Consider the following 273,379-nt stretch of genomic DNA (forward strand, 5'->3'; position numbering starts at 1 on the left):
TCGAGAAGGTATGTCTCAGGTTCCATATTACATAAAAATCTAGTACTTGATGAAATTAAATAATCACACAAAGAAGCAAGAGAGGCAAATCAAAGGCTTCCATGTTGAAGGTGATAACCTTTACTTCAATAACCGTCTTTGTGTCCCAAATCAAGGTGGGATCAAACTTCAGAACTACAGGAAGCTCATGATATACCTATAGAGGACACCCAAGATATATTAAGACTCACTCTACTGTAAGGAAGAGTTTCTTTTGGCCAGGACTAAAGCGTGATTTGTTGAACTATATTACAACATGTTTAACATGTCAACGTATTAAAACTAAATGAGTTCGATACCTGGTAAGCTTCAACCTATTGATGCACCACAAATGAAATGGGAATGTATATCCATGGATCATATTACAGGACGTCCTATATCTTTGGATATGGCTCTATTTTTGTGGTTGTTCATATGCTTACAAAAATGACTTATTTGTCTCCAGTCAAGACAACTTTTACGGCCAAGGATATATCTCAAGTCTTCATGAAAGGTATTTTCATGTATCATGGTTTACCTCAACGGATAATTTCTGATCGCGATGCGAAGTTCACCTAAAATTTTTGAAAAGCCTTATTCTCAGCTACAGGAACCCACTTGGCCTTTAGTATTGCTTATCACCCTCAAACTGATGATCAGACAGAAAAAACCAATCAAATCATTGAAGACATGTTAAGAGCTTATTGTATGCATGAGCAGGGTAAATGGACTAGATATTTGTGTTTGATTGAATTTGCGTATAATTCCTCAGTTCAACTCTCAAAATTGGGATGTCTCCTTCTCAAGCATTGTATGCACAAGAGTGTCGTACTCCACTCAAATGGACAAACCCTCTCATACAAGTTCAAGCGTCCAAAGAAATGTTGGATGAAATGCAACTACAAACAGACCTTATACGGCAGGATACTAAGACTGCTCAAGATAGACATAAGAGTTATGCTAACCCTAAACGATCTATCAAACTTTTTGAAGAGGGAGATATGGTATTTTTGAAAGTGAAACCCAAACGTAGTTCCTTATCAATGGGAAAGTGTAAGAAGCTCAGTGCCAGATATTGTGGATCTTTTCTAATCATAGAGAGGATTAACGATCAAGCAAACAAACTCTTGTTGCCACCACATATAAAAGTACTTGATGTTTTGCACGTCAGTTTACTCAAGAAGTATGTACCTAATCCACAACACATTTTTGATAATTTTCTACTATCTACCTCTACCGATGGAACTTTTGAAGTATATCTAGAGTGATACTTCAAAGTAGAACTAAGCCTCTATGTAATCGGTTATTGAACACCTTGTTAAATGGTCAACATATCCTGAGGAAGATGCCACTTGGAAAATGAGACTGAATTATCCAGATTTCATGTCCAGGTGAGGACACATCGAATTTTTCAAGTGTGAAAGGATGTAAGATCCCCAAATTTTGGGTCTCTTTTGAAAATAAGAAAAAATAGATTTGAATGTCCGTTTTGTCATATTTTGATTAAGGTGCTTGATTGACAGTATTGTAAGGTTCTAAAGTAAAAAGAAAAGTTGTTTCCATGTTCCAGTAGGTCAGACAGACAGTTTTGAGAAAATCCGTTATTTTTAGATTTTTCATGCTTTTTATGCTTTTAGGTGCTTTTTTGCAAAAAGCAGGGTTGGATCCCTAACCTACACGTTCCGGGGAAGCTATGGTTCAATTTTATAAAAATCTGATTTTCGAGTTTTTTTCACGCTATTTTTAGCTTTTCATGATTTTTAGTGCTTTTTACTGAAAAACGAGTCCGCTTTTCTTATTCCAGTAAACAAGAGGAACCTCTGGTTCAATTTTAGAAATTTTGTTTTTTTTTTTAATGCTATTTTTAGCTTTTCGTGCTTTTCGGTGTTTTTAAAAAGCAATGTGCTTTTTAGGATGACCTAAACATAAAAATATTAATTTTAGTCTCCGTCGGATTTAAAAATGACCACTCAAAGAAAAAACGGGATTAAACGAGATTTTTACGAGAATTATTTTAATAAAAAGCAATATGATAAATATGCCAGGGTAGTAGGAGGAAGTCATAATTATGTTGGGACATCACGGTGCGGCATAGTCTAGTCAAGGTTTCACTAGTTGACCGGATATTGTTCAATTGGTCAGTTTTATTGTAAAAATTGAATGGTAAGTGGGAGAGTTGACCACCAAAAGCCAAGCCTTGTTTTTAGAAAAGTCCCAAAAGTTGTGTAGCTATTCCTATCTGAGAAGGTAGCGTTAGTTTTTGCCTTGGGGCTCACTCGAGCCTTGCCCAGTGCCTATGAAATCATATGCAGTGCTCAGTTTTTAGTGTCATCTGTTGCGTCTACCATCGCAAGGCAATACTTACCTATTATATAGAGTGGTGCAAGATCTTCATCACCATCTCGATAAGCTCTTCTCTCTCCTTTACAGGAAGAAGAAGAAGAAGGATACTCTCTCTCTACTTGCTTACTATATCCTCTCTTGTTTCATGATGTACGCGCTCTTTGAAAGGTCTCGTGGTGAACACCTCTACGTAGCTCTCATCACCGCTCTCTTTCGGCAAAGCAAGAAGACTTTCAACAACCCCTAATCAATTCTAAAGCACGGTAAGAAGCTCTAAAATCCATAGCCATCATCATCTCTCTCTCTGTTGTTTTTCTGAGTAGACACCTTCTCGGTAATTGTTTTTTCATATACGAGTGCATATATAGATTTGTCGAGTACGTATAAAGTTTCCCCATGATTATTTAATCATGTTTAACACGTTGATTTCTGCACACAATGTGTTTATGATCATGTGCGTGCATAAAAAACGCTTTTTGTTTCATGTCATAGAAGCGGTAGAAACATTGTTTTGGTCATAAACTCACAAACCGCTATGAATCAGCCCGAACCCTTTAAGCCAAAGATAAAACACATCATTTAGAACATTTTCTCTCTTGGGTGTCATGTGAAAATCACGTACGACCTAAGAAATATGGTCAAGAAACAGCTTGTTGCCCACTGCACTTGGTCAAAATTTGGACCCAGGCTCCTTGGAGAACCACTATATATATTCACCGGATAGGCAAACACACTTAGCCAATTGAAAATCTTGATTATACTTCATATTGATTAGTGTTAATCAAGTCACATGAGCAAGGAGAAGGTCAAGGACCTATATACCTAGGGTAAAAATATGCAATGTTCGGGCGCCCAAGGCCTTTAGGGCTCCACCACTTACTGAATTTGTAACCTAGGCGCACTAACTAACATATTCTTTACAGCTTGGAACTCCCATTGAGCCTGTAACACATTAAAATATTACAATGGCTTGAAATAAATTGGGAATTTATAATACATGACCATTTTGAGAAAACGTGAAAAACATGTAACTCCAATCTTTACTACTTCTTTGTATTCATCCTCGATGTGCATTCATATGTCTTTGGTCTTCGGTCTTTAGTAGCTTCTATTAACTGACATTGACTCAGTTAACATTTTCCCCTTCCGATTTTAGTGCCCGTCCTCGGGCACTGTTGAAAAGTGTTCGTGGAGGCTATGGAAGGTTTTTGATTGGTTGTTGATGGGCTAATCATCTTCATTTGTTATTGAATTTGTTGATGAGGTTCAATTTTTTGCAGCATCTTCATTGGTCAAAATATGTCTATTGTGAGAGATGATGTCGCATTTGTCCGTTGTAATAGCATAATGATGAGGCTGTTGTTTCTTTATGAAAAACATGTACAAGAGAACTAGAATGATGAGGTTCTAAATTAGGGTCTAATACCTGGATGACCAAAGGGAAAAATCCCAGTGGGAAAAAAGTACCTTTGGGATACGTGCATTATTGGGTTTACTTATTAGCATTGGAAATATTAATAAAGTACTCAAGGGATTATTTGCTGATAGATATGGAATTAAAAAGACAACAAATATGAAAGGGTAGCATGATGGAACATTGGTTTGCCTGTTGTAGTCCACTCAAGGTGCATAGGTGGAAGAAAAAATGAGTGTCTAATGCATATGTCCAATGGTGGGACATCCTACTTATGCATACACAAAAATGCATGGGAAACAATATCTTGTGCAAGAAGGATTTTGAGGGGTTCTTCAGAAAGATGGTGTAGCTATAAAAGCATATGACATGGCTTTGCAAGCTGGCACCCCTTTAAAAATGGTTTTCATTGACGAGGATATGTGCTCTCATCTTACTGTACACTGTGCGTGAGTGTTGGACTTCACGACACTCCACTAATTGTAAGTTAATACACTTTGACTCTTATGCTCATTTCATCCAACATGAGCGACATGACTTAGATATGCTCAACTCTTCCAGCTTGAGAGTAAGCCTAAGAACTACGACCCTTAGCACAGAGTTTAATATGACTTGAAGCTTTGGGACTAATGCTTTGCTCATTTTATGGCTCAACAGCCCGACTTTGACTATGCCAAAGAGTGTTTTTTGCACCCTGGCAACTTGACTTTTTACATTCTTGTGCTCACTACAACATTTCTTCAAGTAAAAGTAAGCTTGAATCCTCAAAAAGAGGATTAGTGAAGGACCAAGTTGGCATTGAAGGTTTCTTTTGCCATACATGTTTTATCTTCTTTGAATCTGCATTCATGTTGGTTGGGTTGACTGTGAAGACGCCATTATCTGTTTGATTCTCCAATTGGGCCTGTTGTAAGAAGTCTTTGATGTTGTTGTAGGCCTCTGTTCACTCTCGGCATTTGGCTTTTGACTAGGAGCATTGGAAGACTTAGGAATCCAAATCTTTTGAGGACCTTTGTATCTCTTGATTGTTGACTTTGCTTCACTCTAGGTCTTGTTGAGCTCTTGAGATCTTCATGCAGGCCTGGTGTAGTTGCAGTTGGCTTGTGATTGACTGGTATCCAGATCTTTGTATAACCTGTGTAGAATCCTTGTCTAAGAGGAAGATTCTTTGAGATCCGTCTTTGTTCTGTATCCTCTTGAGAGTTGTGGTAGACTATAGCATCTTTCAATGTTGTTCTATTGTATATCTGCTTCTTAGGTATCCTAGGATATTGTCGAGTTTGATACCTTGTGGGTCTTCTTTCTTGGAAGGAACTTGACATTACTTCATATGCTCTAACCTGCGGTTTTGGTACCCATATATGTCTGTTACCTCTATAGTACTCTTGTTCTTTTAAGCTCCATTGTGATGCTATCCATCCCATGTGTTTGTCTTTCTGTTGATTTCTCGTCTTTAATCCAAACCGCATCATTGACTTTGACTAAACTGCGCTGAAAAAACACTTGCTTGACTTCCCTTTGCTTTCTTGAGTATTTTGGATGAAATACCTTTGATTTGTTTGGTGGCTCCTTAGAGGTTTTATTTGGGATAGCAATTGACTTGAAGTTTTGAAATACTGACTTGCTTGAAGAAGTTGATCCATGAGGGTTCTTTGATGTAGAGGCATATTCTGTCACACCTTCTTTGCTAATTGGTAGAAGTTCCACTTTAGCTTTACCTTTTTCTACAAGATTTTTCTTTTGATTCTTGTGACTTTTGCAACTCTGAATCTAGAATTAGTGGTACTTGTAAATGTTGTTGGCTACCTCTTGGAGAAGAGAGTATTAGCATTGTATCTTCTTTGTAGGCCTTGTGTTGACCTAACCACTAATGTCCAAGGATGACATCTGCAAGCATTTCCTTTGAAGGCTCCATCTGAAATTTTACTTGTTCTTCATGTTGTTGGATGCTAAGGGTAGCAACCATTTCTTTTTGACTTGTAGCCTTACACATGATTTCTCTATTACGTGGTTTGCCCTGAGTAATCTTTAGAATGCTCTGGATGTTGTCTGCAACCGTATTGCAATTTGCGTTTTTATCTAGTAGAGCATTGCATCTGACACTTTCTCCTTTTGTACTGCTGAGAACTATAGATATTCTCATTGTTGTCTCTATTGAATATTTATGTCCTGCTTTTGCCATTGTTAAGGCGGTTACGCCGCTAGCGGAAGCTAAATAGCGAGAACTCAACCAACAACAGAATTTTTCAGACAAGGACGGAGCTTGACCCGCAGGCGCATGGAAACAACTAGGTGGGTGTCAAATCACCTACTCGACCTTCTAATGACAATCACTACTAAGGAAATCAAATCTAAGTTCTAAAATACGCAAGTGACTGAAATCCGTACTACGAACGAATGCTATACGAAACAGGATCTAGAATCATTGAATCGATCTCAAACTCAAGGGGAAGTCTATACACTAGGTAAGAACAACACCCTAAAGACTTGAACTGCAAAATCAACCTATAACCACTCCGTGCGGTAAACGCGTATGAAGACAGGCCGAAAAATACAAGTGATCGAAACTTGACCCCGATGGTACTAATGTGTAGCTCTACTCGTTGTGGTTCTATAGATATGCTGCACGCTCCATTCCGACACACGAGTTGGAAGAAAACTCACATCGAAGCTCGTAGGAACTTACCACACATAGAAGCCGATAGCTCGCACTCTTGGTATCTGTGCGAAGCTCTCGCCGTTGCTAACACAATGGCGGTGTCGCTTCTCCAATGGCGACTCCGTAGCTCGCGTAGCAAGTAGATAAGACTCTCACTCTCTCTCTCTCTCTCTCTCTCTCTCTCTCTCTCTCTCTCTCTCTCTCTCTCTCTCTCTCTCTCTCTCTCTCTCTCTCTCTCTCTCTCTCTCAGACACAGTCACGGCGCTCAAAAAACTCACTTTGATTAATAAGCTGCCCCTAGGTTACAAAAACTTTGGCTTATATACCTCAATCTTGGAGGTGAGAACATCTCTAACTAATTACATCAGCAAGTGAAATTACTTCGGGATTACAAGTTGGAAACTCAATTGAGTCCCGTTACTTAATGAATGGCTCAAATCAAAATAAATGTCGGAAAGACATTTATTACAATCAATGGTTACAAAATGATGAGTGTGAGCAGAAATGTGGGTGTGATCCTCTGCTGGCTCAACACTCCCCCCCTCCGCGTTCATGTCGTCCCTGACATGAATTTTATGCTTGGTCAATAAAGTCCTGTCGTCTTGAGCATCTGCAAATGTGATTCGTATCGTAGGTTGCCGATGGTCAAGGTTGGGCCGAATATTTTTCTTTCGTGGGTGAAAAAGCCGGTGTAGAAAGCTTCTTCGAATGTTTGCATGTGGAAGCTAGGCAAAAACATAATCCTTTGGTATAGGAGGTGTAACACTTTTGGAGAAGGCTGCAATGAAAGATCGTACATCAAATCAGTCACCGTGTCGGCCGTCGATAGTAGACTCAAGGTCATGGCTTTATCTGGCACGAACACTTCAATGCAAGCTAAGAGAGTCCTGCAGATTTTCTTGAGCATCTGACATGAAAGGTCAGGAGAGCGAGTAAAGAGCTTGATGGTGCCCGTTAGGGTTTTTGTCAGAATTTCCGCTCCTCCTATGTATTTTGGCTTCTCGTTGTGCATGGCAATTACTTGCTCGTGGATGTGTTGAGCGTAATTCACCTCTTTTGGCATATTTCTCTTTAATGCCCATCTGATGGTGGTCGCAATGGCATGGGGTGGTGTCGTATACTTTTGCGGTCTTTTACTGCAAACATGAAGAAATTTGTTGTACAATCGGCAAAGGGTTGCCGCTCTTGGGTCCGCCATATCTCCATAGGTCGCATTCTGTTTCTTGGGCCCATAGACCTCTATGGCCTCTCTTCTTTCCCTGACCGAGCTCCCTTTGTTGTGCAGTTTCAATGCGTCTGCAATTAGCTGTGGAGTGATCTGTACTTCTACCTTCTCTCCATCCATGGCTGTCAATGTGGCTTTTCCATCCTTCTGAATGGATGTTGCCAACTTGTACACTTTTCTTGTATCCACACCTGATGGTCTCGAGGTGAAGAAACTGTGCAAGTCTTCCCTTTCCAGGTACCTGCGGATGTCTCCTGACCTGCTATAATCTACCAATTCCTGTGGGATCATCGGTACATCCACCGCTTGCCCTTGAGGATCTCTGAAAGTCCCCTGGTAGATCTTTATTCCCTCTTTCTCCAATACTGCTTCCTCCACCCAAGTTTTGGTTGACTTGAGGGTTTCTGCTGGAATGTCAAAGGGTTCCGCTTCTGCAATAGCATCTTTGATTGTCGGTCTTTTTCTCTTCGTTGCCGATGACTTGGTGGAATCCATGGATCCTGTAACTCCAATTTCAGAAGTTAGCGTCTTTTTAGTACTGAAAGCCGAAGTGAAGCTTTTAACTATCCAAATGACTTGAAAATTGAAACATGAGCTATTCAGGGCCTAAGGATGCAAGGTAGGTGAAAAAATATGCAAAATGGACTCAAAATCATGCTGGAGACATCATACGCGTATGATGTCTTTTGTGTCAAAATGACTTCATATTGGTTGTGCTTGTAGCTAATAGTGTATACATGATTATCATATGCTTGGATTTGAGTTTGGATCCCATTTGGTCAAGTTTTGGCCAATTTAGTCCAGTTCCGGCTCTTGGCAAAATTTTGAAAGGGAATTGGATTTTATGATCCAAATTGGATAAAACTTGGTGGTTCACTTTCAAATGGCATGTAGATCACTTCTGTTTGGTGGTTGAAGCCCTGAGGTGCCAAAATCACATAGTGAGACATTATACGCGTATGATGTCTTTTAGTGTATTTTTGGACCAAATTTCTCTATAAGCTTGGATTTGGCTTTAGATAGGCTTATTCAGTGGATTTATGAAGTTTGGATAGATTTTGGGCTAAAAATGGCTCTAGAGACATCATACGCGTATGATGTCTTTTTCATCAATTTTGCATGGGATTGGTTCTGTGGACTCCCCATGTACTAGTGAAGGACTGTTCCTACTCAAATCTTGGTTTGGACTTGAGTATGTTGGATTTGGGCCAAAAATAGGCTTTAGGTGAAGGATTTTCCCTCAATTGGGCTAATGGGGTGATCCTCTTGACCAAATGGTTCCAAATTTCATATGTAGTATGTATTAGATATATATAATGGATGTATGATGACAAATGAGCAGTTTTGGCTCTGTAAGTGCAAATAGACATCATGCGCGTATGATGTCTTTTGTGTCAAAATGGTGCTTTTTGGTTCCAGATAGCTTGTAGATGTGTTTAACAACAATCCTACAAAGTTTCAATGCGTTTGGAGTTATTTTGACAAAATTAGGACCAAAAATCAATTTTATGGCCTACTTTGCGTCTTTTTGGTTTTCCTTGGGTTTTCTGACTCCAATTCTCATGATACTTGGTTCATAGGATGTGATTAACATGTGGAATGAGGCTATGCACTCAAATGTTGAAATGGATGTGAAATTCATGCTGTGAGACATCATACGCGTATGATGTCTTTTCTTGAAATGTTGGTCCTTTTGTGCAAAGAATGCTTTGTGCTAGTGCCCTAAGCCCTGCTAACTAGTTTTCAACTTAAAAAGTCATCAGTTTAGCTAAAAAGCCCCCTTATAGGCATTTCAGTCTCCGAAGTCGTCTTTTTGCCTTGGAGTTGAATTTCTTCAACTTTTCTTCTCGAGAGTTGCATTTCCAGCTCATTGGATATGTTGTGAAGCCATCTATTTGGTTGAACTTGACTTTGGCTCCCCGTTCTCCATCTTTCTCCCTTTGGTTGCCCGAAAGCGTCTTTTTCACCATCGGTAAGTGAATCAGCTTTCTTTTGGGTTTTGCTTGCAAACATAAGTCATCAATAGTTACTTGAAGCTGCTTGTGAAGTTTCATTTCATTCGGTCGTCAATTTCAGCCGTTATGCCAAAATGACGCTTTGTGTGTCTGTCGTCGAATTGGTTGTTTTGACCCACTTTTGGTGGTCCAAACCTGGAGATACTCCATGGTTGCATTGCCCTCGATGTTGTTAAGCTTCCTCAGAAGTTTTGTGTCTTTTCGACAACTTTTTCATGTTTGCCTCTTGTAGGCTCTGTTGACCTAGGGTTTTTCCAGTCGTTCTTTCTCGAGCCTTGAGTGTTAGAAACCCATCTTCTATACTAGGGTAACCCACCTATAAGTTCTTGAAAGGTTTGGTTAGGCGGTTGTGCCACTACCTAGCATTCTACCGCATTCCCCGTCTGCTCTTGTTTCTTGGTTTTGCTCAGTTTTCGCGACAAAAGTTAATGATAAGCATCAAAATCTTATGGCAACGAGTCTACCTCTCATGTCTGGTGTCCTCTGAGCTCTCGTAGCAGTCGTAGAAGGCTGTAGAAGGTTGGATGCTCCTGTGTGCTCTTTGCTCTCTCCAAGTGGGTAATAGTGCAAATGAGCCTGTAAGTGAAGTCAAAAATACTTAACTTTGGACTTCCTGGATCACTTGTTACCAAATTTGACATGTGCTCCTATCTCGTCGTGAAATGCACTTTAGGATTTGAAATTTCTCAATTTGGACTCCGTTTGACCTTTTTTTGAGAAATCTGTCCACTTTGCCAAAATTCTGTCATTTCGGGCTTTCCGCAACTTTTCCCGAATTGTACTCAATTTTTACCATGGGTTGCCCTTGTCATTAGGATCATCACCATCTATTCTTTTCTTTTTTTTTATCTCGTTTCACCTGCTTTTTTATTTTTCTTTTACTTTTATCAAGAAAATCATAAAAAATAAAGGAAAATAGCAAATTGAAGCCAAAAAATTCCAAACATACACAATAAATAGCTGGTAACCCTGTGTATATGAATATACACTTATTTGTGATTTCTGGACTTGGATTACCACTTTTTTCCGCTTTTTAGCTCCAAAAACACTCTTATTTAGTGATATTTACACGTCTAGAGACCCAAATTCATCATTTGATCTCTTCTTGTTGCAAAACAAGGTATATAAGGACATAAATATTATCAATATCCGCAATCAAACATAAAAATTGCGAAATCATGTAAGACACTGCCCTTGTAATATAATTTTTGTTTTTCTTTGTTTTTGTCGCTTGTAGCTGCTTTGTAGCTCCTGTATACCTGTATACGTCCCCCCCTCCTAGTCTGAGTCCTCCTGGACGACTATGAAGTGTCTGTGGGAGAAGCATTGTAGTTGTTTTGGTCATAAGTTCCCAATGCAATTGTAGAGCGATGATACAACAGTCTTTCCAATAAAGCTGCTCTTTGTTTGATTGAAGGATTGGTGGTCGGGTTTTGGGTTGGTTTTGGCACTTCGGTAGTAGAATCAGTAGATGGATTCTTCTTTACCTTGTTGTTCTTTTTCACAATCCAAATCTGCTTCCGCTTCGCTTGTGCTTGCCACAAACTCTTTGCGACCCAAACCTGCTTTGTTCTTTGTGTTGATTTCCTCGCCTTGAAATACCTAGGAGTTTCCGTGGATTGTACTGAAGGGAGTTCCTGTTTACAAATCCTTGGGATCCAAATTTGCTTGTTATAGCTTTGTGCCATCATGAACTTCTTTGGAATCCAGATCTGTTTCACTGTCCTTGATTGTCTGGAATCACTCTGTTGTCTGGTATTGAAGACTCTGTTTTCCACCTTTGTGTTCTCTGGCACAACCTTTTTGGTCTCCATACCAACTTTGACTCCGTTTTTTCCCAAGGTTGAGCTGTTATATTATTGCTTGTCTTCCTTATCAATGTTGAGAGTTTCTCGTCGAAGAGCAATCCAGTTGTATAGAAACTTTTGGTTGCCATTGCTTCTTCTTTTTCTCTGGTTGTTGTTTACCTTTGTTCTTGGATTCTTCCTTTGGAGTTGGCTCTGCTCCTTTGGTGAACTTAACTAATTGACTTTCACCTTCGTATTTGATAAGCACTGATTTAGAACTCCAATCAATCATTGCATTGTATTGCTTCTGCCATGGTTGTCCTAGCAATAATGGATGTTGTGTAGCTTGGTCTTCAACCACGTAAAACATACGAGGATACACATACTGGTTAATCTGTATATGTAAAACTGTGCATCCGACAGTTTTGATTGAATTCTCAGAGTAACTCTTTAACTCTTGCTTGGCAGTTTGTAATTTAGTGTCATTTGTCAATTGTCTATACAAACTGAGTGAAACTAGGTTAGTTTGAGCTCCTGAATCCAATAGTGCTCTGGCTTTGATTTGGTTGGTTCCTACTTTGCATTCAATGATGGGTTCTTCTTTGTCATTATCCATTTCTATTATACTGACTGCGTTTATTCGTATTGCTCCTTCATTACGTTGTTTCTGACGTAGTAGTCTTCTTTTCTCCATTCTTTCCTTCGCCTCGGCTTGCGCTTCCTCCACAATCTTTTTCTTTTTCTGGACACGCAACTTTTCTTGATGTATTTTGAGAAGCATGTCTTGGGTTAGCGGCAAAAGATACTTTTTCACTCTGCATCCACTAATCCAATTGGGCATTTCTTCTCCGTCTAATGTAGCAAGCTTGACGGCTCCACTTGGTGATAGATCTTTAATCACCAGAGGTCCCATCCCTCGCTTTTTAAGCTTCTTAGCATGCTATTTCAGAGTGTAAACTAGGACATAGTCCCCAACCTTAAACTCTTTAGTCCGCACATGCTTATCAAAAAATTCCTTTTGTCGCCTTTTTTGAGCGTAGATAGAAGCTACTTCTTTTAGGCGAAGCTCATCTAGCTTTTCCAGGTCATCTATTCTATCAGAAAGCTCGTGCCCTGTCCACTCTAGATCCTTAGCCACCCTTAAGGTTGAAATCAAGAATTCTATTGGTAAGATAGCATTTAGCCCAAAAACCATGTTATATGGGGTCGTTCCTATTGATGTTTTATATGCTACCCTATATGCCCATAATGTTGAATGCAACTTCTGGTCCCAGTCAGTTCTCGACTCAGATACAATCTTCGTAAGGACCGTGCATATGGTTTTGTTTGTTGCTTCAGCATGTCCGTTTGCTTGTGGATGATACGGGGATGATTTCCTATGGATTACCATGAATTCATCTAGAAGGATCTCTATCACTTCATTTATAAAATGTGTGCCTCGATCACTCACAATTTCTATTGGCAATCCATATCGTACAAAGACGTATTCATATAGAAATTGTGTCCTGGTCCTGGCATTTGCTTTTTGAGTTGCCTTTGCTTCGACCCACTTTGTTAGATAGTCTGTAGCCACAACGATGTATTGTGCATGAGTCTTATATGCAGGAGGTGAAATGGGTCCGACATAATCAATCCCCCATTTTGCAAAAGCTCTTGCCCCCATCATTGGTCTAAGCGGCATATCATCTCTTTTAAGTGGTACTTTGGTCCGCTGACAGTCATCACACCGTTTAATGTATTCCTCAGCGTCCATATGTAATGTTGGCCACCATATTCCTGCGGCTAAGACAAGTTTTGTTGTCTTATCACCTGAGAAATGGCCTCCACCTACTCCTCCATGAGCTTGCTCCAGGATTATCACATACTCAGACTCTGATGCGCAAATCCTAAGCTGGTTGTCTTTACCTCTCTTATAGAGTTGATTTCCTATTAAAGCGTAATCTCTAACTTCTGTCTCTACAGATTTCTGACGAGCTTTTGACGTTCCTTCTGGGAAAGTTCTATTTGTGAGATATTCAACAATATACTGACTCCATTTCGGAGCGATCATTATCTGATATAATGTCGAATACTCTGCTGGCGGTTTTGATGAACATACAATACATACAGTGACATATTCATGTACGCTTTCTTTCATTCCTGGCCAATAGACTCCCAATTGTAACAAATTCCTATATGTGTTCCTTCTTGAACAATGAAATGCACATTCCTGAACATGTGCTTCACACAGATATATATTATATTCCTCAGGATTGATGCATAGTCGTAAAACATGATCATTTCCCAATTGATACAACCTTCCTGCAACCAATTGAAGATTCTTGGATTGCTGAATAGCAATATGTTTCTGGTTGTATTCTCTTCTATCAAACTCTCCTCCATAGGTTAATAGGCTAACGACATTTTGAGACCACTTCGGTATCATTTCTATGTTGAACAAGTACGCGTCTGGCATGTCGTCATCTACTCCTATAGGGTCTTCTCCATTCGTCAATCGCGAAAGATGATCAGCTCTAAGATGTGTTTTTCCTTTCTTTACTACTACCGTGAAGTCGAATTCCAGTAAGATAATGAACCATCTCACTATTCTCTCGGTATTGCATGGTTTATTCACTAGGTAGAGCAAGGCTTGGTGATCCGTAAAAAACACAAACTTGTTGGCTAGAAGATAATGCCGAAATTTCTTCACAGCATATATCATTCCTAATCCTTCTCGCTCTGTTGTGGTGTAATTCTTCTCTGCATTGTTGAGCTGTCGACTGGCGTAACAGATAGGAAAATCCATGTTTCCTTCTTCTGGCTGAGCCAGAATGCATCCTATTGCATATGCCGAAGCATCTATATGCACATGGAATATCTTCTCCCAATCTGGTGATTTCAAGACTGGAGCAGTAATGAGTGCCTCTTTCAATTTCTTGAATGATTCCTCACACTCCTCTGTCCATTCAAAGTTCACTATTAGCCTGTAAAGTGGTTGGCCTATTATAGCGTACAAGTAAATGAATCGTCTATAATATCCGCAATGTCCCATAAAGCTCTGTACTTGTTTCGCATTGGTTGGTCTAGGCATATCCACTATAACTTTTATCTTCTCTAAATCCGTGGATATTCCGTTTTGTGAGACAATATGTCCCAGAATTCTGCCCTGTCGGACCATAAACACACATTTCTCAGGATTGAGACAAATGCGATATGTCCTACATTTCTCAAATACTTTTCTTAGGTGTTCTAGATGCTCATCTCTCAGAAGAGAATGTACACATAAGTCATCCATGTATATTTCTAGAAACAACCTTAAGTATTCTTTGAAAGCATGCGTCATCAACCTCTGGAAGGTTGTGGGAGCATTGGTTAGACCAAAAGGCATAACCCGATAAGCATAAATTCCCCACTCCCTTGCAAAAGTTGTTTTATGTTGATCTGCCGGTGCTATGGCTAGCTGGTTATATCCTGAAAAACCATCAAGAAAGGAGTATGATGTTTTCCCTGATACACGCTCTAGAACATGATCAGTTATCGGCAGGGGATAATTGTCCCTGATTGTTGCAGCATTCACTTTCTTTAAGTTGACACACACTAGGAGTTTTCCGTTCTTCTTGGGTACCACCACAATTGGAGATACCCAATCAGTGTGTTCAATCTCGTATATGAATTCAGCTTCCATTAGCTTATCTATCTCTTCTTTGATTCGCTTAGCAAACGTATCATTATATGTGTATGGTCTCTGTCTGCTAGGCTTTGCATCTTGTTTTAGTGGGATTGTGTGTTGGCATATCGATGGGTCAACTCCCTTTAAGTCCTTATAAGACCATGCAAACACATCCATGTACTCTCTGAGAAGACTCAAAAGTCTCTCTTCCTCGCCTGGAGACAAATATGTGGCTATGTACACCGGTCTAGGTGTCTCACCTGGAGCTGCTAAATCAACTTTTTTTGCATCTTCCGGTCCGTCATAAGATTCGTTCTCCCTTCTCTCTCGAATAGGTTGGGTTAATACCACCTTCCTATCCTCTATTGTGAATTTCTTGTAGTGAGAGGGAACATCCATGTTTTCCTTGATTTTGGCGTTTTCGTCCTCTCCACTCTCAATTTCTGTCGTCCAAACTTCTTTCAGAGTTTTCTTGAGCTCTCTGTACTTGTTTCTACATTCTAACTTGGACTCCGTGTGTTCTCTATTGCGCTTGTTCTTTTCTGATTTTTCTGTTTCAGTTTTCGTTTCATTCCTTTGAACTTGATTTCTTGAGCTTCTTTTGTCTTTTCGTAAGCTCTTTTGATCATTGCCTCTCATTCTTCCAGAAATCTTGTCCTTAACACAATCTTCCACCTTTACTAGCATTAGGAATTGATTTTTTCCTCTTATTCTAGGCATCGGATTGGTTCTAACCCCCTTTGTTTTTCTCTTTGCTCTATAGCGTTTCTGGCGTTGTTTAGTTTGGTTCGGAAAATCATAAAATCTGACATCCGTTATAGTTTCTTTGTTTCCGCTTGAATTGTCCGTTGACTCGTTGTCTGCTTCATTTCCCCACTCTGAATGATCGGGAATGTCGTGAAACACCTCTTCTTCATCTTCCTTTTCCAGTGTATCGTTCATTTCAGTTTCTTTTTCAAGTACAGTTCTCAACATGAAGTACGGAACCACGTCGTACCCGTCCTTGTCGCAAAATTTTGTTGTGGGACCATCCGGAATTGCACAAACATCTAGCGTTGCTAGAATGTGTGTCCATTCTAATGGTTCAAGCGTGTCCTCTGAAAAGGGTTCTCCTATATAAGTTTCGTCTTCGATAGCCCTTTCTAAAACATATTCTTCTCGCCTCAGACTTCCACATTTCGAGGCTCCACACATCCATAACTCCTTGGGCTTACCTAACCAAGCTAGAAATTCGGATCTCGCCAAAGTAGCTGAATCAAACTCCTCTACCAGTGTTCGGTTCACATCTTTGTAGCTATGGTCTTTCAGGTTCACACGTGTAGTGGTTTCCATATTTCTCAGGTATATGTGATCGTAGCCCCAATCCTGGACCATTTTCAACTGTCTCATGAATGGTCTTCCCAGTATGATATCATAGTTATTCTCCTTGCCAAAATCGACAATAGCAAAAGTATGTTCGTATTCAATGCCGCAAGAAGTCACTACGACTTTCTCTAATAACCCCATAGGTTTCTCCATGTGTCCATCTACTAATTGGACTTTCAACCTAGTCTTCCTTATTGCTGGTTTCCCCCATTTTTTCCAGATTTCTTTTGTAGCAATGGCTACCCCAGCTCCGCTGTCTAGTATTGCCATCGTGTTCATGCCTTGGAATTCAACTGGTAAGGTTGTATTCCCCTCTTCACCTTCGCAATACTCTCCGACCTTGTTTAAGGGTACAGGCTTAGCGTTCTTTTGTGGTTTGCTTAGCTCTTGTATACCCTCTTGCAGTCTCGATGTTGGGTCTTTTATCCCAAATTTCTCCAAGAATTTTCCTACAGTGGTCCACATATGTGGTCTTAGCCTCAAAAGCTCAGCTAGAGTGATAGTGCATGTCACTGGTGTTGACAAGATCTCTATCAATCCTTGCGAGTCCATGACTTTTTCTGATGAAATTCTTCGTGAGGGAAGTGCTCTAATCTCGGATTTTTCTTCATACTCTCCTAAGTATGAAGGTAAGGTATTCAGTGAATGAGGTTTGCTCTCCATTGTTCTAAGAGAGCCCCCATCTCCCCAGTAAGATTGCAGATCCAAGTCCACTTGAGATCCTGCCTCAAATTCCACTATGGGAGGATTCCTGATGTCCTTTTCCCAATTTGTCTGATTAGCTTGGCAACTTAGCTCGTTTGCAAAGTTTGCCTCTCTCACTTGTTTCCAAAATTCATTGTAATCCTCATCTCTTCCGTAAGACCTCTGTATGACTGGATGAAAACTCTCTATCTCCTGATCGGTTGTGTTCAATACTATGCGGTCATCCTTGTGTGTATTTTCAGGCTTTTGTGCACTGGGAGTCTTTTCAGCTACCTGTGAAATGATAGTCTCTTGCTGAATTGGGTTTTCCGTTCCACAATTCATTGTTTCTCTTGGTGGTTCTAATAAGGCTTGTGCAGTCTCGATCATTCTCTGGCACATTTCAAGTCTCTACTTTTCCAATTCCGCGTTTGGGTATGTCATCCACCTCTGTTCTTGTGTTTGGTTGTTCTTTAACCTAGCTTCGTAAGCTCTCATCAGTGCGTCCAAAGGTTCGTGTACTTTGTCGACTAGCACTGATCCCCCTGAGCTTAAGCTCGTTGTCTCTTTAATACTCTTTTGTTTCGTTCTTTCCGGACTCATCTCTCGTTTCCCGTTTTGACTCTCAAGTTTTTCTAATCTATCTTTAGTTTGCTTTAGTTCCTCAGCTAGAATAGCGTCTTCACGTTCTTTTCTCAACTTCATGCGTGCTTTTCTAGCTTTCCATGTGTTTCTCTGACTCCGCGGTCCTTGACTAACCACTTCAGTCGCTAACTTTTCATTCTCAGGTTCTCTAGTGGTTTTCTTAGCTTGAGCTCTAGTAACAACTTGCGTTGGTATCAGAGTTTCATTTTCAGACCCACTGCTGGTAGGAATAGTTTCTAGCATATTCAATGTCGTCTTTTGCACTTTGTTTGGATTCTTTGAGCAATCCTCAATGAAGTGAGTAACCCCACACTCAGTGCAATAAGCGTTAATTCTAATGATTTCCGTATGTGGACAAACATTCATCAGATGGTCACCTCCACACTTGTAATAGGGTCCTAGTGCTGGTCTTGGTCCCACTTGATTCGTCCTTTGTGGATAGGATGGTCTTTGTCCTGTTAACCCTCCATGAGCTATGAACATCAATGTTCTTGCGTCCAAATTGTATCTCTCTTCATCAGAAGCACTTGTAACTGTTGGTGTTCCAACATTCCCAATCATGCTCCATGGTTCTGGTTGTTTGGGTTCTTCTGGTGGGTAATACACAGTTGGAGACATGTGTGCACCAGATTCTTCATAATAGGCTTGAACAGGCACTAAGGCTTGTTCTTCCTGATTCTCTAAGGTTAGTGCATATCTAATGCCCACTGGTCTTTCTCCTGGTAAAGGTGGTTGTTGTCCCAATACCGGTTGCGGTCTTTCTATCCCCATAGGTCCTGGTACATTACCCGTTGGGTATCGAGGTACTGGATGTACCTGAGGTGGTGCTAATTGAGCAGGAGGTGCATACTGATGCTCCCTTACATACCCTTTGTTGTAATAGCACTCCTCTGTTGGATGGTTTGTCCATTTTTGTTCAATAGCACACCATTTCAGTGGTTTTGGCAATGGTTTTTGGTTGGTGCCATCCTTTTTAGAGCATCTTCTATCATTTGCTCTACATTTGGCATGGTTGTTGTTTGAACATTCCTTTTAGTGGTAGTCTCGCTAGCTATGGAGGAAGAGCTACTGGATGCAAAATCTGTATCCGTTGACACCTCTCCATAAACCGTATAGTTATCCACTAAGTACAATGCTTCTCTCGTTACTTGCTCGAAACTTGTACAAGCTTTCAAGTGCAAGTCCTTCTTGAGAGTGTCCTTTCTCAATCCTTCAATAAAGAGAACAAATAGTCTGTCATCTTGTGGTCCTTCACGTACTGGACATCTCTCAATGTATTATTTGAAGCGAAGTGAAGCTTCCTTCACTTTTTCGTGTTCTCTCTGTTTAAAAGCATATATTTGTGAGACCGTATTGTGCTTAATCCCTCGTTTTGAGAATTCCTCAACAAACTCTCTTAGCCAATGGTCAATGTCATGGAATCCCCCTCTGTTCAGTGGTTGAAACCATGTCAATGCCGTACCTTCTAGAGTAAGACCAAATCCCTCGTATTGTGTATGGAAATCTGTTATCTGCTCAGCTCTTAAGACTTGCTTAAAGAGTGACACATGTGCATACGGATCTCCTGAACCACCATACTTCTTTGGCATACACTTGGCTACTTGAGATGGTCTCATACGTCTATGGTCTGCTACCAATCTCATTGCTCCTGTGTCCCGGCTAAAGCTTTCTCTAGCATCATGGACTTCATGGGTTACCCTTGTCGGTTCCCCTGCCCTGAGTCTACTACTAGGAGGTAAATGTGATGGTTCCGCTTTGAACCTTGGACCTGGAGTGGTATACGTGGGGATTGGAACTGCACTACCTCGATTCGTATCCATTGACTCTCTGGAATGTAATGATCCCATTGGTCCGGGCTTCGAGTACTGAGGTTGACTGAAAGAGTCAGCAGCCTGAGTTCTTTGTCCTCCTGTTGTCATTGGGTTTTGCACTCCATTTGTTGGTGCTGGTCTTTGTGAGCTAGAAGTAACATAATACTGATGTAGTGGTCCCTCAAAGTATGTATATCCTTCTAATTCTTTCTTGCCCATTGTTGAGTATTGCCTCCCATACTTGTCGTAAGCGGAAATTTTCACTTCCGATCCCTCTGTGTAGGTAAAGACATAAAGTCTTTTTTGGTCTGTCAACTCTCCGGTGTAGGGTTCTTCACATCTATAATAGAGATCTTGCTCCCCATTATTATATTTGTATAGCCCCACATAGATGTTATCATTGTTGATCCTTGTAGTTTCATTCTCTCTTCTTAACCTCGCATCAGGGAAGTTCATTATTGGTTCTTTCTCCTCAAGTTCTTCATCTACTTTGGCTTTGGTGCCCATCAATCCCCACTTGTCCACAATGTTAGGGTTTAGGACTACCAAGTACATGGTACCCTCGTCATCTAGATATCTATCTCCGCTATAGCTCACAGGCACTAAGTCCTTGAACTCACTAGGTCTATCTCCTATCTTTACACAATAGCGGTCCATTCCATCTTTGTAGATCTTGGCACCTTGCTCATTGTCGTACTGGTATTTTATGAACAATAGCTTCATTGTGGCGAAAGGGTTTGATGATCCTGCTGCCATATTTTCTCTGTTGTTCAGGTTCAAGTGTTCCAAGTGTTCGGTGAAAATCTCGTAAGATCTCTCCGAAGAAGTATCAGAAACACTTCCTTCAAAGATCGGCTCTAATGGTTGCACCCAACTTTGGTTTACACTTCCCTCGGTTAATATGACACTTGCTTGTTCCCCTTGTTTTGGTTGGTTATTCTGGAGATTCCTGCCTGATCTCAAATTCATCAATTCCCCTAAAGGACTTTAACTTTTCTGTCTCGGCAATTTGTTTTCCCAAGTTTTTGTGGTCAGAAGTGATCCAAACTGATTGATACTTGGTCAATTGTTTAATCTTGTCAGTTGGACAACTTCTGTTTCATCAAGTGAGAATTTTGTTGCAGTTATGCTGAAAAAGACATTATACGCGTATGATGTCTTTTTTCACAGATTTGGACTATTTTGGTTATGCTCACTCTCAGTAGCCCCCTTATGCTCTGTCCACTCACAAAATTCAGTTTGAACTCAGCGCAAGTTATGGCTAATTTAGGCTTTTCTTGGCAATTTTCCGCTTTTGACTTGTTTTGGGTCAATTGTGATCCAAATGGGATGAAACTTGAAATATAACCTCTAGACAGCTATTACAATGGATCTGTGTTGGCAAAGTATCAAAATATGTCCAAAATTAGGTCAAAGACATCATACGCGTATGATGTCTTTTTCATCAATTTGGGTCAAGACTTGATATTTATGCTTTCTACAGTGTTTGTAACAATCTTGTCAGGTCAGATATCAAAAATAAGCAGTGGATGTGCTAAAAGACATTATACGCGTATGATGTCTTTTGTCCCAGATTTTGACTATTCTTGGTTTTAAGCCTTCTCCAATGTTTATAATTGAGTTTCAAGTGTTTTTGTCAGGTTTGAATGTAAAAACAAGATCTGAATCCAAAATTTCCTATTCTTTGCGTTTCTTGGACTCCAACTTGTCTTTTTGGGTTTCTTTGAGTGTTAATGCTATTGTTTTAAGTTGAAATTAGGGTATAACCCCCCTTTTGAACACTCTGGTAAAGTCAAAATTTCTGTTTTGGTCTCTGTTTGGTCATTTAGACATCATACGCGTATGATGTCTAAAGTTGCAGATTTCCAGTTTTTTGGCACAGAATCCTTCCTAAAGCTTTCTCAAGTGCTCAGCAACTCCCAGATACACATAAAATTTCTCTGACTTTTGTTTATTGCAAATTTCACTACTAACTCGACGGTTTAGTGATCTAACATGCAATCAACCATATCAAGCAAATACTCCAATGATTACTAGCCCTAGATCAGGATCAAATGAAGTCCTACCTAAGCTATTCCTAATCATAAAATGGGTTTGGTAATTGTGATTTTAAAGAGATCCACTGCCACTCACGGACTAGCAAATTCTTCTTCTATCAACAACTACTCAACACCAACAAAACAACAAACAAATCTAAGCTAAACTAAAAATACTATCAACACGGAAGACCCAGGAATACCCCACTTCCTAATATCTCTCGAGATCTTCGGAGTCCACCACTCCTAGATCTTTTCTAACTAAAGTATACAAAGTAGTTTATAAGACTCACCTCGTAGGATTAGTCTAAGGTCACCTACTTAGGGCTCTCGTCCCCGGCAGCGGCGCCAAATGTTAAGGCGGTTACGCCGCTAGCGGAAGCTAAATAGCGAGAACTCAACCAACAACAGAATTTGTCAGACGAGGACGGAACTTGACCCGCAGGCGCATGGAAACAACTAGGTGGGTGTCAAATCACCTACTCGACCTTCTAATGACAATCACTACTAAGGAAATCAAATCTAAGTTCTAAAATACGCAAGTGACTGAAATCCATACTACGAATGAATGCTATACGAAACAGGATCTAGAATCATTGAATCGATCTCAAACTCAAGGGGAAGTCAACACCCTAAAGACTTGAACTGCAAAATCAACCTATAACCACTCCGTGCGGTAAAAGCGTATGAAGACAGGCCGAAAAATACAGGTGATCGAAACTTGACCCCGATAGTACTAATGTGTAGCTCTACTCGTTGTGGTTCTATAGATATGCTGCACGCTCCATTCCGACACACGGCAGAAAACTCACACCGAAGCTCGTAGAAACTTACCACACATAGAAGCCGATAGCGCGCACTCTTGGTATCTGTGCGAAGCTCTCGCCGTTTCTAACACAATGGCGGTGTCGCTTCTCCAATGGCGGCTCCGTAGCTCGCGTAGCAAGTAGATAAGACTCTCACTCTCTCTCTCTCTCTCTCTCTCTCTCTCTCTCTCTCTCTCTCTCTCTCTCTCTCTCTCTCTCTCTCTCTCTCTCTCTCTCTCTCTCTCAGACACAGTCACGACGCTCAAAAAACTCACTTTGATTAATAATTTGCCCCTAGGTTACAAAAACTTTGGCTTATATACCTCAGCCTTGGAGGTGAGAACATCTCTAACTAATTACATCAGCAAGTGAAATTACTTCGGGATTACAAGCTGGAAACTCAATTGAGTCTCGTTACTTAATGAATGGCTCAAATCAAAATAAATGTCGGAAAGACATTTATTACAATCAATGGTTACAAAATGATGAGTGTGAGTAGAAATGTAGGTGTGATCCTCTGCTGGCTCAACAGCCATGGTCTCATCTTGATTTAGTTGTGTCTCTATGGAGGGTGACTTGAGACTCTGTCTTCCAATCTGACTTGCATCGACTGATTCAACTAGCAATGAGTGATTGATCTTTGCACTTCCTATACCTTCTTGGTTGTCTGCAACCCCGTTCTTCTTTACTTCTGGATTTGGTGGCATTCTCTACTCAATAGCTTTCATGGTTGCTCTTTGTTCTATTTGATTTGCACTTCTTCATGCCTGATTGATTTAATCTCTTCTGCAATTTTGCTCGATGAAGATGAATCATCTTCAATAAGATCTTCCATTTGAATTGTGCTTGAGGACTTTGTGTTGTCGTCCGCAAGTGACCAGTCTTGGTCTTCATTCTTTGTTGTCTGTGATGATTCCGTCATGTTTGAAATCTGTATCTCTAACATCTTCTAGGCCATTGGCATTCCCATTATGATGTTGTCTGGCATATCCTTTCGTGTGATCACATGGAATTGAGATGCGATGATCTATGAACTTACTTATGGTGGTGGAGATGATTCCCCAGCATTCTGCTTGTTTGTCTCCATATATTCTCACAAATTCAGGAGCATCTTCCAATTGTGGTTGGCCACATCTTTTCCAAGTGCAAAAAGACATAAGGTTCTTATCTAACTAAAAATCTATCTTTACTTCACCGACAACTTTTCTTTGTTTTCACTGGTGATGTTGCACTTGGTTTTTGTTGTGGTAGTGTCCTTTGGTTGAGCTTTATCTGCATTTTCTTTGCTTTGACCACCTACTTCAATTGATGTTGACTCCATTGACTGTAATATTGCACTTTTTATTTGCAATTGATGAGCATTATCCACCTGCATCTGGGTAACATTTGACCTTAAAAGATCCATTGTACTTCTTGGCACAATCTCTCTCTTCTGTGGAGATCTTGGTGGTGACCTTTGTGTAGTTTTTGGACTTTAGCTTTTGATTTTTCTGTCACCCGTTCTGACAGCTTGAGGATTTGCATCATCTTAGATAGTCCTTAACTTCAATCGGGCCATCTGTAGGGTACAAGGTCATGATCTTGTTGATATTTGTTACCCTGTGCATCTTGATATGCATATGTGAGCTTAATCACATGTAACTGTTTGAACACTATTGGATTTGTCGGCTTTTGACTCTGACTTCTGGAGATCAGCTAAAATTTGTCCTTAACACTAGAATGGTAACAGGACACTTTTATGTCCTTGGACACTTTTTGTCCTGTTAAGTGACCATTTTGCTTGAATTATTTGAAGAGTATGAAAATGAATTTCTAGGTGCTATATATCCACAAAGTTGCCTTATGAGCTGAAAAAAACTTAGCATTTTTTTTGGAGTATCGATCTCACCATTAACCTTACTCTTGCACAACATTTTTGAACCTAAACTGTGTGAAAAAACGGGTCTTGTTTTTTGCTTTTTTTTAAATTTTGGCAACTATACCACTCTAAACTTCATGTTTGTGAGGTTTAGATGGCTAGAGGTAAGGCCTTAATAGTTCTCAACATGTTTTGATGCTTGCAGGGAGAGCTAAGTGTTAAAATTGAATGTTATGACCAATTTACAAGAATTACATAATCCTGTTTTTTGGCCAAAATTAGCACTTTTATTATTTTTTTGGTGGCTTTCTTGATATCCAAATTCAATTTTGATTGTGTAAGTGTAATGTATAACATAAAGCTAATCTTCCTTGAGTTTTGGGGGACCTAATATTCTATATAGCATAGTATATGATGATGGTTGAGTTTCTTGATTGCTGAAGAATACGATACATTTTAGAGTAGCAAGTATAACTTTCTCAATATTGCTAGTTTCTTAGGTCAATTGTGTGTATTTTGTAGGTAGTAACCATATATAATCATAGACTACAAACTTGGCTAGATATTGAGTAGTTTCTATTGGTTTCTAGAGGTCATAATGCTAAACCCAATTTTTTCATGTTTGTTGTATTTAGCACTTTATCATTGCCCCCAAGGTTCCAATTGTAAGAGATCCATTATCCTTTTGAAATGCTCCATGGCTCCTTTTGAATCCAAAGGCCCAAAGGGAACTAAGAAAACGTGTATATAGTATCTGTATTGAGCGTGACTATAGAAACTTTGATGATAGGTCCGCAGAATGGCAAAAATACAACTTTTTTGTACCTTTTTTTTTTGCCCAAAAAAAACTTAGTGAGGTAAAAGCAACCATATGTTTTGGTCACCAACCCATTGAAGTTAGCAGGGCATTTTATCTCATGTCCTACAAAAATCCCCACTCTTATTTATATGTAATCAACCGTAAGAAATTGTTGTTTTGGGCAAAATGCACTGGTCCATCAACTTTGGAGGCTTGTAGTGACCAAGGGATGAGAAAAATTACAAGTTTCTCATTTTTTCCATATGTAGGAGTTATTGAACTATAAGCTCATGAAAGGATTTTTCAAAATGAGTGGATCTACTATGGTTTTGTAATTTTTTTCCCAAAATCCTGAAAGGACACTTTTATGTCCTGTTAGGTTACCATTCTAGTGTTAATGATCTTCATAGAGGCATTTTTCTATAGATTTTGATGGAATCTGGGTCAATTGGAAACTTCCAATAACCGTATGATCTTTCAATGGTTTCTGCTTTGAAGGGGTTTGTTGGTTAGAGGCTCTAGGGCTTCTAACTAATGTAGTATTTCCTGGTACATAAGCTGATCTTGATGCATTTACAACTCCCCCCTTCCTAGGGTGATCACTATAGCTTGCTTCATTATAAGAGTTCAAAATTGTTTGGCTGTAGTTTAGTCTCACCTTTTGGGATTGTGAAGTTACACTTTGGGTAGCATTATTGACATTTGGCATATGTAAACCTTCTGCATAGTTTCCTATGTATCTCTGTGAAACATGACAAATTATTCCCCAAGTCAAGTTGTAGATAGCATTATCTCTGCCCTGATATTGTCTATCCCATGTGTTGGGGTATAGGCGTCTGTGCCTTGCCCGGCCGCCCAGAGTCTGGGCGCCCACTGACTTGTATACCTTATACATAGCATAAGTGTATAGGGGGTTGCTCACTCTTCTGAGTCTCCCCACCCATATCTGTGTTGTGTGTCTCCTTCTCTCTTCTCTCTCTCACTCTCTGCCTGTGGTGCTCCCCGATCCCCTTCAATTGGTATCAGAGCTATGGTGACCGCGGAGAGCACGACGGCTTTGAGAGCTTCGAGGCGATAGCTCGCTCGCTCTCGACGGTGGAGTTCGATCGCGGAGTTTCACGGAGAGAGATTTTAGCTTGAGGAGCATTGTCTTTGGAGCTTAGGAGCTTGGTGTGGTCAAGCTTGGTCGAGGAGGCGGTTGCGGCTTCCTTGGTGAGAGGAGCTTTTGAGCTCAGTGGAGCTCGTTAGAGAAGTGCTCGGCGAAAGAGAGCTTGACATTCGAGTGCCTGGATGCTGTTGTGGCAGAGCTCTTGTGTTGGAGCTTGCATTGAGAGGACATTGCATCACGCAGAGTGGAGCAGGAGCAGGTTCAAAACTGTGTGCAGCTCGTTTTTGCCATTTTCGGGCTCTAAAACGCAGTTTTTTGCGTAGCTCCGTCATACAGAGTCAGATCTACATGATCCAGGAGTCTAGGTCAGGGTTTTGGCACGCTCCGGACGCGATGGTGATGTCTATTTGCTGAAATTATGCTTTGAATTACAGCAGGTACAGCAGCAAGTTTATTTGTGCACTCTCGGGTCCCAAAAACACTGTTTTTGGCATAGCTTTCATACCCGGACTCGGATACATATGATCCAGGAGTCTACCTTGGGGTTTTGGCACGCTCCGGACGCGCTCGTCATATCAGAATTTTAAATTTCTGAACGCTGAATTTTCTGCTGCAGCAGTTGTTTATTGTGTGTCGAGGATTCCACACATGGTTTGCTCTCAGATGTGAGAGTGATATTTGTTGCAAGTTTCCTCACAGGTGGGAGGATACGATGTATGCCTTATGTGGTTTGATGCTCAGGGAGACTAATGTGATTGCATTTTGAGCTCGGCAATGTATGCCTCGAGCATGTTTTTTTGGCAGTCACAGGTAGAGCAGATATTTGTGTACTAGATTTGCAGGTGTTTGCAATGATGTATGCAAAGTGTGGAGATTGGTGCATGCATTTGGAGTGCGGTTTGATGCGCTTTGGTTGCTCATGGTTTTGAGCGTGCAGTCAGTTTGGTTACAGGTTTTGTGGCCGTTTTACTGACGAAACTCTGGCGAAATTTTCCCAGGAGTTTTATGCGCATCATTTATGCGATCTAGGTAGAGATTGCGGGTTGCACTCAGCATTTGCGTACGGTGTTCTCTGCAGGTGGGAGATTTGTGCGTGTGTATGCATCGATACCGCACAGTGTGGGCTTTGTGATTAGCTCACAGATTGCAGTGTGATACTAGAGCAGGCGAGGCTTGTATTGACATTGCGGGAGCTCTATTTTGGAGTGTGTCTCACAGGTTTTACATTGTGTTTCTGGCCATATTGGTAGACAGTTTCCAAGTGTTGTTGGTGAGGTGGTTTTGCTTTCTAGTTTGCTACATTGTGCTCATGGCAGAGACAGGTGATCGATCAGATTGTGACCTCTCACAGATGCGCGTGTTTGATGGGTCAGACTTTGCGGCATGGAGAGAGTGTATGCTTGATGCATTGACACAGCGAGGGTTGCATCGACCATTGAGTGGTGATGTAGGTAGACCTTCAAACATGTCTGACGATCAGTGGCAGGAGCTAGAGGAGATGGCACTATCTACGCTCTCTTTGCACCTTGCGGAATCTGTATATGCTCTTGTTATGTATGAGACTACTTCGAGAGCACTTTGGCGCAGATTACATGATATGTATGATAGATCTGAGTCATCACGGACTCGTGTGAGACATGTACATTCACGAGCACGCCGACAGATGACATGTTGGTATTGTGGTCATTCTGGACACGTTAGACGGCGCTGTTTTCGTCGTATGCGACATCGTAGGAGACATGGCAGTCTCAGAGATGTATGTAGTGATGCCATGGACTCAGTTGCTTTGACAGTTGAGGCACATGTAGTGTCGGAGTATACTAGTGACGGGGATGTCACTTTTACCTCGAGCTATGCACGAGATGCTATACATGTGGATAGTGCACTCCCTTCGCAGTGGTTGCTAGACGCAGATGCTATGTTTCATGTCACGCCGCATCGTGCATGGTTTTGTAGCTATTCTAGCGGGATGCTTGGCAATGTACGTTTGACCGATGGATCGGTGCATGCGATAGCAGGTGCAGGAGATGTGAGACTGTCATTACCGAGTGGTGCATCTTACTTGTTACGACATGTGCGCTATATACCAGATTTGACAGTGAGTTTGATCTCGATTGGTCAGCTTAGAGATTGTGGATGTCAGATTTCGCTACGAGAGCGAGATTTTGTGATGCATTTGGGTTCGCTAGTGATTGCGAGAGGTGCCAGGAGTGGTACAAGTTACCCATTGCATGTGGATCACGGGAGAGACGGTGTTGTCTCTGTGATCACGCAGCCAGGTAGACAGCGAGAGAGCAGGCGAGTCTCTTTTGCTTGTGGGTTGCAGGATGCTTTGCATGGAGTGCAGAGTAGTGAGCTCGTTGTGCACACAGTTGGGGCACGACTTGAGCAGTCACACAGAGAGGTGACAGAGTCAGACATGCATGCTTTGCTAGTGACTGAGCAAAGCAGAGAGTCAGTTGTGCGAGATACTTCTATGCAGGATAGACAGGTAGAGCGGTCTTGCTCTAGTGAGTCACGACAGGAGGACGTTGTGCAAGAGTCTATGCATACGGAGTTAGAGCATGAGAGCTCTAGTGAGTCACAGCAGATTGAGTGGTCATGTTTGCAGTGGATGATTGCAGAGGAGGCTGAGATGTCATCGATTATGCAGTCATTCCTTTCTATGCTCGACAGTGAGCATGGGGATATAGTTGTGCAGGATATGTCTTCCAGCAGACACCTAGAGCAGCTGGTTTGCTCTAAGGTTGCACGACAGTTTGATGCGTCTTTTGAGGACAGTCAGGAGATGCATGTGGCTGACGCGCCTTGTCAGTCAGAGATGCCTATTGCCAGGGATATATATGTTGATGCATGCTCCATAGAGCTAGCAGGGCCCGCTAGCATTGCATCGGCATTCGGTGGTCTCATGTATGAGATGCTGATCTTGAGACCGGATATCGCAGCTGCAGTGGGAGCATTTGCAGTTGGGATTGTCAGTCATTTGTTGACTGATGATGGCATAGTGCACGAGGGAGATATGCAGGTATTGTGTACATACTTGCAGTACGTGTGCGGTACGTCTGGTGGTGTATGGACTTACACGGGAGCAGGACAGCCGGATGCACACGATCACAGCCAGCCAGTGGGCATCGGTTGAGAGCGGTTTTCTCTCGCCTTTTTTAGTCTTTAGACTAGGTTCCCTTGCTTAAAGGCACAGTCGCCTTTAAGTGGGAGGTTGTTGGGGTATAGGCGTCTGTGCCTTGCCCGGCCGCCCAGAGTCTGGGCGCCCACTGACTTGTATACCTTATACATAGCATAAGTGTATAGGGGGCTGCTCACTCTTCTGAGTCTCCCCACCCATATCTGTGTTGTGTGTCTCCTTCTCTCTTCTCTCTCTCACTCTCTGCCTGTGGTGCTCCCCGATCCCCTTCACCATGGGTCTCCTATGATATGAGCTTTTGTGGTTTCAGGACCCAAGGCATCATAGATGCTAGACTCCCGCTATATCTATGGCTGTTTTGGTCAAATTATATGCTCGTTTGGTTACAATGTCGAAGTCTGATTTTCGATGGAGGAGAGTTTGGCTCTGAACAGATTTTTGGGTTCACTCGGGTAATATCCTTCAGCTCTAGAGAGGATGGGCTATAATAGATTCTTTCCTCTGAAATGAACCATCCTTTCTGATCTATCACTAGACGCACTTCTATGAGTTGGTATGTGGGCCGTTCAAACATTGGTTGATCCTTTTTGTATAGTTTCTCTTTTTGTTCTACATAGTGTGCATATTAATTATGTGTACCATACAAAGCTAACATAATTGTGTTTGATGTGTCCCTTAGACTCGTGAATGATTGCATACTTGTGGCAGTGGATGTAGAATCATTTGCAAACCTAACAGTCTTTTCAACATTTTGTGATATTTGGACACCTTGACCAAATTCATGCAGGAATTTGTTGTTCAAAGAGTCAATTTCAAGCTTTTCAGGTGCCTCTGCATCTTTATGCTCGTTTTGAATTTGTAGTGCTTTTACTGGTGCTTCTAAAAGTAATGCAGAATCATCTGATTGCATTAAAAGTGGCGAGTTAGATGTACTTACATCGAGATTTGCATTTTCAATTTGCTATGTGCCTTGCTTAGCCAAATTAATATGTCCTTGTTGTTTGGATTTCTCAAACAATCTTCAAAAAAATGTCCACCTTTTTTTCCACAATCTGAGCAATACGCCATGACTGGTGGTATTTCATTTGGTTATGTCATGTCAAGCTCTAGCTGAGAAGCTTCTGTTTCTATGTTTGCGAAGTTGACGATATCTTCTTTTAAAACAATAAGCATCAAGTTGTAGACTGCTCCATCTTGACCTTTGTATTGTCTTTGACTCAATTCTCCAACTAGATTGTCTTTGATTGGTTGATTTGTTGGATCTTCCATTTCTGGTTCTCGACAGTAGATCTAACCACTGTAATCCATGTAAAATGACCATTTGCATATGCACCAACTGTATGTTTTGCTGGCTTGTACTGTCTCCCAGCAGATTGTGGTATTGATTAGCAGAATTTTTGTTGCTCGTACTAGCCTAATCTGCAAGCACATGTGAGTTGTGCCACTGTTCCTCCAACTGGAAGCTTATTTGCAATGCAATCACTTGCACCTGCCCGTTTTCTAGCGTGCCAAATTTTGAAATTTGTCTACCGCTCCACTGCTTCGAGTTGATCTCTTTTTGCTCGCTTTTTTCGGTTGATCTCGTTCGCTTTGTGGTGTGTAATTTTTTCGACATTTTTTTTGCTTTTTTGTGTCTTTCAAGGACTTTCTTTTTACTTTTCTTATTTTTTGTTAAAAAAATAATTTTCTAATGTTTTTGGTATTTTTTATTTTTTATTTTTTTTACAAAAGTTTTGGTAATTTTCTAATTTTTCTGTGAATTTTTGAAATTTTCTAGGATTTTGAAAATTTTGAGGGTTATATAAAATTTTTAGGATTTATTGTGATTCAATTTTCTATTTTTTATTTTTTAATGAATTTTTTGAGCTTTTATGAATTTTCTACAATTTTGTGATTTATCTATGAAGTTTTTCAATTTGTTATGAATTTTTTATGAGGTTTTTATTTTTTATAAGTTTTTTCGTGAGTTTTTCTTTTTTTTGTAATTTTTAAAACCTTTTTTCTTTTTATTGTGTGAGTTTGGATTTTTTATTGTTTTTGTGATTTTTTGATTTGTATGTGAGTTTTCAAAACCCTTTTTTATTTTTTTTTATTTTAAGATGGGTTTTTGGAAATTTTTTCCTTTTTTTCTGAAATTAAATAAAACTAACACTAATTTAAACTAACACTTACCTGCTTACTTGTGTGGCGCGCGTTGACTTGGAGACGATGACAGGGAACACGACCAAAGGCGGGGGTCGCGGGGCTTCAGGGGGACGGATTGGCGCGCAACCCAATGAGAAGAGAGAGAGTCGACTCCCAGTCAGAGAAGGGAGAGGGAGTGTTAACGGCGCCTCGGGAGGCTGTGTGTCTGTGTGTGCGCGCGTTGGTGGCCTTAATGGCACGGGACAGTGAGAGAGAGACTAGAGAGAGAGTAGGCGGGGCCTTCACAGCGCATCTTGTCAGCCGGCAAAGGGGCAGAGCCTACCCAAGAGAGGGAGCTGAAGGCACGTAGACACAGACGGGATAGTGCGGACGTGGTAGTCGCACGGAATGCGAGGCGGGCCTGGCGGGTAGCGATCAACGAGAGAGAGAAAGGCGGGTCATTGGGTACACGACAGAGAGGAGGGGGAGGGTGTGTACGCGACAGAGGGTGTGTGTGTGTGTGTGTGTGTGAGTGAGAGAGAGAGAGAGAATAGGATAAGGAGGGGGAGAAAGGTGGGTCATTAGATCACGCACAAGAGAGAGAGAGAGAGAGAGAGAGAGAGAGAGAGGGTGTGTGTGTGTGTGTGTGTGTGAGAGAGAGAGAGAGAGAGAGAGAATAGGACAAGGAGGGGGAGAAAGGTGGGTCATTGGGTCACGCAAGAGAGAGTGTGAGGGAAGAGAGATAGTGATAATAATTGCGATTCGAGAAAGAGGCAGTTAAAGAGAGAGTGAGGGAGATGAGAGAGAGGGACAATCATCGTTTGGGGAGGAGAGAGAGTGAGGGGGATGAGAGAGGGACAATTATCGTTTGGGGAGGAGAGAGAGTGTGAGGGGGAGGAGAGGGAACGGTAATAATCGTTAGGGGAAGAGAGAAAAGGGAGTTAGAGAGAGAGTGAGAGGGAACGTTAATAATCATTAGTGGGGGAGAGATAAAGAGAGAGTTAGAGAAGAGTGAGAGTGGGAGTGTGTGTGTGTGTGATGGGTGGTGTTCACACGCCACGAAGCGAGAAAGAGAGGCGGCAGCAGAAGAAGATTATTTTAACATCGTAGGAAACTATCCTAAGAGACCGTAAAGATCTATCCGGCGAGGAAAGTTCATGCGCTGAAAGGCATGCTCAAGAACCGAAAGAAAACCGAATTTAGTTCGAAAATTAGGCGAAATGCGAAAAATCACTCGAAAATACAAAAAAACTCCCGAAAAATCCCAAAAAATCTAGAAATCTTAGAAAATCATTGGCAATCACAATCGAACATTTTTTACACGCATAAGCACACCAAAAATAGCAGTTTTTATCGAAAATGTGATTTACGACAAAATGATCAATCCGGTCCTCGAAAATAACAAATCGCTCAAAAATTGGCGAACGAAATCCCAAATGCCCTCGAAATCAATCCATAAGCACACATTCAAAACCGCTCGTCAAGATCACACGATATCAATTTTTTACGGAATTAAGCGAATATTCATACAAAAATTATCAAAAAATATCCAAAAAATTATTAAAATTATCCAAAAAGTATCCCTTTTTTTTTAGAATTCTCCACACATAGGGGAATAGTGCAGCCAAATAAAATCATAAAAAGCACATCAATTCAATTGCCAAATAATTTGATCAATAGAATTAAACTAGGCAATTAAACCGGCAAAATTAGGGCAAAATTTGACTCAATTGGAGTGTGTAAATCATTGTTTTGAGCTCAAAAATGCAGCAATTGTCCATTATGCACATCAAACATGCAATCAAGCATTGAATTAATTATGCACATTAAGCACTTTTTAGGCACACACACACAAATAATTGGTAGTTTTTACCAATCTTTAGGTGCGCACACAAAAGCGTTAATCTTGTCGAAATTGCAATATGATTTCACAAATCTCTAGTTGGACATGACCATAACACAAATCAATCATCACAATTGAAAAATCATTAAGCACACATTGATTTTTAGGTGCACAAACATGGGCAAAATAGTGCACACACATCTGAAATTAGGCATACACACACTCAATTAGAATGCACATACACTTGATTTTAGTGCACACACACTTGCAATTGACCATTCAAGCATGCAATTAGATTAATTAGGCACACAATTAGCAACGCACATTCACCAATTAACAATTGAACTTGTCAATTTCATACGCCACCAAATCTGGGAAATTTCGACATTACGACAGCGTGAAAACGAACGATTCAAAAAAATTTATAGCATCATAGCATCAACATTACATTGCAATTAACATAGCATAAACACTGCAACGATCCGAGCTAGATGAGATCCAAATAGTGTGGACAATGCTCCTACATCTCTGATTTTGGATTTGAACGGTCTTCTGATTCATAAAGTAGATTTGGATGAAAAAAAAAAATTCCCCAACATGGAATCTACTATATGACCAGGTTTTGGTCAAGAGGCCGAGATGGCTATACTTCCTTGTGTGGCCTGATGCAAGGCAATTTTTATTGTGGGTATCCAGTCACTTCAAGGTCTTCATTTGGAGCTTTGTTATGGAGAATAACTTAGTGACACATTTTCGGGAATTCTTCCCTAGTTTACGCGTAGTGATGGCAAGATTCATTGGGCAGTCTTCTTGTGATGTGATCCAGAGGCACAAGATCAATGGTAGAAACCTGTTTTCTTTAAGCATCTGGGCGACTTTTGGAAAAGGTCTACGAGTCAATTTGGGCCTGAGAATACTCTACTAGCTGATGACAGTGCATACAAGTGTCTATTTAATTATGCTGGCAACATTTGTATTGTGCCAAATTTTGGCTCCCATGTTGATACAGGTGAAAGGCCTTTTCTTACGTGCAAGCCCGGCCCATGGTTGTGGGAATACCTACAATCAAAGGACAGGGCAAACTTTGTTGCTAGGGGAGGAGATGTGCTTAGCAACTGGGCCAGTGAAGAGGACTCTATTGTTCTAGATTTTACAGATAAACATGGGAGTGAAAACCTAGAGTGATGTAGTTGTGCCAGATTGGGCCGTGTTGAATTGAAGACCCCTGACAAGATTCTAAAGGAGGTAGATGACATGGTGGGGGACTCCAATGAGCAAAAGGAGGCCACAAAGGTGGTTTGGGACCAGCCCAGGTACAAACGGCTTGGACGTTAGCACTTGGGCACAGGGATTGCGACGTTTTGTAGTTATTAGCTGATTGCAAAATTTTGTAATTATCTTGTACATTGTGACTTACATAAATATCTCTTTTGGCTTTATTTTAATTCTCTATTTTAGGGATTAATCTCAAAGCCATCTCTGGTGTTAGAACTGTATGTATGTTGCAGGTAGTGTTTGTTAGGATTCTTTCTATTCTACCTTTGTTTCTCTCAGTCAAAGAAGTCCACAGTTTTGCTTCAGCTGTTTCCTAAATGTGTGTCTTTGTAAAGTAACCCAGTTTTGCAAATCTCAGTGTGTGTACTAGTAACACGTTCAAAAGCCATATGCATGGTTGCAAAATCCTTGATGCGGGACGTTTGTCACAAGCATAGGGTATGGGATTTGTAGAGGCATGCACTTTGCATCTGTTGAAAACAACACAGAGCTTCCTTGCCGTAGCCATTTGTTTCATATTTGGCAATCAACACACTCCAAGGGATGACATTCGGACCAACAAAGACTGACAAAATGGGTGATAAGACTTGTTTGCTCATAGAAATCCAATTGATTTAGAATACATCTCCCATGGCATGCTATTGTATACAGATTCAAAGTCCTCCGGCAAGATCTGATACAATCCCATAGCACCCTATACTTTTGTCATTGGGATTTTAATACATCTGACAAGATGGGAGTACATGAAGATTGGTTGTCTGCCCATAAGCTTGTAACAATAATCATCAACATGCTTATAATAGAGGCCCTTCAAAATGTAATACCCAGCTTGCAACACACCACCCCAACTGTCAACTGCATGTGTTTTGAGCATCTCTAATGTGTTGGTGCACTTAATCAGGTAAAATTCGACACCTTCTTTGTTTCCCTCCTCGGCATTGACAGCAAAGTTGTCACCCACTTGGATTGTGTCACTCAATGCTTCAAAGTGCCCTTCATAAGCAAGCTCCTCAAATTCTTTGTCTCCATTTGCACCGACACTTTGAGTAATTTTGTGGAAACTCCAACTAGACACGTGTGTTTTGCTGCTGCATTTCCTCCACTGGTTGTGCATGCATGCATTACAATAGCAAGATTGGTGCCTTAATGCGATGGAGGAACCATGTTGTTTGGAGTAGCCCCAAACTGAATGCATGGAGCATGACTTGGGATCTTTCACAATCCCAGCTATTCTCTCGCGACACTTCTCCAAGCTTTACCTCCCAAAACACATGCTCTACCTGGTTATGCTTGGAAGGGTAGTGAGCAATGGTTTCATCAGACAAATGCTGGCGAAGAAATTGCACAACATCAGTTGCACATCTGAGTACATATCCATTGCACTTCAATTTCTCTTGTGTAAGTTCCCTCTTCACAACTGCCCCTGCCCCATCATGTTCTCCTTTGCCGTGGCCACTTCCAAAGAAGTTCCACACCATCACTTTCCCTATCAAACCAGCATATCTACCAACAAAATAGAAAGGCCTCTTTGCCTTGAATTGGGATGCCACCCCATCCGACCAAACCCAGTGCTGGCTAACATCTAGGCCTCTGTCTTTTATCCATTGCCAATGTAGCATAAAGCAGTGTTGGACAAATAAAGTGTCATGCATTTTATCATCAGAAATGGAAAAATGCAAAGTCTTTCTTAATTCACCTTCGACACGGTAGTAGGTAATCTGTACAAAAATGGTGACCTAAATGGAATACCAATGCATCAATTGGATCTCGTTCTTGAATGAGAATTCTCAGCACCACAGATACAACAACATCTTTTGGTAAATGCATGATTCACGCTTTGAACTGCTCAACCTGTCATCAATACACAAAGTCATGTTTGATGAACTTTTGAAGATGTGTCTTGGAACACCTATAATAACTCAGTAGTGCTCATCTCCTGGCGTATAAGCTCCTTCATTTTATTCTTCTTTACACCTTCACTATTGCCTACTCCCACATCGTTGAATACTTTCACTTTGATGGTTCTTCCATCCTTGAGCAGCTCCTGAACACCATACAAATTTCTTTGCCCCGCAAGATGTACATTGACCCATGTGGCATTTTAGAACATGGTAGGTAGACCCAACTTGACTGGGACACAAAATAGAATCTATAAGCTTTGAAATGCTCTTCACACTGTACTTTGTAGCAGAACATGTTCCTACAACTGATGAATCCATGCACAAACTGCATGCACATTTGCACAATGCACCATGCACTTTGAATTCTTGACTATGCATGTGACTGACAGCCTCCTTCATATATGAAATTTTTGCATGGTAAATACAACAGCATGTCAGCCTGTCCTTTAGCTTTCTCACAAAGTAAAGCTTCTCTAATTCAAAGGCATGAAGCTGGATTTGTACATCAGGATATGCTTCCTTAAAATGTTGGAAGAGCTCAGCCTGCGTTCCACAACAATGAAAGCTTGTATCACCAAGAAATTATGATACATTAGCAAGCTATTGGTAGATCTCACATGTGGGTTAGATAGTATGTCAAAGCATGCAATACCTATCAATAGTTATTCATAGCTATACCAATAGCTTTGAGAACCACCCAATAGCTATGTAATAGCTATCAAATTGCAATCATAGCTATGTGTTAGCTACCAGTAGCTGTCAAATAGCGATCAGTAGTTATGAAATTATTAATCATAGACATGTAATAGCTATCAATATCTATAGAATAGCACTCACTTTCTGTGAAACAGTAATCATAGCTAAGTGTTAGCTATAAAGTAGCTATCAGATAACCATCACTAACTATGAAATATTTATCAAAAAGCTATCAGTACCTGTCAATACCAAGTTGTAATAGCAATTACTAGCTATGAAGTAGCAAACATAGGTATGTGATAGCTATTAATACTTGTCAAATAGCAATCATAGCTACCCTCAAATAGAAATGATAACTATATGGAAGCTATTCACAGCTGTCAAATATCAATCATAGACATCAATAGTTGTAGATAGCAATCACTAGAAATAAAATAGCAATCATTAGTTATTAACTATTAATAAAATAGATACAAATAGAAACTATTTACATCTATTAAGTGGCCAATACTAGTAAACTACTTACAGCATAAACAACTAGGCAATGGTCAGTAATTGATAGCTACTAATTAGTGCCTATCTTCTATCAATAGCTATCAAATAGCCTACCAATAGTCATGTCATAATTATAGATAGATACAGTTAGAAACTATTTATAGCTATTAACTACCCGATAGCAATAAACTATTCACATATATAAACAGCTAAGCAATGCTCAATAATTGATAGCTACTAACTGGAAATGCTATATAGAAAATATACATAGGTACTACATGGCATGCGCTTTCATTCATACATGTGATACTTCCAATAGATGGATGCGATGTGTGATAAACTGCTTTTGACCTATTCTCTTTCAACATATGTCCTTCTTGTTGGGGGACACACGAGTCTCAAGAGTCTAGAAGTTATCTACCAACTCCTGGACCTCTTCAGGTATGCAACTTCTTGGAAGACTTTGATGGCATGTGGAAAATGACAATGCATTGTTCTCAGTTTGCTAGAGTAGCTGGTATTTGGCTCCATAAAAGTTCCTTCTATGAATGAAAAGGAGCTTGGAGGTAGCATTAAAATTAAGCTCTCGTGCATCCTCTCATTCTTTTGAGCTCACAAGAATCAGCATGGTAGACCTCTTGAGGAATGATTTCATCTTCATTTTGTGGCCTCTTCAAGTCTTGAAGCATGTTCTGGATATTTTCTATGAGTGTGTCTGCAAAACATGGTGTTGGTGCCTTATCACTGTGAAGATCTTTTATTGAAGGATGCTGAATCATCCATTTGAAAATGTCTTTCTTAGAGTTTATGTCCATTGCACTTGTTTGATGAAGAATATATCGTGCAATATCTTTGGCTACCTTTTCTCTTCTTACCTCATCGTTGATTTTTGGACAGTACTATGGTTCTCCTTCATCCACTATTTCTTTGGCTGCTTCATCCAGTTCTCCTTCAGCAATGTTACCTTCATCTACTTTTCTTTTTATTCTAGATCTTTTTTCTCTCTTGCGGTGAGACTCATATTCCTTGATTAATATGTGCTGCTTCAAGCGATGAAATGCACGATCCTTTGGCAAAAAAACAAGAACACCCAAAAAGAGAGGAAAAATACATATTGCCAAAGCACCTACTCCATACTATCCCCTTCAACTAATGCAAGCTTCCACAATTTCTTCTATTCAGCCGTAAAGCAATAGAAAGAAAAATGGTTATGCATATTCCAACTACGAAAAAGAAGGAGGCCACAAAAGTAGCTCTAATCTCAGCAAGAAGCTAGAATTTGATTGATTTAGATGCTATGAATCACTTAACTATTGATTTAGATGCTGTGAATCACTTAACTAGATTGAAATCTATAGTTTAATTAGAAGTGGCTACAAGAAAATAAGCAGAAGCTTACCAAGAGGAACCCTGTTCCTAATTTGTTGGTTGATGCTCCAAGAAGTATTTCTCCGTGCTCAGCAAAAAGAATTTGCACGCTGATAGCTTCACCTAAACTTGTGTGTGTGTGTGTGTGTGTGTGTGTGTGTGTGTGTGTGTGTGTGTGTGTGTGTGTGTGTGTGTGTGTGTGTGTGTGTGTGTGTGTGTAGCTGTTTAACTTAAATTAAAAACACACCAATGAACACGATGTTCAAAACGACGACTGGCTAAAGATGTCTAGGCAAAGATAAGTACAGAAACAACTCAGTCTTTGATTCATAACTGTACAACATAATAAGAATGAAGTATCATTCCAAATGAATTTGTACAAAGGTATCAAAAACTATCCCAATTGAATCATTCAGTGTTTCCGAAGTCGGGCTGCAGCAAGCTAAACCTCTTTAAACCAAGATAGAATTCTCGCCTGCATCCATATAGTCAAGACAACAGATATGTTAGACTTGGCTACGTATGGCATGCTTCAAAGAACCTATCAGTTTGTTATCCATGTCAAACTTAAAAAGTATCTATACTAGCTATTGTCCTATTCAAAGTAATGCTACCAAAATTGCTTCATTTGTTTAAAATAACCTTTTACTGTGAGAGGAAGTTGACAACTCCATATCATATTATGTAATTTCCTTGATTTAAGCAATGTAAGAAAAAAATCAGGTTTAGGTCAGCCAATAGAAACCTTAGTTACACGAGTAATCTTTGGAATAGGCCTGCTTACCTATCAGCACCCATTTAAGTATTATAAAGAGCTTGGTATCAAAACAACAGCTAGATTGAACTGCCCAAAAAGTGTCAGCCAGAGTCAAAAAATAATAATGGAGCTCATTCTCAATGGTAAAAACGCTTTCAAGTCATCCCTTAATTAGTGACATAATGAACCAACAAAAAGGTATAACGACAAAAGTTTTTAGATAGATTTTTACTCAAGCTTTAGTGAGCAGGCTCAACATATCTTTATCCAGATTTAAGCCATAGTTGGCCAGAAATATTCCAACCACATGTAGTGAAAAAAGGACCAGTATTAAGCTGACAATCTAAGTTTTAAGCAGAAGGTACAAGGTCTGGCTACAACCAGTTATACCAGACCAGATTACTATTCACTAGCTATAATGAAAAACCAGATCTAAGCTTGACATCCAAGCAATAGGTGAAGGTCATATTTGTAAGTCAAAACAATCTCCCCCAAATCATAATACCATAAAAAACTTCGGTATCTAAAGCACCAGATCATTATCCATAAGTGGAGACCAGATGTAGTGAAAAAATGACCAGTTCCCCCTGCTAAATATAGAGATTTTTGTAATTTTAGATTTATCAAACCTCGACCAGATCAATAGGTATTAATCCAATAATCCACTATACCCATATTGGTCAGAATCATAGTTTATGCCAAAACTCAAGTGAGGTTTTTATGGCAGTATCATCACCAAGATGTAGTGTATATATGAAAAAGACCAAAACTAAGCCAGGCATCCAGGCAACAAGCAGAGTAAGTCAAAGCAAACAGTAAAAACCAAAATTCTATGGTAGTATCATCACTACAATGTAGTGGGATATGTTTAGTAAAAAACCAGACCTAAGCCAGATAACCAAGCAAGGTTATTTGTTTTGTAAGTCAACACCAGAGCCAGATCCGGCTAATTCCAACCACGCCCAAGATCAAGAGAGTAAGATCTAGTCAGAGAAAGACCAGGACTATGCCAGAAATCCAAGACCAAAAAAAACTAGCTGGTAACTAGTAAGCAGGCAGCAGGTTTATAAGACCAGTAAGGGATTAAACCTGTAAAGGGTCAAAGGACTATGCCATGGAAGACAAGTCTCATCAAGTAATTAATCCATTTATTTCAATTTTTTGCAAATTGGATGTATCATACCCAAATAAACAACTGCGATTATCCAAATTCATAATTAGGTAGTATAACCAGCAATGCCACCAACCTCACCATAAGTATCAATTTTAATGCAAAAAAGCATGAATTTTTCAAAATTTACCATGATAAGTTTCAGAGAATTTCCTCATAACCCACCAGAATATGAACCATCACATAATAAATCAGAGTATCAACCAGTGATCAGCACAGATAGATCAATTTCCCATATTACCATAGCATACCATATTTTGGTAACAACCTAATTAATAACCATAGAATTGATGCCACTTTTATGTCAAGCAACCAAAAAACTAGAGTGAGTGTATTTAATCAGTACCAGGCAGGAAGCAAAAGAAACCCTCTATTGATATGGGCAAGAATATCCCAAATGTACAGTTCTGCCAATGTTCCAGAGGTAAAAAAACCTTAGGAAGCATAACCAGTCACACCATTAGGCTTTCAATTTTAAACTCATCATCGGTATCAAAACCCAGAACAGTATCCATATGTATATCAGATTTGATGCCATTTTTTTCCAGTTAAAAAGACTAAGTATGTATGCAGTCAATACTAGACAAGAAGCAAAGAAGCCCTTCATAATGTGTGAAAATTTGAACCTAGGTTCCCATACCATATTCATTTGCTAGAAAATTCCAAATGAACCTCTCTCTCAATAATCTTAATGTTATAAAATCTGTTTATAATCACCCAATAGAGCAGGGGTTAATTTTAATCTTTGAGAGAAAAAATATATAAAAAACCTGTGAGCAGACGCAACACCAAGATTATCTCCAAAGTACCTGGGGAGACCAAGTATAAGTGAAGGGAAGAACCCCTCACCTTTATATAGTGGAAGAGGTAGGGAAGATCTCCAAAAAAATATATACTCGGTTGTGGAGGTGCTGCAGCAGCCTAGCGTCAATCAATCTCAATGAGTGCAAGAGGTATTACAGCTAAGACTGATTCTATGAGAGTGAGCCAAAGAATCCGTGCCAAGCAACCCCTCATTACGCGAGATCATCAGAACGAGGTCGTGACTCAATATGAGTGCCGTGACAGAGTGTAAAAAAACCTAGTAGAAACAATCAAATCTGAAGCCGCCCAGGTAAGAGGCCAAAGATTGGGCACTAACTAAACTTGGTAAGATATTAGTGGGTTGTACCCACAAGCTAGCCCAAGTTCCAATGTAATGGTTAATATCAACCCCCAAGTAAATCAGGTGAGGTTAAATCTATACCCACCAAGCTAAATGACTTTGTGGTATTTATTCAGCCATGCTAATGGCATAGTAGGTTAGCAATAAGCACCATTTCGAGTTTTTTTTACAGGTGGAAATCTTTAGGCTATGAGTAGGTTATCATGGTCAGCTGTTGTGACAAAGTGTGTGTGTGTGTGTGTGTGTGTGTGTGTGTGTGTGTGTGTGTGTGTGTGTGTGTGTGTGTGTGTGTGTGTGTGTGTGTGTGTGTGTGTGTGTGTGTGAGTGAGAGAGAGAGAGAGAGAGAGAGAGAGAGAGAGAGAGAGAGAGTGTGTGTGAGTGAGTGTATGTGAGAGAGAGAGAGAGAGAGAGACACAGAGAGACAGCTACAGAGAGAAAATAAAAAGCTTGTGTGTGTGTGTGTGTGAGACAGAGAGAGAGAGAGAGAACGAGTTGCACTAAGAGAACAAGAAGCGGGTTGTTACATACCCAGCATCATAATTTAATTTTTTTACTTTTTGAACATTTTCACTCCCATAAAAGATCTTTCTCACTCCCCTAAAAGTTTTGGTGTCCACACACTCATGCTTCCACCCGGTTATGTTCTAAAGTGGTTATGCAAGATTGGTCACCCGTGTGATGTGATTGGATTATGGTTTATGGTTTGGGATTAGATCATGAAGTGATCTAGATGGTTTATGTTAGACGTGTAAGGGTAGATACCCTACCTAACTTCTTGGAAAAGATTGTTTGTGTGTATGGAAGGTACTATTGTGCTTGGACTCACATTATGTTTCTCATGGCAGTGTTGCTACAAGGCTAAGATCACCTACATCGCTTCGCCTTAGATAAAAGGGTCATTGAGTTGGGGCTTTGTTGGATTGAGGGTGTTGCCTAGGTCTTCTTCTTTTTGTTATGCTCATCTACACAATTAGCTCGTCGGGGGGTTGAACAACCTACACGGCTAATGCGTCGGGGATTTCCTTCGCTTTGCCTAAACACCCAATATTGGGTATCAAAGAGGCGTGGTGCCTAAACTGATATGGTTGGTGTTGATACCTTACCACATACTGGTATTTGTCATCCTTTCAGAGCTCGAGTTCATGGAGGGAGGCAAAGCAGCCTCAGCTTATGTTTGGCTCAGGTAGGTTGGAGGTGTTCTGGCTCCTCCCGACAAAGTGAAATTCTCTATGTCCATAGTAGAGCGGAAGTGGATGGGTGGACGTTCTATGGGGCATTTAAAGATTCTTAGTTGTCATTCTCTCGTGTGTTTGTGCACTCTATCTCACCCTCCACTATATTCTCTCTCTCTCTCTCTCTCTCTCTCTCTCTCTCTCTCTCTCTCTCTCTCTCTCTCTCTCTCTCTCTCTCTCTCTCTCTCTCTCTCTCTCTTCCCGCATTGTGGTGTACACATATATTCACCCTCCACAAAGTTATTTTGTTCTTGAGTAGGCTATTATTCATAACACCCATTCAGGGGTAGCACTAGTCGCTAGGTGCCTCTAGATGCAGCTCATGGCCTAGACTCCATGTTTGGTCGTGCGTTGAGAAATCCTCCCCTATGAAAACGCTTTTGCAACTCTGATGTATATTGAAAATCGTGTAAATGTGTAAATTGTATATTTTTCGCATAGACCCCTGGGGAGGGGTATCTCTCATTGAGACATCATCCATTGTCGTGCCGCTTCGCTCCTATGACAAGAAAATGAGTAAAGGAAAGCCAATCAGGTTTATTTGAAGCTTACAGGATTAATCAGCAGTTATAAGGGCTTGCTAGCAAGCCAGTTTTTAAGCTGAAAGTGTGCCAGATGCGGCTCTAAGGATCAGAAGATATCTTGGTAATGCTAAACAGTGAGTATTCTTGAAGTGAGCATAGCTGGGATTTTATTAATCCAAGTTGAAGTACTCAAAAAGCTCTACATGCCTGTCTTTACGGGTCATCAATCGGAGCTATGGATAAGAAGTTATGACAGCTTTAAGTTGAGTCAATAGCAGATCTGTACCGGATTGGGCAACTGCAGCTGAGGGGGAAAAAATGAAATGAATGCGTCGTGCTGAAGTGCTCACTTTGTGGAGCGCGTCGATCTTTTCAGATCAGTGATCGGAGTTTCGATTACCAAGATATTGGCCGGTAAATATTCACTGGGGGCCGGGTTCAAACCGCCCTGGTCGGCTCAATCGAAGTGCTATCTGGGAATTTTTGACATTGACCAAGTTTCGGGACGTCATGCAGCAATGGTTTGGTTGATATATTGAGCCTAACAAGAATTATTTACTGGAGTTTGCTTATAGCAGGAAATTTCCAACACAGCTATGGCTTAAGCAGATACGAAGTCGAGGGTTTTTGCATCTTGAGCAATAAAATTCATGATGATATTGTCATTAAAAAACCAGTTGTCAGGCTTGGCAATGCGGTGCCTGGAAATGCTTGGCCAATATGTATGCTTAATGAGGTGTCAACCCAAAGCAAAGACGCCCAATGAAGGAAGATATACTCCTTGGCAATGCCTTGGTCGGTATGTATGCTTAATGTGGGGCCTTAATGAAGCTTAGAGACCGAGGGAAGCTTTAGCCGAGGACAAACGTCTAATGTGGTGCCCTTACAATGGCCAACACAAAAGCAAGGCTGCCCACCAACTTAATTAGCCCGCCCATGGGTTGGCCACCCAAACATTAAGGGTTTTAATTGAGTGTGAAGCCAAATAGAAAAAAGGAGAGGCATGGCGTGCAGCCAGGGGCGACAGCGCAGCAAGGAGAAAAGCAGGTCGCGCTGGCCAGGGAAAGCGTCGGCTAAGGACGACGTAGAGACGAGAACTGAAGAGCAGGCCTGGGCGAAGATTTTCGGCCCGGGTTCATTGAATTCGGTGCTCCTCCCCAGCTCAGCTGCCACGTCACCAAGCGGCCGTGCCCATTAGCGATGTCGCTAATGGGTTAGCCGGGGGTAGGAGGGTTTTTCGGCATGTAACAAAAGAAAAGCGTGGGTGATTCTTTTTGGGGAGAACACTCTTGGCAAAAGGAGGAAAAACAAGAGATCTTGAGACTCAGTTTTTTTTTAAAAAAAGGATCACCATGAGCCTACGAAAGGGAAAATCTTAATCACCATAGCCAAGCTAAGCTTCAAAAGCTCTACAAGCCGGATTCTCGCTTCATCATCTTGTTGTGGAGGTTCTCTCTCCGGAAGGAGGAAGCCAAGGCGGATAGGCTTTCCCTCTTTGAGGAAGACGCCAAGGCCTAAGTAAGTTTCTTAAACCTCTCCTAACCTACTCTAAGCCTAGCTTTGATTCAGAAGCTCCTCATAAGCGGGCCATAATCCTCTAATCCTAAGTTCTTAAGACGAATTAAGCCCTATAAGCTCGATGCCCTTAATCTAATCCTCCTCATAAGCTCTAAGCTCTTAAGCTTTCATTAACCCAAAACCCAAACATCCTGAGACTCATTAAAAAGCCTTAAGCCATTCTTAAGCTCGATATATCAAGCTTGGTTTCTCATCTCTCGAGCTAGTTCTCGGCAAGGCAAGCAAGCAAGGAAGATGGAGGTCGAAGCTTGAGCAAAATCTTGTCATAGATTAAAGCAAGTAAGGAATTGAAGTGTGCAGGATCACGGAACTGAGCCGATGCCTAATCTCAATTCATTAGCCAAGCCTAATCTCTGAGCCTAATCTTAAGCCATTAGCCGAGCCTAAACCCATTCAAATCTGGAAGACAAATCAGATGGCCAGTGGAAGAGGAAATTCCTAAGCCATAACAGGAAGAAGCAGAAGGCAGTATTAATCAGGTCTTTATCACTTTTCTTGATTAGCACCTAGTTTAAGCCAGGATTCATCTTGTAAGGAGCATTGAGCCTCCATTAACGATTGATTAATGATGACTACTGTGGACTAACTGGAATTAAGAGTACCGTTTGTTTTGAGCTATGTCTTGTTAATTGTGCCTGCTGCATCTCTTTTCCCCACACCTCTCACAGCCAGGGGCCCGGTGCCTTCCCGGCTCACCATTCGCACATTTATCCCCCGACATTCTTGGTGAACCCGACGCGAAACGAGCCGGGGTGGGAGGTCAGGATGGAGATTCCAACAAAGCTAATGCAGTTTATTGAAGATTACAACCTGAATAGATTTGATAAAAGTCTAGCAACAGCAGATCTGCCAAAAATGTTGGGCTTAGTTCAGAGGTGTTTGCACGAAGTAAAAGTTAGGAAGATGAAAGAGCAGATTGTAATGGAATTTGCCTATTCAATTTGAGAATAGCGGAATTTAATGAGAGTACTTTCAAGAAATGATTTTGTGAGCATAGCGGGTAGACATAATTGAAGATAGCAACATAATCATAGTAATTAGTTAACTTGGCATAGACAATACTTTTGCAAGAGAGAGAGTTTAGAGAACATGACAACAATTGAGGACCGGATTTATGTGGAGCCGGTCCCCCCTCCAATAGGCATTTGTATTATGATTTCTCCCATAAAGAGAGACTTGTTACAATACAGTCTTTGTGTTCCTTGTGACCTAGGTGATGCCATGAAGATGGAAGGCTTCATGCACCACAAACATAACATAAACTTGAAGAAAGCTTTAACTATCCCAAGCCTCAGTCCCAAGACCTCAAACACCTTCGAAGGTGGAGAGAGCTAGCAGGGAATGAGGGTAGGGAAGAGGAAGAAGAAACATTTCGTAAGAGAAAGAATTAGTTCCTCACTTATCATACTCTTGTTGCTAGCATACATAATAGCATAGTAATGAAGAAGAAGGAGATGGCAAGCTTAAGCATTGAAGCATGGCTCTTGGTTGGATTTGCACTCCATAGCCAAGAGTGTTGGTGTAGGCTCTCAACCTCTACTTGCTTGGAGAGGGAGCTCTTGCACTTTGCATAGCACACAATGAGAGTGATTGTGAGTGTGTGTGGGTGAGTATACCCCCTAGGCACCCCCCTAGCTTGCTTGGGTCGACCCCCCCTTGTAGCTCATGCCTGAAGCTCATTGGACCCCTCCAGGCCTAGCCAATCACAAGCAGGAGCCATTACAAGCAACATGGGTAGCCTTGGGACAAGTGTCCCCCTTTCCCCTTTGAGAGAGAGGACTTGATAAATGCTAAAACAATTAGATAATTCATGTAATTTATCATTGGACCCCTTTGAAGCTTAGCCAATAGGCTTCAAGCAACACATGAAGGTAACATGGGTAGGGGCCTGACATGTGTCCTTGCTGCCTCTTCAAGTTGGGGCTTCCCTTGTGTGTGTGAGTGGGTGTTCTCTCTCTAGCTCCTAGGAAAAGGGCTCGCCCCCCCTCTTGTAGGAATGATTTTGACTTTAGGTGATCAAGCACCTTACTCATCAAGCATGACAAAGCACTTGAACTAGGGGGTGTTCCCACAAGCATCTCATGCAAGCTTCTCAAGGCACCTCAAGTACCTTAATCATGCAGCAAGTCAAGCACCTCAAGCATGGAGCCAGTCAAGCACCTCAAGCATCTTAATCAAGCACCTCAAGCATGAAAAACACCTCAAGCATGACAAGCACCTCAAGCAGGACAAGCACCTCGAGCTTGGTCCGGGTTCCCACCTCAAGCTCAGCCCTAGCTTACTTAAGGTCAAAAGGACTTTTACACACATTTATTGGAGGTCTTCAATGAAGCTAACCCTAAGGTCTTATGCTCCATTGGTTAGCCTTGCTCTTTGAAAGACCATCTCCCTTTTGGGCCCCTTTACATTGGCCCCGTGTTGAGATAGATCTAAAAGCACATACCTATATCTTAACACTTGTTCCCGTTTATTCTCCCACATTAAGTGATCAATTTAATATGAGAAAATCATTTGGGTTAGTTAGATATTAGATTTTATGACAAGATTGACGCTGCAGTGGAGATGGCACTTGATGCCGTGCATGAGCAGTATGGATTTTTTCAAGGACATGATCCAGATGGACTCCTTGCATGTTATAAAGCGGAGATGAAGAGCCGAGGAGTTCCAGAAGATCGGATGATTTCGACCTTTGAAGAAGTTGTAACCTTCGAGTTTAAATACAAGGTACGAGAACTGTCAGAAACATACCCCACATAGTGGGACTATTTTGCAGATGGTTTTGTTCATGAAAGCTCGAGAATTATCGAGTTAACAATGAAGGAGATTAATGAACGAGGCCAGCTTATTTTCTATAAAGAAGAAGGGGATCATATGCAGTTCCTTAATTATGATCAATTTTGGGACCATATTTCTGCAAGAAGTAAAGCCAAGGCAAATACAGCTTTGGAAGTAGCAGATTCAACGACAAAGGACCATATTTTGAGCAACCAAGCAAAGGTACATAATGAATTTACTGCTGAAACACAAATGTATGAATTTTTTTCGAAGATTTCTCGCATGGAAGTTACTTCGAATAATGGTTCTAGTGAAGAGCTAGACTGTACAGCGAATTTTTTTCAAGCTACTGACCTTGGCATGGAATGCTCTCAACGAGTGTATCAAGAAGATGAGCCAATACATGCTTCTAATGGTTCTACCGGCACTATAGCTGAACAGAGCAGCAGTGTTATTATAGATGATTGCAGAAACAAATCTATTATACATGCAATAGTTGATGAAGTGGGCGAGACTGGGAACCTAACACAGGATGTACCTGATAATGCCAATGAGCTTATGGTTGTTTCCGGCAATATGTTTGCCGATTATCTTATCACAGAAGCAGATTCCATAATTGAAGATTTTTTGACCCAATCTGAAGGAGAAGGTTATAGCAGTATAGCTCAGCTTTGTGATGCATGTACCCCTTCAGAAGGGGTGCAGGATTAACCTTTTCAAAGTTATAATGACTTGCTAAATAGCATGGATGCATATGAGGAAGCAGAGGGCGATATTGAAGATTGCCTACATCATGTTGATTGTGAGCAAGATATTGACACGGATTGTATATCTACGCTTATATACGGGCTGCAAGAGGAGCCAACTCTTATAGCTTTGAAGGATGCTGAGACCTCCAAAGGTGATTTTTCCAAGGATGTTATGGATGAAGATTTTCAGGACAAAGCTATTATTCATTATCAAACTCAAGAGCCAGGTAAAAATCTCTCTAATGATACAGGTCCAGAGAGTCCTAAGATTTTCTGTAATGGTTGTGAAGCTAGAGGGGCTGATGATGCTAAATCATCCCTGATAATGCATAAAGTGCTCAGGATTTTTCATTTCTTTCGGGAATGTGCCAAATATGGCTGGATTTGGATATTATTCCTCATTCTTATGTCAGTGATGTCTTGGCTACCAGTAAAAGGGAGTCAGAGTTCTTTAAGTTTTGCTGATAACGACCTTAAGATACCAAAAGTTTATGAGATGTGGCTTCTGCAGTATGCTTCAGGTGAAGCTGTAGTATATTGCGGAGGTCATCAATGCTATGTGATTTTAATGGTATTTGATCCAAGTGATTTGAAAGATCTTCAGAAGCAGGTACACTATGAATGGGTATTTTTGGGTCTACATCGTGGTTTCATTCTGTTGGATCCAGGCATAGCATATTTGGAGCAGAAGTGCTTGAAGTTATTTGATTCAGAATGTGTGTGCTTATGTGGATATTATGTTGCTCCACTATTGGGGCAATTCCTTATTATTCCATTTGATCCTGGGAGCTATTGAAGAGGAACTGCCAGATTCAAAGATTTCATTCATTTTCCAATAGCAGGTTACTTGGTAGTAGGTTTGTTTTTCGATTTATGCTAAGACATTCGTTTTTTTGGTTATATGATCATTAAGCTTACATGGCTAGCTTCCAGTTGACATCTTGGACGATTGGTATAATATCTTCACATCTCTTGAGATGGTTCTGCTACCAGAACTTGAAGTAAAGGACTTGACGGCCATTCTGTGTGCAGACAGAGTAAGGCATACTTGAGCATGACAGGGTTCCTTAAAGAGAGCTAATGGTCAAGCCGTGTGCATAAGTAACTGGAGAACTTGAGTTTGGCGGGGTTCACTAAACAGACTTTCATAATTGCATGCTTTGGACATACGACCACTACGGTTCAAAGATTTGTGATAGGACAGCTACCAGATAATTGAGTTAGACTCTTGATGTTATGATTTACACCTTATTTTTGTTTTACATAGCTTTATCAACTACGTGAGCTTAATGACAAGTAGCTTAAGGTATTTATAGAAGATGCAGTTTGAAGACCGGTTGGCACAGACCGGAGGCTGTGCAGGTTCAGAGGGGGTGAATGTCGTGCCGCTCCGCTCCTATGACAAGAAAATGAGTAAAGGAAAGCCAATCAGGTTTATTTGAAGCTTACAGGATTAATCAGCAGTTATAAGGGCTTGCTAACAAGCCAGTTTTTAAGCTGAAAGTGTGCCAGATGCGACTCTAAGGATCAGAAGATGTCTTGGTAATGCTAAACAATGAGTATTCTTGAAGTGAGCATAGCTGGGATTTTATTAATCCAAGTTGAAGTACTCAAAAAGCTCTACATGCATGTCTTTACGGCTCGTCAATCGGAGCTACGGATAAGAAGTTATGACAGCTTTAAGTTGAGTCAATAGCAGATCTGTACCGGATTGGGCAACTGCAGCTGAGGGGGCAAAAATTAAATGAATGCGTCGGGCTGAAGTGCTCACTTTGTGGAGCGCGTCGGTCTTTTCAGATCAGTGATCGGAGTTTCGATTACCAAGATATTGGCCGGTAAATATTCACCGGGGGCCGGGTTCAAACCGCCCTGGTCGGCTCAATCGAAGTGCTATCTGGGAATTTTTGACATTGACCAAGTTTCGGGACGTCATGTAGCAATGGTTTGGTTGATATATTGAGCCTAACAAGAATTATTTACTGGAGTTTGCTTATAGCAGGAAATTTCCAACACAGCTATGGCTTAAGCAGATACGAAGTCGAGCGTTTTTGCATCTTGAGCAATAAAATTCATGATGATATTGTCATTAAAAAACCAGTTGTCAGGCTTGGCAATGCGGTGCCTAGAAATGCTTGGCCAATATGTATGCTTAATGAGGTGTCAACCCAAAGCAAAGACGCCCAATGAAGGAAGATATACTCCTTGGCAATGCCTTGGTCGGTATGTATGCTTAATGTGGGGCCTTAATGAAGCTTAGAGACCGAGGGAAGCTTTAGCCGAGGACAAACGTCTAATGTGGTGCCCTTACAATGGCCAACACAAAAGCAAGGCTGCCCACCAACTTAATTAGCCCGCCCATGGGTTGGCCACCCAAACATTAAGGGTTTTAATTGAGTGTGAAGCCAAATAGAAAAAAGGAGAGGCATGGCGTGCAGCCAGGGGCGACAGCGCAGCAAGGAGAAAAGCAGGTCGCGCTGGCCAGGGAAAGCGTCGGCTAAGGACGACGTAGAGACGAGAACTGAAGAGCAGGCCTGGGCGAAGATTTTCGGCCCGGGTTCATTGAATTCGGTGCTCCTCCCCAGCTCAGCTGCCACGTCACCAAGCGGCCGTGCCCATTAGCGATGTCGCTAATGGATTAGCCGGGGGTAGGAGGGTTTTTCGGCATGTAACAAAAGAAAAGCGTGGGTGATTCTTTTTGGGGAGAACACTCTTGGCAGAAGGAGGAAAAACAAGAGATCTTGAGACTCAGTTTTTTTTTTAAAAAAGGATCACCATGAGCCTACGAAAGGGAAAATCTTAATCACCATAGCCAAGCTAAGCTTCAAAAGCTCTACAAGCCAGATTCTCGCTTCATCATCTTGTAGTCGAGGTTCTCTCTCCGGAAGGAGGAAGCCAAGGCGGATAGGCTTTCCCTCTTTGAGGAAGACGCCAAGGCCTAAGTAAGTTTCTTAAACCTCTCTTAACCTACTCTAAGCCTAGCTTTGATTTGGAAGCTCCTCATAAGCAGGCCATAATGCTCTAATCCTAAGTTCTTAAGCCGAATTAAGCCCTATAAGCTCGATGCCCTTAATCTAATCCTCCTCATAAGCTCTAAGCTCTTAAGCTTTCATTAACCCAAAACCCAAACATCCTGAGACTCATTAAAAAGCCTTAAGCCATTCTTAAGCTCGATATATCAAGCTTGGTTTCTCATCTCTCGAGCTAGTTCTCGGCAAGGCAAGCAAGCAAGGAAGATGGAGGTCGAAGCTTGAGCAAAATCTTGTCACAGATTAAAGCAAGTAAGGAATTGAAGTGTGCAGGATCACGGAACTGAGCCGATGCCTAATCTCAATTCATTAGCCAAGCCTAATCTCTGAGCCTAATCTTAAGCCATTAGCCGAGCCTAAAGCCATTCAATTCTGGAAGACAAATCAGATGGCCAGTGGAAGAGGAAATTCCTAAGCCATAACGGAAAGAAGCAGAAGGCAGTATTAATCAGGTCTTTATCACTTTTCTTGATTAGCACCTGGTTTAAGCCAGGATTCATCTTATAAGGAGCATTAAGCCTCCATTAACGATTGATTAAGGATGACTACTGTGGACTAACTGGAATTAAGATTACCGTTTGTTTTGAGCTATGTCTTGTTAATTGTGCCTGTTGCATCTCTTTTCCCCGCACCTCTCACAGCTAGGGGCCCGGTGCCTTCTGTTATAGGATTGATATTTTATTAACTATTGCAGCTGACAGGTGGCAAAAGCATCAACAGATAATGGATTATGCAGAAGGATTTACATTTTATGTATATTTGATTATTCAAGTGCTCTTTATGAGCTTTGGCCAATTATGTCCGGCCGGCCAGTTTGTAATCACTTTGACCATTTAAGAAATCTATAAATGAAATACGTGCAAGAGGAAAATGGTCACTCTTACACGGGGGGAGATTGCACCCAGTGTCTGTGTTGCTCTTCTCATCTCTCCTCTCTTCTCTCTCATCGTGTCGGTGTAGCACTCCGCTCTAGGAGGTGCGCCTACACGTGCTTTCTCAATCTCTTTCGCTCTTTGTCTCTCTCTGTTCGTGTATCTTGCGATCATGCGACCACGTGATTGTGCCAGGTATGCCGATTAGTCTATTTTATACTGTTTATTGTGTTATTTCGGGTATTTTGCAGGGCAGCCACGCTCCCATTTGTAGTAGTGGTATCAGAGCAAGGCTACGCTCCTTGTAACGATCGGTCAAAAGATTATTAAAAAAAAAAAAAACTAGCATTAGAGCGAGGACCTGAGCGATTATGCACCAAAGGTAAGCGCACTTACATAACTCTTTCTTTTTATTGGTTTATTTATTTTTTGCGGATTCTTTTTTTCAACAGAAAAAAAATGGTTTCTTGTAAATCTTTGGGTATCCTAATGTTAAAGCTTCAAGTATTATTACTAACATAACATGAGTTACATTGTAGTATACGACGCAGTGCTCTTTGTGTTGAAGAAAACTTAGTAGATCCCTCTGGTCGATTTCAACAAGAAAGACCATTCTCACTGAACAATAAAAGAAGAAGCCTTAATGTAGTTAAACAACTCATGTAGTTTAACAACTCATGAAGGAGGAAAAGTAGAATTAGAGTAGATCTTTTGAAATAGAAGTAATTCCAATCAAATAATATTAGAGTTCTATGACTTAGTAGAAGAAGATGGAGATAGAAAAAGAAACTTGCATTTTTTCCATCGTCATTGTGTCTGATCTCTTGATCATGAGGGGAACGAACCCCAAGTGGACAGAGCCAGGCCAGTAGGACGTGACATGGCCATGAGAAAACACTCCGTCTACAGCAACAATGCAGTGGCTCCCGTCAGCAAACGGCCATGTCATCACTTTTGCCGTCTGCTACAGGAAAGCGCGGTTTGGCTAGCCAAATCCTCATGCAGATGTTACCAACTTTTGTACTCACAGTCGTTGTCTCCTTCGCTGATGTATACACACTCACACACCCAAAGTGGGCATGCAGATGACCAATCAAACTCTCTCTCTCTCTCTCTCACGAGAACCAGAACTGGAGTTTGGCACCTTAAACCACTCGACCATTCTGACTCCTCCAACTCCATGCAGCCGTTCCGTTTCTCTCTCTTTCAACTGTCTGGCCGCCAACAACATCCACTCGCTCTCGTTGTCCACTGGCAGCTGCACACACAAATAAACCCCTCCCTCCGGCTCACACAAGCCATGCAAAGTGGGAGACACCCCACCCCCTCGTTTACTCTTTGTGCCAACACCCCTCGATCTCCCTCTCTTTCTCTGGTCCACTGCCAGCCACACGCTCTCTCTCTCTCTCTCGTTCGGCTCAACCACCCAAACCCATGCAGCAATGTCGCTAGACTCCTACACCACGATCTCTAGACTGCAGATCAATCATACTCTCTCTCACTCTCCACCAGTCACCGCTATCCTCAGCCACAAGATAAAACGGCTCACCCACTTTTTGCAGCTGTGGTCACTTAACGAGCCGTAATCATCCTGCCTCTCTCTCCCTTTCCTCTCCTAGTAACTACACGCACACCCTTTTTTGTTGCATGGTGTGCCTATCACCCACACCCACACACACTTGCTTGTGGCATGCAAGTTGCTCCGCTCTTACACCCTGCATTAGATCTCTCTCTCTCTCTCTCTCTCTCTCTCTCTCTCTCTCTCTCTCTCTCTCTCTCTCTCTCTCTCTCTCTCTCTCTCTCTCTCTCTCTCTCTCTCTCTCTCTCACACACACACACACACACACACAAACACACACGCGCGCGCACAAGGCCTGTCTCACGGGAGAAACCGTGCATTCAAGTAGCTTGGCTATTGTCCAATTGAAATCCTGTTTCATCTCTCTTTCAGTAACATATTTCACCCCTCCGGCCAACACCTCATAGCAAAGGCATTCAACTAATTTGCAGACACAGACACCAGGAGATAGAGCTTCCTCATTAGATTTGAATTCATCAACAAACTACCCAAACATGCATTACGATGAGCGGAGGAAAGTGGAAAAGAACTCAGTGTTCAGTTGTTCTAGCTCTGCTGTGACCTTATCCCATGCATCCCATAGATCCCGCTCATACCTTGCCTCCCATACATGTCGAAGATCCTCTGCAGATTTTTGCGCTACTTCTCTCCTTGGATAGCGTTTCTATAAATACTTCAAGTGTTATTCCAATGCAATAAGTTTCTGGTGTGCCTTTTCACTTCCCCCTCCTCTGAAAGCCTCCACTTCCTTGCCAACGTGCTCGCCACCGCCATGAGGTTTATGAGGTTTAGAGAATAGCCTACTAAGTGGAACTTGTGCTAGGCACTACAAGGCAACAACATTGGCAACAGCATCACCATTGGCTTCACGTTTTCTCCCACCCCTACTCGCAGCAGCGTGGAACTTTTCAACCACGCTCTTTTAGTTACATGAAGAAGGCCATAAGCTTTCAATCTCACGGTCACTATATGGGGAAAAAAAAAGTGATATTGGCAATATTGGCCATTACAACTAAAGCCTGACCTAGAGCCTATGATGTTCAATATCGCTAGTACTAGAATAGCAGCCCAAAGTGATCATATATTTGTCGACGGGAATGCCCACCTATTTTCTGTAGCACCTATTTGGCCAGTTTGTGGTCAGTTTATGCAATTAGGATTGGTTGGATATGAGTTCAGACAGTAGTCATTTCCAGATTGTATACTCTTGCGCTACTGTCGAACGACAGTTTGTGAACTCATTCGTGTCGTTATTATATCCGTCTACCATTGATAATAAACAACGTCTACACACTATTGGTGAGCATCACCGTTGCATCTATTAGCTGCTATCTACATGTCGGGTCGCGTGAGGGGGGCGTTGGTATATGGTTGTTGGCATGCTGCTACCATAGCTACTACCGACACTAAACTTGTTGAAATTGTTGTCGAGCACATGCTATGACAGTGCACCCCTCGATCTCACACTATGCAGATGCCTCACATTACTGTTGTGAAAATAAGAAGCTTATTATTCTTCACATAAAATTTCCATTTTCATCTCGACATCGCTAGCTCACGGCAAATGGTCATCTCTTTTGATTGATTCCTTTACCATAAAGTTGAGCCTTTGATACCCACAATTTTTCTCTCTGATAAATAGCTTGGGTAATTTTGCACACTACCACGTCGTGAAATTTCTCTTCCCGTCATGATGATATCTGATGCACTGTACCCATCTATTTTTCTTTTAATTATTCACAAGTCATGTCTGCTCTCAACAGACATGTTTGTCTGTATCTATAATCCCTTTTAAATTGCAATGTATAAGAAAGTCAAGTCCTTGATGTTCAATCAAATCCAATGTTTATATTGAATTTCTTATGCAACGATATCATTTTAGAGACTAAATGACAATCCAGGTAGTGATTTCTTTCAATTATAGCATTGCAATGTTAATTTGATTTGTGAAAATACCATTACTTGTTGTCAAGTGTTGTGCTAGCAAACGATACCTACCGTACATCAACCTCACTCATGTTTCATATTTTGTTTACCTATATTATCTTATGAATTGTGGAATTTACATCACTTGCACTTACACTAAATGGCATCCCTTCTGTGACGATTTTTTTTCACTGATCTATAAAACTATTTACATCAACTAAGGTGATTTGGAATGATGGCAATAATTTGTAAGTACCTTTGCACTCGAATATACTCCAGTATTGTATCAAATAGGTGGCAAATATTTTAGTATGCGTTGTCTAGTCGATTGGTCACATGCACACAGACTCGCCGATTTAGGCAGTGTAGATACTCATCTTGGTGGAGATCCGCCGATTTAGGCATCACATTGATAAATTGCAGATTCATGATTTTTAAACAATATCAAATGCAGATTTGCCGATTTAGGCAGCATTAGTGCAGATTCGTCGATTTAGGCAGCACGTCTTATTGGTGTAGATTCGCCGATTTAGGCAACACCGATCACAAAATCATGCTACAATGACTGGCCACCACTGCAACTGGTATGATTTTGTTACCCGGGTATAGAAAATGAAAGATTTTTTGGATTTGGATTTGGAACTGGATTTGGAATTGGTATATGTTGATTTTCTGTCGCAACAGTATTTATGGAAGTGAGCTTTGAGATTGATGAGAATTGATTTATATAATGATGAGTGTGACCAATGATATCCTGATTCATCAGGGTATGACATATACTGCTTATTCTAGTGGTATGGGACACTAGAATAGGCAGTATGTGGATGACGGCAAGCATAAGAAATGTTGTCTAATTTTATGGACTTTTTTTTACTATTTGATACAGATTTCTAATCATTGTTTTTGACAAGTATTGTTTGCAGATCTTTATCTTCGCAACTGAGGACAGTTGCTTTCCAACGGAGAGGTATGTTATAGGATTGATATTTTATTATCTATTGCAACTGACAGGTGGCAAAAGCATCAACAGATAATGGATTATGCAGAAGGATATTGCATTTTATGTATATTTGATTATTCAAGTGCTCTTTATGAGCTTTGGCCAATTATGTCCGGCCGGCCAGTTTGTAATCACTTTGACCATTTAAGAAATCTATAAATGAAATACGTGCAAGAGGAAAATGGTCACTCTTGCACGGGGGGAGATTGCACCTAGTGTCTGTGTTGCTCTTCTCATCTCTCCTCTCTTCTCTCTCGCCATGTCGGCGTAGCACTCCGCTCTAGGAGGTGTGCCTGCACGTGCTTTCTCAATCTCTTTCACTCTCTGTCTCTCTATGTTCGTGTATCTTGCGATCATGCGACCACGTGATTGTGCCAGGTATGCTGATTAGTCTATTTTATACTGTTTATTGTGTTATTTCGGGTATTTTGCAGGGCAACCACGCTCCCGTTTGTAGTACCTTCCCGGCTCACCATTCGCACATTTATCCCCCCGACTACTTCATTTATAAAATGAGTACCATTTTCACTTACAATTCCAAAGAGGCAAGCAAATCATGTAATAATGTTCTCAAAGATAAACTTAGCGGTTGACCTTGCATGTTGACTTAGCTTCTATCCACTTTGTCACATAGTTAGTTGTCTTGCAACAATAATATATTGGGATTGAGTGTTATGGACTGTCGGACTATTTGGGCCTACAAAGTCTAAACCCCATTTTTCAAATGGTTGGGTCACTTTAATAGGATGTAAGGGAATCATATCCTTTTGTTGTGTGGTCTTGTAACGTTGGCATTCATCACATCCTTTTGCAAAAAATGATGCATCCTTGAATAAGGTGGGCCACCAATATCCTAATTGCAACACCTTCCTAGCAATTGGTTCTCCTGGAAAATGTCCTTCGGCTATGTCCATGTGTACTTCTTGTAGTATGTACAAATACTCATCCTCACGAGCACAAAGTCTAAGAATATTGTCCTTCTCTAACTTGTAGAGAGTTCCTACAATTAGAGAATAAGGTTCACATTCCTTTAATAGCTTTTGTGCTATATCCTTTTGAAGCTCCTTTGGTGGAAAACCATTAACTAAAAAAGTTTACAATCTTGTCACTCTTTTCACGCATGGACTCGACTAGGAATAGGGAAGTATCGGGAAATTCATCATCAATTTTAGTAGGGGCTTCACCATTGGGTATGCGAGACAAATGAACATCCATGACATGCCTTTTACCAGGTCTCACCACAAAAATAAAATCAACCTCAAGAAGAATTAATAACCATCGTGTAATTCTTTCCGTGGAACATGGTTTGTTTACTAGATACAACAACGCTTGTGTTGGAATTAGGGTTGCAGAGAAACACACACAGCTTGGAGAAGACGAAGGAAGCTCAAGGCACACAATAGAGAGTGTGTTACTTAGTGTGCAATGAAAAGATAGATAGCCCTAGAGTGATGGGCGTATATACAATGCACGGGGGAAAAAACCTCCTAAAGAGGGAAAAAATGCCCCGGCGGTCCTAGTGTGTTCACACACATCACTACCACATGTATATGGTAACAAATCCCCCGTGGAGTGATGCGGTGAACGAGAGTTGGCACATGAGTAAAGGGAAGTGCCATGCCTTGAGGACAGGATCAGTCCACAAAGGGGAGTAAGCCCAAAGCTTTGCGGAAAGCTTCAAGCTTCTCACGAGACAATGCCTTTGTGAAAAGATCTGCAAGGTTGTCCTGTGTTGGCACATAAGCCAAGCTGATCTCTCCTGCTGAGAGCCTCTCCCTGACATAATGGTAATGCACCTCAATGTGCTTTGTGCGAGCATGAAAAACTAGGTTCCTCGCAACTGCTAATGCGCTCTGACTGTCAGTGTAGATAGTGTTGGCAGTGTCCTGTCCAACACCCAAGTCAGCCATAAGGCGTCTGAGCCATACACACTCAACCGTAGCTGTGAAGACTGCCCTGTACTCAGCCTCACAACTCGAAGTGGCCACAGTAGGTTGCTTCTTGCTCAACCATGATATACATGAACTGCCAAGCATGAAACAAAAACCACTTGTGGACACTCGCGTGTCAAAACAACCAGCCCAATCTGAGTCCGAAAAAGCATGTAAGTCTGGCGGCAATGATCCCCCCTTGGGATAAAACAAGCCAAGATGTAAAGTGCCACTAAGGTAGCGGAAAATCCTCTTGACAGCCTGCCAATGCTTAGACCCTGGGCTATGCATAAATCTGTTGACCTGCGAGACTGCAAACTGAATATCTGGCCTCGTGTTGCATACATAAATGAGGCAGCCAACAGCAGTTTGGTAAAGAGTGACATCAGAAGGATCGCCAGCATCATGTAGACTCAATTTCAAACCTGTTTCCATGGGAGTGGCAATAGGTTTGCAATCCTCAAGTCCAAACTTACATCGCAATGTCTCTATGTAACTTTTCTGACACAAGGCAATACCACCATCACACTGCTTAAACTGTATACCCAAGTAATGATGCAATAGCCCCAAATCTTTCATCTTGAAAGTAGCATTTAAATCAGCCTTAAATTCAGCAATATGTCTCTCATTTGGTCCAGTGATCAGCAAATCATCAACATAAAGAACCACAATGAGAAATACATCATCCTCACACTTTACATACAATGTGCTTTCTGTTGGACTGTTACGAAAGCCTCGTTTAACCAAATGAGTGTCAGCTTTCTCATACCAAGCACGAGGAGATTGCTTCAACCCATACAAAGCCTTCTTACATTTGCACACTTTGTCCTCTTGTCCTTTTATGACAAAACCGCGAGGCTGCGTTACATAAACTTCCTCAAATATGTCACCATTCAAGAAAGCAGTAACAATGTCTGATTGATGTACATCCCAACCAAAATGAGCTGCCAATGCACATAGAAAACGCACAGTAGTCATACAACAAGTGGGAGAAAAAGTCTCTTCATAATCTATGCCTTTTTGTTGTGCATAACCCTTTGCAACAAGTCGAGCCTTATGGCGATCAATCTCACCATCCGGCTTGCGTTTCAACTTGTAAACCCACTTCGTACCAATGGCCTTTTTGCCATGAGGCAAATCACATAAAGTCCATGTGTCATTCTCTATAAGTGCATCATATTCTGATTTCATGGCAGCAATCCAATTTTCTGAATTCTGTGCTTCATCAAAAGACAGAGGCTCCTCAACATCATGTAAACTAGACACAGCCAAAGCATAACAATCTGATGCATAAGATGCATGGCGAGAGCCTGAACGATTACGACTAGATAAAGGTGCATCCAATTTACTGTCACGCAAAGTGTGCACCAGCCCTTTTGGCATACCTCTAGCCTGCTCATTTTCAGCCCTTTCCTCATCAAGTACATCATGTACATCTGCATCAGTAATAGGCTGTTCTAAAACATTTTCAGAAACCCCCATAGGCTGTACATTTGCCTCATTGGAACTTACATTCGTATTTCCACCACTGAAAAGAGGCAACAAAGTGTCATAAATGTCCTGTGAGCTTACATTACTGTCTCTAGTACATGACAGCAAGGGCTGAACAGAATCTTCCACAAACACTACATCCCGTGAAACCAGAATACGTTTTGTTTGCGAATGATACAACCTGTGACCTTTGCTTTCAGCACTATAACCAACAAAAATACATTTGACAGCCTTATCATCCAATTTTCTGCGCTGCACTTGTGGCACCAAAGCATATGCCAGACAGCCAAAAACACGCATGTGCTCAATAGAAGGTTTTCTATCATGCCATGCTTCATATGGAGTAATAGACTGCAAAGCTTTCATAGGACACCTGTTAAGTACATAAGTGGCACACATGATGGCCTCAAGCCAAAAAGAATGCGGCAAAGCTTGACTTTTGACCATACATCGTGCCATTTCCGTTAGTGACCTGTTTTTCCTCTCAGCAACACCATTTTGCTGAGGTGTATAAGGCACTGTACATTGGTGTTTTATCCCACGACTAGCCAGAAATGCATTAAATTCATGAGACATATACTCCCCCCCTCGATCGGAACGGAGGGTGCCCATAGTACATTTTGAGACATTTTCAGCCATAGCCAAAAATTGTTTAAAGCACATAAAAACTTCGGACTTCGCTTTAAGCGGAAATACCCATGCATGCCTGGAGTAATCATCAATGAAAGTCACGAAGTACAGGTAATTGCCCAAGGACGGAGTTTGCATGGGCCCACAAACATCACTATGCACAAGCTCCAACCTGCATGTGGCCCTAACTGAACCATCCTTTGGAAACTTAGAACGCTGCATTTTACCCAGAATACAGCCTTCACAAACATGTTTGATAGGTGCTTCAAGAGGCGGCAAAGAAGAAACCATATCAGATTTCTGCAAACGCAGCAAACTGGCAAAATTCAGATGACCAAAACGTGCATGCCAAAGTTTTGCATCTGAAATAGCCCTTGAATCTGCAACAGCATTTGCAAAATTTTGTCCACACTTGTCATACAAAGTGAGCTTATACAGCCCACGGCACAAAAGCCCAGATGCAACAATTTCATCACCAAAACTGAGATCATGAACTGTACATCTGTCATCCACAAATTTGACTACAAGTCCAAGTCTAGCAAGTGCGGATACAGACAAGAGATTCTTCTTGATCCCAGGTACATAAAGTGCATCAACAAGTGTGAAGGAATTGCCATTAGCAGCAGTGAGCACAATCTTTCCAACTCCCTGAACTGGATAAGAGGCGTTGTTGGCACAAGTGACTGAATTCCCATGAGGGACAGACTCGAGAGAGGTAAACAATTCACGATGTGAGGTAATGTGCTTTGTAGCACCACTGTCGAAATACCACACATGTGAATCTGTAGCAACTGACAAGCATGCATCATGGACAGCAGGATTGTAAGTGCACTCTGCGCTAAAAGCCCATTCTGCATCAACATCAGCATCACAATCTCCTTTCACAGAAGACTCAACAATGGCTGCATTTGTAGTGGAACCAGCATTTGTAGTGGAACCACCCTCTTTCTTCTTAGCCTCTTTGGCCTTCAACTTAGGACACGACTTGATCAAGTGATCATTGGCTTTACAATAATGGCAACGCATCTTCTTTTTGCCCTTATCACCAGAGTTGCCAGACGAAGTGCTGCCACCAGAAGCATTAGGAACAGAATTTTTGCCACTCGCAGCAGGACCATAAGAAGTGGCTGCATTACTGTTACCACCCTTTCTTTGAGAAGCAATAAAATCCTGTTCAACTGCACGCTGCCTAGTCCTGTTTTTTCTAGAAAGTGACTCTTGCAACAGCAATGTGCATAATGCATCAAACTTGACAATTTCAGGATTTCCTTGGGTCATCAGTCTCCAAGTACTAGCAAAAGTCTGGTAGGAATCTGGTAAGGCATCAAGAACATTCTGCACAAGGGAACTGTCCGAAATGACTTCACCTGCAGAAATGAGTTGCTCATTGATATCCTTGACACTAGCAAGGAAAGTGTCCATATCATCTTCCTCATGCATAATCTTCGACTCTAGCTCTTTACGCAGCAAAGCAATTTTAGCCTCATTGCGGCTTGCATAAAGACCTGCTAGAATATCCCAAGCCTGTTTTGTAGATTTTGCTGAACGGATGTGAGGAATAATGGTGCGCTTCACAGACAACGCAATCAATGCATGAGCCTGCGCATCCTTAACATCCCAACGAGCTTGTTCTGCCGTAGGCAAAACAACTCTAACAGCTGCAATCCTTGCAGCAAGACCTGCAACATCCTCAACATCGCCTACATCTTCAGAACCAGGACGTACATCAATGCCCTGCACAATGTTCCAGACACCTTTTGACACAAGAACATGTTGCATCATATAAGCCCACATAGGGTAGTTGTCCCCATCCAACCTGTCCTCAGCAGCAAACATCTTGAACACATCTGTGTTGTTGTTGTCAGCCATGGTAAATGTTGCACCTGATGTGAAAACTGCCCGAAAATTGGAGAAATGGAGCGGGAACAACTTGTGCTATATAGCACAAACCGTAGAAGACTATAAGGCACCTGTTATGCAGAAAGCGGCACTGATAGAAAATCTGCACAAAATGACGAAATAGCCTGTGTAGTACTGCCCGTAGTGGAAACGGAGGCCGAACTGAGCCCAAACCAAAATATTTGTCGACCTGCGAACGCTCGCCAAAGCTCACTGAAATCGGAGAAAGTGAGCAGGCGTGTGCTGGAGCAGCTGGCGACTAAGCCCGGGAGGACGTGACCTGCTCTGATACCAATTGTTGGAATTAGGATTGCAGAGAAACACACACAGCTTGGAGAAGACGAAGGAAGCTCAAGGTACACAATAGAGAGTGTGTTACTTAGTGTGCAATGAAAAGATAGATAGCCCTAGAGTGATGGGAGTATATACAATGCACGGGGGAAAAAACCTCCTAAAGAGGGAAAAAATGCCCCGGCGGTCCTAGTGTGTTCACACACATCACTACCACATGTATATGGTAATAGCTTGATGATCCACATTAAAAAAAAACTTGTTGTGACAAGAAGGTAATAGCAAAATTTCTTTACTACATAAATCATAGCTAAACTTTACCCCTTTGTAGTGGTGTAGTTTCTCTCAGCATCATTCAGTTGGCAACTTGCAAAGCCAATGGGATAGTCCAATTTATGTTCTCCTGGATGAGCCGAAACACACCCAATAGCAAAGTTTGATGCATCGATATGCACATGAAAATTACATTCCAATCGGAAACTTGTAGGATTGGGGCACTTGTCAAGGCCCTTTTAATAACTCATAAGCATGGTCACAGTCCGCGGTCCAATGAAACTCAATAAGAAGCTTTTACAATGGGTGGGCTATCTCAGCAAAGTTTAAAATAAATCATCAATAATAACCAACATGGCCCATGAACCCTTGAACTCCTTTATAGTTTGTAGGTGGTGGCAAATTGGAAATGGTCTTAATTTTGCTCTCATCTGTGGAGATCCCATTCTTGGACACTACATGTCCTAAAATGATTCCATGCCTAACCCAAAATTGGCATTTAAAAGGGTTTACTGAGATGCGATACCATTGCACCGTTCAAGCACTTTTTGTAAACATGATAGATGTTCTTTCCACGAAGAATAAACACAAAGGTCATCTAAAAAAGCTTCACAAAACTCCCTTAAATATTCTCTAAAAGCAATTTTTATTAATCTTTGGAATGTAGCAAGGGCATTGGTTACGCTAAAAGCTAAAACACAAAATGCAAACACTCTTCATTTAGTTATAAAAGCAGTTTTAGCTTGGTCCTCTAGTGCGATTGTGATTTGATTGTAACCAGAGTACCCATCTAAAAAGCTATAAGCTTCCTTTCTTGCAACTCTCTCAAGCGCATGTTACGAATATGGCAAGGGGTAATGGTCTGTCCTAGCGGAAACATTAACCTTCTTGAGGTCCATGCACACTCTGAGTTTCCAATTCTTTTTTAGCACAGTAACTATTGGAGACACCCATTCTGAGTGCTCAATAGGGTATATGAATCCACATTTGATAAGCTTTTTGAGTTCTTTTTGAATAACCTTCGCATACTTAGGATTCATTGGGTAGGATCTTTGTTGGACTGGTTTAGCAGTGCTAATCATTGGAATTATATGTTGCATGATGGAAGGTGGAACGTCCTTCATGTCATGATATGTCCAAGCAAACATGTCCTTGAATTCCTTGAGGACATCCTTTTAAGTACATACTCCTGAGTCTCTGTCAGGTCTTGGAGAATGAAAAGAGCTTTGGACTCCTCATCAAGGTCCGTTAACTCTATTTCTTTAACTAACACCGGACCATCATAGACTCCATTACTTCCATTAGTAGGTGTTCTTTGGGCCTTTGTATACACAACCTTATGCTCCTTCATGGTGTAGGATTTGAAATGATCACGTGAAGGGTGTAAGTCCGTGGAATCTTGTTGTGTTGTGGCCTATGATTTTGCTTCCACTTCCCTTAGTTGTCGAGCTAACTCTCAGTTTTGGTGTCTCCTTACAGTACGGTGTCGTGTTGTGACATGTACATAGTGGGAACGCATGCTACAAGAGTTATCTTGTTACTTTTTAGATACATAGTTATATTTTCTATAATGTACATATGCATATTTAAGTATAATAATATGCTTTCTATCTCATCCTATTATTTATCTCAAGGGTAGTCTATTCTTACTTTACCATCAGAAAATACTATGGAAAAAAGCGTCAATAGCTCCGCCTCTTTAACTTGGGGCAAAAAGTATTGATTATTTCTTTCTACCATCTCATTATTATCTTACACCCTAGCTAGATCCTATATCTAGGGTAAACTCCAATATATATATATATTCTATGTATTTTTCATATTTTTCTTATATTTCTTTTTAAATAGCTACTAGGAGGGAATCAAATCCTAGTGGGACACTAGGTGGCATGATTTCAAAGATACACTTATTTTAATGCATTATTGCAAGCATGATTACAAAACTTTGTCAAGGAACAATGTCATGCTTTCATATGGCATGAGGTGTCCTCTGGAATCAAATGAAAGTCTAGGCTAAGGGGACCACAGGAAGACTTTTGCTGCCAGAAATGGACCCTATTTTGATAAACTTTTTACACAAGGTTCCAATCTGAATTGGAAAATGATTTTAAAATGAAAATCGTAGCTAATGAGCTGAATTTTTTGCCCATATTTTTACTTTTTTTATTTGGAGCCATGGTTGAGGAGATATGATCAAAATACTGGACCCCATTCTGCCCACATCATGCAGGGACAGCTCATTTCCAACTTTTCCAATTTCTGTTCACACTGGCTCTTCTGTTCTTGTGTAAACCCTTGGGGGTTCTCTTCACCTATAAAAGAGGACCTCTTCTTCCTTGAAAAGAACTCAAGCATTCAATCCATTGATGAGAGGAATTCATAAGGGAGTGTGTAGTAATGCTTAATTATACTTAGCCATTAACATACGCCTAAGCTTAAACTTTCTCTTAGAACAAGACTAGCCATTCTTGCAACAAGCTAACCTTGGAAGATCAACTCTAATCAAAGAAGGTCTTGCACTTGGTGTATCAATTAAAGTGGAATTATCCACTCTTCTTCTCTCTCCATCAATAATGGTGCCGAAGGGTTTGTCAAGTAAGATGTGTTCTACATTGATGTTTTCTTGATTTCTTGTTGTTTTCTTTTTCATCTCTAATCCAACATATATATATATATATATATATCTCTATCTAATCTCATCTCCTTAACCAAACCTATCTCTCTCATTCTTAGTAATTCATCCTCTCTACAAATTCTAGGTTCTCTTTGCTACAGGTACATCTCTCCCCGCAGTATCCTTATTGCCTACGGGCAAGAATAGGGCTTGGGAGGGAAACTTCTCATCTCTTCACTTCTCTCATATCTACATTTCTCACATACTATCCTAGATGAATAATCCACATGATGATAACTTCTATCGCTTTCACTCTGTACGATATATTAGAATTAACGTATGGATTAGCCGTAAAATACACTTTCAACAACGTATAGTGTTTCTCTTTGGCCCAGAAAGGCTCAATGAAATACTTCTATCACCGGATCCCATCATACTACCTCTCATAGACTATAATTTTTCTTTTGATGTAAGCGTAGTTATCTTGCTATGAACCAAGAGGATTTGTACACACAATTAATCCCAATCACTAGACAAAATATATATAAGCACAAAACTACAACTCCAAAGAACAATTCATAGCCTATTTGGTCAGCCAAGATTGAATGCCATTAACTCATCTATTAACCCTTTCATACTACCCATGATACGATATGACCATAGCCTTGATGTTTTCAACTTTGTGTTGTTTTGACATTCTCTTTTGTGTTCTTTCTTTGTATGTGTGAGTGCAAGAGAGAAAGAGTGGGTCTTCTTTGATTGCACTTCTTTCCTAACCCTAGTCTTCATGGCATCTATGGTTTAACTCCTTCATATAGTTTTTTGGAGTTCTCTCACAAACTCTCACAGCTATAAGCCCGGTGCTTTCCCGGCAAGACCGCAAATTTCTCGACAACGGCTTAACTTTGGCTTCTCTGCATCCTCTAACTGTGCAATTTCAATGGGTTCTGGGATGCACCACACGATGCTTTGAAGGTATTTACCCCAATTATCTACCAACTTCCGATGATCATCACATGCCCCCATATAGCTCAATCATTCTGTAGTAGATTTCTTTTCATTTCTCCTAGCATGTACATTCGCTCATATCGCCGCCTCTTATATCGCTTACACCTCTTGTCTAATTCTCTATTATGGCCGGTCTCTAGTGCAAAGTTGCTAGATGAATCGCTATTCATGTCTTCTCATCTGCATGATAGATTGTCATCTAGGGTACCCTTGGGCATTGAATGGTTTGTTCCCATATTTGCACCAATATTCAACTCAGATTCTTCATCCTTAGAGTCAATTTCAACTGATGATTTGACTCCAAATCGTGTGGGCTATAGGCTTCTGAGATGCTACTGGTTCCAATGTCAGTCAAGCCTTTATCTTGTAGTTCATCGGGAGCTATACGCATTGCTTATATCATATTTAAAGGTACGAGTTGGCACTTCCTCCCCCTCAGGTGTTACCCAAGTTGTCCCTCTATTTCCCCAAGTTGTCCCTCTATTTCTCGACCTAGTCCACGTTGTCAGACTCAACCATTCCATGTAGAACATCCATATAAGGGTGATCTTTCCCAACATTAGTGTCCTTTTTACATGCATAACAAAATTGTAATGGGACCGAGTGAAGTTTGATGCCAGATTGATGGTTAATTATAAATGTGTTTCCTAGAGGATGTGCTCGATCATTCACAAGATCAACTCGAATGACAGAGTCTTGGAACTATAAGTAGACATGGTTTTTTAGACCACGCATACACCATTTTTGTTTCCCTTATGAAAGGAAGTCCTAAAATCATCTCAAATGACATAGTGTGCTTGGAAAATTCCATAACAATAAAGGTGTCTTACCTTGTGTCCAAGGACCTTGATCTTGAGAATTTTTCTAGCATCCCAATAGGTTTAACGATGGTCCCATTGGCCATCTTTACCACCACTATGTTTGTAGTCCCAAGGTGAGGTCTCCCCATATATTCCCAACAATTTCTAATTACAATGCTAACCCGAGAGTGCCACCATCAAGGATCCCCTTCACTGTTAATCCTTTGGTAGTGATTGGTAGGGTTGCATTTGATTCATCCCCTTCAAAGTAATGTCCCAACTTTTTCGGACAAGTATTTCAACAACAGAGTTCTCAACCAAGTAGGGTTGTGGATCTAAGGGTTCCTCCCTACTGGCACTTCATTAGACCTTTCTATTGGTGCAAATGTGGTAGCCCGACTTTCAATTCTCCATTGAGGAAAGCTCAAAGAGCTAGAAATAGCTCGGGGTCTCCATATAGTTTAGACATGACGGTGGCTCTAACTTCTCAAGCCATGAAATCCATCAATTTGGAAATATTTAACGGAACTTTTTTGGCTTCAGCTCCTTGACATGGGGAAGATTGAACCTCCATTTCTTCAATAGGGTCGGGTAATCCCTCTATAAACATCCTCTCCAACAAGAAGGGAGTACACCCACTTCCTAATGACTTAAAGTCACTTTCTTCTTGGATGACACTAGGTATGGCTAGAGGTCTATGGTCCTTGTGAGGTTGATTTTTTGTAGGAAACATTGTAGTAATAGCTCGGGGTCTCCATATAGTTTAGACATGATAGTGGTTCTAACTTCTCAAGCCATGTAATCCATCAATTTGGAAATATTTACCGGAACTTTTTTGGCTTTAGCTCCTTGACATGGGGAAGATTGAACCTCCATTTCTTCAATAGGGTCGGGTAATCCCTCTATAAACATCCTCTCCAACAAGAAGGGAGTACACCCACTTCCTAATGACTTAAAGTCACTTTCTTCTTGGATGACACTAGGTATGGCTAGAGGTCTATGGTCCTTGTGAGGTTGATTTCTTGTAGGAATCATTGTGTCTGTAATTTGGATCTTCCTATGTGTTGGTTCTAGCTCCCTTTGTGTCTTGTCTACCAAAATCCTTCATTGCTTGACTCGCTCGATCTCCTCTATAGGATTTGGGTAAGTTCCGATCTTCTTCCTATGTTCCTTGGGTTGTGTCCCTTCTAGCTCATGATGTGTTACCATATACATGTGGTAGTGATGTGTGTGAACACACTAGGACCGCCGGGGCATTTTTTCCCTCTTTAGGAGGTTTTTTCCCCCATGCATTGTATATACGCCCATCACTCTAGGGCTATCTATCTTTCCATTGCACACTAAGTAACACACTCTCTATTGTGTAACTTCAGCTTCCTTTGTCTTCTCCAAGCTGTGCGTGTTTCTCTGCAACCCTAATCCAACAATTGGTATCAAAGCAGGTTGCGTCCTCCCGGGCTTAGTCACCAGCAGCTCCAGTACACGCCCGCTCACTTTCTTCGATTTCAGTGAGCTTTGACGAGCGTTCGCAGGTCGACAAATACTTTGGGCTCATTTCGATTTGGGCTCATTTCGACCTCCGTTTCCACTACAGGCAGTACTGTACAGACTATTTCGTCATTTTGTGCAAAATTTCTATCAGTGTCGTTTTTTGCATAACAGGTGCCTTACAGTCTTCTACGGTTTGTGCTATATAGCACGTGTTGTTCCCGCTCCGTTTCTCCTATTTTCGGGCAGTTTTCACATCAGGTGCAGCATTTACCATGGCTGACACAAACAACACAGATGTGTTCAAGATGTTTGCTGCTAAGGACACGTTGGATGGGGACAATTACCCTATGTGGGCATATATGATGCAACATGTTCTTGTCTCAAAGGGCATCTGGAACATTGTGCAGGGCATTGATGTACGTCTTCGTTCTGAGTATGTAGGGGATGTTGAGGATGTTGCAGGTCTTGCTGCAAGGATTGCAGTTGTTAGAGTTGTTTTGCCTACGGCAGAACAAGCTCGTTGGGATGTTAAGGATGCGCAGGCTCATGCATTGATTGCGTTGTCTGTGAAGCGCACCATTGTTCCTCACATCCGTTCAGCGAAATCTGCAAAACAGGCTTGGGATATTCTAACTGGTCTTTATGCAAGTCGCAATGAGGCTAAAATTGCTTTGCTGCGTAAAGAGCTGGAATCGAAGATTATGCCTGAGAAAGATGATATGGACACTTTCCTTGCTAGTGTCAAGCATATCAATGAGCAACTTATTTCTGCAGGTGAAGTCATTTCAGACAATTCCCTTGTGCAGACTGTTCTTGATGCCTTACCAGATTCTTACCAGACTTTTGCTAGTACTTGGAGACTTATGACCCAAGGAAATCCTGAAGTTGTCAAGTTTGATGCATTATGCACATTGCTGTTGCAAGAGTCACTTTACAGAAAAAACAGGACTAGGCAGCGTGCAGTTGAACAGGCTTTTATTGCTTCTCAAAGAAAGGGTGGTAATAGTAATGCAGCTACTTCTTATGGTTCTGTTGTGAGTGGCAAAAATTCTGTTCCTAATGCTTCTGCTAGCAACACTTCGTCTAGCAATTCTGGTGATAAGGGCAAAAAGAAGATGCGTTGCCATTATTGTAAAGCCAATGATCACTTGATCAAGTCATGTCCTAAGTTGAAGGCCAAAGAGGCTAAGAAGAAAGAGGGTGGTTCCACTACAAATGCAGCCATTGTTGAGTCTTCTGTGCAAGGAGACTGTAATGCTGATGTTGATGCAGAATGGGCTTTTAGTGCAAAGTGCACTTACAATCCTGTTGTCCATGATGCATGCTTGTCAATTGCTGCAGATTCACATGTGTGGTATTTCGACAGTGGTGCTACAAAGCACATTACCTCACATCGTGAATTGTTTACCTCTCTCGAGTCTGTCCCTCATGGGAATTCAGTCACTTGTGCCAACAATGCCTCTTATCCAGTTCAGGGAGTTGGAAAGATTGTGCTCACTGCTGCTAATGGCAGTTCCTTCACACTTGTTGATGCACTTTATGTACCTGGGATCAAGAAGAATCTCTTGTCTGTATCCGCACTTGCTAGACTTGGACTTGTAGTCAAATTTGTGGATGACAGATGTACAGTTCATGATCTCAGTTTTGGTGATGAAATTGTTGCATCTGGGCTTTTGTGCCGTGGGCTGTATAAGCTCACTTTGTATGACAAGTGTGGACAAAATTTTGCAAATGCTGTTGCAGATTCAAGGGCTATTTCAGATGCAAAACTTTGGCATGCACGTTTTGGTCATCTGAATTTTGCCAGTTTGCTGCGTTTGCAGAAATCTGATATGGTTTCTTCTTTGCCGCCTCTTGAAGCACCTGTCAAACATGTTTGTGAAGGCTGTATTCTGGGTAAAATGCAGCGTTCTAAGTTTCCAAAGGATGGTTCAGTTAGGGCCACATGCAGGTTGGAGCTTATGCATAGTGATGTTTGTGGGCCCATGCAAACTCCGTCCTTGGGCAACCGTCCTTGGGCAATTACCTGTACTTCGTGACTTTCATTGATGATTACTCCAGGCATGCATGGGTATTTCCGCTTAAAGCGAAGTCCGAAGTTTTTATGTGCTTCAAACAATTTTTGGCTATGGCTGAAAATGTCTCAAAATGTACTATGGGCACCCTCCGTTCCGATCGAGGGGGGGAGTATATGTCTCATGAATTTAATGCATTTCTGGCTAGTCGTGGGATAAAACACCAATGTACAGTGCCTTATACACCTCAGCAAAATGGTGTTGCTGAGAGGAAAAACAGGTCACTGACTTAAATGGCACGATGTATGGTCAAAATTCAAGCTTTGCCGCATTCTTTTTGGCTTGAGGCCATCATGTGTGCCACTTATGTACTTAATAGGTGTCCTACGAAATCTTTGCAGTCTATTACTCTATATGAAGCATGCCATAATAGAAAGCCTTCTATTGAGCAGCGCAGAAAATTGGAGGATAAGGCTTTCAAATGTATTTTTGTTGGTTATAGTGCTGAAAGCAAAGGTTATAGGTTGTATCATCCGCAAACAAGACGTATTCTGGTTTCTCGGGATGTAGTGTTTGTGGAAGATTCTGTTCAGCCCTTGCTGCCATGTACTAGAGACAGTAATGTAAGCTCACAGGACATTTATGACACTTTGTTGCCTCTTTTCAGTGGTGGAAATACGAATGTAAGTTCCAATGAGGCAAATGTACAGCCTATGGGGGTTTCATAAAATGTTTTAGATCAGCCTATTACTGATCCAGATGTACATGATGTACTTGATGAGGAAAGGGCTGAAAATGAGCAGGCTAGAGGTATGCCAAAATGGCTGGTGCACACTTTGCGTGACAGTAAATTGGATGCACCTTTGTCTAGTCGTACTCGTTCAGGCTCTTGCCATGCATCTTATGCATCAGATTGTTATGCTTTGGCTGTGTCTAGCTTACATGATGTTGAGGAGCCTCTGTCTTTTGATGAAGCACAGAATTCAGAAAATTGGATGGCTGCCATGCAATCAGAATATGATGCACTTATAGAAAATGACACATGGACTTTATGTGATTTGCCTCCTGGCAAAAAGGCCATTGGTACGAAGTGGGTTTACAAGTTGAAACGCAAGCCGGATGGTGAGATCGATTGCCATAAGGCTCGACTTGTTGCAAAAGGTTATGCACAGCAAAAAGGCATAGATTATAAAGAGACTTTTGCTTCCACTTGTCGTATGACTACTGTACATTTTCTATGTGCATTGGTAGCTCATTTTGGTTGGGATGTACATCAATCAGACATTTTTACTGCTTTCTTGAATGGTGACATATTTGAGGAAGTTTATGTAACGCAGCCTCGTGGTTTTGTCATAAAAGGACAAGAGGACAAAGTGTGCAGATGTAAGAAGGCTTTGTATGGGTTAAAGCAATCTCCTCGTGCTTGGTATGAGAAAGCTAACACTCATTTGGTTAAACGAGGCTTTCATAACAGTCCAACAAAAAGCACATTGTATGTAAAGCGTGAGGGTGATGTACTTCTCATTGTGTGGTTCTTTATGTTGATGATTTGCTGATCACTGGACCAAATGAGAGACATATTGCTGAATTTAAGGCTGATTTGAATGCTACTTTCAAGATGAAAGATTTGGGGCTGTTGCATTATTACTTGGGTATACAGTTTTAGCAGTGTGATGGTGGTATTGCCTTGTGTCAGAAAAGTTACATAGAGACATTGCTATGTAAATTTGGACTTGAGGATTGCAAACCTATTGCCACTCCCATGGAAACAGGTTTGAAGTTGAGTCTACATGATGCTGGTGATCCTGCTGATGTCACTCTTTACCAAACTGCTGTTGGCTGCCTCATTTATGTATGCAACACGAGGCCGGATATTTAGTTTGCAGTCTCACATGTCAGCAGATTTATGCATAGCCCAGGGTCTAAGCATTGGCAGGCTGTCAAAAGGATTTTCCGCTACCTTAGTGGCACTTTACATCTTGGCTTGTTTTATCCCAAGGGGGGATCATTGCCGCCAGACTTACATGCTTTTTCGGACTCAGATTGGGCTGGTTGTTTTGACACGCGAGTGTCCACAAGTGGTTTTTGTTTCATGCTTGGCAGTTCATGTATATCATGGTTGAGCAAGAAGCAACCTACTATGGCCACTTCAAGTTGTGAGGCTGAGTACAGGGAAGTCTTCACAGCTACGGTTGAGTGTGTATGGCTCAGACGCCTTATGGCTGATTTGGGTGTTGGACAGGACACTGCCAACACTATCTACACTGACAGTCAAAGCGCATTGGCAGTTGCGAGGAACCCAGTTTTTCATGCTCGCACAAAGCACATTGAGGTGCATTACCACTATGTCAGGGAGAGGCTCTCAGCAGGAGAGATCAGCTTGGCTTATGTGCCAACACGGGACAACCTTGCAGATCTTTTCACAAAGGCATTGTCTCGTGAGAAGCTTGAAGCTTTCCACAAAGCTTTGGGCTTACTCCCTTTGTGGACTGATCCTGTCCTCAGGGCATGGCACTTCCCTTTACTCATGTGCCAGCTCTCGTTCACCGCATCACTCCAGGGGGGATTTTTTACCATATACATGTGGTAGTGATGTGTGTGAACACACTAGGACCGCCGGGGCATTTTTTCCCTCTTTAGGAGGTTTTTTCCCCCGTGCATTGTATATACGCCCATCACTCTAGGGCTATCTATCGTTCCATTGCACACTAAGTAACACACTCTCTATTGTGTGCCTTGAGCTTCCTTCGTCTTCTCCAAGCTGTGTGTGTTTCTCTGCAACCCTAATTCCAACATGATGATCCTCCTTTTTTTTTCTTTTCTAATGGCCGTTTTACTCTCCATGCTCTCATTTGAATCAGAATCATTTTTAGCATTGTTCATTTACATGAGGTCATCACCAGTCCCTATGTTAGTCTTTGAACTGGGGTTTGACTTTGCTACCTTTTTTATCTATTCCTTCATGTTTTCTTCTTCTTCTTGGATTGGAAAATTGATGCCACGTCTTTTTGTTCAAGAATATAATTTTGGTTTTGGAGCATCGATCATGTGAGTACATTTACTGATACCACCGGTGTACTTTGTGATGGCACCTCAATAATCTCAATTAAGTTCAATGGTGTGATCCTTGGTGCATTCGGATTATTAGAGCATTGGAAAATCAAATGATCTATGCCACATCAATTACACATGAGTATCAGCATTGTAGATGTGCTCCCTTGATTGGTATGCACTAGTGCGGCATTCTTTGGTAGTCTAATAGGACACTTAGCTACACGATGTGGACCCCCAAACTCATAGCATTGAAGAGGTGGCCTCTTGGCAGTGAGATTGTTATTTTGGCCTCTTACTGCAAGAGCAGCTACTTGATAAAACAGGTTTGACTTGTCCCCAGTAGTCCTCCATGTAGTATTGTGGACACTCTTCAAGTGCATCCATCCCATAGGAAATATTAGGGTCTATATCTTCCTCACAGCCATCCAAATAAGCACTAGATGGCTCGCAACCCATATGATTCATAGGGGTGACGCTTGGATGTGGCTACGGTCCTAGCACGGGTGGTGATAGCAGTGTAGCCTGAACAACATTTTTGGCTCTAGGAATCATGTGTTATGATAATTGCTCAATAGGTGGGATAGGCATCAATGCGGGAATGCAAGGTGAATCTATCTAGGCCAAAGATGGCCTATTCACCATCACATGTTTGAACATTACAAAATCCTTAGCTTGGTGACTGTACCTACCGCATGCATTGCAATTTGAATTTTACCGTAAATGTAGGGGATTCACTAGTGCTATGTGGACCAAAGCAAATTGAGCACCATTGTTGTTCCCTTCTTGGATAAATATGATTGTTTTGTGGAGCACGATTATCTCTAAATCTTTCTTGATGCTCCAAAGAGTAGGGTAAATTGTTTTCTCTTCCATCCTTAAGGTCCTATACCAATCCCCAGCCCTCCCACTTAAAGTCAAGCTTAAAGCATTGCACTTATGTAGTTCATTGCATTCTTTTAGGGAATCACATACTTGTTCAAATACTTTGATGTGATTTTGAGCATCTTCGTCCCCATTGAATTTTTGTGTAAGCTTTGCAATTTGTATCGCTTTACTCCTAGGTTATCCCTCAGGTGCATGATGCATATGCTTCACAATAGATCGACCTATCATTTGAGCAAATGCTGCCAAATCACCTATGTGAGAAGGTATAGCCAATGGAGGTACTCTTGGAATCATTTGTGGGATGGAGGTGGTTACTGGCCTTGGCATATATGTAAGTGACATAGGATTTGGAATATGACTTGGCATAGGTCCACTCGTATAAGGGCTCAAGGATGGCACTCGTGGAGCATATGCTATTGATACAATTGAAGGTGTAGGAGCAATGTGTGCATAAGTAGCTACATGCACATATAGTCAAGGCCCAGTGGTAGGTACTACACCAATAAGTAGCGGCACTAGCCCTAGAGGTCATGGGTGCATTCTTTGTCAGGTCCACCACTAGAGTAGGTGCCGTGGTTTCTCTAAGAGGAGGTTGAGCCAAACTAGGAAAACCAATGTTGTTTTTCGTGGGCTCGGACTGCATCGGGACTCCACGCGAAAGAGCATATAAGGGGCCCATGGGACTCATCATACGAGACTCCATTTGTGATAGAGTAGGCTGTTTAGCCTTGCTCATATCCAAAAATCTTATGGGGCCAGTTGAGGGTACATTTACACCTCAATTTTGCCTCTCCAAGTGGATGATGCCATGCATGACATTATAGATCATTCTTTGTTGCTCGTCAATATTAATGGTGCTAGATGTGGATTGTACAATCTTTATCAAGCCTACATGGTAGGAGTGGCCAAAGTATAGATCCGTAAACATCTCAATGTGGAGGTCATATCTCCAATTTCATTAAGAAATAACTCTTCTAGACTTGACATGTTAGAGGTCCCTTGTGAGGTGAAGAAATGTTGCTCCCCACGGTTTTGCCTTTTGTGGTCAGTTCTTTAGAGGGAATTTCCAAGGGAGGTAGCTCGGTAGGGCATGCATTGAAGGAGGTAGGCATAATATCCACATGGACACTTTGAGGGGGTGTGGGGCCCACGTGAGATGTGAACAGAGAATCTACTTCCCCACCCCCTTCATACGCTTCATTGGCTTTGAGTTCGGAGCAAGTATCTCTACTAAATGTCTCCATAAAATGGCTAAACATGCTAGCACTAGGTTGTGGAGCTCCAAGGGGCATGGTCCTCCTTCCTAAAGGTTTTGTATAGGATAACCTTCCATCACGTTTGAGTCAGAGGAGGAGTCACTAGCTGCTAGGTGGGGGTCATGAGTAGCACTGCCTTGGGTTCCTAATGAGGGCCTAGAGCTTAATGTGGAGGGATAATGGATGCCCGTGTAAATAAAGGCACTCTCTATATGTGTGTGCTCTAGCACACAACCAGAGCATAAGTGCATGTGACCTTGAAACCTTAAACGTGTTTGTGAGTGCCCGTGAAGGCTACTCACCTAGATTTTTGGGTGTTTTGTAATCCGATTTTACTCTCAAATTTTTTATTTTTTGTCTCTTTTTTTTCCCAGGCTATGGAATATAGTGTGTGATAGCTCAAAATGAGCATCTCAATTCAAGGACGTGGTGTGTTTTACAGCCCAAGATTCCAAGGGTGCAAGTGTGAAGGGGAAGGTGGAGAACTTGTCCCGCATGCGTTCACTCCCACTTGTGGGGGTAGACTATATATATATATAGTCTTGGGTCTAACAAACTTGTATCAAAATCACACACACGCACCTTTCTCTACCTTTCCTACATGCATTGAGTGACTTCACAAGGTTTCAAAGAGTGCTTCTTGAGCTTGATGTAGGGCAACTCCCCAGTAGCGGCACCAAAAATATGCCTGTCTATTGTACGTGTCAGATCTAGGGACTTGCCAAGCATTGTGTGCAAGCCACAGATGGCTACAAGCACAAAACCAAGCTAACCTAGAAGGATTCCTCGCCGCAAAGAAGAGGGAGCCATCGTTGCCATGCTAAATTGCCGATGCCACTACAATGCTCAATTGCACTCTCTCTCTCTCTCTCTCTCTCTCTCTCTCTCTCTCTCTCTCTCTCTCTCTCTCTCTCTCTCTCAAGCATACACACACACACACACACACACTCTTGTGAGCACACAATGGAGAAGGAGATGGAGATAGGGCAAGAGCACTCTCTATTCACTTGGTGATGACTCCACTGAGCCGACGTTTTCTTGTAATGACTTTAACACAAAGGTCAGAACCAAGTGATGGGGAGTGTTGGGCAGTCACCAAGCCCCCTATTTACTCGATGCTGACTCAATTCCATGACCCGTAATCACATCATCACACAGGTCTCCGTCATCGATTAACATACTGGAAGCGTAGTATTTCCATCTTCACCCTCACAATACTCTCCAACCTTGTTCAATGCTACAGGTCGTGTATTCAATTGAGGTTTTTCCATTTCTTGGATCCCTTCTTGTACATTTGATGTTGGATCTTTTACCCCAAACTTCTCCAAGCATTTTCCAATATTCACACACATGTTTGGTCTTATTTGGAGAAGCTTTGATAATGTAATAGTGCAAGTCACAGGTGTAGACAATATATCTATGAATCCTTTAGAGTCCAAATCGACTTTTTTGATGAGAGTCTCTGTGATGGCATCACCTTCACATCAGACTTCACTTCATACTCTCCCATGTAAGAGGGTAAGGTTCTCAAAGATTGAGGTTAACTCTCTAAAGATCTTACAAATCCTCTATCCCCTCAATATGAGTGAATGTCCAAATCTTCTTGAGACCCTGCCTCAAACTCCTCAATAATTGGAAGAAAGACATCTCTCCCCTTACTGGTTTGATTGACTCTCTGACTCAACCCATGTGCCTCATTTGCTTCTCGTATTTATTTACAAAGCTCATTTAAGCCATCATCCTCTCTGTAGGCCTCTGGTATCATAGGATGGAAACCCCCCTGATGCCTGATCTGTGGTATTTGTCACTATCCTTGGATTTTCTATTTTAGCTGTAGAATTCTTGATTGTTCCTTCAATTTCATGCCTTGGTGGATTATCGGTGTTGGAGCTGGAACTGATATCCAACTCTTTGGCTTGCTCGTCAGTGGCTCTAGCAAAGCTTGCACAGTTTTGATCATTTTTTTACACATCTCCAACCTTTGCCTTTCTAACTTTGCGTAAGGCTATGTCATCCATTTTTGTTTCTGGTTTTGATTAGTTTGAAGTTGCACTTTGTAGGCTTTCATAAGTGCGTCTAGAGGTTCATTCACCTTTTAAACTAGCAAGATCCTCCCAAACTTGCACTCATTGGTCTCTTTTCCTCATTAGGTTCTCTGGTCTCTGGGATTTACAACTCAAGATTAATTTGATTCTCTAATCTCTCTAACCTGTCCCTAGTTTGTTTTAACTCCTCCACTAGAGGAGCTATCTATTTGCGTGCCAATGTTTATTGACTTTTTTGTTCATAACTAGGTACATCTAGCCTTTGAAGTGTTTTGTTGACTTTTTCGTTCATAACTAGGCACATCTGTGTTTGGTTCCTCAATTATCAATTCTTCCCTTGCTTTTTGAGCTTGTGCTCTTGTGACAACCTGTATAGGTACCACCGTTTCATTTTCAGAACCACTACTTAATAGGACCGCCCCCAGTATGTTTAACGTTGTTTTCATCATTTTATTTGGGTTTTTCAAACATCACTAATCAAATGAATAATGTCGCAATCTGAACAGTACACATTCACTCTCATGATCTCTGTATGAGGAGTCTTTCATTAGGTGGTCACCACCACACTTGTAGCACGGTCCTAAAGGTTGGGGAGGTAGGCCTTTGTCTTGCTAGCCCACCGTTGGCTATGAAGAGCAATGTGCGTTCATCAAACTGTATCTACCTTCTCCTGCAGCATGAGCTGATGTTGGTGGTCCAACATTCCCAATCATGCTCCAAAGTTTTGGTGTCTTTGGCTCTTCGGGTGGATAGTATGTCAAACTAGCCCTGTACTTGGCTCTTCATAATACACAGGCACATGCACTAAGGCTTGTTCCTCCAATTCCTCTATAGTGGGTGCATAACTAATGCCCATTGATCTCGTTCCTGGTAGAGGTCAAACTGATTGTGTCCATTCAACCCCTCCTAGTCCTGGCAAATTTTCTATTGCATACTTAGGCATTGGTGGTACACTTGAGGAGGTGCTAATTGGGCTGGTGGGGCATATTGTCACTTCTCACATATCCTTTATTATAGTAAAACTCTTCTGTAACATGATTCATCCATTTTTTGTAATGGGAGAGCACTTAGGTTTCTTAGCCTTAGCCTGTGGCTTAGCAAACGGGATTATCCTTTTGAGCACTTCCTTAACAAGTTTCTTTTGATTTACTGTTACCTCGCTCTTTTGTGTTGACTTTGTAGACTTAGCTCCAATTTGTTGTGATGATGACTCATCATCTAAGTCTTTGTAGTCCCCTTCCTTGTAGACAACACGATTGTCTATTATAGGTATAAAGCCTCCTTGATCAACTTGTTTAGAGTTTAGCTCTTCTTCATATGCAAATCCTTTTGAAGATCCGCATTTCTCAGTCCTTGAATAAATATCAACCTGAGTCGGACTTAGTTGGTAATTCTTCCACAGGGCATGATTTTATGTAGCGTTTCAGCCTTAAGACTGCTTTCCTAATGTATTCTCCCTCTTTCTGCTTGAACTTATGGATTTGAGAGATTCTATTATGATCTATCTCTCTTTGAGAGAATTCCTCAATAAGCTCATCAAATACCTCCTCCATTCACTCGAAATCTCTATGTTCAACAGAGTCAAACCAGGTGGCAGTATACTCCTCTAGATTTAACCCAAATCTTGCGAATTGTGTGGGAAAGTATAGTACTTCCTCAACATTAATGACACACACAAATGCTGCGACGTGATCCCTTGGATCCCTATTTCCTGAATATTTCTTATTAGTTCATTTTTGGACTTGAGAAGGTATCTTTGATGATCTACCATTCTAAACATAGGATTCTCTATTCCTCCTCTATGAATTCTTTCTGGCCTAGGATATAGTGCATGTTCCTCCCCTAGAGGCACTCCTAATCCATAATTCCTAATTGGTCTAGCAAGTGATCGTACCTTTGCTCGGCCTCTTTCTTCTCGTTCTTGTTCTCTATGTGTTGCTTTAGTCTTGGTTGGATTTAGCATTCTTGTTCTACTCTCATACCGGTATTTTTTATGAAGTGGTAGTTTTGGTGGTCCTTCCAGCCCTGACACGATCTAATATCCACCTCCTTTCATGTTTACTGTTGTTGCAAACTATTCGAGCCACGTTTGAAATGATAGTGGTGATGCTTGTGAGTTTCAAGGGTTAGGCATTGGTTGTTTATTTGATTGTGTGGTGGTGTCGTAATCATTTGAGAAGGGATTTGTAGGCTTGCTTGGGGTTTCTATGGGCTTTTACTTCCCTACCAAAGCTTGTGCCACCAGCTCTGGCGTGTTCACTCTCCCTACATTGTGTGGGTGAATTGGATCATATTCTTGTTCGTACTTATCAACAAAAATAATATGTTTCCCGTTATCGACTCATATGAAAACAAGTACAGGACTTTCTCCATGTTTAACTAGTTTACATGGGGCTCCGTGTACCAGTAGTAAGAGTTGACTCTTCCTTCCTCGTGCTTGTGAATCCCAATGTTCTCATGAATTGTCGTCATTCTCTCCCCTCTCTTGTCATAAATGTAGCAAACTTTGGAAAGAGTGAGTTTAGGAAGTATTTCTCGAGTCTCCATAACTATCTTTCCTTTTTCTACGTTGTAACCATATCGTTGTACCTTTTTGGGTCTTTGACAATGAGATAGTGGTTTCCCTCCTCATCATGAAGCCTATCACCATCGTCAATTACCATGATTACCGCTAATCCTCTTGCTGGCCATTCTTCAATACAAATGCATTGACGTCCTTGAACATCATCATACATTAGGGCCCCATGTCATTAGTTCCCTTAAGAAAAATTGTAGTGTATTTTGGCATGTTTAAGAGTTTTTGAGAGGTGCTACCCCCCATGGTCCCTTGTGCTGTTGAAAATCTCCAATTTTTTGGTTAGACATCCATTGATATGATCCTTCAAAAGAGGTGTCAGTATCACTGCCCTCTTCTATGACTGGTGCTAAGGGATCAATCCTTGCTTGGTTTACACTCTCTTTTGTCGACACTAAGCTAACTTGATCTCCGGACATTCTCCGTCCTCTTTGAATACACTTTTATGATCATCTCAAATTCATCAAATTCCTTACACAGACAACTATCACCCTAACCTCTTACCTTAAAAGTCTACTTGCGGTTGTTCCTTTGTCTTGGTTTGCTTCCAAGCCGCTTTTCAAATTGGTAGAATACTTTGCAATTTCAATTAATTACCAACTTGCAAGGTCCTTGGTCATGTCTATCTGTACAAACCTTGACTCTATAATTCTTTGTCAAATCAATAATCCTCACTTATTGCTATATATAAATACAAGACTCTTATCTAAGTTCCAAGCCCTGATTTGATAAGACAAATGGAATGCTAGGATCATAGGGATAACTTTTGGAGCAAAAAAATATCAATATGAGCCCTAAAACTAGCCTATAAACATCATACACTGAGAGGTAGAAGCACAAAATAGACCCGGTGGCCTCTACATCAAGATTATGCACAATAGCCTCATCAAGGGAGGTACACAATAGGGGCACCACCTAGCAAGATATGCGGCTAAGATGCATATATATACACAATCAAACATGCCATGGAAAAAAATTTCAAGATCCACACCCAAGTGTGGGATGGGGTGGTCGAAAAACAAGATGAGAGGAATGGTGAGTGAGTGAGAATGGGCTTGCTACTCATGCATGTAGTAAGGAAGATAATGAGGTAAAGAAAACATGCAAGTATGCTCACTTCTCATACCACAGGTGGCAAATTTGCACACCTTAAGATGCAAGTAGGAAGATGATAGGAATATGAGAGGGAGAGAGTGTGTGTGTGTGCGTATGATGGCGAATCCGCACACCTCAACATAAGCAAAATGGAAAGAAACAAGCATAAACCATACTCGCAATGAACTATATCCCAAACAACACATGGTATGGTACCAAGATGGAGTGTGTTGATTGCTTGCAAAAGATGAATACAATAGGTAGCATAGGGCAAGAACATGAGAAGGGAACAAGACCGTATGATGCATAATGGAGGGATAAGAGTTGATAGTGAGGAATATCATGAGTGTAGCCATTATTCTTCTTCTTGAAATCGTGACTTCAATATTTCATTACAAGTGTGTGGAGATATGTTGCTCATTTTGTGCATGGTGATGGTGATGGTGATGGTGCTGTGATTATGTGATTAGGGTTCATGCTACTAGCATGTAGCACAAGGGTGTGTATGTGTAGGTGTGTGAGTATGTGGGTATGGGCTAGTGTGCATATGGGGTAGTGTATGTGCGTGTGTAGTGTGTGTGTGTGTGTGTAAGTGTGTGTGTAGTGTGTGTTTACAAAAGAGGTCTCCTTTTGTAGGCCAAGAGAGTGATTAGGAAAGAGATTATGAGCAAGAGGAGTTATTACAAAGTAACCCCAGCTAGAGGCATTCCCCCAATGAGAGAGCTCTGTGTGCCTTGCTTATTGACCAATTTCCTCCTAATCGCCTTCATCATGGAGAGCTTTGTCTCCATGCCACCTTCCATAGCTTGAGTACAAGAGCTTCCTTATAATATTTGAGAGAATCTTGATAAAATAAGAGAAAATCTAGCAATAATAAAGAGAAACCTATAAGAATTGTGTGTGTGGAGTTGGATAATCATGACTTCTCTCCATGTAAACAGATAGTCTCCACCATTTTGGCCATATCTCCCAGACCATAGCTCCAAAATTTATTAAAAAAATAGAGCCAAAAAGATCAACTCAGCACCTACAACTTTGCTGTTGAAAACTTTTTCCAATTTGTAATGGAAAAGATAGAGAAAAAATCCCACAAAAACTATGTGTCTGTCTTTTCCTTCCAAAAGTCTTCCAGGTGGTCCCCTCTTGACTCCATATGCAAGCCTTGTGTCCACAAGTGAATTATGCTTGAATTTGATAATATTTTGTTGACTCCAACTCCATAATGCAAAAGATTCTTCTCCCTTTCACTATTGATTTTTATTCTTCACCTATAATGACCGTCAGGTAGTGACAGTTGGATAGTATCAACCAGTGAATTTTAATTTTTCATAGGGTTTGTTCCTACTATTACCGTATACATGTGGTAGTGATGTGTGTGAACACACTAGGACCGTCAGGGCTTTTTTCCCCTCTTTAGGAGGTTTTTTCCCATGTGCATTGTATATATGCCCATCACTCTAGGGCTATCTATCTTTCCATTGCACACTAAGTAATACACTCTCTGTTGTGTGCCTTGAGCTTTCTTCGTCTTATCCAAGCTGTGTGTGTTTTCTTGCAACCCTAATTCCAACAATTGGTATCAGAGCAAGTTTCGTCCTCCCGGGCTTAGTTGCCAAAATCTCCAGTACACGCCTGCTCACTTTCTTTGATTTCTGTGAGCTTTGGTGAGCTTCTGCAAGTCGACAAAAATTTTAAGATTAATTGTAGAGCTTAGTTTCCTCAGATTTCTGCTTCGGGCTCATTTCGGCCTCCATTTCCACTACAGACAATGCTGCACAGGCTATTTCGTAATTTTGTGCAAAATTTTTGTCAATTCCGTTTTTTGCATAGCATGTCCGTTACAGTCTTCTATGGTTTGTGCTATCTAGCATGTGTTGTTCCCACTTTGTTTCTCCTCTTTTCAAACAGTTTTCACATCGGTGCAGCATTTACCATGGCTAAAAACAACACAGTTGTGTTCAAGATGTTTGTTGTTGAGGACAGATTGAATGTGGACAATTACGCTATGTGGGCTTACATGATGCAACATGTTCTTGTGTCAAAGGGTGTCTGGAATATTGTGCAGGGCATTGATGTACGTCCTGGTTCTAAGGATGTAAGCAATGTTGAGGATGTTGCAAGTCCTGTTGCTGCAAGGATTGTTGCTTTTAGAGTTGTTTTGCCTACGGTAGAACAAGCTCGTTGGGATGTAAAGGATGCGCAGGCTCATGTGTTGGTTGCCTTGTCTGTGAAGAGCACCATATTACTCTTCACATTAGTTCATCAAAATCTACAAAATAGGCTTGGAATATTCTGGCCGGTCTTTATGCAAGCCGCAATGAGGCAAAAATTGCATTATTGTGTAAAGAGTTGGAGTCAAAGATTACGCGTGAGGAAGATGATATGGACACTTTCCTTGTTGGTGTCAAGGATATCAATGAGCAACTTTTTCTGCAGGTGAAGTCATTTCAGACAGTTCCCTTGTGCAGACTATTCTTGATGTCTTGCCAGACTCTTACCAGACTTTTGCTAGTACTTGGAGACTCATGACCCAAGGAAATCCTGAAGTTGTCAAGTTTGATGCATTGTGCACATTGCTGTTGCAAGAGTCCCTTTACAGAAAAAACAAGACTAGACAATGTGTAGTTGAACAGGCTTTTATTGCTGCTCAAAGAAAGGGTGGTAACAACAATGCAACCAATTCTTATGGTTCTTCTGTGAGTGGAAAATCACATGTTTTTAATGCTTTTGCTGGCAGCAATTTGTCTAGAAATTTTGGTTATAAGGTCAAAAAGAAGATGCCTTGCCATTATTGTAAAGCTAATGATCACTGGATCAAGCAGTGTCCTAAGTTGAAGGCCAAAGAGGCTAAGAAGAAAAAGGGTGGTTCCACTGCAAATGTTGGTTCCACTACAAATGCAGCTATTGTTGAGTCTTCTGTGAAAGGAGATTGTGATGCTGATGCTGATGCAAAATGGGCTTTTAGTACAAAGTGTACCTATAATCTTGTTGTCCATGATGCATGCATGTTAGTTCCTGTAGATTCACATGTGTGGTATTTTGACAGTGGTGCTACAAAGCACATTACCTCACATCATGATTTGTTAACCTCTCTTGAATCTGTCCCTCATGGGAATTCAATGACTTGTGCCAATAATGCCTCTTATCCAATCCAGGGAGTTGGAAAGATTGTGCTTATTACTGCTGCAAATGGCAGTTCTTTCACACTTGTTGATGCACTTTATGTACATGGGATCAAGAAGATTATTTTGTCTGTATCTGCACTTGCTAGACTTGGTCTTGTAGTCGAATTTGTGGATGACAGATGTACAGTACATGATCTCATTTTTGGTGATGAAATTGTTGCATCTGGCATTTTATGCCGTGGGTTGTATAAGCTCACTTTGTATGACAAGTGTGGGTAGAGTTTTCCAAATGCAGTTTTGGATTCAAGGCTATTTCAGATGAAAAACTTTGGCATGCATGTTTTAGTCATCTAAATTTTGTCAATTTGCTGTGTTTGCAGAAATCTGATATGGTTGCTTCTTTTCCGCCTCTTGAAGCACCTCTAAACATGTTTATGAAGGCTGTAATTTGGGTAAAATGTAGTGTGCTAAGTTTCCAAAGAATGGGTCAGTTCGTGCTACATGAAAATTGCAACTTGTGCATAGTGATGTTTGTGGGCCTATGGAAACTCCCTCCTTGGGAAATTACATGTACTTCGTGACTTTCATTGATGACTACTCCAGGCATGCATGGGTATATCCGTTGAAAGCTAAGTCCAAAGTGTTCATGTACTTCAAGAAATTTCTTGCTATGGCTGAAAATGTCTTGAAATGTACTATGGGCACCCTTCGTTCCGATCGAGGGGGGGAGTATATGTCTCATGACTTTCATGCATTTTTGTCTAGTTGTGGGATAAAACACCAATGTACAGTGCCGTATACACGTCAATAAAATGGTGTTGCTGAGAGGAAAAACAGGTCTCTTACGGAAATGGCAAGATGTATGGTCAAGAGTCAAGCTTCTTACTTGCATGCAAATTGTCCATTTCTGCTACTTTAAACAACTCTGGAGGGCTAGGAACAAACGTGTGCCACTTATGTACTCAACAGGTGTCCTCAAAAAGCATTGTAGTCTATGACTCCAGATGAAGCATATCATCTATTGAGCACATGCGTGTTTTTGGCTATTTGGCTTATGGTTTAGTGCCACAAGCACAATGCAAAAAAATGGATGATAAGGCTGTCAAATGTATTTTTGTTGGTTATAGTGCTGAAAGCAAAGGTTATAGGTTGTACCATCCATAAACAAAGCGTTTTGGTCTCAAGTGATGTTGTGTTTGTGGAAGATTATGTTCATCCTTTGTTGTCATGTACTAGAGACAGTAATGTAAGCTCACACGAAATTTATGGCACTTTGTTTCCTCTTTTCAGTGGTGGAAGTATGAATGAAAATTCCAATGAGGCAAATGTACAGCCTATGGGGGTTTCTAAAAAATGTTACAGATCATCCTATTACTGATGCAGATGTACGTGATGTACTTGATGAGGAAAGGGCTGAAAATGAACAGGCTAGAGGCATGCCGAAATGGTTGGTGCACACTTTGTGTGACAGTAAATTGGATGCACCTTTGTCTAGTCATACTCGTTCAGGTTCTCACCATGCCTCTTATGTATCAGATTGTTATTCTTTGGCTGTGTCTATCTTACATGATGTTGAGGAACCTCTATCTTTTGATGAAGCATAGAATTCAAAAAATTGGATGGTTGCCATGCAATCAGAATATGATGCACTTATAAAAAATGACACGGGCACTTTATGTGATTTGCCTCTTGGAAAAAAGGCCATTGGTACAAAGTGGGTTTACAAGTTGAAACGCAAGCCGGATGTTGAGGTTATTGCCATAAGGCTCGACTTGTTGTAAAAGGCTATGCGCAAAAAAAAAAAGGCATAGATTATGAAGAAACTTTTTCTTCCACTTGTTGTATGACTAATATTATTTTTCTATGTGCATTGGCAGCTCATTTTGGTTGGGATGTACATCAATCTGATATTTTTACTGCTTTCTTGAATGGTGACATTTTTTAGGAAGTCTATGTAGCGCAGCCGGCGAGTTGAAGCAATCTCCTCGTGCTTGGTATGAGAAAGCTGACACTCATTTGGTCAAACGAGGCTTCCATAACAGTCCAACAGAAAGCATATTGTATGTCGAGCGTGAGGGCGATGTACTTCTCATTGTTGTTCCTTATGTGGATGATTTGTTGATCATTGGTCCCAATGAGGCACATATTGCTGAATTTAAGGCTGATTTGAATGCTACTTTCAAGATGAAAGATTTGGGACCGTTTCATCATTACTTGGGCATACAGTTTAAGCAGTGCTATGGTGGTATTGCCTTGTGTTAGAAAAGTTACATAGAGACATTGCTATGTAAGTTTGAACTTGAGGATTGTAAACCTATTGCAACTCCCATGGAAATAGGTTTGGAATTGAGTCTACATGATGCTGGTGATCTTGATGATGTCACTCTTTACCAAACTGTTGTTGGCTACCTCATTTATGTATGCAGCACAAGGCCGGATATTCAGTTTGTAGTCTCACACGTCAACAAATTTATGCATAGCCCAGGGTATAAGCATTGGCAGGCAGTCAAGAGGATTTTTTGCTACTTGAGCGGCACTTTGCATCTTGGCTTGTTTTATCCCAAGGGGGGATCATTGTCGCCAAATTTACATGATTTTTTGGACTCAAATTGGGCAAGTTGTTATGACATGCGAGTGTCCACAAGTGGTTTTTGTTTCATTCTTGGTAGTTCATGTATCTCATGGTTGAGCAATAAGCAGCCTACTGTGGCCACTTCTAGTTGTGAGGCTGAGTACATGGCAGTCTTCATAGCTACGATTGAGTGTACATGGCTTAGGCGCCTTATGATTGATTTGGTGTTGGACAGGACACTGCAAACACTATTTACATTGACAGTAGGAGCACATTGGCAATTGCGAGGAACCCAATTTTTCATGCTCGCACAAAGCACATTGAGGTGCATTACCACTATGTCAGGGAGAGGCTCTCAGCAAGAGAGATCATCTTGGCTTATGTGCCAAGACAGGACAACCTTGCAAATCTTTTCACAAAGTCATTGTCTCATGAGAAGTTTAAAGCTTTCCGCTTACTCCCCTTTGTGGACTGATCATGTCCTCAGGGCATGGCACTTCCCTTACTCATGTGTTAGCTCTTGTTCAGTGCATCACTCCAAGGGGGATTTGTTACCATATACATGTGGTAGTGATGTGTGTGAACACACTAGGACCATCGGGACATTTTTTCCCTCTTTTAGGAGGTTTTTTCCCCCGTGCATTGTATATACACCCATCACTCTAGGGCTATCTATCTTTCCATTGCACACTAAGTAATACACTCTTTGTTGTGTGCCTTGAGCTTCCTTCATCTTCTCCAAGCTGTGTGTGTTTTCCTGCAACCCTAATTCCAACACCTACCTCTCCTTATTTCCGAGATCCAAATGTGTCAAAACCTTAGCTATGTACAAAATATATACATAGATTTTAATGCATCAGGTCCCTCCTCCTCCACAAAGCCTTGAAGCCTTGCCATCAGGTGCATACCAACAGAGAGGTGGTCCAAAATTTTAAAAGCGGCCCTCATTAGCCCTCATTAGTCCATACTCGAGTTAGACTTCAGCAAAGGAGCCGATATCTACTTGCCTTTTCAACTAGCCATTGTATTTAGTCATTAGTGAGATCTCTGGGACATTCACCTATTTTCAAGAAAACTAATACGTCTTGACAAGGCTCGTTGGCTAGATCATCAATGATCAACAACTCAAACTGCCTTTGAGTGAATGGGAATGGCTTCCAAAATTTTATGCCAATATCCACCAGGATCCCAGGTAAAGAAGGATAGTCACCTGCAAGTCCTAACAATAAGACTTCTTGCTTCATGCCCAAAAGTATAGGATTTGTAACCACCATAAGTGAAAGGATATTTGAGTACTTTAGCTCCTTCCAAGAAAATACTTAGAATCATGATCCCCAAGATTGTACCAAGAGTCCTCCATCTATGGCTTCCTTGTTGATGTGGCAAGTCCTAGTTTTCTTCAGATCCTAGCTTACCGCTATTACTGAAGCAAGTAAAAGAGTCATTATCCTCTTGGATGCTGTCAAAAAGTTCCATTGACTTTCCTCAAATTGGAAATACGCCACCAATCTTGTAGCTCAAAAACAAGCTTGATAGATGTTGTACCAAAGTGCATAGCATATACAAAAGATAGGTTGCAATCCATTGGTTGAAAAACACTTTATCTCAACTATATGCGTGCAAGACCATATTGCCATCTTTCTCATGTTGAGATCCGTCTTCTGTGACTCTTATGACCACCCCTTGTGCTAAGGTTTCTTTAAAGGTTTTCTTAAATGTATATAACACAATATGATCAAACAAAATCTCTACATCTAGGCTGCCAAACCTAGATCTCCAATAAGTTTCCATAGCATCCACTTACTTAAGAATCTCTCCTTAAATTGAAATTCACAGTCCCATTCCTTGGTAACAACCATTTGAGTTTGCTTTGCAATTGCTTCCTCTATTTAGTGTAGTGCCAAAGACTTCATGCTTCCTTCTTGCAACTATATATCTGGTGGATCCACCTTGTTGTGGTCAGTGAGAATGAGACCCATGATTTCAAGAGAGTTATCACTATCATTCGTTGTTGTAGATGATAAAGAGATCATATACAGTAGTTTCTAGGTCCATCCCTTGTTGCTTACCAATCTTCGTGTTTTATAGTATCTCCTTGCACTTTCTACCTTGCATCTTGAGAATTCCTGTGTCTAAATATTGCTTTTCTCTCATGGACATGATCCATGGTCTTCCTAAGATAGTTTGGTAGCCCTCCCCCTTAGGGATGCTCAAGCCCTGAATAGAAACATCACTCACAAGATCATAGGATTTTGTAGACTCACCAATTGTGAAATCTGAAATGCTAGTTTTTTGTCGTGGCTTAGACTTCCTCTTGATTGACTCCCTTTCGGCCTTCATCTTGTCTTCCCTTTGTGAAGCTTCCTCATGTCTAGAGTGATTAAATCCCATGGTGTCTACTTCTTCTACCATGGTATTACCTTTTGCCACTTCTTTGATGTGTTTCTCCACTTTCATCTTGCCCTTATCTTCAAAACTAATGAAACTCACTACTTGGTTGCCAGCTTAGTGGTGGTGGTAAAGGTGGAATAAGAGGTTGTGGTGGTGACTATGGTTCCACATGTCATTGTAATATTTGTAGGATATGTGTAAAAGTTCTCCCTACTACCTTCCCGCGTTGATGGTAAATTTAAACTAGGTTGACTTTAATAGTTGCGCCAATAAAATATTACAGATAACTAGTGCACATGTGACCACATTTCTAAGACTCGTATACGACGTACGCACTTTAGACAACATGTCTACAATTCATAGTTTCATTTCAAATATTTTTCTATTTAAATAAACATTATCAAAAGCTCCTCTAGGTATATATTTCTATCAATCTATGTCAACTCTCTATATTTGTCTCTGGGGCTCAAAAATGTATATAATTTGCGTTTTATATAGATTTATAAAAACCTTTAAAGAAATTGAACATTTTTTGCAAAATTGAGTATACCACAAGATCAAGCATACCAAGTAGACTCCACATATCAAATTTGCTAAAATTTGGATCACAAAAATGAGACTTAAGCCAAATTCTTGAAAACTCAATTTGCGAACACTAAACAGTTGATAACTTGGGCAAATCTAGTTCAAATTTAGTGAAACTTGTCTAAAGACTTCGACAAGGTGTTTATATGGCAGAACAAGCCTAAAAAGTGAGAAAATTTGAGAAAAGTAAATAATCAAATTATTTACTTTTGAGCCCCAGAGACAAGATTTTGGACTTTTGAGCTTGTACGGTGCTAGAACAACATGATACAAGGCCACTGGTCAAGTTTGGATTCCATTGGGTCCAAATTGGTACATGTTAACTCAATTTTTTGGTTATAGATTAGTCCTTTAGGTCTTTGCCAGGGTAGAATCTGAAAGTCTCATTTGCTAACTCACTTAGCTTAGATTGAAGTGATATACATAAACTAATCACAATATTTAGCAAGAAATATATAGTCTTTGAAAGAAAATTGTTAACTTGGTTAAAACTGACACAAGAACCAGGTTGGAGGCAAAGAATTGAGAGCTTACTAGCAAATCAAGGCATATTTGGAGAGACCGCTAATAGAGTATCCACTAAGGAGAGTTTGAATCAAGGTGATCAATTGGACACTATCTTAGAAGAAGTCTCAGACACTTATTCAGATTCAACATATGAAATGTCTTCCTATTCAACTCAATCAGGAACCAAAACAACGGTGCGATATAAACACATGCTCACCTTTTATAAGACTAATGGCCATAAAGCTCAGGTTTACCTGGATCCTAATGAGGAGTATGCCATTCGCATTGATGACCATGACATAGAGTTTGAAGAGGAAATCAGAGCAAACAAACAAGGAAAAATGCATATGGATAAAAACGAGACTCAGTATGTAAAGGTTGAAAATCCTAATGTGATAGAAAAATGGAGGTTAGAAGTGAATACCATAATTCAAGATATGGCAGCAAAAGAAGATCCCTCAACTTTAGAATTCAAGGGATACAATCAAGTTGATCTAAAACCTTTGAAATGGCTTAGCACGGATAATCCCAGGATTGGAGTCTATTGTTGGGAGGATAGAAACGTCAAGGATCTTTTATGGACCTCTCATGCCAAATCAGGGCAATTAACACCCATGAAGATCATCTATATCTTCAAAATCAAAGATAAGGATTCAACAGATCTACCAACTTACCTATTTAGGGATTGTTCTATCAATAACTTTGTTATGATGAGTCCTGAGGAGGTAGAACAGAGCAGATACCAAGGGTACTCGATAAGAGATTGGATATTGGGCCAAGGACCAAAAACTATTCTAAGAGAGGAACTCCACAAGAGATCTTTTGAAAGTAATGTTAAAAAACCCAAACCTACCTAAGTATGAAGAAAATCGAGTGACGCTAAAACCAGTCCAATGCTACATGAGTCACTATTTCCAACAGATTGGTTTGAAGGACTTGAGACAAGACCAACTGCATAAGAGCTGGAGCTGAGCCAAACAGAAGTATCAGACCATCTGATTTTCAAAATGGATCAAAATATACATTGGATTTGGGGATCCATATGACCACTTAGCAAGCTTCAAGCAAGTGCTAAGAGCAAAATGCGTATTTGATTTCCACGCTCAATTTGAGGGATTTGGAATGACTTTAGAAGCAAAATCTTTGACATGGTTCCAAAACATTCCACAAGGTCAATCATGGATTTTAATACATTAGCTCAAGGATTTATAGCTGCATGTTCCAAAACTGGGATCAAACATAATACGGTAGCTCAAATCTATAGCTTCAAATAGAAACAAGGTGAGTCTGTTAGGGATTGTGCAACTAGGGTTCATGCTATATTGTATAGCAAGAAGCATATGACCCTAGAAGAGTGTGTATCAGATGCTATTGACTTAAGAGACAGTTGTGATATTTTTAATGAAGAAGATGTCCCTAAGAATACTCAAAGTGAGAAAACAGCATCCACAAAACCAACAGAAGTGGGAGCGGCTACTGCAGCACCACTTATAGCCTATTGTTCCAATCAAGGTGATTACTAGAGCCCGGGCTAAGAAAAAGAAACATAACTCCTCTGATGAATCGGAGAACACTAAAATTTCCTCTCAAAAGACCAAGAAAAGAAGAAGTCAAAGGTATGAGATGAGAAAACAGAAACAAAAGGATGAAATTGTAGAAGGGGTTGTGAGAGCGCAAAGTCAAGCCTGAGTAGCATGATACATGTCTGCGCAGCAGGTAAGAGCTGTGATGAAAGGGGATACGACTGCGCACGGCAGTTAGAGCCAAGCACCAAGAAAGTGTTTAATTTTTGGAATCATGCAAGATTCCGCCTAATTTTGCTGGAATGAGAAAGTATGTTTGAGTGATTTTCTTAGTGCGGCTTTGTAACATTTAATGACCTAATTAACTTGTGTGTAGAGGAAAATAGCATGAACATAGTGAGCATTTCATTAGAATAGATTCCTAATGAGATTAACAAGAGTGCTTGGGTGGAGAGAGCAACAAAAAGCATAACACCTAGTTAGATAGCATGAACAATACTTCAAAAGAGAGAGAGATTAAGAAATTGACAAGAGTTGAGGACCGGATTTGCATGGAGCCGGTCCCCCTCCAAAAGGCTTTGTATTATGGTTTCTCCCATCAAGAGATACATTTTACAGTACAATTATTTGTGTTCCTTCAATACTAGCTAGTGCAATGAAGATGGAAACTTCATGCACTAAGCAAAACACTTATCAAACACAACATCAATTCCCTCACGGTCTCAGACCCAAGACCTCACACACCTTCGAAGATGGTGAGAGCTAGCGGGGTATGAGAGTAGATTGAGAGGAAGAAGGAGTCTTCTTACGAGAAAGATGTACATCTCCTCACATAATCACTCGTATTAGAATAGCTTAGCTTAGTAATTAGCATGGTAGAGGAGATGAGCATGCATTGAAGCTTGGCTCTTGGTTGGATTTGCATCACAAAGCCAAGAGTTGTTGGTGTAGGCCTCCCTTCTCACAAGCTTGGAGTAGGTGATAAGCTTTCCATTAAAGCTTGAGAAGGAGAGAGAGTCTTCTTTGCTTCACACATGAGATTGTGTGAGTGTGTGTATGATAATGCCTTGCAAAAATCAGCCCCCTCGCTCTCTTGGTCGACCTCTGTTAGAAGCTGGACACACCCCACGGCAACTAACTACTCGGCGGATTATTATTTTTGTAATTATTCATTCATTGAGGAAAACCTGATTTTTCACCTTGTAAATATTGGGACTTACAGAAGTTTCCAGATTGTATCCCAGTTTTGATAGTTAGATTGAGTAGATGGTTGATTTTGGAACTTTAGGGTTTGAGAATTGTAAGGTATATATACCACTTTTTGACCTTAATGAAAAAACCCTTTTGTCATTTTTAAAACAAGTTTTGAAGTCTGTGAATAAGCGTACTGTGTACGAGAGAGAGTGTGAGCTTCATCCTGACGCTACGTGTGCTCCGGTGGTCGGAATCGAGTGCGGAGAAGTGCAGCGTGTTGCCCTCGATGCGCGCGTACGGTCCTTCTACGATCTTTATCGGGTGTTTGGGTGAGCATACGTTGTCCGATTTTGCATTATAGCATATCTACGCATTCACATTGAGTAGAACTACACATTAGGCACTTTAGATTTTGGAAACGAAGACCTGCAAATTTCGGCCAAACATCCTACGTGATTTTGCACTGGGTGTTTTGGGTTGGGATTTTGGTTCATAGACCTTAGGGAGAGTGACCTATTGGTATTAGTAGGGTCTCCCTCAAGTTCTATGGTGTTTCGAGATTGTTTGATGGGTGTTCGGCTCTAGAAAGCGTTGTAGGAAGTTTCCTCTTATACACTCTTGAAGGCTGTGACTTGAGAATTGGTAGAGACCTCTGTAGGAATTAGTTAGGAGTCAGTCGAGTGTAGGTTGACACCTTATGCTTGCTTCCACGCGCCTACAGGTCGAGCTTCGTCCTTAGCTGACATTATATGTTAGGTGAGTTCTCGTTGTACTGACGTCCATCACAACGTATCCGTCCAACATTGGCGCCGCTGCCGGGGACGAAAACCTTAGGTAGGTGACCGAGACTAATCCTTGAGGATTGGGATTTTTGGCTTGCCAAGAATCTTGTTTTACATTTAGATAGGATCAAAGGGTGGAGGACTCTCTAGGTCTTAGAGGGAGTCTAGGAAGCGTGTGGCTGGCCTAAATCCTTCGACTTAGGTAGATTAGGTAAATCAAGATAGTTTTAGGTAGTAGTCCAGTTCTTGAGTAGGAGTTGGAGTGGTAGAAACGGTGAGGAGAGCTTGAGAGTCCGGAGAGGCCAAAAAGCAACCAAAAACACCATTATCACCATTTCACATGATAAGTAGGAGTAGAGTAAGTAGGACATCATGATTCAGAATCTAGAGCATTTCATGCATGTACACTTGCTTGGTAAAGTCATCACAAGTTTGTAAAAAACGCAAAAAGACGCACAAGTGTGTGTGGAAGCCTAATTGAAGTCCAAAAGTTACTGTGAGTGTTTCTGATAGATCTACAAAGCGTCAGAAAAAAAATTAATTTTAAGCCAGGAGACATCCTACGTGTAGGATGTCTACATGCTAATCTGAGAGGAATTTTGGGATTTTGAGTTGACCGGTGTGTTCAGAAGGTAGGGTTTACCCTAATTTCAACTGGAAAGTGGAAATTTGACCATACCTTGATAGGATAAGGCCAGATAGATTGAATTTGCCAGACATCCTACCCAAATAGGGCCAAAACATTATTTTGAGACCAAAACCATAAGATGGCTGCATGAGCATGTCTTGCATGATATATTGAGTGACTGAAAAGGGTTTCGCCTCATTTGGGTGAGAAAATTGGGTTCAAAGCGGACTTTAGCACTTTTGACTGAAAAAGGGAAGAACAACTAAAATTTGGGACTTTTGAAATCCAAACCAAAATCTAAGCATACCACTGGGTTACTGACATCAAGGGGAAGCTTTGGGACAAGTCTGGGGTCAAACAGGCCAAAAAGACATCCTACGCGTAGGATGTCTTTTGTCTGATTTTGGACTCTAAACCAAATTTTGAGTATACCAAAGTGATCAGCAACTCAAGGGGAGCCTGGGCTTTGAGTTTGAAGCCATTCTGATGAAAAAGACATCCTACGCGTAGGATGTCTAAAGCAAGAAATTGAAGCCAGACTTTGACAGTGAGCATAGCAAGGTGTTGTATAGCCTAAGGCAAGCCTCCTAGTCAATTTTGGCCAAATTGGAGTTGATTAGACTGATCAATATCAGCAACAGGCTGTCGGAACAGATTTCTGACTCATTGACCAGCTAATAGGTGTCCAAATCAAAAAGTAAAAACAGATGTGGGCTCAGCACATCAAGGGAAAACCATAGTGCAAAAATCTAGGCAAAACAAAGCAGGAGACATCCTACGCGTAGGATGTCTATTGGGGCATACTGCAAAGAAAATTTGACTGGGCATAGACAGTGAGATTCCATTTGGCTTAAGGGTTCCATAACTTCTTTCAGAAGTGAATTTGGACCTTGTTTGCCCATTTGACGGAGCAAAGACTGAATTCAGACTCTTTCGCGTAAATTGACCAACAGCTGAGGGAAGTACAGTTTCAAATTAGCAGACCTAATCCAGAACATCAGCATTGTATAAAATACAGTAGTGGTTGAGATTAACTCTCCAGTTATACCAATCATTACTAAAATAGCCTCTAGCAGATAAATGCTTTCACTCGATTGCCGAAATTAAAACGCTTGTGTACAGGTATATTCAGCAACAAAGCAAGAAGTTGTGCAGAAACTGACCCTTTGCCAGGTGAGTGGTTGGATTTGTGATAAATTGCATTGATAAGTCTGATGAATTTGAGATCAGGAAGATACATTGTTAGAGACCAGAAGGTGGCAGGTGACCAAGGTAGCGTAGTATCCACCGAAGAGACTGTAACTAGATCCGCTAGCACCGATTATTGAGGAAGGTAGTGATACTGACACTTCGTCAGACAAATCTTTCTTCATGATGGATAGTCAACATCCAAGAGGTTTCACCTATGATGGACCTATGCGAGAAGGAAGCACCTCCCAAAATCCTTTGAATGATTCCAACCTCACTGTGATCTTCTTAGAGGGAACAAACTCTAGGGGAGCCCTAGTCTATTCTGACTATCGAGGACGCAAGTGCATTAGTATCGAGGAGAGGCCAGCTCAAAGATTGGAGATAATCCGAGTCTATGATGATGGAGATAGATTCCAAGACGAAAAGGGGAACCACTATTTGATAGTTAGTAACCCTGAAGATTACAACAGATATGGAGATAACGTGGCGAAAGGGAAAATGGTTTCAGAAGCTCAAGAACCACCACCAAACATTGATCAACCCGGAGCTATTTTTATGTATGATAAGAAAACAACCAGGGTTCCAACTTATAACGAGAACTTGGGAATCTACAAGCATGAGAGTGAGGGTATAGTCTCTTACTTTCGCAGAAAATAACCATATGTAAACGAATTAAGCAAAGACAAGGTTCTTTACTTATTCTCTTATGAAACGGCAATGGAGAAGGGTATAGTTTTTGTTGATAGATACGGGCGAGAATACCAACGTATTCTCCCAGATGAGGTAGAAAGGGCAAGAGGTCCAGGAGCATCAACATATGCCCCTCAAGAAGTGCCAAGAGCCACCTACACCCGAAGTAAGTCGACGAATCCTTTTTCAGATGAGTATGACGCTACCTCACATTCCACCCAACCGCAAGCATTCAACAACCAAGACCAACCTGCAAACCAGCCATCATTGCAGGCATGGCTCCAACAGAGTGCAACAATGGAACAAGACCAAAACCAAGATGGTTATCAAGCCGCACGAGGGCTAAGGGATTTGCAAGAACCACCACTCTATTCAAGGTATCAGGGAGAGAGTAAGCCAAGACTCAACGGTCAACAGAGCCTGGAGGACCACCCATAGAACGAGTTCGAAGAGATGAACCACCTCCAGCGAGAACTGTTAGAAATTATGGCTTAGGAGCACCACTGGGAGAGGAACCAGCCTATTACAGAAGGCCTGAGGAGGTATATCGATTAGGACGTGGAGATCCAATGATGAGGTTTGTAGACCATCGGAGAATTAGACCTTCTCAAGTGCAAAAATGGGTAAACAAGAAATACACAGGAAGCAGAGACCCAAGAGATCATGTAGTAGCCTTTGTGCGTGTAATTAGAGCCGAAGAGGTGTTAGACTTTCCTACCCAATTTGCAGGGTTTGGACTAACCCTAGAGGATGATGCTCCACTTGGTTTGACTCTGTAGAGCGTAGAGACTTTGAGTCCATGGAGGAAGTGTTTGACGAGTTTATCGAGGAATTCTCACAAAGGGGAATAGCTCATAATACCGTCTCACAGATCCATAAATTCAAACAGAAAGATGGAGAATCTGTACGAAAGGCAACCCTAAGACTAAAAAGATATGTTAAGTTCTTCCCTATGGAAGAACTGCCAACTCAATCCAGAATTATGCTGATATTCATCCAAGGACTAAGGAATGCGGATCTCCATAAAGATTTACATATGAAGAGGAGCACGACGTTGAATGAGTTGACCAAGGAGGCTCTTTACCTTGTGGACAATTGTGCGGTCTACAAAGAGGGGGAGTTCAAGGACCTTGATGACGATTCGTCTTCACAACAAAGTGGAAGCAAGTCTTCTAAGACAGCACCGAAAGAAGAAGTAGTTGTAAACCAAGAGCAGCTCATAGATGAAGTACTAAAAAAGATCAACTTGTACGCCAAACCCCAGGCTAAACAGCCCAAGTGGTGTGCTATTGAACAAAAATGGACAAACCATGGGACCAAGGAATGTTATTATAACAAGGGATATGTGAGAGAGAGACCTTACGCTCCCCAAGCTCAGGTAGCTTCTCCTCAAGTTCCACCGATGCCTAGATATCAAGCAGGCAATCTACCAGGACCTGTAGGTGTTGAAAGACCGCAACCGGTGTTGGGACAACAACCACCCCTACCAGGATTATGACCAGTTGGTATAAGATACACACCAACTGTAACTGAATCAGAGGATAAGGCTTTGGTGCCTATGCATGCATATTATGAACATCCCAATGGATATGCGGCAAACCCTGCCTATTATCCACCTGAAGAACCCTCGAAACCAGAACCATGGAGCATGATAGGAAATACAAGACCACCAACTCCTGCGCAGGCAACAAGAGAAGGAAGATATAGCTTAGATGAACGAACACTGATGTTCATAGCCAATGGAGGCATGGGCGGACAGAGACATGCTTACCAACAAAGAGGGGCTCAAGGAGCACCTCAACAACCCAAGGGACCCTGCTACAAGTGTGGTGGAGAACATTGGCTGAGAGACTGTCCTCACGATGAAATCATTAGAGTCAGTGCGTATTGCCCAGAATGTGGAATTACTCATTTGATTCCCGATTGCCCCAAAAACCCGAGCAAAGGAGCAAAAACCACCTTGAACATGCTAGAAACAGTACCTTCCAGTGGAGGATCGGAAAATGAAACAATCATACCCATCCAGGCTGTAACACGAGCCCAAGCTCAAAGAAGGACGAAGGAACCCATAGTTGAAGAACCAAAAATCGACGCCCAAAGTTCAGAGACAAGAAATCAGAGAAGCACTTGGAAAGCTAGAAATGCGCGTAGGAAAGCCAGGAAGGAACGAGAGCAAACAACTCTATCCGAGGAGTTAAAACATACAAAGGATAGATTGGAGCGGTTAGAGGATCTAGCTAACTTAAGCACACACACCACAGCAACCATCGCACCCAAGGAAATAGCAGAGCCCAAAAGTGCAGGATCAGGAGTATCTGTACTAGAAGACAAGGTAAATGAGCAGTTGGATGCACTGCTAAAAGCTTATGAAGCTAGACTTAAAAGAAACCAAACCCACGAACAAAGATGGATGACTTATCCATATGCAGAAATAGAAAAGCAGAGGTTGGATATGTGTAAAAAGATGATCGAGATAGCTCAATCATTAATGGAAGACCCGCTGGGTAAACCTACAAATTGGCATGAGGCACCAACTCCCACCCCTACCCAACCAACTTTAGAAAAACATGTAGAAACAAAGGAAAAACTCACTAATGCCTATGAGTCCAGAGGAGAGCCTATCATAGTGCCAAATACCACAGATGGGACAAGTGACGGGTCCCAGCCTAAAATATTGGCAGAAATGGGTAAGGACTGTAACGGTCTAGACGATCTGTGGAAGCAAATCCGTGAGGCCAACGAGGCTAATAGGATGAGTAACCACATGAATAGCACGAGAAAAGAAAAGAATGTGATCTTACCTCCTATTGAAGAATTTGAAGCAAGGTCACAAATGAACTTTGAGATACATTCACAAGGGGGAGACCAAGGATCAATTAGTTCGGGGCACAGCAAATCCAAACAACAAACAATTCGACAAACAAAAAAATTACAGTTGATAGTAGGACGGCTGTATCATTTTGGATCGGACCTCATCCTACGATTATGTATAAATCTAGAAGAATTCGAGTGCTACCTTGAAGAGGCACATGTCCAGGATTGTGCATTTCATTGTTCAACAGTGAAAACACACCAGAGACTGAAACAGTTAGGGGTTTATTGGACAACTATGTATGCAGACACACATTCGTATGTTACCAATTGTACTATATGTAGTGCCAAACGACCAGTGGATCACGCGACTTTGTTTCAGGTAAACATAGCACCTGCATGGAGTCAATATATCATTGACTTCTTAACCACCAGGACGTTCCCTGAGAACATCACAAGAGCACGGAAAAAAGCTATAGAGCTGGAAGCTCATGACTTCCAGTTAATTGCATATCGCACCCATACCCAATATATCATTGTGGCTACGGACTATCTCACAAAATGGGTCGAAGCCAAGGCAACACAAAAAGCTGATGCACGCACCACTGCACAATTTTTATATGAGAATGTTTTCGTACGATACAGGTTACCAATAGAAATTGTCAGTGATCTTGGAACACACTTTCTCAATGAAGTCATTGAATATCTGCTAGAGGAATTCATGGTCATACATAGGAAATTTGCACCATACCATCCACAGGCCAATGGACAAGCGGAGGCCACAAAAAAAACACTATGCACGGTTCTCACTAAAAAAGTGTCAGAATCAAGAACAGATTGGGATCAACAGCTACACTCCACACTATGGGCATACAGGGTAGCTTACAAAACATCAATAGGAACAACACCATACAACATGGTGTTTGGCCTAAATGCTATACTACCCATAGAGTTTTTGATTCCAACTCTACGAGTAGCAAAAAGTTTAGAATGGACAGGGCATGAGCTCTCTTCACGAATCGATGATCTTGAAAAGCTAGATGAACTCCGATTACGAGCTGTAGCTTCAATCTATGCAAAAAGGAGAAGACAAAAAGAATTTTTTGACAAACATGTGCGAACTAAAGAGTTCAAAACAGGTGATTACGTACTTGTTTATACTTTGAAGCAACATGCCAAGAAACTTAAAAAGCGAGGGATGGGACCATTTGTGATTAGTGATCTATCACAAAGTGGAGCTGTCAAGCTTGCTACATTAGCAGGTGAAGAAATGCCAAACTGGATTAGTGGATGTCGACTAAAGAGATATCATCTACCACTCACACAGGAGATGCTCCAACAAATTAATCAAGGAAAACAAAGAATGAAGAAAAACAACGAGTACGAGAAGAAGCTCAAGCAGAAGCAAAAGAACGCATTGCAAAAATAAGACTTCTGCGACAACAACAACAAAGTGGACCACCATTGCGAATCAATGCCATTCGACTGACGAAGTTGGATGAAGACACAGTGGAGCCACTAATTGCAGTCAAAGCGGGCAGCAATCAAGTTGAATCGACAGCATTTCTTGATACGGGAGCTCAAGTAAATTTGATCTCTTACGGATTATACCAACAGCTCAAATTCACAGGTCAACTTCATCCTACTCCTCAAGTGCTGGAAAGTAGCACATCACACCCGTTGAAAACATTGGGATGGACTATATTGCATGTACAGATACATCAATATATTTACCCACACAAATTCTATGTGGTGGCGGATGAAAGCACACAACACCCAATGATGTTGGGGAAACCTTGGCAAAAAGAGTACAATGTACAGATAGATTGGAATGCAAAGGCAGTCAAAATTCAACATGCACATGAACAACAGATGATAGCCTTTGCTCAGCAATACCAGAATGATCAACTGCAAGCCAGACAATCACTAAAAAAAAAAACAAAAGCAAAAATGCCATCAAAGAACAACATGATACCCGAGACCAACAATCAGGTAAAGGCCAAACATGCTAATTACAAACATACGAAGTCACCGGCCACAATGCAAAGATCTAGGTTACCAAAACCAGGGGAACAAGTATGAATGCGGAAGGATAGAAATGACATGGCAGACAAACAACAATGCAACGAAATAATTCCAATGAAGCAGATGGTTCCACCAAAAACCAAGGGCATAAAACAGATATGGATCCCAAAGAAAATGCTTAACCATAACCCAAATGTCACTCGCATTTGGATACCAAAACAAAAGCAAAAGGAACTCCCTTCAGTACAAGCAACAATGGAAGGCAGACAGCTGCATTTGAAAAAGAAAAACCGACTTATGTGGATGCCAATCAACAAAAAACCAGGGGCAAATAAGGAAGTGCCAAAACATCTACAAAAACCGGCAGCAACAAAATACCAATGGAAAGCAAAGGCAATACGGCCCATAGCCATTCCTGCCCAGCCAATTCTCTCCTTAGAAACAGCTACGGCTCTATCAACAGTGTCGGCGAAGCAATTGCCTTTTGCAAAAAAGGCAATTAAAGAGAGAGCAGTAGAGTTACAGTTGTTACTTGCAAAGAAAACAGGAAACTTCGACGGCGAATGCCAATAAGCATCTTGCTTATTCCCTTCTCTTGCACAGCATTAATTTTTCCATGCATTGGTCGAGTATGCATAAAATAGGGCCACATTAATCGGTCAGGCATTAGCACAACTTTTCAACCTATTCACGGCACATACTTTGAGGCGATACCTTGTCGTCCGGGAGGACTCCAGCTAGGAGGGGGGGAGGCATTCTAAAATGCGGAATCAATAACAGAAAGAGCAAAAAAGGGCATGATTTTCGACTATTTTAAGGGTTGTTGTTTGATTGCAAAATTTTCTGGAGTAACCCAAGTACATATGCCCTTATACAGCATGTATCTATAGGTATATGGGGCCAAAAGCCAAATCAAGCCCCTAGGTGTGTGTATATAAGTAGAAATAGCCATTTTTCGGGCAAAATATTGGTAAAACGGAGAAATCCGGCCATAAAAATTGCATGAGAGTGTACATAATGTTTTGCGGTGATGTTTGTGATTTATTATGATTTTTGGAGATTTTCGAGGTTTGATTTGCTATTTTCCTTTTAATTTTGCTAATTTTCGACAGAAAAACTTCAAAAATATAAAAAGCAAGTGAAAAACGATCGTAATGAAAAACAAAAAATTATGGGGATGATCAGTGACTATAGGACAACCTATGGTACAGTGGGGGTGCAATTATGAAACTAGAGCGGAAAGCGTGTTTTGGCCAGGTTTTGACCGAAATACCAAATTTCTGATAAATAGAGCAAATGGAGTCCAAATCAAGAAATTTTTGAGCCTAAACCCCATCTCGCAAGAAGATAGGAGCACATGTCAAATTTCATGAAAAGTGGTTCGGGGACCTCCATTATAAGAAATTTTCACCTCATTTTTAGCTCATTCTCACTATTGACTTTGTGGAGAGAGCTTCTGCCACCTAGAGCAGACCGACCTTCCAGTAGCTTCTACGACGCGCACGACTACCCGACGAGATCCAGACATGAGAGGTAGGCTCACCACCTTGAGCTTTTCGCGCATGTTTGTCGTTATGTCACGAAAACTAGCGTAGGGGTCACACACAAAGCGGGCGGTAGTGACCTACAAGTAGAGACGGCGGCCTAACGGCTAACCCGAAAGCAACAAGAATTCATCGGCAGCTTACCCTAGCCTAGGAGATCAGTCCTGGATGTCCAAAGGCAGTAGAAAACCAACGAGAAAAACCCTAATTCCGAGAAACCCGCAAGAAGCCACCAAATGGGAAATCGGAGAAACGGCGACCAAATGCTACCAAAATTCATGGGTAGGAGCATCTCGACATGCTCGACAAGTCTATGTGACCCGCATGACCAAAAAGTGACCCGAGGCGGCACTAAACTTCAGAAACGGCATTAGACACACAAAGCGTCAAATTGCTCTTGCGGCCAAACCTCAAGTCCGTTTGCCACTAAACTTCACGAGCGGCCTTCCTAGACCATCAACAACCAAGTCCTATGAGGGTAGACCACCACAAATCATCGAAGGTATGTAAATGCAACCACAGGTGCTTCTAGAGCGTCAAATTGCCAAATGAAGCTCCGGTGAAGCCAAAGTCGACAAAAACCATACGGCAAGGATCCCCAAGGGATCGGGAAGCTATGGAGACCAACATCAAGAAATTTCATCGCCAAAAAGCACTCCAACAGAAAACGGCTCGGAGGCTCTAAAGTCCACACAGGGAGTTATTCTCTATCCATTTGACTTTTTTGTTGAAATTAGGCTCAAAAGGGACTCAGGGGGACCAAGGGCAAGCACTGGGAGCACCATCCATAAAAAAATCACCAGGAGACATCCTACGCGTAGGATGCCTCAAGGGCACTTCTGGACACAAACTTCGACATTTTTCATCATGCACATTTTTTGAATGACATTTATAAGCTAACCACCAAGTCTCATCACATTTGGACCAAAATTGACCTCATATGCATGAAAAAACACAAAGTTAGGGCATAGAGGCAATAATGGGCCATAGACCTACCAAATCTTGTCCAAATCCCATGAAACTTGCACAACACATTCACCAACACATCAACAACCAATCTGTATGGTCAGAAGCAAAAAAATGATGAAATAGACATCCTACGCGTAGGATGTCTATTTGACTTTTTTGACCTGTAGGGGATGTTTGATCATTCCAGATCCAATGACCTCATCATTAGGAGCTCATATATCAAGTTTGAATCCATTCTAATCATTTTTGACCCCCAACACCTTCAAGATACACTTTTTGAGCCCAAAAACACCACACAGGCCCTTACAAGCATCAATCCTTGTCCAAATCCAAATCCAAGAACATGGCCATGTTCCATAGGCCAAGGACTACCCACAGAACAAATTTCATGTCATTTTGATGAAAAAGACATCCTATGCGTAGGATGTCTCCAGCATAAATTTAGCCTTCTGTGCAAAGAGTGACATCATGGGAGCCAATACCATGGTGCAATAAGCCCATATACCAATTTTCAACCCATTTGGACATCAATTGCTACCTATGATAGACTTTCTACCCAAATTGTGAACTAAAGCCTGAATCAGCCAAAAAATCCACTTTTTGATATGCAAATCCAAATCCAAGCATATAGCCATGTTCCATGAGCCATACACTACTAGCATGTCAAGTATGAACCAATTCTAATGAAAAAGACATCCTACACGTAGGATGTCTAGATCAAAATTTTTGGGCCAGATTTGCACTGTGAGCACATGCACAGCTTCACAAGTTCCTTTTAAGCTTTATTTTCAATTTTCAAGTCATTTGGATAAGTAAAACTCAGTTTCGCAGCTAATATGGAAAAAAACGCTAACTTTGGACTACTGAGTGCAACAAGATCTATGGCAACCGCGAAGTCACCAGCAAAGAAGAAAAGAATGACCATCAAGGATTACCTGGAAGAAGTGGAACCCTTCGTCATTCCAGAAGGAACACTAAAGCCCACCAACACATGGATGCAAGAAGATCTGTTAGAGTCCAACGACCTAAAGATCTACCAAGGAGTGTTCAAAGACACTGAAGGCAATGTTATCGAGCTACCAATGCTGCCAAGAGAACTCAATGAGTTCGTACGAAGCAAGATGGCCGGATACTTGGAGAAGATTGATCTCCACAACTACTTTGAAGCAATACCGGCAGGGGTGGAGTTCAAGAGAGTCTGGGAGTTTGTGACAAGCATTAAAGAGGATGGAGTGGCCAAAGTAACAGATCTACAAGGCACGCCAGAAACAGAGATAATAATCACTGAGCGGGTTGTAGCAGATGCACTAGACCTCTCCAACGAGGCCCGATAGTGTAACAAAAAGAAGGGATGAGGTCAAGGTGTACAATGAGAAGAAGGGGAATTACACCTTTGAAGACATTGCCAACCCAAGAGTGGCAATCATGAGCCAGTTGTACAACCAGTACTTCCACATGTGCACGAAGAGGCCACAGAAGTACAGGATGCCGCTAGGTGCAATTGCCACGACATTCACTTGGGCAATGACGAAAGGCACCCCAAAGATAATCAACTATGCGGCATATATACATGACAACCTAGTAAAGATGGGCAACAAGAAGCCAACCTATATAGTGCCAGGAGAACTAATCACCAAGGTGATTTATGGAGCACTACACGCAAAAGGAAGGTGGCCTGACCCCCCGTCTCAGAACGACTGGCTAAGGCTAAAAGAAGACAAGGAAGATGAGCCTCAAAGAGCACCAAGGGTGGCTACAAGACTGAAAAGACGGCTAGAGCCAGTTCAAGAGGAGCAGCCCGAGCAAAAGAAAGGGAAGAAGGAATTTGCCCAAGTGCCTGCCAAAGAAACAAGGTCACAAAAAGCAGCAAGACTAGAGAGGCTGATGGAAAGCTTCCGAGCAGAGAGAGCCCTCAAGGGTGATTTAAGTGAACTCTGGAAGCCTTCTCTAGAGTCTATGTCAGGATCGTCCCGAAGAGTGCAAAGGGACCGATTTGAGGACTATATCAAGAATTTTGAGATTCTTGATGCTGCATCAGAGAATATACCACATGTCCCTTTCACAGAGGAGGAAGTACAGCAAATACGGCAGAAACTGCTAGATGAGCAAGAGAGCCAAGAAAGAAAAAGAAAAACTAAAGCAGACAGGGATTTAAAGGGCAAGCCTGCATCTCTACCGGCCAGCTCTAAACCCAGCCCTAAACCCAGCCCACAGCCCTCACCACCTCCTAGCAGCCCTCCACCAGAAGATAAGGAGGCTGAGGACAAACAAGAATACCAGCAAGCAGGTGAGCAAGAGCAGAGACAAGAGCCGGAGCCAAAAGAAGAGGCTAAGCCTCGAAGCGATCAAAAAGAATTAGAAGATTCTTATTACGCATTTTTGGACCTGCTAGCTGTAGGATACACCAAGGAAGAAGCCGCCACAGTCGCATTCAACTTGGCGAGGACAGGGCCTAAAGAACAGATGCAAGGCATCAGACTAGTGGAACTAAAGGAAATTGATATAGATACAGTGGACCTGCACCCGCCCTCCAACAACTGGGACGTGGTGATGACGAAGCTAACAGGGTTGAGAGCGCAATCCATGGCTTCAGAGAAAGAGATGACAACTCTCAAGGCCACTGAAGTAAAGATTAAAATGGAAGTAGACGCTCTGCAAGGACAAAGCCAAAGGAGAGAGAAGTAGCTACAGGCCAGCCTAGCAAGGGCACTACAAAGCTGCCAGGCAATGGAGGAAGCAAATCAAGCAGCCGCAAAAAGAATGCAAGCAGTTGAAGAAGAGTGTCAGCAGCTCAGCAAGTCACTGCTAGATGCCGAGAAGGAAAAAGATAACCTGACACTACAGCTGGCAGAAGAATCTAAAGAAGTAGAAGCCATGAGAAACACCAAGGAAAGGGCTGAGATAGATCAAGAAGCAAGCCAAGATGAGGTCCTTGAGCTCAAGGACCAACTCAAAGTAAAAGATCGGACCATCCAGAGGCTACGAGCATCACCTGCCAGAGTCAGAGCTACTAGCTCGACTCAAATCACGACTGAGAGTCAACTCTATGAAGAACAAATGCAAGAACTTCAGAAAGAGCTGACTCTAGAGAAAAAGCAGAGATTGATGATGGTAGAAGGATCTATCGTCATGCAAACGAGAATGGAAGAAGGCCAAAAAGCCCTGCAAGAGGAAGTAGAAAGCATGAAGAGAAAGATCGAGGAGGCGGAGAGAATAAACGCCGAACTAAATGACCTCCTCGTGAATATGGGTGAAGAAGCAGAAACTGAAAAGCAAAAACTCCTAAGGCAAATTGAGGAGATAAAAGGACAGCAAGCAGGAGAGCTAGAGAGCACAGGGCCAGCGGCCAATGAGGGCATTGACTTAGAAAATGTGGCAGATCCGGTGGACACGCCTATGCAAGAGGAAATCCTAGAAGGATCCTCTCAAGAGCCGCAGGATCTAACACAGGAAGAGGAAGAAAAATTGTGAAAAGCAATAGAGGTGGAGCTCAAAGAGACCACAAAGAAAGCCTTGGAGTGGGAGCAGAGGGTCTTCAAGTCTATGACCATTCAGAAGATCGACGCCATCAACCTCCGGCGAGAGTGGCTTTAACCCTCTCCCATATCCATTGCTGAAATATGAAGCATCTACCATCAACAAGCGGATCAAAGAAGAGCCAACAGTACCACTGTACAATGCAGATACCTCACAACCAGAAGGGGTCAGGCTCATTGTTGATTCTCAGCCAAAGTGGAGGAAGGCCTGGCTTACAAAGTACCCACAATACCTAATCCACTTGGTAGAGGCACCGAAAATATCAGAGACAACCTCAGCTTTTGTCCTCTACCAAGGATCAGGACGTGGAAAGCGGAGGAAATATTACAAAGGAGCCAACCTACTTGGCTGAACTACCCTAAGCTGCCGGGCTTGAAGGCAGGTGAGAGAATAAGTGTCCAATACATGGTGAAAACCCTAACGGGCGCCATCAAGTTGTTCACTGGCTCACCTGACCTTACATGCATTATGATGAGTAAAATCTGCAGAACCCTCTCAGCAGTGTTCGAGACTTTCAAGCCAGGCCAGGTGACCGACAACATCTTTTTCTTCTAGGATACTTATAGATGCGCTTATGATCTGTCTGGTCAGCCTTCCAAGGAGGTGATATATGCGCTGTATCAAAGGATAATGTTTCTACCATCCTATCACCTCCAGGCTTTTGAAGAAGCATTCTACACAGGCTTCTTCACAATAAACACTGACATTTTTGGCCCGACAATGATGAACCTGCATGCAAGATACAAATCTCTGCTAAAGATGCAAGAAACGATACGATGAAGAAGTAGATCAGCGGTCATGTCGGGGACGACATGACCAAGGAGGGGGGGAGTGTTAGAAGTTGGACACACCCCATGGCAACTAACTACTCGGCGGATTATTATTTTTGTAATTATTCATTCATTGAGGAAAACCTGATTTTTCACCTTGTAAATATTGGGACTTACAGAAGTTTCCAGATTGTATCCCAGTTTTGATAGTTAGATTGAGTAGATGGTTGATTTTGGAACTTTAGGGTTTGAGAATTGTAAGGTATATATACCACTTTTTGACCTTAATGAAAAAACCCTTTTGTCATTTTTAAAACAAGTTTTGAAGTCTGTGAGTGAGCGTACTATGTACGAGAGAGAGTGTGAGCTTCATCCTGACGCTACGTGTGCTCCGGTGGTCGGAATCGAGTGCGGAGAAGTGCAGCGTGTTGCCCCCGACGAGAGCTACGCGCCGATACCTACATTGCGCGCGTACGGTCCGGTTTTGTGAGCTCCTTCTACGAGCTTCATCGGGTGTTTGGGTGAGCATACGTTGTCCGATTTTGCATTGTAGCATATCTACGCATTCACATTGAGTAGAACTACACATTAGGCACTTTAAATTTCGAAAACGAAGACCTACAGATTTCGGCCAGACATCCTACGTGATTTTGCACCGCGTGTTTTGGGTTGGGATTTTGGTTCATAGACCTTAGCGAGAGCGACCTATTGGTATTAGTAGGGTCTCCTTCAAGTTCTATGGTGTTTCGAGATTGTTTGATGGGTGTTCGGCTCTAGAAAGCGTTGTAGGAAGTTTCCTCTTATGCACTCTTGAAGACTGTGACTTAGACAATTGGTAGAGACCTCTGTAGGAATTAGTTAGGAGTCGGTCGAGTGTAGGTTGACACCTTATGCTTGCTTCCACGCGCCTGCGGGTCGAGCTTCGTCCGTAGCTGAAATTATATGTTAGGTGAGTTCTCGTTGTGCTGACGTCCGTCGCGGCGTATCCGTCCAACAACCTCCCTTGCTAATTACTCATGCTACAACATGTGTCCCCCTTTCCCCTTTTGTGAGAGATTTAGGTAATTAATAAATGCAACTAAACTCTCATTGGACCCCTTTGCCTCCTGGCCAATAGAAATCAGGAAAGCCACTGGGCTGCTGAATGCTCATTGGTCCTCTTGGGAGATTGTCCAATAGTCTTCTAGAGAGCTTAATTCTTATTGGTTCTTTGTGATTAAACTAGATTTACTCTAGCCTAATTCTCATTGGTCCACCTCCATGGCCATCCAATAGGATTTGAGTACACCTTGTGGGCATCTGGCCTAGGGAGCTGACATGTGTCCCTCTTTCTCCTTGTGAATGAAGCTTGTGACTGTGTGTGGGTGTTTCTCTCTCATCCCCTACTTCTTGGGCTCGCCCCCTCCTATGTAGGGCTTGACAAAGACTTTTTGGGACACACACAAAGCATTCAATTCCCCTAATGTTTGACCTTTGGACACAACCTTTGAATTTTGAAACCTTAGCATTTTGGAAGTCTTAATGGGCTGAACCTTAGGGTCTTTTGAGCCCATTGTTGCACATAGCTCTTTTGCAAATGGCCCCCCCTTTGGATCCCTATTTTCCCTCCTTTGGATCCCTACTGTGGCCGGTCTGCTAGCTTAACCAATATTCTAGCTTTTTCTCCCCTGGCACTTATTAAATGATCAGTTTAACATGAGAAAATCATTTAGGAGAATTAGATATTGATTATTATGACAGGCTTGCCCTCAGTTACTCAGTAGTGCCCTCTCTCAATGGCCTGCCACTCGGGGTATCGTATGCTAACAGCTCACATAAGCTAGCACAACAACCCTCAACCAATCAGGTAGCCCCAGGCTAGGAAGGTCACCAGGGTCGACAGGGCCCCACTCTCTATCTCTCATTCTCCTTGTCTGTCGTGAGCATCTCTTAGTGCTAGAGCTCTCTCTTAGATTGAATAGAATCAGAATAATATGTGTGTGTGTGTGTGTGTGTGTGTGTGTGATTGTGCTGGTTTTGCCAGCTGGAAAGAGGTATGGTCGACAGCTTTGTGTTTTGCGACCCACGAGGGTTGCTGAGGCCACGTGAAGGAGATGCCGCCACGTCCAACAAAGGCCCAGGTAGGATGCCCTTGTCGCTGTTCACATCATCATGTAATCTAGACCCTCCCCGGCTCCCCAGGCCCAATCCCCCTCATTTTTCCAAGAATGTTTTGGTCGACGACTCGATTGCAAAGTCGCATTCCACAGCAAGCCTTACGTCATTGTCCTCCCGGCCCTTTGCATATTTTCATTTTTCTCCCTTCCACAGGCCTTTGTGTCTCACTCTCCCTCTCGCTCTTTCTCCTCTCTATGGAAAGCTGCTGCTATGCCCCCCTTTTTCTCCCTCTTGCTCGACAGGGCCCGTTAAATATGTCGAAGGGGAAGTTTTTGCAGCTTTTGCCGGCCCTGGTCTTCAGTTACCTAGCTGAATTGCACTGTTGCAGGTGCAGTTCATAGAGTAAAATGGGAGATCTAAAATGAGGTAAGCTTATGAAGTTGACAAGCTGACAAGGAGGAACGGGAAAGGGGGGTTGAGGCAACCCATGGTATCACCATTGGTAAAGTGGGAGCAAGATCCAGAGCATGATGAGCTTACCTTTTGATTCGAATAAAAACAACACCTCATCTCAGGGTTTAGGTCCCTTCATGGTCATTCTCTCTCCCTCGTAGAGTTGGTGTAACTAAGCCTCGCGTGACCATAGCCTTATGCAAAGAAGGCTACCTCTCCTTCTCTCTGTCTTGTTTTTAATTATGTACATCTCCTAATGGTCATTTTGCAAGCCTCGTGGTTTGATCACTTGTTTTTTTTTTTGGACACAAGCATCGCAAGTAGGAATGCATCTTTATTATAATGTGTAAATTTATACCTCCATACATCTTTTAATGTCAAATCTCATTTGTGATATGAGGTCATAGAGCTTTTGGCAAAAGATCAGATGAGATATGCTATGGAGCCATCATCACAAGCTATGCCATGCAATAAAATCTACACCACTATCACTTTTGTAGTGCTTACCATATACACAGTGAAGCAATCAAAGCAAACTAGTTTTCGATTAAGCTTCAGCTGGTAGGCTAGCCCCTACTCGTTTGGAATTCTCAGGTGAGAAGCTTGCGGGACACGCGAAGGCACGTTAAAGGTCCACTTTGAACATGAATGAAAGGAAGAGGCGGGAGATGGCGACGAGATCAGAGAAGAGCGACCTCTACCGAATGGCTAGCATTGGCACCACCCTCATGGAGACCCTCGACGAGCTCGTCAGTAAGGGCTCCATCACTCCCGAGCTCGCCTGCAATGTGGTCGGACAGTTTGACAAGGTGCTCTTCTGCCCCTTTGTTGCTCACGTTTTCCTTTTGTTCAAGATTCACTGCACAGAAGCTGTAGCGGCAAGATCTGCATCACTTGTTAGTGTAGCGAACCTCACACATGCGCATCGTAGGGAGACCATGATTGCCGTAGTTTGTACATTTCAAGCACCCGGTGTACTTCCTGGTGTTAGGCCTCATTGTCCTAGTAGTAATGCTCCTTATTAGGCCTCATTTTACGAATGGGCACGCGATTTTCTCAGAAGTTGTCTCTATGCAGACATGCATGCAGAAAACTAATGGTTAAAACGATATGTTTCCATCGTTTGAGAAACACCTCTTCATTTATGTACCTTTTCTAGCGATCAACCTTCGCTGAATTCAGTTTTTCATGAGATATTCCCTTCATGATGCTCTAGTCACCCATGCCTGAATGTTTCTGTCCCAACTTTACGGGATGTTTCGTTGGCCATCCTTTGACACACCAGAATGGGGGTGCACTAGTCATCTACTTATACATTGGAAACACATCTTCCAGGATGGATTATGGCCTATCCTGTTTAATGCATCCAGAGTATTTGTCTGATTCCAATGGAGCTGCAATTTGCGCATGGATTATGGCTCTATCCTGTTTAATGCATCCAAAGTATTTGTCTGATTCCAATGGAGCTGCAATTTGCGCACAAATTTTGCCATTTGTATCTATCAATAAATAAATCATCACATTTTGCGTGTCATTTTTGGGCATCTTACACCAGATCAAGTTCATAACTTTCTCTGCAATTCTATAGGTTACTTTACAACATACTTTAGAAAAGGTTCACTTGATGTACAAGGGGTAATTTTTGAATCAAGAGAATATTTCAAAACATAGCAATAACACTGATAATTGCATACAATATGTTGTTTGTTGCAAACTTGCAGTCTATAATTGCTGCTTTCAAGCAAACAGACTTAAGAGGAGGAGTTCATTTTAAGGTATGTGTGATTGCCGTGCGTGTTGGACATGATTAAATATTTGCTTTGATATATGTTTCCATTGCAAAGGCATAGAAAGAGGATTCTTTGCATATGTGTGTGTGTGTGTGTGTGTGTGTACCCTTTTCTTTATATGAATGTGTGGTGCATGTGTGTACTCGTGAGGGTTTGCATGTGCACGTAAACACATGTTTTAAGGCAAACCCGAGAATCAAGATCGAACACTTATTGCAATATGCTTTTCACATTGTTTTTGTGCTTATTTGGTGAAGCAAACAGGAAGCTTCCAACTGTTACTGAAGCCAAAAGGGAAGCTTTACACAATTACAATCCTTTATCATTCCTTGACTTTTAAGAATGTTGCCTTCTCCACACACACTTCTGCCCCACACACACACACACACACAGACAGACAGACAGAGAGAGAGAGAGAGAGAGAGAGAGAGAGAGAGAGAGAGAGAGAGAGAGAGAGTTGCATTTCAGGGAAAGCTGGACTACTACAGAAGGAACATAGATGTTTGGACCTTCTTTCTGAAGAATTGCACATTTGAGATAGGTAGTGATGAGACAGTAGAGGTGGAGTATGTAAAAATTGTTGCTTCTGATGCCAATCTACCCGCTGTACATCGCCTACAATTTTAGCAAGCAGTGGGTTGTCTTACGTGATTGTCATTGGTGGGAGTAGGTATGCTGAAACTCCTCAAAGTTGAGAGCTGATGTTTTATTGCCGTGTTGTAATTTCAGGGCTCAATACAGTGTCAGTCTGTTGTTTTATCATGGTACTTATTTCTTTAGTCTAGTTGGTGCAGCTTTTCCCTTGGCAGAGAGTAGGACATGCAAGGCTTTCTAACCATCAAAGCCATTGGTTGTATTCAACAACTACAAGCCCAACACCCATGCTAAAAGGCACTGCTGCATTATAGCCCCATGGGCATGTGCAGCAGCCTTTGCCAAAAACAAGGTGGTGAGGGCACAATAACCAATGCTGCTTCCTTTGTTGGTAAAACTATGCATGCAAGCAGGGAAGATGACATAAGAGAATGAAGGAAGCAGACATGACTGTCACATTGAGCTCTTAAATCCCATCATGCTGACAAACTGGCACTGTACCCTTGTAGCTGATATATTTGCCAATGCATTTCCCAGGTAGTCCGCAATTCTGACTGTCATATTGAGATGGGAGTACTTACAAGCCAACAACATGAGCAAGGAAGGTATGGGTTGATAACGTGCTCGGTTGGAACATAGAAACATAGGAGAACTCAACTTTGCCACTGGACAAGAAGATACGTCTTCTGCATTTTGGCAACATGTATCCATGCTTGCAAATGAGACAAGGGTTTTGTGGATCAAAGCTCTCTGCAAACACTGGTCGTGTAGTAGCCGCATGTTTCTCCATGCTGTAGTCAAGGTGTATATGTGCAAATGTTTGCAAGACATCTTGGGGGAGATGTGGATATCACCAACAATGTGCATATCAAACCATTGCCTTGTGTTCATGGTTATGCTGATTGACGTGTCACAAGTAAAAAATGCAAAGTCTAAAAGCACTTAGCATTAAGCTTTCCATCTGATAAGCTGCTGGGGATGGAGCGGGCTGCCTTTTGGAGCTTGAGTTTGATGGTGTCAAAGGGGTAGGCCAACGAGGAGTTGGGCAACGCTTCCCATTGTTCCTACTGCAAGATCTTTCTCCATGGAGCCTTCTTCCCTCGCTGCTGCTGCTACGAGCTGTCTGCGATCCCTAGGCGATGGAGCGGTCAGGTTTCGACCTGCGACAAAGAGCAGTAAGAAAACCCATAAAGGTGTTGCGCTTCAACGCCTACCTTGCATCCAGTCAGCTTTTGTTGGCAGAGTGGGGCTGTAGAGTTCGGAGTATACGCGGCGGAGTAAAGGACAACAAAATTGTACTAACCCTGAGCCACAAGGAGGACAAGGACTCGAAGCCGCACCGTAGCCAATCATTTTTGTACACGACTGCATTTTTCGTCCAACTACCCAAGGAGTCCCGTGGTGTGACTAATTTGAATGCATTACAATTTATTGACACCACGTTCGCCCTTATTTCAGGGCTTGTCCCGTAATTGGGGCTTTTATCTCAGCGGGCCTGATGTCTAGCAATAGGCTACCATAGGTAGAAACGGTAACATACCTGCCTGCAAACGGCATCAATGAACACACACACACACGCACACGCACACGCACACTGGTGTAAGTGATGACAACAACACACACCAACTTAGGTGGCCAAAGTCTGTGTGAACTTGTTGTAAGAACTTATGAAGGGTTCAAAACCTAAATAAAAAACTTCTTTTATTTTGTGCTCCTTTTTTGTAAAATCATTTAGTCTTCATTATTATCATATTATGTGAGAAATATTGATAATTTTGATCTATTGTGTTTGGCATGCCCATAAATTTTCTAAAGGATAATTGCATGGAGATGTTCCAAAAACCTTGAAAGTAAATAACCATATATTTTAGTTTGAACTAAAAAGTTTCAAAAACACTTTGGATTCATCTAGTTTTATAATTGTTAAAATTTAATAATTTTTACCACACCATTGTATCCAAAACGTCTCAAAAACTGTAGATGTGATTGCTTATATGTTTCATTTTGACAACTAGAGGAGGTGTTTCGGACCAAGAAAGGTCTCAAAATTGCTCGAAAGGGTCCCATGCCAACATGAGATCCTTTCGGGCACTTTTAAGGTATAATTTCTCCATTCTAGTCACGTGGTTGTGTTTGGAATGGAATGGGTCAAATCTTAGAAATAACTATCCATACACAATGACCATCATGTGGCCAAATTTGTGAAATTCCATCTCTAAGGTGTCCGAAAAAGTCCTATGGTTACATGAGACTTTTTTGGATAGTTTCAAGGCTTTTTTTGGTTTGAAACCCGTTTCGAAGTGTCAAAATGAGACTAAGGTTCTTGGGCATTTTGAACACAAGAATGGTCAAAATTATCAAATTTTGACACCTTATATTTGCTTCATTTATATATTTCAAAAATCTTAATCAATCAAGCCTACTTTGTGTGCACTCTCTCATCATCACTAACCTATTCTAATTAGCTCCCATATTAACCATGAATGTTCACTTAGCCTATCCACCATAATTTCGCAATCCTATCACTTAAATACAACAACATAGTCAAAATCATTAAATTTTATATCTCTCTCATATTGTCATGCATAAAAATATTCAATGAATTACTTTGTTTAAATGTAAATATTTTAGGAGGGAATTAGATAATTTTTAAGTTAAACATCTTTTCCTTGGGTGATATATGAGGCATATGGATGTTTCATTCTAAGTAAAAATTATTAAATGTACCTTTAGTTTTTAGCCTGACTTGTGTTTTTTACACGTGGTTCTTTTAATAAAATCATGTAACACTATCAAAATATTGTTGTCTATTGGTGTTTGTAATGTCCTTTTGTTTGTAGAAATAAAAAATTGGATAGCTTATACAAGTGGTTCATCTTCCATCTTTTGTGTGGACACATTATAAAGGTTGTGGTTAATAGCAATTTTGTGATGGAACTGCTTGAAAATAATTTTGCTTACAAAGAAAGATTGACTTTGAAAAATCTTTGTTTTCAAGGGCTTTTATGTTGACACATTACAAGGTTGTGGTCAATAGCAATTTTGTGATGGAACTACTTAAAAATAATTTTGCTTACAAAGAAAGATTGACTTTGAAAAATCATTGTTTTCAAGGGTCATGTATCTTCTCTCTTCATTGACTTGTTAACATTTTTGTAGCTATAACATGGTCTCTCATCTATTCGGGTGTTTCAACCATGCTTTGTGTGATTTTCTTTATCTCTTTTATGATGGTACAATATTAGAATTTTGGTATCTTCGCTCAAAATTCTACTTTGCTCGCTTTTTTTCACTCGGGTAAAGAAAATCCTTGATCTTGAGATAGGGCTAAACTGGAACAAAATTGTTGAAACAAGTGGAAAAAGGAAAGAAAACTAAAATTTTGGCATTCAAAAGTCAAACCATTTCATAAGTGGGACACCAACTACGTGTATACACCTTGGCCACCTTCAAAAGGGCAAAAAATTCAAATTATGGTGAATTTAAAAATAAAGCACGTCTATTTTGCAGCTTCATCAAAGAATTACATTTTTTAACTATTTATGGTTACCTAGGTTTTATAAATGGAATATGAAAGCTATTAACCAAGTTTAGAAGAATTTGAAGCTATATATTATGAGAAACTGCTAAAATGGTATAGAACTTGAAATCTACAAAACTTAAGATAAGACCCAGCTTGAAGAACCACGTAGGGGAGTATATTTCCACTAAGATAATCCAAAGGCTTTCAAAAATTGTGAAAAACTCCACCAAAGTGACTCTTCTATAATACGTGTGCATATTATAAGCAGGTGCAAAACAAAGTAATTTTGAAAAATTGCGAACTCTTGAAAGGAAATCGGGTTCAATATTGAACTAAAATTGATCCGCATGACTATTGTGGAATCACATACTAATTGGAGTGCAAATTTGCAAGAGTTGGAGTAATTGGTAGACTACCAACAAGAGATTTCTCCTAAGAAAAATCCTTCAACCAAAGCAGTAGGTCATAGGTTTGTGGGAAATTTTTGGCACATTGGGTGAAAACTTTGAGCGAGATAGGCTTCTTTTTATCCTCGAAAAAGTGCAAGACACATACTTCGATACCAACTCAGGGGAAATAAAGCAAAAACTCATAACCCTAGTGAGGATATCATGGAAGGACCACCTTTCACAGGGTTATTAGACTATAAACTAATCAACTCTAGGATCATGAAATGCTTGAAAATTGGTAACAAAATCTTGGGAGTCTACTACAGGGAAAATGTGGATTCAAATAAAATGTTATGGGTGGAAAACGCAAGACCAACATCCCTCACAGATAGCAAAATAGTATATATGTTTAAGAAGGATGATGGAGCCATGCCCGTCTTAAGGTTTTGATACATATACAAAAAATGGGTTTACATCCATGACACACGAAGGTATAGATTCCACATTGTTTCAAGGGTATTCTATGAGACATTACAAGTAGAGAGTAGGAAGAGTAGATGCTTCACAACCATCCATTGACAACAGCACAACGAGAGAGGTTCTACAATAAGCCGAACACAAGTAAGAGGCTAGATGATTTGATACCATGAGGTTGGGTTAACGGAAAAACCCATGCTACACTTAGCAAGAATAGAAATACTGACATTATAACCAAATGCGGATTTAGTGAGTCACATTGACCAACTACCTTGTTTGACGATCTTGGACCAATTTCACTAGTAAAATGAGGAGAGAGCATGACGAGTACAACATAGGCAAGGACCCGCCTTGCGTCCACCTAGCTTGCCACGAACCAAAAGTGGACAATGCAAATTGAACCCATGAAGTGAAGGTCAACACTCTAACAAAGCAAGCTGGCCACTTGAGGCCTGAGTCTTTCACATGGGAATTGCCCAAACAAAGCAACTTCAAGTCAAACTTGACAAGCTTTCACACACATATGAACCTTTTCTAATGAGATCCGATTTAGGGACTTGAGAGCTCGTTGCAAGAAAACAAAAATGACACATAAATGATATGCAAATAGGTAAATGATGCTCTTAATCAAGCATGCCCTCTATTCCAAGCACTTCTAGCAAGGGTAGTGGCTCGACGTTCTTCACCAAGAACAGGACCAATGACGAGAGCGACAATGCTAGTCTAAATGCTTATGCATGAGAAATTTGCTCCCAAGATCTAGCATAGAGTAGAGTGAATTAGGATCTATGGATGAGGTGTGAGAGAGCTCAAGGATCATTTCAAATGGGGAGAATCAAGTGGAGAACCCGTATGCACCCTTTTAAGGGTCGGTTTGGCCTATCTCTTGGCTTCATATGTAAGTGGAACATGTGTGAAAACACCCATGGGTTATGTACATATGTAAGGACATCATTTGGGATGGCTAAGCATGCATAAATGTCTAGGGAAAGGCTCCATAAGGAGGTGCAAAAGATGTCACACACTCCAATAATACTTTGGTCTATAATAGCAATATGGGTCTCATGATTGGTCCACTTTTTCTCTATGGCGCATCATTTGTTGTTTTTATTGGGAGCCATAGTTTGTGTCAGTGGTGGAACAAGGAATTGCCCTTTCCCTTTAGTTTTCATAAACATTTGTTTTTGTAACTGTGCTAGAGTTAGTGTTATCGTCTTTAAGACTTCTTTCAAACTTGAATTGCTAATTGGAGAGGTGCTTACAAGCGGTCCAACTTGTGTGGGCAAAGCCATTGCCGTTTGTTCTCTCTTAGTGTCAGAACCTTCCTTCTATTCAAAATAAATGTTGCAATTGTCCCTCGAATCTATCACATCATGTATGAAATCATCTAATGTCGCATGTTTCATATTATATAGGCTAGCATGCAAGTTTTTGTTGAGCAACTTAAACATAACGATACTAGTCTTTCCTACCCAAGTAATACTCTTCTTGGACATCATATTGTTCAAATTGGCTAGCACAATCTCGTCAAGTTTCCCCTGGTTTTTGTTTAAATTTATAGACTTAAGCAACAATGTTATATTTGATTTCCATATTTAAAAATGATGCCACAAGTCTACTAGCTAAAGTGGGTAGATCCGTGATGGTTCCATTTTCTATGTTTTGGAACCAGGTCAAAACACTTCAAGCGTTAAGCCAAATATTTCATACTACCTATGCAATGATAGACTTTCTTGACTCTGAAAAACTATTAAATGTTGCTAGGTGATTATGGGGATCTCCATTTCCATCATACTTCTTGTGGAAAATCTGTTGGCTCCCTCTTTCATAATCAAGCCATATAATTGCATTTTGAGTGAAATTTTAGAGTGTTTTCCTTTAGCACCAAACATACATTCCAGAGTTTTCCAAGCATTGAGTGCAGTGGTATCTTTATTCACGTAGTGCACCCTACGTGCTTTACTACAAAGCTATTTTTTCATAAGATATCCCGTCAACTTTACTTGCCACCTGTGAAATCCTATACCATCGACTTTTTCTAGGTTTTCCCACTATTTTGCCAACAGGTAGAAGTGTCACGGATGAAACATGCTAGGAGGGGGAGAATGTAGCAGCAATGCTAACATGCGTATCACTTTTATCACCTTGAGCGCAGCTATTGTAACCACCTTTGAATTTTGAATAAAATTCTCGTTGAACCCAACATTTTGTCAATGAACCCATTCATTTAGAAATGTATGATAGGTAAATGGGGCCAATTGCTTTTGGATTGTAATCATCTTTTGATTAGATATGATCCTCAGTCCTATTTTACCTTGAGTTTCCAGTTTTTTTATAAACCTTGACTAAGGTGTAAAAGCCAATTTTGTATAAACAAACCTAAGTTTTAGATAACGAAAGTGAGTGTATGACTACTTCTATCGACGGTATCTTCCCTCTTCCTTCTCTTGCTCATATCTTCGTTGTACGGTGTGGCATTTCAATTTTGATCATAGCTGCACATTTGCAAGTGAAAGCTCTTCTGTTTGATGTAAGTTTGGATGTAAGCTCTTATGTTCTTTGAAGAAAGTTTCTTGCAATATTTTGTCATTCCAAGTATGCATATCTACATTCTACTTTTGCTCATATTGCTCAAACCACATGTCCAAATCAAATTTTGAGCATAGAATTAGGTAGAGTTTGCTTAGAGGATGCTACTAAGTGCTTCAGATGTCTAAAATGACCTGCAGCATGATTTGTCTTTACACAAGGATTTGACATCATAGAAACATCTAATATGGTGTGGTCTATTCACATGAAAAATTTGAGTGCATTTGAAGTGTTGTAGCTATCTCAAATCATCACTTGAAGCTTGTAGCAAAGTAGACTAGCTTTTGGTGTTTGACGCACACTTGAAATTTTCACTTTGGATTAGCAAGGTAGGGTGGGGGTTTTTGAGAGGTTAGCTACCTCTTGTAGCCTCCATGCACAATTGGATTAGCTACATCTCACAGATTGATATATTTGTGTTGGTGGTTGTCACTTTGCTACCATTGATATGATGAGGCTTGGCCGCTTGCCGCTGACACTTGATAACGATTTTGATTGCCTTATGGATTTAAAGGGTTCTTTAAGCATATCACGTAAACGTAGACTAGATCCAAAGAGATTTTAAACTTGTGAAATCTTCCTTTGAGAGAAAGTTGACTTCTACTACCTTAATCCTTTGTAAATCTTTTGGGGATTCCAAGTTTCAAATTAAGAATAGCCAAACATTGTATTCACAATGCAGCTACAAATATTTGGAATTGTCAATGGAGAAACATGTTTGTATGCTTCTATGGTTCATAGAAGAAATAATTTTTCTTAACTTACCTTAGGAAAAGAGGTTGTTCGACGGTGACTAATATGCGAGATAATATGTGTATTTTTAGTCATCAAATGCTTACACACCCCTTTTGTTTTGGTTCAGAGGTTTCAAGTCATTCTCAAGAGATTATATTGTAGAAACCTTCTATGTGTACTTGGATCCTTCCAACATCAACATAGCTCCATGGTTTGTTTCACCGCTTAAACAACCACAATCATGCCAATTGTTTCGCTTGTGCTCCTTATCAATGAGAGTAAACCTATGAATCAAGGAGTTCTTATCATAATGATAGGTTTTGAATCCCTCTCAACACTCGGTCATCAAAAATTACAACAGGGCATGAGGTGTAGTTTTGATTGCCACAAAAAATTTCCAAAATAGCCCAAAAAACTCAAAAAAATGAACATTTAAGCTCGCAAGTTTTTTTTTATAAAAAAATTATGGCTAAAAAATCTTAAAATATCTATGTCATGCTTCATTTAACAAACGAAGGATTTTGAAAACAATGGAGAATTGACAAATTTACAATCACATATTTAACTCAAAACAATTACATTCCCATAATCACATCAATTTTTGACCAATTAATAAAACTTAAACTTTGTGATTTCACTATTGTGATGAAAAATGCAACACAAAAAAAAGGCTTATAATTTACAAACCCCAAATTTTGCATCTAAGTTTTTAAAAAGTTAACAAGATTATCTCTACTTTTGCAACAAAGCTTCATAAACAAAACTAAAAACTAAAATTATGAATCAAGTTTGAAAGCATATTTCTTCTCTTTGTCATTCACAATTGGTTTTTCTTTCCTTTCTAGAAGACATTATAAGATATCTTGCGGGGTATTTTCTCTGACATCAACAAGATAACCTACCACTTTGAAAATGCTTTCCTCATTGTTGGGACCTTTATCATCAACGGCATACAGAAATAAGAGGTTCAATAATTGTTCGATTGTGGCCAAAAACACCTACTCGAATTGACCAAGCATGACCTTCAAGCTTTTTGTCTCGTGCATGCTCTCAAAGGATTTGAACATCATGAGTTGATGCTTTTTTTTTTGGTTTATAAGAGGTAGCAAGTATACCTCTAGGGGGAACATTGACTCTTTGTAAAGGCACCATCGGTAAAGTCTCGTCAATACCTTGAGCTTGTTCTAGAAATTGATGAGCATCCAACAAATGTCGTCGAGGAGTACCACTTCCAAAAGCGAAAGAAAGTGGAAGAAGTTGTCTTTTCTAGAATCTGCTCCAGCTATTGACACACGTATCCTAAGTGCTTGAAAGTGAGGACTGATGGGAGCAAGTTTACTATGTGAGGGAGTGAGTGAACCTGTACGACCTTAACCAATTAGAGCAAATGAAGATTGATTAGCGAGAGTAGATTGTTGACCTCTTCTTTACTTCTAAAAAACATGAGCATCACAAGAAGGAGAAGACTTTACAAAGAAGAAGTTGCAAACATAAAAAAAAGAGCCATAAGTTCTTGCTATCAAGCATACCAAATCCAAAATATATACTTATAAAACAACAAGAAGGATATAAAATTTGCAAAATAATCAAACAAACAAGATTTAAAAATCCCTAATATTTTAAGGCTTTCTTAAGTAGAAAAATAAGAATTTATGTGTATTTAAACCAAAAAATCAAAGTATGTCTTTATTTATGGCACAATAGATCTTTTATATGCTAACAAAATGATACCAAAAGCAAGTGCATCATGCTAGTCCCATCTCCCTTGCTCTAGTGTCTCAACAACAATACGTGCTACAATAGTACTCACACTATCTCTTTGCGGAGTGGCTAGAGCAACACTCCACGATTGAATCTCTAAGCCAACCACATAATCTCACAAATTTCTTACAACAAGTACTTCTTTGACCAAGGAAGACCAAAGAGAGTAGTTTATACCATCCAACCTATACTCATTGAAAAGTACATCAAGAATAGAAGAATCACACTTGCTTTCGAGTTGTCTCCTTATGCATATAACAATAAATCCACACCATGTGTACAAAGAGCTACACAACCAATGTATCAAACAACCAATGGCAACTTCCTTCCTCTGCACAAGATTGTCAAAACATAGCTCTTTTTGTATCTACAATCCATCATGCATGTGTAATTTTAACCTCCATACCAATACATGTTTTCTGTAAGATACACTCATGAAGATTTTTTGTATGGCTGAAAACTATCTTCATTGTGATGCTCAAAACAAAATTCCGAGGGCATAAACAGCTCCGAAAGGGGGTTAATACCCAAGGAGGCCTGATGGGAAATTTTTTGGGATGCTGAATATGTTAATCCAAGTTCTGGACCCACAATTTGCCTTTAAACTTTGCGCGTGAGCGAAAACGCAAAAACGATTTGCACACAACCATGCAAAGTACACACATGAAGATAAAGCAAACTCACACAGAGAACAAGGAGATGGAGATGAAGATGGAAAAGACATACCTAGATATAACCTCTAGAGAGAGCAAATTGTGTTTTGGAATACAAGATTGCAACAAAGTTGTATTCTAGAATACACCTATGCTACAAATTTATATTCCGGAATACACTTGTGCTACAAACTTATATTCCAAAATACACTTTGTACTACAAACTTGTATTTCACAATACACAAACTTGTATTCTAGAATACACTTGTGTTGTAATTTTGTATTCTAAAATACAAAATTGTTATAATCTTGTGTTCTAATATAGAGAAGTGCTAAAACTTGTATTCTGGAATACAAGATTGAAGTACTCTTGTCTTCTAGAATTAAAAAAACTTGAATCCTAAAATACTTATACACAACAAATGAACAAAAATCTTCATACTTGTGTATTCTACGATACAAGTGTATTGCAAAGTTGTATTCAATTGATGTTCATTGATACAAAAGAGTTTGAGAAGATGCAAATACAAGTGAGTACTACTTGAGTTGATCAAAGTGACTAAGAAGAAGAAAACAAAAAATAGCAAACGACGTATCAATAAATTAAACTTGGAGGATATGAAAATTATTGTTTATGGCCTCACTTTGAAGATGTTTGGTTATCTTCATCAACAGACCATAAAAAATTTGATGGAAAAATTCAAGGATTGTAATTGAAAGGCTTGAGTCTTCCATTGTAGGCTTTCGAGGATGTATTTGTTTTTTTAGTGGAATGTTGTGTAATTTTTTAAGGAATATTTGCACTTTTTTGTCTTAAAAAACTTTCTATATTGACTTTAGCTCAAAAAGTTGAAGTCTTTTTTAACAATGTTCACTGTTATTTTTTAAAGTTGCTCCAAAAATTGATGTCTTTTTAGTTTTTTGAAAATTGTTGGCCAAATTGAAAGTGAGGTGTATTTCTCGCGATTTAGGTGTACTTTCTGATGACCAAGTGTTTCTCGAATAGTTTATTGAGTATTCACCTTTCTTAAGGTAAGAGACTAAACTTGCCTTGAGTCTTGGTGCTCTATACTTGAGACACGAAGAGATAAACTAGGATCCTTGTTGAAATATCTTATAAAAAACTATGTGTACTTGGATGCTTCCAACATCAACATACCTTATTTCATGGTTTGTTCTACCAGTTAAACAACCACAATCATGCCAATTTTTTGGCTTGTGCTCCTTATCATTGAGAGTAAACCTATGATTCAAGGAGTTCTTATCATAATGATAAGGTTTTGAGTCTCTCTCAAATAGTTTACTGAGTATTCACCTTTCTTAAGGTAAGAGACTTAAGCTACCTTGAATCTTTGTGCTCTATACTTGTGACAAGTAGAGATAAACTAGGATCCTTGTTGAAAACTCTTATCAAAATAAGAGATAAGATACTACTATCCATTGCAAACATACCCAAGAATGGGGTCTTGAAGATCCTATGATTGCGAGTATATAAGGACTTCCATTGTAAGCAATTACTTGGATTTGATGATAAAATATCGAGTTCCCATGTTGTAGACAAAAACCTCAAGACCACACATACTTGCCTAGGAGAATGAATTGTTGATATTGTGGGAAACAAAGGCTAGCTGAAGGTGCATATATAGGCATAAAAATCTCTTCCTTTACTTGATTTTTGAAGATTAAGAGGAATTCTACTCTCTAAGGAAATCTTGAGTTCATGCTTACCATAGGCAATAATCAATCCATGCTCACCGTATGTAGCACTCAGTGTGCTTCTTATACTATGGAAAAGTATCTTATGACTCAAGGTATGCATTTAACCTAACCTCCATTGGAAAAACCTCAAGACTCAACTGAAACCTTTATTATATCCATATGAAACTTTGAGAGAGAAGAGAAAATTTATGAATTCTTATCAAGTCATCTTGAGAGGATGTGCTTTTACTCAAGTAGATATAGTTAAAAAGCAGGTCTACATCAAAATAAAAATATTAAAAAATTGCTTGGGGATGCATGCCCAAAGGCAAATAACATGAAAAATTTCTATGTGCAGTCTCTTGACCAAAACTAGGGACATACAATCTTGTAAGAGCCTTTCTAGCTATCACATCTTGAGAAATTAAGAGAATCAAACTTGATTTCAAACCATCGACATTAAGTAGTACTACTCAAAGAAGTCAATTTTGTGATGATTAACAAGAAAAAGGTTTTTCCATTCCACCATAAAGAGAAAGTACATCTCTCTTTGTGCATGGGGCTTTGGCTTCATTGAAGAAGAATATCTTTGAATTTGTTGCCTTAAACTCATACCATATTTAGGCTTAGTGCCTTTGTCTACCTTTGGCTTCATTGAAGAAGAACATCTCTTGAAATTGCTGCCTTAAACTCATACCATATTTAGGCTTACTGTCTTTGTCTACGTTTGAAGTCCACTATTAAAAGGCTTGGCCTTTCATGTAATGTAGCCAAGGTCAATTTCAAGTCTTGAGGTTAATATTGGCCTTGAAAAGAAATATCAAGTTGCTCCAAAAAATTCTCAAATGCATCCTTAGGGTCTTTACCTCCCTCATATTGAAAGAAGATACAATTTCGTAGTTCTTGAAGAGAGAAGGTGAGAGAGAATTCACTTCACAGCCTTGCCTTTTATGCTTTTTGTCCTGAAAGAAACTTCTTTGGAAACCTTTTTGGAGGATCCACTTTGTCATATGAGTGCTCTCCACTGTCACCCCTATTCCCTTTGGAATCATAGAAGAGACACTTCTCTCTCTTATACCTATATAGTTGTTTAGATGGTTCTTCCTCTTCTTTGCAAGAGGACCTTGTTGAAGAGACTCTTGATTTTTTCTTTTGAGTGATGTGAAAAACTTCATAGATGAATATCTCCATTGTCAACCCAAATCCCTTCAGGCTCAAATAAAGAGACGCCCACCTCTCTTTGTTATCTACATAGTCCTCTAGACGGTTCTTTCTTTTCTTTGCAAGAGGGCTTTGTTGAAGAGACTATTGAATCCTAATTCTAAATGATATGGAAGACTTCATAAAGGAATATATTCCTCTCCTTTCCTTTGTAAGAGGACTTTGTTGAAGAGACTACTGAATCCTACTTCTAGGTGATATGGAAGACTTCATAGAGAATATCTTCCTCTCCTCTGAGAAGCCTCTTGTGAATTGGAGAAAGTATTCTCATGTCCATCTGAAGCCTAAGTAGAAGACATAGCCCAAACACCTTCAAAATTAAGAACAAGAAAAAGATAGAGTTGTGATTAGCCAATTGTTTATAAATTTGGATAATTATGTGCTTCTGGCAAATGCCCAATACAATTCTTGCTTAGCACAAGTTTTGTATGTATACATGTGCGCATCATCATCATCATTAAGAAAACCTTGTTGTGTCAAATTTCTTTGTTTCTATGGGTACCAATCAATATATTAATATCTTTGAGATTAGCACAGAATCAAGAAGCTCCATACCCCCAAGGTGGTTCTAGCTATTACATAGTAAGAGTATAGAAGAGGCTAGACACATTGCCTATCTTTTAGCTTTGTGAATCCTTTTAGGCTTTTTACTCCCTCAATGGTGGTTAAACCAAATGTAACTCTTGAAAGAGCCTAATTTAGGAAGACAATTCTCAAAGTGTTTAACAAGATTGCCCTTCACTAGGATAATGGATCCCTTGCCCTATCCTACCTTGAATTTATAACTAGGCTCCCCTTTGGAATCTACTTCATGATCACCCCTCTTCTAAAAGAAAGGAATGCACATGCTTTGATATCAACAAGCCAAATTTCGAATGTGATATAACCTGTAGGATGTGCATATTAAGCTATTTTGGCATACAAGAAATTGCAACATGAACACGACACCCAACATGGAGGACATTCTCTGAGATTGGCCCCCATCTCAAAAGAAATTCTTTATTGGATGATGAACATAAGTACATGCATATTCAAAACAACAACTATAGAGCCTTTGATCCCATACGAATCGTGAAAGCTTAACTATTTCATGAGTAGGATCTTGATTTTTGCACAAAATCTTTGAATTCCTAGCCTCCCTCTCAAAGGCTTTGGATTACCAAGTGATAGGGAGAGAGATTAGATTTGGAAGCTAAGTATATAATTAGGATTACGCGACTTACACAAAGAAGAGTTGTGGTTTATCGAAACCCTCTTCTTTGCTATGTCATGGTATATTAGCACATAACTACGAGTAAGAACATAAAAGGGAAATAGATGGAGCTCAAAAAGACCTCTGAGGTGAGCCAAAGCATGCAGATGCTACCCTAGTATGCTCTAACCCCCCCCCCCCCCACCCCCCACCCCCCCCCCCCCCTCTTGATTCAAAAAGAGCTTAAAAAGATAAAAAACAACCAATACTCATGCAAAGGGGGCTTGTGGCCCAATTTAGTTGACTTTTCCCTAGTTTTAGGGTCGAACCCTATTTTTTAGGGCATTTTTGAGTGAGTAATGGATGATGGATATATAGACCTTTACAAAAATTTGTAAGTGTGAAAGCATGTTTATTTGCCTTTACTTTTCCAAAAGATTGCTTGACACTGTAATAAAAATGTGAAAATTATGTTGGGATTTGAAGTTTATGAAAACAAAGATAGAAAAGTTAACACGTTGTGTATACTCAAATTGTTGAAGAGAAAGCTTGTAAAGGCATTAAGCATATGTATTGGCATGATAAGGACATCCTAAAAGTTAAGTGGTCCATTGAACAAGAAGAGGTAGAAAATAATATAAAATCTCCTATGTTCACCATGATTAGTTACAAATGTTGCAAGTTCAAACAAAGCAAAAGCACGTTTAAGGATGATCGTGAACCTCTTTTGTACAAACGTGTACAAATGGGCGATTGATTGTAACACAAGCCAAGGCTCATCTCATAAAAAAAGACGAAGGTCTTTGCATAACAATTTTTTTCCTAATTGACTGATTGGTGTTCTCCATGGTAAGGTTAACTCACACAAGAGCCCACTTATGGACACATTTTTTTGAAACTAGTACATGTACCTGATAAAGGTCCAAAAAAGAAGGGCTTTTCGCTACAATAATGCCATGAAGAAAAGGAGCATCAAAATTTGGATTCTAACTCAAACCTCCACACGCAAATCGAACAAAAAGTACTGCAAACTTGGAGATGCATTACAAACTAATATATGTCAAAGGACAATATTTTACTAGGACATTTATAGAAAGCGTCAAGAAATATGTGCGCGCATGTGTGTGCATGTGTGTGTGTGTGTGTGTGTGTGCGAGAGAGAGAGAGAGAGAGAGAGAGAGAGAGAGAGAGAGAGAGACTCTACCCATGAAGTGCTTAAATACCCATGTCCATTGATGAAGATGTGCACACTGGACAAGTGCTTCCCCAAGTAGAGAAAAAAAAAGGTGTTCTCAAGGCCACGACCTTGATGGTAGCAGATCCAAGAGAAATAAAGTGACATGAAAGCTTGATTTTCTAAGTAGCGCAAGGGTATCCACTCACTTCTCAAGCAAAGATAAGCGTAAGTTCCTAAGTGTAGTGGCACTTTCCCATCTCCTACACATGCTAAGGTTCTTAAACGAGTGCCAAAGCCAACATAATGGAATCATTTGAATCATCCGAATATTTTTGGCATGTCTCAAAAGCCTTGGTAACTGAAGCAACAACCTCCTCTTTCCTTCCCATCACTTCATTATGAAAAAAATGATCATTGTGGATACAAACTATGAAAAGTTCAACCCAATGCAAAGCCCTTCAGGATATCTCTCAAATGAATTTTTCATACTTCACACTTTGCAAAGCTCCCACATAAGTCCACCATGGAGTCTCAAAACTTCTCCACTCTACCATTGTGTGCTACCAACACCTTCCCTCATTTCCCTGTTAAAAATTAGAGAGGCCTGCTGAATAGGAAACGAGGCGAGCCATTTTTAAAGTAGGCTAGTGCCAGTTTTTAAACCCTCAACCTCTGCAGTCCGTCCCGCTTCCAACCTTGCAACGATGCATCGAGCTGCCACTGCTTTGGCGTGCGGCTTCAGGTACACACACACACGCACGCACGCACTGAGAGAGAGAGAGAGAGAGAGAGAGAGAGAGAGAGAGAGATTGCATGCCTACGGCCAATATCTCAGTACACTATTGTTGGGTGTTTGTCAATGCAGGAGGTCCTCTCGCCTGAGTGTGAGTTTCTCTCCCTCGTGATGTCGAGGCTGTGTTTATATCTCACCTTGTGGCCATATACTCCCGTCTTCTGTATATCGGATAGACCAGCAATAACATTTTTAAACCTGTACAGAGAGAAAAATTTTGTCCTTTCAATGACAAGCTTTGATGAGCATGGAGCGAGACTCTATGTAATAAAGACTCCACACTTATCACATATTTATTGATTCCCGTTTTCAGAAGAATGTCGGACAAATTGCTCAAGTTAGGAATTATGCAGCAAAGGACATCAGATTTGGCACGGGGGCAAGGGCACTTATGCTTCAAGGGGTTGAGCAGTTGGCAGACGCAGTAAAAGTCACAATGGGTCCCAAGGTATAACTGATTGCTTTTTTGTTTTTGTACACGAGGTTGCAATGGTTCCACAGTGCTGCCAAGCGTTCATTAAAAATTTATGAGCATGTCTACATACACACACATCGTATGTACATACATCCAGAAGCTAAGGTACACCCGTCGGCATCTATGATATTGTGTAGTGCGTGCACAATAAAGTGGAAATGCATGTAGTGATTGGTAAATCGACATTATATGCTACTTGAGTAATCCATAGTGAAATAAACTGAACCGAACAAGAGAGTGAGGGGAGAGAGATGAAGATGGAGTAAGATGCTCCTGTGTAAGAGAGATCAATGGCCATGAATTGCCACAATCAGCACCTCTGGTTGGGTATTCACTTAAAATACTTTTTACAACGTTTGAACTCAAGGTAAGTCCAAGTACTTTGTCTTTCCACTCTCTGCACCTATAATTTAATTTGTCAAGTATCTCCTCTTAAGAACTCTCATATAGGCCCAACCCGCCAAAAGCTAGAACTGAAAGAAATTCCTTAAAAGCCTTTGGGCTTTTTAGCCAAAACACTCACTCTCTCTCTCTCTCTCTCTCTCTCTCTCTCTCTCTCATAACAGGGCTTGAGTTCAACTCTTGTTGGATAGATCTTTGAGGTCTCTTGGGATAGTTTCCTGCGACGTTAAAATCCTCTTCTTCCTCTCTCTCTCTCTCTCTCATGCTGTAAGGAACAAAGCCTAAAATCAAAAGCACAAAAGGAAGTTCTTTTCATGAAAAACAGAAAGCAGACGCTATTCAGATGAAAGCAAAAGGCAGATGCTTCTGAAAGAGAAGCAAGAACCAAGTGCTTTTTAAAGAAACTAAACAAGCAAGAGAAAGCAAAAAACAAAATCTTTTGAGGTAAAGCAAAGCAACTGTTTTTTGAGTAAAAGAAAAAAGCAAGTGCTTTTTTTGACTGGAAAATCAAGTGTGAGGAAAAGTAGTTTCTAAGTTCTAGAGAGAAAACGAGCTCCGATTTGGAGAGAAAATTTACCATTATTTCTAGAGAGAAAACTGAGCAGATTTTATAGGAAGAAAATGTGCTAAGAGAGAAGGTGTTTTTGAGAAAAATATATTCTAGAGAGTGAAAATAGTCCAGAGAAAACCACTCTTTGGAGAGAGAAAGAGGCTTCTTCGGCTATCTCTTTGCCTCTCCTTCAGCTATCCTCGGACAGGGCAGCTTTTGGTAGCTTCAAGTTTGGCTTGGCTACGGGGGACCTTTCGTTCCTGTTCTGCATAGGCGGTCGTGGCTCCTGTGGGGGTACAACTTGTGGCGTGATCGGGACATACTATACGAGTGGATTTATAAGGGATAGTTGTGTGCAAAAGGCATGAGAACATTACCTTCCTAGTGAGGACACCACCATTGCTCGTGGACAGAGACCTTCATTTGGACTTTACAGGTATATTCCTTACGGAGGAGCGTGCTCTTGGCACGTTGTAGAGAGGATCGTGTCACTTTTATTGGTCATTTGCATGGCCTTGATCTTTTGAGTGGAGTGGAGTTTCAGTGATTTGAACTTCCTTGTTTGCTATTGTAAAAAAAATAAAATAATTTGTAGGTATTTAAGCTTTAAGATCAGAGCAAGAGAGGGCCTTGGCCTTTGTCGAGGGATTCTAGGATCGGAATCTGAGCCGGTTTTGAAAAGCGGATGGGCTTTGAGATCAAATTGATAAGATCATTGAGTTGAGAGCATCGTGTCTCACGTTTCCCGAGGAGGAAAGGAAGATTGAAGTACCATCGTGTTCGAGATCCGGAATGGAGCGTGGGAATAGTCGCCTACCTTCGATTCATGTGCTTGTAAAAGAATTCTCCCAAAAAATAACAATATTTTTTAAGAGACCAACCCATTTTCTAGTCTCCACTAGTGTGTTGATTTTCTTATTCTCTCTTCTCCATTTATTCTCTGTCCGGTTCAATTATTTAAGTCTATTGATATTTGCATGCGTTGCCATTTGTGACATCTCCCTGGAATAGTTGCTAGAGCGCTTTTTACCCTCATTAGGAGAGGTTTTCCCTCGGTGTGTTTAAATTGTTTCAGTTTTTATGGTTTTGGCCATTGGCCTTTGTATCAGCCCACTGGCTCCTTGTAACAATTTTTACTTTCCGGTGGGGTTGACCGTTGTGGGCGCTCCAAGGGGGATCAAGTGATGGAATGTCGGCTATGCTTCACACACACACACACACACACACACACACACACACACAGAGAGAGAGAGAGAGAGAGAGAGAGAGAGAGAGAGAGAGAGAGAGAGAGAGAGAGAGAGAGAGAGAGAGAGAGAGAGAGAGAGAGAGAGAGAGAGAGAGAGAGAGAGAGAGGTTTGTGCAAGTAGGTACAATTTCTGCAAATGGTGATGAGGAGATTGGTTCTCTCAATGCAAGAGCTATGGAAAAAAGTTGAAAATAAACTGGGTATTGATCTTCTGATCTTCTGATGCTCCCAATGAGGACCTAGGGGTTGCTTATATAGGTCCTTTCGTGATTTACCCTACCTACTTTTTATAAATGTCATCTCAAAGTCACTTACTAATAAATGACTTAATTGACTATTCATATGTTTATATACATAAGTGACTATATTGTGCAAGTGAGGGTATGCATGTAACAAACTGCTGACGTGTCAAAGCCCTGAAGAAGGGGGCCAACTTACAGATGCCGGCCGAGGGGCCGAAACCCTAAGAAGGACAAGTAACAAAAGAAGAAGTCCTATCAACTTATGGGGACCTCGTTCGATTGGGCCTCACGTGACAAAGGATAAAAATAAAGCAGGACCCGAAACTGATGACGTAGCAGATTTCTGGAAATTGGGCTAACAGTGATGACGTGGCAAGTTGTACGGATTTTTGTGTTTTGCGCTGACTGCTGACGTGGAAGTTGTACGGATTTCCATGATTTACGTTGGCAGCTTTTTGGCTTTGCTTTTGGACCAGAAGCTTTTTAGTTTTGAAGGCTTTTCACTGTAACTGCTTTTTAGGCCAAGGGCCTCTAGATATGAGGTTAGGGCTCATTCTCTAGCATGCTTCCTGGAGAAGGTGGAGAGTCTGAAGTACCGACTTGTACTGTGTTGATGCAATATAAAGAAATACCGAAAGGGGCGCCAAGGTTTGGGGCCAATACTCTTTGGGGTGGAATTCCGCCACTCCGTGTTGCATGTCATCTCTCTCTTTCAGTTTAGTTGTTATTGAAGTGCTAAAAGTCTGTTCAGTCTGTTCTTTTCTATTGGCACGTGGTTCCCGTCTTGTGACAATGCAACTATGACCTGCCTGATCATGCTTGGCCTTCTAGAGGCTCACAAAATGCCAGGCTAGATTATAAGCTAACTAAGACTAATGCAAAACTATAGCAGTAGCTTGACCACGTGGCTCAGTGCAATTGGCACGTGACATCCCCCATTAAAGATGAGACACAACTGTTGAACTTCTTGTGGATGCTTTCTGTACTTTTGATGCTGAATGCTCCATATGTTTGTGGATGCATAAACCGATGACAACTCCTTCAAACTTTTGGATAATGTGGATGTAGGTACTGTTGCGATGTACCGACCAATCGAGTTACTAGGTAACCTTACTATTGTTGCAGAATACTAGCCTTGATGCTGACTCTGCCTTGCGAGCAAGTATTACCTCCTGAATAATCGTGTCGTGAAAACATTGCGGGTGAAGATGAAAGGTAAGGGTGCTCGGAGGTATTTCCAATGGTTCCAGATCGACGGAATTGGATGTACGCTACATGTGAATGCGAATGGAGAAGAGGGTTAGGGATCCTTTCTCCAACTCCTTCCATATCCGCATAGGAGGCACGCAGATCTTGGTACTAAAGATGTGGATTTTTGTGTATCAGATGTCGATCTTTGTTCAAAGACATAGCGATGAAGACGAGAGCGCGTCCAATGCGCGACGGACAAAGGGTGGGAGTGGCTAATGAGCCTGGGTAGGGACGCAAAGCTTAAAGCTTTGAGGAAAGAAAATTGAGAGAGGTTCTTTGGGTTCTTGGTTCTTCTTTGGTTCTTTCCTCGAGTTCGTGAAACCGAAGCACGTCCATAGCCCTGATACCAACGTCAAGTGCAGTGGAAAGGTTTAATTATTTACCTCAGATCTAGTACTTTGCACAAACATAAGGTTACTTTACTTTACTTGAGAAAACTAAACCGAACACAATGAGGCATAGACAGAGAGAGAAAGAAAATAGAGAGGACACCGCATGTCGGGTCTCAACCACCCTCAAGGGCCCCCTTCCCCTATTGCGAGAGCAAGTACTTGCTTTAATCACTTGCACAAATGCTGATACAATGGCTAAATGGTGAATATTGAGTGCTCCATGCTGATAATCTGCAACTAAGGGGTTGCTTATTGTCACGTGCACATCTAACCCTATGTGCATGTGGACAAGCTACTTCATGACAAGGGTTTAGTTAGCTTAGGAAGTGTTCTGACACCTTTGTGAGTCTGTTCGCAGACCATGCATGTCCAGACACTTGAGTAGTTGCATTTCCTTTGGTTGCACAGAGCATGATCATCAGATTACAGTCGGTACCCATCAGGAGCATTTTACAGTGCATAGAATCTATTTTTCCTATTTTAGCCATTTTTCACTTATTATTAATAAGTGACTTTGTTGGGAAACTAGGCAGGGCAAATTGGCTAAGCAGATATATAAGAAAAGCTAGCGCTAGCACTTTCTGGCAGAAGAGGCAGCAGGAGTCCGACTCACAGGCACCTTCTTAGCAAGACTGGTAGAATCCCTAGTGTTTTCAGCCTCCAAGACCAGCCAACGTTTTTCAGTTGCAGATCTGCCTTGGCGTTCATCTACAGCAGATCAGCCCTGGCGTTTTCCACAGCATCAGATCACCTAGCGTTTGCAGACTCCCAGATCAGCGTGGCGTTTTTGCAAACAACAAATCAGCCTAGCGTTTTTGCAACATGCAGATCATCCTAGCGTTTTGCAGATTCCCGGCGACAAGCACATCCATTGCATCAGCGTTTTTCAGTTTTCAGCAGTTAGACTCCGCACCGCAGCCCCTAAACCTCGCAGATCTCACCTTCCCGCAGCAGATCCTCGCTGCACGGTCAGATCAGCCAACGTTTGCAGATTCAGCCCGCTATTCGCAGATTTCAGCATCTGCGTTTTCAGCGCGTTGTCGCTGCATTGTCGTCACCGACATAGAGTCAGAATTCAGTAGATACCAGATTTGCAGATTTCAGCCCCTAGCGTTTTCAGTTTTCAGCATCGTCGTCATCATCTTCTTCATCATCGTCGGCAAGACCATTGCATTCAGACCATTGTGGAGATTTGTGCAATCAATAGTAGACCGCTCTCGCCATAGAGAGTGGGGTCCTTGGAGGGGGGTTGGACAACAGTCTGGTGTCGTATTCTTCTCTCTATCGCTCAGTCTCAACACCTTCATTCACAGTGTTTACCACTTTGTTTGTGATCATTTGCACTCTCACTAAAGGAACGGAAGGCTCTCCCTTCCGTAAGTAAAAGGAACCCTTGAGCACAGTTCGGAGCACTCATCTTGAGCAATGTTCAACATTCACTTCCGCTGCACCTTACATTGGTATCAAAGCTTTGGCAGTGTTCTATATCACTTACGGAAAGAACCACAAGATTTTTTTTTTGCTTGTTGCGGTCGCACGTAACCCAAGACCACTTGGGCGTGTCGATTCCTAATCGTGTTTTTGAAGAGTGACAGGAAACGAAAGAAAGAAGGGCTTGTCTAGCCTCCCCTTGTTTCTCTTTTCACTCATTGAGAGCGGAATGTGCACCTAGCGGTCGGCCAATCGACGTGAGGTGGGAAAAAGCAACCTTGGTGTAAGTGCAAGGCCGCCAAGGGTGTGCCTGCAGTCAAAGAGTAGAGCTCGGGTAAGAGAAGATCCTTCTCTAACACAGATTGCAAGCTAAAGAAAGAACCTCAAGAACCCAAGAACCACAAGAACCCAAGTTCCTCATGAACTTAAGAATCCAAGACTTCAGTGTATGATCATCACCTGAAGCGGAATGGATACTTCGCATGGAAGTGGCGAAGAATTTTCCTCACCAAGAGGTTTTTCCGACCCTTCCCCCTCCTTATCTATGCCAAGGATTGTACCAAATCTTATGGAGGCTTTGGTCAAGACGATGATGGACATGATGATACGACAAGAAGCGCAACGCGCCGCCTTGGAGCGTGAGCACGAAGAAAGAACGGCAGCCTTAGAGCGTGAGCGTGAGCGTGAGCAAGCGCGTGGCGGCCGAAGAAAGAACAACAGCCTTTTAGCGTGAGGGCGAGCAAGCGCGCTTAACAGCTGAAGAAAGAAAGGCAGAATTGGATTGCGAGCGCAAAGAAAGAAAGGCAGATAAGACGGTAAGATGGACGGTAAGACATCGTCAGCAAGACCATTGCATTTAGACCATTGTAGAGATTTGTGCAATCAATAGTAGATCGCTCTCGCCATAGAGAGTGGGACCCTTGGAGGAGGGTTGGACAACATTCTGGTGTCGTATTCTTCTCTCTCTATCTCGCAGTCTCAGCAGCTTCATTCACAGTGTTTACCACTTTGTTTGTGATCATTTGGACTCTCTCACTAAAGGAACGGAAGGCTCTCCCTTCCGTAAGTAAAAGGAACCCTTGAGCACAGTTCGGAGCACTCATCTTGAGCAAAGTTCAACATTCACTTCCGCTGCACCTTACATTTATATAACTTTTTATAAATGTCATGTCAAAGTCACTTATTAATAAATGACTTAAGTGACTGTTCATATGCCTATATGCTTAAGTGACTATACTATGCAAGTGAGGGTATGCAACTATGACCTCTTTGATCATGCATGTCCTTCTAGAGGTTGTAACAGACTTGGACACTTGTCATAGGCTTGGACACCCCAAGTTGAGAATCTGGCAGGACACACGAGAGAATCACTTAAAATACTTTACAACTTTAAAATCACAGTTCAATTTGGTCGACACGGTCTGACGTAGTTTCGTGCCCAGAGAGTTTGGCCCCAAAGATTGGTGCCCCTTTCGGTATTTCTTTTACATTAATGCTTGAGCAAAGTACAACTCCCGAGGGGTCCTTTGCTCTTAGACTCTGCGTCCATATGCCTTGAAGAGTGAGGCCCCTTGGGCTTATTTATTCTTACAAGGGATGCCCAAAAGCAGAGCCCGAAAAGCTTCCAAACTCAAAAGCAAAAGTCCCAAAAACATCCGGTCTAAAATCTGCCCCAAAAAGCAAGCAGCGCAATTTGCGGAATTCCGTATAGTAGCCACGTCAGCATGCCAACGCATATTGCGGAAATTCCGTACTGTCGCCACGTGGTTTGTTAGCGTAATTTTCGGGCATGACGGATTGCATGCCGCCATGTCATCCTGTTGCCATGTTAGCACCTTTGTCCCGGGCAATACTGCCACGTCATCCGTTTGTGACAACACTCCAAGCGAGAAATCAATAGCAACACACGAACGGAAACTTCAATATCACTGGACTTTGAGAGAGAGAGAGAGAGAGAGAGAGAGAGAGAGAGAGAGAGAGAGAGAGAGAGAGAGAGAGAGAGAGAGAGAGAGTCGACATGGCACAACAGAGTTCCGCGCCTAGAAGCATTGGCTCCAAAGATTGGTGCCCCTTTCGGTATTTCTTTATTTATTGATCACAACAAGGTACAACTCTCGAGGGTCCTCTGCTCTCAGACTCTGCGTTCAAAGGCTCTGCAGAGCGAGGCCCCAAGGGCTTTTTTATTCTTACAAGGGATGTCCCAAAAGCAATCAATTCAAAAGCAGTCAATCCCAAAAGCGTTTGCTCCCAAAAGTTGACAGGGTGAATCACGGAAATCCGTATAGCTTGCCACGTGCCACAGTTAACGCAAAACGCGGAATTTCTGTATAGCTTGCCATGTCAGCCATTCAGCGCAATTTTCAGGCTTGCCGCATAGCCTGCCACATCAGCAGCTCCACATGATTCTTTTTTTCTTTATTTAAGTGTCCCCTGGGCCCCATCGGACGGGACCCCATAAGTTGGGAACAACTTATACTTTGTCAGCTTCCATTTTCGAGATGCCACGTCATCATTTTATGACATACCCCCCTCTTGAAAGAATTGTAATCGCCCTCGATTACGCCTGCAAGATCAAACATAAGTTGTAAACCAGTTCAGTAGAGACTGACTCTAAGCACTAACGCACTGGACGACACAAATCGAGCACTTGCACAAAGACGACAGTTAGTGAACATCCACATCACATTCAAATCAAATCACATAAAGTCCAGCGATATATCGGACCATGATCTATCGACAACGTGTTTAGCAATCGCATCTAGATCTATATACCTGATCTCAGTGATGTTGGTTGACTAATTCTTATTGCTATCATGTCCATCTCATATGGTATCTCGAGACTGAAATGGTGCAGTCATTTTGTCTTTCAAACATGCACTCTAACACAATTCAATGAGAGAGCACACATAAATCAAATTCATGTCGGGAATTCCCATGTCGAAGTACTTCTTTCATAAAGTCATCCTTGAGAATATTGTCAGCCCATCAGTATCCATGAAATCCAAAGGAAAATTAGTGACTTTATTTCATTTGGGTAACCTGTGACAAAGGAGTGGAGTGAACCCCCTCTTATGGAGTCCCGTTTGCACGAGATTCAACCCTGCTAACCATGGGATCTCTCGGAATAGTCGAAGCTAGACTGAAAACCTCAAGGTAAAGTTCCAATATCTGAGGAGTATCTGCTAGGTTCTCCTCCTCCATCCACCCACTTCGCATCCAATGCCGGATAGTTCTTGACTAAGAACCGCCGTTAATTTTACCTTTCTCTTTCCTTTCTTGGCGAGTAAGTATCTGTTCTAGAACGAGAATCTCCTCGCTCTCTTCCACTTCAGGTTGATCCTCAGGCTCCTTGTCAATTGACACCTCACCCTTGAAAGGTTTCAATAGACTCACATGAAAAACATTGTGAATCTTCTAAGTATCTGGCAACTTCAGTCTGAAGGATACATCATTTATCTTCGCTTGAATCTGGAAAGGGCCATGGTACTGCATTGTTAGCTTTGGAAAAAGCCGCTCCTTTCCCTTTTGTTTCCTTAGGTGTGCCTTCTCAAACAGTAAGAGCACCCAATCATCTTCCTTTAGCTGCAAGCCGCGTCGATTCTTGTCGGCTGCCTTCTTATGCTGTGCTCGAGACTTCTTAAAAGCCTCGCAAACCTTGGCAAAAGCAGAGTTCAAATTTCTCGTATACTGATCCGCTTCAAAAATCTTATCCTGGGTCTGGGGAATTCTCTGATCAACCAATTGATTCCCTTTCCTTTCTTTCCTTGTGCGTGGGACGTGTCCATTGGCACGTTAGTCTCAATCATTGGAACCCTGAGACGCACTATTATTTGATCCCCTTTCTCCGGAATCCTCTAATGAACTTGCATTTGGTTCTTTTAGTTCGTCGAAACCTTCAGAGGTGTTGCCATTTGATTTTTTCTAGAATCGTGTGATGAGCTGTCATCCAGTTCCCTTGATTCATTCTCTTGAATCTTGCGGACTCTTGCCTTGTTGAGGTGGATATTATCCTGTCCGTAAGATAAGTCAATGAGCGGGTATGCATTTCAAATCGTTGCTTAGCATGTCTTATAAGTCTCTGAATGGAGTCAATGTAACAAACTGCTGACGTGTCAAAGCCTAAAGAATGGAGTCAACGTACAGATGTGGCCGAGGGGCCTAAACCCTAATGTCTGCCAGAAACCCTAACTGCTGAAACCCTAACTGCAAAAACCCTAATTTTGAAAACCCTAACTCTAACCCTAACCCTAAGGCAGCAGACAAATTCCGAAAATTGCACTGACATGATGACGTGGCAGGTTGTACAGATTTCCGCGTTTTGCGTTGGCTGATGATGTGGCAGGTTGTACAGATTTCCGCGTTTTGTGTTGGCTGATGACGTGGCAAGCTGTACGGATTTTCGTAAATTGCGCTGACAGCTTTTTGGCTTTGCTTTTGAACCAGAAGCTTTTGAGTTTTAAAGGCTTTTTACTATAACTGCTTTTCAGGCCAAGGGCCTTTAAATATGAGGCTAGGGCTCATTCTCTGGCATGCTTCCTGGAGAAGGTGCAGAGTCTGGAGTACCCGTTTGTACTTTGATGATGCAATATAAAGAAATACCGAAAGGGGCGCCAAGGTTTGGGGCCAGTACTCTTTGGGGTGGAATTCCGCCACTCCGTGTCGCGTGTCGTCTCTCTCTCCATTTTAGTTCAGTTGTTATTTGAAGTGCTTAAAGTTGTTCAGTCTGTTCTTTTCTATTGGCACGTGGTGCCCGCCTTGTGATAGTGGTATCAGAGCATCAGGCGTGTGCTTTTCTGAAAGCATACCGGTCCCACAAAAGAGCAGACAAAGCTTTATTCGAGGATATCTTCGTCCTCCAACCCGATCCCACAAAAGAGCAGACAGAGCTTTATTCGAGGATATCTTCGGCCTCCAACCCGGACTTATTAGCCACTCCCACCCTTACTTCATCGCGCATCGGGCGCGCTCCCGTCTTCACCGTAGTGTCTTACAGGGCATAAGCCAATTAAGATCACTTGCAAGAGAAGGATCCAGATTTGTTTCAAGTCATTGTTTTTCTCAGAAGCAGTGCCATGCAGATGTTGATGTCTACAGCTACCAAGCAGCATACTCCAAGTACTTGGCAAGCTTTCAAGAAAATTTTTGCCCGAAGTTACGTGGTTTTTGACATCTTCCTTCGGAGTACAACTTCTGGCAGAGTGGGGTATCCTGAAATGCTTACCATGGAAACCCTAGCAGATTATAACTTGAAGTTTCTCGACATCTCCCAGTAGATGTCTCTTCACGAGCAGATGAACTTGGAGACCGAGTGCGATTGCTATCTTGGGACTACCATCGCCGCCAAAGAAACACTGTTTGTCCAAGAGCTGATGGACCATGCTGTGCTCGGCTACGACCTTATGGAAGAAACCTAACCCTAATTTTTGGTGCAGGTTTCAGGATGGAAAGTCAGTCGACTTTTTGAGCTCGAATGATGTCGAGATTTCTTTTTAAGTTTGAGTTCTGTTTGAGCTTGTTCGGTGATCCTGTTTGGAATTTGTTTGAAATGGATGCTATCTGTTTTGAACCTGTTTTGGTGCCGATTTGAATTGTTTGACTCTGGTTTGATACTGGTTTCAATGATTGGTGATTTTAACTCCCGGGTGGAGAAGTGAGAAATGATGTTTGAGAATGCTTGTTCATACTCATGGCCCGGACCCTTGTGGTTATCTACGGGGGGAGTATTGTTGTTTTTACTCATGGCCCGGACCCTTGTGGTTATTTACGGGGGGAGTATTGTTGTTGTTACTCATGGCCCGGACCTGGATGGTTATGTGGGAGGAGTATTAAGAAGTCTGGGCAGTGGTTACTGTCAGCACCTCCAAACGACGCATGCTGCGGTCTGGGGGGCGTTTGGTTGTAAAAGGCCTCTATCTCATGGCTCGGACCTTTTTAGGTTATTTGCGGGAGGAGTGATGAGAGAGTCGTTGAATATCTCCCGGCCCGAACCTTGTTAGGTTATGCGGGAGGAGTGTTCATCGGCGGCTTTATGTTTCTATGTCTTGTAACATGCATATGTGAGCATTTGTATTGCATTGTGATGTGCCAACCAGTGAATATTCCTAATTGGATGAGATTGCCTGGGTATGTAATTTTAGTGCATCAAGACACCCGAGGAAGATCAGTATGGTCTGGGTGTGATGGCTAATTTTACTACGCCGGAATATCAAAAGTTCCGATTTGGACGAAAGGAGAAACTAACTCCTTGATCAAAACAGCCGATAGGAGCAGCTAACTCCTTGATCAAAAGAGCAGAAAGGAGAAGCTAACTCCTTAATAAAAAGAGCAAACTGATTGTTCCTCGGAATGACCCTCGAAAATTTTTGAGCTAACTTGAGTTGTTTTGCAGGTATGCTGTAATCGCGGACGATTACTCTCTTTCAAGAAGGGGAGATGTAACAAACTGTTGACGTGTCAAAGCCTAAAGAATGGAGTCAACGTATAGATGTGGCCGAGGGGCCTAAACCCTAATGTCTGCCAGAAACCCTAACTGCTGAAACCGTAATTCTGAAAACCCTAACCCTAACCCTAAGGCAGCAGAAAAATTCCAAAAATTGCGCTGACATGATGACGTGGCAGGTTGTATGGATTTCTGCGTTTTGCGTTGGCTGATGACGTGGTAGGCTGTACGGATTTCCGTAAATTGCGCTGGCAGCTTTTTGGCTTTGCTTTTGAACCAGAAGCTTTTGAGTTTTAAAGGCTTTTTACTATAACTGCTTTTCAGGCCAAGGGCCTTTAAAAATGAGGCTAGGGCTCATTCTCTGACATGCTTCCTGGAGAAGGTGTAGAGTTTGGAGTACCGGTTTGTACTTTGATGATGCAATGTAAAGAAATACCGAAAGGGGCGCCAAGGTTTGGGGCCAATACTCTCTGGGGTGGAATTCCGCCACTCCATGTCGCGTGTCGTCTCTCTCTCCATTTCAGTTCAGTTGTTATTTGAAGTGCTTAAAGTTGTTCAGTCTGTTCTTTTCTATTGGCACGTGGTGCCCGCCTTGTGATAGTCAAACTTCTTGTTCAGACAATAGTCTTGAATCTCTTTTGGCAAATCACAACAAAACCGCTCAATCTGGTCTCTCTAGTAAATAAGTATCCCAAAACCTCTGGCAGTAGTCATTCAATGTATCTTTCTTAATCATTCTCAATTACCTCAAATGACACCTTCCCCGTCGAAGAATGAACTGTGTTGTTGTAGGCAAACTCCACCAACGGCAAATACTTTTCCCGTTGAGTCTTCTGATTCGAAATATAAGACTTCAACAAATCCAAAACCACTAAATTGGCTATCTCAAATTGCCCATTTGTCTGTGGGTGGAACAAGGACGAGAACTGCAACCGCGTGCCAATGTTCTCCCAGATTGCCCTCCAAAACAAACTAGTAAACCGGGGATCTCTACTCGAAACAATGGACTCAGACATGCCATGTAATTGGAAAATTTGTGAGACAAACAACTTTGCCAAATGATTAGGCTTAATTGTCTTCTTTACTCGAATGAAGTGGGCTTATTTAATGAATTTATCGATGACTGTCCAAATGCCATCATGCCCACTTTGAGTCTTGGGAAGATAAAAAATAAAATCCATGGCAATGCTTTCCCAGGGATGGGAGAGTACGGGTAAAGGCTGTAGAAGTCCTGGTGGCTTATGCATGTCAAACTTGACCTTTTGGCATACTAAAAAACTGCGAACAAACTCGTTCACATCCTTTTTGAGCCTCGGCCAATAAAAGTAATGCTCAACACCCTTCAAGGTGGTATCTATGCTGCGGTGGCTTGAAAAAGGTGGACAATGGCACTTTGTCAAAACCTTCTCCCTCAAAGGCTGTGTAACACACAACATTGTTTTCCGCATCAAATAGCCGTCTCGTATGGAATAGCCTGCAATTGTCTCTCCACTCTGTATCCGGTGAAAGATATTTGCAAAATTAGGATCAGTAATGTACTGATCTACCATATCCTCGAAGCTTCGATGATGTATCGCGGAAATAGCCAGAACCAAGGGCTTTCTAGGCAACGCATCTACCACTAAATTCTTCTGTCCCTGAACATGGACTATCTGGAAATAAATCTGTGGCAGGATGTTAGCCCACCTCATGTGCTTTTCGGAAAGCTGCTTCTGTGACAAGAAGTAGCGTAAACTCTGATGGTCTTTAAAGACGGTAAAGTTGGCCCCAAGTAGAAAATGTCGCCACTGAATAAGAGCATGGTAATTGCCAAAAGGTCTTTCTCATAAATCTGTGCAACCTGTTCAGGACTTGAAAACATCCAGCTCTCGTAAGCTATGACACGGCCTTCTTGCATTAAGATTGCTCCGAAACTGTGACCACATGCATCACCGTAAATGTCAAAGGGCTTTTGCACGTCTGGTAAGGCCAATACTGGTAAGGTTGTCAACTTTTCCTTGAGAGTTTGAAAGATTGCAATCTTTGATGGTTCCCAAGTAAAAGGAACCCCTTTTTAAATCAACACATGCAAAGGAGAAGCTATCTCTGCAAATTTTTGAATGAACCGCCGATAATAGGAGCAAATACCCAAAAAGCTTCGAACTTCATGAACATCTTCAAATCGGGCCAATCACGAATGGTCTCAACTTTGGCCGGGTCCATCTTTACACCTTCCGCTAAGATGATGTGTCCCAAAAAGTGTATCTCTAGCAAGAAGAACTCGCTCTTTTTCGCATTTACAAACAATTTATGTTTTTGCAGTGCTTGGAAAACCTTTAATAGGTGGTGTTTGTGCTCTGTCTCACTCTTGGAGAAGACGACGATGTCGTCAAAGAAAGTGCCCACAAATGATCGGTACTCTTTGAAAATTCTATCCATCATACGATTGAATGTCACTGGAGCATTTGTAAGGCCAAATGGCAATCACTAAATATTCGTACAAACCAAAAGTTGTCCTGAAAGCGGTCTTGTAGACGTCTCTAGGAGCAATTCGGATCTGATGATATCCATTCTTTAGATCGATTCTGCTAAAGCAAGTAGATCCTTGAAGTTTGTCGAGTATATCATCGATCCTTGGGATAGGGAATTTGTTCTTGATAGCGACTTTATTGAGAGCTCTATAATCAATGCACATTCATCTTTCTTCAAAACCAGCAACACCAACAAACAGAATGGTGAAGTACTAGGTTGGATGAGACCCTTGTCAAGAAGTTCTTTTACCTGGTTCATTATTTCTTCATTTTGGGCTCGGATAACTCTTTAAGGTGGCGGGTTTGGTGGTGTACTATCGGGAATCAAATCAATCGTGCGATCTTCAAGACGTGAAGGAGGTAACCTGCCAGGTAGGCCTTCAGAGACACGGTCAGCCTGAGCTTGCAGAAATTCTTATCGTTCCTTTTCGAGGTCGGACATATTTGACCTTTGATCATCATTCAGCTCTTTCAAGAAGATCGAATAAACAAAAAGACTCGATTTCATCAAGTGGGACGGACGCGCCTTTCAATTCAATCTTTTGTCCTTCTCATTCTTCAAGATGGCTTTCCTTGCCCTATAATCGACCACGGTGTTGTTCTAATGGAATTAAGGGATTCCTAGGAGGACGTCACACCCTTCCAAGGGCATGATGTAAAAGTCCTCGTGCCCTAAATACCCCTGACAATGCAAATGTAGTTTGCCAATGACAGGGGTAATGGCAACATCCTGTTCGGGTGCCGCTAGAAAAGCCTCGGCCTATGGCCCCATTGCCTCGGGCGTAATTCCAAGTTGAGGCGCCAATTTGGTTGAAATAAAGTTTTCCTTGGTGCCTCCATCAAAGAAAAAAAAATAAGGGCTTCTTGGTCTCGCACTTTGCCCCATGCTCTGCAAAGTTTAGTACTTTCATCCATCTGATCAGGGTCGGTCTCCACACAGTCTGGACTACTTTCGTCTTTCCTTTTCTTCCGCGCTCTTCTGCTGCTCTGGAACTCTTTGGCTTGTCTTTTGGTCAAGAGCTCCGTCCAACTCTTTCTGTAGCTTCCGCTTTTCTCCACTCGTCTATCCTTTTAGCTTTCCTACCCACCTGTGAGGAGAATCAATGGCCTCACGCTATCGCTAGTGAATCTCATCAATCAAGTAATTCTTCAGGCGTTTCGCAAATCTCGGGTCTCTGGAGTATCTGATCAATCTTTTCATACATGTGTCAACCTGCAATTGACTTTGTACTCCGCTTTGGCGATGTTATTTCTGTCCAGATTTTGTGCGAGAACCCATGTGTAATCTGGGGTTCTTTATGGTTTATGCCCTTTAAGATAGAGCGATGAAGACGGGAGCACGCCCGATGTGCGATGTACGAAGGGTGGGAGTGGCTAATAACTATTGGGTCCGGACACGAAGATTCTTTCCTATACAGATAGAATCTTGAGTGTTCTTTCACGTAGATAGAATGTCAACTGTTTCGTCATGTTCTCCTCAAGAATCTATGTGCGCAGCAAAAGGATTGGATCTTCCGTAGAAGAAGAATCTTACTAAGCTTTGATACTATTGTAACAGACTTGGACACTCCAAGCGAGAAATCAATAGCAACACACGAACAAAACCTTCTAAATCACTAGACTTTAAGAGAGAGAGAGAGAGAGAGAGAGACGGCACGGTTGAGCTCCGCGCCCAGAAGCATTGGTCCCAAAGACTGGCGTCCCTTTCAATATTTCTTTATTTATTGATCACAAGGTACAACTCCCGAGGGTCCTCTACTCTCAGACTTTGCGTCCAGATGCTCTAGAGAGCGAGGCTCCAAGGGCTCTTTTATTCTTACAAGGGATGCCCTAAAAGCAGAGCCCTAAAAGCAATCAGTTCAAAAGCAATCTATCCCAAAAGCGTATGCTTCGAAAAGCTGCCTGCGTGAATCGCGAAAATCTATATAGCCCGCCACGTGGCACAACCAGCACAAAACGCCGAATTTTCGTACAGCCTACCACGTCAGCCAGTCAACGCAATTTTCAGGCCTGCCGTACAACCTGCCACGTCAACAGCTAAGTGTCCCTTAAGCCCCATCAGACGAGACCCTATAAGTTGGGAACAACTTGTACTTTGTCAGTTTTGATTTCTGGGATGCCACGTCATCATTTTGTGACAGAGGCTCACAAAATGCCAGGCTAGATCCTAAGCTAACTAAGACTGACCCTAAACTGTGGCAGTAGCTTGTCCATGTGGCTTAGTGCAATGCACACGTGACATACTAGTTTCCCCTTTATGTTGTATTTTCCCTTTTATGCTTTGTAGGCCTCTTATCTTGAGTTAGTGAAGAAGAAGAATCAAAGCATGGTTATGTCTGAGGAGCTTGGAGCAGTAGAAGAAGCCGTGTCGGGATTCCCGGAGCCATGGTCAAACGATCTCCAATTGAGGTGATTCCTGTTGGAGATTATGCGTCTCGGATTTGTGAGCAGTTCTTTAGACTACGTTTTGTGCAATCTAATTTTCATTTCAGACGCAGTTCGGCCCTTGTTTTGGAGTTAAGAGTGTGTTCGCATGCGAAAATGTTGAGGTTCGAAATTTTGTAGATCTACATTTTGATGGTGCAGAGAGTTCTGTTTTGGTTGTAGTATTCATAGATACTGTTCAGTATTGTGAAACAGGTGTATGTATGCATACACCTGTTTGGAATTTTGTAGAGCTACATTTTGGTGGTGCAGAGAGATTGAAGGTTGGCTCTGTTCTTTAGTGACTTGACACGTCAACAGTTTGTGATAGAAAACATGTCGTCCAATATGATGGACTTAACCAGATTGTTAGCAAAAAGCTGGACAAGAACTACTTCCATGCTTGGAAGTTCAAAATGACCAATTTCCTTATGGGTAAAGGTTATGGGGAGTACATTGATGGAGAGCATGAGACAATACACCAACGTTACGTGAGGAAGGTGCAATTGTTGAACAGATAAAGGTGCTTAAATATTGAAACTGTCACGATTGTGACCTATTCTTTGTCTTTGTATTACCTTCTTCACTTGATTCTTTTGCAAACACAAAGACGTACCAAATCAGAGACCCCTATTTTCGAAAGGATGCGTCTCTTCACCCAAGAGTCGCACGTGTTTGGCGAATAGCCATGCCTCTTCAGCGAATGGTTGCACCTATATGCCGAAGGGTCACGACTCTACATCAGAAGGACACGACTATTGGCCTATGGTCATATCTTTTCATCGTGTCTCTTCGGTTTCTATACAAGAACACTCTTGTGACAGATTTCAATCAATCAACACACATTCAGTCTCTTGAGTCTTTGTCTCTAGTTCTAGTTCAGTTGAGTTTTTATCTAAGTTCAATTATGAATAAACACACATAGTAAGAGTGCTCTTCACAGTGGTATCAGAGCAAATTTTTTTCCCGGGACTTGAAGGTTTTGAGCCTCTCACCCTCACCGCTACCCTCTCTCCCCTCTCCCAGAGTTGTATGGAAGCAAAAGAAAGGTGGTACACACACGCACACGAGCATGAGGTAACTTGAATTTGTTCTGCTTAATACTTTACATATAAAAGACGACAGCGATGTGTGTGTACGGTGTACTCGGAGAATTAGTTGCACCCTTTCCTCGGGTTGCACCTCTTTGCCCTCAGTGCTCGCACCCTTTCTAGTGGAAGGCAATTGCGATCGGACACTTTCCTTGCGGCGGTAGGTTGCACCCCTCCGGCAGCAGATTACTTGGCAGCACACCTTTTCCCCATGCGATGTGCCCCTTCACCTGTAGTGGCTGCCCCTTGCGCTGCTGAGTACCACTCCCTTGCTCGCACCCGTCCATGCGACACTCTTTCACAATTGCTGAATTCAGCGCTGGCTGAATTGAACGTTTGCGTTGGCACCTCTTCAATGGTCTTTTTTTAACGTAACCAGCCAGCAGCACCATATACATTTTAACGCTATCAGCCATCAGTGCAATACTTTTAAATCAACCCATTAAAATGCTTTAAATTGGCCGGTCAACCCTAAATTATCACTTCTGTATGAAAACATTAAATTTCGCAAGTCAACATACGTAACTTCAACAAGAAAAAAAAAAAATGCCAGCCAGCGAGCGATTCCAGATTTTTCACGCTGGTCTCTCTCCCTCACCCTCTGACGCTGGCTCTGTGTGTACCCCATGGCCGACGAAGTTTTTAGTGTGCCCATCCCTTTTCGCCCGTACATAGACTCAGCTCCAGTCAGATTTTGCCAGCAAATTACATGGGAGGTGACCATTATTCCGGATACTTACTGTAACAAACTTGGACACCCCAAGTCAAGATTCTACCGCGACACAACAGAGGTTCACTTCAAAACAGTTCACAATTCACACTTGATTCGACACGGCCCGGCGGAGTTCCGTGCCTAGAGATATTGGCCCCAAAGACTGGTGCCCCTTTCGGTATTTCTTTTTGTATTAATCTGTGCTCAATGTACAAGAGAGTGGGAGGGTTCTCACTCTCAAACTCTGCCTCTAGATGCTCTGAGAAGTGAGGCCCTGCCCACTTATTTATAAGTTACAAGGGATGCCCAAAAGCACAGCCCCAAAAGCTTCTCAACTCAAAAGCTTCTAAAATAAAGTAGTAAGTCCAAAAGCTTCCAAAAAGTCAACTAGCGTAAATCCAGGGATTTCTGTAAAGCAGTGTAAAAAGCGGAAATCGATACGCTCTGCTACGTTAGCAAGTCAACGCAAAAAGCGGCGCAATTTTCGGGATGGTCGTATAGCTGCCACGTGTCACTGCTGCCGATCGGGGTGTGTCCGAGTCTGTTGTCGCACTCTGTGAGTGTGTCCAGGGCCATGCCACGTCACCCATTTGTGACATACTTCCCTCTTGAAAGCATTGTAATCGCCCTCGATTATGCCTGCAAAACAAACAGAGGCCATAAAGTTTACCTCTGGGTTGGGGCAAAAGAGCATCCCACCTCCCAATCTGTAGTGGTGTCTTCGACGTCATGAATACATCTCCCCTTTGGAATAGGAAACAATGCCATGAATGGACCTCCTTCTAGTGTCGCTCCATCCATCCGCAATGAGGGTCACACCATACTTCGTCCATTGCCTCTTCATGTTGAGTGTTTCCATTTCCATAACGGCCTTCTCTCTGTCGAGTAGAGTAGTGCGGAGGGCCTTGGAAGATGGTGGCACATAGCGTGCCCCATACTCTCCAATCCTCGTGCACATGGTCTTGATGTCACAAAGTGATGATGTGGCTGCCTGCTATACACACACCCTCTGGTGGGAAAACCCTAACCCTAATTGGGAAAACCCTAACCCTAATTTTGACGTGGCTGCAGCCTGCGGAAAAGCTGACGTGGCAGGTGAGCAGATTGCTGACGTGGTAGTCCGTGATTCGCGCCGGAAATTGCGGGGTTGGAACCAGTGGCAGCTTTTGTTTTTTTTTAATGCTACGCAAAGCTGGCTGTTTTTCCCTACGCAATTGGAGAGAGAGAAACACCCTTTTGCTTTATGTTTACAAGCAAGAGAGAGATGCGCTCTGTTTTATCAAGCAAGAGAGAGAGAAAAAGCCTTTGCTTTATTTAGGCTTTTGATTTTCAGCTTTTGGGCTCTGCTTTTGGCAAACCTTGTATCTTTAAATACGTGGGTAGGCCACTCACAACTCAGAGCATCTGGATGTAGAGTCTGAGTGTGAGCACCTTCCCGCACTCTTGTACTTTGAACTCAGATTAATACAAAAAGAAATACCGAAAGGGGCGCTAGTCTTTGGGGCCAATATCTCTAGGCACGGAACTCCGCCGGGCCAGTGTTGAATCAATTGTGAACTATGAACTGTTTTGAAGTGGTTATTGGGTGCTGTCGTGGTAGATTCTTGAGTTGGAGTGTCCAAGTCTGTTATAGTGGTATCAGAGCACGACCGATTTCTCTTCTATTGGAAATCTGATCCCAATTTTTTTTTTCCCGCGGCACCTATGGCTTCACGCAAGGATCAGTCGACTCCCTCTGCATTTGGAGATGCGGCAAGCGATCACAACGAAGATTCCGGCAAGGAGTATGGCCCGCCTCGGCCTACTCAGGCGGAGCGTTGAGAGATGGAGCGTTGTCAATTGATCGGCGATGCAACGAAGATGATGCTCAATTTTGCGAAGGACCCAAAATTTGCAAAATATTTGAGTGAGACTTCTTTTCAGGAAGTGCATGCGCAGTGGCAGAAAACCACAACATGACCCCCAAAACCCGCTCTCAAGAGACCTGCTCACAAGAAATATTCAGAGATGGATTTAGAAGAGGTGGTTGATGCATGGATTGCTCAACTTTTTGACGCGCAAAACAAAGCTAAAAAGCACAACAAAAAGCAGAAGAAAGGCACGGACTTCCCGGGTTATTTGGGTCGTCAGTCGACATTTGAAAAGGCAAAGAAACCGAAGAAGCGTGCTCGATTTGAAGGAGTACCCAGTTCTTCTTCTTCTTCTGACAGTTCTTCTAGCTCATCTGACTCGAGCGAAGAAGATCGCAAAGGCAAAAAGCGAAGCAAGAAACAACGCTTCGGAAAGGGCAAGAAAAAGGTAAAGAAGTCTAAATCTCGCCCAGTGAGTGACAGTTCTACAGAGGACTCGTCTACAGACAGTTCATACTCTGACGACAACAACTTTTATGCAAAGAAGAAGAATTTTTATAAAGCCAACCAATATGACTTTCTGGAAGATAAAAGCAAGAAGGTCCGAGAGTTTAAGGAAGGTGGAGAGTCAATTAAATTTGACACGTTTTTGGGATATAGAGATGCTTCGAAGGCTTTGTCTTTTGTACAGCAATTTGACATCGCTTTTGCGGGAGGATGCTACTCAGAGTACTCTAAGATTCGGAGAGCTGCCTCTTACTTTAAGGGGAATGCTCGAACTTGGTGGTCCACGCTTCTTTTAAACAAGACTACGTCAGTTAAATGGCTGAAATTTAAGAAGCTTTTTATTTCTTCTTGGCTAACTCAAGAGTATGAACGCGATATACGAGCTGCTTGGAACCATCTTCGGATGACCAAGAAAGATATAGTGGACGCTTATTACGAGAGAGTCTGGAGCTCTTTTCTACCCGCCTCTTGATTCAAGAAGATCTCGTTCAGAGAACAGATTGAGCTGTTTATCTTGGGTCTACCTACAGAGATCCGAGATCATTGCTTGGAACAAAAGTCAGCTTCTATTCAGGAGTTGATGACTCATTCAAAACGGGGTTTTGCCATTCATTCTGGCAGTCTGACCTCCCCCACCGATGAGGTCATGACACAACGAGCCGATCAGACTTCAGCAAATGAAAGTAGAAAGAGAAAGAGAAACCCAGAATAGAAGGATGCATGACCCAAGCTTACTCCTCAAGAGAGAGCTCGCTTCATCAGGGAGGGGAAGTGCTTTGGATGCGGGGAACCTGGACATATCTCCGCGAAGTGCCCTAAAAAGGCACAAAAAGAACAACATGACAAGGACGACGAAAGGCCTGAGAGTTTGAGAGCAGCTGAGGAACGTGCAAGAAAAGGTAAGATGAAAACAGGACTGGTTCCAGATTGTGTGGGTACCGATCCCAACACAATGGACTAGAGTACAGAACTTTGCCGAGCTTGGGGCAAAGTAAAAGACCAAGAGGCCCTGATCTTCTTTGATGGAGGAGCGAAGGCCAACTTCATTTTCACTGGAATTGCCAACGCGGCTTGAGATCACTTCCGATCGGATGGGACCACTTGCGGAGGCTGTTCTAGCGGCACCCGGCAGGGACGTAGCCATTACACCTGTCATTGGCAAACTTCGGTTGCATTGTCAGGTGTATTTGGGGCATGAGGACTTTTACATAATGCCTTTGGAAGGTTGTGATGTTCTCTTGGGAATTCCTTGGTACCACAAGAACAACGCCGTAGTCGACTATCGGGCAAGGAAAGCGACGTTGACTACAGAGAAGGGTAGAACCATTGTACTTGACATTAAACTGAAGGGCGAGTCTGTCCCTATTGTATCGGCTTCGGCCATTTCTAAATTACTGAAATCCAGTCTGTTTGTTTACTCGATCTTTATGAAAGAATTGAGTGATGAGGATAGGACAAATATGTCTAAAACGCCAAGATTTTCTCCACTCTCACGCCGATTGCTTCTCAGAAGGCTTATCAGGCGAGTTACCACCTGCTCGTCCTAAAGATCATACCATTGATCTGATACCTGGAAGCACACCACCGAATCGGCCACCTTACCGTGTGAGCTGAGCACAGAATGAAGAGATTATGAACCATGTGAAAGACCTCTTGGAAAAGGGTCTTGTCCAGCCTAGTACTTCATCGTATTGCTCTCCAGTGTTGTTGGTTTTGAAGAAAGACGATCTTGGAGAATGTGCATCGATTATAGAGCTCTCAACAAAATGACCATCAAGAACAGATTTCCGATTCCTACGATCGATGATATACTTGACATATTAAAGTGATCCTAGTGCTTTAGTAGGATTGATTTGAAGAGTGGATATCATCAGATCAGAATCGCGTCGGGAGACGTCTACAAGACAGCATTTTGGACGACTTTTGGGCTATTTGAGTTTTTGGTGATGCCTTTTGGCTTAACCAATGCTCCTGCGACATTTAACCGGATGATGGACATGATTTTTTGAGAGTGCAGGCTATTTGTTGGTACTTTCCTTGACGATATCATTGTTTTCTCCAAGAATGAGTCAGAACAATAGAGATCATTTGCTTCAGGTCTTTTAGGCGTTACGAGATCACAAGTTAGTGATTAATGCAAAGAAAAGTGAATTTTTCCTACCAGAGATACACTTTTTGGGACACATTGTCTCAGCAACGGGAGTGCAAATGGATTCGGCCAAGATAGAGACTATCCGTGATTGGTCCGATTTGAAGAATGTCCATGAAGGTAGAAGCTTCTTGGGATTGTGTTCGTACTACAGGCGGTTCATTCGAAAGTTTGCAGAGGTTGCTTCCCCTTTGCATGTTTTGACACAGAAAGGAGTCCCTTTCTCGTGGGGACCCACAGAGGTGACTGCCTTTCAGACATTGAAAGAGAAATTGACTACGGGACTAGTTTTGACTTTGCTGGACTTGCAGAATTCATTTGAAGTATATTGTGATGCTTGTGGTCGTAATTTGGGTGCGGTCTTAATGCAAGAAGGCCATGTCATTGCTTACGAGAGCCGATTGTTCTCAAGGCCGGAAATGACAACATAGATTTATGAGAAAGAGCTTTTGGCAGTTATCGATGCTCTTACTCAGTGGGGGCATTACGTACTCGGAGCGGATTTTACTGTCTTTATAGACCATCAGAGTTTGCGCTACTTCTTGTCACAGAAGCAGCTATCAGAAAAGCAGATGCGGTGGGCGAGCATCTTGTCACAGTTTCACTTCTAGATTGCCATGTTCAGGGATAGAAGAATGTGGTGGCAGATGCTTTGTCTCGGAAGCCGTTGGTTCCGGCTATTTCCGCGATACATCATAGGAGCTTCGAGGATATGGTCAACCAGTATGCCACAGATAAAAATTTTGCAGACGTTTTCACACGGATACGGGATGGGGAGACAGTAGCGGGGTATTCCATTTGGGATGGCTACTTGATGAGAAAAACCATGTGCGTTACACAGCCGTTGAGGAAAAAGATGCCACTGTCCACCTTTTACGGGTCACCCCGGCATCGCTACCACCATGAAAGGAGTAGAGAGATACTTCTCTTGGCCGAGACTCAAGAAGGATGTGGAAGAGTTTGTGCGCAGTTGCTTGGTATGCCAGAAGGTCAAGTTTGACAGGCATAAAGCACAGGGATTGTTACAGCCTTTGCCCATACCCACCCGCCCTTGGGAAAGTATTGCGATGGATTTCATTTTTGATCTCTCGAGAACACAGAGTGGTCATGATGGTATCTGGACTGTTATTGACAGATTTAGCAAACAGACTCATTTCATTCTAGTGAAGAAAATAGTCAAGCCGGATCACTTAGTGAGACTGTTTGTGGCCCAGATTTTCAGATTACATGGCATGCCTGAGACGATTGTCTCCGACAGGGACCCCAGATTTACGAGTTTGTTTTGGAAGGCAATTTGGGAGAACATTGGCACGCGGTTGCAATTCTCGTCATCGTTTCATCCGCAGACTGACGGGCAATCTGAGATTGCCAATTCAGTGGTTTTAGATTTATTGAAGTCTTATATCTCGGATCAGAAGACTCAATGGGAAAAGTATCTACCTTTGGTGGAATTTGCCTACAATAACACGATACACTCTTTGACGGGGAAGGCGCCATTTGAGATTGTTGAAGGTGTTGCGAAGGCTCCACCCTTCCTAAGCACGAAAGATAATATTTTTGAAGCTGATGAGTATACGCGCGACTTAAACACGACTTTTGCCAAGTTTCGGGAGGTTTTGCAGAAATCTGAAGAACGACAGGAAAAGGCAGCGGATCGCCAGAGCGCGATTTGAAATTGGAGGAGGATGATTGGGTGCTCTTACGATTTGAGAAGGCACGCTTGAGAAAGAAGAAGGGAAAGCAGAGGCTTTTTCGAAAGCTTAGTATGCGATACTACGGACCTTTCCAGATCTCTGAAAAGATCAATGATGTCTCCTTCCGACTGAAACTGCCTGACACTTGGAGGATTCACAATGCATTCCATTTCAGTCTCTTTCAACCTTTTAAAGCTGATGTGCCTGATGATGGGGAGCCTGATGAGCAACCCGAAGTGGAAGAAAACGAGGAGATCCTTCTTCCTGAACAGATTTTGGCACATAAGAACACAAAGAATAAAGTTAAACTCCGAAGGCGGTTCTTGGTTAAATTCAAGAACTATCTTGCATTGGATGCGAAGTGGATGGAGGAGGAGGACCTAGCAGATACTCCTCAGATTGTGAAACTTTACCTCGAAGCTTTTGGTTTAGCATAGTCTACTCCAAATGGAACCCAAAATTCAGCTTGGCCGGAGATCTGGTGTAGTGGGATGCATAAGAGGGGAGTTACTCCGCTCCTTTGTCAACAGATGCCTTGATTTTGTATACTAAAGTCACTGATGTCTCTTTGAGCTTCAGGAATACTGAGAGCTGACAGTATTCTGCTGTATGACTTTATGAAATGGAATTTCGGAATATGAAACTGATGTGTTCTTGACTTGTTTTTCTAAGCGCAGGAACTGATAGACGAAATGACAGCAGCATTTTGGTCTAATTGATCTCGAATAGACATGGTTACAATAGGGGATAGTCAATCGGACATCGATGAGGTCCCAATTGGATCTAGATGCGATTGCTAGCTACATTGCCGATACATCATGGTCTAAGATCCGAATGAATGTTGAATGTCATGTGATGTCCTGTGATGTCGTGTGATGTGACTGTCGATTGGTACATGTGCTAGATGTGTGTTCCTAGTGTGTAGGTATTAACAGTCAGTGTCTGCCAAGATGGTTTATGGCCTCTGTCTGTTTTGCAGGCGTAATCAAGGGCGATTACAATGCTTTCAAGAGGGGGGTATGTCACAAAGTGATGACGTGGCTGCCCGCTATACACACACCCTCTGGTGGAAAAACCCTAACCCTAATTGGAAAAACCCTAACCCTAATTCTGACGTGGTTGCAGCCTGCGAAAAAGCTAAACGTGGCAGGCGAGCAGATTGCTGACGTAGCATCCCGTGATTCGTGTCGGAAATTGCAGGGTTGGAACCCCTGCCAGCTTTTGTTTTTTTTTTATGCTACGCAAAGCTGGCTGTTTTTCCCTACGCAATTGGAGAGAGAGAAACACTCTTTTGCTTTACGTTTACAAGCAAGAGAGAGAAAAGCCTTCTGCTTTATCAAGCAAGAGAGAGAGAAAGAGCCTTTGCTTTATTTAGGCTTTTGATTTTCAGCTTTTGGGCTCTGCTTTTGGCAACCCTTGTATCTTTCAATATGTGGGTAGGCCACTCACAACTCAGAGCATCTGGACGCAGAGTCTGAATGTGAGCGCCTGCCCGCACTCTTGTACTTTGAATTCAGATTAATACAAAAAGAAATATCGGAAGGGGCGTTAGTCTTTGGGGCCAATATCTTTAGGCACGGAACTCGCCGGGAAAGTGTTGCAATCAATTGTGAACTGTGAACTGTTTTGGAGTGGTTATTTGGTGGTGTAGTGGTAGATTCTTGACTTGGAGTGTCCAAGTCTGTTACATTTGAGGTACTCCGACCTACACATTGCACACAAGAGGTATTAGGATTTACTATTTAGATGAGAATGAGAATCGAGATGATTGATTGTGAGAAAATGTTTGTAAGTCTTACCGAGCCTTTATGAGGGGATGTGATCTTGATAGAAAAAGCTGGAACACTTGCATCCACATCCTTCTTCTGTTTTGGATCCCAAGTAGTATGTAGGGTGCGTTGGTGAGATTTGGGAGTGGAGACCGGAGTAGTATGAGGCATTGAAAATGCCTATCGAAATGATGTCGCCGCCGTCTCCGTCGTTGTCGCATTACTATCACCACAACCGATGAAGAAGGTGTAGAAGAGGGAAAAACCAAGTCGTTGGGGTCGATTGCGGACGTTTAGGCCTTGTCGCTTCTTTTTTTGCTTTGTTGGCTTTGATGGAGGCATCCTTGGCTTCAATACCTTCAATAATTGCTTGTTGACCGCCTTGCATATTGCTACTTGTTGTCCCTCTAGCATAAGGAGGTGAGCACGGACTTTGGTTGTGCAAGCCACATAGTTTGGACTTCCATGCACGTGCACCACCGAACTTTCCCAACACTCGAGAATGCACTTCGTCCCACTATGAAGCTTCATTCTTCTTCTTCTTTGCACCCACGGGCACACGTTCACTTGATGCGGAAGCTTGGGCCACAAGTGATGAGAGTCGAGACTCGAGACTCGAGACGAGAGAGAGAGAGAGAGAGAGAGAGAGAGAGAGAGAGAGAGAGAGAGAGAGAGAGAGAGAGAGAGAGAGAGAGGTGGTCAAACCATCAATGAAGCCTTGAGCGAACGAGGGGGAGAGGGAGAGAGAGGGAGAAATGGAGCTTTAGCCTTGAGGCTTAAAGCCTTGAGGCCCAAGGTAGAGAGAGAGAGCCTTGAGGCTTGAGGAAAGAGGGAGAGATGGAGCTTTAAAGTTCAAGAGTTAGCCTTGAGGGAGAGATGGAGAGTGAGGGATGGAGCTTCAACTTTCTTGCGGTTGGGAGCTTGATACCGGACGGAGGGATGACAAAGAGGCTTGAGAGATGAGCTTAAGCCTTGAGGGAGGGGTGAGATTGAGCTTGCCCATGAGGCTTTAAATAGGAGAGGCTAGTGCCCTCCCCCTCTCCCTAAACGTTCAAATTTCACAAGGCGCCCAAGGCCCAAACGGTGAGATTTTTCATAAAATCTAAAAACTGCCGTTTTTTTTGAACGTCCAATCCGGTCAGTCCCGTTCCGTCTGTTCTGTACCCTATTTCGGCGGTTCTGACCTTGTTCCGGTTTTGACCTGCAGCGGAACACCGTTCTGGTTCCGTTTTCGTTTCGGATGCTGTAGGGGGCGGGAACACGCTTCGAGAACGGAAGGGCCCCGTTCCGTCCTTTCCCTATTACCGTAGTCATAATGGAGCTAGCACATCAAATGTACATACGGATTCAGCGCAATAGAAGTGGACACTGCTCTACAAATGCTAAAGGTATAACGTTCACTTCTATCGTAGATACAAATGGCGAAAGTATGAAGGTTTCATTAAGTCATTTCTATTTATGTTTCATGGATACATGTGATGGTAAAAGGTTGCTAACCACACTAAATGATCTATAGCATGTATATTTGGCATGCAATCGAGGACGTTTGCGATTTCAAGAGGGGGGTATGTCACAAGGCTGTGGCAACCACTAACCTTAGTTGCTGGTTTCTTTCCTTTTATATTTATTTAATTTTTGGGACCCTCTTTTTGAAGTCCAAATGGTCGGACATTGTATGGCCAGCGTGAAACGGCCGATGGTTGAGAGTTTCACCCGTAGCAGTGAAGGGCAGGTTGCCACGAGATGGCGGGCTAGTCGGCACTGAAATCTGAGAAGTAAAAGTATGTCTAGGCTCAATTCAAAGTCGTTTAAGCCCCTCGCGACACTTATAAGTTGATGGGTACTAGGAAATTAACTCAAAAGAGGCATAAGAGACACATGGTGGCTCTAGGTGAAATTGCCAGACTCATCCCAAGAGGGGGCACCCAATTTGAGAGTGGAGGCTAATTTTTGTTCATAAGTGACTACAGTGTGTGTGAGCAATTGGTGCAGGTGATCACAGCTTAATGGAAAGCTTACCTTCTCCCTTGTCTCATGTAGTGCGAAGACTGCTCTCTTGTGTATCTCTCTCTCCCCTTTAACATATAGTAATGCCCCACTAGTTGGGCTTCTCAGTTGACTATGTACAACTTTGGGGTTTTATGCGCGTTTGCCAAGGCAAGAAGCTTTTGAACAGGTATTGAATTAGCTAATTGCTAATCCCCCACAGGTACGCATAGTTCCATCGCAAAGGATTGCGAAAACGGACATTTTTCTCGCGTGAAAGCTGGTCCGATTCAAAGGGGAACTGTCCCATTGCGTGCGGGAGCATATGAGACTTGCTAGATGTGTTCGCTCCGCTCAAAACGATCCAAAACAGAAAATTACAGCCTGCTGTGTTTGTTTGCAGGTTTAGGGTTTCACACCTAAACTGCAACAGATCACCAAGGGAGCCTTGGGAAAGCGTCGGGATGCGTGTACAGGGTTTTGGGCACCCGACAATGACAAAACAGAGAATTACAGCACACTGAAATTGACCTGCAGCTCACTAGAAAGCCTCCAAATTGCAAGGGAAAGTGTCCTTGACGTGTACTTTTGACCTACAGGGGTTTTTGCGTCGTCATGTTGGTGAAATTGGGTCAAAAACCCGCAATTACAACCACGGACAGGTTTGGACAGCTTGGTGAGAGCTAGTTGAAAGCGTTCGGATCGTCTATTTGCAATAAGAATAAAGAAATACCAAAAGGGGCGCCAGTCTGTGGGGCCTACAGGGTGTCGCTACCTGCTTGGAAGCACTCTCCCAGGCCATGTTTTGTTTGAAGTGTCAAATTCCAATCACAGGTTTATTCGTGAAGTTCTTCTGTGTCGGAAGGTTTAACGGTGTAAGAATCGGGTGAAAGCTAAAGTCTAGCGCCTACGGGCCGGTTTCATGTACAATTCAATCCAAAGATCTCATGCAACACATAGGAGAGAAACTGAAACAACTAAACAAACCGAGAGAGAGAGATGACACGGCACGACGGAGTTTCGCGCCTAGAAGCACTGGCCCCAAAGGTTGGCGTCCCTTCTAGGTATTTCTTTATATATTAAGCTTCACAAGTACAATGTCCGAGGGCTCTCTGTGTGGCAAGCTCCCAAGCTAATCTGTTCGGAGAAGAAGCTCTGACACACTTTAAAAGGCCCTCCTTGGCCTTGCTCAAAAGCAGTTACATGAAATGCATTAGTCTAAAAGCAGTTACATGAAAAGCATTAGTCTAAAAGCATCTCGTGGCCCAAAAGCTAGCGTCCCATGGGTTGTTTGTTTTGCATTCCATGTCAACATCTGTCAGCGCGATTCGCGACTCGAATAGCGGCTTGCCACGTTAGCAATTTGGTCTACGCAAAATTGGAGAGTCGGTCTTGCTTTATTTTTAAGGTTTTAGGCCGGGGTACCATAAGTTAGAACAACTTTGGGGTTAGGGTTTGAATTTCTGACCCCTCTGGGTCACTCAAATGAGTTTTGTAAGTTGGTAAAACTTCTTCCGGCTCTTTGCCACCTTCTATCCAGCCTCGGTCCGGTAGGCCATGCCACGTCATCACATTGTGACATACCCCCCTCTTGAAAGAATTGTAATCGCCCTCGATTATGCCTACAAAATAGACACAGGACACAAACTAGTTCAGCAGACACTGACTCTAAGTACCGACGTATTAGACCATGTATACCGAGCACTTTTACGAAAATGAATTCACATCACATTCACATCACTATCCCCGTCAAGATCTTAGATGAGAATCATGATCATTGCAACTTATTTAGCAATCACAACCAGACCGCGTTGATCTTTTCACGGATGTCCTGATCTACTAAGTCTCTTTACTATCATATCCACATCACCCCTCAGGTGAACAAGACTAAATGCTGCAATCATTCGCCTTTCAATCATGCACTCAAACGTGAGACAACACTTGTAACAAATGCAATTAGAAACTCCCATTTTAAAGTACTTCTTTACATAGTCATTCAACAGAATACTATCAGCGTGTCATTATCCCTGAAATCTCAAAAGAAATCCGTGACTTTATTCCATCGAGGTAACGTGAGACAGGAGCGGAGTAACACCCCTCTTTGCAGTCCGCACTGCACCAGATTCAACTTGCTGATTCGTTGGCAACTCTTGAAATAGTCGGTGCTAAACCAAAAGCTTCAAGGTAAAGCTCTAATATTTGAGGAGTATCTGTTAGGTCTTCCTCCTCCATTTAATTGGCATCAAGAGCCAACTTGACCAAGTACCGTCGTTTCAGCTTACCTTTCACTTTCCTTTCCTTGTAAGCCAGGACCTACTCAGGAACGAGAATCTCCCGAGTCTCTTCCAATTTGGGCTGCTCATCTGGCTCTTTGTCCACTGGCACTTCACCTTTGAAAGGTCTCAATAGACCACATGAAATGCATTGTGAATCTTCCAAGTATCTGGTGACTTTGATTTGAAGGATACATCATTTATCTTTTCTTGGATCTGGAAAGGTCCATAGTATTGCAAACTTAGCTTTGGAAAAAGCCTCTCCTTACCCTTGCATTCCTTAGGTGTGCCTTCTCAAACCGTACTATTACTCAATCATCTTTCTTCAGCTGCAAGTAACATCGATGCTTGTTGGTTGCCTTCTTATGCCGTGCTTGAGACTTCTCCAAAACTCCGGTACCTTGGCAAAAGGAGTGTCCAGATCGTTTGTATACTGATTTGCTTAAAAAATATTATCTTTGGTGCTCACAATGGGTGGAACCTTCTTGACACCCTCGATAATCTCAAATGGTGCCTTCCTTGTAGACGTATGAACTGCATTATTGTAGGCAAAATCCACGGAGGGCAAATAGTTCTCCCATTGAGTCTTTTGATCAGAGATGTAGGACTTTAACAAGTTCAAAACGACTGAATTGGCTATCTCTGACTGCCCGTCTGTTTGTGGATGAAATTAGGATGAGAATTTAAGCCTCCTGATTATATTTTCTCAGATTGCCCTCCAAAACAAACTCGTGAAACGGGGATCTCTATGTGAAACTTTAGATTCAGACATACTATGTAATTTGAAAATCTGTGAGACAAACAACTTAACCAAATGGTCGCCTTTAACTGTCTTCTTTATTGGAATAAAGTGGGCACGTTTGCTGAATTGGTCAATGACTTTCCAAATGCCATCATGCTCGCTCTCAGTATTGGGAAGATAAAAAAAATAAAGTCCATTGCTATACTCTTCCAAGGTTTGCTAGGAATAGATTTAAGGGTTGTAGGAAACCAGGTACCTTGTGTCGATCAAACGTGACCTTTCCGCATACCAAACAACTGCGAACAAACTCGTCCACATCCTTTTTGAGCCTTAGCCAATAGAAATACTTCTCCACACCTCTCAAGGTGGTGTCAATGTCGCAATGGCGCGCAAAAGATCGACAATTGCACTATGTCAAAACCTTGTTTCTCAATCCTTGAATAACATGTAAGATTGTTTTCCGCTTTAAATTACCTTGCTCTAGAGCATAGCTTGCAACTGTCTCCCCACTCTGCAACGGGTCGAAGATGTCTGCAAAATGTGGATCTGTGACATACTGATCAACCATATCCTTGAAGTTCTGCCGGTGAATCGTCGAAATAGCAGATATTTGTGGCTTGCGAGACATTGCGGCTGCCACCAAGTTCTTCTTGCCCTTAACATGGACAATCTGAAAATGAAATTGCGACAAAATACTTGCCCATCTCATTTGTTTTTTTGAGAGCTGTTTTTGGGACAAGAAGTATCTCAAACTTCGGTGATTGGTGAACATTGTAAAATTTGCTCCGAGTAGATAATGGCATCATTGAGTAAGAAGAGCATGGATGACTGCCAATAGCTCCTTTTCATAAATATGTGCAACCCGTTCAAGTTGCAAGAACATTTTACTCTCATAAGCTACAACATGGCCCTCCTGCATTAAGACCACCCCCAGACTGTGACCACACGCATCACAGAAAATCTCAAATGGCTTTTGTTGTAACTAAGTTAAGACTTTGTAAATAATTAATTTATTTACGAGAAAAGAATTATCTAATTAGTTGTGTGCACATCAGAATATATTTAGCAGTTCTGGGGCCTCAGATGCGCAAGTTTGGACAGTGCACCTTAGGGAGACCCTAGCAGAAAATACCCTGAAGCCCTAGCGATTGGGAAATCGGGTCTTCAATGAAGAGGTGGATAGTAGCCTCAGATTTCAGACTCAGAAAATTACGCGCACTAGTGTAAGCACAGGAATGAGATGGGGTCCTTAGAATAATAACTCTAAGGCCTGATTATTTTACGGCCTCAGGATAAGTTAGTTAAAGTATTCTTAAATGATTTGCGCTGGACCAAATGGCCGGACAAGTGCGAACAGGTAATGCCAGAGCAGTGTCGGTACGGCATTGTGCTGGGGAGCAGCTAACAATTTAATTGGTTGCATCTATGTGTGCAATTGTGCACTTAATTGCACATTTCATTAACTAGCATAGGATTTTTAAAGTCAAAAGTTGAATGGTTTTTAAATTTTAAAGTAAGTGTTGGCACACTTTCCCATGCAATCTCTCTCTCTCTCTCTCACTCCCTCTCTTCATGCTAGCGTCCCCTCTTCTGGGAGGCTATAAGAGAGCAGCCCCTCCCCCTCTTGCTAGGTTGGCAGTGCACTACCCCCCCTAAGTTGAACGTCCTCTACGCAGTGAAGCTCTCCATTGAAGCTTGAGAGCAGCACCTTGTGGTGTATGTGGAGCCTCTGTGCACCCATCACCTAGAACAAGGCCTCTCATGGTCATAGGCAGCTGTGGGAGAAGTTTCATCGCGTAAAGTAGTAGAAAACTCTTTTTCTCTCTCTACTAGCTGCTGCAAATTCTCTGTTTTCAGCCCCTAATCACCTGTATTCGGGTGAATTTCAGCAAAGCTTTAGTAGGAAACTATTCCTCTCTACCTACTATACACACACACAAAGTTTGGAGCGTTTCCGTCGCGAAAAGGACCTCCGTTTCCGCATTGGAACGCGCTCAGGTAACAATTTCTGGTTATGTGCAGAAAATTACAGCAAGCGTGTGTGCGTGTGTTTTGCCTGTTTCCTTCGTGGGTTGACTGCAGGAATGATTATGTTCGTAGAGATATAGTTAGCGGAAGATAGACTCTCGTTTTTGAGAGCTTCCGATGAGTGTTGTGGAAGATAGACTCTCATCTACGAGAGCTTCCCATAATCTCACACAAGAGGAAAGATCCTCTTAGTAGTCAGGAGAGCAGTTCTTCCACTCTTTCAGTCATAAGTAGAAGAAGGACAAGAAAGAATAGAGGACGGGCTTTCGCCCCGTTCCTGTGCTTGTAAAGAATTCTCCCTTAGTAGTAAAGATATTCTCTTCATGGGGGGGGGACCAACCCATCTTCTGGTCCCCAATGATGTGTCAAGCTTTCTCTCTTTCTCTCCAAAGTCTATAAATTGCATTTAATAGTCAGTTTTCGCTTCCGTATTTTTGTGACAGTGGTATCAGAGCAAGGTCATCTCTCTCTTCCTGAAGGGATTGACGACTCTTGGCACACTGCAGAAATGGGAGGACGGGAGATAGAGTTCTCTCTCCTTCAACAGCAGGTGAAAGAGTTGCAAAAAGCTCTCTCCCATCCAGAAGTCCAAAAGATTCTCCATACTCTTGAGAAAGGGAAGGAGAAAATGCCGATGGGGTCGGGAGAAATCCCGCAGAACCCAAAGGCGCCAGAACCAAGGAAAGATCCTTTGATTGGAACCTCCCGCATGCACGAGAGGCACAGGAAACCTCGAGAATGTCATGTGCGGTTTAACCCAAAGGTTCAAGAGCAAGATCCCCGTGATTCCCCTCAGTTCTCTTTCATGAAGGATCTGGATGACATCGTTGCTCCGGAAGACATGTTTCTTGACAATCTGTCGCAGCAAGAAGTGCATTCAAGGGAAAAGACTCCTGTCCATAAGGAGTCTAAGCATAGAAAGAAGGAGCATCATAAGAAGAAGCACCACAGGCAGAAAACATTCAAGTCGGGAGACAAAGATGTGAAATTCGACACCTACAATGGGCGGCGTGATAATGACAAAGCGTTGGCTTTCATCCGCCAATTCGAGGTTGCATTTGTTGAAGGGAATTTTAAAGAAAGATCCAAGCTTCGCCATGTTAGTATGTACCTGAAAGGCACCGCCAGCAGTTGGTGGTTAACCCTTATCCTGAAAGATCGTAAACCCCAAGATTGGACTGCTTTCAAGGAGGAGTTCTACGCAGAGTTCCTTCCTTCTGACTATGAGGAAGAGGTAAAGAAAGAATGGGATCGACTTTCACAGTCGGAGAACGAAACTGTTCCACGCTATGTGGATAGGTTTTGGGACGTTCTCTTGAAAGTCACTCCATTCAAGAAGATTGACGATTCGGAAAAGATGCGCAAGTTTGAAGCAGGTTTGCATGAAGCCTTGCAAAAGGCTATGAAGCTTTACCCTCGAGGTAACTTGCAGATACTTATGGAATCAGCCCGCATAGCTGATGGAATACATGACAAGGGTACTCCCAGGAAGATGGAGCAAAGCACTTACCATGCCAAGCAGAAGGCTCTCCATGAGCAGCCTACCCCTACTTCTTCTTCTCAAAAGAAGAAAAGAACCGCTTCCGAAGCTGAAGCAAAGCCAAATCAGCCCAAGAAAGGGAGATATCTCTCTCCTGCTCAGTTGCGAACTTACATTAGTGAAGGAAGATGCTTCAAGTGTGGACAAGTTGGTCATATGAAGGGTGACTGTCCTACCAAACGTCCACAACCACCCTCTTCCAATGCAGTCCCCGATGTATAGGGAAATACAACCAAGGATGGAAAAGAAAGAGCTCTTCTTAAAGCATGGGGTAGCATCAACAACCAATGGGCTCTCATTTTGTTTGACCCTGGCAGTACAGACAACTTCATCTCTACCAAGCTAGCTGATGACCTGAACTTGCAGCCCAACCGTTTTGGAGTTTCTATTCAAGCACAATCCGCTTTCAAAGGGCAGAACTCAAGCTCTACTCCAATCATAGGGAAGTTGAATCTAAAGGTCGACGACTACAAAGATCAAGAGTCTTTCTTACTAGCTTCACTTGAAGGATTCGATGTTATCTTGGGAATGCCTTGACACTACAAGATGCATCCCATTCCGGACTATGTTCAGAAAACCTTATCCTTTGCTCATAAAGGAAAGGAGTATCTTGTACTTGCAGATGCAGGTGATTGGCGTATTCCTATCGCCAATCACATTGCCATCAAGAAAGAAATGAAAAAGTGTGTTTCAGCGTACTTGATTTTTGCAAGAGAGAGAGAGAGAGATGTGTCTGTTTCACAACTTTCTTCCTCTTTAGAGCAAAAAACACTTAAGTTATTAGAAAGTTATAAAGATTGCTTTGCAGATGAACTTCCAAATGAACTCCCACCTCCTCGACCTAAGGATCATACAATTTATTTGATCCCAGGAAGTTCTCCTCCAAATCAGCCCCCTTATCAAGTTAGTCTAATGCAGCAAGAGGAAATTCTCAAGCAGGTTAACGAACTTTTGGAGAATGGCTTAATAAGGCCTAGTATTTCTCCATATTGTTCACTTGTCTTGCTAGTACAGAAAAAGGATGGCACATTCCGCATGTGCATAGATTATAGATCTCTAAACAAGATCACAATCAAGAATCGATTTCCAATCCCTCGGATTGACGACATTCTTGACAAGTTACAAGGAGCAAGTGTTTTTAGTCGTATAGACTTGAAGAGCGGTTATCATCAAATCCGCATAGCTCCTCAGGATGTGCATAAGACTTCATTTAGAACAACCTTTGGGTTGTATGAATTCTTAGTGATGCCTTTTGGACTCACTAATGCACCAGCCACATTCAACAGAATGATGGATAGAATCTTCCAAGCTTCAAAGGCGTTTTCTTTGATGACGTCTTAATCTTCTCAGAGACGGAAGACGAACACTATAAGCATCTTGCCTTAGTGTTTGAAGAATTACGCAAACACAAATTATTTGTGAATGCTAAGAAGAGTGAGTTCTTTCTAAAAGAAATCCACTATTTGGGCCATATAGTATCTCACAATCAGGTGAGAATGGACCCTGATAAGATTCAAGTAGTTGTAGAATGGCCTACGTCAACTACAGTACATGATGTACGAAGTTTCCTTGGCCTCTGTTCCTATTATCGGCGTTTCATTCGAGCTTTTGCCGCGATAGCAGGTCCCCTCCATGACCTGACAAAGAAGCGGATTCCATTCCATTGGGGGTCTGGACAAAAACAAGCTTTTGAAAAGCTTAAGTATCTACTCAGTCACGGACCTGTTCTCACCGTCCCTGATCTACGCGAACCTTTCGAGGTATAGTGCGATGCATCTGGAGATTGTGTAGGAGCAGTTTTGAACCAAGAGGGTCACGCGATAGCCTATGAAAGTCGGCGCCTTAAGGATGCAGAGTTGCATGTCTCCATATACGAGAAAGAGCTAATGGCAGTAATTCATGCTCTTTCCATTTGGAAACACTATCTATTAGGAGCCGATTTTATTATCAAGACAGATCATCAAAGTCTTCGCTACTTTCTCACACAGAGAAAGTTATCAGAAAAGCAGGTGAGATGGGCCAACTTTCTTTCAATGTTCCATTTTCAGATTTTACATACTTCTGGAACGAAGAATGCAATTGCAGATGCTCTCTCCAAGCGTCCAAAGATCAATGCACTAACAACAATTTATCATGAGGAACTAGAATCTCTTTCGCCACAATTTGGGCAGATCTTCAAGCTGGTCACTCAAAGCCACCTTATTTCAGCAAGGATAATACACTCTTATCGTCAACAAGCAATATGCATAGCTTAGCCCTTACGACAGAAGGTGATGGATGAAGCACATAATTCTCCTTATGCCGGGCATCGGGGAATTGCTTCCACCACTAGTGTCCTCAAAAGGTATTTCTTTTGGCCAACACTCCGTGCGGACATTGAAAAACATGTACGTGAGTGTTTAGTCTGCCAAAAAGTAAAATATGACAGACATAAAGTTTATGGCAAGCTTCAGCCGCTCCCTGTGCCTAACACGCCATGGGAAAGTATTGCCATGGATTTTATTATGGATCTTCCTCGATCCAAGAATGGAAATGATGCAATCTGGACTATAGTAGACAGATTCAGTAAGCAAGCACATTTTCTTCCAGTAAAGAAGACGATCAAAGCTGATCACATGGCTAGAATATTTCTAGCTCAGATTTTAAACACCATGGATTGCCAAAGACTATTGTCAGCGATAGAGATCCCCGTATGACTAGTCTATTTTGGCAGGCATTGTTTGAAAACTTGGGAACTAAACTTGACTTTTCATCAGCTTATCATCCTCAAACAGATGGTCAAAGCGAAATCTCTAATGCCATTGTTTTAGATCTCCTCAAGTGCTATGTTTCGGAACAACAATCTGAATGGGAACAGTACTTACCCATCGTTGAGTTTGCGTATAATAATACCATACATTCCTCAACTGGTAAAGCTCCCTTCGAAATTATTTATGGGAATCCACTCTTACTTCCTATTATGGTTACCAAAGAAAGCATCTTTGCCGCAGATGAATTTGTGCGTAGTATTGATATTGCCCATCAACAAGTAAAGCAAGCGATTCTTCGTACTCAAGAGCAACAGAAGAGAAAAGCAGACAAGCACAAAAGGAATCTCAATCTAGAAAAAGGACAATATGTCCTGCTTCGGTTTGAGAAAGCTAGATTGAAAAAGCGGGTCGGCAAAGGGAAAGTTGTCAAACTTTCCCATAGATTTTACGGCCCTTTCAAAATTACAAATAAAGTCAATGGCGTGACTTTCAGATTGGATTTGCCTTCTCACTGGCGCATCCATAATGCTTTTCATGTCAGTCTCCTCTGACCATATGTTGGACCTCCTCCAGTGGCGCCCGTTCAAGAAGATATTCCAGAAGTCGAAGAGACTGAGGAAATCCTTCAACCTGAACAGATAATACACCACTTGGAGAGACAACTCAAGTCGGGGAGTCTACATCGAAAGTATTTAGTCAAGTTCAAGAATTACTCTCCTCTAGATGCAAAGTGGATGACTGAGTTCGATCTTAAGGACTACCCAGACATCTTGCACAGTTATGTTGACGCTCTACAATTGAGGTCAACTGTTTAGAACCAAGAGGGATGTAACTAAGTCAGACTTTGTAAATAATTAATTTATTTACGAGAAAAGAATTATCTAATTAGTTGTGTGCACATCAGAATAGATTTAGTAGTTCTGGGACTTCAGGTGCGCCCATGTTTGGGCCCGTGCACCTTAGGGAGACCCTAGCAGAAAAAACCCTGAAGCCCTAGCGATTGGGAAATCGGGTCTTCAATGAAGGGATAGATAGTAGCCTCAGATTTCAGGCTTAGAAAATTACACGCACTAGTGTAAGCACAGGAATGAGATGGGGTCCTTAGAATAATAACCCTAAGGCCTGATTATTTTACGGCCTTAGGATAAGTTAGTTAAAGTATTCTTAAATGATTTGCGCTGGACCAAATGGCCGGACAAGTGCGAACAGGTAATGCCAGAGCAGTGTCGGTACGGCATTGCGTTGGGGAGCAACTAACAATTTAATTGGTTGCATCTATGTGTGCAGTTGTGCACTTAATTGCACATTTCATTAACTAGCATAGGATTTTTAGAGTCAAAAGTTGAATGGTTTTTAAATTTTAAAGTAAGTGTGCCACTTGGCACACTTTCCCATGCAATCTCTCTCTCTCTCTCTCTCTTCATGCCAGCGTCCCCTCTTCTGGGAGGCTATAAGAGAGCAACCCCTCCCCCTCTTGCCAGGTTGGCAATGCACTACCCCCCCTAAGTTGAACGTCCTCTACGCAGTGAAGCTCTCCATTGAAGCTTGAGAGCAGCACCTTGTGGTGTATGTGGAGCCTCTGTGCACCCATCACCTAGAACAAGGCCTCTCATGGTCATAGGCAGCTGTGGGAGAAGTTTCATCGCGTAAAGTAGTAGAAAACTCTTTTTCTCTCTCTACTAGCTGCTGCAAATTCTCTGTTTTCAGATCCTAATCACCTGTATTAGGGTGAATTTCAGCAAAGCTTTAGTAGGAAACTATTCCTCTCTACCTACTATACACACACACAAAGTTTGGAGCGTTTCCGTCGCGAAAAGGACCTCCGTTTCGGCATTGGAACGCGCTTAGGTAACAATTTCTGGTTATGTGCAGAAAATTACAGCAAGCGTGTGTGCGTGTGTTTTGCCTGTTTCCTTCGTGGGTTGACTGCAGGAATGATTATGTCCATAGAGACATAGTTAGCAGAAGATAGACTCTCGTTTTTGAGAGCTTCCGATGAGTTTTGTGGAAGATAGACTCTCATCTACGAGAGCTTCCCATAATCTCACAGAAGAGGAAAGATCCTCTTAGTAGTCAGGAGAGCAGTTCTTCCACTCTTTCAGTCATAAGAAGAAGAAGGACAAGAAAGAATAGAGGACAAGCTTTCGCCCCGTTCCTGTGCTTGTAAAGAATTCTCCCTTAGTAATAAAGATATTCTCTTTATGGGGGGGGACCAGTCCATCTTCAGGTCCCCAATGATGTGTCAAGCTTTCTCTCTTTCTCTCCAAAGTCTCTTGAGTATATAAATTGCATTTAACAGTCAGTTTTCGCTTCCGTATTTTTGTGACATCTGTAAATCTGGTAATATCAACACCAGACCAGTCTTCAACTTTTCGTTAAGAGTCTCGAATCTTGCAATCTTTGATGGTCCCCAAGAAAAAGGAAACCCCTTTTCAAGTCAAATTGTGTACGGAGAAGCTATCTCCACAAACTTTTGAATGAAAAGCCTGTAGTACGAACATAAGCCCAAAAAATTGCGAACTTTATGTACATTCTTGAAATCTGGCCAATCTCTAATGGTTTCAACCTCGGCCAGGTCCATTTTTACACCCTTAGGAAAGACAATGTGTCCCAAAAAGTGTTCTCTGGCAAGAAAAATTCACTCTTTTTTCCATTAACCACTAGTCTATATTGCCGCAGTGCCTAACAGATGGTGTCTGTGGTCTACCTCACTCTTGGAGAAGACGATGATGTCGTTGAAAAAGGTGTCCACTAATGATTGGTACTCTTGATAAATCCTGTCCATCATCCTATTAAACATTGCAAGAGCATTCGTGAGATAGAAAGGCATCAGTAAATACTCATACAAGCCAAAGGATGTCTTGAACGCGGTCTTGTATACATACATCTCCAGGAGCGATCTTGATTTGATGATAGCCACTTTTTTCAGGCTGATTCTGCTAAAGCATGTAGAACCCTATAACTTGTCCAGTATATCATCGATCCTGGGTATTGGAAACCTGCTCCTGATGGTAATTTTGTTGAGATTTCAATAGTCAATGCACATTCTCCAAGATCCGTCTTTCTTCAACACCAAGAACACTAGCGAACAATAAGGTGATGTACTCGTTCTGGCCTCTGTGAACTCGGAAAGGTGGCCGATTCGGTGGCGTGGTGTTGGGAATCAAATCGATCGTGTGATCTTCAGGTCGTTGAAGAGGTAACTCTCTCGGCAAGCCTTCAAAGAAGGAATTGGCATGAGCTTGCAGAAAATCTTATCGTTTTTCTCGAGGTTAGACAAATTGGACGCTTTATTGTCATTTAACTATTCAAGTAGATCGAGTAAACAAACAGACTCGATTTCATTAATTTTGAAACGGTCGAAGCTGATACAAGTGGGACGGACACGCCCTTAAATTTTACATTGAGTACAATATCTCTTGCCTTTTCGTTCTTCAATGTCGCTTGCCTAGCCCTATAGACGACCACAATGCCGTTCTTATGGTATGAGGGAATTCTCGAATTTTCTTGTTTCGTACTTTACCCCACGCTCTGGAGAGCTCCGTACTTTCATCCATCTATTCTGGGTCAGTCCCCACAAAATCTGGTACGAGTCTTGCCTTGGTCTTTCCTTTCTTTGCATGCTCCTTTGCAGCTTTGGAACTCTCTAGCTTGTCCTCGGCTTGATCATTGGACGCTTTGTTAGGCCACTTGGCAAGAACATGCCCTTGTTCCCCCCATTCGTAACATTTGCCCTCTTTGTAGTACTCAGCGCGTTGCTCTATTGACAATCTAGGGCCTGTTGGTTTCTTTTTTTTGTTGTTTCCCCTTCTTCTTGTTACTGTCAATGAGGTCTTGTCTCGTTCTGACTGTGTCACAAACTGCTGACGTGTCAAGTCAGTGAAGAACAGAGCCAACCTTTAGATCACGGTCGAGGGGCCTAAACCCTAAGAAGCAGAATGAATAGAAGGAGATGACCTGGCAGCTCTATGATTCGCGGAATTCTCGTTGACATGTTGTACGGAAAACCCGTATTTCGTGTTGGACTGTTGACGTGGCAAACTGTACGGATCTCCACAATTTGCGCTGACATGATGACGTGGCAGATTGTACGGATTTTCACGTTTTGCGTTGACTGTTGATGTGGAAACTGTACCGATTTTTGTGATTTACACTGGCAGCTATTGGGCATCACTTTTGGATCAGATGCTTTTGAGTTTGAAGGCTTTTCATGTAAATTGCTTTTGGGCCTAGGGTCTTTAAATATGAGGCCATGGGCTCATTCTTTGGCATGCTTCCTGGAAAAGGTGTAGAGTCTGGAGTACTGGCTTGTACTGCGTTGATGCAATATCAAGAAATACCGAAAGGGGCGCCAAGGTTTGGGGCCAATACTCTCTGGGGTAGAATTCTGGCACTTGGTGTCGCGTGTCGTCTCTCTCTTTCAATTGAGTTGTTATGAAGTGCTAAAAGTTTGTTCAATCTGTTCTTTTCTATTGACACATGGTGCTTGTCATGTGACAGTGGTATCAGAGCATGAGGCGTTGATGAGCGCGCAACAGTGTGTGCAAGTGATAGAGCACGTGAAGAAGTGTAGGGCTTGTGCATGGAGAGGTGGCGATAGCCTGCAGAAGAGGGGGCGCTAGGAATCGAAAGAGGAGAGAGAGAGAGAGAGAGCGCTACACGATGCAGTAGGGGAATTTGAGAGTGAGTTATTTTTCTCATCTCTTCCCTTTATTATAAAGTATAGGACCAATTTAAGTTAGTGGCCAAGTTCAATGTGAACTTGGCCAAAGGTTAGTAACCTTTAAAACTATACACAAAAGGGGGCCATTTGGGCCTTTAACCCAACAACCTCCCACTTACAGGCATAAATGGTGCCTTTAAGCTACGTGACTCCCACCATTTGTATGCATAGTTGATGTTGTGCTTTGGATAAGCACTTAGTGAGAGCATCTGCTGGATTTTGTGATGTATGGACCTTAACCAATGTAATAAGGCCATCCTCAAGCACTTCTCGAATGAAGTAATACCGCATATCAATATGCTTTGTGCGTGCATGAAACATGGCATTCCTTGCCAGACATATGGCACTCTGGCTATCACAACCAAGCATAGGTACCTTGGCAAGCAAACCAAACTCACTGCATAGACGTGCTAAGCAAATGGCTTCTTTAGAAGCCTCAGTGCTGAAATATATTCAGCCTTTGTAGTAGACAACGCAACGATCTTTTGCAATGTAGAACACCATGAAACAACACCTCCTGCAAGAGTAAACACATAGCCACTTGTGGATTTCCCTGTATCCACATCACCAGCCATGTCAGAGTCACAAAATCCCTTCAACTCCAATGGTCCTTTACCATAGCAAAGGCATTTGTTTTTAGTCCCTTTCAAGTACCTCATAATGGACTTCACTGCATCCCAATGCAACCTGCCTGGATTAGCCATAAATTGGCTCACAACTCCCACTGCATGGGTTATGTCAGGCCTAGTAGCAACCATAGCATACATAAGTGAACCACAAGCGGAAGCGTAAGGCACACTTTGCATGTCATTGGCTTCTTCCTTTGACTTGGGGCAATCATCCTTGGAGATTTTGGCATATGGCTGTAATGGCACACCAAGAGGCTTTGCTTCAGCCATGTTAAATCTGTCCAGCACCTTTTCAATGTACTTTTCTTGCGACAAATACAATGTGCGCTGGTCCCTTTGCCTTCTAACACGCACTCCAAGTATATGTTCAGCTGCCCCAAGGTCTTTCATTGAAAATGCAGATTTCAGCTGCCCTTTAAGAGCATCAACAATGCTTATTTTCTTTGCAGCTATCAACATATCATCCACATAGAGCACAAGAATGATAGGGCTGCCATCCTCATCACGTTTGGTATACAAACAAGGGTCTGCATGGCTTCTTTTGTAACCATGTTTGAGCATGAAGCGATCAAACTTCTTGTACCATTGTCTACATGATTGTTTCAGCCCATACAAGCTTCTATTGAGCATATATACCAAATGTTCCTTGCCAGGAATAACAAAACCCTCGGGTTGCTTCATGTAAAGCTCTTCCTCCACATCACCGTGCAAGAAAGCGGTATGTGCATCCATTTGGTCCATTTCCAAATCAAGAGTAGCCACTATGGCAAACAATACACGCAAAGTGGTCATCTTCACTACAAGAGAGAACACTTCCTGAAAGTCTATACCCATGAAAAGGCCTTTAATGGACTTGGCATCTAGTTTGCTCCTCAACTCAGGTCTAACATGCACAAAAGCCTCACAACCAAAAATGCGTAAGTGATCATATGAAGCAGGCTTGCCAGACCAAATCTCTTCAGGGATGTCACCTTTCAAAGACATGTGCGGGGATTGATTGCATATATGGACTGCAGTTTCCAAAGCTTCTCCCCAAAATCCATGAGAGAGATTAGTTGTGGACAATATGCATCTCACCCTCTCACAAAGTGTCCTATTAGATCTTTCAGCCACACCATTAGAAGAGGGACTGTATGGCACAGTAAGCTCCCTCTTAATGCCCAAATTTTCACAAAATTTGTTAAATTCAGCACTTGTGAACTCCCCCCCATTGTCCGTACGCAAGCATTTTAGCTTTCTACCTGTTTGGGTGGTCACAAACGCATGGAATTTCTTAAGCGCAGCAAAGGCTTTATCCTTAGATTTAAGCAAATAAACCCAAATTTTCCTAGAATGATCATCAACAAAGGAGACAAAATAGCATGCACCTCCCATAGACTTAGTAGGCATGCTACATACATCAGAATGTACAAGATCAAGCACACAAGATTTACGAGAGACACCGGAGTAATAAGAACGCTTTACTTGCTTGCCATATTGACATTCATTACAAAAGTCAAGCTTTGTGCCCTTAGCATCAAGCTTGTTCAAAGTACAAAGTTTAGAGAGGCCCTTTTGGCTCATATGGCCAAGCCTCTTGTGCCATAACTCCATGTGAGAGTTAATTTCAGCCAATGCAATAAACTTGCCCAACACGGCCTTTCCATGCATGCAGTAAAGTGTCCCTTTCCTTGTGTCCTTCACAATCAGCCTTCAGCCTTTAGTCATTTTCCATGATCGTCTCTCAAACAAGATGCTGTAACCATGCATATCCATTTGACCAACAAAAAGCAGACTCTTCTTGATTCCCGGCACATATCTAACATCATGCAAGACAAGCTCATTTGTGCCATCTATGGAGAGATGCACAGTGCCAATACCCTCAATGGAACATGCATGATTGTTTCCAAGGTATACATGGCCATGCTTGCCTGCATCAAAAGTAGAGAAACACTCCTTGATAGGAGTCACATGAAATGAAGCACCGAAATCAACTATCCAAGTCTGGGATAATGCACCATTGACAGTCAACAAAGCATCAATAAGATCACTCTTGGTGATCTGCATGTCCTGTGAATGAACATTAAGAGAGATATCAAGGTCATAAGCATCATCATCTGACAAAGTGGCACACAAGATGTCCTCTACATCTGACAGCTCCTCAATCACAACACTAGAAGCCACATTGGCCTTCTCTTTGTCCTTTGAGCTATCCTGTGCATCTGTCTTGACTTCCTTTTTCTCTTTCTTTTTGTCTCCGCCATTCTTTTTCCGTTCTAACTCGGCTTTGTAGTACCTGCAATCGGGTTTCTTGTGACCTTTCCTGCCACACTGATAGCAAGTCACATCACCCTTGCCTTTGCTGGCATTTCCGCTTTCCTTACTCTTACTCTTACTCCTTTGTGCATAGACATTCTTCTTCTCTGTCCTGCCTCTAACCATGTTGGCAGAGCTGCCTCCCTCTCCACTTGCTTTCCTCCTGATTTCCTCATTCAAGATAGAACCCCTAACACCGTCAAAGGTCAAATTGGGGTTATTCGACAATGAAACCACCAATGTTTCCCATGAATCAGGTAAGGTCATAAGCAAGAAGATAGCTTTCAACTTATCATCAACAGGAGGCAAATCTGAATCCTGTAACTGCGACAAAGTACCTGCGAACAACGACAAGTGCTCTGCAGCGCTTTTGGACTCATCTAGTTGCATGCCAACAAGTTTTCGCATCAAATGCACTTGGTTGAGAGGCGTATTCATACATCGCCTTTAACTTCTCCCACACATCAAAAGCATTTGTGAGACCTTTCAAATCAATGACTGTCTCATCGGTCATGGCCATTTTAATGTATGTAACTGCCTTCCTGTTCAGACTAACCCATGCTTCATCTGTCATATTCAGTGGCTTTACTTGTTCAAGTGTCCCTTCACAATCCTTAAAAAATAGGATTTTTTGGATCCTGTCTTTCCAAAGGTCGAAACCTGTTCCATCGAACCTCCTAATCTCAAAGAGATTCTTCACATGCGAAGAAGATGAGGCCATAGTTGCACGAATAAGAGGGCTACAACGCTGAATTTTTGGGAAAAATGTACCAAAACCGGAGTATAGCCTCACAGAAGTGTGCACTACAGCTTCAAATGGTCACAGGAGCAATTTGGGGCAAAATGGGTCGATTTAGGTGCAAAAAAAACAATTTTTGAAATTTACGGGCACGAAATTTCAGCGAGAATTTGTGCTCAAGAACAACAATTTTAGTTTTTTTTTAGCTTCACAGAACATATATAAGGCTAATACATAGCCTTTAGAAGCATGTATGAGCAAAAGCCCCAGTTTGCAGCATCAAATTGCACAAAATTGAGCCACAAATGGTCATACATAGCCAAAACTTGTCAAATGTGCATAGATTGCATCAATTTGCACTTTTCTCAATGTAGATGCATCAAAAATACACTTGCAAAAACTTGCGTAAATCTGAAATTTTTTGAAAAAAACCTGTTTTTCGGCAATTTCTTTGTTTTCGGGTAGCGAGGACCTAGTAAAGATGTTCCCACACCTTAATACATGATTTGCAAAACGTGTATTTTGCTGTCATAACCTGTAATTTGCTGATTTTGACCTAATTTTAGCTTGTTTTATGTCAATTTGACTTGCCGGGAGCTCTCTAGTGTCTGGGGACTAGTCCTTTGGCGATAAAATTGCAAAATCTCGCGTGAAAGTTGACCTCCTTGGTTGAAAATCAGCATTTGCAGGTTTGGGAGCAAACCCTAATTTGGCTCTGATACCAGTTGATGAGCGCGTAGCAGTGTGTGCAAGTGATAGAGCACGCGAAGAAGTGCAGGGCTTGTGCATGGAGAGGTGGCGATAGCCTGGAGAAGAGGGGACGCTAGGAATCGAAAGAGAAGAGAGAGAGAGAGCGCTACACGATGCAGTAGGGGAATTTGAGAGTGAGTTATTTTTCTCATCTCTTTCCTTTATTATAAAGTATAGGACCAATTTAAGTTAGTGGCCAAGTTCAATGTGAATTTGGCCAAAGGTTAGTAAGCTTTAAAACTATACACAAAAGGGGGCCATTTGGGCCTTTAACCCAACAGGCGTGTGCTTTTCTGAAAGCATACTGGTCCTACCAAAGAGCAGACAAAGCAAGATCGCACTTCCAAAGTTCATTGGAAATTTTAGCTTCGTGCTTCGACCCTGAACTTATTAGCCACTCCAACCCTTACTTCATCGCGCATCGAGCGCGCTCCCGTCTTCACCGCTCATGTCTTTCAGGGCATAAGCCATAAAGATCACTTGCAAAGAAGGATCCAAGATTTGTTTCGAGCTGCTGTGCCATACAAAGGTTGATGATTATAGCTACCAAGCCGCACACTCCAAGGACTTGGCAAGCTTTCAAGAAAAGTTTTGCCCGAAGTTATATGATTTCTGACATCTTCCTTCGGAGTGCAACTTCTGGCAGAGTGGGGTATCTTGAAATGCTTGCCATTGAAACCCTAGCAGATTATAACTTGAAATTTCTAGACATCTCTTAGCAAGTGTCTCTTGTTGATGACCTCGGAGGTCTCGTGTGATTGCTGTCTTGGGACTACCATCGCCGCCAGAGGAACACTGTCTGTCCAAGAGCTGATGGACCATGCTGTGGTTGTCTACGACCTTATGGAAGGAACCTAACCCTAATTTTTGATGCAGGTTTTAGGATGGAAAGTCAAGGCGACTTTTCAAGCTCGGTTGATGTCGAGATTGCTTTTGTTTTCCTAAGTTTGATTGTTTGAACTTGTTTGGAATTTGTTTGAAATGGATGGTATCTGTTTTGAACCTGTTTTGGTGTCTATTTGAAATGTTTGACTTTGGTTTTAATATTGGTTTCATTGATTGGTGATTTTTACTCCCGGGTGGAGTAGTGAGAAATATTGTTTTGGTATTGTTTGAACCTCCGAACGACGCAGACGAGATGTCTGGGGAGCGTTTCGTTGTATGCTAGAAAACCTCCGGATGACGTAGACGGGATGTTTAGGGAGCGTTTGGTTGTATGCTTGAAAAGTATTGTTGTTGTAACTCCCGCCCCGGACCTGGATGGTTATGCGGGAGGAGCATTAAGAAGTTTGAGCAGTGTTTACTCTCAACACCTCCAAACGACGCAGGCTGTGGTTTGCGGACGTTTGGTTGTAAAAGGCCTCTATATCTCCTAGCCCGGACCTTTTTAGGTTATGCGAGAGGAGTGATGAGGGAGTCGTTGAATATCTCCCGGCCCGGACCTTGTTAGGTTATGCTGGAGGAGTGTTCATTGACGACTTTATGTTTCTATGCCTTGTAACATGCATATGTGAGCATTTGTGTTGCATTGTGATGTGTCAACCACTGAATATTCTTGATTGGATGAGATTGCTTGGGTATGTAAGTTTAGTGCATCGAGACACGTGTGGAAGATTAATGCGGTCTAGGTGTGATGGCTAATTTTACTACGTCGGAATATCAAGAGTTCCAATCTGGACGAAAGGAGAAGCCAACTTCTTAACAAAAGAGCCGAAAGGAGAAGCCAACTCCTTGATCAAAAGAGCCGAAAGGAGAACCCAACTCCTTAACAAAAAAAGAGCAAACTGATTGTCCCTCGGAAATTTTTGAGCTAGCTTGAGTTGTTTTGCAGATATGCTGTAATCGCGGACGATTACTTTCTTTCAAGAAGGGGGGATATCACAAACTGCTGACGTGTCAAGTCAATGAAGAACAGAGCCAACCTTTAAATCACGGCCGAGAGGCCTAAACCCTAAGAAGCAGAAGCAGTAGAAGGAGATGACCTGGCAGCTCTACGTATTCGTGGAATTCACGTTGACAATCTGTACGGAAAATCCGTATTTCGTTCTGGACTACTGAGGTGGCAGATTGTACGGATCTTCGCCATTTGCATTGACATGATGACGTGGCAGATTGTATGGATTTCCGCTTTTTGCGTTGATTGTTGACATGGCAACTGTACGGATTTTCGTGATTGATGCTAGCAGCTTTTGGGCATCGCTTTTGGACCATATGCTTTTGAGTTTGAAGGCTTTTCATGTAAATTGCTTTTGGGCCTAGGGCCTTTAAATATGAGGCCATGGGCTCATTCTTTGGCATGCTTCCTGGAGAAGGTGCAGAGTCTGGAGTACCGGCTTGTACTGTGTTGATGCAATATAAAGAAATACCGAAAGGGGCGCCAAGGTTTGGGGCCAATACTCTCTAGGGTGGAATTCCGCCACTCCGTGTCGCGTGTCGTCTCTCTCTTTTAGTTCAATCGTTATTGAAGTGCTAAAAGTCTGTTCGGTCTGTTCTTTTCTATTGGCACGTGGTGCTTGTCGTGTGACAGAGTGCCACAAGTTGTTTGTAGGGTAGGTGAGTGTGTCAGCATGCATACCAAAGCCTTACTTGGCATGTCCCATGAGTTGTTGCATGGACTGAGACTTCTTTTGTAGGCAATAACTCCGTATCTCCTTGGGAAGTCCACAACAGAACCACTCAACTTGCTGCTTGAAGGTTATCTTTTTGAAGGAAGAAACAGGTAGAATGTAACAGACTTGGACACTCCAAGTCAAGAATCAACGGCGACAACACCAAATAACCACTTCAAAACAATTCACAGATCACAATAGATTTGCACTGGCCCGGCGGAGTTCCGTGCCTAGAGATATGGCCCCAAAGACTAGCGTCCCTTTCGGTATTTCTTTTTATATTAATCAGATCAAAGTACAAGAGAGTGGCTAGGGTTTCACTCTCAGACTCTGCGTCTAGATGCTCTGAGAAGTGAGGCCCTCACCACTAATTTAAAGGTTACAAGGGATGCCCAAAAGCAGAGCCCCAAAAGCTTCAAATCAAAAGCAATTGCTCTCTCTCTCACAGAGAGTCAAAACTTGAAAGCAAAAGCATTCTCTCTCTTTCTCATATTGTAGAGAAAAAGCTAAATTTGCGTCGCTCATCATTTTCCAAAAAATAAATTTTTTTATAAATAGCCTCCGCGATTTACGGAAATTAGGGTTTTTGGCAAAAATTAGGGTTTGTAGGAATTTTCGAGTTTCTGGCAGAAATTAGGTTTTCTGATGTCCGCCACGTCATCACTTGAAAGCATTGTAATCGACCGCGATCACGCCTGCAAAACCGACAAAAGCCATAAACCGTCTTAGCAGACACTGACTGTTAGTACCTACGTACTAGGAACACACATCTAGCACATGTACAAAATCAACAATCACATCACGACATCACAGGACATCACCTGACATCACAGGACATCACGCAATGTAGCTAGCAATCACACCTAGGTCCAATCGGGACCTCATCGATGTCCGATTGACTAACCCCTATCGCAACCATGTCTATTCGAGATCAATCAGACCAAAATGCTGCAGTCATTTCGTCTATCAGTTCCTGCACTCACAAGAAGTCAAGAACAAATCAGTATCATTATCAGGAATTCCATTTCATAAAGTCATCCAACAGAATACTGTCAGCTCTGAGTATCCCTGAAGCTCAAAGAGACATCAGTGACTTTAGTATCAAAATCAAGGCATCTGTTGACAAAGGAGCGGAGTGACTCCCCTCTTGTGCATCCCACTGCACCAGATCTCCTGCCAAGCTGAATTCTGAGTTCCGTTTGGAGTAGACTATGCTAAACCAAAACATCGAGGTAAAATTTCACAATCCGAGGAGTATCTGCTAGGTCCTCCTCCTCCATCCACTTCGCATCAAATGCAGGAAAGTTCTTGAACTTAACCAAGAACGGCCTTCGGACTTTACCTTTCTTCGTATTGCTATGTGCCAAAATCTGTTCAAGAACAAGGATCTCCTCGTTTTCTTCCACTTCGGGTTGCTCATCAGGCTCCCCATCATCGGATACATCACCCTTAACAGGTTTCAAGAGACTCACATGCAATGCATTGTGAATCCTCCAAGTATTTGGCAGTTTCAATCGGAAGGAGACATCATTTATCTTGTCAGTTATCTGGAAAGGTCCGTAGTATCGCATACTAAGCTTTGGAAAAAGCCTCTCCTTTCCCTTTCGTAGGCGTGCCTTCTCAAAACGTAAGAGCACCCAATCATCCTCCTTCAGTTTCAAGTCGCGACGATGGCAATCCGTTGCCTTTTTCTGTCGTTCTTGAGACTCCTGTAAAGTCTCGCGAACCTTGGCAAAAGCCGTATCCAAATCTCGCGAATATTCATCCGCTTCAAATATCTAATCTTTCGTGCTCAGGAAGGATGGAACCTTCGCAGCACTTTCAACAATCTCACATGGTGTCTTCCATGGGCCATTGTGCATCTCCAGAGGTCTCTTATATACACAGAATACAGCCTCTCTCCCCCCCAGCCCCCCTCACAAAATAAAAAGAGAGATCACATGTTTTTGCATGCATGCATATGCATTGCTAATTTTAAAGTTGTCATTCAGTTTGAGTTTCGAAGCAAGTTTTTGTCTAGGAAGAATAAGCAGTATGCGACAACTTCTAAAACTCCCGCAACCCTCACAAGGCGCTGAAGCATTGGTTCTGATTATGCTCTTCTTAATGTTTCCCTGAACATTATGATAGGAATCACGTTACAGGTCACAGATGGGGGCCTGAGCAGGAGATGAACTTAAAAACAAGCCTATGGTCATAATAGGTTGTTTTGATCTACAGGGTCGAGTTGTTGTGATTGAGCAAAGCTTTGGAGCCCCCAAGGTCACCAAAGATGGAGTTACAGTGGCCAAAAGTATTGAATTTGGGGACAAAATAAAGAATCTTGGGGCGAGTCTGGTCAAGCAGGTTGCCAATGCTACCAATGATACAGCTGGGGATGGTAAATCTTCATTTGTGGTGGAACTTTTTCTTTTGATAAATGGAACTCTACGAGTTGGATTATGGTTTTAAATTGTTTTAACATTGACAGGAACCACCTGCGCAATAGTTCTGGCGAGATCCATGTATAGTGAAGGTTGCAAGGCTGTGGCTGGTGGAATGAATGCAATGGATTTGAGAAAGGGCATCGATATGGCTGTTGATTCTGTTGTTACTTATCTCAAAAGCAGGGCTAGAATGATCAGCACATCAGAGGAGATTGCCCAGGTGTGGTCTTAAAGCCTCATCACGCTCTAAAGTTCTTCTGTTAGTTTAGTTGTCTGCTTTTCTCTATCATTGCATACAAATTGTGTTTACTTTTATAATTCCAGAAAAAAAGTGGTGCTACCTAATGTGTGCATGTTTTTTCATATGCGATACTTGCTACAGAAGCTGTTGTTGGAACAGCTATAAAGTCATGCTTTACATCTGAGAGTAGGCTTACCTGAAGAATACCTTGTAAAGATATTGGTAGTTAAACTGCGATGCATGCTCAAATTGAGGGAGCCTTGAAAGCTCTTCATGTGAGTCCACCTGATGGCATCTTTATGATCCTCTGAATGAGGCAAATTGTCTGGAAAATAGCCTCAACTATCATGGGTGGAGTAGCTAACTCTGTTCTAATAATGTCGTGTGGTACTGAGGGCTTTCTCTGGAACAAGCAATATCATATATATCTGTGGTCTCTAAATCTGGGTCCATGAGGTGGCTGATAATCCAGGGGCCTGTAGTGCGTACAATCCTTCGATACCCACCTTGAAGAGTTGCATTTTGTGGATTCTTCCATATCCATTTTTGGTTTTTTCAGTCCTGTACATCCTGCGAGATAGGCTATTTCTAGCATGCCCAAGGTTATATTGTACTCAGATATATATATATATATATATATATATATATATATATATATATATATACACACATATATATGTGTATATATATATACACATATATATGTGTGTGTGTGTGTATATAGATAGATAGATAGATATGAAATGAAATGAAATGAAATGTTATATTAACGTCTTCAAAAGGCCAAAGTGACCTATGAACCAGAAAGTTACAATGTGGTGGATCTGATACAAAGTCAAAGTCAGAGTAACAAGATGACAACAATGACAAAAATGAAATGACAAATGTCACAATAAAATACTATGGAATCCTAAACTACTAGGCGTGAACAGCAGCTAGCTGGGATAGCTAGATCACAAGAGATCTAGCATCGGTCGCTGGCGGATCTCATCAATCTCCTCCATGGTCAGTAGTCTGGCCGGGCGTCGTGTATGTCGAGCCAAAGTGATCCGAATCCTCCGATGCAGCCTCCGCCGATGCTGTGTAGTCCTTCGCAGTCGTGGGCGTCTGGATCTTCCCAGCTCAGTCGCTCGGTCGATCAGTGTGCCTTTGGTGTGAGACGACGAGCTCTGCTGTGGTAGTAACTCCTCCGGGTGTCCAGTCGTACCTCTAAAGAAATCTGTGATCTGTCTCTGGGACTGGCTAGCCTCTCCTCTCATCAGGCTCTCTATGTCTGCGTAGCTCGAGCAAAAACAAACCCAAGCATCTTTGATCCTCGTACTGCATGACTCTGGAGAATGGTCCAAAGCCCTCTCTGAACAAGCAATGGAAGCGGCCTCGTATCTTGTAGTAGACGGGGCAGTGGCATGTGTAGTGCAACTCTGTCTCAAGCTCGATGTCACACAGGGGGCATGTCCCAGCCTTTGCTGGTACTCCGCTGTATCTCCCAGTCTCGATCCGCAGCTGGTGTGAAAATGTACGTATTTGGCCGATAGCACATCGTATCCCATGAGACAAGTGGGTGTCCATGTATCTGGGCCTCGTCACAAAGCCATCAACCGTAAGTTGGAGGAGATGCTCTCTGTAGAAATCCATCTTCGTGCCCGGCTCCTGTGCTGGCTGTATCCATGTCCTCCTGGTGTCTAGCTGAGTCAAGTCCTGGCGGATGAGCCTGGTGATCTCGGACTGTGTAAGAGTCAGAGAGGGTGCATGCAGTGAATACTGGAAGGGAGGCAATCTGTCTATGCTGAACCCATGCGCCTGAAACCATGATGTCATCTCCCCATACCAGCATGCTATATCTCCCTACATGGCTAACTGTTGAGAGGACTCAAGTGCAAGGCGGGCATATCTGTCTCGGGGACGTTCCCACATGGGGTGTATGAAGGAGACCGATCTGGTGAGCGCCTCAACCACTAGTGGGGGGGCAGCTAGCTCTGCTCGAACAATAGCACGTGGTACTGAGGCCTTGGCTCTAATGAACCGCGAGATCATAGAGACCAGAGGCTTCTCCATGTCCCCCCATCCATCACTGCGGCCTGTCCTCCCGTGATGATCTAATGAAGGTCCCCAGATCTCAGCTCCATAAAGCAATGCAGAAGCCACCAGAGTGTCAAAGAGCCAGAGCTTCATCCTAGGCTCCAGAAACTGAACCTGTGAACACATCCTTTCCAATCTACCCAATGCTGCATGGGCTCTGGTCAGTCTAGTCTCTGCTGCCCTCCTCAATGAAAATGATGGCCCACTAAAAACCACTCCGATTTAAGTGTACGCATCTGTATACTCCACAGTCTCCTGGCCGTATGTGAATGCTGGTGCTGACCTCCTGATCCACTGTGGGGTGGTATTAAATACCATGACCTTGGTTTTACCAAGGTTGACGGACAAACCACTTTCCTGAGCAAACCTATTCAAAGCATCCAAGTGACGTTGCATCCCCTTCGGAGAGTCGGAGATCAACACAATATCATCAGCATATGACAATAATGGAATCCATGTCCCTGCCAGCTGTGCACCTCTATCAGCATCTCTCTCAATGTAGTCAGACACCTCATCCACATACATACCAAATAGAGTAGGAGAGAGCGGGCAGCCCTGCTTCACCCCAATAGTGGAGTGAATCGGTGTGGATAGACCCTCTGAGGTGCGTACCTGCCCCACTACTGACCTGTATAATGCCATGACCCCCCAAATGAGCTTTGTGGGTACTCCCATCTGCTGTAATCTGCGCATCAATCTAGCTCTAGGCACTGTGTCAAATGCTTTGCGGAAATCCACAAAGCTACAATAGATCCGTTTCCCACGCGATCTACCCTCCTCAATAATGGCTCTGAGTGTCAAGATATGGTCAAGAGTAGAAAAACCCCTCCCGAACCCTGCCTGCCCGGCTGCGCGTATCCCCTCCCTCTCTGCCCATCTACTGAGCTGTTGCTCAAGAATAGATGCGTACAACCGTGCCAATGTGTGTCCAATCATGATAGTGCGATAATTCCCAGGCTCCATAGGGTCTCTCGACTTGAAGATAGGTACAATAGTAGATAGGCTCGAAGTATCAGGCAAGCCCTCACACATGGCACGGTTAAACATCACTGCTAGAAGCTCTGCTAGTAGATCTCTGGCATGCATGAAATGCTCAGCCACTAAACCATCATGATCGTATGCTCTCCCAGTCCTCATCCTGTCAATGGCCTTCCTCACCATCTCCGCGATGAAAAAAGCACATGTGTGTGGGCATGGATCGGGAGGGTCGGGAAGGGGGGGCTGCTCAGGAACTGTGTACAGAGATGATGCGTACTGGCCCCAATCCTCTGTAGAAGTGATGGCGGGGGGGGAGAGTGCTCCTGAAAGAGCCGCCATGCCTCACATGAGTCTTGACTCAAGAATAGATGATATAGATCCTGCTCTAGCTGAGCCAAAAATGCCCTCTTCTTCTGCCGCACTAGGCGTCGGAAGTCAATCTGTGACTGTCTGTGAGTGATGTCCCCCAAAAGCACCTCCCTCTGAAGTCTAGCTCTAGTGTCTCGGCATTCCTCATCATACCAACTGTTTTGGGGCATGCTCCCCGAATGGCGTCTCTGCTCAAGTTGGATATGTGGGTATGCCTCTGCTGTTGCATCATGTAGTGTCTATGTCAATATAGTAGTAAGCTCCTCCAGAGGTCGCCCTGGATCCTTTGTGCATAGGCGTCTGTAGATCCCATCTATGTATACAGAGTCTGTCTCCCGCGTGAAGGTGTAGCGAGTAGGGGCTGCTGTTTTTCGGTAGCCTGTGTGCTACACTAAACTGAAAAGAGATGGTCATTGACACAAGAGCATGATCCACTGCCACACCAACAGGTCTGGGTCCAACCGTGAGATCGTGGATACTAGAGATGGCTGTGCCATGACATAGTCCACTGTGCTGGCTCCTTGTCTGTGTGGAAAGCATGTAAACCCCCTTGAGGAGAGAGAGAGAGAGAGAGAGAGAGAGAGAGAGAGAGAGAGAGAGAGAGAGAGAGAGAGAGAGAGAGAGAGAGAGAGAGAGAGAGAGAGAGAGAGAGTGTGGAGTTACCCTCACAGATGAACTGGCCCCAAAATCTTGGCGCCTCTTTCGGTATTTCTTTATGTATCGCTTCACAAAGGTACAATTGTGGAGGCGTTGCTCTGCTTCCACCAACTTGGAATGCCAGAAAGAGCCCCCCATGTTACATATTTAAAGTCCCTTGGCCTAAAAGCAACTTGCCATGAAAAACTATCATGACCAAAAGGTTCCTCAAAAGCAAACGCTCAGAGGGCTGTTTGGTGGTTTGTGGAACTATTCGTACAGCTGTGTCACGACAGCAGCAGCTCCACCAATCCTGCTGGCTGTCCATACATGCTATGTCAGCCGTTTTTAGGGTCTTTGTTGTTCTTGGCCGGTTGTCCAAAGTGGGATCTCTTTTATGGCTCTAACCCTCTAGGGGTGCAACGTCACCAAACTTGTCTTTCTCATTCTTGGGCGGTTGTCCAAAGTGGGATCTCTTTAATGGCTCTAACCCTCTAGGGGTGCAACGTCACCAAACTTGTGACATACCCCTCCTTGAAAGAAGAGTAATCGTCTGCGATTAGACCTGCAAAACTCAATCCAGTTTTAGTAATCATTGCCTTTATGCATACATGTAAATGCCGATCAGTACCTGACAACACATGCTGCAAGTATTTCACCATACAATTCCACAATTCTTGATATTCCGGCGTAGCAATGTTAGCCATCATACCCATACCCAAGCTATCTTATCCAATTTTAACTATTGATGCACCAAATATATATGCTTCACGATTACAACTAAACGCTCCCCAAACCGTAGTCTTTGTCGTTTAGAGGTCTCAAATACAACTAGACGCTCCCCGAACTGCAACATGCGTCGTCCAAAGGTTCTCAATGAGTATTGAAATTGGCATTTAAACCAAAATCTAACAAACTCAATCGGCACCAAGACAAGTTTAAAACGGATAAATTCTATTTCAAACAAGTTGTAATCTCAAATAGTGTTTAAAAAGTATCTAAATACAAAGCAAAACTAAAATCATTTGTGTCAATCAAACTCGATGGACGATTGGCTTGCCGCCTTATATCAAAGTGATGGTTCGGTTCCGGATTTGAATGGTAGCATCGTTCTTGTTGTGCCAAGGCATGCCCATAAGAGCATCGCAATGGCCTAACTTCATGATGGGGAAGTCTACCTTGCCATGGTACTCTTGAATGGTGACAGGAAAGGCACCAATGAAGGGTAGAATTTTACTGGTATCCCTTGTAGCTAGCTCGGCCTCAATGGCTCCAGCAAACTGATCGTACTTAAAGGCCATCAGCTTGAGGAACTCTGGGTGGATGAAATTCTCGGTGGCTCCTGGAACAAAGAAAATAAGGGCTTTGTGGCCACAAATCTTTCCTAGGCTTTGCATAATTGCTTGGAAGCATCGGACAGAGAGATGCCATAAATACCTGGAACAAGTCCTTACTGTACTGTAGTTTTGGCTTTGCTCTGGAGCTTTTAAAACCGGCCCGTAGACTCACTAAAGGGCGGTAGACTTTGGCTTTCACCCGATCTTTACACTATTTACTTTACGACACAGAGGAATTTCACGAATAAACCTGTGACTGTAAGTTAACACTTCAAAACAAATGACGACGAAACACCTGTTTCATAGTTCCCTAGCTTCCCCGAATTTTTTTGCATCAAAATTGGCCGAAACCCTTAACCTGCAGAAAATTATAGCAAGTTGTAATTCTCTTTTTTGAGCTCTGTTTTGCGTGCTGGTAGCATCCGTAGCAAGCCCTCTAGTTCCTGCACCTATGTGGCTACTTGCCCTATGATTAGGACGAGATTTCTCGTGAGAAATCTCTCCGAATCAATCTGTACGTGCAGGGGATTAGCTAACTTGTGGGGGATTAGCAGTTAGCTAATCCGGTACTGTACAAGAGGCTCTTGCCTCGGCAATCGCGCATAAACCCACAGAACTGTACATACAGATGAATAGCCCTTGAGTTGGGCATCACGATTCTATATTCAAAAGGGGAGAGAGGTGCACGAGAGTGGAATCATCGTGCTACATAAGACAGAGGAGAAGGCAAGCTTTCCATTAAAGCTGTGATCACCTGCACCAACTACTGACACACATAGTACGCTTACAATGAGTAAAAATCAGCCTTCTCTCTCAATTTTGGGCGCCCCCAGTTGATGTGTACTTGCAGATGCATCTGGAGCCGCCAAGTGTCCACTTTGCCCTTTTGAGTTAATTTCCTAGTACCCATCAACTTATAAAGTGTCGCATGGGGCCTGAATGACTTTGAACTGAGCATAGCCACCCTTTTACTACTCGGATTTCAATGCTGATGGGCCCAACCATCTCGTGGTGACCTGGCCTTCGCTGCTGCGGGTGAAGCTCTCGGCCATATGCCTTTTCACAGTGGCCATACAATTTCCGGGCATTTGTGACTTCAACAAGAGGATCTCTTATTATGCATATATCCGCAAGGAAGGTCATGAAACATAGATACAAATGACTTATTAAAACCTCATACTTTTGTCATTTTTGTTTACGATAGAAGTGAGCATTATACCTTTAACACTTGTAGAGCAATGTACACATCTATTGCACTGAATCCGTATGTACCTAGATGTGCTAGCTCCATCATCACCCCTCTTTCGAACACGTTGAGTTGGGGCATACGTAGGTTGTAAATCAAAGGCTTCAAGGTAAAGCTACAATATAAGGTCGTGCAACTTTTCCCTTGACTTTCCTCTCCTTGTGTGCTAAAATCTGCTGAGGTGCCAAGATCTCATCAAAATCGACAAAGGGTCTTCGGAGACTCAAGTGAAACGCATTATGAATCTTCCGAGTATCAAGCAATTTTAGCCTATAAGCAACATCGTTGATCTTGTCAAATACGTGAAAAGGTTCATAGTAACGCATGCTGAAGTATCAGGTAGGTCCTTGCACATGGCACGGTTGAACGTCACTGCTAGAAGCTCTGCAAGCAGATCTCTGGCATGTATAAAATGCTTTGCTACTAGGCCATCATGATCATATGCTCTCCTGGTCCTCATCCTGTCAATGGCCTTCTTTACCATCTCGGCGGTAAATAAAGCACATGTGTGTAAGCATGGCTCTGGCGGATCCTGTAGAGGTGGTTGCCTTGAGACTGTGTAGAGAGATGATGCACACTGACCCCATACCTCCGTAGAACTGATGACTGGTGGGGATGAGTGACCATGGAAGAGTCGCCATGCCTCGCCTGAATCCTGGCTCAAAAATTGATGGTATAAATCCTGCTCTAAATGAGCTAGAAATGCCCTCTTTTTCCATCGTGCCAAGAAGCAATCCTTGACTCCTTGTGAGTGATGAATCCTACCAGTACCTCCCTCTGAAGTCGGGCTCTCGTCTCTTTGCACTCCTCATCATACCCGCCATTCCAGGTATGCTCCTTGAACGCTGTCGCTGCCCAGGCTCAGTGTGTGGGTATGCCTGTGTTGCTGCATCCTGCAGTGTCTATGTCAATATGTTAGTGAGCTCCTCTAGAGGTCTGCCTGGATCCTCTGTGCATAAGCTTCTGTATATACCATCTATGTAGACAAAATCAGTCTCTGAAGTAAAAGTGTATCGGGTATGCGTAGATGTCTGTGCTTGTCGAGGTGTGCTGAACGGGAATGAGACGGTAAATGTGAAATGGGCATGATCTACTGCTACCCCGATAGGCCTGGTCTGGATTGTAAAGTCCTGAATAGAGGGTATAAAATTGGGCTGAGCCAAAACATAATCTATTGTTCTAGCCCCATGTCTATGAGGAAAACAATAGAACCCACTTGATGCTGGAAATCTTTGGAGGCCATTCAAGACCGCCAGTCCATGTGCAGTCCCCATGTCTATTAGTCCCCATGTTTATCAGATATCCCACTTATCAAGTGTGCTCGTCATCCTGCAAACACTTGGCCAATCCCTTATCATTGACCACATTTCCTCTGAGGTATCGTAGAAAGCAATTTGAGATTGGCCCGTCCTGGTATTAAAGTCTCCCAGGAGGAGAACATCTCCATCCCTAGAGAACTCCCATATGTCCTCATCCAATATGAGAGAGAGAGAGAGAGAGAGAGAGAGAGAGAGAGAGAGAGAGAGAGTGATGATGAAATGAAATTTTATATTAACGTCTTCAAAAATGTTATATTAACGTCTTCAAAAGGCCAAAGTAGCCTATGAGACCAAAAAGTTACAATGTTGTGGATCTGATACAAAGTCAGAGTAACAAAATAACAACATAACAAAACAAAAAATACTATGGGATCCTAAGCTGGTCGATGTGAACTAAGCAAAATGAGCAGTTGGCTGGGATAGCTAAATCACAGGAGATCCAGCAGTGGTCGTTGGCGGATCTCATCAATGTCCTCCATGGTCAGTAGTTTGACCGGGCGTCGTGCATGGCTGGCCAGAGTGCTCCGAATCTTCTGATGTAGCCTCCGTCGATGCTGTGTAGTCCTCCGCAGTCGTGGGCGCCTGGATTTCCCCAGCTCAATTGTTCGGTCGATCAGTGTGCCTCTGGTGTGAGACGAATGTGAGCTCTGTTGTGGGAGTAGCTCCTGCGGTTGTCCAGTGTCTGCTCTAAATAAATCTGTGATTCGTCTCTAAGACTGGCTAGCCTCTTCACTCATCAGGATATCTCTGTGTTTGCGCAACTCGAGCAAGAACAAACCCAGGCATCTCTGATCCTCGTATCCCATGACTCTGGAGAGTGGTCCAAAACCTTCTCTGAACAAGCAATGGAAGCGGCCTCATATCTTGTAGTAGACGCGGCAGCGGCATGTGTAGTGCAACTCTGTCTCAGGCTCCATGTCACACAAGGGGCATGTCCTGGCCTCTGCTGGTACTCCGCTGTATCTCCCAGTCTCAATCCGCAGCTGGTGAGAAGATGTGCGTAATGGCCAATAGCACATTGTATCCCATGAGACAAGTGGGTGTCCATGTATCTGGGTCTCGTCACAAAACCATCCTTCGTAAGCTGGAAAAGGTGCTCTCTGTAGAAAGCCATCTTCGTGCCCAGCTCCTGTGCTGGCTGTATCCATGTCCTCTTGGTGTCAAGCTGGGTCAGGTCTTGGCGGATGAGCCTGGTGATCTCGGACTGTGTAAGAGTGAGAGATGATGCATCCAATGAGTACTGGAAGGGTGGCAACCTGTCTATGCTGAACCCATGTGCCTGAAACCACGATGTCATCTCCCCATACCAGCATGATGTATCTCCCTGCATGGCTAACTGTCGAGAGGACTAAAGTGCAAGGCGGGCATATCTGTCTCTAAAAAGTTCCCACATGCGGTGTATGAAGGAGACTGATTTGGTGAGCGCCTCAACCACTAGTGGGGGGGCCGCTAGCTCTTCGCGGATAATGGCACGTGGTACTGAGGCCTTGGCTCTAATGAGCCGCGAGATCATAGAGATGAGAGGTTTCTCCATGCTTCCCCATCCATCAGTGCGACCCGACCTCCCGTGATGATCCAATGAAGGTCCCCATATCTCAGCTCCATAGAGCAATGCAGAAGCCACCAAAGTGTCAAAGAGCTAGAGCTTCGTCCGAGGCTCATGAAACTGAACTTGCGAACATATCCTCTCCAATCTACCCAATGTTGCATGGGCTCTAGTCAATCTGGTCTCTGCTGCTCTCCTTAGTGAGAATGCAGGTCTGCTAAAAACCACTCCAAGGTAAGTGTAAGCATCTCTGTACTCCACAGTCTCCTGGCCGTATGTGACTGTAGGTGCTGACCTCCTGATCCACTGTGGGGTGGTATTAAACACCATAACCTTGGTTTTACCAAGGTTGACAGACAAACCACTTTCGTGGGCAAACCTATGCAAAGCATCCAAGTGACGTTGAATCCCCTTCGGAGATTCGGAGATCAACACAATATCATCAGCATATAACAAAAGTGGAATCCATGTCCTTGCTAGCTGTGCACCTCTATCACCATCGCTCTCAATATAGCCAGAAACCTCATCCACATACATATCGAATAGAGTAGGAGAGAGCGGGCAGCCCTGCTTCACCCCAATAGTGGAGTGAACCGGTGTAGATAGTCCCTCAGAGGTGCGTACATGCCCTACTACTGATTTGTACAATGCCATGATCCCCCAAATGAGCTCTGTGGGTACTTCCATGTCCTGTAATCTGCACATCAATCTAGCTCTGGGTACTGTGTCAAAGGCTTTGCGGAAGTCCACAAAGCTACAATAGATCCGTCTCCCATGAGATCTGCCCTCCTCGATGATGGCCTTGAGTGTCAAGATATGGTCAAGAGTAGAAAAGCCTCTCCTGAACCCTGCCTGCCCAGCTGCACGCATTCCTTCTCTCTCTGCCCATCTACTCAACTGCTGCTCAAGAATGGATGCGTACAACCGTGCGAGTGTGTCTCCAATCATGATAGTCCGATAATTCCCAGGCTCCATAGGGTCTCCTGACTTGAAGATAGGTGCAATCGTAGATAGGCTCCGAGTATCAGGCAAGCCCTCACACATGGCACGGTTAAACATAACTGCTAGAAGCTCTCCTAGTAGATCTTTGGTATGCATGAAATGCTCAGCCACTAAGCCATCATGATCATATGGTCTCCCAGTCCTCATCCTGTCAATGGCTTTCTTCACCATCTCAACGATGAAAAAAGCACGTGTGTGGACATGGATCGGGGGGGTCGGGAAGGGGTGGTTGTCCAGGTATTGTGTACAAAGATGATGCGTTCTGACCCCAGGTCTCTGTAGAGGTAATGGCGGCCGCGGGGGGGGGGGGGGGGGGGGAGTGCTCATGAAAGAGCCGCGACGCCTCACGAGACTCCTGACTCAAGAATAGCTGGTATAGATCCTGCTCTAGTCGAGCCAAAAATGCCCTCTTCTTTCGCCGCACCAGGCTCCAAGTATCAGGCAAGCCCTCACACATGGTACGATTAAACATAACTGCTAGAAGCTCTCCTAGTAGATCTTTGGTATGCATGAAATGCTCAGCCACTAAGCCATCATGACATATGCTCTCCTAGTCCTCATCCTGTCAATGGCTTTCTTCACCATCTCAGCTTTGAAAAAGCACGTGTGTGGGCATGGATCGGGGGGTGGAGGGGGGGGGGGGGTCCGGAAGGGGCGGCTGTCCAGGTACTGTGTATAAAGATGATGCGTACTGACCCCAGGTCTCTGTAGAGGTAACGACGAGGGGGGGGTGGTGGGGTGGGGGACTGCTCATGAAAGAGGAACCGGCCCACCACGCCTCACGCGAGTCCTGACTCAAGAATAGCTGGTATAGATCCTGCTCTAGTCGAGCCAAAAATGCCCTCTTCTTTCGCCGCACCAGGCGTCGAAAGTCAATCTGTGCCTGTCTGTGAGTGATGTCCCCCAAAAGCACCTCACTCTGAAGTCTAGCTCTAGTCCGGCGGCAATCCTCATCATACCAGTTGTTCTGAGGCATGCTCCCTGAACGGCGTCTCTGCTCAAGCTGGGTGTGTGGGTATGCCTCTGCTGCTTCATTATGTAATGTCTGTGTGAGTATGGTAGTAAGCTCCTCCAGAGGTCGCCCTAGTTCCTCAGTGCATAGGCGTCTATAGATCCCGTCTATGTATATAGAATCTGTCTCCCACGTGAAGGTGTAGCGACTAGGGGCTGCTACCCATGGCGTGTGTGCTACACTGAACTGGAAGGAGATGGTCATTGACACAAGAGCATGATCCACTGCCACCCCAACCGGTCTGGGTCCAACTGTGAGATCCTGGATACTAGAGATGAGACTCGGCTGTGCCATGACATAATCCTGGATACTAGAGATGAGACTCGGCTGTGCCATGACATAATCCATTGTGCTGGCTCCATGTCTGTGTGGGAAGCATGTGAAACCTCCCGCAACAGGAATTCTCTGTAGGCCATTCAAGATGGCGCAGTCCATGTGCAGTGCCCATGTCTATCAGGTGTCGCCATACTCAGTATATTCCACATCGTGTGATAGTCTGGACATGCCCGTCTCTACAACATCTAGCTCTCTCAGCATCTCCTGTGAAGTATCATAAAACACTGTCTGGTGATGGGCAGTCCTAGCATTGAAGTCCTCTAGAATGATAATGTCACCATCTCTAGAGAACTCCCATATGTCATCATCCAAAATAGAAAAGGGGACTGTCCTCTGGGTGATGCATAGACTGACGTACTCGGGGAAAAGTAGCAACATAGCAATGTAAAGGTATCTGTCTGTCTCTGCTCTCAATCTCACCCACATGTACCTAGCCTGCTCATCCTTGCGGGCTATATGTATCAATGGCTACAAATCCTCTCTAAATAACATTGCCACTCCCCCTGAGCCCCATTCTCTGTGCTCTGATCGTGTCTCCTGTTTGTAAGCTGTCTCCCATCTATATCCACTGATGTGAGGCATGGATTGCCCAAGGGCCTGATGTGTCTCAAAGTAGAAGATGATGTCTCTTCCAGTAAAACTATCCTCAAAAGCACCCACATCAAGATGCATAGATCCATTACAATTTCAGGCAACAACTTTGAGTGTGGTCCCATAAGTCTCGCACCGTCATGTGGAGCGTCGCTCCAGTATTACCACTCTTCCATCTCGGTAAAAGGCAATCTTGCCTTTTCCCCTTGCCGCTCTAATCTCCGGCATTACCTCCTGCATATGAGCGATCTGTGAGAGGATAAGATCATCCCCGAGAAAGATGCCGGTCTCTTTAAGAGTTGGCCTTTTCTTCAAGAAGGTATTCTTCGCTTCCATGGAGGGAAAACGGAGGATGAGTGCATAGTTACATGGGACGGCGGGTCGGGGTCGGGAAGGGGGACGGGGACGAGACTGCAAAAGTCAGGAAACAGGGACAGGGGTCGGAACGGCAAAAAAAAAAGAAGAGTTTTTTTGGAATTTTTTGACCTACACATGCCGCACACATAGAGCATCACTTTGACCACAAATTTACACTAAATAGACAAAAGAACACGAGTCATATAGACGCAAATGTGCTAATAAAACATCGAGAAATGAGGACCCAAAGGGTGGCTTTTATAGCCATTGGGGTGCTTCAAAGTTCAAACATATGGCTATTGGAGAGGAACTAGCCACTAGAAATGATTAGTTTTTCAAATTTTAAAAATAGTCCCCTCCCGTCCCCTCCCGTTTCTTGCCGTCCCCGGGACGTTTTGCCTGCGTTCCCACTTGGCAAGCCATTTGCCGTCCCTCCCCACCCGTCCCCGTCCCGGAACCGGGCGTCCCCCGTCCCTAGGCTCCGTCCCCTCCGTCCCCTATAACTATGGATGAGGGCCCTTTCTTTTAACGTTTCCCCACTGCTTCCATTTTTCTTTATGTTGCCCACTCTCCAAGCTCTTGTGTGCGTCGGCTCATGAACCCCCATCAAGACCATGAGTTCTTTTACCTCTGCTGTTAACGTTTTCAGGCCAGCACATCGGCGATTCAAAGCCAGAAGTTCAGCGCTCAAAGGGACAACAAGTCAGCGTTTTTGGACAGCAGGAAACAACATTTTTCAGCCAGCCAAATCTGCATTTTTCAGCAGCAAGTCGGCAGTAGATCCAACGATTTTCAGCAGATAAAAACAGCCCGAGAGGAGCAGTTTTCAGCGTGTCGTCGTCTCATCGTTGCCATCGACATAGAGTCAGAATTCAGCAGATAAAGATTTGCAGATTTCAGCCATTAGCATTTTCAGATTTCACCCCGTCTCGTCGTCGTCCTCGTTGTTGTCGACATCGTCGGCAAGTCCAAGCATTGTAGAGATTTGTGCAATCAATAGTAGACCACTCTTGCCATAGAGAGTGGGGCCTTCGGAGGAGGGTTTGACAACATTTTGGTGTCGTATTCTTCTCTCTTTATCTCTCAGTCTCCTTCATTCACAGTGTTTATCCACTTTGTTTGTGATCACTTGCACTCTCTCATTAAAGGAACGGAAGGCTCTCCCTTCCGTAAGTAAAAGGAACCTTGAGCACAGTTCGGAGCACTCATCTTGAGCAAAGTTCAACATTCACTTCTGTTGTACCTTACATTGGTATTAGAGCTTAGGCAATGTTCTGTATCACTCAAGGAAAGAACGTACACAAGAATTTTTTTGCTTGTTGCGGTCGCACGTAACCGAGGTGCTCTTGGGCGTGTCGATTCTTGAATCCTAATCGTGTTTTTGAAGAGTGACAGGAAACCCAAGAAAGAAGGGCTTGTTCAGCCTCCCCTTGTTTCTCTTTTCACTCATTGAGAGTGGACCGTGCACTTAGCAGCACGTCAATCGACGTGAGGTGGGAAAAAGCAACCTTGGTGTGAGCGCAAAGCCGCCAAAGCGGGAAAGAGAAGAGCTCGGGTGAAGAGAAGATCCTTCGCTAGCACAGATTGCAAACGAACGAAGAACCGTAAGAACCTCAAGAACCTTAAGAACCTCAAGAACCTCAAGACTCAAGACCCTCAAGAACCCAAGAACCAAGACCCACAAGAACCCAAGTTCCTCGTGAACTAAAGAACCCAAGACTTCAATGGATGGTCATCACCCGAAGCGGAATGGATACTTCGCATGGAGGTGATGAGCATGAGGGTGGTGAAGAAGAATTTTCCCCACCAGGAGGTTTTTCCGATCCTCCCCCTTCCCCATCTACGCCAAGGATTGCACTAACTCCTATGGAGGAGTTGAAGCAGTCGTTTATGGACAGGAAGTTTGAACGCGAAGAAAGAAAGGCAGCTATTGAGCGTGAGCGTGAGCAAGGCGCTTGGCGGCCGAAGAAAGAAGGGCAGTCTAGATCGTGACTACGAAGAAAGAGTGGCAGCGTAAGTACGAGCAAGCACGCTCAGAAGCCAAAGAAAGACAAGCAAAATTTGATCGCGAGAACAAAGCAAGAAAAGAGAAGAGCGACCAACACATGAAAGAGTTGTTGCGACTCTTTTCTATTGAGCAGTCGCAGTTTGAACAGAATCATGAGCAGGAGACTCTCTCAGTCTCTTCTTCTCCAAAGCATGACACATGAAGATTTGCATGATGATAAGCATGATGATTTGGATGATAATGACAAGCATGAAGAATTGCTTGAATAATGATTGGCATGATCAAGGTGTGATTATTCACGAGCATGATGATTTTTTTTTTCCGAGAAAAAGATCCTTCTATTAGTTACTGAAAACTGCCCGTGGGGCTACAGCCACCTCTGCAAGAGAGGGCTACAACAAACATGATGGGGAGTCTCTCCCAATGAAAGAACAACATATGTACAATGAGGCTAAATCAGGGGATGGGAGGAGGGAAGAGCCACACAGGTGGTCGGTAGTGCCATCTGAGCACACCTTGGACAATGGTATAGAAAGGCCCAGGGCGCCAGAGTCGAAGAAAAGCCTCGCGGCGCTCCCGCATGCGGTCGGAGCTGCTATGAAGTCCCTCAAGGTGTCCTCTGAGAGTATGGATTAGCTCTAGCCAAAAGTCACGAACAGTCTCTGGTGGCGGCACAGAGCGGGCCTCAAAAATGCGGAAACAGTGGGCCCGCCAGATGAACCACAGTGTCAGGCCACTGATGAGCTCCCAACACTCCTCTCTCACACTGCACCACTCCTGTGGAGTAAGCTCTGTAGTAGGCTGGAGTGTAGGACGCCCCCCCTGTATCACTATCATCCTGCTGGTGGAGGATAGCTCAAACTGATGTGCCGGGCCCGTGAGAGTGGACCAAGCCACTGCCCCCCAAGTGTACTGTCTAGTCGTGGAGAGAGTAGGCATCAGCCGAAGACTCGTAGCCACACCTGCTGGGCCGAGGGACAGTCCCAAAGACAATGACGCTAACTCTCCACCAACTGGTCACAGGCTGCACATGCCCCGAGAGACCACTATGCACAAGCCAGCTCCCTACTGCTGTAGCTCTTCGTGCAACCAGCCATTGGAACAAAGTGATGCGCCTCGGCTGTCCGGAGTCCCACAACCTCTCCCAAAACGCTGCCAAGAACTCGACTGTGAGGCCCTCCTCCTGCCAATGACGTGCTGCAGCGGGGCGGGCCTCTCTGTGTGCTGCAAGTATATGACGTCCAAGCCGGACAGTGTACTCAAAGAAGGGGACTCCTGGGTGGTCTGTAGAAGAGAAGGGGTCCCTCCATAGCCATCTGAGCACCCTCTGGACAATGGTGTAGAAAGGCCTAGGGCGCCAAAGTCGAAGGAAAGCCTTGCGGCGCTCCCGCATGCGGTCGGAGCTGCCCTGTAGTCCCTCAAGTTGTCCTCTAAGAGTATGGATCAGCTCTAGCCAAAAGTCACGAACAGTCCCTACTGGTGGCACAGGGCGAGCCTCAAAGATGCGGAAACAGCGGGCCCGCCAGATGAACCATAGAGCTAGGCCGCTGATGAGCTCCCAACACTCCTCTCTCTCACTGCACCACTCCTGTGGAGTAAGATCTGTAGCAGGCTGGAGTATAGGTCGCCCCCCCTACATCACTATCATCCTGCTGGTGGAAGATAGCTCAAACTGAAGTGTCAGGCCCGTGAGGGTGGACCAAGCCGCTGCCCCCCAAGTACGCTGTCGAGCCGTGGAGAGGGCATGCATCAGCCGATGAACTCGTAGCCACACCTGCTGGGCTGAGGGACAGTCCCAAAGACAGTGAGGCTGACTATCCACCAACTGGTCACAGGCTGCACATGCGGCCGAGAGACCACTATGCACAAGCCATCTCCCTATTGCTGTGGCTTTGTGTCCAACCAGCCATTGAAACATAGTGACGCGCATCGGCTGTCTGGAGTCTCACAGCCTCTGCCAAAAAGCTGCCAAGAACTCGACTGTGAGGCCCTCCTCCTGCCAATGACGTGCTGCAGCGGGGCGGGCCTCTCTCTGTGCTGCAAGTACATGACGTCCAAGCCGAACAGTGTACTGAAAGAAGGGGACTCCTGGGCGGTCTGCAGACGAGAAGGGGTCCCTCCATAGCCACTCACCAGGATCCCACTGTACTCGTGCCAGTGGACAGCACTCCCAAGCCCATAGCCTCCATTGTCCAGTCTCAAGAGCTGTTGGGTCAGGGTCTATGACGCAAGTCCTCCCACAGATGCCCATAACTCGGATCCTCCGAAAACAGCACTCTGCTACCTGCGGGGAATCCACCTGACAACCGAAGTATCGAACTGCAGTCCCTGGGGGAATCCACTTGAAACCCTCTCCTGGCATCCAATCTGGCATAGGAGCACTACCAATCGAGAAAGCCACTGTCTTTCTCCAGTTGATCAGTGCAGCCGATGCGCAACAGAAGGTCTCCAGAGCTTGCTCACATCTGTGAAGATTGGCCTCCTGGCCATCTAAGTACCAAGGCTGAGTCATCGGCAAACTCAGCGTCTAGTAGCTCCTCTCCCCGAATAGGGGAGTGCTAAGCCCCGAAGACCAACCTGCTCTGACACCAAAAATCTGCTCATCGCCTCCGCATAGAACAGAAAGAGAAAGGGGGCAAGAGGACAGCCCTGTCTGACTGAGCGTGTGAGCATGAAGCGCTCACCTCTCCCCCCTGCGAAAAGCATCTGATTGTGAGCCTGTTTGTACAAAGCTGACACCCCTCTGATCCAAGCATCTAAGAAGCCCATTCTGCGAAGAGTGCCCTCTAGAAAGTCCCAGTCAACTCGGTCGTAGGCCTTCTCAAAATCGAGAAGAAGAATCATAAGGTCCTCACCACGGAGCCGTGCCAGGGCAGAAGCCTCCCAAAAAGTAAAGATGTTGTCAAGGATACTTCGTTCCTTGACAAAACCTGTCTGGACTCTGAGTCCCATGTATAAGGCTCTCTAAAAGTGGCTGAATCCTCAAACTCAGAGCCTTGGCAGGAATTTTGTAGGCTGAGTTGAGGATGGTGATGGGGCGCCACTTTCGAATCTCATCCAAGGAGCCACCCTCCTTGGGAATGAGGTAGATCAGGCCCTCACTCATGCTATCAGGCATCACTCCTGTGTGCAAAATGTACTGAAAAGCACTACAAAGATTTGGGCCAAGCAGGTCCCAGTACTCCAAGAAGAAGCTAGGAGTCAACCCATCCTCTCCTGGACAGCTACCACGAGGGAGGGCCCTCAGAGCTGTGTGCAGCTCCTCAAGCTGAAGTGGCATCTCTAGCCTCTGGCGCATCTCCTCTGTCACAAGACATGGCATCTGTGCCCAAACCTGCTCCCTGCATGCATCCTGCCGCTTTGATTGAGGCTCAGTTGACAGTAGCTCACGGTAAAAGTCAGTAGCGACTGCACGCATATCCTTGGGCTCACAAGCAACTGACCCATCAGGCCTCCTCAACTGACTGACCTTGGCATGCGAGTGGCGAGGCTCCACTGTCTCAAAAAAAGCACCAGTCACTCTGTCACCCACCCGAGTCCACTGAGATGCATGTCGGTGGAAGGCAAACTCATGACGCCTCTCCTTTGTGCTAGCAAGCTCCTGTTGAGCCTGCTGTAACTGCTCCTCCAACCATGGACTGTCTGGATGCTGCTCGTGCATCCTCTGTAGTGAAGCAATGCCCCGTCTGAGACGTTGCTCCGTCTCTCTCGCTACAGCCCGACGAGCCAGAGACTCCTGAAGAAAAAAGTGGCTCAGCTAAGCTAGGCCTGAGGCCACTCTGTCTGCTAGTGAATCGTGTCTGTCCATGCCCTCTGTCCAGAGAGCCTCTATCCTCTCTCTGAGTGCTGAGTCCAACAAGACCCTCTCTGGGATACGGAGCATCGTGCTCCCACTCCTCTGCGTGTCTGCAACTGTGAGGATCACTGGTGCATGGTCCGAGAAGGAAGTCCCTGCCAGGATGCCCACGGAACCCCCCATATCACTGAAGTGGTCACTAGTGTAGAAGCGATCTATGCGCGATAGATTCACTCCTCCCACTCTGCGGTCCGATCTAGAGAAGGTAAGACTGTCTGGGGGCCTCACAAAACTAGAGTGCTGCCATGTATCCGAGACCCTCAAAGTCATACAAAACCGCTCCCAAGTTGCCAACTCGACTCCATGCACAGTAGCATGGCTGCCACCAATCCTGTCAGAAGGGTCCTCCAACATGTTGAAGTCCCATGCTATCCAATGATCGGCCTGCGGCAAAGACTCAACAATCTGTGACCAAAACTCTGCACGAGCACTCGCCACATTGGGCGCATAGATGTTCAGGAAGCCCACAAGGCCACCTTGAACGTGCATAGTAATCCACTGAGCCCTGCCTGGCACAATAATCCCTCTGCCCACAATGGCCTGCTGTAGTGAGTCCGCAATAGTCATACATACCCCTCCCTGGATGCCTCCAGGTCCAAAAGCAGCTGACCAAAAGGTATCATAACGTCCACGCAAAATCCGACCACAACGCCGAATGCGGCTCTCACACAGATGGTGCTCTTGAAGCATGAGGAGATCAATCTCTCCTCCCACAAGGCAACGCTGAAGCTCCTGACGCAATCGGCCCCGCTGTCGCTGAAACTGGGGCCCACCTAGTCCTTGCACGTTCCATGAGACGATCCTCATGGGGAGCGAGAGAGAACAGATGCTGCTGCAGCAGCAAGACGGGCTATCTTTGAGGCAGGCTTGGATGGGGAGTAATCCGCATCCGAGCGTCCTCTAGATAAGCGTGACTGCAGTGAGTGCGTAGCCCAAGCCCATGTAGAGCGAGCCGTACGTAACGCAACCTCCTCTGTCCAGGAGTCCTCATGAATGTATACATAGAAAGGCAAACACTGCGTATCAGCAAAGAAGTACACCACAATGTGCCTACATCCTGCTGAGTCTGGGGGTGTCACCGCAAACTTGGCCAATGGCCACAAAGTCTGCAGCATATCTGTAACTCCAAGTTCTCCCATGTGGTGAGAGAACTCTAAGCCCTGTGTATGTAACCCTCCCACCACTGAGTCAAGGGACCACTCTGTATCTGCCCTACCACAGAGGGGGAAGGAGAAACTAACTGTTGAGTCCAGGGCCTCTGTCCCCCTAGCGGCGAGGAACAAAACATGGACCCTGAAACAGGCTGCTACATGGTCTGCTACGGAATCACCGAGAAAACGAGTGAACGCGTAGTCGAAGAAGTCCCAGCGGCGGCTGATGTCAATGCTTGTCAGCCCACGAGGGATGGCTGCAAGGGAGGATGTCTGAATTTGCAGAGGGGGCCGCAAGAAGGGTTGACCCTCTCGCGCTAGGTGACTCGTGGCAAAGGCGCTTCCAAGAGATCTCCTAGCCGCTAGAGAGGGACCAGTCTCCTGAGCCGACGGAGGAATTGGAGCAGGAGGGGGGGGAGAGGGGAGGAGAAGAGGGGCGGGATGGGGCGACAGAGGTAGAGGGGCGAGGTGGAGAGACGACGGGAGCAGAAGGCGGGGAGGATGTGGCAAAGGGGGGGAACTCTTGGGGAGGAACGGTTGTCGAGGGAGAAGCGGAGGTGGAGGTTGGCGTAGGGATCTCCTCCTGCTCGAGAGGACCAAAACGGTTCCCCGTGGGAACCCACTGCTGCTGAGTAGGCACCTGAGGGCCACTCAGAGTGCCAGGCTGACGTTGTGGCCCTTGGCGTCGGCGGCCACGGGCTTGCTACCACCCCTCCTCCGCTGGAGCCCCAGGCCCGGAGGGTGGCTCTGCATCTGTACGCTGTGCCGTTGGTTGTGGCTGCGGGCCAGCCCTGGCAGGCTGGGGCTGAGGCTGTGGTGCAGGTCGTGGCCTCCTCCGTGGATAGGCCTTCGCGAGATGGCCCATCTGTCGGCAAATGAAACACTGGTTCGGGAGGCCCGAGTACTCCACACTGTCGAAACCAACCGCCACTCACCCGAGGTAGAAGGATAACCTTCGGGAGAGTGTGGGTATCTCTGACCAAAACTCGAACTGAGGGAATGCCAGCCGCCTTGGCAGCTACTGATGCTGCCGTGTGAGGTGTCTCCAGGACAGTCCCAATGGCGGAACCGTGGTAGGTACTCTCTCAGTAAATCCGGAAAGCAGACTGAGATGGGGATGTCTGCCTCCTCTACTAGAACATCCGAAGCTGGGTCAAAACCATGTCGCCACTGTCGAAAGTGGGCACGTGAGGCTCGGATGGCCAGTGGACTCATAGCTATGACCTTGGACGCCATCTCGGAGGACTCAAACTCGATCTGATAGTACCCCCGTTCGAGAATCTGGACATCCAAAATCTTTCCCACCTCTGCGAGAAGGCGGGCCTGGAGAAGGTCTTGCAGCTCTCCTCTGCTAGGTCGGGTGCCGAGAATCTTGCAGATGACCGAGGTCGCCTGCAATCGCTCTACCTCAGCGGCAAGGCTCGCTTGCTCTGTAGGCGAGAGAGCAAGTCGAATGGTGGGCTATGCGGGGTCGGGCGAGGGGGCTTCTGGCGAGTCCCTCTGTGGCGAAGCTGGAGCCTCCATCTGTCTACTGCTGTGGCGTAAGAAAAGGACGACGGGAGGGTGTTGCAAAAGGGTGCGCCAACACTGCTCTAAGGAGTTGAAACAAATGCCAAAAGTGCCGAATCTGCAGGGAGAAACCGAGGCGGAGGGCCCAAATTGACGGGCGATCGGGCCGAATTTTTGGGGGGGGGGGGGGGGGGGGGGGGGGGGGGGGGGTGATAAAGCGGGTTGGGGCAAGCAGGCCAGCAGCGAGAGAGCTGGGGTTGAGGGCATGCGGCAGTAGCAGAGGCTAAGGGCGGGCGGACGGACTGGGATAGGGCAGCGCGAGGGGGGGGGGCAGCGGGGGCTGAGGGCACGCGGAAGGGGACAGGAGAACGGGGGCTGATGGCAGCGCGAGGGAGGGCAGCGGGCAGCACGGGGGGGGGGGGCGGGGGGGGGGTGCATTCAAGGAAGTCACATTCCATGTCTCTTCCTTGGCATGACACAGTCGTAGAAAGAGCACAAGAAGGATTGAGCATCAAGCATAGGCATTTTCATTGTGATTTGCGACAATTGATTGATTTAGATTAGAAAGACAAGTTTCGACCTCATTGTTTGCGTGTGTATAGCGCGGATAATGTGTCTTGCTCTCTACAGTGGGTGGTCCTCAGTGCAATGTGCGTGAAAATCTCACTCAAGCAGACTGAATCTCCCTCAAAGAGGTGAACAGAAAGGAAACAATAGACGTCAACAGAGCTCTCAAAGACACAACAGCAGACCAGAACATATGACTCGACTATCTCAAAGATTGATACAGACTCTGGCGTGGCAGCACACTCAGCTCCAGCCCAGGACTCTCAGTTACAATGGGGGTGTCGAGGCTTAGATGTGCTGCGATGGTGCAGACGTGCTCTGTGTATAGACTCACTGCTCTAGAGGACGATGCTGGACCAAAGGTGAAGACGATGATGATAATGACCTAACGGCTCATAAATGTTAGCCACCTAAGCCAATCTCCGAAGTGAGTGGTGGTGGTGACCTGGCCACGATGTCCACTAGGCCACCGTCCGTATCCTGCCACGTGTCACTGCCCAACCCAGCCCAGAGAGTCCGTCCAGAGTCTGACTAGTGTGAACCAGGCCAGACCAACTGTACTAACTGAGTGTCCTGTGAAAGTGACATTGTAGCCTGCTACAGATTGCCCGCCACAAGACCGCTCACCGTCTCGATGAGAGGAAATATTGAAAAACTAGGAGATACTGAAAAAATGTGAAATAAAACCAATAGGTACTGCATGTACATCTTTCTTGAAGCAAGTGCTTGGCCCACCCATCCAAGAAATGATTGCAGCTGGCAAGAGAATTCAACTTTGGAGGAGGAGGTTTCTTTGCTCCATCACAACAAGGATGGCGGATTCTTATGCAGAAATGATGACAAAGAATTTAAAGAAGTTCCAAGTAGAGTGTGAAGAGCTGCATCAAACTCTTGGCACTTCTCGAGCTGAAAACCAATGAAGTGCAGTCGCTCTAAAGGAGGCATATGAGAGGCTCTTGAAGGAGTTGCAGAGGCCAGTCGTAGTTGTTGAGGAAGAGCATGAAGGGTTCACGAAGCAGATTGAAATGTAGACTTCTTGACACGAAGTAGAATGAAACGCAGACTCCTTGACGAGAATTTTTGGGTTGCAAAGGGAGCTTGAGGCTACTGAGATGATCCCGTTTCTTGTTTCTGATACCTACTCTCTGGGTTCTGAAGATGGAAGAATCAAGTTCAGCGCCTCAGGAGATTCAATTAAATGTAAAACTTCTGGCTGATCCATTTCCAGTAACATGCCGGTAACTTTTCCTGCATGATCCTGTTCTAAATGATCTACAAGTGGATACAGCTTCTCTCCCAACATCAATCTCTGTTGTTGAGGAGGAGCTGATGCTAAGGCTCATACCAAAGCTGTAATCGGCATAAAGCCTGTATCGGATGTGCTCGAAGGCATTCCAGCCATTTCATAGCTATTGGCTCCTTGAAGAGATACTTCTGAGCCATTCCTAGACGTCTGAGAGTAGCGTAGTGGCCGGTTCCGCCACGAGAAATCATCTGCTGAGGCAGAAGCGGTTGCTGCTGAGGCTGGGTTTATTAGATAGGGCAGGGGCGAGGGGGAAGGGGCGAGGGGCTAGGGACTAGAGGCTAGGGTTAGGGACTAGGGCGAGGGGCTAGGGACTAGGGACTAGGGACTAGAGGCTAGGGGCTAGGGGCTAGGGACTAGGGGCGAGGGGCTAGGGACTAGGGACTAGGGGCGAGATGCTAGGGACTAGAGGCTAGGGAGGGACTAGGGGCGAGGGGCTAGGGACTAGGGACTAGAGGCTAGGGGCGAGGGACTAGGGACCAGGGTAGGGGCTAGGGGCTAGGGACTAGGGATTAGGGACTAGAGGCTAGGGGCGAGGGACTAAGGACTAGGGGCGAGGGACTAGAGGCTAGGGGCTAGGGGCTAGAGACTAGGGACTAGGGACTAGAGGCGAGCGGCGAGGGGGAAAGGGGGGCGAGGGCGAGGGCGAGGGGGAAGGGGAGGGTTAGGGCGAGGGGCCAGGGGCGAGGGGATGGGAAAGGGTGAGGGCGAGGGGAAAGGGGGAAGGTTAGGGCGAAGGCGAGGGTAGGGGCGAGGGCGAGGAGGAGGGTAGGGTGAGGGGAGGGATTAGCTCTAGGGTGGGGGAGATGGGAAGTGTAGGGTGATGGGTAGGGTGCAAATAAAGAGCACGCAGCTATCATGAGCAAGAGAGATATCATGATCTTGGAATTCACCACCTAAGCCAATCTCCAAAGTGAGTGGTGGTGGTAACCTGGCCACGATGTCCACTAGACCACCGTGCGTATCCTGCCACGTGTCACTGCCCAGCCCAGCCCAGCCCAGAGAGTCCGTCCAGAGTCCGACTAGTGTGCACTAGGCCAAACTAACTGTACTAACTGAGTGTCCTGTGAAAGTGACACTGTAGCCTGCTACAGTGTGTTTGATGAATGGTTTGGCACTCCGTCACTTTGTTCATCTGCATTACATGCACAGTTTGTTCGAAAGACGAGCTTTTCCAGTCATGGAATGGGTATGTTCATGTTTTTCTGTTGGAAGTGGTTTCATGAATTTTCATCGTCGGAGATTCTTGAAGAAGATAGACGCATGACTCTAGATGAAGTGGAAGCATTGAAGATGACTTTGTGTCGCTTTCGGCGCGGCCCAAAAAAGAAGACTTTGCAGACCTTTATGAAGTTCAAGTATCGCATGACCCACGCATCAGAGTGGGCCGGCGAAGAGCCTTTCACAGGATTCCAAACACTATTGGCGATCTCCCTCGACGCCATACAGTTCAGTACCACTACCTCACGTTTAAAAGGAGGGGATGTCACATGCACATCTAACCCTATGCGTACGTGGACAAGCTACTTCATGACAAGGGTTCAATTCAGTTCAGTTCAGTCCAATCAGTCTAGCTTAGGAAGTGTTCTGGCAATTTGTGAGTCTGTTCGCAGATCTTGCATGTCCAGGCACTTAGATTAGATGCATATCCTCTAGTTGCACACAACATGATCATCAGATTTCCATCAGAACCCATCAGGAGCATGTTTACAATGCATAGACCTATTTTTCCTATTTTTTACATTTTTCACTTATTATTTTTAAGTGACTTTTGTTGGGAACTGGGTAGGGCAATTTGACTAAGATTATATATAAGGAAACCCTAGCGCTAGCAATTCTGGCAGGAGGAGGAAGGAGAGCAACAACCACATAGTGAAGCAAGCCCTCTGGAGCAACTTCTCAAGCAAGATTCCCCCATAGAACCCCCAGCGTTTTCAGCCCTGGAAAACCATCGTTTTCAACCCTGCACTGTTAGCGTTTTCAGGCCAGCGCATCGGCGATTCAAAGCTAGAAGTTCAGTGCTTAAAGGGACAACAAGTCAGCGTTTTTGGACAGCAGGAAACAGCGTTTTTTCAGCCAGCCAAATCTGCGTTTTTCAGCAGCAAGTCGGCAGTTGATCGAGCTATTTTCAACAGATAGGAACAGCTCAAAAGGAGCAGTTTTCAGCGCGTCGTCGTCGCATCGTCACCATCGACATCGTCACCGACATAGAGTCAGAATTCAGTAGATAAAGATTTGCAGATTTCAGCCATTAGCATTTTCAGATTTCAGCCCGTCTCATCGTTGTCCTCGTCGTCGTCGACATCGTCGGCAAGTCGAAGCATTGTAGAGATTTGTGCAATCAATAGTAGACACTCTTGCCATAGAGAGTGGGGCCTTCGAAGGAGGGTTTGACAATATTCTGGTGTCGTATTCTTCTCTCTTTCTCTCTCAGTCTCCTTCATTCACAGTGTTTATCTCAGTCTCCTCAAATGATGACGTGGCTGGCTGCAGTACGGACGCCCGCAAATCGCGGAAAATATGACACGTGGCACTGCTGTACGGAATTCTGTGATTTCCGGCGCCAATTGCGGCAGATTTGGACAGCTTTTGGGCCTTGCTTTTCTTACGCAAGAGAGTTCAAGAGAAGCTTTTTGCTTTATTTTAGGGCTCAAGAGAGCTTTATTTTTAAAAGCTTTTGAGATTTTACTTTATTTTTAAAAGCTTTTGAGATTTTCAGCTTTTAGGGGCTGCTTTTAGCATCCCTTTGTAACCTTTAAATACGCGGGTTGGCCTCCCACAACTCAGAGCATCTGGACGTAGAGTTTGAGTGTGAACGCTTGCCCGCACTCTTGTACTTTGAACACAAATTAATACAAAAAGAAATACCGAAAGGGGCACCTTTGGGGCCAATATCTCTAGGCACGGAACTCCACCGGGCCAGTGTCGAATCAATTGTGAATTGTAAACTGTTTGAAGTGATTATTTGTGGTGTCGTGGTAGATTCTCGACTTGGAGTGGCCAAGTCTGTTTCAGTGGTATCAGAGCACGGTTGATTTCTTCGGGAAATCTGATCCCTTTTCACGGCACCTATGGCTTCAGGCAAAGATTAGTCGACTTCCTCTGCATCCAGCGATGCGAGAAGAGATCACTACAAAGATTGACGCGAGTATTGCTGAAACCGGCCTGTTCAATCCAAAAAGGGCGGTAGACTTTAGATTTAAACCTTATTTGCTTTCACCCATTTAATTTGTCGCCCCTTTTACTTGTTCTATCAAGACACAACAAAGGGGAAAGGGATACAGGCTGCTAGATTGCACCTGTATGAGTAGACTGATACCAGATTGGCCCCTAACTTAGGCGCCCCTTTCGGTATTTCTTTATTGTTTAAAAGAGGGAAATAAACGCTGTGGTTCCCTACAAGGTGCCCCGCACAAGCTTGGCTGAATTTCAACTGTTCCGGCCCGATTTCGGCAGCATAACTGTACTAGGACCCTTCACAGTCAGTATTCCCACGCATTGAATGACTTTCCCGACGCATACGGGCACTTCGCAAAACCTGGCGAGAATCTGAAGCACGCTGAATTCTCTGTTTTCAGCCCCGAAAATGCGCTAGATCACTTGTACAGCGATCCCCTCACGTCCCCAAACCTCCTGGGGGTATTAGGGACCGTTTAGGGCCAAAACCCTAAACCTGCAAAAATACACAGCAGGCTGTAATTTACTGTTTCGGGCTCCGTTTCGCGTGCCGGTCGCATCCGTAGCAAGTCCTCGAGCTCCTGCACCTGTAGGGCTACTTGCCCTTTGAATCGGACGAGATTTTTAGCGTTAAACCTCTCCGAATTCACTTGTACCTGCGGGGGATTAGCCGCTAGCTAATCTAGTACCTGTGCAAGAGGCTCTTGCCTTGGCAATCGTACATCAACCCACACAACTGTACATTGGTCAATTGAAAAGCCCACTAGAGGGGCATAACATACTGCCATAGGGGAGAGAGAGGGCAGTGCGTAGCGTGCAGTGCATCACTCCTCACACCGCACTGTACATAAGAGGGAAAGGAAGCACTCCATAGCTCTTAACATGTGACAGGAACTTGCAAAATGAGCCTCCCAGCTATAAATTCAGCGCCACTTCTTGTTGCATGAGGAAAGTGCACAGAAATGTGCCACTTGGCACATTTACAAGCTATTTCCCGTTTCGGGGTTGCCCCCTAAAAATCTCCCGACCGGTTGCCCGATTGACTTCACGGTAGAGCAATAAAATGTTCCCCTTGTCATTCCGGAGGTAATGACGCGGACACATTTTCAGGTCCCAAAATAGCAGTTCCCTAAATTTTAGGAGATGCTGCCTTTGTATCTTTCTAGGTCATCTGACCCCCTTTGTACACTGCAGCCACACCCAGAATTGAAATGTAGCACCTGTAGCAAAGGATTCCACTTTGGCTAGTCAATGACCCCACTTTGGCTAACCATAGTGTCACCAACGTGTGACTACTATCTATCCTTTTTGTTGATTTCTTTCTTATTATCTATTTACTTTCACTTTTTGGAAACACCCCTCGGGAAATCTAATTGCCCTGTATTGCATAGCTAGTGTGGAACTGTCCAGAGGGAGTCCAAGCCTGAGGGCAAGAGAGCACTAAGGTTGGACAAGGACTATGGTTAGCCAAGTGGGGTCATTGACTAGCCAAAGTGGAATCCTTTGCTACAGAGGCTACATTTCAGTTCTGGATGTGACCGCAGTGTACAAAGAGGGTCGGATGACCTAGAAAGATACAATGGCAGCATCTCCTAAAATTTAGGGAACTGCTATTTTGGGACCTGAAAATGTGTTGACGTCATTACCTCCGGAATGACAAGGGGAACATTTTATTACTCTGCCGTGAAGTCAACTGGGCAGCCGGTTGGGAGATTTTTAGGCGGCAACCCCGAAACGGGAAAATGCTTATACATGTGCCAAGTGGCACCTTCTGGTGCACTTGCCTCATGCAACAAGAAGTGGCGCTGAATTTGAAGGAGGGAGAGCCTCATTTTCAGATTTTGTCACAGGTTAAGAGCTATGGAGTGCTTGCTTTCCCTCTTATGCACAGTGCGGTGCCAGGAGTGATGCCCTGCACGCTACGCACTGCCCTCTCTCTCCCCTTTGGCAGTATGTTATGCCCCTCTAGTGGGCTCTTCACTTGACCAATGTACAGTTGTGTGGGTTCATGCGCGATTGCCGAGGCAAGAGCCTCTTGCACAGGTACTGGATTAGCTAGCGGCTAATCCCCCCGCAGGTACAGGTGAATTCGGAGAGGTTTCACGCCAAAAATCTCGTCCGATTCAAAGGGCAAGTAGCCCTACAGGTGCGGGAGCTCGAGGACTTGCTACGGATGCGACCGGCACGCGAAACGGAGCCCGAAACAGTAAATTACAGCCTGCTGTGTATTTTTGCAGGTTTAGGGTTTTGGCCCTAAACGGACCCTAATACCCCCAGGAGGTTCGGGGATGCAAGGGGACCGTTGTACAGGTGATCTGGCGCATTTTCAGGGCTGAAAACAGAGAATTCATCGTGCTGCAGATTCTCGCCAGGTTTTGCAAAGTGCCCGTATGCGTCGGGAAAGTCGGCCAATGCGTGGGAATACTGACTGTGAAGGGTTCTAGTACAGTTATGTTGCCGAAATCAAGCCAGAACAGTCAAAATTCAGCCAAGGTTGTGCGGGGCAGCTTGTAAAGAACCACAGCGTATATTCCCTCTTTTGAACAATAAAGAAATACCGAAAGGGGCGCCTAAGTTAGGGGCCAATTTGGTGTCCGTCTACTCATACAGGTGCAATCTAGCAGCCTGTATCCCTCTCCCCTTTGTTGTGTCTTGAAAGTACAGGTAAAATAGACGACTAATAATGGGTGAAAGCTAAATCAAGGTTTGAACTAAAGTCTACCGCCCTTTTTGGATTGAACAGGCCGGTTTCACATAGTCCTTGTCCAACCTTAGTGCTCTCTTGCCCTCAGGCCTGGACTCCCTCTGGACAATTCCACACTAGCTATGCAATGCAGGGCAGTTAGATTTCCCGAGGGGTGTTTCCAAAAAGTGGAAGTAAATAAATAATAAGAAAGAAATCAACAAAAAGGATAAATAGTAGTCACACGCTGGTGACATACCCCCCTCTTGAAATCTCAAACGTCCTCGTTTGCATCTATGTCGTACATGCTCACAGTCAACACTGATGTATTCAACACCTGTCGACACATGTACGACACATACATGCTCATTGTCAACCCTGGTGTATTCAACACCTCGTCGACACATGTATTGCCTGTGTGTGAACCCTGTCCCAAGGACATAGTGGTAGCTTCGCACTCTGCCATTGCTTTGAGTCACTAACTTTCCAATGACAAAATGGTAGCCATACCTTTTGCCACTGTCTTATAGTACACGTTGGGCCTAGTAAGACTTTCGAGCATACCCAAACCGACAGTTCAAGAATGCAGTTACACATGTACCCTTTAATAGAAGCAATTACTGTATCCTTGACAAACTGACAAGAAATACTCACTTCTATAGCACTAACCAAAGTTTTGGACATTCCATAAGTTCAATTGCCAAACTCACTATCTTACAGCTCTAACATTTATGTAACAGGTATTTCATTTGAGCTCACTTTAAATACCATGTACATCATTTCTTTCAGAAGCCATTGTCACACTGACAATCCATGTAGCTTTGAAACTCAAGGGGTCAAGGTAGGTTGCAAATCGAAGGCTTCAAGGTAAAGTGATAACACAGTTGGTGACTCTGCAAGTTCACCTTCTTCCATCCACTTAGCATCCATTGGTGGATAGTTTCTGAACTTTACTCAGTAACGCCTAGCAACCTTGCCTTTCACTTTTCTTTCTTTATGTGCGAAAATCTGTTCCGGGACCAAGATCTCGTCAAGTTCCTCGACTTCCAGCTGATCTTCAGCTGACATATCTTCTGGCACATCACCCACATAGGGTCTGAGAAGACTCACATGGAACGCATCCTGAATCTTCCAACTGTCAGGCAATTTCAGCCTATATGCAACATCGCTTATTATGTCGCACACTTGAAAAGGCCCATAGTAACGCATGCTGAGCTTTGGAAACAATCTTTCCTTGCTCTTCATCTTCTTTAACCTTGCCTTTTCAAAGCGTAGAAGCACCTAATCACCAAGTGAAAATACCACTTCACGACGGTGACGATCAGCTGCTTTCTTTTCCTTTGCCCGAGTCTTTTCTAAGGCCACTTTGACCTTCTTGTACATTTCATCCATGTCCTGAACACACTTATCTGCTTCAAATATCTTGTCCTTGTTTTTTTTCCGAGAAAAAGATCCTTCTATTAGTTAATGAAAACTGCCCAAAGGGCTACATCCACCTCTGCATGAGAGGGCTACAACAAGCATGATGGGGAGACTCTCCCAATGAAAAAACAACATATATACAATGAGGCTAAATCAAGAGATGGGAGGAGGGAAGAGCCACACAGGTGGATAATAGTGCCATCTGAGCACCCCCTGGACAATGGTGTAGAAAGGCCCAGGGCGCCAGAGTCGAAGGAAAGCCTCGCGGCGCTCCCGCATGCAGTCGGAGCTGCCCTGTAGTCCCTCAAGTTGTCCTCTGAGAGTATGGATCAGCTCTAGCCAAAAGTCACGAACAGTCCCTGCTGGTGGCACAGGGCGAGCCTCAAAGATGCGGAAACAGCGGGCCCGCCAGATGAACCAAAGAACTAGGCCGCTGATGAGCTCCCAAGACTCCTCTCTCTCACTGCACCACTCGTGTGGAGTAAGATCTGTAGCAGGCTGGAGTATAGGTCGCCCCCCCTGCATCACTATCATCCTGCTGGTGGAAGATAGCTCAAACTGAAGTGCTGGGCCCATGAAGGTGGACCAAGCCGCTGCCCCCCAAGTGTACTGTCAAGCCGTGGAGAGGGCAGGCATCAGCCGAAGAACTCGTAGCCACACCTGCTGGGCCGAGGGACAGTCCCAAAGACAGTGACGCTGACTCTCCACCAACTGGTCACAGGCTGCACATGCGGCCGAGAGACCACTATGCACAAGCCAGCTCCCTACTACTGTGGCTCTGTGTGCAACCAGCCACTGAAACATAGTGACGCGCCTCGGCTGTCTGGAGTCCCACAGCCTCTGCCAAAAAGCTGCGAAGAACTTGACTGTTAGGCCCTCCTCCTGCCAATGACGTGCTGCAACGGGGCGGGCCTCTCTGTGTGCTGCAAGTACCTGACGTCCAAGCCAAACAGTGTACTGAAAGAAGGGGACTCCTGGGCGGTCTGCAGAAGAGAAGGGGTCCCTCCATAGCCACTCACCAGGATCCCACTGTACTCGTGCCAGTGGACAACACTCCCAAGTCCATAGCCTCCAGTGTCCAGTCTCAAGAGCTGCTGGGTCAGGGTCTATGACGCAAGTCCTCCCACAGATGCCCACAACTGGGATCCTATGGAAACAGCACTCTGCTACCTGTGGGGCGTGTGCTTCAACTTGCTGTAATCGTCCCCCACCCTGAAGCTCGAAGAACAGGGCTGGTACAGTCTGTGAGCAAGCCCTGACTGAAATGAGAACCTCCAGTCGTGTGAAGGCTCCCATCCACCGGGGTGCTACTGGCTCGAGAGGCGTGAGCCACTCAGCTGGAATTGACTCTGAGATGTCCTGACACATGCTCTGCATCCCTCTCATGCCCTGTAGTAGCGGGACAGCCTGCACCTCCTCTGACAAACCTCTGAACTCTAGCCAGTCACCTAGAGAGCGCACTGGACCTGCTGCCATGGGACCCCAAGAAACATGAGGCCGACTCCCAACCAAGTGGCCTCTCTAAGTGCTAACCATGGGGTTCCAGACGAGGGGCTGCCGTAGGCGCTCCTCCGTGCACGTGGGCTGTCTTTGCTCTACGCCCCGCCGTAAGAGCTCCCAAGATCGAAGCAAACTCGCAGCGAATCGGTCTTCTAGTCTCCTACTCAAACCAACTCGGCGCAACTCTGTAAAGATCCATCTGGTCGAAGGTTGCCAAGGGCCTCCTGACTGAGGCACCCTGGCACGAAGCCTCCGCAGCAAGAACTCCTTCCAGGGCTCCTCGCCTGGAAGAAGGCCTCTGATGACGAACTTCCCTAGAAGGGCTCTGCTGTGCTGTGCTGGATCAATGATCCCAAGCCCTCCCTGAGAACAAGGAAGTGTGATGACCGACCAAGCCACCTTGGCTCCGGCAATTTGAGTGTTGCGACCTGACGAAAGGAAGTTCCTGATCAGCCTCTCTACCTGGCTGATACAAGAACTCGAGAAGATCCAGCAAGAAGTGATGTACCACATAGTCGCCAACAACACCTGGTTGGCAACTACTACTCTACAAGCCAGCGAAAGTCGTGCTGAGCTCCAATGTAACAGCTTTCTCCTGATGGACAAGATAAGAGGAGCAATCTGTTGCTCGGGGGACAAGTCCAAACCAACCTGACAACTCAAGTACCAAACTGCAGTCCCTGGAGGAATCCACAGGAGCACTGCCAACCGAGAAAGCCACTGTCTTTCTCCAGTTGATCAGTGTGCCCGATGCACAGCGGAATGTCTCCAAAGCCTGCTCACATCTGTGTAAATTGGCCTCCTGGCCCTCTAAGTACAAGGCTGAGTCGTTGGCAAACTCAGCGTCCAGAAGCTCATCTCCCCGTATAGGGAGTGCTAAGCCCCTCAGACCAACCTGCCGTGACACCAAAAATCTGCTCATCGCCTCCACATAGAACAGAAAGAGAAAGGGGGCAAGAGGACAACCTTGTGTGACCGATCGTGTGAGCATGAAGCGCTCACCTCTGCCTCCTGCCAAAAGCACCTGACTGTGAGTCTGCCTGTACAAAGCTGACACCCCTCTGATCCAAGCATCTGAGAAGCCCATCCTGCGTAGCGTGCCCTCTAGACAGTCCCAGTCAACTCTGTCGTATGCCTTCTCAAAATCGAGAAGAAGAATCACAAGGTCCTCCCCACGGAGTCGTGCCAGGGCAGAAGCCTCCCAGAAAGTGAAGATGTTGTCAAGGATACTGCGTTCCTTGACAAAACCTGTCTGAGTCCCATGTATAAGGCTCTCCAAAAGTGGTTGAATCCTCAAACTCAGAGCCTTGGCAAGAATTTTGTAGTCTGAGTTGAGGATGGTGATGGGGCGCTACTGTGGAATCTCATCCAAGGAGCCACCCTCCTTTGGAATGAGGTAAATCAGGCCCTCACTCATGCTATCCGGCATCACTCCTGTGTGCAGAATGTACGGAAAGGCACTACAAAGATCTGGGCCAAGCAGGTCCCAGTACTCCAAGAAGAAGCTGGGAGTCGGCCCATCCTCACCTGGAGAGCTACCACGGGGGAGGGCCCTAAGAGCCTTGTGCAGCTCCTCAAGCTGAAGAGGTATCTCTAGCCTCTGGCGCATCTCCTTAGTCACAAGACAAGGCATCTGTGCCCAAACCTGCTCCCTGCATGCATCTTGCCTCTCTGACTGGGGCTCAGCCGACAATAACTCACAGTAAAAGTCAGTAGCAACTGCACGCATATCCTCGGGCTCACAAACAACTGACCCATTGGGTCTCCTCAACTGATTGACCTTGGCATGCGAGTGTCGAGGTCCCACTGTCTCAAAGAAAGCACCTGTCACTCTGTCACCCACCCGAGTCCACTGAGATGCCTGTCGGTGAAAGGCAAACTCATGGCGCCTCTCCTCCATGCAAGCAAGCTCCTGTCGAGCTTGCTGTAACTGCTCCTCCAACCACGGACTGTCTGGATGCTGCTCTTGCATCCTCTGTAGTGAAGCGATGCCTCGTCTGAGACGCTGCTCCTCCGCTCTCGCTGCAGCCCGTCGAGCCAGAGACTCCAGAGAAAAAAGTGGCTAAGCTGAGCTAGGCCTAAGGCCATTCTGTCTGCAGGTAGAGCCTGGCTGTCCATGCCCTCTGTCCAGAGAGCCTCTACCCTTTCTCTGAGTGCCGAGTCCAACAAGACCTGCTCTGGGATGCAAAGCATCGTGCTCCCACTCCTCTGCCTGTCTGCCACTGTGAGGATCATTGTTGCGTGGTCCGAGAAGGATGTCCCTGCCAGGATGCCCACTGATCCCCCCAAGTCACTGAAGTGGTCACTAGTGTAGAAGCGATCTATCCGCGATAGATTCACTCCTCCCACTCTGCGGTCCGATCTAGAGAAGGCAAGACTCTCTGGAGGCCTCACAAAGCCAGAATGCTGCCATGTATCCGAGACCCTCAAAGTCATACACAACCTCTCCCAAGCTGCTAACTCGACCCCATGCACAGTAGCATGGCTGCCTCCGATCCTGTCAGAAGGGTCCTCCAACATGTTGAAGTCCGCTCCTACACACCAATGGTCAACCTGTGGCAAAGACTCAACAATCTGTGACCAAAACTCTGCACGAGCACTCGCCACATTGGGCGCATAGATGTTCAGAAAGCCCACAAGGCCACCCTGAACCTGCATAGTAATCCTCTGAGCCTTGCCTGGCACAATAATCCCTCTGCCCACAATGGCCTGCTGCAATGAGTACGCAATAGTCATACATACCCCACCCTGGATGCCTCCAGGTCCAAAAGGAGCTGACCAAAAGGTATCATAACGTCCACGCAAAATCTGACCACATGGCCGAATGTGGCTCTTAGACAAATGGTGCTCCTGAAGCATAAGGAGATCAATCTCTTCTCCCACAAGGCAACGCTGAAGCTCCTGACGCAATCGGCCCCGCTGTCGCTGAAACTGGGGTCCACCTAGTCCCTGTACGTTCCAGGAGACGATCCTCATGGGGAGCGAGAGAGAACAGATGCTGCCGCAGCAGCAAGACGGGCTATCTTCGAGGTTGGCTTGGATGGGGAGTGATCCGCATCCGAGCGTCCTCTAGATAGGCGAGACTGCAGTGAGTGCTTCGCCCAAGCCCAAGCAGAGCGAGCCGTGCGTAGAGCAACCTCCTCTGTCCAGGAGTCCTCATGAATGTATACATAGCAAGGCAAACACTGCGTATCAACAAAAAAGTACACCACAATGTGCCTACATCCTGCTGAGTCTAGGGTGTCACCGCAAACTTGGCCAATGGCCACAAAGTCTGCAGCAAATCTGTAACTCCAAGTTCTCCCATGTGGTGAGAGAACTCGAGAACCTGTGTATGCAACCATCCCACCACTAAGTCGAGGGACCACTCTGTCTCGGTCCTACCACAGAGGGGGAGGGAGAAACCAACTGTTGAGTCCAAGGCCTCTGTCCCCCTGGCGGCGAGGAACAAAGTGTGGACCTTGAAGCAGGCTGCCTCGTGGTCTGCTGCAGAATCGCCGAGAGAGCGAGTGAACCCGTAATCGAAGAAATCCCAACGGCGTCGGAGGTCAATGCTCGTCAGACCACGAGGGATAGCTGCAAGGGAAGATGTCTGAATCTGCAGAGGGGGCCGCAAGAAGGGCTGACCCTCTCTCGCTAGGCGACTCGTGGCAAAGGCGCTGCCAAGAGATCTCCTAGCCGCCGGTGAGGGACCAGTCTCCAGAGTCGACTGTGGTACTGGAGCAGGAGGAGGGGGAGAAGGAGCTGGGGGGGGGGGGGGGAGGGGGGGTCGGGCGGGGAGAAGAGAAACAGGGTGGGGCGACAGAGACAGGGGGGCGAGGTGAGGAGTGGGCGGGAGCAGAGGGCGAGGGAGGGGATGAGGAGGAGGAGGGGAAGTCTGAAGGTGGGGCGGCTGGCGAGGGTGAAGCGGAGGTGGAGGCTGGGGTAGGGGGCTCCTCTTGCTCAAGAGGACCAAAGCGGTTCCTCGTGGGAACCGACTGCTGCTGAGTAGGCACCTGAGGGCCATTCTGAGTGCCAGGCTGTCGCTGTGGCTCCTGGCGTCGAAGGCCACGGGCCTGTTGCCACCCCTCCTCCGCTGGAGTCCTAGGCTCGGAGGGTGGCTCTTAATCTGCGCGTTGTGGCGCTGGTTGTGGCTGCGGCCCAGCCTTGGCAGGCTGGGGCTGAGGCTGAGGTGCAGGTCGAGGCCTCCTCCATGGACAGGCCTTCGCTAGGTGGCCCATCTGTCTGCAAATGAAGCACTGGTTCGGGAGGCCCGAGTACTCCACACTCTGTTTAAACGAACCCCCACTCACCCGAGGCAGAAGGATGACCTTTGGGAGCGTGTGGGTATCTCTGACCAAAATTCGAACTGAAGGGATGCCAGGTCCTTGGCAGCTACTGATGCTGCCGTACGAAGTGTCTCCAGGACAGTCCTGATGGCGGAGCCAATCCTGGAGAGAAGTGGAAGGTACTCCCTCCGTAGACCCGGAAAGCAGACTGAGATGGGGATGTCTGCCTCCTCTGCTAGCACATCCGAAGTCGGGTCAAAACCATGTCGCCACTGTCGAAAGTGGGCGCGTGATGCTCGGATGGCCAGTGGACTCATAGCTATGACATTGGAGGCCATCTCGGAAGTCTCGAACTCGATTTGGTAGTACCCCCGTCCGAGAATCTGGACATCCAAGATCTTGCCCACCTCTGCGAGAAGGCGGGCTTGGAGAAGGTCTCGCAGCTCTCCTCTGCTAGGACGGGTGCCGAGAACCTTGCAGATGACAGAAGTCGCCTGCAAGCGCTCTACCTCTGCGGCAAGGCTCGCTTGCTCTGTCGGCGAAAGAGCAAGTCGAATGGTGGGCTCAGCGGGGTCGGGCGAGGGGGCTTCAGGCGAGTCCCTCTGTGGCGGAGCTGGAGCCTCCATCTGTGTCTACTGCTGAGTCGAAGAAGCGGACGATGAAGAAAATCTGCAACCGAGAACGCCGAGCACTTGTCCGAAGAAAAAGTGTTGCAGAGCCAAGTGCAGAAGACCTTCGGGAGCAATGAGGACGGGGGGGGGGGGGGATGGGGGGGAGGATAAAGCGGCGAGCTAGAGTTCAAGAGGTTGCGGGGGGGACCGGGGGGGAGAAACGGCCAGGGAATGGGGGGCAGCGGGCGGGCTTGGGGGCAGCTAGGGGCGAGGGCGGCGGGCAGCAGAGCCTCTTCAGTCACATCATCTGGTCTGTCAGCCATGATTGCAATTTCCTGTGTCTGGTCTATGATCCCCTGTGTCTTCAAGCCCAACCTGACCAAGGCTCACTTCTATGGGAAAAAGTGATTGAATCCCGTCGATGGAACCATGAAACCGGCCTGTTCAATCCAAAAAGGGTGGTAGACTTTAGACTTAAACCTTATTTACTTTCACCCATTTAATTTGTCGCCCACTTTACCTGTTCTTTCAAGACACAACAAAGGGGAAAGGGATACAGGCTGCTAGATTGCACCTGTATGAGTAGACTGATACCAGATTGGCCCCTAACTTAGGCGCCCCTTTCGGTATTTCTTTATTGTTTAAAAGAGGGAAATAAACGCTGTGGTTCCCTACAAGCTGCCCCACACAAGCTTGGCTGAATTTCAACTGTTCCGGCCCGATTTCGGCAGCATCACTGTACTAGGACCCTTCACAGTCAGTATTCCCACGCATTGAATGACTTTCCCGACGCATACGGGCATTCTAGGTCATCTGACCCCCTTTGTATCTTTCTAGGTCATCTGACCCCCTTTGTACACTGCAGCCACACCCAGAATTGAAATGTAGCCTCTGTAGCAAAGGATTCCACATCCTCCACTTTGGCTAGTCAATGACCCCACTTTGGCTAACCATAGTCCTTGTCCAACCTTAGTGCTCTCTTGCCCTCAGGCCTGGACTCCCTCTGGACAGTTCCACACTAGCTATGCAATGCAAGGCAGTTAGATTTCCCGAGGGGTGTTTCCAAAAAGTGAAAGTAAACAAATAATAAGAAAGAAATCAACAAAAAGGATAAATAGTAGTCACACGCTGGTGACAATGGCCCGCCTCATCCTACTCAGGCGGAGCTCGAAGAGATGAAGCGTCAATGATTGATCGGCGAGACAACAAAGATGATGCTCAATTTTGCGAAGGACCCAAAATTTGCGAAGTGATGAGGTGCATACGTAGTGGAAGAAGATCACAGAGCCACCCCTCAAACCGGCTCTCAAGAAACCTCCTGCGCCCAGGATGTACACAGAGCAAGAATTAGAAGAGGTGGTTGATGCACGAATTGCTCAGCTTTTTGACGTGCAAAACAAAGATAAAAAGCACGACAAAAGGAGAAGAAAGGCGCTGACTTCCCGGGTTATTTAGGTCGTCAGTCGACATTTAAAAAGGCAAGAAAGCAAAAGAAGCGTGTTCGATTTGAAGGAGTACCCAGTTGTTCTTCTTCTTCTTCTTCTGACAGTTCTTCTAGCTCATCTGACTCGAGCGAAGAAGACAGAAAAGGCAAAAAGCGAAGCAAAAAGCAAAGCTTTGGAAAGGGCAAGAAAAAGGCAAAGAAGCCAAAATCTCGCCCCGTGGTTGACGGTTCTACAGAGGACTCGTCTTCAGATACTTCGGACTTTGATGACAACATCTTTTACGCAAAGAAGAAGCCAACCAATATGACTTTCTGGAAGACAAAAGCAAGAAAGTCCGAGAGTTTAAGGAAGGTGGACAATCAATAAAATATGACACTTTTTCTGGTTATAGAGATGCTTCGAAGGCTTTGTCTTTTATACAGCAGTTTCACATCGCTTTCTCTAGAGGGCGCTACTCCGAGCACTCTAAGATTTGGAGAGCTGCCTCTTACTTTAAGGAGAATGCTCGAACTTGGTGGTCTACGCTTCGATTAAACAAGACTGCGCCAATGAAATAGCTGAAATTCAAGAGGCTTTTTATTTCTTCTTGGTTGACTCGAGAGTATGAACGCGACATACGCACTGCTTGGAACCATCTTTGGATGACCAAGAAGGATACAGTAGACGCTTATTGCAAGAGATTTTGGAGCTCTTTTCTACCCGCCTCTTCATTTAAGAAGATCTCGTTCAAGGAACAGATTGAGCGGTTTACCTTGGGTCTACCTATAGAGATCCGAGATCACTGCTTGGAACAAAAGTCAGCTTCCATTCAGGAGTTGATGAGTCATGCGAAACGGGGTTTTACCATTCACTTTGGCAGTCTGACCTACTCCACAGATGAGATCATGACGCAAAGAGCTGAACAGCCTTCGAAAAATGAAAGTAGAAAGAGAAAGAGCAACCTTGAACAGAAAGACAAGGATGCACGACCCAAGCTTACTCCTCAAGAGCGGGCTCGCTACATAAAGGAGGGGAAGTGCTTTGGATGCGGGGAAACTAGGCATATCTCCGCGAAGTGCCCTAAAAAAGGCAGAGAAAGAACAAAACGACAAGGACGACGAAAGACCTGAGAGTTGGAGAGCAGGTGAGGTTCGTGGAAGAAAAGGCAAGATGAAAACCCAGATTGCGTGGGTACTGATCTCAGCACGATGGACGAGAGTACAGAACTTTGCCAAGCTTGGGGCAAAGTGAAAGACCAAGAAGCCTTGATCTTTTTCGAAGGAGGAGCCAAGGCCAACTTCATTTCACCGGACGAGAGTACAGAACTTTGCCGAGCTTGGGGCAAAGTGAAAGACCAAGAAGCCCTGATCTTTTTCGAAGGAGGAGCCAAGGCCAACTTCATTTCACCGGAATTGGCGGCGCGGCTCGAGATCACTCTCGATCGGATGGGACCACCTGTAGAGGCAGTTCTAGCGGCACCTGGCAGGGACTTAGCCATTACACTTGTCATTGGCAAACTTCGGTTGCATTGTCAGGGGTATTTGGGGCATGAGGACTTTTACATAATGCCTTTGGAAGGTTGTGATGTCCTCTTGGGAATTCCCTGGTACCACAAGAACAACGCCGTGGTCGACTATTGGGCGAGGAAAGCGACATTGACCACTGCGGAGGACAAAACCATTGTACTCGATATCAAACTTAAGGGCGAGTCTGTCCGTATTGTATCGGCTTCGGCCATTTCTAAATTAATGAAATCCAGTCTGTGATGAGGATAGGACAAATGTGTCTGAACTTGCTAAAGAACGACAAGATTTTCTCCACGCTCATGCCGATTGCTTCTCAGAGGGCCTGCCAGGCGAGTTACCACACGCTCGTCATGAAGATCATACCATTGATCTGATACCTGGAACACACCACCCAATTGACCACCTTACTGTGTGAGTCGAGCCCAAAACGAAGAGATTATGAAACAAGTGAAAGACCTCTTGGAAAAGGGTCTTGTCCAACCTAGTACTTCACCGTATTGCTCTTCAGTGTTGTTGGTATTGACGAAAGACGGATCTTGGAGAACAAATTTCTCAACAAAATCACCATCAAGAACAAATTTCCGATTCCTAGGATCGATGATATACTCGACAGATTACAGGGATCCTCGTGTTTTAGCAGGATTGATTTGAAGAGTGGATATCATCATATCCGAATCGCGTCCGGAGACGTCTACAAGATAGCCTTTCGGACGACTTTTGGGCTATTTGAGTTTTTGGTGATGCCATTTGGCCTAACCAATGCTCCTGCGACATTTAACCGGATGATGGACATGATTTTTAGAGAATACAGACTATTCGTTGGCACTTTCTTTGACGATATCATTGTTTTCTCCAAGGATGAGACAGAACATAGAGAACATCTGCTTCAAGTCTTTCAAGCATTACGAGATCACAAGTTAGTGATTAATGCGAAGAAAAGTGAATTTTTCCTACCAGAGATACACTTTTTGGGACACATTGTGTCAGCAGTTGGAGTGCAGATGGATCCGGCCAAGATAGAGACTATCGGTGATTGGCCCGATTTGAAGAATGTCCATGAAGTTAGAAGCTTCGTGGGATTGTGTTCGTACTACAGGCGGTTCATTCGAAAGTTTGCAGAGGTTGCTTCCCCTTTGCATGTTTTGACACAGAAAGGAGTCCCTTTCTCGTGGGGACCCACAGAGGTGACTGCCTTTCAGACTTTGAAAGAGAGATTGACTACAGGACCAGTTTTGACTTTGTCGGACTTGCAGAAGTCATTTGAAGTATATTGTGATGCTTGTGGTCGTAGTCTGGGTGCGGTCTTAATGCAAGAAGGCCATGTCATTGCTTACGAGAGCCGATTGTTCTCAAGGCCGGAATTGACAGCATAGATCTATGAGAAAGAGCTTTTGGCGGTTATCCATACTCTTACTCAATGGCGGCATTATCTACTCGGGGCGGACTTTATTGTCTTTACTGACCATCGGAGCTTACGCTACTTCTTGTCAAAGAAGCAGCTATCGGAAAAGCAGATGCGGTGGGCGAATATCTTGTCACAGTTTCACTTCCAGATTGTCTCGGAAGCCGTTGGTTCTGGGCGATACATCATAGGAGCTTCGAGGATATGGTCGATCAGTATGCCACAAATACAGATTTTGCTGACGTTTTCACACGGATACGGGATGGGGAGACAGTAGTGGGATATTCCATTCAGGATGGCTGCTTGATGAGGAAAACCATGTTGTGCGTTACAGAGCTGTTGAGAGAAAAGGTTATGACCGAATGCCATTGTCCACCTGTTAGGGTCACCGCGGCATTGCTACCACCTTGAAAGGGGTAGAGAGACACTTCTTTTGGCCGAGACTCAGGAAGGATGTGGACGAGTTTGTGTGCAGCTGCTTGGTATGTCAGAAGGTCAGGTTTGATAGGCATAAAGCTAAGGGATTGTTACAACCTTTGCCCATACCCACCCGCCCCTGGGAAAGTATTGCGATGGATTTCATTTTTGATCTCCCGAGAACACAGAGTGGTCACGATGGTATCTGGACTGTTATTAACAGATTTAGCATCAGACTCATTTCATTCCAGTGAAGAAAACAATCAAGCTGGATCACTTAGCAAGACTGTTTGTGGTCCAGATTTTTAGATTACATGGCATGCCCGAGACGATTGTCTCCGACAAGGACCTCAGATTTACGAGTTTGTTTTGGAAGGCAAAGAGGGAGAACATTGGCACGTGGTTGCAGTTCTCGTCATCTTTCCACCCGCAGACTGACGGGCAATCTGAGATTGCCAATTCAGTGGTTTTAGATTTATTGAAGTCTTATATCTCGGATCAGAAGACTCAATGGGAAAAGTATCTACCTTTGTTGGAATTTGCCTACAACAACACGATACACTCTTTGACGGGAAAGGCACCATTTGAGGTGTTGTGAAGGTTCCACCCTTCCTAAGCACTAAAGATAAGATTTTTGAAGCTGATCATTACACGCGCGACTTAACACAGCTTTTGCCAAGGTCCGCGAGGCTTTGCAGAAATATCAGGAAAGATAGAAAACGGCAGCGGATCGCCATCGTTGCGATTTGAAATTGAAGGAGGATGATTGGGTGCTCTTACGTTTTGAGAAGGCACGCCTGAGAAAGAAGAAGGGAAAGGAGAGACTTTTTCCAAAGCTTAGTATGCGATACTACGTACCTTTCCAGATCTCTGAAAAGATAAATGACGTCTTCTTCTGATTGAAACTGCTTGACACTTGGAGGATTCACAATGCATTTCTTGGGAGTCTCTTGAAACCTTTTAAAGGTGATGTGCCCGATGATGGGGAGCTTGATGAGCAACCCGAAGTGGAAGAAAATGAGGAGATCCTTGTTCTTGGACAGATTTTGGCACATAAGGACAGAAAGAATAAGGGTAAAGTAAGAAGGCGGTTCTTGGTTAAATTCAAGAACTATCCTGCATTGGATGCGAAGTGGATGGAGGAGGAGGACCTAGCAGATACTCCTCAGATTGTGAAACTTTACCTTGAAGCTTTTGGTTTAGCATAGTCTACTCCAAATGGAACCCAGAATTCAGCCTGGCCGGAGATCTGGTGTAGTGGGATGCACAAGAGGGGAGTTACTCCGATCCTTTGTCAACAGATGCCTTGATTTTGATACTAGAGTCACTGATGTCTCTTTGAGCTTTAGGGATACTGAGAGCTGACAGTATTCTGCTGTATGACTTTATGAAATGGAGTTCCTGAATATGAAACTGATTTGTTCTTGACTTGTTTTTAAGTGCAGGAACTGATAGACGAAATGACTGCAGCATTTTTGTCTGAATGATCTCGAATAGAGATGGTTGCAATAGGGGTTAGTCAATCGGGCATCTAGATGCGATTGCTAACTGCATTGCCGATAAATCATGGTCTAAGATCCGAATGAATGTTGAGTGTGATTTGTCATGTGATGTCTTGTGATGTCATGTGATGTGACTGTCGATTGGTACATGTGCTAGATGTGTGTTCCTAGTACATCGGTACTAACAGTCAGTGTTTGCTAAGACAATTTATGGCTTCTGTCTATTTTGCAAGCGTAATCGAGGGCGATTACAATGCTTTCAAGAGGGGGGTATGTCACAAATGGTGACGTGGTTGCCCATTACACACACTCTTTGCCCTGTGGGAATCCCGGAGGAAATCCTCAAATGATGACGTGGCTGGCTGCAATATGCATGCCCGCAAATTGCGGAAAATATGACACGTGGCATTGCTGTACGGAATTCCACGATTTTTGGTGCAGATTGCGGCACTTTTTGCAGCAGATTTGGACAGCTTTTTGGCCTTGCTTTTACTACACAAGGGAGTTAGAGAGAGTAGCTTTTTGCATTATTTTAGGGCTCAAGAGAGCTTGAGAGAGAAACTCCTTTTGCTTTATTTTTAAAAACTTTTGAGATTTTTTGCTTTTGGGGGCTCTGCTTTTAGCATCCCTTTGTAACCTTTAAATACACGGGTTAGCCTCTCACAACTCAGAGCATCTGGACGCAGAGTCTGAGTGTGAGCGCCTGTCCGCACTTTTGTACTTTGAACACAGATTAATACAAAAAGAAATACTGAAAGGGGCGCCAGTCTTTGGGGCCAATATCTCTAGACACGGAACTCCGCCGGGCCAGTGTCGAATCAATTGTGAACTGTGAACTGTTTGAAGTGATTATTCGTGGTGTGGTGGTAGATTCTCAACTTGGAGTGTCCAAGTTTGTTACAAAAGGAACCTTGAGCACAGTTCGGAGCACTCATCTTGAGCAAAGTTCAACATTCACTTCCGCTACACCTTACATTGTCTTTGTCTTTAAGACCGCAAATTCTCACATGTAAAGCGCGCACTCGTCTTCTTTGCTCCTCCTCTAGTGTCAGATTAATGATAGTGGGTGTGGACGTGGACTTATCTCCTTGCCTTTTCCTTTCTTGGCAACCTCGATCCATTTCTAGGCTTCATACGCCTTCTATTGAGTTTTTGTAAGAACATCTACCCAAGAAGTCGTCATGTCTTTGTGTTGCTCTTCTCCCTCTTTGATGGCTTGTACTTGCTCCTTTTCTTCGATTACTGAGGGTTGCAATTTGCCCTCTTCCAGTGTGTTTCTTGATCGTGCTTCGGTGAGATCCTTCTTGAGTGACACAATCTCTTCATCCTGAGTCGTCACCCGATCTTCCAGTGCATTTATCTTACTTTTTTGGATCATTATGCGTCCTTCGAGCATTTTTATTGTGCCCAATAGATTGCAGTTCATCTTGGTAATGGTCTCCGTCATTTCCTCTTTGCAGTTTTGAATGGCATCCTCTAAGGGGTCGGCTTTATCATTCTGCTTCCTCATGCTTAATCACCGCCTGGAAAACGAGAGCCACTAAGCGTACATATGTTTCCACACTATGCATACATTGTCTCCCGCATCAAGCATACATTTTGCGTACCCTTGCAATTTCTGCAAAAAGTCTGTTATCTGAATTTTTGAATTTTCTTGGGGTTTTTGTATTTCTAAAATTCTGTCTGCAGACTGAGGATTTCTGAAAATTCCTAAAAATTGCTGGAATTCAAGACCTGCAGTGTGAATTGCTACTGGAAAATTGCTGGACCTGTACCTGCTCCGGGGGGGGGGGGGGGGGGGGGGGGGGGGGGGGAATGCAAGGCAAAGTAGAAAATGCAAGGGCAGTGGGGGTGGCTGGGCGAGGGGGGAGCGGGAGGAGTGGCACACAGAGAGAGAGAGAGAGAGAGAGAGAGAGAGAGAGAGAGAGAGAGAGAGAGAGAGAGAGAGAGAGAGAGAGAGAGAGGTGCAGGTAGGTACAATTTCTGCAAATGGTGATGAGGAAATTGGTTCTCTCATTGCTAGAGCTATGGAAAAAGTTGGAAAAGACGGTGTCATCACTATTGCTGTAAGTGGTTGCTTTCTTATTGAATTGCTGTAAGTGGCTGCTTTCTTATTGAATTGTTGTGGTTTCTGTATGGCTGCAAATTAACTCTTTCCCTTTTTTTTTTTTGGGGGGGGGGGGGGGGGGGGGGGGGTTTGACTTGTGAAATGCAGGATGGAAAGACTTTGCACAATGAGCTTGAAGTTGTGGAGGGCATGAAACTTCAGAATAGGGGTTACATTTCACCATATTTTGTAACAAATGCAAAGAATCAAAAATGTGTAAGCTCTCTTATCTATGCATTCTTATAGGGGATATCTCACAAATGTGGTGTTTGCTAGTTTGTTTTCATCTTAAGGGTCCCTGTGACAGGAGCTAGAAAATCCAGTCATCCTTATATATGAAAAGAAGATCTCAGGTTTGGATTCACTTATTCCGATCTTGGAGTTGGTAATGAAGGTCAGTAGCTAACTTTCTTACCACTGACCTGAAATACAAGGCTGATTGCATGACCGCGTGTTTGAAGATTGTAGTTGTCTTCTTTAGGAACGAAGGCATCTCTTGATTGTGGCTGAAGACGTGGAAAATGAGGCATTGGCAACTCTTATTATGAATAAACTGCGTGGTAACTTGAAGGTACTTGTTATTACCAGTACATTGTTTTCAATGGTCAAATTCGTTTGTGTTTTGCAACTTTTGCTGAAAACTTGTGGGCTCTTGAAGCTTTGTGCGATCAAAGCTCCGGGTTTTGGTGAAAATCGTAAAGCCAATTTGCTGGATCTTGCCACTTTGACAGGGGGGCAGGTTTGTGCATTCCAGCATTTTCTTCTTTCTTATCTTTAATGTTGTGCTGCTAAGATCAACTCTTCCCTTAATGATGTGCACAGCTCATCAGTGACGATTTTGGTACAAAACTGGAGAAGGTGACCATGGACATGTTAGGCCAGGCCAAAAGGGTTACTGTCTCAATGGATGATACAATTATACTGGATGGTGCAGGTGATAAGAGAGCCATTGAAGAAAGATGTGAACAGGTAAGCCATTGTAAGTAATGATCAGCAATACTATGACTTGAGACTCTCTTAAAAATTTATTGCTGCTTAGATCAGAGAAGCAATCCGCACTTGTACTTCGGATTATGACAAGGAGAAATCTCACGAACGGCTTGCAAAGTTGTCTGGTGGCGTCGCAGTTATTAAGGTGGGCTGACTTTGGGTTATGTTCTCTTCTACTGCTGACTGGTTCTTTCCTCATTATCAGTCTCTCCTTCTCAACCTTTTGCAGATAGGAGGTTCCAGTGAGGTTGAAGTTAGCGAGAAAAAGGATAGAGTTACAGATGCTTTGAATGCAACCAAAGCTGCCGTTGAGGAAGGCATTGTTCCTGGTAAAAGTGCTTGTAGCTTTGGTATTCAATTGTATGCGCATGCAGTGGGTGTTTGTACATTGAGTACACGTTGACACTGCACAACATGGCTCTCTTTTTCTTCTTCCTTCCACCTGCACACCAGATTATGATTTTAGCGAGTCAAACTTGGTGAAGATGTATTTGCTTTGAATAAGCTTTTCGAAACTAAATGGTGGTGGGAACATGCATTCAGGTGGCATGTCTGAAAATGCATTTGCTGACAAATATTATGGTCATCTCCACCAACACATCCTTCTAGTCATGCAGGTGGTGGGGTGGCCTTGCTTTATGCGTCCAAGTGTCTTGAAAAACTTAAGGCAGATAATTTTGATCAAAAAACTGGCATCCAGGTCATTCAAAATGCTTTAAGGGTAAGCCATGAGGCCCTGTATGAAAACTGAAGACAGTACAAGATAAAAAGATTGTGTTGTTTTTTCTTACAGCAACTAGTAATGGATATGCAATACTGGTATATGTGGCTTTAGGCTCCTACGTACACAATCGCTTCCAATGCCGGCTTCGAAGGAGCTATTGTGATCGGAAAGTTACTCGAACAAGACAACCCTGACTTGGGCTTCGATGCAGCAAAAGGTTTAGCCTCTTGATGTGGACTTCTAGGGCGGGCCTTTGATTGGGGGTTCTGCCAAGTTCTCATGTACTCTTTTCTATTTCCAGGGGTATATGCCGACATGGTCAAAGAGGGTATCATGGATCCCTTGAAGGTTATAAGGACTGCTCTTGTAGATGCTGCGAGGCAAGATTTTTAAGTCCTTTGCAATTTTTGTGATGTAGCCTGGTGCTGCAAATTTTTTAAATTTATTTTTTAATACATGAGCTTTGTCGCTGCAGTGTTGCTTCTCTTCTAACTACTACAGAAGTGGCTGTAGTGGAAATACCGAAAGACGTGAAGGAAAGTCCTGCTGCCATGGCACGCGATGGTATGAATGGTATTGAATATTAGAACAACACAAACACACAGTAAATTCTGTCTTCTGACTCCGGCTGTTAAGACACACACTGAATTGTAAATGGGCTCCATTTCTATTCTGGCTGCCTTCGTTTTAGATAAAGCAATTTTCCGTGCAACAAATGGAGGGATGTAGTTTAGAATTCATAAAAAAACATGGTGTAAAGTAAGAATTTTGGTCAGTATTCTGTATAGAACATAATTAAATGAGAGTATATGAAGAGATTTTGTTGAAATTCTGGCCGGTATATACTCTGTGTAAACCTCTATTAATTGAGATCATTTAATAGAGTTTGTAGATGCTTCAAGTGGTCAAATGAAAGTTTTAAGCATTCATGACTTGTGAAGGCTGGCAATGGAAACAAGTAGTGCACAGACGATTTTAGTTTCCCTTGATTTCCAGAGTCTCGAGAGTACTCCAATTTGAGGTGGTGGATATACCAGCCCTGTGTGATTGATGTAAAGTTGGTATCAGTAGAAAAGAAAAGTATACTAAGTTTTCCAATCGTACTACACTAATTGCGAGTGCAAATTAAAGCAGCAAACGTTTTTTTAGACAGAAGTCCTATCAACAACTTTGTGATTGTCAACAAGCACAAGCCCAATCAAACTAACTCATTTGTCCACCAACACTTGTATTGATCTTAAAGCCTCACTTGGGATGAGCTAAGTGGAATGATATTCGGCATATGTTAGTACCTAGTTCTACACCCACTATTGGGGACTGACGACGTTAGTGGGGATGTCGTGGTATTTAGTAAATACTATGCATGATGGAGTTGATGGTTATATTGTCTTGTGGGTGACTACCATAGGTCTATACCTTGCACTTTCCTTCAAGGGTGAATCTGGGCTTATCCTGGATTCATCTGAGTATATATGATATTCGGCATGGTTTTTGCGGTAAGTTTCCATGATGGAAAGCCATGAACTTTACAAAGCTCAATGATGCAATGCTATGAACCTTACAAAGCTCATTGTTCAATGCCCGATGAAAACGTAGAGCAAAGGGCATGTAATGAAAAGGAACATCTGTCCCTAATGCCGAAATAACAAGGTTGAAATACACTTTATCAAAAATCATGCGTGAGCTCATCTAACTTTCTAGTTGTAGTGAGAACTTAAATATATTAGTTGAGCTCGAAGTAGGACATTATTTGCTATTCATGGTGATGAAAATTATGACTTTGTAGCTACTTGATTTGTTGACCTAAGGTCGCTAGGGTGCCTTGACTCGAGCCCTCGGGTCATGCTTCACCACTTTACCACTTTTGGCTCCTTTATAGCCAATCGTAGAGGCTCTTATGGTTTTGAAATGTGCAATTTGGGAGAAGTAAAATGTAAGCACATAATGTATGATGGATGGTGGCAACTACATGTAAAAAGGTCAACTTCATCTACCTAATTTGAATGCAAAAGTATAAGTCGACTCCATACGTACATGAAGGCAACTAGTTCATAGTGCCAGCATTGGATTTTTAAAATTGGATATAGCCTTTTAAGTTTGCTTAATGACGAGCACTCTATAATATGAGAATAATGATATAAAGCTATGGAGCTCGATGTGTTTTGGCAGGATTACTCATTATGTAAAAAAACTCTAAGAAGTCCCTAATTAGAGATGATAAGCTTCATAACTAAAAGAGCCAAGAGAATGTGGAACGAACATTCAAAACCCACAATAATGTCTATTTTGTGCGTATAATAAACTAGTAGTTTTCAATTAGAGGAAGGTTCATCCCCACACTTTAATTGACACCACATCGTTTTCTCAGTGAACTATCCTTGGCACAATCCTTCCCATGTACTAAGTGATCTCTACGTGTGGAAAATCCTTTTTCTCAATTGCAATCATTTTGGATTGGAATTTTGATTGAACTAGTTTATTTTCTATTCCATTAATACGGAATATTAGTTCTCATCTACCTAAGTTTTGTTGAAGGACTTTGTAAGCCATCTCTTCGAGTCTCTTAGGTTTTGTAAGGGTGTCCATAATTTGTTGGTGATAAGGTAGGACATGGGTAAGTGTTTTGAAGACCCTCTCTGTAGAAGTGTCATAATCAAGACAAAATACTACAAACGGCACTATTTATCAATTTCATATGTAACTAGTACATTGATAAGCCCGATAGGCATTGCCAACAACTCATCCTTCCTACACTAGTAGTAAGGCTATCTAAGCGACATCTTGAACCTAATTCTTCAATTTTTGAATCTCATTGCATAAACTTCCATGAGTAGTTGACCAAAGAGATCTTCCACATAAAACATCAATAACTTATTCTTGATGGACAAGTCATGAAGTGCCTTATAGTGAAGACAAATTTTCACACGTGTTCTTTTTCCTCACTAGAAGAACTGATGAAGCCCTTAGTGAATTGATTTGATTAATAACGTCCTTTGTTTCATGGGCATATACGATAGTTGATCCATCATACTATTCAATGAATCAATTCTAATGGACCAAAATTGTCATATGGTATGACATGTTAGTGATTTTATATGTGTGATTTTATATGTTGGTGACTACCCAAATAATCAATGCAAATTGGTAGACACATTCCAAATAGTATGTGGTTGGTTGTGTGAATTGGTTTCAAGGTCAGAATTTTAGTGACAGATCTTTGCCAAATTTTGGAATTAATATTTGTGTATATAAATTTTAGAGAGTTTTTTTGTTTGCTATTGCCTTGCTAACCATTGTTATGGCTTCTATGGTCAAAACATGCTTTTCAAAACATTGACAAGTTAAGAGGTGCAAAGCATGCTTTTCAAAACATTGAGAAGTTAAGAGGTGTAAAACATGCTTTTCAAAACATTAAGAAGCTAAAAGGTGCAAATTTGTGTATAGAAGATTTAAGTGATTTTTGTTGTTGTTTGTTGTTGCCTTTGTAATCATTGTTATGGCTTCTACATCAAAACATGCTTTTCAAAACATTGAGAAGTTACAAGGTGCAAATTTTTCTTGTTGGAAAAAGAACAAAGCAGCTAATACAAAGTTTTCTTAGTAGAATTTCTCATTACTGCAATTAATAGGTCAGCAAGCAGCATTGTATGAAAATATCCTTTGAGAGTCATGGTGAGGAAAGGCTTGTTTTTATGTGTAGATTTTGAGTGTCCTTATAGGTATGCACTAAAGGTAAAAGGAAACTTATATTTGTTGAGTATGCAAATTATGATGTAATGGGAATCCGTTTATGGGACTCCAAAGCCAAAATAATGACACAACCATTAATTTACATAAAAGTTAGTGCTTATCGTTGGAATTTGAAAGACTACTTTAAGAGGATGGACAACGATCAAGAAGATCCGACAATGTACAAAATCAGGGAAACTTATTCAAAATCAACTTATGGATCACATTAAAGATCATCCAATAGATAGTGGTGTACGAATACAATAATCTACCAGACCTTCTAATCCTCCAAAAAGATGCATCCATCTATCTTGTATGTCATAGGGACTGATTGTGGACATCTTTCATGCTATCAACACACTAGGTTGCAAAATTTCAAGTTTAAATAGGAGAAAGCTATGGAGCTAGAAATGAGCTTTGTAATCTGTAATGCCATTACGGACTTGGTTCATTTGCGTAAATGAAAGCACTTGCATCTAAGTGGGTCTACAAGATGATGTAGGCGATGGAAATAACTATATATTCACATATAGAGAGGATACTATTGGTTCTTATTATTATTCTTTCCTTTGAGTGGTTTAGACATGTCAATAGCTAATAGGCATAGGGTGATGTCATTGTCATACATCATTAGTTTAAAACCTGGTTATCATCTGCAAGTTTGCAAGTTCAAATCTATTGTGACTTAATTTTTCTATTTTTTGGCTCTTTCATTCCATGGTGAATTTGGAAATTATACCAAACCTTTTCTAGGTTGTACCATGGATTGCATCTTTTAGAGTAAAAGGCTATGAATACAACTCGCTTTAACTCTCAAAAAGGAAATAGGTGTGTTTACCAAGGGGTATACAATTTTCACACCAATTTCACAATTGAAATGACCAATTTTGAACTTGAAGTGACCCATTGTGAACCCGATGTGCAAATTGGTCACACAAATCAATGGCTGAGATGTTGGTAGTGCATGATGCCTATTTTCAGCCTTAGATCACTCTTGTGGTAAAAGTATTCTCTAGTAATAAAAAGAACCAAACTTCCTACATTTTCCAACGTGATGTTTACAAATGGAGGTGGTGTTAGCATTGTGTAGGAGATTTAGCTGATACTACTAGCAATCACATTGGAATTTGGGTGGTGAGTGGTAGCAACTAACCAACATTGAGGCTACTTTGGTACATTTTTGTTTGTTAAGCTAGAAGGCAAAATACTTGGTAGAACTCTGATGTTAAGGTCACAACACAAGTAGATGTAAATGAAGCCCATCAAGAGCTTAGTAGAAAATATTCGGACCTTGGAAGGACCCTTTGGATTAAAGAAGGTTATGAATCGGCCAATGAGAGAAAGGTGGTGATATCACCCATTAGCTTTAAAAAGGTAGGGAGCTCTCTATTTTAATCCTTTCATCATGTCATTGTCCCTCGGGGGGGCGGGGGGTGGGGTCTCCGATTCCATGATTGAGAGGGACCCTCTGAGGGAGAAGGACCCACCCATCCCTATTTAAAAAATAAAATCCTTGTACAAAAAATCCTAAAAATTGCAAAATGATCAAAACTTCCATCCCCCCCCCCGAAAAAAAAAAACTATCCTAATATGAAAAAAGAATTTTGTCATTCCTGAAATCCCTTCCCTCCTTTACACTACTCAATCCTCTCATGCTTTCTCTACCATTTCCTCTCTACAAACTCAAGATCTCCATTGCTACAAAGCATGGTTAGTTCCACCACTCATAGAAGACCCAACCAAGAGATTCTACTTCATAATACAAAGGATCCCAAGCGTTGTTGTGTACCAACAACCCTTGGGATCCTTTTGAAAGTTTTTGCGTACCAACAAATTTAAAAAAGGATACTTGAGTGTTTATGTAGGCTTCTCCATTGGGAACACATTGAGTGCAATGTCGGGAAGTCCTGAACCATCACTATAAGGGAAGGCATGTTGTTTTCAAGCAAAGGAAGGAGGGTATGGTTGCTATTATGCATGTCTATACCCTTGCGGATATTTGAGTAATGTTCCCCTTCCAATTTATGTAAGGAGTTTTCTCAAAATTTTGAGTATCTTTATTTGGTTTCTGGTCTTTAACTCATATTCACTTAAAATATCTATCATGTTCTTACTGATGCATGTTCTTGCTACCATGTGTGTTGGAGACATTTCTTCTTCAACTCTACTTAAAGGAAAACCACTTCAATCCCTCTTTGATACCTTCATGGTTGTGCATGCCCACATTGGTGAGGTGGTGTTTAATAACATAAGCAACTTACCAACTAAAGTATTTTATTTTACTCCCACAACTATGTGATCTCATTAAGACAGGGGGTTTGGCAATCTTGAATCCATCGATTCTTCTGCGCTTCAAAGTCTCAAATGGCCAATACTCCCATATTTATTGTCATTGCTTAGCTTCAAGAAAAAGGTGGTGGATGATTTGCAAGGCTCTTTTAAACTTAGCAAAGCCTTGAGACCGGTTGGCGAAAGTTGGTGCCACCTTATTCATATGTTTATGCATGCCTTTGGGAACTTACCATTTTTTCAAACACCTACTATGTTTAGTTGCAAAGATATATGATTAGATGCTCTTAGGGCTACCTAAGGTGAAAAATGGGGGTATGTAGAAGCCTTTCATATAAATGATCATTACAAGTGCATTGTGTCCAACCATGATTCTTGCATCACACATGAAAACAAAGTCCACTCTTTGTGAGTGGTTTAGTTATGGTAGGTCCGTAAAATGTATTCGGATTTAGATTTTGGAAGTCAAAACATCTAATTTGATTTGGATATTCTCTTCCCCAACATCCAATGTGCCGGTAACTAAGCATTGGACCCTTGCTAACTTACACAACCATTTTCTTATTATGAGTGTTGAGGACATAGAGAAGGCTTGCACGCTACGGATGTATGAATGCTTTAGCCTCTTGGCTAAATGGACCAAATTTTCTCTAGACAAGGTGCTCGATCTCATGGAGGTGCAACTATTGCCTCTGGGGAAGAGAGTTTTGGAGACAGTTGCAATTGCCTATATGACCATCACTTGCACTAAGCAAGTAAGGGTGCCAAAGGGAGGTTCAAGCAACACTAGTAGCAAGCAAATGGCCAATCCCCCTGACACAATTCCATCATTGGCTTTGCTCAACAATTTTCAAGAGGGAAAACCATCAGTTGATTTGGTGCCTAATGACAAAGTGTATGACAATGATTGTGGCCAAGAGGTAAAACTTATATTTGTAATTATGTTGTAAGTTTTGAATATGTATTTAATTCATTGTTCTTAGGTAGGATGTTTCAGACTTGAATAAGTTTGAAATATGGGGTGGTGGTACCCATCAAGATTTTAGCCCTTAGTTAGTGCTCGTACACTACATTGGATCGCTTTCGCCAGGTGATGTATTCATAGTGTGCAAGAAACTCACAATAAAGAGTGTGTGGTGCATGCAGAGGAGAGGAAGAAGAAGCGCACACACACAGTGTTGGTGGAGCTCTCAGTGAGGGTTGGGAACCCTCACTACTCCCTATTGTTTGATATGATCAAAATAATAGATAAGTTTAGTACGTTTAGTGTGATGGGTGTTTGGCCAATCCTCCTGAACACTAACACACAAAAGATGGGAAATTTTCCGTAATGGCTCCCAAGGCCTTGGTTTGTATCTGTTCACTAATGAAAATACTACCGCGTTGCTCTTGTGAAGAATTCTTTTGGTATATTTGATTTCATAATGGTTTTAAGGGGTAACATGCTTTCACACCTTGCAATGCACCAAGCCATGGTGCTGAAAGCCCTGAGAAAATGACAGAGACTCTTTTAGCGAGTGAACTACCACAATTGTCTAAACGGCAAAAAATTATTGTGAGTCTCTTGAAGGGAAAAAAGTGATGTACATTGGTCTTTATATAAATGATGAATGTAACAAGTGTACTTCATTGTGTCTTTGATTGTCTCTTTATTTTTATCTCTTTGTTCATGTCAACTCTCCACCTTTGTCCAATGAATTGAAGATGGTGCACTGATTCATCTCTTTTTGAACGTATGTTATTTTGAATTAAATCTCATATGGTGCTAAGTTCCAATCGTTGGTAAACTAGTACAATGCTATGCATCACAATGTCAGTTGCGTCACAATACACGATAAATATTGTGTACCTTATGTGCCAATTAGTGCGAGGAACAACTAATGTTACAGTGTCATAAGGACATGAATTTGTGTTTAGCATATTTTATGTTTGTCTAATACTTGCACCCTTGTGGAACTATAAAATTATCTATTCCATGCCCTAATTGACTGTGTAGACCTTCAAAATGATCATTGAATTCACATTCAAATGTACAAGGTACATGTAGAGTTTAGGGAGGATTAGAGAGAGAAGCATTCATGGTGCTAACATGCCAATGAAAAAGTTAATTACACAATAGAGATAGAGTAGAATGTAGGTGCAAAAATTAGATTGATTGATTTAACTTTAAAAGTCTATACAAAAGGCTCATTATATAGAGCTGGCTAAGGCATCTGATCTGGCATCATTGATGACATCATACAAAGGCTCCAAATCAGTCCTTCCAGCTTACAAACTTGTGGGTGACCTTTCAAGCCACTTGAGGAGTCCATTCCACACCCTCTAGTAATGACCCACATGGGTACCCACACCCTTGAGTACCTTTTCCACATGCTAACACATGGTTCTATGCCACCTATGCATCCCAATAGGATAGAGGAGATACACACCAATATAGGACAAAGCCCACAATTCCCAACAACCCTCCCCTTGGGGTTTGGACTATGACAATAGAAAATAGCTATGCCAATCCAGGCTGACCATCATCTCCAATCCAGGATACCATCTCCAATCCAAGAGACAGCTGATGATAAACACTACAATCCAAGAGCACAACTCCAATCCAGGAGTCCAACACACATATCTAGTCCAAGATTCTGCAAAAACTTTCATTTCCACAACTTCATTGTTTGTCCTCCTCTACTCCTACTTCTTCATCTTTCAACTCTGCTACCTGCACCATCTTGGTGCTTCTGTTGCCATGGTTGATGTCCTAGCTTTCTCAAGAGATTTATTGAATGGAAATGCAAAGCTAAGTAACACTAATTCAAAACAAAAAGCTAATGCAGTGGTCTTAGCCCAAGGCCAGTGTCTAAGTCCTTACAACTGCAAATGCCAATATCTCTAGTGATGGATGTATAAACATACATAGCAGAGTTGTGCTTGGATGCAAACATTTATCTTAAAAATTCCCTCAAGAGACCATCTCTTTGATTTTCTGGTGTGAAGCACCTCTTCACCGAGGTGAAGCCCCTCTTCACACTAAAGAAGCAAGGCTTGGTACTTGAAGCTCGATTATTGCCTATGAAGAAGCTTTTATACCTTGATCCGTTGAGGAGACTTCTGAGTTTTGGTGATGAAAACCTTTTTGATGTCTTCTAAACACTCCTTGAATCCCTTGCATAAAATTGAGCCTTTGACACTCTCGGATCTGCAATTTTTAGGGCTTGTAGACCGTGGGAATAGGGGCCCTATTGGTTCTTCACTACTGCAAGTGGGAACCTTCTTCTAATGTGGATGAAGGCAACAAGAGTTGAAGTTGTGAGGTAGAAAACTCAACGGAGTAGGCCCTTAAGCAAAGGGATGCGGTGAGATATGGCTTTTGGTGCTTGTGGGAAAAAGACCTTGTCTAGTGCGGAGCCGAAATGGCTTATGAACTCCCATTTGATGATTCTTGGCGTTTGGGCACGACAAAACGCATGTCACCAAGGGCTTTTAGACCCGAAAGTCTCAATAGGCTTGTATTAATTTGGCTTGGCATCCGAGCAATGATAATCAAAGGATTGGGTACATGACGCACCCCTTACGGACCCGCCAACCTTCCTTCAATTCCAATGGAGCACCCACTTCAGTTCCAGCCTAGCTTCCCCAAAAAAGGAAATGGGTCTTGACCCCACAACCTACGAGCCCCAATGAGGTGTTGTAAGCGAGCTAACCACGTGGGCTCCAACGCCTTGTTGTGAAAGGCTTCCACAAAATAGGACTTTATCCTTAGTCAGACAATGTAAACACACACATACACACCTAAAGTTAGTAAAGCATTTAGAGGGAGCTAATCAAGCTCAAATGTAGAGGTTTGGGATGCTATAGAGAGATCTTGCAGAATACTTTGAGCTCATGCATTCATTTAATTCAAAGAAAACAATAAATGTATGAAGTTCCTTCCACTAACTAACACCGTATGTGAGTAGTGGCACATGTAAGTGACATATTTCATCATCATGGGTATTTTAGTGAGAGTGAATGCAAGTGAAACGTAAATGAAATGCAAGATAAAATGATTAAAATTACAGTGGCGATTAGAGAGATGCTTTGTAATCTAGTGTGGAATTAAGAGGTGCTAATCAACTAGGCCTAGGAGTAATCGTAGGTAGTGATACCACTTGTAGACTTTAGGGAGGATCAGAGAGAGAAGAATTCATGGTTTTAACATGCCAATGACAAAGTTAATTAATGGTTTTAACATGCCAATGACAAAGTTAATTACACAATAGAGATAGAGTTGAATGTAGGTGCAAAAACTAGATTGATTGATTCAACTTAAAAGTGTGTACAAAATGCTCATTATATAGAGCTGATTAAGGCATCTCATTTGGCATCAATGATGACATCATACAAAGGCTCCAAATCAGCCCATCTAGCTTGCAAACTCGTGGCTGACCTTTCAAGCCACTTTATGAGTCCATTAACTAACTCTAGGTGAGTCCACACCCTCTAGTAATGACCCCAATGGGTACCCACACCCTTGAGTAACTTTTCCACATGCTAACACATGGTTATGTTCCACCTATGCATCCCAGTAGGATATAGGAGATACACACCAACATTGGACAAAGGCCACAATTCCCCAACAGTACACAATGTACAAGGTAGTCACATGCACAAACCCAAAAAAATGTACAATGTATTCACTGGCACAAGCATGTTGTCAATCATATGATACCATATCTTAAGTGACAAAGCACTAAGCCATGTCATGAAGAACACTTTAACACCCCATGAACATGTTTATATTACCAGAACCGTTTATCTATGCATTAGTTTTAGATGGGGATGCACATGTTGCAATTATAATAGTGTCAAATGATCTTCCACAAGGGCATGAGATTTGCTTGTTCATACTTTATGTCTGGCCTATTCTCACAACCTTATGGAAGACTTTAAAATGAGTATTTCTTGACATTAAATTACTTTTGGGTACATCTAGTAACTAGTTCCTGTGCAAATTCATGGCAAATACACATTAGCCATGGCATTTATGGCACTTGGTTTCACTACAAATTCCTTGCAATACAAAATATTGAATTCAATACACAATGGGAATTCATTGGAATTCTTAGCACCCTCTTTACATGCACTACGAATGTATGGGTACCATGCTAAATTCAAATCCAAATGTGCAAGGAACACAAAAATATTCCATATACAGTGTATGAAAGTATACCATGCATTCAAATTGATGCCAATTGAGCATATCTAAAAGCATTTTGTGATTTCCAAATGTGAGACACCCTATTTCATGCCACCATGAACTTAACACCCCATGAATATCTTATGAGTATATTAATACAACCAATTACGAATTTTATGCCCTAGTGTCAGTTGGGGATGGTCAATTTGCAAATCTAGTATTGTTAATATAATCTTTTGTAAGGGCTCAAGATTTGTCCACCGATAGTTTATGTCTAGTCTATTCTCACACCCTTGTGTGGAAGGCTTTGAAGTGAGGATTCCTTGAAATGACAATGCTTGGGGATACATCTTTGGACAAATACATAGGCATTCAACACAATAGACCAAGAGAATGCATGGAAACTGATTCAATTGCATATTATACAAAATTTATATGCACCCACTTTACATATCAATAAGGCACATTAAACCAATACATGAGAAGTAAACAATACCGTTTTCATACTACTATTTGGAGATTAAATCCATCATCTACCATAAAAATACAATCATCACATCAATGAAAGAACAAGTGGTACATTAACCATTATTGCAGCCACAATGCTATCTTGTTACACTTGATTTGCAAGGGCTACAAAAATATAGGTGTTGCATTACAAAAATTGGAACCTTCCGTGTGCACAAAATTACATCCACATATTTTGTGCTTGTGTCACAATCAACCGAAAAGTTGCATGTCTTTGGATTTGGTCAATCGCTTTGCATGGATGTCACAAAGATTAGTGTCTTCAAGTATACTCACAAAATATACTTTGGAGGCTTCTTAAATGGCTTCCAAAGCCATTGCTTGCATGTGCATGCCCATCTTATAGCTTTGCATTATCTCTTTGCATGTCTTAGCAAATGAGGCCTTGCAAATAAACAACACCATTGCAATGTACAGAAGTAATGCAATTGCTTTGCATTGCTTCTGTACTCTTTGTGCTCTTCTCACTAGTGGAACAAACCTTGTGGGTGCTTATCATGGTATTGCTTAGTTGTGACACTTGTAGAAACCACTCAACTTCCATTGATGAAAACACACAAGCTCCTCTTTAGCTTGTGGAGGGTCCTCATTATGATCAATGTGCTCCTCATCACTTGGGAGGGTTCTTGAAATAGACCCCCTTTGCATGATAGTAAGATTTCTCCATCCTTTGAGTGCTCCACATATCTAACGGCCCAAGTGTGTTCATAAAGTTTGTGCCATGGGCAAAAAGTATGTGTTTCACACATGCTAAGAAGACATCGTTAAGTTAATAAAAAATTTGAAAACGTAAAAAAATGAAAAAGACTAGCCATGTAGTGATTTATAGACTTTTGTCCCCACGAATTTACGACAGCAGCAACAGTGAATTCGAATAGGGCTTCTTGAAATTCTTGCCTTGTTGTGGACTCATACTTAAAATATCCATTACTTACACCACCTTTATGAAATATGCTGAAATGACTATACATTTTCTCACAACATCCACATCTATATTTTTGTTAGTTGCACAAATGCATAGATTCCTCCAAAATTTTCATCATTTTCCTTTCTTGACAACATCACCATTGGCCCCATTACATTGAGATACCGGACTGGCATGGTTGTGAGTAGACCTCCTCACCTCTTGGAAGAAATGTCATGCTCTATTACCACTCACTAAAATTTTTGGAACCAAATTTTTAGTTTTGTTCCTGATATTGTCTACTAATAAAGAGACGTGCGAGTTTAGAAATCCTTCTATTTTTTTCAATGACTTCATTGAACGCTCAATAGGTTTCATTGTAAAGCATATTCAATGTCTAGCAAAAGAAAACACTTAAACACACACATAAATCCATGAAGCGTACAAAAGTGTATAATTCAAAGAGGGAGTGGAATAACGGGATTCCAAGACTATGTGTTGCAAATCAATTTGATTTTTCAAGGATTGAATAATTAAGCATTGGTCGTTGCCAATCAACTACTGCCAAGTCTTCCCTAAATGTGGGTGCTCTAGTGTTTTTTTGGCACTACTTTTGACATTTTTCTTGGATTTGTAACTTTCAGTACAAAACAAACACAAGAAGATGGCGTTTACACTTTTCTTGCACCATAGGATACACTTTTTGACTTTTAAATCCCTATCTAAATGCTTCAAACCCCCTAGTCCTTGCACTTCCAACCTCTCATATGGGACTACGGTTTCCTCTAGATAATCCCACAAAGTGGCAAAAGAAAATTTTGCATGTTTAACAAGGATGATGAGTCAAATCCCTACTTATAGAATGTCTAAAAAGAATGATGAATTTGGAATAAAAAACCTTGTGATGCTTCACAACTTGAAACTTCCATCATGTACTCCATCCACTCCCATTATAAGCAGGTGCTCATGAAAGTTAGCAAGATTTTAATGTTTGCTAACCTACAAAGCCTCCCCAACATTGTTAGGTAGGGTCGGTCAATGTCAAGTTGAAGGGAGCCACCTCCTTTGTAACATGAAGAGGATTTCATTTCCCCCTCTTGCACATCCAACACTTATAAGAAAATTACATGCACAAGGTTGTGGTATGATTTTTTAAGTATCTAATGAAAAAATGGAGAAGAGGAGCACACACTTGAAGTTCTCTCTAATAAGAATTTCCTCTGTAATTCCCCAATTGATCCCTAACACATCATCTAAGATTGTTAAATCTATGTCCTTTGCAAATAAAAGTTGTTCGCATGTGGACAAGGGACTAGACCCTAAAAACATGCAAAAGAGATGCATAGGTAGCCACCAATTGAGACCTATAGCACCAAACCATTGGCCAAGTGTAGACAACCAAAGCTCTCACTATATAAGTGCTAAACCACTCACGACGTGGTGTGAAGTGAAAAATTGTATCCTCATCTAGTAACCAACAAGGGGAAGTGTCACCTCTCGAAGACATGTAAGCAAAAGGAACACTAAAGGAAAATGTGACATCACCGTCACTGGCATATGAAGCCAGCACTCTAACCTGTGTCAAAACCTTATGTGCATCACAATTAGCTTTACAAGGGACACATCATGCTGGTATGCACAAATGCACTCACGGGTTCAAATACATCAATATGGACAACTTTCCTCCCTTTTGATGCACCATCATTGTCTCTTACATAGGTGCAGATTATTGGACTCATTTGCCACGACCTGACCTAGTTGGACACCAAGAGGACATGGATACAACCAACATAGGATCTAGGCACAAAGATGGATTTCTATAGAGAGAATCTTCCCCAACTCACAGGGGATTGGGTTTGTGATTTGAACCAGCTATATGGATACACATCTATCTCATGGGTTAGGATGTTCCATTGGTCAGATGCAAAGATCTTTACACTAGCTTGATATTAAGACTAGTACATTCAGAAGGATACCAATAGCTAACAGGATATGCCATCAATGCCATACAGATGCAGAGACAGATATGCATTATATACAAGATACAGGGTCACTTCCACTATCTATTCAAAGAAGGCTTCGGACCCTTTTCCAGAGTCATGAGCTCTCAGGACCATAGATGTCTTGGACTATATCTACTTGAGTTACACAGACATGAAGATAGTTTACTGAGGAGATCTAGAGAGAGAATATCATAGAGACAGATGATCAATTTCTTTACACCAGACATTGGATAGATAGAGGAGCATCCACCATTTCAAAGCTCAATCCAAAATCACACCCATGGTAATCTCATTGACCGAGCATTGGAGCTAGGGAGATCAAGATGCTCACGATTGAGGAAAGAATCTTTACAACATTGACAAACACTACAACAGAGGATTCAAGCCATACTATCTTGACATCCAAAGTACAGATGAGGATGGATTCATCACCCATTGCATCTCTCTCTCTCTCTTGTATTGTACACCCATCGTATCAGTGATCACAATACCCCACATAGTTCCAGCCAGTAACACTTCTAGATTCAAATTTTTAGTATCTCTTCTTTTGTACTTAGACATGGTATCAAATTCACCAGTATGTAACAGATTGGTCTCATAGGTCATTTTGGCCTTTTGAATACGTTAATATAGCATTTCATTTCTCTCTCTCTCTCTCTCTCTCTCTCTCTCTCTCTCTCTCTCTCGTGTGTGTGTGTGTGTACCTGGCCACTGAAGGATTTGGATAGATGGAGTGGGGGTCTGTCTGAGCTTGAGATGTGTAGGGGTCCACTTCAGACTGAATAGCGATGTCGTCAGGTTCAATGTGAGGCAATGTCATTGGGGGTCTATGTGAGCTCGATTGCCGAGGGAGTGAATCTATGCATATACACAAATTTTCTACCCATGCACAACACTACTTAGACTACACATTGTTGTTGCCAAGGACTCCAACTAAAAAGGGGGAGACATTCTGAATGCAAACCCAAGTATGTTAAAACTGCTATAAAAAGTGCAACATTTGAAGTGTTTATATATTAACAAGCGTGTTTTTTTGGGCAAAAATCATCTTAAATTCCCTTCTAAATAAAGATATAAGAGAATATGCAATATGTCTACTACTACGGACTTGCTATGCACCATGTGTGAGCTGAGGGGCTACAAGCACACAACTTGACAGATGCAAACAAGCTCTACGTCTACAAGGCAGTGTGTCGCTCACCTCCTACAATGTCACCGCCGAGGGACTTTGTGTGCACACAGAGAGGAAGGATCTACCTCACCGCTGCTCGTCCTTCTCCGTGTCATCGTGCTCGCCGATGCTCTCTCTCTCTCTCTCTCTCTCTCTCTCTCTCTCTCTCTCTCTCTCTTCACAGACAAGCAAGAAGAGGTGAAGCAAGGGCAAAGCTTGTACGTTGAGAATGTTTGAAAACCCTAGTTTATAGCCTTATCTAGGGCTTGCCATCCTTTTCACATACGGGTGCCCATATTCTGTCAGTCAGTGCTAAATGGGTCTGTTGCCTCTTTCATCGGTGATCACTAGCCTTTTACTATAAACCTCTTGGACCAACCAACCCGGCCCATGGCTAAATATATGCACTAAATAATGATGGTGGCATCATGGGTTAACATGGCCCCCCTTCCTGATGTAGATTCCATCCTCCGAAGCTAGTGAGGTGAAGCTCGTTTGACAAGGTAGTAGAGCAGTTGGGATAGATTGTCTGCACAACAAATTCACTCTGAGAGTATGCAAGCAGAACTATATGGCAATAAAGCATGAGGGAAATATAGAGTACATGAGGAAGTGAGTAATTACAAAGAATTATGAAATGCTATACTACCATTAAGGACAAATAGATTTCACTTTGATGGAATTAATCAATCAAGAGTGTTGGGCTTATGGATGAATCTATCAATTAGATAGATATGGCTAAGGTTAAAACAACTACTCTAGTAGTAGCATAGTTAGGAAGATTATCTAATTGCAAGATTCCCCAATTGTGCCTTTTACCTTTGATTAGCCAACTCACTCTCACAACTCCAAACAAGAGCTTGACTTTTTTTTACTTTAAGCTTAATGGGTCTTTTTCATGTCATCATTTTTTTTTAAATTCAAAATTTTTTGCAGTGTGTGCTTATTTTGTATGTCTGGGACTTTTTTCTTTTCAAAGAAAAGCGCCCACACTAGGAATATCGAGGGCTCTAGTACCATAGACAATACATGTGAGTGAGGTACCAAATCAAGCCGGGATTTCTCTTCCAACTTAAGATTTTACCTTCGTGGTACGTTTTATTTTTTCTTCCATGTCCTTTGTATTCTCACTAGCGTCTTTCGTTGTTGAAGTGAGCAAGCTTCTCTATGCCTAAAACACTCCTAAGGTCTCAAAACACCCAGATAATTCTACCAACTAGGACTAGTGGTCAAGTAATTGAGCTAACCTAAAGTCACGGCCTCCTAACCTCAAGGCTCATCCATAAGACTAAACTCTAGTTCATCAACCTAAGTAAAGACAAATATATATAGCTATAATGGTAGATAACAAAACATAACTAAATGCACTTAATCAAACCATGAAAAACCACAATCAACAAGTATAAATATCCACGAGTATGAATCATGATAGTAGTCCACCTAGAGGTATGGAGTTGCTCAATTTGTCAAAGCAGATATCCTCAACCATGTTGATGGAGATCCATATAAGTTCTACATAACAATATCAAGCAACAAGGCACTACACCTCAAGGAGGCATGCTAATGTGAAAAGACCAAAACTCTTTAAAAAAACCAGCTGAAACAAAATCTAGATCCTAACCAACTTATCTGTTATCACTTATGGAATTAAGGGAAGAGGATATTATATACACCGGGTGGTATCTCTAAGGCTAGGCCTCTATCCTCATCATCTAGATAAAAAAAATCATTGCTAGTGAGACCATAGTCTTCCTTAGATTCTTCATCATCTTTGTGTGGAGTCGAGTGTGTTTTATTTGTGAGCTTTCAATTTCGAGCTTTTGCAATCAAAACCAGTTTTGCAAGCTTTTTGATTTTAGTTTCAGAGCCTTTTCTAACGACACAATCCAAAACAAAGACATCAGTATATGATACACACCAAAAAACATGTATCGTCTTGTAACAACGACAAAAAGAGACATTACTCACATGATACACACCAAAAACATGTACAAGTTTCCAAAAGGCCTAGTTTTGAGCTTGTACAATCATCTAAATAGATACCACAAAGCATGCTTCTATAACTAAAAGGGAATTTAAAAAAGTGTCAAAAGGTGGAAAAAAGCTATTCCACAGCTCATACATAAGAGATATCTCCTTCAAAGCATAGCTGTACATCACAGGGAGTGTGTTTCTTTAGTGAGCTTTTGATTTCGAGCTTTTGCAATCAAAATAAATTTTGTGATCTTTTAGACATTTAATCTAGAACTTTTTTAATGGCACAAAATACTAAACCAAAAAGCACACATTTTACATACGATAGACACCAAAAAATATACATGTTTCACAAAGTCTCAACTTTAAGCTTGCACATCTAGCAATGTTTGAACCTCAAACCATACATCTAGCTAGTATGCCTTTGTAGTCTTGGCATGTCACAGAGAGAGAGAGAGAGAGAGAGAGAGAGAGAGAGAGAGAGAGAGAGAGAGAGAGAGAGAGAGAGAGAGAGAGAGAGAGAAAATGGACATTGTTTTGTAGCCCTTCTAAAAATCTAGTCATTTGGAATTCTCAATCAGTGGGATAATCTTTGAAACAGTGTAGATGTAATAGATATATGTTTATACCTACTAAGGATGGTTTGCCAAAGTATGATGTGGACATATGCTCGCACCACACGGTTGTTATTATCTGTTAGTCCTTTTTTGGGTGCCAAATGCGTGGCAACATGTACATCCTCTCATTTCCTATCACTCACCCTCACCATACTAAATCAAACCACATTTGGAAACATACATCAACATGGCACAAGCATGTGATGCATAATTGTTTGTCTACCCAATACCCAACCGTCGCTAATATCTGCATCCTAAGAGAACTATGGCATCTAGAGAAATACTTTCACCTAGCATACGTTGAGAGCAGTCCAGAGCTTACTTGCCACAACCATGTTGGGCAATCAATGCGTCCCAGGAGAGGAGACGGCATTCTGGCATCTTTTCCATACATGGTGAAAAAAGCACAGCTAGCAATACATGCTTTTTCAACAACCCTTGTATAGTCAAGTAGGCCTCTAAGGCGCAATCATGGCCTTAGAGCATTTGCTGAAAATAGCCCAGAGTGTCCTTGCCACAACCATGGTGGGCATATCCTGTTCCAATTGAATCAACAGGCACTATGCCTGTGGAGAGGACAACATTAGACAACAATGAGAATATATTGCTAGCTGCGGTGCCACACCAAGTACAAAACCAAAGAGTACTCTTGCTACAATTGCCTACATGGAGCAAAAGTACTCACACTTTTCGTTGTTGCACTCATTGAAAAAGGCTCGTTGCCCACCAAAATCCTCCCACACCCTCGTCAAAGTCCACTGTTTTCATCATTGGATGCATAGAGAGAGTGTTTCATTTGCCTATAGGCTCTGCAAGGCTTTGAGTCGTCATGAGATTCTCAAATTGTTCTCTCTCTAGAGCACAATGCATGTGTGAAGATCAAGCAACATGCCGACCGATCAATCTCATCGTTTCTCTCAACAGCACTATTGCATGTGTGCTGTCTATCTATATTCGTTCTTGTTTATTAATAGGCTTGCCTTTTCAACTTTCTTCACTCAACTTGGGGGCAACTTGCTTGCTTGCTTCAAGATTCCCCTCTTCTACATCAACAAATTGTCTACATCAACAAATTGGGTGCATCTTTTTTCTCCCTCTTCACGTGGTGAGAGGTCGAGGACTAGACATTCAAAAACACACACACAATTTGAAATAAACATACTATCTAAGAGAGAGTATACATGATTGTATTTCTTTTTTTTTGCATATGTAGTGTTTCTCCAACAACCCCTCAAGATGCTAGCATTGGTGATTGCATCCGGAAAGACAGTCCTTCACATTCGGTTAATATAGCCAAGAGCTTCCTTGCCACAACCATGTTGGAGATATCCAGCCATCAACATGGTCGAAGAAATGAGATTTGAACAAAAAGCTCATCCCAGAACTTTATGTGCTTTTGTAAGGACACTACATTTGATATACATATCAACCAAAGATTAACCAAGCACAACATGTTTCTCCAATAGCCCCTAACTAGAAATTTTATTGTGAATCCTCTCACCATGTAAACGTTTTTGTGTGAGAACATAGGCCTTGATGGTGCAAGCATAGGTGAATGAATTTGGAGAAAGGAATTCTCTTTGCATTTGGATAGGACAGTGCAAAGATTCCTTGCCACATCCATGTTGGGTGTATCTTGCAAAAAGCACGCTACAAGAGAGATGGCATTTGAGAGTGAATATCCATCAAGCACTTCTTGTGCTTTTCTAAGGGCAGAACATTTGGCATGTACATATAGATCAAAGAATAACCAAGCCTGATATCCTTCTCTAATAGATCCTATCCTTCTCCAATAATCCTAATTAGCATTGCCATTGTCAAGTCTCTCACCCATATGAAGGTCTTTCATAAGGCCATATCTCGTCAAGGTGCAAGCATAGATGAAAACATTTGGAGAAAGGTCTTTCCTTTGCATCTAGTTGAAACAACCTAAAGCTTCCTTGCTAGAGCCACGTTGAGCATATCCTATAATCAATGAGACATCTTTGTGAAAATGCCCATCAAGAACTGTTCACCATTTTGGTAGGGCACCACATTTGCCATACATATTGGCCAAATCATTGCCAAGCCAACATCTTTGAAAGTCCACAAGCCTTCAAGGTGCAAGGCCTCGTTTCACATCTGGTGAAAATAGCACAAGGTATCCTGGCCACAGCCATGCTGAGCCAACATCTTGCATGAGACCACAAGCCTTCAAGGTGCAAGCCCTCCATTCACATCTGGGAAAAATAGTACATGGCTTCCTTACCACAGCCATGTTGGGTATACCCTACAATCAATGCATTCCAAGTGATGACATTCCATGCAAGAAGTGTCTTTTAGGAGGATACTACATTTGATACACACTCAACAATGTACTCCCAACATATGCATATTTTTGAAGTAATCAGCTGTTGTGGAGCTTGCTCGTCATCCGCGTGTGCGCTGATGATCAGGTTACTTTTGAACACGTCTTTTGCCGGTCATCTGCATGCACTCCCTTTGCATTTGGAGAAAGGCCTTACCTTCACATTTAGCTGAAACACCCCAGAGCTTTCTTGCCAGGGCCATATTCGGCATATCCTACAATCAATGAGATGACATCTTGGCGAGGATGACCATCAAGAATTTTTTGTGATTCAAGTAAGGCACCACATCTGACATACATATTGAGAAAAGCATCACCGAGCCAACATCTTGCATAGGGCCACAAGCCTTCAAGGTGGAAGCCCTCCATTCACATCTGGTGAAAACAACATAGGGCTTCCTTGCCACAGCCATGTTGGGTATACCCTGCAATCAACGCATTCCAAGTGATGACATTTCAGGCACGAAGCGGCTTTCATGAGGGTACTACATTTGATATACACTCAACAATATACTCCCTAAATATGCATCCTTCTGTTGTGGAGCTAGTTGGTCATCCGCGTGCACGCGGATGATCAGGCTGCTTTTGAGCACATGCAAGTTTTGATCTGCTGGTCATCTATGCACACTCCCTTTGCATTTGAAGAAAGGAATTCCCTTTGCATCTAGCTAAAACAGCCTAGAGCTTCCTTGCCAGACATACCTATGAGACGACATTTTGGAGACAACAAGAACTGGCCATGATTCTGGTCGGGCACCACATTTGGCATACATATCAATCAAAGCATTGCTCAGTCAACAACTTGCATAAAGTCACAAAGGTGCAAATCCGAGGAAAACTGCACAGGGCTTCCTTGCCATAGCCATGCTTGGTGTATATCCTGCAACACTTTCATGACGGTGCCACCTTTGACAGTGTCGTCTTTTTGCATGGAGCTCGCTGGTCGTCCGCGAGGTTTGGCATGCACCTTGAAACGACCAGTGCTCCGCGGGTTAATAAGACATGAAAAGCGCCAGTGAGATGATGCGTACATTTTTGAACTCGAAGGAATGCAAACCTCGAAACACACCTAGGTTTAGTGTGCCCTTGAGGGAAAAGTTTGATGATGTGTACATTTTTGAGCTCGAAAATTACGAGAGCACATCTAGGTTAAGCTTAATCCCACGTGAGGATTGCATCTAAATTTTAAATCTTAGGGTGAGGAAACCTACCAAAATTTAGAGTAGTTTTGTGTAAAAGCCTTCAACTTTAGAAAATTTACATTGAATTTAGAGTAATTTAGTGTAGAAATCTTCAAATTTAGACAACTTACCATTAAAAAAATTTCATATGTAGGTTTGCCAAGTTTTTGAGGAAAAGCATTTCGAACACTGGAAGGTGTGCACAAGAAGAAGAAAGTCAAGGAGAAAATTTGGAAACCAAAGCGGCCATAGTTTATGAAGAATTTTTAATAGAAGGTGATGTGGGGTGCCCTACCGACGGACGTAAAGATCTAGGAGAGAGGCATTGGCTTGGATCGATGCTGGGGGTGCAGGATAGCTAGTGAGGATCTCACCCACCTATTCATGGAATGTCAGGCGATCCGAGGCCTAGCAGGGAAAATATGCAAGTGGGTCGAAAGGACATGGCAAATCAGATTCTTCAAGATTGATTTGTTCCTTGGTGGCAAGAAGTTGGGAAGCCCTGCTTTGCTCATTTGCACTCAAACTATCAGGTGCTTTTCCTTTCATCATATATGGAAAGCAAGGAATCACCGTGTGTTTGAAGGAGATCTTGACGTGGCAAGCTTCTCAAAGATTATACAAGAAATCAGAGTGGTAAAGTAACACCTAGAGCTAGTTCACCTAAGTCAATGATGATAAGACTTGATGAGAGGCATTTGACATCCAACTTGTAAGCTCCAACACCTCAAGGCTCGGTCTGAGCTTGAGGTTGGTTTGTAATTTTACGATGTGCTTAATACAATTTAGGGGGTGGGGTAGATGCAAGAAGTAGAAGGCCAACAAATGCTAGAAGCACCACTGCGGGGTATGGCCTAAACACACCTCGACAACTCCCCTATCACCTCCGGCTTCTCTCAAGAAAGATTCTCTAGAGGGTCAAAGGCTTGTGTGTTGCATAAGGTAAATAAAAAATGGAGTGGCTTCTCTATTGCAATCATGGCAGCTTGGGGTAGCCTCAAAGAGCCTCAAGAGGGCTTGGTACAAAGTGGTTGTATGGTGGTACACAAATGGAAAAGGGGGCTCTAGGCGAGCTTTGGTATGGCTCATATGATAGCACATATATACAAGGGTGAAGGTATAGATCTAAAGCCCCATTCTTGATGCTAAATACGAGAGAGAGAGAGAGAGAGAGAGAGAGAGAGAGAGAGAGAGAGAGAGAGAGAGAGAGAGAGAGAGAGAGAGAGAGGAGAGTGGTGATGAAGGCAGTGTTGATTGATCTCCTACACTACATTGACACCAAATTCTAAACCTGATTTGCACGATTGACCGAGGAAGGGGCTATCTATTGGCTTGCTAGCTTAGAGAAGGAGGAAATGATGAGTGCTCTGCTCGTGTTAGATTATGCCGGCCATGTAGATAAGTAAGGGTGGCCACCCTTGACCTCCCACATAACAACACTATGGTGCATGTCTTTCCTTTGTTTTAGGCATCTACTACATGGCATAATGTGTGCTCTACTATGATGTCAACTCTATGGGGTTCAGAACCTATGTAGAGAAAAATGTGGTTTAAGCTATCCAATGTTGATAACCTCCTTCCTTCCCAGCACATGCCCCCCCAGCTATATGGTTCTAGCGATATCCACCACCATCATATTATTACCATAATTTAAGAATTGCAAGCACTCTATCTTTACAATTGGTAGTAATTAACTGCCAATTTATTTGCAAAAAACTATTATGTAACTCACATCTATCATCAAAACATCTTCTCGCAATATGTTGAGGCAGGAAAGTTGTGTGTGTGTGTGTGTGTGTGTGTGTGTGAGAGAGAGAGAGAGAGAGAGAGAGAGAGAGAGAGAAGAAGAAGAAGAAGAAGAAGAAGAAGAAGAAGAAGAAGAAGAAGAGGTTTGCTAGGTTACTTAGACTATGGCATGTATGTTGTTTGGTATTCTTTAGAATATGATGTTCAATAAAAAATAATTAGAAATGATGATTATTTTTAAGTTACATTTCAAGCTAATAAGAGATATGCATGAGCATACATTTCCACAAACAAAGACATGCATGCATGTTACATTTGATTGTTTGGTGATTGAAGGATTGCACAATCTAATGTAGAATTTTCTCATGCCACACTAATCTTTCAAAATATTGTCATGCAATAAGAGCATTAAAAAGATTGAAAATAATGTTTCAACTCCAAAAGCTTGAAAACAAAAGCTCACAAATATAAAATCCCCCTTTGTGTGCACATATGTTAATCAAGAACCTCACTATACGAGGATATTCATCTTGTGCAAAAGAATAGGCATGTGCCACTGGAGAAACATTTGTTTACTGGGTACGAGTCACTAGTTAGTAGTCCATAGACGTATTAGCCATTCTAACTACTCAAAATTTTTCTCACACGCGAGTCTCTCTACCAAATCCCATTCACAAGAAAGTACAAGGTAGCATATGTGAAACACGTGAGAAAAATAAAAAGGGTACCTTTCATGAAAAATAGAAGCACATACCTCTGGTGAACTAGCCATCTCTGGGAACACAGATAGATTTGGTTAGGTCTCTAAAACATGAGGGTTGTTTCTTGTGCTACTTGATGTGACATGGTGCATTTGGACTATACGTTGGGTCTGATAGGGTGCACTCTCGTTGCTAGTCGCTCTTGCTCATTTACTATTTTCATCCTCTCTTTTGTTTTTGAATTAAGTTTTCTTTAGTATAGGACTATATATATACATTCCCTAAGATTTGTAATGGGCGAAGATTTTGACTAATGGGATTTTTCCATCTTAGGTGACTCATCAAGCTGTAAGGTGGTAAGGTACTGTCCCATGATCTTATTTGAGAAGTTGCTTTAGGTGACGAACTGTCACGGGAATCGAATAATAGAGATCGATAGCAAAAGATAGAGAAAGAGATCTTTGTATTGATGAATCTTTGTAGAGTTTTGATACAACAGAGGAGCAAAATATATGGGCGCACTCCGTTGTACGGAGCTCGAACCTCCCGACCACCCCCGAGCTTCAGTTCGCTTGCATGCAGCGTCTCACTCGCACTCGCACTCTCACTCGCACTCGCACTCTCACTCGCACTCGCACTCGCACTCGCACTCGCAGAAGAAGAGATCGGTGAATGATCCCCAAACGCACCACCCGTCGTGCTTTTATCCTTCTTTTCCTCGAAAAGCCTGCACGATTTTCGTACCAAGTATACCTGCGAGAATAATATAAGAACGTGATTGCTAAGCGATCCGTAAAGGTTAGATTTCTATCATGACACTTTGCACAGATCCTGTTTTACACATTGATTTCTGCATCGCCTACAAAATAGCCAAAAGAACATACTCGTGCAACCAATTCAACATTATAATCAAAGTAAAAAAACATAATTATATACCTTCATAATCTCAATTGCCATACTCTACCATGAAGAAACAATCCACTTCTTGGTTGATAGCAGGGAGAACTGTATGATGTTGTATGTCTGTCTGTCTCTGTGTACACTACACTGCTGTTGCCTTCTGTTTGTTTTCATCATAACTTGTACAAACAAACTCAGAACAGAGCAATCCAGGTACTCAAAACGACGGGAATAGGTCTGGTCTACAAGGCAGCGAGGACAGAATTGCGAAAAACATCTCTGTTTGGCTAAAAACGCAACTTTTAGGTCGCGACTCATAAAACCTCTATTTTTGGGTCTGCACTACTTTTACAACTTATTTTAACCCTACCCATGCATTTTAAGCTAAAACACATAAATATAAAACATTGATATTAATAAAAATCTCAATTTTATTGTTCATAGACAGACTATCTGTTATTCATTAATCTTTATTGAATCCGTCTTCAGTGTATTATTTAAAAAAAACAATATATGTTCTCTCTTAATATCTCAACTCATTCGTATAAGCTCTATTTAATAGACTATTCAACAATCTTTCAAATCGTGCTAACGAAAGATATGCCCTGCTACATTCTTTTCGACTTTAAGAACTTCAAATATTAGTCCTATTACATTCTCCCCTTATCAAAATTAACTCTGTCCTCAGAGTTGGTCTAAAGAGAGAAAAATTCTCTTTGCAAAACACTAAGATCAACCCAGGATGCATCCTCTACTGGATAGTTCTGCCACTTAACCAAAAATTCCACAATGTCTCTATTTCTCATATGTTTAAAACGCCTATCTAGTACTAAGTCTGATTCTACAGTCAATGGTCCGTCATCTTTCAACTTAGAGTTGTCCTCTAAAACATGATGCACATTAGGAACATACTTTTTCAATAAACTCACATAGAATACATGATGCACTTTAACATGAGAAGGCAATTCCAATTTGTAAGCTAATGAACCAATGCGCTTCAAAATTTTAAATGGACCAACAAATTGTGGAGACAATCTTCTATCATTTCCAAGAATCAAATGAGACTTCTCAGGAATAACCGTTAAAAAACCATATCACCAGTTTCATACTCCACAACACGATGTTTCTTGTCATAATACAGTTTTTGTCTCTTTTGAGATTCTCTAATATTCCCCCTGATTTTGGCCAACTCGTTATCCATTTTCTCAAGCATCTCACGTGACAGTTCTACCTTATTCCTCGAGCTAAGAAAATTTATAGGTGTGGGACAGTTATAGCCATACATTGCCTCAAACGGAGTCATCCTAATAGATGAATGATATGAACTGTTGTATGCAAATTCAAGCAAAGGCAAATATTCATTCCAATTAGATTGGTTTTCATTGACATACATTCGTAACATATCTTCTAAAATACGATTCACCCTCTCCGTTTCCGCATCGTTTTGAGGATGGAAAGCATTAGACATGCGTAACTGGGTACCTATAGAGTCAAAAGTCGCTCTCCAGAAATGAGAAGTGAACTTAGAATCTCTGTCAGACACTATGCTCTTGGGCATGCCATGCAAACGAAATATCTCTTTCATAAACAAGTATGCAATGGTCAATGCAGTATAAATTATTTTTACAGGAAAGAAGTGAGCTTGTGTTGTGAGTCTATCTACCACCAGAAAGATCGAATCATACCCTCCACGAGTAGTAGGAAGTCTAATGATAAAGTCCATGGATATACACTCCCACTTCTGTAAAGGAATGTCTAAGGGTTGAAGGTCACCAGGCATCCTCTTATGTTCAATTTTAACTTGTTGACATTGAAAGCATTCACGCACATAATTCTTAACATCCAATTTCATACGTGGCCAAAAGAATGAACTTTTAATCTTTTCATATGTCTTACTCAATCCAGGATGACCAGAAAAAGGTGAGTTATGACACTCATGCAGAATTTGACTCTTAAAAGCAGAATTTGCAGGAATACACAAGCGGTCATAATAATACAGATTTCCCTTATACAAGTGATATCTGTTCTCATACATCTCACCAATATTCTCACGCAAGAATTTCAAAATAGGCATGTAAAAAGAATCGCTTTCAACTTCGGCATGTATCTCATCAACCAAATTGGATCACACAACAGTCAACAAATTACACATGGGCCTACGACTCAATGCATCTGCAACTTTATTTTCTTTCCCACACAAATACTTCAAGTCAAAATCATACTCAGCCAACAATTCAATCCATCTCCTTTGTCTGTTGTTTAACAATGGCTGCGTGAAAATATACTTCAAACTTTGATGATCAGTACGCAATTCAAATTTGACACCAAGCAAAAGATGACGCCAATGTTTCAATGCATGAACAACAGCAAGCAATTCTAGATCATGTGTTGCATAGTTCAATTCATGTCGTCTTAATTTCCTAGACTCATATGCAACCACTCTTCCTTCTTGTGTCAAAACACACCCTAGTTGTTCACCACTAGCATCACATGACACAACAAATGGTTTGCCCATCTCAGGAACTTTCAAAACACAATTTTCTGCTATTTTAGCCTTCAAGGTCTCAAAAGCAGTCTCACAGGTAGAAGTCCACACAAAACCCTTGTCTTTCTTGGTCAATTCGGTCAAAGGACTTGCTATCTTAGAGAAATCTTTAATGTGTGCTCTCTCATATTGTGCTAGACCCATAAAGCTTCTCACATCCCTTAATGACTTTGGTGTTGGCCACTCCACAATAGTCTTAACTTTGTCAAGGTCAATGTGAATCCCCTCTTTAGAAATCACTCTTCCCAAGTACACAATCTGATCCTTTGCAAAAGTACACTTACTTGCTTTGGCATACAATTTATGTTCACGCAAAACCTCAAATGTTTTCTTTAAGTGCAATGTATGATCTTCTTCATTCTTAGAATACACAAAAATATCATCTAAGAATACCAGAATGAAGTCATCAAGATACGGGTGAAAAATATTATTCATTAAGCACATGAAAGTTGCTGGTGCATTAGTCAAACCAAAAGCAAGAACTGTAAATTCATAATGCCCATAACGTGTACGAAAAGCAGTCTTTGGAATGTCCTCGACCTTAATGCGGATTTGATGGTAGCCAGAACGAAGATCAACCTTTGAAAATATTGTGGCACCACTCAAATGGCTAAGCAATTCATCTATGTGAGGAAGAGGATATTTGTTCTTAATGGTCTGTTTGTTTAACCCCCTGTAGTCAATGCATAACCTATATGTACCATCCTTTTTCTTTTGGAATAACACAGGACTGCCCCAAGGAGATACACTAGGTTTAATAAAACCCTTTTTCAAAAGGTCATCAAGTTGTATCTTGAGCTCTTTAAGCTCATCAATATTGAACCTGTATGGAGCCCTTGAATAAGGTGTTGCTCCTGGATATAGATCTATGGCGTGGTCTACCGCTCTAGGCGGAGGCATACCAGGAAGATCGTCCGGGAACACATCCTTAAATTCATGTAAGAGATCCTCTACAAATTCTGGATTTTCCCCTTTCTGTTTATTCCCAGAATCCTCTTTAATCTCGTTAGCAAACACAAGAAACGTCTCACACCCTTGTCTCACCCCCCTCAAAAGTTTCATGGCAAAAATCAGAAGTGATTTAGTATTTCTCTCCTCAGCTTTAATCGCATGACCATCTCTGTTTTTAAAAACCAACTCACCCCTCTCACAATCAATCAATGCATGGTTCGCAGCCAACCAATCCATTCCCAAAATTACATCCCGTTCACCCATGCTAATAACATAAAATTCTCCCGAATGTTTCTCTTTGTTCAACAAAAAAGGTAAGTTCTGAATATGACCCTGTGTATAATGTTTCTTCCCATTGGCCAATTCTATAGGTCTCCTAATCTGGGAATCAGAATTCAATTTCAAAGTCTGCGCGAGCTTGTTAGACATAAAACAATGCGTACTACCCGAATCAATGAGAAAATTCACAATTTTAGTTCCTATCTTACCCCGAATTCTTATAACGGATGCCCTTAAATGATGGACAGACGTTGTCATGCATTTCATAGGAATTTTAGAGCACTTACCTTCCTCGCTTGCTTCCTCAATCGTGGTGTCCATCGCATTCATATTGGCTTCCATTCGTGCAAGAACAGCCTGATCGATCTCCTTATTTGGGCATTCGAACGTCTTGTGACCTTGCTCACCGCAACGAAAACATAACCCAAATCTCCTTGCTCGTTCTAGAAAAGCAGGATCATGTTGCCACCGCAGCGGTTGTCGTCTTCTTTGATTCTGATTTGCATCATTTTGACCCAAATTTTGATTGCGGTTGTTTACAGTATTCTGTCCCAAATTTTGATTGCGGTTGGTTACAACATTCTGATTTGTACTCTGATTTCGATTGAAATTCTGATTCTGATTTGAAAAATTATTGGGTGGTCTTCTCTGATTATTTGTGAAATTCCTTCGGGGAAACTCAGTGTTTGTCTGAAAAGGCCTATTCTGCATTCTATGCCCGGTAGGTATAATTCTGCTTGGAGTAGGGTTGCGGCTCTCATACTTCACCTTCTTCTCATAATTTTCGGCCTTCGCAATAGCATCCAGAAAATCGGTAGCCCCTGCACCCTTTACTTGATAATACAGATCTTTACGCAGTCCTTCGATAAATTTGTTTATCAACGCCTCTCCTTCTACTTCCGGTGCATACTTGTGAAGTCGCAAAAACTTCTCCTTATACTCATGTATAGTAAGACTTGGCTCGTCCTCAGGTTGCTGCTGAAACTTGTAAAACTCCATCTTTTTATCCATCTCATAGTGTGGAGAACAGTACCTTTTATACGCTTGCATTTTAAATTCCTCCCAAGTGATTGGAGTAACCTTTGTTCGCTGTTTAAGGTATGCTTTCCACCAAAGCTTTGCGGTTTGTCGAAGATGAACAACTGCAACCTTTGCTTTTGCCTCTTCAGAGAACTTCTTCAATGCAAAATAATCTTCTAACTCTTCAATCCATGCTTCGAGATCTTCACCAATTTTCTCGATGCCATTAAACTCGTTAATCTTTGCCTTCTTGAAGACTTGCTGCAAAGCTGCCCTTTCAGAATCTTCATCTGCATCTTCTTCATCACGTTCCCTTCTTTGTCCTCTCCTTTCCTTAGTTTCCGCTTCGTCGTCATTCCGCTCTCTTTCGTGTGGACGACCGTGACGTCCATCACCACCGTTCCCATCATCATCATCTCCACATCACCACCATCTCCACCGCCCGGTGCCCCAGCGCCCACTCGTTGATTATTGTTTCCTGGTGGAATAGCATGGTTTCCGTCTTCCTGTTCACCATTAATTTCCACATAGATATCAGGGTCTCGTGTTGCTTTGCCTCGCAGAGCCTCAGCATGCTCCCGATTTGAAATTTCCAGATCCTCTCGTAGTCGTCGAATCAGGTATTCTTGCTCCTTTATCTTCTTCTCGTATCCGTCCATGTCCAGAATCAACCGCTTGCTCTGATACCAATTGTCACGGGAATTGAATAATAGAGATCGATAGCAAAAGATAGAGAAAGAGATCTTTGTATTGATGAATCTTTGTAGAGTTTTGATACAACAGAGGAGCAAAATATATGGGCGCACTCCGTTGTACGGAGCTCGGGGGTGCTGCATGCAAGCGAACTGAAGCTCGGGGGTGGTCGGGAGGTTCGAGCTCCGTACAACGGAGTGCGCCCATATATTTTTCTCCTCTGTTGTATCAAAACTCTACAAAGATTCATCAATACAAAGATCTCTTTCTCTATCTTTTGCTATCGATCTCTATTATTCGATTCCCGTGACACGAACTCATAAATAGAGGTACGTATTCTTTTTTGTTTGTATGGATTTGTAAAATGGTATGTGGAGGTTGTGTCAAAGCTTGTATTTCCATAGATGAACTACATGAAGAATTGGAAGCTTCATTTGACTTCCCTGTTCCTGAGCTAGGTGGAACAAATCGTTGTTTCTTTGGTACCAAACTAGCTCTGGAACGGGTGTGTAGCATTCTGTGATTTTTTCCGTTCCATGGTCTTCAAATCAATTGAAGTTACAGGATTTGGACTATATGGATCTTTAGTAGGTGACAGGGGAGAAGACAGGGTACATTTACGTACCTAGACTTGATTGTTTCCATCATAGTAGCCTTGGGCTTCCAATAGTCGTTTTGGAATCCATCGTAACATTTTCTTACCTTTTTCGAGGTGAGTGGGGTGTCTCTTATGAGGCTTTTGTTTTGAATTAGATTGAGCACCAAAAGTGGTTCTTAACGAAGCTTTAGGTACCCATTTGTCTATTTCTTTTGCCAATCTACACTGAATCTTGAGTGCTTCATCCTTTGTTTCAACCACAAAAGTTGAAGCTCTAAAGGGTTGTGCTATAGGGACAAATGTTTCAACCTCTGGAAGATGCAATGTTCTATTTTGTGTTCCCTTAGGAGGCAATAACTCAGGGACTCGTCGCTCAAGTGGCAGGATTGAGAGTTTTTTTATGGGTCATGATACTCCCCATTCCCCAATGGACGTACACTTGGTTGCATACATCCACTTACGTCCCATGTTTATGTTGCATTCCATAGCACCTTAGGCATGACCAAAAAGCTTTGGGTCATGGTCTTGTTGTCATAAGTAACAAGAGTGTGCAACATTCCAAAGATAGTAGTGTTCTTCTTGTTAATACCCTTGACTTGGATGGTACTTTTGGATAAAGAAGGCTTTCCTAACTGACACCACACTCCAGAGGATAACAGATTATGTTTAGCTCCTCTATCCAATAAAGCGTTATATAGCACTTTCCCATAGGTGCTATTTTACTTGATGGGATATCGTAGTGGTGGGTCAGAATCTTCCAAATCTTCCTCTAACAGGTAGTGGTGCTGCCTTTTTTTCATGAATGGCACGTAGCTCCTCTTGGCCTAACGGATCATAGTATCTTTTAAATTTACTCCCATTCAGTAATCCAATGGTCTCCATTACATCAAGAGTTTCCACATGGATGGTACCTTGTGGGGTGATTTTGCATACTCTATATGGTTCTTTTCCCACATATTTCAGATTTTTCTTCTTGTTATGCACTCCATACATAAGAACTTTATCCCCAACCTTGATATTCTTATTCTTTAATGACAATCAAACCATTTCTTTCACCTATCCTGTTCACAAGTGTATTTTGCATAGCCAATTGCCTCTCTTCATCTAATGGCTTAAGGATATATAAACGCTCAACTAAAGGGTTACTATCCCAACCTTCCTGCAAAGCTACTCAAAGACTAGGAATGGCAAATTACCATGGCATAACTGCTTCTTGGCCATATGCCATCTTGAATGGTGTACAATTAATAGCCACTTTGTACGCAGTACAATAAGACCATAGAGCTAATGTTAGCTTCAAATCCCAATCTGTGTGATGAGCCTCTACCGTCTTTGTTAAGATAGAAATCAAAGTCTTGTTAGTACTCTCAACTTAGCCATTTTCTTGTGGATAATAAGGTGTCGACTTATGGTGGGATATCATGAAGCTTGTTGTGAGTTCCTTTATCACTTCATTTATAAAATGCATGCCATTATCACTCACATTTCAAAGGGACAACCAAATTGTGTAATAATGTTCTCAAAGAGAAACTTAGCGGTTGACCTTGCATCAGCCTTGGGTGTTGCCTTTGCTTCTACCTACTTTGTCACATAGTCAATCGCGACAATAATATATCGGGATTGGGTGTTATGGGTTGCCACACTAATTGGGTCTACAAAGTCTAAACCCCATTTTTCAAACGGTTGGGTCACTTTAATAGGATATAAGGGCATCCGATCCATCCACTTTAATAGGATGTAAGAGCATCCGATCCATCCATTTTGTGGTCTTGTAACATTGGCATTCATCATGTCCCTTTACAAAAAGTGATGCATCCTTGAATAAGGTGGCCACTAATAGCCCGATTGCAACACCTTCTTAGCAGTTAGTTGTCTTGAAAAATTTCATCCGGCTATGCCCATGTGTGCTTCTTGCAGTATGTACAAATACTCATCCTCATGAGCACATCGTCTAAGAATATCATTCCTCCCTATCTTGTAGAGAGTACCTGCAAGTAGAGAATAAGGTTCACATTCCTTTAGTAGCTTTTGAGCTATATCCTTACCAGGCTCCTTGGATGGAAAACCATTAACTAAAAAGTTTACAATCTTCTCACTCTATTCAGGCATGGTCTCGACTAGGAATAGGGAAGTATCGGGCAATTCATCATCGATTCCAATAGGGGCTTCACCATTGGGTATGCGAGACAGATAATCACCCATGACATGCCTTTTATCGGGTCTCACCACGATGGTAAAATCAAACTCAAGAAGAATTAATAACCATCGTGTAATTCTTCCCATGGAACATGGTTAGTTTACTAGATACAACAACGCTTGATGATCCACATAAAAAACAAACTTGTTGGCAAGAAGGTAATATCAATTTTTTTTTATTGTATAAATCATAGCTAAACCTTCCCACTCTGTAGTGGTGTAGTTTCTCTCAGCATCATTCAGTTGGTGACTTGCAAAGCTAATGGGGTAGTCCAATTTATGTTCTCATGGTTGAGCTAAAACATACCCAATAGAAAAAAATTGACGCATCAATATACACATGGAAAATTATGTTCCAATCGGGTACTCGCAGGATTGGAGCACTTGCCAGGGCCCTTTTTAATAATTCATAGGCATGTTCACACTCCTCGGTCCAGTGAAACTCAATAAGAAGCTTGTACAATGGGCGAGCTATCTCAATAAATTTTAAAATAAACCATTGATAATAACCAACATGCCCCATGAATCTTTGGACATCCTTATAGTTTGTAGGTGGTGGTAAATTAGCAATGGCTTTAATTTTTCTTTCATCCATGAAAATACCATTCTTGGACACAATATTCCCTAAAATGACTCCATGATTAACCCAAAATTGGCTTTTGAAAGGGTTCAATGAGATGCGATACAATCTACACCTTTCAAACACTTTTTGTAAACATGATAGATGTTCTTTTCATGAAGAATAAACACAAAGTTCATCTAAAAAAGATTCACAAAACTTCCTTTAAATATTCCCTGAAAGCAGTATTTAATAATATTTGGAATGTATATAGCAAGGGCATTAGTTAAGCCAAAATCCATAACAAGAAATATGAACACTCCAGATTTATTTATAAAAGCGGTTTTAGCTCTAGCGCAATGGTGATTTGATTGTAACCATAGTACCCATCCAAAAAGCTATAAGCTTCCTTTCTTGCGACTCTCTCAAGCACATGATCCAAATATGGCATGGGGTAATGGTCCCTTCTAGTGGCAACATTAACCTTCTTGAGATCCACGCACACTTTGAGTTTCACATTCTTTTTTGACATAATAACTATTGGAGATACCCATTCTGCGTGCTCAATAGGGTATATGTATCCACATTTGATAAGATTTTTGAGTTCTTCCTGAATAATCTTTGCATAATTAGGATTCATTGGGTAGGGTCTTTGTTGGAGTGGTTTAGCAATGCTAATCATTGGAATTGCATGTTGCACTATGGAAGGTGGAATGCCCTTCATGTCATGATATATCCAAGCAAATAGATCCTTGAAATCCTTGAGGATTTCCTTAAGTAAATATTCCTTAGTCCTGTCAAGTCTTGGGCAATGAAGACGGGTTTGGAGTCCTCACTTGGGTTTGCTAACTCTATTTCTTTAACTACCACAGGACCATCATAGACTCCATTACTCCCATTAGTAGGTATTCTTTTTTGTAGGTCATCAAAAGCTATATGCATTGCTCCTATCATATTTAAATGTACGAGTTGTGGCACTTTGTCTCCTCAGGTGTTACCCAAGTCGTCCCTCTATTTCCCCAAGTGTCTATGGTTGCTACTAGGTGGACCTAGTCCACATTGTCAGACTCAACCATTCTAGGTAGAACATCCTTATAAGGGGAATCTTCCCCAGCATCGGTGTCCTTTTTACACGTGTAATAGTACTACAATGGGGCCAAGTGAATTGTGGTTTTAGACCGATGGTCAATTATAAATTTGTTTCCTAGAGGATGTGCTCAACCATTCGCAAGATTGACACGAATGACAGAGTCTTGGAACTATAAGTAGACATGCCCTGTAGACGTAGATCTTGTTTGCATCTATCAGGTTGTGTGCTTGTAGCCCTATGGCTTGCACACGGTGCATAGAAAGTCCCTAGTAGTAGACATTTTGGTGCCATTGTAGGGAGATGCTATGTGCCAATGTGCGTGTATGTCGCACGTGTCAATGCAAGGAACTTGCCGATACACCATGTGCGAGCCACAAATGGCTCCAAGCACACAACAAGCCTAAACTAGTAAGCTCAAAGAAGGCGATGGTGTGTCACTCACCGCTCTACACTTGCTTTGTGGAGGATTCCTCGCCGCGAAGAAGAAGGAGCCGCCGCTTCGCCGCCACCGTGTCGTCGTCGCAATGCTCGATCCCACACTCTCTCTGTCTCTCTCTCTCTCTCTCTCTCATGCATACACACACACACAAGGAGATGAAGAAGAAGAAGATGGAGATGGAGCAAGAGCACTCTTCTATTGCACAAATGAGAGAATGAGTGAATTTTAGGTTTAGTTGACTTTTATATGAGCTCGCCCCATTCACACTTGGGCGCCCATGCTTAGCCAACTAATCCCTTGAATGTTCCAGTTAGAGTGCGCCTCTCATCGGCGATCACTCTTACCCTTTTCCTATTGGACCGACAAGCCCGGTACCTAACTCTACCAAATAAATAATACAATGTTCGCCGTAGGTTACAACGTCCGTCGTAGGTGATAGGGTGTCCGTGAGCCATGAGGGTTAACATGCCCCCCTTCTTGATGTAGATTCCGTCCTCGGAAGCTATTGAGTTGAAGCTCGTTCGTCGAGGTGGAAGAGCATTTGAGATGAATGTCCTTAGACTTCTTCAGTCACTGCAAAATCAAACAACATTGGCACAGTAATTGCATTCTCATAAGCGATTAAAAAGCATATGCAGTTTTAGGCAGACAAATTGATTGGTAACAGAATTTTAAACAATTTGTCAGAACAAACATTAAATTGCAATATAATCAAATGCATAAACAGATGTAAAGGTAAAAAATTAAACAAGTATGGGGTCGCTAATTTAACGGTCGAAAGGCACTAGAGATCGACTATTAATACCATGGGTAAGCTTCTTAATTTTCTGTGGTCAATTAAGTTGTTTAATCGCGAGAGCCAAGTATTTCATGTTCGAGGGATGACTAGAGGCTATACCTAGAAGACCTTGTAGTTAAGCTACGATAAAAGGAATTTCTCATGAAATCATCGCATGAATGATTACCTTTTCTTTGACCCCCCAAAGTCTTTTCACAGTGATTCAATTTTGATGTGTGTGCTTATTTTGTATGCCTTGGGTTTTTTGCTTTTCAAGGAAAAGCGCCCACATTGGGAACCTCTAGGGCTCTAGTACCATAGGCGATACATGTGAGTGAAGTACCCAATCAAGCTGAGATTTCTCTTCCAGATTAAGATTTTACAATGTGGCACTTTGATTTTTTGTTTTTTCATTTTCAGCATTTTAATTTTGTAACTTTGGGGGGTCATATAACACTGATACACCTCCCCAGGCTCATCACACAAGTAAACTCCCTTTATAATACTTAAGCTAAAGGTCAATAGGGTCAAGCCCACTAGAAAGCCCTAGTACATTTCACACAATGCTGCCTAAATCGGATTAAGAACCTAAGAACCCATTGATTATTAGGAAGGCATTCCCCATGGTATTAAGAGAAGATCTCTAACACCTAACTTGGTCAAACTAGCTTAGTCGGTTTGCTTGATTTTTAAATCTAGACAAGTGATTATGACAAAAAAATCATTGAGTTTAATGTTTGGTACTAAGCCAATGCGCTGAATATTATGCTACCAATCACAATCAAAGCAGACAAACATGGATGCAAAAAGATAAGGGGCAATGCTAATGGACAAGAAACACGTGTTTGTGTCGATGGTCGCGCTTGATTTGAAGTGTGAATGAGAGAAAGATTCCATGAAGGTCCAAATCCTAACAACAGCAACACGTTCCTGTACACACTAAGAAACACAAAGAATACCTCTAGGAGGCACATCAGTGGGAAAAGGTACCAACACTTATTGAACACAACAAAAAACATAAGGAATCCTAACCTAATTATTTGCACTCTTCCTAGAGAGTCAAGGGAATAGGATATTGTAGAGATTGGGGGGAAACCCTAAGGCTAAACCCCTATCCTCGTCGTCGAGATAAACAAAGTCATCATCCATGAGACCATATGTGCCATCCGTGTAGTCATGTAAATCTTCTTCTTCATCATAGGTACCCATGTTTACTAAGGAGGTCACTAGACACCTATAATCATCTTGGTCAAAAGGATAGGCTTGTGCAATGGGAGAAATGCTCTCTACTAAGTATGGATCAGTTGTGGTCAAGAGACGTATCAGCCACTCTAACTCCTCAAAATTCCTCTCACATGCTAGCGCACTTACCAAATCCCATTCACATGCAAGCACTGGAAAGACCATGTGAAACATTTGCAAAAGTAACAAGGGTACCTCTCACCCAATGCAAGAGTGGATGACTCTAGCATACTAGCCATATCTGTACACGCAAATAGATGATGGTTAGAGTGTAAATATTACAAGGGTCGTGTTCTTGTGCATAATTTTTTTTAATGATTTTGTGTTATGGCTCTTGCTCTTTTACTTTTTTATCTTGTTTTTGTGAGTATAAGGCTTTATATATACATTCCCTAAGATTGGAGATTAAGAGGTCAGGGAGAAAGGTTGAGAGGGAAGCAAGTGAATGATGAATGTTAACAAACACTCCCCCCTTCCTTGGGTAGATCATACCGTTTGAAATGATGTCGTCACCCTTTGAAACCGTTGTTCCAAGTTGTTATAGGTGAAGGCTTTAACCAATAGTTTTCGATCGCTCTATGCATTTCATCTAGTTGCAAGGGTGGTAAGGTACTCTTCCATGATTTTATTTGCAACATCGTTGTAGGTGGTGAACTTACAACGGGAGGTGTAAACTCTTTCTTGCTTGTATGGCCATATATGTACAATGGTAGGTGGAGGTTGTGTCGAAGCTTCTTGCTCTTCATGTAGTTCCCTGTTCCTGAGCTAGGTGGAACAAATCGTTCTTTCTTGGTACCCAAACTAGCTCTGGAGCAGGTGTGTCGCATTCCGTGATTTTTTCCTTTCCACGATCTTCAATTTGTTTTGGAGCCACAGGATTGAGCTCACATGGGCCCGATGACAAGTAAGAGCACAATTTACGTTTTGGCACCCAGATTTGATCATTTCCTTCCATTTCCTTCATAGTAGCCTTGGGCTTCCAATAGTTTTTTAGGAATCCAACGCAACATTTCTTTACATTTCTTGGGGCGAATGGGACGTCTCTTATCAGGATCTTGTCTTTTAGCATTAGCTATGGTTGCTAAAGAAGCTTTAAGGACCCACTTGTATGTTTTCTTTGTTATATTGGGATGGGTCTTGTGTGTCTCAAGCTTTATTTCAGCTACATCAATTGAAGCTCTAGAGACTTGTGCTATGGGGAAATATGGTTCAACCTCTTCAACATGCAATGTTTTGGGTTTTATTTCCTTAAGAGGCAATATCTCAGGGACTATGGCTTGCGTGGCAGGGCTAAGAGTTGGTTTCTGTGTTGTGACACCCCCTGTCCCCCAATCAATAGTGCATTTGGTGGCTATCATCCACGTGCGTCCTAGGTTTATATTACCCTCCATAGTTCCAACAAGCATGACCAAAAAGTATTGAGCTACAACCCCATTTTCATAACTGATAGAAGTGTGTCAGATTCCAAAAACTGCAGTTTTTTTCTTGTTGACACCCTTGACTTGGATAATACTCTCAGATAGAGGTCCTAACTGACACCACACCCCATATGATAACAGATTATATTTAGCACCCGTGTCCAATAAGGCGTTATATAGCACTTTTCCATAGGTGTTGTTTAGCTCAATAGGGTATCGTAGAGGTGTGTCAGAGTCCAACCAATTCTCGTCGATTTCAACGTGGAATGCATATGTGACTCCAAGGTTAGCCTCTCGTTTTCGTCTTATACGTTGTTGTCTCTCCTTAGCCTCAGCTTGAGCTTGTATCTTCTTCAATTATATTTATGCCTTGGCTGCCTTTTTTGTATGGATGGCACACAACTCCTCTTGGCTTAAATGATCATAGTATCTTTTAAATTTGCTCCCATTGAGGAATCCAATGGTTTCAACTCCATCAAGAGTCTCCACATGAATGGTTCCTTGTGGGGTGATCTCACATACTCTATATGGTCCTTTTCTCGAATATTTCAACTTTTTCTTTTCGTTATGCACTCCATACATAAGGACTTTATCACCAACATTGATATCTTTGTTCTTTAGATGACGGTCAAACCATTTTTTCCTCCTATCTTTATCCACAAGTGCATTTTGCGCAGCTAATTGCCTCTCTTCATCTAGCCTTTCAAGGATATATAATCGCTCAACTAAGGGGTTACCATCCCAACCTTCTTGAGAAGCTACTCGAAGACTAGGAATGACAAACTCCCATGGCATAATCGCTTCTTGCCATACACCATCTTGAATGGTGTGCAGTTAATGGAAACTTTATACGTAGTACGATAAGCCCATAGAGCTGATGTAAGCTTTAAATCCCAATCTGTGCGATGAGCTTCCACCGTTTTGGTTAAGATAGAGATTAAGGTCTTATTGGTGCTTTGCGCTTGGCCATTTGCTTGTGGATAATAAGGTGTGGATTTATGGTGAGCTATCATAAAGTTGGTAGTGAGTTCTTTTATTACTCCATTTATAAAATGAGTACCATTGTCACTCACAATCTCAAAGGGACAACCAAATCTTGTAATAATGTTCTCAAAGAGAAACTTGGCAATTGACCTCGCATCGGCCTTACGTGTCGCCCTGGCTTCCGCCCACTTTGTCACATAGTCAGTGGCAACGATAATATATCGAGATTGAGTGCTATGAGCTGCCGGACTAATTGGGCCTACAAAGTCCAAACCCCATTTTTCAAAATGGTTGAGTCACTTTAACAGGATGTAAGGGAATCCTATCCTTTTGTTGTGTGATCTTGTAACGTTGGCATTCATCACATCCTTTTGCAAAAAGTGATGCATCCTTAAATAAGGTTGGCCACCAATAGCCTGATTGCAACACCTTTCTAGCTGTTAGTTCCTCTGAGAAATGTCCTCCGGCTATACCCATGTGGGCTTCTTGCAGTATGTATAAATACTCATCCTCACGGGAACAACGTCTAAGAATATCATCCTTCCGTAGCCTGTAGAGAGTTCCTGCAATGAGAGAGTAAGGTTCACATTCTTTTAACAGTTTTCGAGCTCTGTCTTTACGAAGCTCTTTTGGTGGAAAACCATTAACTACAAAGTTCACAATCTTCTCACTCCATTCAGGTATGGTTTTGACTAGGAATAGAGAAGTATCAGGCAATTCATCATCGACTCCAGTAGGGGATTCACCATTGGGTATGCGAGACAAATGATCAGCCATGACATGTCTTTTACCAGGTCTCACCACAACGGTAAAATCAAACTCAAGGAGAATTAACAACCATCGTGGAATTCTTCCCGTGGAACAAGGTTTATTTACTAGATACAACAAGGCTTGATGATCAACATAGAACACAAACTTGTTGGCCAGAAGGTAGTCCGAAATTTCTTCACTACATAAATCATACCTAAACCTTCTCGCTCTGTAGTGGTGTAGTTTCTTTCGGCATCATTCAACTGACGACTTGCAAAGCTAATGGGGTAGTCCAGTTTATGTTCTCCTGGTTGAGCTAGAACACACCCAATAGCAAAGTTCGATGCATCAATATGCACATGAAAAATTACATTCCAATCGGGCACTCATAGAATAGGAGCACTAGTCAAGGTCTTTTTCAATGACTCATAAGCATGGTCACACTCCGCAGTCCATTGGAACTCAATAAGAAGCTTGTACAAAGGACGAGCTATCTCGGCAAAGTTTAAAATAAACCGTCGGTAATAACCAACATGGCCCATGAACCTTTGAACTCCTTTATAATTTGTAGGTGGTGGCAATTCAGCAATGGCTTTAATTTTGCTCTCATCTATAGAAATCCCATTTTTGGACACTATATGCCCTAAAATGACTCCATGTTTAACCCAAAATTGGCATTTGAAAGGGTTTAAGGATATGCAATACAATCTACACTTCTCAAACACTTTTTGTAAGCATGATAGATGTTCTTTCCAAGAGGAATAAACACAAAGGTCATCTAAGAAAGCTTCACAAAACTCCCTCAAATATTCTCTAAAAGCAGTGTTTATTAATCTTTGAAAGGTAGCAGGGGCATTGGTTAAACCAAAAGCCATAACACGAAATGCGAACACTCCAAATTCGGTTATAAAGGCTGTTTTAGCTTGGTCCTCCAGCGCAATTGTGATTTGATTGTAGCCAGAGTACCCATCTAAAAAGCTATAAGCTTCCTTCCCTATAACTCTTTGAAGCACGTGTTCTGAATATGGCAAGGGGTAATGGTCCCTCCTAGTGGTGGCATTGACCTTCTTGAGATCCACGCACACTCTGAGTTTCCCATTCTTTTTTGGCACAATCACTATTGGTGACACCCATTCTCAATGCTCAATAGGGTATATGAATCTGCATTCCACAAGCTTTTCAATCTCTTCTTAAATGATTTTTACATATTTAGGATTCATTGGGTAGGGTCGTTGTTGCTGAACTGGTTTAGCCATGCTATTCATAGGGATTGTGTGTTGCACCACGGAAGGTGGAACACCTTTCATATCATGATAAGTCTAGGAAAATATATCCCTGAATTCCTTGAGAAGTTCTTTAAGTACACACTCCTCAGTCTCGGTCAGATCTTGGGCAATGAAAACAAGTTTAGACTCTTCTCCTGGGTCTGCTAACTCTATTTCCTTAACTATCGCTGTACCATCATAGACTCCATTGCTCCCATCGATAGGTTTTCTTTGAGCCTTTGTATACACAACCTTACGTTCCTCTGTGGTAAAGGATTTGAAATGTTCAGGTGCAGGGTGTAAGTCTGTGGGGTCCTGTTGTTCTGTGGACTGTGATTTAACTTCTGATTCCTTTTGTTGTTGAGCTAACTCTCGATTTTGTCGTCTCGTTACGGTACAACTCAACTTTGGCTTCTCTGTAGCCTCTAGTTGTGCGATGTCAATGGGTTATGGACTACACCACATAAGGCTTTGAAGGTATTCACCCTAGTTATCTACCAACTTTCGATGAGCATCACATGCCCCTATATAATTAAGCCATTCTGCGGTAGATTTCTTTTCATTTATTCTAGCACGCACATTTGCTCGATATTGTCGCCTCTTATATCTCTTACTCTTCTTGTTTAATTCTCGATTACGGTCGATTTCTAGTGAAGACTCACTAGATGAATCACTACTTGTGTCTTCTGCTCCCTTGGATAGATTATCATCTAGGTTACCACTGGGCCGTGAA

General features: G+C 42.8%; 2 protein-coding genes across 4 annotated transcripts; both read left to right on the plus strand.

Annotated features, from left to right (window-relative positions):
• Positions 1-112,591: 112,591 nt before the first annotated feature.
• LOC147462107 (transcription initiation factor IIA subunit 2-like) lies at positions 112,592-115,693 on the plus strand. Of its 2 annotated transcripts, XM_086509543.1 has the most exons (4): positions 112,592-112,976; positions 113,889-113,942; positions 114,426-114,627; positions 114,752-115,693. In XM_086509543.1, the coding sequence occupies exons 1-3, from the start codon at positions 112,812-112,814 to the stop codon at positions 114,582-114,584; spliced, it is 378 nt and encodes a 125-aa protein (XP_086365669.1). In that variant the 5' UTR covers positions 112,592-112,811; the 3' UTR covers positions 114,585-114,627; positions 114,752-115,693. The 2 variants fall into 2 exon arrangements, with proteins under 2 accessions (XP_086365669.1, XP_086365668.1); XM_086509542.1 differs by lacking the exon at positions 114,752-115,693 and having other exon boundaries at positions 112,595-112,976; positions 114,426-114,716.
• A 14,790-nt stretch (positions 115,694-130,483) lies between these two features.
• LOC147462108 (chaperonin CPN60-2, mitochondrial-like) lies at positions 130,484-231,494 on the plus strand. Of its 2 annotated transcripts, XM_086509544.1 has the most exons (17): positions 130,484-130,708; positions 130,832-130,850; positions 131,073-131,207; positions 183,178-183,337; positions 183,428-183,603; positions 228,729-228,824; positions 228,974-229,081; positions 229,173-229,259; positions 229,347-229,436; positions 229,524-229,604; positions 229,688-229,834; positions 229,905-230,000; positions 230,085-230,184; positions 230,473-230,576; positions 230,691-230,796; positions 230,881-230,959; positions 231,055-231,494. In XM_086509544.1, exons 1-17 carry the CDS (start codon positions 130,671-130,673, stop codon positions 231,164-231,166), a joined length of 1,734 nt encoding a protein of 577 aa, XP_086365670.1. In that variant the 5' UTR covers positions 130,484-130,670; the 3' UTR covers positions 231,167-231,494. The 2 variants fall into 2 exon arrangements, with proteins under 2 accessions (XP_086365670.1, XP_086365671.1); XM_086509545.1 differs by lacking the exon at positions 130,832-130,850.
• The last annotated feature ends 41,885 nt before the right edge of the window (positions 231,495-273,379 follow it).

This window comes from Adiantum capillus-veneris, chromosome 3 (assembly GCF_014529385.1).
Source record: "Adiantum capillus-veneris isolate H3 chromosome 3, ASM1452938v2, whole genome shotgun sequence".
In the NCBI taxonomy this organism is placed as follows: domain Eukaryota; kingdom Viridiplantae; phylum Streptophyta; class Polypodiopsida; order Polypodiales; family Pteridaceae; genus Adiantum; species Adiantum capillus-veneris.

Excerpts from the sequence above, each read along its gene's own strand:
- LOC147462107 (XM_086509543.1), top strand. The coding sequence starts at position 112,812 with ATGAATGAAAGGAAGAGGCGGGAGATGGCGACGAGATCAGAGAAGAGC. Across the intron at positions 112,977-113,888 it reads TGGTCGGACAGTTTGACAAG|TCTATAATTGCTGCTTTCAA; the intron begins GTGCTCTTCTGC and ends GCAAACTTGCAG. Across the intron at positions 113,943-114,425 it reads GAGGAGGAGTTCATTTTAAG|GGAAAGCTGGACTACTACAG; the intron begins GTATGTGTGATT and ends GTTGCATTTCAG.
- LOC147462108 (XM_086509544.1), top strand. The coding sequence starts at position 130,671 with ATGCATCGAGCTGCCACTGCTTTGGCGTGCGGCTTCAG. Across the intron at positions 131,208-183,177 it reads AAGTCACAATGGGTCCCAAG|GGTCGAGTTGTTGTGATTGA; the intron begins GTATAACTGATT and ends TTTGATCTACAG. Across the intron at positions 183,604-228,728 it reads CATCAGAGGAGATTGCCCAG|GTAGGTACAATTTCTGCAAA; the intron begins GTGTGGTCTTAA and ends AGAGAGGTGCAG.